A 288,358-nucleotide genomic window follows, 5' to 3' on the forward strand; every position below is an offset into this window, starting at 1 on the left:
GGCCGTCAGAGACGACGTAAACCCACAGGCCTTACTTTGTTAATGATGCGCTTTAATGTGAAATGGCTAAAAGCAGACCTTACTGTGCAAGCTGGTAAAAGTCCCAGCAAGCCACCTGAGCAAATAACATTTTCTGAGAAAACTCTCGTAGCGCACTGCAGAGAAACCAGCTTCTTCTTCTTCTTCTTTAGGTTTTTTGGCGGGTTGCGAACCAACATAATAGGTGCATACCGCCACCTTCTGTGATGGAGTGTGAAGATAATGAAATCTATATTTTTCCCTATTCCCTATATCCTGTATTTTAATCCACTGCTCCTAATAAGTCTTATTATTGCATTCATTTGTTTCCCCACATTTGGACTATCATTTAAGTTATTGCTTATTATGAATTCTTGGCTTCCTAAGGTTTGTAATTCTTCCTTAAGACTCCTCCTTTCTCTTTCATATGCAGGACATACCATCAACATATGCTCTACTGTCTCCTCTAATGCTATTATGTTTCCCTATGATGTGTAATGTATAGTTAAGATTTGAATGTCCTGTTCTTAGATGTGTGAAAATAACTTGTTCCAATCTACTTATGTTATGAATGAATTTACTTTTTTTAATGATCCTTTGTACCTTATGATAATGTCTTCCTGTTTGACATGAATCCTAATAAGCCTGCCATTTCCTATTGCATGCTTCCAATACCAAATGTTTCCCTTCTGATATGCTAAGTGAAATATTTATACTTGGTTTATCCATCCTTAATGATTCTTTAGCCATTTTGTCTGCTTCTTCATTGCCTTGAATTCCTACATGTGCTGGTACACACATGAAATGAATTATTACTCCTATCTGTTTTAGACTGTATAATGTAATCATGATTTCTATTAAAATGTCACTTCTATTTGTTTGATTTGATTGCAAACTCATAAGAACCGCCATTGAGTCAGAACATATTATTACTTTATCTGCTCTTACTTCATAAACCCAACCTCTGCGATCGTCTCTGCAGTGTATACAGATGTACCATCTGTTATTCTTCCAAACTTCCTTACTTCAAACTCTGGAACATAAAAAGCTGCCCCTGTCCTTCTGGTTTCTTGGTTCTTTGAGCCATCTGTGTATACTTGAAGAAATTAATAATGCATACTTTTTATATATACTTTTACATATGTTTTTGTATTAACTCCATCCCTTTTTTCATTAATTCTTTCATGTAGCTTTAAATTAATTTCAGATTGTATGAAAAACCAAGGTGGTATCGGAGGTATTGCAACTATTGGAGCAAATTACTTTGTATCTAGACCATTTTCATTAGCATTTTCATTTCTTTATTTTCCATGCAATGCCTTTACCTGGTGTATTTATTGTTTCCCAACTTTCAGCAAGTACTCCCCTTACTGGATGATCATTGTTTTGTCCCTGAAGATTAATCCAGTATGCCATAGCTAGTTTCTCTCTTCTTATATACAGTGGCATTTCTGATGTTTCCACCTGTAATGCTGCAATTGGTGTAGTTTTAACTGCTCCTAAAATGAGTCTTAATGCTTTAGCTTGCATGACATCTAGTTTCTTTAGCATAGTTGCAGATGCAGATTCATATACAATACAACCATAGTCTAGTACTGATCACATAAGTCCAACATAAATATACCCTTTAACGATTGTTTGTCTGCACCCCAGTCTTTCCTGCAACCCCTCTCATTAAGTTTAATACTTTACTACATTTCTTTATAATATAATCTATATGATCCTTCCAAGTTATCTTTTCATCAAACCACATTCCCAGATATTTAAACTTAGATCATTTTTCTTATGATGTCCCATATAATTTAAGTTGTTTGTTCTCTTTAATTTTCTTCTTTGTAAATATCTGATAACATGTTTTGGATGTTGAAAATTTGAACCCCCATTATAAAGACCATTTCTCAACTATCCCTATTGCTTCTTGAATTCTCTCCATATTAAAGGATATATTCCTTCCTCTTTTCCACATTATTCCATCATCCACAAATAAAGCCATGTTAATTCCTGATGACACTCCTTCAAATATGTCATTAATCATAATATTAAATAATATAGGGCTTATCACACTTCCCTGAGGTGTTCCGTTCTCCACTCTTACAGTTTGAGACAATTCATTACCTACTCGAACTTGGATTGTTCTTTCAAATAAAAAAACTTAAAACCCAATTATAGATTCTTCCCTCTATTCCAATTTTAATAATAAACCTTATTTCCACATCATGTCGTATGCCTTCTCAGTATCAAAATAAACTGCCACTAACCCCTCTTTCATTGCTATTGCTTTCTTAACATCTGTTTCCAATATTATTAGTGCATCCAATGTTGATCTACCTTTTCTAAAACCATTTTGATAAGGTGCTGACAATCCCTTACTCTCCAACACATAATACAGCCTATTTACAATCATTTTCTCCATCAATTTACATAGGTTAGATGTATGTGCTATTGGTCTATAATTCCCAGCTATTGATAGATCTTTCCCCATCTTAGCTATTGGAATTATTATGGCATGTTTCCATGATCCCTTCTACCCATATCTTATTAAATAAGTCCAGTATTGCATTAAGTATTATGTTGTCTACATATTTTAGCATAATATAACATACTAGATCTTTTCCTGGCACTGTTTATTTAATTTGATAAAATACTCTTTTAAGTTCCCATGTTTCAAATGCAACCTCTTTTGCTCCTTTTCCATCAGGTTTTTTATTATACATATATTGATGTTGCTGCAAAATATCTGGTCTTTTCCTTCTATAATTCTCATCGAGATTTTCTTTACTATGTGCCTTCTGAAATGTTTTAACTAATAGTTCTGCCTTGTCTTTTTCTGTAATAGCTATTCTTCCTTCTCTTGATATCGGTATATTTCTGGTTTTATATATCCCAATCATTTTCTTTAATGTAACCCATACCTCACCCAATCCTGTTTCTTTACCTATAGAAGAACAATAACCTTGCCAGTATCTCTTTTATGCCTGTTTAATTTACCTCCTTGCCTGTGCTCTTTCCCTCTGATATTATTGTACTGTTTTTGGTGTCAGTGTTCTTTTTAATATTCTAAATGCCTTATTTCTTTTTTTTATAATTGCATTGGAACAATTGTCATTCCACCATGGAACAACTTTCTCCCTTCCTTTTCCTTTCCCTGTAGGGATTGATTCTTCTGCTGCTCTGATTAATATTGAGCTTAATTTATCTGTACACTCATCAATGTCATCCTCCATACTATAATTCATCAATTCTGTCTTACATATGCTATTATATTTCCCCCAATCTGCTTTCTCAAATTTCCATCTTTATTGTTTTGCTACTACACACCTTTGCATTTCTAATCCTATTGTGCAGGTTACTAGATGATGATCACTCCCAGTTGTTGATTGATCTAGTATTTCCCATTGACATTTTACTGCTCTTATTGCTGATACTATTGTTAGATCTATATATGACTTAGTTGAATCTCTGATATTGAACCTTGTTCCACTCCCATCATTTAAGCATACCAATAAATTCTCCTCCATATATTCTTCCACCACTATGCCATTTTTATTTGTGCTTAAACTTCCCCATGTAACACTGTGCACAAATCACCACACCATATCACCATACCTTCTACTTTACTCCAAATTTTGTTTAATTCTATTAAGGATAACTGTTCACATGGATTGTAATAGATTATTATTGTTACTTTTCCTAACTGTGTCCAAACCTCCACCTTAGTACCTTCATATTGTGGTTCTATATTTACTTCCCTATAAGCCACCCCAATCTTTATAAACGTTGCACACCCCCCACCATTTGTTTCTGTTCTATCTTTTCTCACAGATATGTACCCAGGAATAACAGAGTTTAATCACGGTTTAAGCCATGTTTCTTGGATACATATAACATCTGGAGGATTTGTTAATTTATGTACTATTCTTTTGAACTCTTGGCCATTTGCGATAAGACTTCTGGCATTACATTGTACTATCCTGAATGTCATATTATTTGTTTAACCTTTGCTTGTCTGGTAATTCCTGAGAATTTGCATTATTCTCAGATTGACCTAGGAGTGTCTGAATTTTCTCAACTGTTATTTCTGTTATACCCAGCTGACGTGTTGCTGCAGATATGATTATTTTCAGTTTCTCTGTCCTTTTGTTTGTTTGTGCTGTGCAGTTAATGACTTCTGCAATAAATGCAATGAAACTCACTTTACTAACCATGAGCATACTTGAGTCAACATTCGCTTTATCCGTATCTGTACCCTTGTTTGATATCTCATTTGTATCGTTATGACTGTTCGCATCACTTATCTTATTTCCTTGCTCATTTTGAATCCTCTTTACTGCTTGTGCATATGATACATTGTTATCTGATTTGTACTTCAGAACTTCCATTGCTTGTTTTTGTGCTGTACATCCTAAGTATGCTGCACTATGTGGGCCTCCACAATTGCAGCACTTAGGTCCAACTTGTTCTCCACATTCCCCATAATCATGTTCTCTTCCACATTTACAGCACCTTTTCTTTCCTTTACATACTTCTGCCACATGTCCTAATCTTTGGCAGTTGAAGCATCTCAATGCAGGTTTTATGTATGGATGTACTGGATAGCTCACATATCCATATACTATCATCACTGTTGTAATCACTTCTCTTTTCACATTTCTATTTGATGTCAATCTTTTCACATCTGTTACCTTTTCATTTGTTATCTGATTTTTTAGTACCTCATCTGTTAATGATTCTGGAACCCCAGTCATCACCCCTATAATACCATTCATTTCACCTGGTACATGGCATTTCACTTCTATTCCCCCTAGTTCCTTCTTTTTGATAGCCACCTCTTGTTGTTTTTTTGTTCAAACAAAACACAAGGACCCGATTGTTAGTTAAGTATCTTGCTGATTTAATGTTTCCTACTGCTTTTTTGAGTACTTTTGTTAGCCGCATAGGATTACTCATTTCACCCATTGTTGCAAATGTTAATATAACTTTGTACTCATCCTCCATCCTCATCGTTTTACTCCTTCCTCCTCCTCCTACGATTTCCTCGGAATCTGATTCTCTGTCTTTCCGTTTTTGCGATATCTGCCCTACCTGAGACCACTCTCGCTATTCATGTCTTCAACATCCTCCTCTCCATCTACATTACTTCCTTCATTTTCTTCATTCACATCACAGTCGTCGCCAGACCCTGCAAAACAGCCATTTAAATATTATGCTGCGTTCCATTTGTCTCGGAAGTCGGAGCTCAGGACATGGATCAACGTCATATCCGTTAAAAAAACAAGAAATCCGAGTTGGATGCGTTCCATTACACACAACATGACAAGTTGGAAAAAAAGATGGACGCCTCCAGGAAAGTAATTGTTGCACTAGCTCTTTTGGAGTACAGAGAGCTACAAAATAAGTATGCCCTTCACCTAAGAGACCTCAAGGAAGATGACAGAAAGCGGAGAAGGTATGTTAATGTTTCCGCATATTTGATTGTACCAAAACATGTTAACCACGTTTTAATCGAACCAGCGGTGTAAACAAAGGGCAATGCCTATGGAAGTACAAACGTATATTTGCAATATAAATTTGCCTAACGGGGTTTATGTGTAAACGGTTTTACGGTTTGTAACATTAGACAGTGTTGTTGTAGCAACATTGACCATTGTTCTTGTAGCAGCAGCGACCATTGTTGTTGTTAGCAGCAGCGACCTAGCCAATTTTAGCTGTACCAGTTTATAAACAACACATTACGCGGTAATTCACGCATAACAGGATTGTAGCAACATGCCTACAGGCAACGGTAATACAATATTGTGTATACGACTTACTAAATTAGACACAAAAAAGACAAAAGTGCTAAAAAAAAAAACCTTTAAACCCACAGCATACTACAGTCGATGCTCTTCGCATCCATCTTGTTTTCTGAACTCGGGGTCCTCTGAGTTCGTCCGACTTTCTGAGTAGGAATTCCGACATCGGGGGGCGTTCCATTGGTCAGTTCCGGTCACGGAACTCGGAAAATAACTTGGAGTTCCGACTTCCGAGACAAATGGAAAGCACGAATAGACAAAGAGAGAGATGCAAGTTGATTGGCTACCTGATTACAAGTTATAGGACCAATCAGCTTACACCATGCAAGCTGATTGGCTTAACATGTCACATGTGAGTGAGCTGATTGGCTAACAGATAACAAGCAAAAGAACCTATCAGCTTGTGCTACATAGAGTGGCATGGCTGAACTTTGGTAATTTGTGCACTAATGTGTAACAATCACAAGTCAGTTACTGTTCTGTGGAGTGCAATGTTCATTTCTACTGCTAGAGGGCGATCATGTAGAGGTTCTTGAAAATGCTATATATAGGGAAGTAGAAGAAGAGTAAAGAGGTGAACAAGCAAGGATTGTTTGATTCCCAAATGAAATGCCAATCTGTGTTCATCCAGAGTCCTAGTAGATGAATTTGAAGATTCCTATGTTCAACTATAAAGTAAGTTACTCATTTAAATATGTAAAATGGGTATTATGTTTTTTAGTGCCTGTATCTTCAGATCTTGGAAAGAGATATGCTGAAGAATGGAGGTTGTTTTTTTTTTTTTTTGATGTTTGGGATTAAGCATTTGTTACTTGAGACTTTCAGTGAGTGTTTATGTTTGGTTTATATGTTTAAATAGGGACTTTTTTGCCTTTGGGAAGTAACAATAGACTGTGGAAGCTGTTTTACGTGAGATAAGTTGGATATACTGTTCATTAATTAGGGTCAGCATGGATCCTGAAAGTATAGCCAAAATGGCGTTTGTGACCTCTACTGTTTGAATTGTTGCGTTTACCTTTTGGCCTCAAATTCTGCTGCTTCCTTTCAAAGATTGATGGAGTGTGCATTGAATGATCTATGTGGGAAATGTTGCTTTGTGTATATTCATGACATCGTGGTGTACTCTAGAGAGGAAAAAGAGCACCAGACACATCTTGGTCAAGTATTCAGGTGTCTACATAATGTAGGACTTACTTTGAACTTGAAGAAATGTAACATGGCCCAAAAGTATGTAAACTATCTAGGACATGTGGTATCTGGATAAGGCATCAAGACAGATCTAGTGAAGATAACTGCTGTACATAATTTTCTAGTTCCACAATCTCAAGGACGTGCAAAGTTTTTAGAGTTAGCTGGATAATACCATCGGTTCAATCATCACTTTTCTGAACAAGCTGCCTCTCTTCATGCGCTGAAATGAAAAAGTGCCAAATGGAGTTTGACTGACGCCTGCCAAAAATCCTTTGAAGGGATCAAACAAGCACTGACCAAAGCTCCAGTACTGGTACTGCCAGATTTTAACAAACCTTTCAGAGTACAGTCTGATGCCAGTGAGGTGGATTTAGGAGTGGTGTTAGCACAAGAGTCTGAGGGAGAACATGTGATTGCATACGCTTCAAGGTTGCTCAATGGTGCAGAAAATGCATACTCTTTATCTGAAAAATAATGTCTTGCTGTTGTTTGGGCCGTGGAGAAATAGAGTCCTTACTTCGAAGGTAGATATTTTGTAGTGATTACTGATGCTGCACTTACCTGGGTTTCAATCATCCCAAGCCCTCCTCAAGATTGATTCGCTGGACAATCAGACTGCAATGTTCTGATTTTAGTGTAAATTATAGAAAAAGACAATTAAATGTGATGTCTGACACACTTTCCAGGAGCCTGATCAGATCTTCAAATATGCTAGCAGTATGCAAAGCCACAAGTTCATCAATAACCCCCAACAAAGTTTCCAGTGGATTGGAATGAAATAGCTACTGCCCAACAGAGTGATTCTGAGGTCCAAGAGTTGGTAAAAAAAAACCACCACTGATTTCAACTCCAGTAGGGTACACTATTGTATGGAGAATGGATTTATTTTCTGTAGCATTCCTGATGGCAAGGAAGGTCAAATTACAACTGGTCATTCCCACATATCTGAGAGAGGAGTTTATGAAATATGCCCATGACAATCCACTCAGTGGACACTTTGGACATTGCCTGTTGGCCAAGTGTATGCAGAGATGTCTGGAAACATTGCAAGGAATGTCTCATCTGCCAGAAGTACAAACCATCGGTGTCAAAACTCTCTGGTTATCTCTAATTAACCCCAGTAGTTGAACCTGGATATATGCTGGGAGCAGACTTAATGGGTTCCTTCCCTAAGAGTACCAAACAGAATGAACATCTTCTGGTAGTAGTTGATTACTGTTCGAAGTGGGTAGAGTTGTTTCCACTACATATAACAAAGTCACCTCAGATTTCACGTGTTCTTGTAGAGGAGATTTTCACCCAATGGGGTGTTCCTACATACCTTGTGTCAGATCAGGGATACCAATTTACTTCACAACTTATCAACCTAATCACCAGAAAGTGGGGAGTTATACAAAAATTGACAACGTCCTATCATCCTCAAACCAATCTCACCAAGCGCATTAACTGCACACTGATAACCATGATAGCTTCGTATGTGGGAAATAACCATCGTCATTGGGATCGTTGGTTGGCGGAGTTCAGATTTGCCGTCAACACTATCTGGCAAGAGAGCACACTCCGAAGAGGAAGCAAGAAACCTTCCAGGAGGGCAGACCTGGTTTGGGTTCGAACTCATCCTTATACTCGGGCAGAGGATAGCTACATGGTCAAACTTTCTGCCAAGTGGAAAGCCCATGCCAAAATCTTAAAAAAAAAAAAAAAAAAAAAAAAAAAAGAACTTGGTCCTGTCAATTATTTAATTTCTAGACAGGTTAAACCATGCAGATACTTTCCATGTCCAAAATATAAAGTCTTTTTATGGGAATGTAAATTCTTACACTGAGGGGAGTGATATGTAACAAACACAAGTCTGCACTCCACAGAACAGTAAAAATTTTCATCCCTACCACTAGAGGATGATCATGTAGAGGTTCTTTTAAGTGCTAATATATATATATATATATATATATATATATATATATATTAGGGAAGAAGAAGAGTAAAGGGGTGGACAAGCAAGGATTGTTTGATTCCCAAATGAAATGCCAATCCGTGTTCATCCAGAGTCCTAGTTAATACATTTGAAGATTCCTATGTTCAACTACAAAGTAAGTTACTGATTTATATATGTAAAATGGGTATTATGTTTTTTTTTTAGTGCCTGTATCTTCAGATCTTGTAAAGAGTTATGCTGAAGAATGGAGGTTGTTTGGGATTAAGTATTTATTACATGAGGCTTTCAGTGAGTGTTTATGTTTGGTTAGGACCTTTTTTTGCCTTTGGGAAGTAACAATGGACTGTGGAAGCTGTTTTATGTAAGATAAGTTGGATTTACTGTTCATTGATTGAGATGCGGTTGCATAATAGCTAAACGCTGTTTCACCTTGTTTTGAGTGAACCCTTGGTATTTCTAACTGATTTGATTCTAATGATTTGAGACGTTTTTAAGGTTTGTATTCAACAAGCATACCTGCAGTATATTTTAGTCCTAGGCTATTGAGTGATTTATAAACTAGTAATGGTACTTTAAAATCAATCAAATGTGACTAGAAGCCAGTGTAAAGACCTGAGAACTGGAGGGATACATGTATGTTCATTTTTATTATTTTTTTTTTTTTTGGTTCAAGTGAGTATCACAACATTGTTCTGTTAGGTTGATCATCCCGACCAGCCTGACACAGCAACATTGGCTCTGCCAATGGTGCCAGATGGGGGTGGGACTGTTTTTTTTTTTTTCGTTTTTTTTTTTTCTCGACCATTAAATTATTTGGGGAGTAGTCAGGAAACTGCTTGAAAACAGTCATTATTTTTCAGTTCTTTTTGAGGGCACCAGTGGTGCAGAAATGACACACTTCACCTTTTAAATGAATAGTCTCATGGCATGGACCAATTAAAAAAAATAATAAAGTTCAATTCCATATTCAACCTGTGTGAGTTTTAACAAACCTCAGTGTAGTTTAGCTGTGGATTCTGCTCAACTCCAGCAAATGGAAAACAGTTTCTAAAATAATATATTTTCAAATAATTCACCGTAACAAAATGCCTGAGTAGGCTCTTTAGTTTAGCTCTGCTTCTAGTTTAAAGTAAAGGTAGAGCCATAAATGAGTTCATGACTTGTGAGTAAATAGGATTGTAACTTAAAGTGCACCTATTATGGTTTTTAAACATGCCTAACTTTGTTTTAAAGGTCTCATACAATAGATTTACATGCATCCAAGGTCAAAAAACACTTTAATTTGCTCAATTAAAATTGCAGCATTACCTTTTTTTCCCCAGTGTCAAAAACGACTCCTTCAATGATCCGTTCTAAAGGATTAATTCTAAACTCCTCCTTTCAGACAGCCTACTCTGCTCTGATTGGTCAGATGTCCCAGTCTGTTGTGATTGGTCTACCGCTTACAGCACTTGTCGGAAAGGAAACGCCCACTACCATATCCGAGTTTCAGCTCCATCTGAAAAAATGTCTGTTTTACCTTACCAATTTGAACACGAGTCCGACAATGATGCATCGGAAGATAAACCGGAACCACCATCGTGACGAGAACAGGAAGTTTCTCAGTGGTAAGTTTATATGTAGTTTGATAATAACGTGACTTAGCCGGTTAGCAGAGGCTAACAGCTAACAGGCTAACAGCATGCACTGGCTGTACATGTAAACAGACCAGAGGCGGGTTTTTTGTTACCAAACTACGTAGGTTAGTACAGGAAATAAGTCTGGAATTACTAATGACTCGTTTCAGGTGTTCAGAATCGGTTCCTTATTTTGGGTGTCAATAACTCCATATTTCGTGCACTTTGATTTTTGAAACTTTGCAGACTTTTTACATTCACAAACAGCTATATAACACACTACATGAAAGGTAATATTTAAAAAACCATAATAGGTGCTCTTTAAAAAGTTGTATGGCCCCAGACTCATTGTTCAGCCCAGGTTGGAGCCTATGCCAGCAGCACTGTTAGTTGCCTCTTTTTTGTGTGTGTGTGTGTGTGTGTGTGTGTGTGTGTGTGTGTGTGTGGTTTGAGTTTTGTGAAATATGTTGGTAATTGAGGGCAAAATAAAACAGAAACAAGAACAAAATCGAGATTAAATAGACTATAGTGTAAGGTTAAAATAATGTAGGTTGTGCCACTGTGATGTACAGCATTATGGCCATTTGAGTATCAAGTGATGAAAATATTACTAGGTATGTGGGAGTTGACATGAAATACTTTTAGGAAGTTGAATGTCCTGGGGTGGATCACTCCCCATCTGAATCTATTTAACATGATGCCAATTATTTTAGAATTACTTTTAAAAGTATGTACAGTGGAAAGAATAAGTATGTGAACCCTTTGGAATTTGTTGGTTTTCTGCATTAATTGTTCATAACATGTTATCTCATCTTCATCAAAGTCACAAATAGAGACAAACACAATGTGCTTAAGCTAACAACACACAAACAATTATAATATTTCATGTATTTATTTTACACATCCCGTTAAAAATTCACAGTGCTGTGGAAAAAGTAAGTGATATGAAGTGTATTTAATAACTGGTCGATCCTCCTTTGGCAGCAACAACCTCAACCAAGTGTTTCCGGTAGCTGCGGATTAAACCTGCACAACGTTCAGAAGGAATTTTGGACCATTCTTCCTTTCAGATCTGCTTCAGCTCAGCCATATTCTTAGGATGTCTGGTGTGAGCGGCTCTTGAGGTCATTCCACAGCTCCAAGTTCCAAGTTCTGGGCTCTGACTGGGCCACTCCAAAAGGTAGATTTTCTTTTTTTGAAGTCATTTTGTAGTGAATTTACTTTGGTGTTTAAGGTCATTGTCCTGCTGCATTACCCAACTTCTGCTGAGTTTCAGCTGGTGCCCAGCCACCCTGACATAATCTTTCAGGATATTTAGATAAATTTGGGAATTCATTTTTCCCTCAGTGATGGCCAGCGGTCCAGGCCCCTAAGCAAATCACGACGCTTCCTCCACCATACTTAACCATTGGGATGATGTTTTCATGTTGGTATGTGGTGCCCTTTTTACGCCATACGTAGTGCTGCATGTTCTTCCCAACCAATTCAACCTTAGTTTCATCAGTCCACAAAACATTTTCAGAGTAGCGTTGTGGAGTGTCAAGGTGGTCTCTGGCAAACTTCAGGTGCGCATCAATGTTTTAGTTGGAAAGCAGCGGATACCTTCGTGGTGTCCTGTGACTGACACGATGCCTGTTTAATGTTTTCCGTATAGTAGACTCACGAACAGAGATGTTAACCAATTCCAATGATTCCTTCAAGCCTTAAGCTGTCACTCTATGATCCTTTTTACTTCATTAAGCAGTCTACGGTATGCCCTTTGAGTCATCTTGGCTAGTCGGTCACTTCTAGGGAGAGTAACCACAGTACCAAATCATCTCAATTTATAGACAATGTGTCTTCTGAGATAATTTTTTTTTTTTTTGTGAGGCACAGTCCACGTCAGCAAAAGCTTATTTTGAAAACTCAATGTTTGAGTGCTTTTTATTAATTAAAGTAGCTCTAACCTACACCTCTGATCTTGTTTCATTAATTGGATTTCAGGTTTGCCAACTCCTGACTTTAGCTTTTGTTGATGTCATTAGCCTAGGGGTTCACATATTTTTTCCAACCTACACTGAATGTTTGAATGATGTATTCAATGTGTACAAGAACAATACAATAATTTGTGGGTTGTTAGTCAAAACAGATTGTGGGTTATTAGTCAAAACAGATTTTTTATACATTATTATACCTTAGATGAAGATCAAACCAGATTAAGACAAATTTATACATAAATGCAGGTAATTCCAAAGGGTTCACATTTTCTTGCCACTGTAGGTGCCTTATGGCAAAAGGATGATTTAAGATGGTGAAAAAACTTAAAAGAAATGGTGACCACAGCACCTGAATATACACTTCACTTTATTCATTCATTCAGGTAAAAATTTAAACCTAAATCTTGATCAAAGTTTATGTAAATGTTATGTGTCAACCATGTTTATGTGGGACCCACTTTATATCAGGTGTCTTTAACTACAATGTACTTAAGCATTTGATACACTGTACTTACGTACATACATGTTGTTGCATTGTACTTACATTTAAAGTACCTGCATTTAATTACATCTGTAGTCACACTGTTAACCTTACACATTATCCTAAACCTAACCCTTACCCAACTATAAACCCTAACCCTAGCCATACCTTAACCACAGTAGCAGCAAATGTGAAACTTGTGAGAATTTTGCAGGACAACATGTAGTTACACAAAAAGTACATTCAATTGTTTGTATATTAATGTTAGAACATAGTAGTTAAAGACAACTAATATAAAATGTTATTTATATTTACTATGCCAAGCAATGAAAAACAATAAAATGGTAATGTGTTAATAAAACATGGCTTTATGTTAATCCAGCTTTTATGTTAATAATATCTTTCTTCACTGTGTGAAGTATTAAGCAATAGAGAGGACTCCGTTTCATTCCCTTTGACTGTGAGATGTGTAAACACATTAAAATTGCAAAGGCCAGGAAAAAAAGTTAATTGATCTGCTCCCCTTCTATTCCTGGCATGCGTAGAAGGATTCTGGCATTTCACCATGTTTTTTGTTTGTGTTTTATTACTGGCCGTCCGTCCACCAGCCCGCTGCACATCATAGTGTCATTATTGTTTCATTTTCTTGTGAGCTGCTGTCTTGTGGGCATGGATGAGTCATCTCTAATTGGTGGAACAATACCGCTAGCTCAGCAGCACAACAGCAATGGGGCTGGTCCATTTCAGTCAGCATCAGCCTGTATAAATGTGGACTGAGAGGAGAAGGTGCCAAAGCATGTTTAGCCAATAAATCAAAGAGTGCCTACTCATCTCTCCCCATCCTTAGCCAGCTATTAATCAGATTCTGACAAATGACCACAGCTCTCAATGTTCCAGCTATTATCTAAGATTCTACTGTTTATTAAAAGTTAATGAATACAAGCTTAATTAGACATATACGGCTGCTTGTGACTACATTACTGATAACGAAAAGCTTATTAGTGGCCATTGTCCCAGCGATCTGTTAAATCTCAGCATTATAATATAGAGGTGAAAAATTCCATTAAGAATATAAATACAAGATTCAGTCAGTCCAAGGGACCAGCTTTGTCATGTTCATGTTGTGCATTATCAAGCACTCTTATGGGTTATCTGAACTCTATTCATTGAATTAGAATGGGTTTGGTTCCACAACTTTGTTGAAAAGATATGCAGTAGTTAATGAGGGCCCAGATTTATTCCAAATACATCAAATATTGTCACTTGAGCAGGAGCCTTGTGAGTCACTCAGAAGATGCCAAAGGAAGCTCTTGGTGTTATGCTGATGTGGCCCTTAACCCTGTTGCTTACAAAAAAAAAAAAAAAAAAAAAAAAAAAGCCTTTGGCAACAATCCACAAACGCGGAAGGGAGATAGTATCTTCTTCAGTGGTGGTCCTTTTATTGCTCCTAGCTAAATGTTTATCACCAAGACTCTTTTTGAAGGATATCAGACAGCATTAATCGATTGCGGACAGCACTAAATCTCAGAGCTCACTGGAAATTATCAGATAGTCACTAATGAGAGCAATGCTTCACTTTGATGATCAGTTTTAACAGGTGTTGGGAGGTAAGTCAGTTCTGTTTGGGTTGCACACAGGAAAAAAATACTAAATGTAAATAATGAAATGCAACTAACCACATAATTGTGCATAATTAGGATAACAAAATAATAAGACTTGTAAGCTTTTAAAGTGTGGAGAAAAAGCTTCCAATATCTTTTGTTGTTGGCATCAAAGGCAAATCAAAGGCTGGCGGAATTAGGCTCGACATCCCCTCATCCTCAAACCATGAACAAAACTATGCAAGGTAAGAAAATTTTTTTTTTTTTTAAAATGAGTCCACTTACAACGTGGATAAACATGATTTGTACTAACCACAATGTGCAATGTAAAATCTAGTAACCTGCAGTTGTTACCTTGAAGACCCCATGAAATAAAAAAAAAATTATAATAAAGTTTTGCTCCTTTTAGTCCATATCTATTAGCTTTAAAGTCATCAATATGCTAGTGTACTTCTAAATGTTGGTAATTCATTTTCAGAATTAAAAAAGCATTTACAATCTGCAGTCTCTCTCTTACAGCTAGACAGACTCAGGCAAAATCATGATGTCACAAAGCTGCAGAGAAAGTTTTTCCAATTAAATGCTTTCTACAATGATAACGCACCCTCCCCTTACATCTGATCAGCGCACATGACTTTGGTCTCACCTGCGCTGGTAATGCCTTCACAGGGTGCTTCAAAGGGAGCACAAACCAGGAACGGATGTCGCTTGCTGTGAAAGTACCATGCTAAAGTGATGGTAATACCATGGTATTGTGATTTTAAACTATATTATTTAAATGATACTCTAAGATATCTGAAGTATTTTAGTACTCTTACTTATTTTCCATCATCTAAGCATCTGTAACATTTTTAATTTAAATTTTTTTTTTTTTTTTTTTTTTTATTTTTATTTTTTTTTACTTTATGGTGGTGTATGAAATCAAATAACACCTTATTTCTATGAGATTAGTCATGAGACTAGAATAATTTTCTGACTGTAACCATGAGTAGACCACCTGACTCACAGCATGCTGCATGAGTGTTTGTAGCTTGCTAGCCTGCTTAGCATTGCTTATTCTTATACGTTCATCATTTTATCCTTTGCCATTTTACCGAGTGCTTCTGGTTTTTCCGCTTTTCTACTGTTTCATCTGTTTTATATTGCGTGCACCTGTTTCCCTCGTTTTTTTCTTTCTTTTTTTCTGCTTTTTTTTTCCGCTTGTCTATATCTCATGTCTCGACTGTGTACATTTGTTTTCTCCACTGTTTTACACGGATTATTGCATCAGTCTCAAACATCTGCTGATTAGGAACCACATTGATCTCAAATCCTCGCCGCTCAAGAACAACCATAACAACAGCAACAAACATTTGCTGTAATCCTGGCATTCACTCATGTTATTTCTTCCTGCATTACATGCCACATGTTTACTATAGCTTCTTCCATCAGCAGTGAGGAATTTACATGTGATAAATATAAGGAATTTGTCAGGCTGACAGAGAAGGTTAATGAGCTAGAGACATGCATCCAAACACTAGTAGAGGTCAGTAAGAGAGAGAAGTTTCGGATGCGGGTAGAACAGTGAGCAATTCACACATTTTGGTTCCGGCTGAAGAGCCCCCACAGCAGGGCGATTGGGTGACGTCTGAGCGGCATTCTCGCTCAGTAAAGCGACACCACTCTCTCGTTCTTGTTAGGGTTTTCAAACGATTCTCCCCACTCAGTGATGCACCCACTGAGAATCATGTTGAAAGAGCCCTAATATTGCATGGAACATGGAAATAGAGACTCCAGCCACTATTGTTAAATGCATTTTGGGTGCCAGAGCGACTGACACCAGATCAAATTTAGAAGTGCTGGCTAATGCTAAATGTAGATTTTCTAAAATTGTTATTCATGTCGGCACTAATGATGTCCGGCTTTGCCAGTCGGAGATCACTAGAGATATTGTTAAAGAGGTGTGTGAATTTGCAAAAACTGTCAGATTCTGTAATATGCTCTGGCCCCTTCCCTGCTCATCGCAGTGATGAGGTTTATAGTAGATTAGTGTCACTGAATGGCTGGATGTCTGAGTGGTGTCTGGAGATAGACTGGTTATAGACAATTGGAAGAGTTTTTGGGGTAGACCTGACCTGCTAAAGAGTGACTGACTCATCCCTCCAGGGAAGGTGCTCTCTAGTAATTTAGCTCATAGCCTTAATAATGATAGTATTTGACTAACTGGGGCCCAAGTCAGGAAGCAGACAAACTGGTTAATCTGAACGTCTGCTAGCTGCCTTGAAACGTCACATATAGAGCCCGACCGATATGGGATTTTTGAGACTGATAATGATTTTAGAGGGGGTAAATTCACTGATTACCAATATGGTGGCTGATATAGTAAATTTGAGCTGGAATGAAAACAAACCTTTTCTATGTGGATTGTGCACCAATATGACTATGCAAAGGTACTCAGAAGGCTGCTTTCTTATTTTTATCAAAGAATATTTTACATTATTATACATTTTATTTAAGCTGGGCATTTTTAAGATGGGTATTTTTTAAATGTAGAGATAACAGTTAATTTTAACTGATAATATATTTTACGTATAAAATATTGATCTGAAAATTAACTAGTAACTATAGCTGTTAAAAAAATAAATGCAGTGGAAAAAGTACAATATTTCCCTCTGAAATGTAGTGGAAACTGCACTTATCAGAGTTACAAATGACTTGCTTTTATCATCTGATCGTGGGTACATTTCTCTTTTAGATCTTAGTGCTGCATTCAACACGATAGATCACAACATTCTCTTGAATAGGCTGGAGAATTATGTTGGCATTAGTGGACTTATATTAGCATGGTTTAGGTCCTATGTATCAGACCGCTACCACTTTGTATGTGTAAATGAGAAATTGTCAAATCAAACAAAAATATGGAGTGCCAAAGGGATCAAACCTCTAAAAATAAGGCGATAAAATATCATTTGACTCTCGATGGATGTACTGTTACATCGTCGTCTTCTGCAAAGAACTTAGGTGTTATATTTGATACCAATCTGTCCTTTTGAAAATCAAATTTCCAGTGTTTGTAGAACAGCATTCTTCCACCTGAGAAATATTGCTAAATTACGACACATGCTCTCTGTTGCTGATGCCGAAAAATTAATTATTGCATTCATGACCTCAAGACTAGATTATTGTAATGCATTACTGGGAGGATGTCCAGCAAGTTCAATAAATAAACTTCAATTGGTTCAAAATGCAGCTGCCAGAGTGCTGACTAGAACCAACAAATATGATCATATTAGTCCAATTTTATCGTTGTTACATTGGCTACCTGTTAAATTTCATATACATTTTTAAATTCTGTTAACTACTTACAAAGCTTTGAATGATCTAGCTTGACAGTACTATATTCCGTCACGATCAAAAAATTCTGGCTTTACTTGGTTAATAATTCCAAGAATAACAAAATCCACAAAAGGAGGTAGATCCTTTCCATATTTGGCTCCTAAACTATGTCTCAGGATGCAGACACACTTACTCCATTTAAGTCTACACTAAAGACTCATCTATTTAGCCCAGCATACACCTAATTTATCCATCAACTCACAATTAGGCTGCTTTAGTTAGGTCTGCCGGAACCAGAAACATCCATCATGATCTATAAATCTGTATAAAATTGAATGGCATCTACGCTAATATTATTCTATTTGTTTCCATGTCTCAACCTTGGGATTCATATCCCGAGGTTACCAGAGCCTGCCAGATCCAGCTCTGTTCCATCTTGGTGTCGGACTCCACTGCTATGTGTCGCTGAGAGATGACGACAAACTACAGCCAGTGCTGCCAGACATCACTTCAGTTTTTTTACTTCAGAGGATGAACTGATGCCAAATCCAATCGGATACTTCATATGCCACTGCCTGAACCTTGGATTTAGGATGGACCCCATTGAACCACACCGAAATGCCCTGCAGGTTGAATTGCGATGCACCTCATCATTTATCTCTGCCTGCATCACCTTTGTATATTGATGGACTACACTCTTGAAATGAAATACATAGACTATCATTTAATTGCCAACAAAAGCCTTCATCAGCCAACTAACAAAGGACAGTGCATCTATGTGAACTTCTGCAGTTAATCCAGGATGGACTTCAGAGACATTAGTCATTAATCTAAGATCAAAAAAATATTTTTCTTTTTAAAACACTGGACCTTAACTCTTACTTCATTTACAAATTTAAAACCATAACTTGCACTGCACACAAATAACTAATACTGGCATTATATACATGTTGTTTAGCCAGAGGGGAACTGGCCCCCACAGTGAGCCTGGATTCTCCCGAGGTTTTTTTTCTCCATTAACCAACATTTTATGGAGTTTTGTGTTCCTTGCCACAGTCGCCTTCAGCTTGATCACAGGGGTTCTAAATACAATTATTTTTTCATTTCTATACATATTTTACAATCATATTTAATCAAACTTCACAATGATCACTGTAAGACATTATAGATATTGCAGTTTTATTTTTTTGTTTTTGTTAATGCATGATTTCCTGTAAAGCTGCTTTGAAACAATGTGTGTTGTGAAAAGTGCTATACAAATAAAAATGACTTGACTGAGTTGGGACTGTGCTATTGAAAATGTTTTTTCCTACTCCATAACAGATATTGTTTTCCTTTCATTAGGCTTAAATGATTTAAGTAATCTTTAGAAAAATTTGAAGTCAAACAAGACCAGTTTATTTGTTAAACATCATTCATAAAGAACATACATTACACAGGAGGAAAACGTTGTCCATAATTTTCCCATAAATCTAGGAGGTCCAGTCTTTAAAACCCTTTTACTTGCCATTATATTCACAGTGCAATGCCATAGGCATAGGTAAGACCATGGATGGCTCCTTTATTACTGTGGTTAGGTTACTCTTTTGTCTTTACCTCATCACTGCTGTTTAGCCGTTTGAGATGTTTGATTTACACCATAGCATTTTAAACTAGACAATTCTGAGTAGAATTCAAATAAGTCACAACAGTTGTGGTAATCACCGAGATATCGAGGGAAGCCCAGACGACATGCACATTTGAGATACTGTAAGATAGAGCAGAGTGCATCAAGCCTGGTTTTCGTTTGGTGAAGAGTGCAATAAGTATGAATGCCTCGGGCCACAGAGAGCTGCACGCACCAAACGCACTGCAGTGCCAGGCGAAAGTATAACTGCAGCTTCATGCGAGTGGTTTTGTGATGGCTCGCACAACACTTGTGCAAAAACCAGGCTTGAAACACACATGTTTCAGATGAAGAAGCATATTTAGCATGTAGAAAGCACCAAACAACAGATGAATATCAATAAATTTAAGTCCTGCTTCAGTTCTACTCAAACACCTGCAATTCCGAACAAAAACATCCAGGGCTGGACAAAAATCATTCGAGGCTCTAACCCCAAATGATTTGACCCAGCGATGCACCTGGCACAAACCATTCTGTTGAGTCATTCCATACAGAATTTCCAATAAGAATCACTTAAAAAGTGAGTTCTGAATGACTATTATCACCTTTCAGCCCCTTGAAGCTCCATGGTGGTAATGGTAATTGTCTTAAAAGGAATAGGGCATAGGGGTCACTTCTGAAATGGAACATGCCAATGCGGGAGTTGATTGCGTTCAAACACAGGCAATTTTTTAGAGGTATCATGGGATGTACAGCATGAGTAAATGTTCTATTATTATTTCTTATTATTATTAGTGTATTGTGATTCAAATCATTGATATATTGTAATCTTTCACTCACTTTTTTCTCATTCATCTGTATTGGATACAGTGTGATTCCAGCTTCGTCATAAGCAAAGACTGGGATACCCTGTGTTTGTTTGTGGGCTCATTATGTAGTAACAAGGTCAGGTATGCTGCCTTCATGTGCTGTTGGAATTATCCTACTTTTCTTTTCTGAAGTGGTAATTACGAGTACTGTATGTCGCATTTAAGTGCTTTGTTGTCAGAAAGAACATGAAACATGTACGACGAAAGCTTCATTCTTGTATATTTCTTATTATGCCACTGTAATACATGTTACTCAGTCAAATACATGCTATTTGTCTTGTGTGTAAAATGTACAATATGCATAAAATGGTTGCTGGTATGCATAAATGAATATGACAAGCATATGGCAAGCCCTAACAATTAGCTTTATTTAGAAAAAGTCATAAAACCTAACATTCATTACAGAAACCGTACTCTCCTCTGCCATGTTGAAATTTTGCATCCCCTCCTAACACTGAAACTCTGGTATCAAAATGATCTCTAATAAAGACTTGTTGCATCTTTCAATGTTTTATTTTAAGGACATACATTCTTATACTGCATTAGGTCACCACTCGAATTCCAACGTGATGAGTCATGTAAAATCTGGGTTCTGAAGCAAAAAAAATATAAAAAATTGCTTACTCAGTTTGTGGTAACATCTAAATTAGCTGGTTTTAGTCAAGTTAAAATATTATTTAATATGACTGAATAAACCTGACTTCATTAATAGCCCCTTTAGGCAGTAGCGGTTCTAGTTTGTATGGACAACCGATGAACCGGTGACAGGGTCATGGGCGCCCAAGGCTCACTGATGCATGTGGGGAGCGGAGGCTAGCCCGTCTGGTCTGATCCCACAGAAGAGCTACTGTAGCACAAATAGCTGAAAAACATAATGCTGGCCATGAAAGAAAAGTGTCAGAAAACACACAGTGCATCGCAGCTTGCTGTGTGATGGGCTGTGTAGCCACAGACCAGTCAGAGTGCCCATGCTGACCCCTGTCCACCACCGAAAGTGCCTACAATGGGCACATGAGTGTCAGAACTGGGCTATGGAGCAATGGAAGAAGGTGGCCTGGTCAGATGAATCACGTTTTTTTATTTTTAGATCATGTGGACTGCTGGGTGCGTGTGCGTCATTTACCTGGGGAAGAGATGGCAGCAGGATGCACTATGGGAAGAAGGCAGGCCGGCGGATGCAGTGTGATGCTCTGGGCAATGTTCTGCTGGGAAACCTTGGGTCCTGGCATTCATGTGGATGTTACTTTGACAGGTACCACCTATGTAGTACAAAGACTGTTGCAGACCACATACACCCCTTCATGACAACGGTATTCCCTGATGGCAGTGGCCTCTTTCAGATGGATAATGCACCCTGCCACACTGTAAAAATTGTTCAGGAATGGTTTGAGGAACATGAAAAAGAATTCAAGGTGTTGACTTGGCCTCCAAATTCCCCAGATCTCAATCCGATTGAGTATCTATGGGATGTGCTGGACCAACAAGTCCAATCCATGGAGGCCCCACCTCACATCTTACAGGGCTTAAAGGATCTGCTGCTAATGTTTTGGTGCCAGATACCACAGGACACCTTCAGAGGTCTTGTGGAGTCCATGCCTCGACGGGTCAGAGCTGTTGGGTAGGTGGTCTTATTGTTGTGGCTGATTGGTGTATTTAAGATATATAAATGGGAAGGGAAATGCAAAAATGTTAAAAGGAAATGAAAATTTGAAAGTTGATTTTTAATTCTATATTTCTATATTCAATTATTCATTGATTTCTGTATGTAGTTCCATATTTATTTTTCCTTTGTGCAACATGCTAATCAGAGGATAAGCCTAATTTATAAATGAAAGGAAACTGGATTGTTTGTGGTTAATTAATAAGATGCAGGTTTTTACTAAATCAAAATTACAAAATTACAGCAACTGTATTTCTTAAAATTACACTTTCTTTGAGGTTGGAAAGTTAATAGTCGTGTTTTACCATTTAGTGAATGTGTATACAGGCAAGCGTTTATTAATGAATGCACCTAAACTATCAGTCGTGCCTTCAGATGTGACTGCTCTGTGAACAAAAATTAGGGTCATTAGATTATTTTGCTTTGTGCTGTACAGTCCTTTAATTCTGGACTCTTTGACATTCTGTGGGGAATGCTTTTTGTACATTTCTGTTTGTACATTTGCCTCTATTACTTGAATCTACAGCACTTTTAATCAAAACATAATCTTCTCAGTCTGCATACGCAATCACAATCTCTTTAACAGACCAAAATCACCTCCAAAGCTGTTTAAAAACACATTCAAGGTTCAAAAAAGCTATTTGCAGGTGCACCACCATTTACAAAAGAGGTATTAAGTTTTTATTTTGCAAATGGTTTGTCTCTTTTGTCATCTATCACCAAATAGGACAACTGCAGCTACAGTCAATGTGCTTATTTGTAAATACAAGTCTCCAATGATTACAATTACACCCACATGCACTGTGGACCAGGAGTATTGTTTATGGAATAATTTGGGTTATTTACAACTTGATTTCTATGGACGGCATGTGTGGATTGCTTTTGATTAACACATACGTGTGAATGAAGTGGTGCTGTATGCTTGCCTACTAGACTTCCATTATAAATGTATTACAGCCATGTTCTGTTTTATTTATATATAATTTTCTTTTCTTTTTTTTTTTTTTTTTTTTTACTACATTATTCTATAGTTATTTGCAGCATGCCACAATGTTCCATATGCATTAAGCTAAATAAGGAATTTTAAAGTATCATTAAAACCAAGAAGTTTGATTCATACATCATCCTATGTTTTAATATATCTGTTGGAGTCTAGCAAAGCAATAAAGATCATGCAAGGGGGAATCAAACCCGGGTCATCCACATGCAAATAGAAAAACACAAACACATTGTCTTTACACACTACACCAGTGCAGTGACAAAGGGGAGTGCTGTTTGTCTTCAATTTCTGTGTTTCCAGTAGACTATGTGAATGCAAATAGTCGCACTGTGTGGCAGATCCTATTTACACCTAGTGCAAATAGTCACTCGTATAATTAATTAAGCTAAAACGGAAGTAATGAACACTACAAATTATACATAACTATATTATATATAATTATAATTATATATAATATAATATAATTATAAATGTTATTTTTAAATAATCAACTATGGTAATGGTAACGTGGTTTAAATTACTTGTGTATGTTATTTGCAAAAGTACTGAATAAAAGTGTGAAAAATAGTTGAAAGTATCTCTGAAAGTTAATCTGAAGCAAGCCCTTGGGCTACTCTAAAGCTCTGATTGAACAAATACATTAATGTTAATGAGCTATAGACTTTCTATTATAATTGATAAACTAAACTTTTCACAGCCATGGATCAGGTGAATCATTATTTAGATGAGTAAAATCATGATGATAAATTCATGCACCCAGAATTAAAGCCAGACCATTATCAAATTTTCTTGTTTTCCCCTTTGTAATGTTCTATATTAATTCATCTCTTAAATAAAAGCTTTCAGTTAGGATGCATTCCAAATGAACTTTCCTCCACCTTCCATCAAATGCTAGTCTATGATGTGAGATGACTCCCAACCTTTTAATTATGAGTGGCTTCAAACGGTGACATTCCCGACAGCTCCCATTTGATGAAATGTCTGGAAACATTGCATTTTTTATATTACAGGCTACTCTGCTAGTTGATGTGTGTTCCCACAAGCCAAATACCTGGGGAGTGATATTACATTTATCCTTTCTAGCTTAATAATATCAATCTTTTGTTAGTCACTTTTGTGGCACTATTCCCTAAATGACAGTGTTGGGCAAAATTCAGTATCTAAGAACTGACTCCCTTTCAATTTGTGAGAGGGAATCCTACTTGAATTTGCCACGCCCCACAGAATGTTAAATTGAAATTTGACAGGAAGAGTCATTTATTAAAATTCCACAAAACAGAAGAATTTTGACTAATTATGCCTATTTATTCCCTGACATTTTTCTCAACTAAACTAAATTCACAACTGTTAAACCAATTAATCAAGCAAACAAAACAGATTCTAATTTTGCTGTACAGTGCCACAAAAAGCACATCATGATGTTTCAAGATAATTTTAAAAGAATAAATACTGATATCAAAATTTGTGAGCATTTCTGGGAAATTAAGTGTTAATTCGCCATGATCCAAAAAAATAAAAAAATATGACATTTTACAATTAACGTTTACATATTTAGTATAATAAAATACATTAAATAGACATTTCGTTCCCACTTTATATGAGGTGTCTACTATGTATTAAACCTTTAACGTTCTACTCAACTGTGTGGTAGGGCACATTTTGAGTCACTATATCTTATTGAAAAATGTGTTGAAATTAACTCAGCCTGATTGAGCCATCTCTACCACTTGGTTTAGGTATGTTATGCTAAAAAAAATGACTAGATATAACAGTGTCTTTAAAGAGTGCACCTTTTCAGTTTGACTCCTTACAGGAAGTTAGCAACAAGAAAGTCTCTCCAGACATGATAACTCGGTTTGGCGGAATTTTCAAAGGTAAGCATATTTTTTCGATATATAGTTACATAGTTACATACAGAACTATGTAACTTGATACAACAAGAAAACAGTTTAAAAAGGGTCAAATAATTTTCTAAAAACATGCTCTACCAAATGGTTTGTTTGTCATTTTATGGTAAAGGTAGTGAAACTAAGCTAATGTAAGCTAATGTGAACTATATACTATGAAAAAAAAAAAAAAAAAAAAATTCTGATCATTCATTGTTGTTAATATGATAGATTTACTGTTATTCCATTATATATACAGTATGCTGAAATCATAAGTATGATTTTTTTTACTGTCTAAAAACATGCTCAACCAAACGGTTCAATTGCATTTAGTGATAAATGTAGTGATGCTAAGAGAATAAATGTACGTTTTTTATCAAATTGATATATGCTGGTATACTAACATATTACTAGCATTATAACAGTACATGGTTTGTAATTTAGATTTTTTCTTTCTTTTACAAGCAATAGATGGACACTAAAACATTTTCAGTGCAAGGCCATGCGCTTTTCTAGCCTTTATACCAGAAAATCCTCAAGACTCTGATACTAATCTGACTGATAATGATGACCAAATAGAGGATCCTGATTATCAGCCCACACAAGCAGAAGAGACTGGGGACACTGCTTTTGAATCCATGGATAAGGAGGAGGTTGCCTCAGCAAGCTCCTCTTCTAAAGAAGAGGAGAAAAGGGAAATACACCCTAAAAACAGTTTCTTTGGCAGAGCCAGAAGACACCCCTGACCCTACAGTAGTCCACCCTCAGGTTCAAACAAAGGCACTAGGAGAATCTGGAAGCATGACGACATTGAGGCATTCCAGGTACCTGATTCAAGATTTGAACCCCCTGATGCTGTGAAGACATCCAGTACATCAAAATGCTCTTCAATGACAAAATGATTGAACATATTGCTCAACATACCAATCTGTACTCAGCCCAGGAGTTGGGGGATCCAATCAAGACTAGCTCTGAAGAGATTGAAGATTTCCTGGCAATACTACTCTTCATGGGTTTTTTCAGCTGCCCATATTTGGAGGACTACTGGCACCACGAGTCATGTTTCAACATGATAGCGGAGATCATGCTGAAGAAAAGATTCAAGCTGTTATGCCAGTTCATTCATTTGAATGATAATCAGCAGTGCAATGACATTCTGGGCTGATTTTACAAAATCCGCCCCCTTTTTGAGATGCTTTGTGAGCAGTGTCTCCTGATCCCATCCACTTACAAGCACAGTGTGGATGAGGTCATGATGGCATGTAAAGGCACAAGGGCTGGCACAAGGGCTTGGCCAGACAAGTGGGGCTTTTAAATTGTTCATCCATGACCTACTGCTCTCTCAAGGTGCCTCCACATTTTTCAGTGTTGCCCTAAGTGAGCAGGAGTAGGTGCTACCTCTAGGGGCTAAATTGGTGACAACATTATGCAAAACCATAACACAGCCACGGCTTTCAGTTGTCTTCTGTGACAACTACTTCACTTGTTTCAACTTGCGAACCTACACGCAAACCTGGGTGTCAAGTGCACCAGCACTGTCTGATCAAACTGCATTGATGGAGCTCCCTTGATGACAGACAAAGAGCTGATGAAGAAAGGAAGTGGTGCTTTTGATAACAGGTCTGCTGAAGGGGTGATCGCAGTGAAATGGTTTGACAGCAAATGTGTCAACCTTCTGAGCAATACCTGTGGGATCATGCCTCTTTCAACTGTCAAATGGTGGAGCAAAGAGGCCCACATAAAGATTGCCATCCCATGCCCATCACTCATTCCTGCCTACAATCAACATATGAACATTGATCTTTCTGACATGCTGGCACACATGTATAAGACCACAGCCAAGTCAAGATGATGGTACTTTCCCCTGTTTGCATACATTCTTGACCTGTGCATCTCAAATTCCTGGCTGGTCTACAAGAGGGACTGTGGTCTACTGAACGAGAAACCAATGTCTCTCAAAAGGTTCCACCTGGCAGTCGCCCACAGTTTGAAGCAAGTCAATAAGCAAGCATCCAAAGTTGGATGACCATCATCATCCTCTCCACCACAGATGTTGTCTCAGAAGAAACACTACACCCCAAGACCCTCACAACCACAACCATATGTACCTTACGATAACTGCGGATATTTAACTGTGACAAGCGGGGTTGGTGCAGCCTCTGTCCAAAGGGTGTGTTGAGATGGAAATATCAGAAATGCAATGTTTTCCTGTGTTTGAATGCAAACCAGCAATGCTTCGTAGCATACCACCAGAAATAAAGTGGATATAATGCCCAAAAAATATTTGTGCTTTGCACCACCACACAGATGAGCAAGTCTGATTTAGTTCTTCAAAAAGTTAGCATTTTATTCAACTTCTTCTAAAGGTTTTTGGTATTTGTAAATGTATTGATACTTTTACCATGAAGCGACGTCTCAACCATTTGGTAGAGGCCTATACTAAAAAAAACTGTGGGGTCTGTTAAAAAAACAAACAAACAAACAAACAAACAAAAAAACATTGATTGTTGGTATTATTGCCCAATGGAAAAAATTCCATTTGCTTTTTCTTAGTGAGGATGTTAAAGAGTGTACTTACATTAAAATACATACAGCACAAAATACAAAACAATTTGTATTTTTTGTATAACTACATTTGCTGCTACTGTGGTTAAGGTATGGCTAGGTTTGGGGGTTAGGGTTTAGGCTAAGGATTGGGGTAGGGTTAGGTTGAGCATTAGGGTGTAAGTTTATCAGAGTAACTACAGATGTAATTAAATGCAGGTACTTTAAATGTAAATACAATGCAACAACACATGTACATAAGAAGTACATTGTAACAAATGCTTAAGTACTTTGTAGTAAAAGACACCTTATACTGTATAATGTAGGTCTTAAATTTCTATAGGTGGTATTTTAGACATTATTTATATCAGCTAATGTTATTGTGAATACCCCATTTGTTGTGTGTATGATAACATGAGTGATTGAAAAGAGCAATTTATTATTAAAAGCTACACTAACTGCAGTTAAGCATTTCTTATCCTTAACCCTAGAATGTATATGTACAGTAGGTCAAAAATTGCACAACTGACAAACAAACTTGCCACAAGAAATTGCCATTTAAGAAATGCCACAGGTATTCCTTAACCCTATAACGCAATGTGTATCAAATATGATACACAATGTTTGACGGCTCCTTTTTCACTCTCTGTTCAAGCTGATGAGCCAAACAACCTATGGTACCTAGTGGTAATTTGTGAAAAAAGGGGTTTCAATGTTTATTTCGATCTATTTAAAATGGCAGCAGACTCTTATGTTGGGATAAATGACAGCTTATTTTAATAAAGTGAAGGTGACAGGAATGATTATATTGTTACTGATATTTTAAAATGAGCATTAGCTACTTGTGCTTGGTTAAATTTTTGTATATTATTTTATTGAAAAAGACAGTTGAAATCCATACAAATCAAATATGATACAACAGGCTTTTGAAGTATGTCTCTCAATCACCATTACATTGCATTCATGCCCACCAAAAAAAAAAAAATAAAAAAAAAAATAATAGAGCTTTGAAAATTCTGACATATACTTTTTACAAGATATATTTAAAGTGTGAACAAATAGTATTTTCATATATGCAGCCTGCTATGTCATTATAAAGATCTCATTATTTTACATTACAAGCTATTTTGATGTCATCTTACCATAAGAAAAAAGTTTTACAATTTCCCTTTTTCTAAATGTCAATAAAGTTTGTGGTGTATAAAATACGAATGATAAAAATAGTTTATTGAAAAAATTATATTTTATTCATATTGTATTTATTGAACAACTAACCTCGCACACCTGAGAAGCAATTGATAGGTGTGTAGGACACAAGCTGTAGCAAAGTCAATGAAATGGAAAAAATCCAGCACACTATCCTGGCTTGCAAAGAGTATCAATATTAATTCAGCAACATTTCAGTCACTCGACCTTTGTCAGGCATTTACAAACAGAGTGCAACAGCACCAAATTTAAAATATGTCATGACCAGTCAACACATCTGATGACCATGACATCACAACCAATGACAATCAATAAAATAGAGAATATCTAGAAAACACCTATAAAAATACAAAAAAGGGAAACACCTACATCATATTTACAGAAGCCCATATACATATAATAAATTACACCTGTAAGGTAACCCACAACATTATATACAGGTCCTTTTCTTTCATTTATATTCTATATACATACATACATACATATACACACACACACACACACACATATATAAATATACACATACACACATGGAAAAAACTTGAACTATACATACAGTACATCTACAGCATCACATTAAACAAGGCTTCATCATTAAGTCCCATCGGTGATGAGGTTTGAAGTGTGTAGATCCAATAAATCTCACATCTTTGTAAAATTAATTCAATGTTGCCTCCTCTTGGTGGCATCTTAACATTCTCGATGCCAAACATCTAAATGGTTTTGTGGAGAATTTGGAATTTAATTTGGAAGTGATTCGGTACAGGTCCATTTTCTTGACAATTGGGTTCAGAGTCTCATTACTACCTTATTTACAAAAGACACTGACCGAAATACTGTTTTGCTTGCCTCCAGTTTTCACCCTACTCCTCTAAAAAAGGGTCTTCCTAAAAGTCAGTTTTATAGATTGAGGAGTATATGTCACTCTGATTCAGATTTTATTGATAAGTCTCAGATAATGAAAAAAAAAAAAAAAAAATGTCTTCAATGGGGTTACCCACCTGATTGGATTGAGGAAGCATTTAGTACAGTTCTTCATAAAACACGCTCTGATTTACTGAAAACAAATGAATTTTCATTTACTTTTTCTACATATTCACCTATGACTTATCGTATAAGATCCAATTTCAAAAAACACTGGCATTTGCTAACATCTGATCCAGAGCTTTATCCCAGAACCCTCCTCTTACCATGTTTAAAAGGGCTAAAAACTTAAAAGATTGTTTAGTCCATGCCCAATTCCGCAGTATGGTTTCCACACCATCTCAGAGACCGTTTAGTCTGATCCCAATTGGGAACTATCGATGTGGTAATTGTGCACAGTGCAATAATACTTTTAAAGCATCCTTTTTTTGTCATCCACGAACTGGTAAAAGGTATTCAATAAACTCTGTTATCACCTGTTCCTCTACCCCGTTGTGTATTTGATTCGTTGGCCTTGTGGTCTTGGATACGTGGGAAAAACATCACGTCAGTTAAAACAACGAAGTAGTGAGCATAAGAGTTCGATCAGTAGAAAAGATCTAAATTATCCTGTCGCAGCTCATTTTGTTGAATTTAATCATGATGTCTCCTCTGTGTTTTTGTGGCATTGAAAATGCTAAGATGCCACCAAGAGGAGGCAACATTGAATTGATTTTTACAGAGACGTGAGATTTATTGGATCTACACACTTCAAACCTTATCACCGATGGGACTTACTGATGAAGCCTTGTTTAATGTGATGCTGTAGATATACTGTATGTATAGTTAACATTTTTGCCATGTGTATGTATATGTGTGTATGCATATGTATATAAACTCAGCAAAAAAAGAAATGTTCCTTTTTCAGGACACTGTATTTTAAAGATAATTTAGTAAAAATGCAAATAACTTTACAGATCTTTATTGTAAAGGGTTTAAACAATGTTTTCCATGCTTGTTCAATGAACCATAAACAATTAATGAACATGCACCTGTGGAACGGTCGTTAAGACACTAACAGCTTACAGACGGCAGGCAATTATGGTCACAGTTATAAAAACTTAGGACACTAAAGAGACCTTTGTACTGACTCTGAAAAACACCAAAATTAAGATGCCCAGGGTCCCTGCTCATCTGCGTGAACGTGCCTTAGGCATGCTGCATGGAGGACTGCAGATGTGGCCAGGGCAATAAATTGCAATGTCCATACAGTGAGACGCCTAAGACAGCGCTACAGGGAGACAGGAAGGACAGCTGATTGTCCTCGCAGTGGCAGACCACATGTAACAACACCTGCACAGGAGGACAGGTACATCTGAATATCACACCTGCGGGACAGGTACAGGATGGCAACAACAACTGCCCGAGTTACACCGGGAACGCACAATCCCTCCATCAGTGCTCAGACTGTCCGCAATAGGCTGAGAGAGGCTGGACTGAGGGCTTGTAGGCCTGTTGCAAGGCAGGTCCTTACCAGACATCACCGGCAACAACGTCGCCTACGGGCACAAACCCACCTTCACTGGACCAGACAGGACTGGCAAAAAGTGCTCTTCACTGACGAGTCGCGGTTTTGTCTCAGCAGGGGTGATGGTCAGACTCGCATTTATCGTCGAAGGAATAAGCATTACACCAAGGCCTGTACTCTGGAGCGGGATCAATTTGGAGGTGTAGGGTCCGTCATGGTCTGGGACAGTGCGTCACAGCATCATCGAACTGAGCTTGTTGTCATTGCAGGAAATCTCAACGCTGTGCGTTACAGGGAAGACATCCTCCTCCCTCGTGTGGTACCCTTCCTGCAGGCTCATCTTGACATGACCCTCCAGCATGACAATGCCACCAGCCATACTGCTCGTTCTGTACGTGATTTCCTGCAAGACAGGAATGTCAGTGTTCTGCCATGGCCAGCGAAGAGCCCGGATCTCAATCCCATTGAGCATGTCTGGGACCTGTTGGATCGGAGGGTGAGGGCTAGGGCCATTCCCCCCAGAAATGTCTGGGAACTTGCAAGTGCCTTGGTGGAAGAATGGGGTAACATCTCACAGCAAGATCTGGCAAATCTGGTGCAGTCCATGAGAAGGAGATGCACTGCAGTACTTAATGCAGCTGGTGGCCACACCAGATACTAACTGTTACTTTTGTACCCCCCTCTTTGTTCAGGGACACATTATTCCATTTCTGTTAGTCACACGTCTGTGAAAACTGTTAAGTTTATATCTTAGTTGTTGAATCTTTTTATGTTCATACAAATATTTACACATGTTAAGTTTGCTGAAAATAAAAACAGTAGAAAGTGAGAGGACGTTTTTTTTTTTGCTGAGTTTATATGTATGTATGTATGTATGTATGTATGTATATGTATATATGTATATGGAATATAAATGAAAGAAAAGGACCTGTATGTGATGTTGTGGGTTGCCTTACATGTGTAATTTATTATATGTATATGGGCTTCTGTATATGTGGTGTAGGTGTTTCTCTTTTCTGTATTTATAGGTGTTTTCTAGATGTTCTCTATTTTATTGATTGTCATTGGTTGTGATGTCATGGTCATCAGATGTGTTGATTGGTCATGACATATTTTAAATTTGGTGCTGTTGCTATGTTTGTAAATGCCTGATGAAGGTTGAGTCACCGAAACATTGCTGAATAAATTCTGATACTCTTTGCAAGCCAGGATAGTGTGCGGGATTTTTTCCATTTCATTCATATTGTATTTGAAGTGCTGAACTGAACTGTGATACATTTCAATCCATATTTATAGACCAAGGAGAGAAAGTTGTCATGGCCAACATTTGGTATCTCTGAAAAGCCCAGGGAGTCCTCTGATAATACCCAAGATTTACCACCGTAGCATGTCTGGGCTAAGAAAAACTTAAATAACAAATGTCCTATACAAAATAAATAAATAAATAAATAGCTGGGCAATTTTATTTTATTTTATTTTTATTTCTTTTGTCTAATGGTACTAAAACAGTTTAATGTAAATAATACAATAAAAAAAAAATGGCATTTTCTGACAATTCTTTCATATATCAGGCTTTACAGGGTTAATTAAGGTCTTTAACCATGTGAACTGACTTTTTAACATTTAGTTGAATATTTTTATAATTGTAAGATAATTTTTTACCCCAAGAATCCCTATATGACCTATAAATGTTTACTACGATGTTCAGTGCATTGAACACTGGTATTAGGCCTCCTCTTGTAATATATTGATGTTTTTTTGTGTCCATTTGTTATGTAATTAAATACATGTTAAAGACCATGCTCATTTTCATGTTTCATACAGAGTACATAAGGCCATTTTACAAGTTTAAACCTATTATTATTATTATTATTATTTCTTATGATAAGAAGATTTTATCCTAGTTCATTGTACTTATATGTACGTGAATGTGTGGGTAGGGTTGTTGAAAAATTTGATATTTTTCCACCAAACATGGAAACTGCCCATATAAAGCCTTTTTTACACTGTCACCCAAAATCCTACTTCATTTTTTAGTGTGTGTAAAACGTTAGAATTTAATGAAGACATCAACATTTACAATTGTAATTTTTTTTTATTATTAAATTATCATAACAGTTAATTTTCCTTAAAACAAAAAGGAGTTTTATAAAGAATAATAATCTAGATTTCACCTGGTTCTTTTAAATCCAAATTTGCATTTTAGGGTGGTAAGGTTGTATATGCATTCTAGGGTTAATTTCAAATTTCCCCTGCATCCCCTTTTCTATATAAATTCTTATTCAGTTCAAATTCAGGAGTTAGGTTAGGGTTAGGTAAGGTTAGGGTTAGTTTAGAGTTAGTTAGGTTAGGTTAAGAGTTGTGGTTTGAAAAGACCCAGGTGAAATCCAGATGCCTATTCTTTATATATCTATTTAAAAAAAGAACTCTAATGATAATTTAGTTAAAAACTTACATTTTTAAATGGCTGATGTATATTCATTAAATTCTGAAGTTTTACACACACTAAAAATGAAATAGGACTTTTGGGTGAATAACAGAAATACAGGCAGTTTCCAAGTTTGGTGATAAAACATCACATTTCAACAACCCTAGCCACACAAACATGCATATAAATACAAGGTTAGTGTACAACCTTGCTAAATGAAGAGTCCAGTCTTTATTGTTGGTTCCAATTAGACAGACTTACTGAAGAACTTAAAAGTTTACCTGGAGGAGTCTCGCTTTGCCACTAGGCGAATGATTTAATTTCCTCTTAGCCCAATAGATCTTTCCTGTGATGTATAACTTATCTTTGCCTTGATGACAGACAGTTATATCCTTACCTCCCAGAGGATTGGCCAGTGTGAGAGCATGTGAGTGTGACTACTGTATGTACTTATGTGTTACACACAGATTCTGCACACTGCTCTATGGCATTTATATTAGGAGGTGTGATATAATGTTGGGGGTACCATCCATTGACTTGACATAGGTCTCAACTTTAGAGAAGGCATACAGATACAGGGAAGATACATGAAAGGACGTGAAATGACTGTATTATAAAGGTGCAAAAAAGGTATAAGTCCACTTTCATTTTTGGAAGCATGGCAACTGAAGCACTACATTTTATTCACTACAAATTGTATCTTTTCTTACAATTGAGTCCAATATTAAAAGACCTAAAAGGAAGTAAGTCTTTGCATCAGCTCAAAACTCACATTATTTCCCATGGGAGGTTGAAATCCAGACTCTATATCCTCAAAGGCAGTTGCAGCCTGTCACAGATACCATTAGGATGGTTGTTATTTTCTTTTTTACCTACCACCAACCAGAGTGGCAATGTGTGCATGTAGTATAGTAGGAAATAAAACCAATGATCTGAACAAATGGATGCAAAGCACTAGCCACACTAGAATATATAGCACCTGAATATATATATTATAGTATATCAAATTCAGACACACTTGACTGAATTTATGTTTCTTATGGTCTTAAAAAACCTTTTGGTCCAAAGGCTTATGCTAAAGTGCTTGAAAAAAATTCAAAGACAAACATAAATATCTCTTTTTGGGGTGACTTGGACCGGACTGTGAAGGAAAAGCAGGCAATAAATGACCAGCATACATTTTCCTTTAATACTGTTTAAAAAGCATCCCAGGTGGCTTCTCATGAAGTTGGTCAAGAGAATGCCCAGAGTGTGGAGAGCTGTAATCTAGGTGGCTATTTTGAAGAATATATATAACATAGTTTGGATTTGTTTTGCATTTTTGGTCATTGTACCTTTCCCATACTTCCATTTGTGTTTTTGTCCTTCAGTCTTGATGACTTTAATATTATTCTAAAATGTGGAAAATTGTAATAAAAAAGTGTGTAGCTGTGTCCAAACTTTTGACTGGTAGTGTATAATGTTGAAATTCTTTTAGAAAATATACACTCACAAGACACTTTATTAGGAACACTATCCTAATAAAGTGTCTGACTTGGTCTTCTGCTGTTGTAGCCCATCCACCTCAAAGTTCGACATGTTGTGAATTCTGAGATGCTATTCAGCTCACTACAATTGTACAGAGTGGTTATCTGAGTTACCATAGCCTTTTTGTCAGCTCGAACCAGTCCATTCCATTGATCTCTCTAATCAACAAGGAGTTTCTGTCCACAGAACTGCCACTCACTGGATGTTTTCGTCACTGGAAATCATGCCACGGTTGAAATCACTGAGATCACATTTTTTCATCATTCTGATGATTTATGTGAACATTAACTGAAGCTCCTTACCTGTATCAGCATGGTTTTATGCATTGCACTGCTCCCACATGATTGGCTGATTAGAGAATCGCATGAATAAGTAGGTGTACAGGTGTTCCTAATAAAGTGCTTTGTGAGTTTATATTTAATAATGTAATAAAAAAATCAGTGCATTGTATTATATTCAGTGAAGTCTCCTCTTAGGACTTATGAAGTAAAACCCATAGAAAGTATATCCCCATTTAGTGTAGCTACACTGAGTTACAGCTTTATTGCTTTTTGCACTTCATGAAACATTCATATATATAGCTTATATTGCCTCTCATTTACCACATTTGCACTGCTACATTTGTGTGACTGGTTATGATAGAGGATGGCATTTACCATTTAATATAAAATGTGTATTGGTATTTATTTATGCTAAAGAATCATCTGAGAAAGCAGTTAGGAGCTCCTTTCACAAGAAATCCAAAAAGTGAGCTAGCTGGAGTAGCTTAAATTTTCCTCCCTTTGGTATTCAGTGGAGAGCAGAATGAAATGGTGTCCGTCCGTCTTTCCGTCCGTCCGTTCGTCCAATTGTCAGAAAAAGACAAAACATCAAGTTTATGCTTTGTATTTTCTTTAGTACTTACATATAAGTAGGGAAATACAACAGGTATTTTTTTTCAGGAAGATACAGGAAGTTGTAACAGTGCTCTGTACATTAAGGGTGTGACAGCACATGGCTGACAGTATCGTGCTTCAGCAGGTCACAGACTATAGTTCAAATCTCTAAACTACAATACAGCATGTGGTCAAGGCAAAGGCCTAGTAGCAGCTCCTCTTCTAAAAGAAAAATGAGAGTGCAGATATTGCAGCTGCTATTTATATACATCCACAATCTAAAGAAAGTTTAACTATATGAAACGGAAAAAGTCCTGAAAGTGAAGTTACAACTGAATCATTACTTGACGACATGAGTAGCATTATAATCTTAGAAAAGAAAGAAAAAAATCTATGAGCTGCTACCAGAAACTTGCGAATAGCCTTACCGATCCATTGTACCCCGTTAGAAGACCTTACAGTAATAATACATTGGAAATAATGTTCATTTTAATCGTCAAGGTACAGATGAAAAGTTTACATTCAGTTCTGAGCTACCAAATTTGACAATGTCACTCAGGCAGCACTCCAACTGTCATTCAAACCTTGACATGTTTACACATATTCAATTACAGTTTCGTTTTACTCAGAATCCTTTGATAAAAAGGTGGATGGGGCTACAAATCACTGAAGAAGGGTGAAGGTGTGTCAGTCTTATCTAGAGTGCAAAGGACCCTTGATTAAATTAGGGGTTAAAGTTAAAAATAAAATGAAAAATCATAATAATAATAAAAAAAAAGACATATCAAACAAAAAAGGAAAATGACTAATAAAACTAATGAAAACAAAGGGTAAATCCTGTATGTTACACATAAACACAGTGGGAAATTGAGCATTTTAAAACAGTGTGTGACTTTAGACGTCATGAAGAAACTGGAGGGACTATAACCCTGAAACTAACCTGTGATAGGTCAGCAGCAATATGTATATACTGTATATTTTAATTGTGCCCCATCACAAAAAAAAAAAAAAACAAAAAAAAAGATTCCAGACCCATTACCAGCTTAACCTTTTCTAAACTAGTAAATGTAAAAAAAATTGGACTTGTATTGATCTAATGTGCTACCGAATATTTCATAGCTTTGTTTTTTAAATAAGTAAGCTTCAAAGTTAAAAAGCAAAAAATTAAAGGCTAGAATACACTTCATTTTGTCGCGTGTTGTAAGGTTTTGCACATTGTCGAGTGCTCAGCCTTTCAAAGTATAATCTTTTAACTGCAAGCCCATTCAAAAGTGCCCAAAGGCTGTTCAGGTGTCCAGAAAAACCAGGCTGCGCACGGACAGTTCTCACATACTGTGCTGATGACCAAATTTGCATCATGTGCACTGTACATCGAGACGTTCAGAGAACCGAAGTATACTTTGGCCTTAACAAACACACAAAACTACTAATCCCAACACCATCAATTTACATTGTGGCATGTGTTACAACTAATTTTGAGATATGTATTGGGGTATTACGTATCAAATGTAATTGTGGTGCTATAGTGGTATTTGGGGCGGACTTACTCAATAACCACAAAAATCAACCCCTCCAGTGTGTTTGCATAGCATTTTGTCCTTACAACAGATCTTTACTTTATAACCACTTGGGTGGGAGTTCATGGTGAGACCATTAAAGAGACAGAAAAAGAGAAAGAGAGCCTTACAGAAGTTCAAGTACCTGGCTGAGTCCCTATACAGCATCTGTCTTCCCTGTTCCTCAGGCATACTGTGTAATTGAGAGTTAAGCTTCATTATGTACTGAACATGGTATGTACACACGAGGGGAGCACAGAAGGGTAGGTCTGGCACATGCATGTAATGCATGGTAACATGATATGTACTCTAGTATTGTTTATGTATGATTAGATAATTCTCACAATACAAACATATACAAAGTAAAAAATAATAAAAAAAAGAAAAGAAAATAGAGCTAATTGTGCCTCCAAGTCTCCATTCATGCAGAGGAATGTTGGAGAAGATATCTAACTCCACAATGTACAAGCTCCTGCCTTCTGCCGAGCTGACACACATTGAATTCATATACAGATGTCAGTAGAGTTGACCAGCTTTGGCCCTTACCAATGTGAGAAGAAAAAAAAAAAAAAAGTGGTATCAGCACAGAGAGAGGTTGTGACTATTGTAATCTGTTTAATAAGGTATTTGACTTAACCAAGACAGTGAGAGAACCAAGGGTGGCATCATCCGGATTTAGAATGAGTATGAAATACTGAAGACAGATGAAGAACTAATTCAACAACCAAGGCATGTGTTGGACCAAGATAACACTAAAAGAAAGGGAGGGCGAGGGGGTGGAATAAAACCATTCAACTTTTCCAACACTGACAGAAAGAATCCATGGCATGTTCTTATGAACGTTCATGACAATTGCTGTGGCTAAGTGTCAGGTTTATCAAAGATGGCATTAAATTGATCCATCTCAAACACAAATCTGGGACAAAATTAGAATCTGCTCTTCAAAGGCCTCTTTGTTGGAGAAGAATCTGTTGAATTAAAAGAAGATGAAGAAGAATGGACACAGTGCCAAGACTCCAGGCATTCCTCTGAGAAAGATCCTGTCCACAACAGGGTGACCCACACATCCATGCCACAAGAATGATTGAGTGATTTTAGGAATCCATTTTTATATTAATGCTCACAACCGAAACTTTTCCCTTAAAGATTGTACACTCACCCTTCAATTGAGCAGCAATCAGACACACTGCTAAAGCCATTTTGCAACAGATTTAAAAATCCCCTAGTCTTGTCTTTGGCTTTCCAGTCAGTGTTATGAACAGTTTTTGTTCAAACTAGTGTACAACAAGTTTGTACAACAAACGTGTAAGAGAAACGCACTGTGCAGAAACCCCAACAAAACTGGACACTAGGCCTTGGTTGTTTTTTCTTGTGAAAGGTACCTCCTCTAGAGTGAAAATTAAGAGAGAAATATATAAAGGAACATCTTTAGAAAGTGCTTTGCCCAATCAGGCTATTTCCTTTATCCTGCGCATGTAGTCGTGCAATTCCTCTGGGTCCTGGAAGCCCATGTCTTGGCATACCCACTGAATATCCTCCTCATTGGCAATGGGAATGGAGTTGTAGGGTAACTCCTCTGTGGGTAGGGTAAAAGTGGTGAACTTGACACGCTTGCGCTTGGAGGTCGGTGAGCTGGCTTCTTCTCCGTGGTCCTTGGTGGAACCACCGGAGCTGCCATCTCCTCGTCCATGGACCTGGCTTTGTACACTGGTCTGGGAGCTGCCACTGCTGTGGTGATCCCCATGACAACAAGTCTGTACCCCTTCCAAGGTGTTGCTGGGACTCTCCACCGTTTGGGGCGAGAGATCGCTCTGAGTGCGCAAGGGTTCACCATTACCCAAGAATACCCAGTGGTGGGAATGGTCCATGTTTGCTTGGCCTTCGGGTGGGATACGCTTATGGCGATACTTTAACACAAACACAATGCAGTTGATAAGAAAGACAAGTATGGCGAGACAAAACACGCCAAGAAGAGCATACATGCCGATCTCTAGGTCAGTCATACTACGAGGACTATGCACAAACTCATCTTCCTCGTCATTCTCTTCAGTTGGTTCCTCATCAATGATTGTAGGGAAGTTGGTGTAATCGACAGGCACGCTTGCTGGCTGCTCATCAGATGGCTCATATCCTGCACCACCTACATTGGGATCAATAGCAGGCCTTCTTGTGTTGGTAGGCATTCTAGTGTTTATTTCAGCATCAGTATCCACTTCCTCCTCAGAATCTTCATCTGGTCCAAATCGGACCTTGACAAACACAGGTGAGGATGCAATGACGCTCTTGCGTTTAGTCTTCTGGCAGGTTTCGCAGATGGTCATCTCCACATGCACTATGTCTCCAGAGCCCTCACCTTCTGCAACAATGACCGGCCACCGCTGTTGGGGTTGTTGAGATATTGTAACCACCTTGTCGTCCACTGTGGAGGCATTGAGGTTGTAGTCCTTAGGGTCGTACATGCTCAGGGGGGCAGCGGTGTTGTCGCTGTAGTAAACCCAAATGGACAAACTAGCCTCCTAGAAACACAAATAGAATTAATTTATTCATTAGATAAGTTAAACTCTTAAGCAACAGTCTTCTTTACTGTATTGTCTTATTGTCAGATGCTGGGTCAGCGTTGTTAAAAAACATCCCACTGACCAATCAAAACTAGCCCAATATCAGAACTCAAAATATACCACTCCTATACAGTACCTAATACACATTTTTTACAGTCCCTGTTATGCACTTTCAGACTTCCCTTCATTTGTAGGCATAGTAAAGCACGCATATGCAGAGCGCAATTGGCTAGGTGCACAAGATGGCGCCTGTGAGCTTTCACCATACAAGTTTGTACATGCTTACTGACGGTAGTATGAGCGCTCATTAAAACTGAGTGAGACCACACGGTGTGATTGCGATGTGAGTGGGGCTTTATTGTTGATGTGAGGGGAAACTTCCAAATGAGACTTGCTAGAGATTTGGCTGAAACCACCAAGAGCATGTTTACAAGTAAAGAAAGAGAGGAGAGTGGTCTATCAGCAACAGGAGATAACATCCTCTTTACATTGTTGCTTGCCCTTGCCAGCAGCAATGAGCAGACCAGTGTTATCAAGTAAAAAGTGTTAAAATTGTGGGTAACACTTTATTATACAGTTGTGCTCAAAAGTTTGCATACCCTGGAAGAAATTGTGAAATTTTGGCATTGATTTTGAAAATATGACTGATCATGCAAAAAAAAAACAAAAAAAAAAACTGTCTTTTATTTAAGGATAGTGATCATATGAAGCCATTTATTATCACATAGTTGTTTGGCTCCTTTTTAAATCATAATGATAACAGAAATCACCAAAATGGCCCTGATCAAAAGTTTACATACCTTTGAATGTTTGGCCTTGTACAGACGCACAAGGTGGCACACACAGGTTTAAATGGCAAATAAAGGTTAATTTCACACACCCGTGTCTTTTTAAATTGCAATTAGTGTCTGTGTATAAATAGTCAATGAGTTTGTTAGCACTCACATGGATGCACGGAGCAGGCTAGATACTGAGCCATGGGGAGCAGAAAAGAACTGTCAAAAGACCTGCGTAACAAGGTAATGGAACTTTATAAAATGGAAAAGGATATAAAAAGATATCCAAAGCCTTGAAAATGCCAGTCAGTACTGTTCAATCACTTATTAAGAAGTGGAAAATTCGGGGATCTCTTGATACCAAGCCAAGGTCAGGTAGACCAAGAAAGATTTCAGCCACAACTGCCAGAAGAATTGTTCTGGATACAAAGAAAAACCCACAGGTAACCTCAGGAGAAATACAGGCTTCACTGGAAAAAGACGGTGTGGTTGTTTCAAGGAGCACAATACGATGATACTTGAACAAAAATGAGCTACATGGTTGAGTTGCCAGAAAGAAGCCTTTACTGCGCCAATGCCACAAAAAAGCCCGGTTACAATATGCCCGACAACACCTTGACACGCCTCACAGCTTCTGGCACACTGTAATTTGGAGTGACGAGACCAAAATAGAGCTTTGTTTGGAGAGGGGTCAACAAGGCCTATAGTGAAATGTAGTATGGTGGTGGCTCACTGATGTTTTGGGGGTGTGTGAGCTCTAAAGGCATGGGGAATCTTGTGACAATTGATGGCAAGATGAATGCAGCATGTTATCAGAAATTATTGGCAGACAATTTGCATTCTTCTGCATGAAAGCTGCGCGTGCGACACTCTTGGACAGTCCAGCACGACAATGAGCCTAAGCACAAGGCCAAGTTGACCCTCCAGTGGTTACAGCAGAAAAAGTTGAAGGTTCTGGAGTGGCCATCACAGTCTCCTGATCTTAATATCATCAAGCCACTCTGGGGAGATCTCAAACGTGCAGTTCATGCAAGACGACCAAAGACTTTGCATGACCTGGAGGCATTTTGCCAAGACGAATGGGCAGCTATACCACCTGCAAGAATTTGGGGCCTCATAGACAACTATTTCAAAAGACTGCACGCTGTAATTGATGCTTAAGTGCGCAATACACAGTATTAAGAACTAAGGGTATGCAGACTTTTGAACAGGGGTAATTTCATTTTTTTCTTTGTTGCCATGTTTTGTTTTATGATTGTGCCATTCTGTTATAACCTACAGTTGAATATGAATCCCATAATAAATAAAAGAAATGGGTTTTGCCTGCTCACTCATGTTTTCTTTAAAAATGGTACATATATTACCAATTCTCCAAGGGTATGCAAACTTTTGAGCACAACTGTATATAGCATTATTTATTAATTTTAACTAGATGAGCTATTTTGTTCGTATGTTTATTTCTATGGTTATCATTTCTAACTGTACCCGCATAATCATCGATATGCATACATACTGTAATGTGTTCAAATGTTGTTTATTGTTATATTCTAACTGTTAAGATAAATTATGCATTATGCATTTGACTGGCTTGTAATGTCGTGCAAGGTTAGACTGTGGGCAGAAGGGGTTTACCACTGTTTCAAAGATGGTTCTCCAAATAGTTACAGAGTGACCTGCATGGCTGTGGCTGACATCCCTGCTGAAAAGGCCGGCATTGCTGGTTACGAGCTTACTGTATGTTGTTTTTTGGGTGCTGGCATGCTGGTGACCCTATCAGATTTTTAAACAAGTTTAACCAACTTTATAAGAAAGACCTTGCTGCTAAACAGGCTTAACCAGCTAGTTTTTGCTAGTGAAAAGCATAGCTATGCTGGCCCACCAGCTAGACCTGCACTAACCAGCATAAACCAGCCTAGACTGCATGGGAATTGCATGTGGGTTAAGCTAGTATTCGTAGCAGGGAACAGTCATAAATAAACACTGTTTTTTTTTAGATCAGCTTCATGTGTCTTCATTGTGATGCTACAATACATTTTAAATCCCTTTTCTGTAAACACCTTATATAAAATGCAATTTTCAGCAGTCTCTGGACTGGCGCCTGGCGAAACCAGTGACTCCAGTGACTTATTTTGAGATTATGTTGCTTTTATGTGATTTTTGGAGTTTGAAAGGTCTGGTTACCCTTCACTTGCATTGTATGGACCTATTGAGCTGAAATAGTCTTCTAAAAATCTTTTTTTTGTGTTCAGCAGAAGAAAAAGTAATACACCTCTGGGATGGCTTGGAAATGAATAAATGATGGGAGAATTTTCATTTTTGGGTGATCTATCCCTTTAATGCTGCCTGATGCACCTAATGAGTTCAGCGCCACGAGATGTCATGAGCATGGGCAAATATTCAGTTTACCATCTTCTCTTTCAAAAGCAACCGTTGCTCTCCTATGTATCTTGGTGAGGTGCTGATGCTTAAATCATTACTATGGCAACCAAGGTACTGTACAGTATATTCTAGATATAGACTACACTGTCTGCACAAATGCATCAGATTTCATTACATTACAAAGTGGACAGTCAATCCTAAAGACTGCACATAAATCCTAAAGGATTATGTGCAGTGTAAACAAAGACTAAGGAAATGGTAGCGCTAGGATTAGCATAGCATACTTCTTCTAATGCAAGAAAATGTTTTATCTTTTCTACAAAGGGATTATCAATCCTGGCAGTGTTGCCACAATTGTCCCCAGCTTTTGAAAGCCTCTTTCCAATGTACATGATGTTGAGTTTATTGGTCCATACAAGACAACTGTAGATTAAATCAGGTGGCATGCAGCTAGCATCAGAGGGGGTTGCAAGCTTTGACCATTTCAAACATAGGCTGAGAAGAAACGGCACTGACGTGATGCTTGTGTTCTTGTCACCCAATAACAAGCCTGAGTTTGACAGTTGCCTTCCTGTCCTCACTGATTAAAAGAACAGCACAATGCCTTGCACCTGTTGGCAGACAAAATGAAAGCCACTCTGCCAGAGTGCTTTTAGCCACAAATGAAGTGGTGCTCTCCTTTTATATTCAGGAAGTATTTATCTGCCTCCAGTCAGCAACAGCCTTACGACATTTTGTCACGCCGCTAACTTCAGGGTCACTCTGACATTCCTGCTCTGGCTCTGACATTCCAGCTTTTTTAAATGAAGAGGGTCTTTGATACACATGATCTGAATTATACACTTAAGACAATATGTTGTCCTCATGGACCTTTCAAAATCACTCAGTAACACCTCAACCCATGAACAGTTCATCCCTCCACCAGAGGGAGCCGTCACCTGAGTTTTAGTGGCACTTCCTGTTTGTATTCTCACTTCCTGTTTGTAGCTTTATAAGCCATGTGCTTCACTGAACACATTGCAAAGTATTGCTAGTTTACCCTGCCTTACCAAGCGTTTTTCCATTGCCATTGTTTCTTGGACCATTGCCTGTTTTTCTGGATTTACTGCTTTTTGGATTACCCTTTGTTTTGTTTGCCTGGTTGGACTGTCTATTTGGTTTATTGGATTTATCTGCCTGCTTTATGACTATGTCTCTCTGCCTGCTGTTTTGGATTGTTTGCTTGTGTCTCTTTTAATAAACTTCCTGCACATGGATCCTAACACCGTCTCCATGGCCAGTTCGTTACACACTCCAGCCATTAAATAAAATAACAGCCCTTGATTTCTCTACAAGCTTCAATCTTTTGGACATGAATGTGAAACTGTAATATTCACACAAAAATGAAAATTCTGTCATTTCTTCACCCTCATGTTGTTTCATCCCCATAAGCTAAAGCTTTGAAATGTACTCCTAAAGTTGTATGGATTACAAACATAGCACATGGACACCATCTGACATCAAACCTCATTGGTTCTTGTGTCTCTTGATGCAGTACATCTTATAGTCTAATTTAGTTTGAGAGCTACAAATCTCTGACCCACTTTATATTAGGTGGCCTTAACTACTATGTTCTGAACCATTTGATACAATGTACTTATTATGTACATACATTTTGTTGCATTGCAATTACATTTAAAGTACTTGCATTTAATTACATTTGTAGTTACACTGCTAACTTTACCCCTAACACAACCCTTACCCCAAAACCTAACTCTAACCCCTAATCCTAACCCTTACCCTACTCTTACTCCTAAACCTACCCGTACCTCAACCTCAGTAGCAGCAAATGTGGGAATTTTGCAGAACAACATGTAGTTACACAGTAAATACATAGTATTGTATGTGTTTAATGTTAGTACATAGTAGTTAAGGCCACCTAATATATAATGTGTGACCAAAATCAAATTTGTAACTGAGAGGGGATGGTTGTCAGTGAATAAGGACTTAAATTTTGCCATGTTCCTAACACAAAGCTTTCGCATGGCTTAAAGGGATAGTTTACCTAAAAATGCTAATTCTCTCATTGATTTGATTTGAGCATAAATAACAACTAAGAATTGGAATATGATGCATGGACTACTTTTATGACACTTTTGGGTGCTTTTTTAAGCTTTAAAGTGAGTCACTATCAACTTCTATTGCATAGCATACATGGAACATAATGGAACATCCTTTAAAATAACTGTTCTGCAAAAGAACGAAAGTCATATGGTTTTGGACCAATATGAGGGTAAGTAAATGATGGTTGTGTAAGCTATTCCCAAGTCATAAAGCTCTTCATAAGAAAACTAAACACAACTGTGACACAATAAAACAAAAATTGTGTGATTGTGGCTGCTATTTTTTGACTGCAGGGGTTAAGTACCTAAGTGAACTGAAGGACTGAAATGGAGTGGCAGCAGTTCGAGGAGGAGGAGGGTCATCAGTGATGTTTATAACACAGTCTCCACAAGCACTTAGGCTGATACATTACACTAATTAAAACCAAAGGTGGTGAGGCAGAGAGCGGGTGGAAAACCATTGGATTTTAATGTGTGAACTGAAAGCAGCCACCCTCATCTGATGTTGGTCACAGGCTAAGTACAGAGCAGGAAAAAGTGCCCCGAGCTCTCACTGCAGGGCTCTGTGACCTGCCCAAGACATTGTATAAATTAGCATTGGAGGATTCAGGGTCCTTGCTTGAAAAAATATGCGACTATGCTCCAATTAATGCTTTGAAATTATTATAAAGCAAATTCATGGCGCTCCCCTGGTGACACTCGAGAACAGAAGTGGTGGTGGCTTCTTATTAAGCACGATGCCTGCTAGTTTGCCGTGCTTATATTAAGGCAGATTTAAATATGTCTGAATGCCAAACAAGCCTTTATTAAAGCAATGGGGGCCGGGTGGAAGGCTGCACTGAAGCTAATTTGCCAATGGTCTGTAACCTTCAAGGAGACTTGAATCATCAATATAAGGCTGCATTCAGCTACTGTTAACTATTGAGGAGTGGAATAATCCTGAGCAACAATGAAGAATTCCAAGTAAATGTCACTTGCATGATTAGTTGCAGGGGCAAAAGGTTAGATCTTTTTGCTGGACTCAGCTGCAGAGGGATGTGATGATGAATGATATTGTCATATTTAGACAATTATGTGGAGATACAGTGTGTATTGTATATTAACTGTTCGGTGCTTAAATTTGTTTCCTAACCAAAGGATAATTTTTAGATTTTTTTTATTTTTTATTCATATCCATATGAATGCTACCATAAAAAAATACAATAAAAATTCTCCCTGCTAGAAATAGCTCAAACAAGCTTAAGTGGCAAAATGGTGGTTTTACATGATTTTTAGCTAGTTTAAGCCTATAATCCACCTAAACACTGGTTTAGGTGATCTAACGGCTGGACTACCAGCTGGTGGGGACCTGGTAGGCCATCTTGGTTAACTTGGTTAGAAATGGTAGACCACTTTGGAGCGGTTACAAACCAGCTATAAAATACAGCTTGACTATACTAAATGGATAGTTTACCCCAAAATTAAAATTCTCTCATCATTTACTTACCGTTATGCTATCCCAGATGTGTTTGACTTTCTTTCTTTTGCATTTCAGCTCTGTATGTCCTCACAATGCAAGTGAATGGTAACCAAAACTTTGAAGCTCCAAAAGCAGATACAGGCAGCACAGAAGTAATCCATAAGACTACTGTAGTTAAATCCATATCTTCAGAAGGGATATGATAGGTGTGGGTGAGAAACAGATCAATATTTAAGTCTTTTTTTACTAAACATTCTCCTCCCTGCCCAGTAGGTGGCGATATGCACAAAGAATATGAATCTCAAAAAACAAAATAAGAAGAATGTGAAAGTGAAAGTGGAGATTGATAGTAAAAAATGACTTAAATATTGATCTGTTTCTCACCCACACTTATCATATCTCTTCTGAAGATATAGATTTAACCACTGGAGTCATATGGACTACTTTTATGCTGCCTTTATGTGCTTTTGGAGCACATAAAAAAGTATTTTTGTGTTCTGTAGAAGAAAGAAAGTCATACGCATCATACACATCATGAGTATATGAGGAAATAATTTTTATTTTTGGGTGAACTATACATTAAGGCAGTATGACCTGTTTTTTGTTTTCTTCAGCAGTGGAGACTTATTATTTTAAAAGTCATTCATGACCTAAGTTTCATGATCTAAGACTTTCATAAAAACTTTTAGCAATTAATTATAATTTATTTTGTTCTATAAGAGATATAACCCTTTAGATATAATTCTGATAAAAAAAAAAATATATACCATATGATTTACCAAAATATCTAGACCATTGAGATAACTAGAGTAAATCATAATTATTCAAGAAGGTATGGAAAACAATAAAGGAATCAAGTATACCTGCTTAAGAGCGGAGAGAGTCTGCAGGCCAGTTGCCTTGGCAACCATAGTATGGCTGTTGCCTGGGCTTGGTTGAAGATTAAGTGCCAGTCCTGAGATGGCATGAACATGTAGCTCCATTATGGACACTTTCTCGTCTACCACAGAGAACTGCGTTTCACCCAACACCGCCTCCACTGCAAGTGGGGATTCAACCTGAAACCAACAAAATTTTAAAGTTGAATATCTGTCAGACAATGAAGGTGTAAATAAAGGGAAAAGGACACAAAATTATGCAGGGTGTGAGGATATAAAACAAGATTCTACATTTAGTGGGTAATCACACATATTCAAGATACAGCTCACTGAGCAAAGCAAACATGGGAAAATAGACCTTTTCTCAAGAGAATGGCCAGTAGTCCAAAGCCCTCTACTTTCACACAAATCATCCACCTGACACTTCAAACCCATTATGTCACCTTTTCCTCACCTCCTACCACCGTTAAAGGTCACCAGGGACTTACCGAGTGAGAAGTCAAGTGGGACGGCACTACTAGGAGCACCAGAGAATTTATTAATGTCTTTCTCTTGTGAACCTTTGCAATTCCAAGAGCAATGCAGTTCCAAGTCAGGTGAATTGAGCATTGATTTAAAGGAATGTTTTGTATTTCTCTTTTTATAATTGAGTTTTTTTGTTAGTTTTTTTGCATCAAGAAAGACATAATAAGATATGATATAGATAATCAGATGTTGCTTCAGAATGTTCATGTACTGAAATTGACCCCATGTTGCTTAATAACTGACAAGTGCCATCCACCATTAGACATTTTGGCATCAATTCAAATGTGTTTAACTTTTCCTATGGTGCTAATGATTGCGCAAGCAGCCTCAGAGACATGCTTTCTGGTCCTATGGAAACCAGGAAGTAATCACGCTCATATAAATAATGGTGAACACGATTTTACTTCGATTTTAACTTCACTTTCGGTTAAGTTTAGGGGTGGGTTTTGGGTTTCGGAGGAGGATTAACAAAATATGCATTTCTGTTTACTATTACCTTATTTACAAATACAAATGCAACTAACTTTTGGTGCCACCCTGTGGACATCTCACCTCAACAACACACAGCTTTGGCCACAAGGGGCAGTGGTTCAAATTTCGGTGTAAACGGACCAATTTCAGCAGCAGAACTTTCGACCTTCTGCCACCAAATTCACAGTGTGACCAGCTGGGGAAATACAAAAATCTTGGATGAATTTTAAAATCAGAATGAACCGTTCGTGAATTCTCATCTTGAGGTGGTGAGGTGAGGTGTAGTAGTGGGCTAAAGACAGAACTGGTAAGCAGAAGGTTGCCAGTTCATTCCCCACAGCCAACACCATTGTGTCCTTCAGCAAGGGGGGATTGCCCCTGTAATAAATGCACTGTAAGTCACTTTGGATAAAAGTGTCTGCCAAATGCATAAAAAAAAAAAAAAAAAAAAAAAAAAATTAATCTTGCAATTGCCAAAACTCTTCCATATCTTCCAATGTGACAAGGTTTGGCTGGTTAGCATGGGCAGTTAGCCTATGTTGGCAGATGACATAACTACACCATAATTTTTCTGGTGCATTTTTTCTCAATTCAAAAGTAGCGTATTTTCTGACAAAATATATTTGAAACATTTCATTACATTTTTGTAGATGTTTTTTGTAAATTTTTGGAGGGCTCTTAAAAGTGTGAAATAGATTTATATTTGTTCCTATCTGCTGCCTTTGACGTTACAATTCATGCACTGACAATAGTCTCAAGTGTTTTTGTGACTAGGCAAAAAATAAATAATAAATCAGAATAATAATAAAACACACAGGCCAGAACTGAGTGCCTGTGAGCAAAGAAGGCAACAAGCAGGTCCCATATTTTGGAATGGGAACTGCGGCAGCCGAGTAACTGCCATTGAGAATAAAGGAAATACTAATGGATAGCTTTCTCCAGGTATTTTGAACCTCCTTGATCTCTACACTGCAAACAATGTTTGAAGAAGAATTATTTAAACTACAACATGTTAACAGAAACAAAGAGCACTGTACAACTGGCAATAGTAGGAAGATGTTTTTGCTTTTAGATTAAAAATAAATAAATAAATAAATAAATTACGATATTTGCAACACTGAGGTCGGAGCACATTATCTTATATTTTTAATTACAGCTATTCCAAACCAAGAACAATAATATTGCCTTCATGTAATTGGATTAATCACTGTTGAGTCAGAGCTGAGTGGTCTTGATAATTTACCCCAATAAAGTCCATTATGACTTTTAACGTTGTTCAAAAATCTGCATCATCCTCTGTAGCAAACACTTTCATCGGACCCGCAATTACCTTGTTCTTCAAAAATACCCATCTCTGGCTAAAAGCTCTTGCGACTGATGTAGTTTTATGAACTAACCATGGTGCTGATTATACACTTACATCTGTGAAGTAGCCCTGCTCAGTTTTCTTTCAGCATAAAAAGCCTATCCAGGCCTTTTCAGCTCTCTCTCACGTCACTGTAGAGAGCTGAATTCTGGCATCTTCTATTCCAGCATAGACTTGTGACTCATATGTCCCAGATGTACACTGTTTGTCTCCCAATCAGCTAATGTTTTGGAACAGCCTGTTCCAGTTCAATAACCATCCAGTCCTATACATTTGCCTCTTCCCTTCTTCAGTTGGAAAGGGTTGTAGCCCAGGGGGCAGAAAAGGCAGATGAATGTATAATTGAACTGAACTGTTTTGTTCCTGCATATTTTATTTCTTAAGTTGAAGGGAAGCTTCAAATATGCATTGCATTTGAAGAAGAGAATAGGAATGACAGATAAAGAGAGACACACAAAGAGAGAAACAACAAATTCTTGCCAGAATAGCTTATTTGTTTTGTATCCAGGAAGTTGCAATTAGTTTTATTATACTTGCTGATATACTGGCTTTTGATGTTTGCATTATAACAACTAGAGCTTTGGATGCTTGAACAGAGTGCTTTCAAAGGCTACAAAGGAACTGCCTAGTCCTCCAGACATAATTACAATAGCTGGTAGACCTAGCAAGTCAAGTAAGTCATATGAAATACATACAATCAGGCCTGGAGGGTTTGTATTGCATACTTGATATTTCTTTAGAAGGATTTTTAGGAGCATAACAGATCAGCTAATGCCTGGAATGGGTTAACAATGCTTTCTGCTGTTCATTAGATCCAATGTTTCATTAGAAATGTTCAAAGCTGTACGTTGGCGTATCTTTGTGCTCAGGTCATAGTGAATGAGTGGAGGACGAACACTGTGGAACAGAATAAGATCAAAGACCAGCCAAATAAACTAAAAAAGCCCTGATATGCTAGACTTATAAACAACATTATTCATACCTTTCTCGATGCTTTGCTTTTTGGGATGTGAAAAGATGCTTTTGTGCTCAGTGTCATTTATTTTCAGCTCATATCCAGCAAAAACATTCAGCATATTCTAGTTCTGCACTGACTATTCATTATTAATAACCTTTGCAGTTTCTCCCAGTTTAATTAGCAAATTTTATTTTTTATGCACAATTTTGTTTATTGGATAAAAGAGACACTAAACCAAACCACCAGACACATTGAAGAGGTGTAATCAAGCAGCCATGAATAAACAAAACTCACAGTTTGGACACAATGAACTGATTTTGTATTGATTCAATGGGGATAAAACTTTGCTTTAAAATTTGTTTCCACCAATTTAATCTGAAGTTTTGTAACAGACAGATCATTCTCTTCCCAAACATCCTAGATTATGAATCATACAGTGGGACAAAATATCCATATAAATATTTTTCAATTCATATTGAAGGGGTATTAAAAGATAGAGCCTACTTTGAAGGATCTAATTTTGGGGATGTCGATTAGACATCCTTATTGATTTTAACTGTAAACTATGTTCCTATACTTAGCAATCTGTCTCTTTGAAAACGATTAGCTAATAATGTTGACTCTGGACCAAGAGAAACTTTTATCCCAAAGCATGGAGAGGAACTAGTAGTTAGAAGAGCATAACTTCATCAGTCTTCAATCCCATTTACTGTTACAGTGTCTATAAAATAATGTCAGTGATGCAAGTGAAAGTAAAGTTTATACTTGGCTATAAGAGAAAATAAAAGGGATTGAATGATAGTCTCTTGGACATTTCACATTGCATCCTGACAGGTAAAAAGCCATGAGTAAAAACCAGTGTCTAATAACATTGGATGAAGTCATTTTTCAAAAGACGATGTTGTAATAAAACAAAACTAAATAGTGATATAGTCGTATGTTAATATGGTAATGAGAGTTTCCCAAAACACCTTTTTCATCCATCCACACACTCTCTGATTAATTAATCAATCTTGCCTTTATGCTAGGAACAAAATGTTTTTTTTAAATAAAGTGAACTGTACGATTCGCCACTCACAGTTTGGAACACATTTTGTAACGCAGTTCATTTCATGTCTAACAACACTTTGTAAATATAAATATTACATTTGTATGAATTGTACGCTGCCTATTTTCACTAGTAATTACAGTCATTGTGCCTTTCACTGAATTGCTGTACTGAAAGAGAGGAAAAATAAGCTTCAAATGGACTGAATGAAATGTTAACTTACAAAAGTGTAACAATTAGTGATTTGCATGTATTTTATATACATCGATCAGCCACAACAATAAAACCACCTGCCTAATAATGTGTAGGTCCCCCTTGTGCCGCCAAAACTGCGCCAACCCGCATCTCAGAATAGCATTCTGAGAATATATTCTTCTCACCACAATTGTACAGTGTGGTTATCTGAGTTACCATAGACTTTGTCTGTTTGAAACAGTCTGGCTGTTCTCTGTTGACCTCTCTCATCAAAAAGGCGTTTTCATGCACAGAACTGCCACTCACTGGATGTTTTTTGATTTTGGCACCATTCGGAGTAAATTCTAGAGACTGTTGTGCGTGAAAATCCCAGGAGATCAGCAGTTACAGAAATACTCAAACCAGCCCATCTGGCACCAACAATAATGCCACGTCCAAAAACTGATACCAATTTTTTTCCCTATTCTGATGGTTGATGTGAACATTAACAGAAGCTCCTGACCTGTATCTGCATGATTTTATGCACTGCACTGCTGCCACACAATTGGCTGATTAGATAATAGCATGGATGATTATTGGTGCCAGATGGGTTGGATTCTGAGAAGCAGGTTGGCACTATTTTGGCGGCACGAGGGGGACCTCGGCAGGCAGGTGGTTTTAATGTTGGGGCTGATCGGTGTATATTCCAGTTATACATTTTTGTATGTAATTTTATAGAGATACATTTAACTGCAGTTTGTGGCTTAAGGTTTGTAAAAGTATGGCAAAAGGGGTGTAAAAATAAATATTGGTTATCGTATCGGCCTCGAATTTCTTAATCAGTGCGCCCCTAATAGTAACGCAATTCCATTTACCAAACCATACCAAAAATGTTACCACAGAACTTTGACACAAAATGAACTGTGAGGAATCTGAATTGTTACACCCCTAATTTATACATCCTATTCATTTTTCTATTCTACCTTGAGAGTGGATGATCCGAGCTCATTTGCCATTAGCACAGTCCTGTCCACCAGCTCGGCCACCCTGGCATCCACCACCTTCAAAGAGTCCTGCACCAGCTCTGTCACATCCACCTGCCAGTCAGGGCCCAGCATAGTGATCATCTGGTTTGTGCCTTCAGTAGATGTAGTGTGGAACTGGGTCAGAACCTTCACCTGGGCTCTCTGGTACTGCAGTGTACATCCCCGGCTCACTTTACGTTCATCTTCATCATCATCATCACTGTCTCTGGCCATTCTGAGGAGATCATTGTTAGAAGAGATCATTGTGATTTTCATTAAAGATATTTTGATTTCTAAAGAAGAATGATATGGTTGTATAAGATTTTGCAGGCTATTTCATAATTTACTTCCATTCCTACAGATGCACAGGAGGAAGGGTACACAAGCACGTGTAGAATTTTGGAATTTTGTTGTATACTAAAGTTCAATTTGTATAGCAAAATTGTGCAACGCTAATAGAGGAACTGAATGTCACACATTGACCTCTTGGTGGAAAAAAACACATGTTGAAAACTCTTATTTGGTGGTTTCACATAATTCTGTTATACAAAATACAAAGTTTAAAAGAATGCAAACTTCAGTTAAGAGAAAAGCTGCACTGAACTCGGTTTTGGTAAGAGGACCGTCCCTTTACACCAGTAGGCATTTTAATGAAATTTACTATGTCTATGCCAATTATAATATCTTTAGCTAAGTACACAGTTATCAAATTTAGTTTCTTTTCAGTTGCAAGTTGCTTTATAAAAGCTCAGGTAGAGCATGGCGCTAGCAACATCAAGGTCATGGAAAACAATTATTTTGTGTTGAGGTAAATATAGCAAAAAAAGATTAAGAACTTTCTACATTGAATAAGTTAAAGTGTGAACTTGAAAATATTAAGTAATTTCTACATTTGTACTCAATTCAAGCATGTAAAAATGAATGCTCTAGCTTATAATTAAATATTATTTATAATTGTTTGTTATCATTACAATGCATAATCATGTACCAATCCTAAAGTAGAAAACCTTGTCATATTTATTTGCTGATGAGTAAATTTTACAGGTAAATTAAATAAGTAAATTAACTTGCTGGTGTTCCCAGCATGCGCTGGGCTTGAATAATTAATGTGCGTGTATTGTTTCTCTGTTTGCATGTTTATTTAAACCATTTTTATTGTTGATTTTGTTGTTACATTTAGGAAGTCTGAAGTTCATTTTTTACTCAAAATTACCCATTCATGGTCAAAAAATGATCTGTTGATTATCTGTTGTTTTGTGCACCAGCAACCCATTCTCACTCCTAAGGTGTCAAATACTGCATGAGCGAGAGCCAATGGCATTTATCGTCTCGATGTGGCAGTTTTTTAATGTGTTAGAACAAGTTGAGAGTGGGATGTGTTACGGTGGTGACAGGGGACCACGATTGTGGAATAAAAGCTTAAATTTGGGTCTATTCTTCACACAAAGCGATCGGAAGACATGGAATACATCCAGAACCGAACAGGTCACTTCAGCAGAGCAGAATGTGTACAGAACACAATGGATTAAACATTAACCACTGCAAACTAATAAATGTTGCTGATTAAACATTACAATTGTGATAAATGTGTCTGATTTCAAACATACTGAAAAGCATACTGAAACATATCATTTCAGAATGACAAAATTATACCCCAACAAATAATTTCCCAATGATAAAAATCGGATGCACTTCACGTCAATCTTTGATGACGAAGGTTTCTCATTGAAAGCAATGCGCTTGCTGGAGGCATCGGAAACTGACGCCAAAGGCTGCTTTTGGCGTCCCGCTGTTGACACGCTGGGCTCTTGCACAAGCGGCAGTATCTGACGCCTCAGGAGTGAGAACGGGTTGGCAACAAGTGTTCAGGTCTGCGTGCACAGCTCTGGATCTTGTTTCTATCCCCATTAAAGCAAGATGATGTTTTCTAATAGTCTCTATAGCATACATTAAGCTTCCCTGTGGAAGGCTTCTGTGTATCATGTGCTACAAGACAAAGTATGTTAAAAAAAAAACATTGAAATATTAGTACACTTAGTAAATGTTAGTAAAAGCAAGACTTAATTCAGTGCTACATTGCTTAAGTAAAATGTACAAACAAAAATTGAGTAAAATTTACTTGAAACAGGGTATTACAAGTAAACTTTACTTGAGAATTTCCAATTAAAGCCACAAAGAATTGTGTTCCTTAAAACATTTCTGCATGCTTTTTTTTTTTCCCTTTTTTTTTAAGTAAGCCCCACTTAAAACATATAGCTTGAATGCACTTTAAGATACCAAATTTGGTTCATAAATTGTAAAATTAACCAGCTCTCTAATAACACAATGTTTGTTAGAAGGCTGCCAGTATTAAAAGGTGCATTATCTGGAGACCTGTTTCAAGGAGGTTCTGAACCAATGAGTCTTGCATGGCTCACACATAGTTACCCATTCAATCTATCTAATCTGTTCCCTCAGCGGCATGTCACCATGCGAAGTAAGAAAGAGAAAGCGAAGTAGGGGGGTGGAGGAATCTTGAAAGCTGAATGGCACTTCTGCCATTCTACACAGATAGCTAATTAATCAGATAACTGTAGATGTAGAGACAGCTGTCTGCATGTGACTGACAAAGCATGCACTGCCCATCGATTACCTTAAATTGAGCTCAGTGTAAAGCATTGCGTTATCATGTAAGGAGACATACTCGAACTCCTCAAACATGAGAGAACAACAAAGAAAGATTGGCAGGCATACAAACAGAAATAAAGGACATTCATAAAAATGGAAAGCAAATGTTGTTAAGCTATTTGCTCTCTTCGGAGTTAAACACAGTTAAACAGTAAAATGGGTTTGCTAATGGCAAATCCCGTTGACTGAATATAAACATTTCCAAATCTGTCAATCAGATAGTCTCTTCCTGTCTAAATGGGCAGTTCTTGGCCAGAATAAGCTGCAAAGGTCAAAGGTCTGGGAAGGTGAGACTAAGAACAAGAGGCTCTCATAAGTTGAAGAGTGTTGAACCCAGGAGACAGAACATCTCAGAAGAGTTCCACTTTTTCTCAATTCTTCATACAAGTTAATATGTGTTCCAGACCAGAAGGACAGACCTCAAGATTTGAGCTTTGCTTGAACTCATTAGGATGTCAAGAGAACTGAAGATTTCATACACGGTAGCATGCCCATCCAATAAAAATTAACGTCCATTTTTGTCAACACATTGTATCACTAGTTTTGTAAGCTACATCAATCAATTGGTGAGAAACCTGCCCACTGACACGTCTTAACATTGTGCAATGTAGTACAAAGAAATGGATAGAGCGGAGGAGATAAGAAAAGGAAGAGGGGAAAAAAGGAGAATAGGAGAGAGATCTTGGGTACTGAGAGGAAGCTAAATAAAAGGAACTTAAATTGAGGTCAGATGCAAAATTAATGACACACTTGTATTGTCTGTATGAAACAGGGGAAAACAAAGTATTAGCTGCACAGAGAGACTTCACTAACAATGGTTTGAAAATAGCGAAACACCCATTTACACTAGCCTGATTTCCACTTAAAGGTAATATATATATATATATATATATTCAGATGTTAAAATACTTTCTGCTTTTCTAGCTTTATATACAGAGACAACTGTAAATAAGACATTTGTTGGATGCTTCCCCTGAAAAATGTAAACAATCTGGCTCTGTGGTGCTGTCAAAACATTACTCTGTTAGAGTATTCCAACCAACCTGACTAAGCCATTTGTGATAAATTAAAAAAAAAAAAAAAAAAAAAAAAACTCCTTAAAGCTGAAGTGTGTGATGTCTGCACCACAAGCAACACTAAATGGAATTGCAAAAAAAATAAAAAAATAAATAAATAAATAAATAAAAGAAATTCACTGCTTCTAGAAAACTCCCCTCGTCATCGATTGGTTGTTTTACAAACAGATCGTCCTGCCCCAAACTCACACCATTAGTCAAGTCAATGTTGCCCTCAAACAAAAAGAGAAATGTTTTGATAGTGCCACAGTGTTGCACTTTCAAGTGAAATAAACTTATTAACGTTGACTGCATATTCAGCTGGGATATGTGAAAACTTTTTAGCATCACACACATCAGCTTAAAACATGTGGAAGGCTCCATGTAGATCAGCGATTTGCTCCCAAATGAGATTAGCATCCAAATCAGATCATATTTCTCTTTAAATGGTCCATTTGAATAAACTTAATTAGAGATCTTCATAAAAAAAAGAAAGACCACACTAAGGGAGCAATAATGATGCTAGTAAGCTACCAGAATAGTCTACACTGTGATTAATTCTGGAGAAGTTCCTCATGAAAAATGCCTGTGCTGAGGGATATTCTACTCAGCACTGCATGACAACACTGCTACTTTAATTTGTCAAAATCAAAGTAAATGGGCTGCATGAAGAATGGTGTTCGGTAATTTGATACAACTATATAGCTACAATGTAACTAACAAAGAACTAAGTGATTAAAGCTAAGTATTAAAGCTTTTAACAGCTTCACTAAACTATAATAGTTTTACCACCCACAGAGCACCCACAATTATTTGGACAATCTCAACAAACAAGAAAAGAAATAAAAGAAAACATGCATAAGTAGAGAAACTGGTGTGATCAATATAACACTAGTCAAAGTGCTACTTGTATTACTTGTAGGTTTGTATTCAGAGTCCAAAATTAAGTCCAAAAACAAGATATTTTGTTTGTCATTTTGACAAATGATTTATTGAGCTGTTGTTACCTTATCTGTTTGTGGAAAAATGCTCAGGTTTTGCATCACATACTAGCAATGTGAAAGAAATTTGAAAAACGTGGAGTCCTGTTTTGATTTCATTTCTCATATTTTTGTTTTTGGTGAAATGTGCCTGTGCAAGGAGTTCAGTTTGTAGCCCAAAAACCCAAAATGGAATTAGCATTTTCGAGCCATTGGTTCCCTTGGGATTTTCCTATGGGATTTTTATAATGGCAGTTTTGGATTTATGAGTAAAATAAGGTCTTTGGTAAACATTGCTTGAAGATACTGGGATGTTTTGTTCAACAACACAAATTACACACAGTTATACCACAAACGAGAATTTTTGAAGATGCCGTGTACAAAAAAAAAAAAAAAAAAAAAGTACTCTGCTAACAAGTTGATAAGAACTAAGGTTTTCTGTTTTTTCAGGCATGTACACTCACATGTTTGTGGTAGTTGCAGTCCTTAATTAGCAATTTGTTAGCAACTTACATAAAAAAATAAATTAAAAAAAACACGGCAGCTTCAAAATTCAAACCCATTATAAAAACCAGAGGGAACCCATGGCGAATTAGCCTTCCGGTTTCGTCTAAAAATTGACATCATGGATGAACAGCTCTATTATGAGTATGACAATACAAGAAACAAACGTTTGACTTGGAAAAAAATAATAATATTTGAAGGCACACAATCTGTTATTCAGAAGACTGTCTGAATCTCTTTGCTGTAATTCGCCGACATCATTTATGTCAGTAAGGGTCAGACCATGTTCTCACATTGATATTTAAGCCATGAATTACGTTGCATTTTAGTGAATCAGAGAGTCTTTTGGACCCACTTCATGTTAAGTGTCTTTAACTACTATGTACTTAAGCATTTGATAAAATGTACTTATTATGTACATATGTGTTGTTGCATTGTACTTACATTTGAAGTACTGACATTCAATTACATCTGTAGTTACACTGTTAAACTTACCTCTAACTCTAAAACTAACCCAACCCTTACCCTAAAACCCAACCCTAACCACTAATCCCAACTCTAACCTTAACCCTACTCCTAAACCTATCCATACCTCAACCTCAGTGGCAGAAAATGTGAATCTTGTGAGAATTTTGCAGAACAACATGTAGTTACACAATAAATACATTGTATGTATTTTAATGTTAGTACATAGTAGTTAAAGACACATAATATAAAGTGAGACTCAACATTTAAATGTAAAAATGTATTGTTGAAATTAACATTAACCAAGATTAATAAGTGCTGAACTTTTTTAGTTAGTTCATGTTAATGCAGATAACTAATGTTAACAAATATAACCTTCTTGTAGTGTGTTTCCAATGAATCACCGGTTTTGCAAACTGGATCAAAAGATTAATTGAAGAAAGTAGACTCCAAAGAACAATTAATTCACAAATTGGACATCAGTACTTTTCTCATGAATGCGACTTTTCGGTCTGTTCCTCATACAAAGCTATCATATGGCTTCAGAAGACTTGAAATATTATGTCTGAGTCATATAAATCACTTTTATGATACTTTTATGCTGCTTTTTTTTTTTTTTTTTATTATATGGAAAAGAGTGACCAGGACATTCTTAAAAATGAACCTATTGTTTTCAGCATAAGAAAGAAAGTCATATGGGTTTGGAACAACATTAAAGTGAGTAGATAATGACAGAATTTAAATTTTTGGGTGAACTTTCCTTTTAATTTTTGACTCTGATTGTATCCTCAGATGACTGACGTGACTTACCTGCGGTCGGGTAAGATGGGCACCCTCCAGCCCTTGATGAAGCTGAGTCTGTTGTCTGAGAGCTCCACTTTAAGGGGCAGTTTGGGCACCCAGACGGTGAGCTCAAGAGGAGCACTCAGGTGCTCATAGCTGAAAATCACTCTGGCATTCATGGAGCCACGCGTCTCTTTTCCATTCACAAACACATAGTCGCAGTTCATGGACACCTGTTGTGGAGAGCAAAGAGAGATTCATGGCTTTGATTGCATTCACTGTGTTCTGTGGAGAGTATGCACAATACATACTGGCTCAACATCTCTTCAAAGCAAATGGCGAGTGAATATCAGTCTAAAGTCATTTAACTTCAAATCAACAACCACCAGAAAGTGTTAAAGTGTCATTCTGGCTTTCTCTCAAAGGAATCTAACAAATAAACATGGAAATAATGCATCCAAAATATTTTTAAACAGCAAAACAGATCTTTTTTTTCTAGAAACATGCTCCCTAAAATAACCCCCCTTAGGAACTGCAACTGACAGCTTTTATCCTCAGGCATTGTTCTTCGAAGCAGAAATTGTAATTCACTGCATTCACTTTTTTTTTTTTCAAAGCACTCAAACAAATGCACAGATGAACACAATAATAAAAACACATTTTAACAAGTTTAGGATAAAAGTCAATGACATTTCCTTAATATACCCAGAGAGATACCAAAACAGAACCAGATAAAACATTTTTTTTTTCTTCTTCTTCTTTATTCTATTCCTTCAGGTCCACCAAGAATTGTCTTATATACACAGATGTCTTTAATAATACATTATTTGTTATAATAGATCACCTAAACTTTGCTTTGGGATACCATCTATGATTTATCTAAGCGTCTGAGGCAGCTGACACTATAATCTAATCTCACTCGAATGGAGGTCGGGAGCTGCAGTCTACCCAAGCCCAGAGATTCAACATGGTGGGGGATATCTGTGTAATTAAATATGTAGGCCTTCAAGACGGCCCCCAGTCTTATCCATACCATCAATATAGAGACCTGATAAGAGGAGATGGCTCTCTCCCCAATAGCCTTTAGGAGAATCTACTGAAAAACTCACCCTGGCTAACTTCATTTTATTTTTAAAGAGACTATTATTTAATATATAATAAATAAAATAAATAAAAATATGAATCATACTACTGAAGGAACTGACATATGGTGGAAGAGCAGAGAGGATCCCAGCAGTGAGGGGGAGGCATGGCAAAAGCTCTTTAAGTTCAAATGAAACATTTCATCGCCTGGCCTAGATATCTGACTAGTAGAGCACAACAGCTGGGTTCCGGAAGTAAAAAAAAAAAAAAATTCTTTAGAGAAATATATTTTTAGTGATAATGTTAAACCTTTTAAGAAAGACCTACCACAAGCTCTGAAATTGTTATATGTACTGTATATGCTTGATTTTAACACACTGGATGGGCCATAACATTTCACGTACAGAGACAGACATATCACGCATTATGTAGACTCACGTGTGCTCCCTGAATGATAATATTGCATGTTTCCAGTTGTGGAAACCACCCACGGTAAAGGCAGGTTTAATTTTCTTGTTTAATGCCAGTCCTTTGACTGCACAAAAGTGACAATAACTATGTAAGATTTTCTAATTAGATTTATTTATTAGGCAAAAAAAAAGGTTTAGCGCATCAAAATGTTTACCTGTATATCTAATGTAAATGTAAATTATCAATAACTTTTAACATAATAGTGTCGACATAATATTTTTTTCATTTAACTTTAGCTCATAAATCCTTTGTTGATATGTCAAATTTAGCCAAAAATTAGTTTGGAAACACTTTTTGCGTTAACAGGCATTAACACAAAAAATATAGTGTCAAATGACAGGATTTACATCACATCTGTCTTCACAACAAACAGCATAGCGGAGAGGAACAATTGGACTGATGAAGAGACTCGAGTTTTCCTCAGTTTCATTAAAGACAACGACACGACCTTTATTATTGGTTGATTAGCTTGTAAGATTCCTGTAGCATTCACTTGAAAAGTGCATTTCGGCGGTCCTGGAAATAGAGAGAGCGGGGATGGAGGCGAGCACCTGAGGTGGAGAAACCAGGCAGGCCTCTGACGTGCTGGCATCCAACAAAACTGCACCAGAACTCGATGCTGAAGTGTTGGTAGAGTTGTTTGAACTTTGGGATTAATGTCTCTTGTCTGCTTACTCTTGAAGTAGTCCAAAAACGGCTGATGTCTCTTCATATTGTGCTCACGGAATTGATCGCGCACAACAATTGTAAAGGTAGACCATCACCGTAGTTTTAGTGTCTTGATGCAGTCTAGAGAAAATACGCGCTGAGTTAAAAATGTTATTGTATTGGTTTAAAAACTTGTATATCTATATTTATATACTGCCTATAACCTACAATTAATGCTGTAGCACTTGTCAAAAATATAAGAAATCATCAGCAATGTAATTAATTTTTTTTTACGTTTTATGTATTTCATATTTTATCAGCCTTCAAAAGTACCCCGGGCGGTCCCCCCGCTTCTGTGGTCCATGGAACCAACATACAACTTTACTTAACGTTAACAATTGAGAACACTGAACAGAACACTGGCCTTTGAATACACAGACCAATGATAACAAGATAACAAGACAACCAATAACAGAACAGAACTACTTACAAGATAACAAGACTAATCAAGACAAGAACCAATGACAAGACTGATGAACCAGTGAGCAAATGGAAAACATGACAGAACAGGAATATCACATGACAAGACAGGAACCAGGAAGATAACAAGACAGAACAGGAACCAAGAAAAAAATGACATATTTCAAAATAAAAGACATGACCTAAGACTAAACATGACTGACTTGAACATGGCAAGAAATGTTACAAGAAGCCACTTCTGTTTAAAAATAAATAAATAATAAAGATGTGTGTGTATTGCGGAATTTCAGTAAAGAACTACACTATTTATAATCTCAAAGAGAGATCCACCAATCAGAGAAGTCTTAAAAAAAAAATTTATATATATTATATATACATACACACACACACACACACACACACACAGTGTACTTGAATTAATAGTAAACATGGCGCAACACTTCTTGAGGCACCAAGTTTAATGTGTGTAAGTGAAAATGAGATTTGAGAGCTACGACAGAGGAAGATTTTCAGGAAATAACAACAAATACATATGTTCCTCGCACAAAGATATTGTATGACTATTGTATTGCCAGTGTTGGGTAGATATCTTCTGAAGTGTAATCCGGCAGTGATTACAAATTACACGACACAATTGTAATTAGTAATTTGATCTTTGTAATTACACTTTTAGGTAACCTAATCTGATTACTTTTGGATTACGTATTGCATGTTTTGCTGAATCTAGTCATTCATTTTAAATGTATTAAGTATCAATAAACACTCCTTTCATTAAACTTTATTAACATAAAATCAAACAGCAACTTGCTGTTTGTCAGTTGCAGAGTAATAGTTAAACAAGGTAAAACAAAAGCGACAATGTCAATGTATGTATTGTTGTCTGACTAGGCCTAGCACACATATTTCAGGCTGTGACTCCTTTAAAATATAGGAACATAATCAGTAAATTATGCATTAGTTACTGCTCTTGCTGATATTTAGTCTGTAAAAAGTAACTGTAATCTGATTATGCACATTTTAAAACGTAATGTAAAATGAAATTTCGCAATTACAAGTATTTATTTTTTGTATTCTGATTATGCATTATTAACCAAAACTCTGTATAAAGTCATATGGACTGCAAAATATCTACTTTTGTGTTCCAAAGACGAAAGATAGAAAATAAAGATTTCAAATGGCATGATGATGAGAAAATGATGACTGAATTTTCATTTTTGGGTGTGCTATTGTTTTAATAGCCATAATAATAACCATTTAGTAACTATTGTTACTACAGTATCATTACATGTGGGTGGAACACAGTAAAAGCAGCTGTAGATCGTAGTGTTGAGCATTGCCAGTCAGATTTCCACAGCACTCTACAATCTCTCTTAACTGTGTTCCTGCTGGGCCACTTCTGTTGATGTGAGCTCAGTCTTGACCCACTTGCTCCTGGGGCTTCTAATAAACTTGGCTGGATAGTTCTAAGTCAAAAGCAGTTAAGGACTGTGGGAGGCACTAGCGCAAGCAGGGGCCAGCTGAAAGTACATTTATGTGCTTGCAACCAGCATGCCATTGAGTCACTAATCTGCCCTGGCACCTTGCGTGGTCCCAGAGGAGTGGCAGGGGTGAGGTCAATATAGTGCCGCCCATTGACAGGCCACCAGCTCGCCACACCCGCCAGCTATGTTTAGTCCAACAAGAACCCCCTAACCCTCTACCATCCAGACCACTGTCATTAAACAGATTTTCACTTTGATTTGTGTTTATGGTTTTATTATAAGGGCAACTATACATGGTTAAAGAGAAACATGATGACTAGAACTTAATGCAAGAACAGGTGTTTGATTTAATGAGACAGCTATCTTATAAAGCAAAAGAATGGTTTAACACTTTAAATGTAATTATAAAATGTATGGCTACGTTCTTGAAAGCTGATTGGAAAATGCAACATTCCAGCTGTGCTGAAATACACAATATAGTAACTGCTATGATGTAAAACACTTGCTCAACTAGCTACTGTTTACATCACTGAGCAGCACCAATAGATTAATCTGCTATTTTAAGCAAGGATTATATCATCTAGCAGAAGAATGGTACTTAACCTTTTAAGCTCTGAATGTGTTTTTAAAGATTTTTTGTTTCAGTGGCATGCCCAAAACTAAAGGCTTATGACTCTACAAAAAAAAAAAAAAAAAAAAAAAAAAAGAGGGTAGATTGTTTGGTATCGTTTAAAGAAAACTTTTCACATTTTTTAATGATATAGATTATGATAAATGATTAGACTTTTGAGAATTATGAGACTTTCTTTTTTCTTGATTTTACATTGTATATCTCAGCGTGTACATAAAGTAGCTCAGAAAAACTTTCCAATCATGTCACCTGTAACGGAGTAACATTTTCTGTAGATACGACAAAGCAATCAAACGTTATAGCATTACAAAAATAATTTATCCTTGTGTCCAAAAGCCTCTCAAAACAAATAAAATATAATAGTTTTACATAAGAAATAATTACACATGCAAATACAACAATGCCTAAAGTTATTCCCTCTCTCCAAAGCATACAGGCATGAGTAACGAGATCTCATTCAATTCCATTCTGTGTCATTTGAGCACTCATTGAGTCTCCTGGTGGCCATATGCAATTACAGTGAACAATCCTCCCTGCCCATATTTGGATGACTTCCACCTCTTGTTGCAGCGATCTGAATCCTAATATGATTAGTTTAGCATTCCATGATGCTGGACAACGCACAAGATAATTTGTGATGAAGTCATCTGATCCAGGAAATCTAATGTGTTTTTAGCCAGATAGCACATTATGTGCTGTGCGCACATTGTGCTTCTTGTGGATTATCTAATGATATATGCATCCGATTATGTTATGTGTGGGCTCATTTTAACTGGAATTCCTTCCTCTAAGTAATGGTATGTGATATTGTATGTTCTGTTTGAGATGTAGATGTCATAAAGATATAAAGAAAACACGGCTTATAAGCAACACCTGTTTACATGTCACATGTATGTCTAAGACATACTTATTACTCGCTATATTTTTGTCTGTGAGTAAAACAAATAGGCCGGTTGTATTCTACTCTTTGAGTGCTTTCCATCAACATATGATACATGGCTATTTGACCAGTTTTATTTTTTTTTTACCGATTACAATAGTATGTACTGTGCAAAATCATTAATAAATTATCAAAACGGAACACTTCTGATTTGTCTGCAAATTTCAAAGCACTTGTTTACTTTTGGTCAAAATGCCTACATCCATTGTAAAGTACAGCTTTTGTGTTGGTAAAGACTGTAGTTCTTAATATTTTGATAAAAAAACATTTTTGGCAGGCTCAGCGATCGAGCTCAAAGGGTTAATGAACTGGTTTAGTAAAATAATCTTTTAATGACAATTTGTTTCTTAAATATTTTTATTATGTATTAACCTTTTTTTAGGGCTGTCAATTTAACATGTACATTTTGTGTGACTAATTATATTAAAATTTTTTACAATTGTATTATTTTTTATTAAAATTAATCATGCCTGACCTGAACGTACATTCTGTAATAAGGAACGTTCATATATCAGAGCAATTCAAGCCTGATTTTTTTGCGAATCTGTGGCAGTAGGGGGCCTTCAGAGCAACTCTAGCTTTTGACTTCTTAAGACACTTTTTGTATTGCCAAACGGTTTACTTGTCTGCTGAAACAATATATGTACACAGGCAGCCAAAAGTTTGGAATAATGTGTAGATTTTGCTGTTTCGGTAGGAAATTGGTACTTTAATTCACCAAAGTGGCATTCAACTGATCACAAAGTATAGTCAGGACATTACTGATGTAAAAAACAGCACCATCACTATTTGAAAAAAGTCATTTTTGATAAAATCTAGACAGACCCCATTTCCAGCAGCCATCACTCCAACACCTTATCCTTGAGTAATCATGCTAAATTGCTAATTTGGTACTAGAAAATCACTTGCCATCATAGCAAACACATTTGAAAGCTATTTGGTTCATTAAATGAAGCTTAATATTTTAGACTCCTCATTATTTTTCAGTAAGCAGATCAGTGCTGCTTTCAAGGGTAGCTTTTTCCACCTGAGATCTATTGCTAAAATAAAACATTTTCTTTCCCATAAAGATTGGAAATTGTAATCCACTCACTTATTACATCAAGGTTAGACTATTGTTAATCATTGTACATTGTTCTCCCCCAAACTGCACTTTCCCGCCTGCAGCTAGTTCAAAACGCGGCAGCTAGACTTTTAACAGGGTCAAGAAAGAGAGATCACATTTCCCCGGTTTTAGCATCTCTACACTGGCTTCCTGTGAAATTCAGGGTAGATTTTAAAATTCTGATTTATGTCTACAAGGCACTATCTGCACTGTCTCGCACCTAAATATATCAGTGACCTTCTCCTCCCTTACTCCCCTACCAGAGCACTCAGGTCTTCTGATAAACTTTTATTGAGGGTTCCTCGTTGCCGCTATAGATCTAAGGGTGATCGTGCCTTTTCTGTGATAGGTCCTAATATATGGAGTAGTCTCCCTTGCCATGTGAGGTCAGCTTCATCACTAGCCATTTTTAAATCTTCTTTAAAAACATATTTTTATTATGTAGCTTTTGAATAGATCATTGAATAGTTTGAAATGGATAAATACATAATGCTGTATTTAAAGGTTTTTATTAATTTTATTATGTTTTATATTTAACTTTAAATCAATCTGTTTTTATATCACTCTCTCATTATTGATTATATGATATGTAAAGCACTTTGGGTCAACTTCTGTTGTTTTTAAATGTGCTCTATAAATAAAAGTTGACAACTTAACATTGTCTTTGTGTTTGTTTTTGAGTTGCCACAGTATGCAACAGACTGGCATGTCTTAAGGTCAATATTAGGTCAAAAATGGCAAAAAAGAAACAGCTTTCTCTAGAAAATCGTCAATCAATCATTGTTTTGAGGAATGAAGGCTATACAATGCTTGAAACTGCCAAAAAAGCTGAAGATTTCCTACAAAGGTGTACACTACAGTCTCCAAAGACAAAGGACAACTGGCTCTAACAAGGACAAAAAGAGATGTGGAAGGTCAGATGTACAACTAAACAAGAAGATAAGTACATCAGAGTCTCTAGTTTGAGAAATAGATGCCTCACATGTCCTCAGCTGGCAGCTTCATTGAATTCTACCCGCTCAACACCAGTTTCATGTACAACAGTAAAGAGAAGACTCAGGGGTGCAGGCCTTATGGGAAGAATTGCAAAGAAAAAGCCACTTTTGAAACAGAAAAACAAAAAGAAAAGGTTAGAGTGGGCAAAGAAACACAGACATTGGACAACAGATAATTGGAAAAGAGTGTTATGGATCTTAACCCCACTGAGCTTTTGTAGGAACAGCTAGACTGTAAGGTGCGTGAGAAGTGCCTGACAAGACAGCCACATCTATGGCAAGTGCTACAGGAAGTGTGGGGTGAAATGTCACCTGAGTATCTGGACATATCAAGGATCTGCAAATCTGTCATTGCTACACATGGAGGATTTTTTTGATGAGAACACTTTGAAGTAGTTTAAGAAGTTCTGGTTTTTATTTATTTATTTTTTTTCTTCAAATTGTTATAGTAATTTTTCACATTATTAATGTCCTGACTCTACATTGCGATCAGTTGAATGCCACTTTTGTGAATAAAAGTACCAATTTCTTTCCATAAGCGCAAAATCTGTAATGTGTTTGAATTATCTGAATTATAATATTTATTATTATATTTATCATTTTTTAATATTATTATGTACTAAATTATCTTTATTTGGGGGCCTTTCTCAGTAAATATTGATATCCGAATATGTTGATTAATTTCTTGGCACATCAAGTAATTAATTTGATTAAAAATATTAATCGATTGACAGCGCTACTTTTTATAGACACTGAGGCCATGATATATTTTAAATATATAGTCACACCGTCTCTTAACTTTTTGTCTCATTTAATTTTTTTGGGTACGATTTCTAGGTAAGTTAGGGAAAAGTCAAAAAGTCCCCATCATAATACCTCATAAAGTTAGAGAATGCCCATAGTGCAGAGCTCTAATCTAAGCAAAAGGAGGCTACTTTGTAAGAGCTCAAATATAATATAATTCTGATTTGTTTGATGTTTTTGGCATTTTTCATTCTGGCTCTAATGACCAATCTGCAAAAGGTAAATGCCTAATAGTGTGTATAGCATATGCCACCTACAAATATAAATAAAGATAATAAAATGCCACATTTAATGGCTTTTATTATACTTTATTCATTGACTGCACTTGTACTTGAATCACTAAACAGGTATGACTCATTTAATTACAGTTTCTGCTTTCCATAAGTGGTGATTCATTTCTAAATGAGTGTGTTTGTTGTGTTGGGATGGTCCATGCTAACCAGTGGAATGGAATGTAGATGTGTGCTCTCATATGGCCAGACTGACTATAAAAGCCTTGAGAGGAGAGATCAGCTGGAACAGACTGTTCAAAGCCTCCTGCTCACAAACACAAAGCCCCACAGGCTATCATCATTAAACACACAATTATAATATGCAGAGAAATGCAGATGTCACACACACAAAAACACAAAGAATTAACCAAATACAAACCACCCAAATGTGAGGTAAAATGATAAGACACAATAAAGATGGTGAGGTACCCACCCTGTTTGAAAAAAGAAAAGCTTAAAACAGCATAAGGTGGTTAGCTGGCCTCACAGGCTGTCCAAGATGGTTAGGCTGGTCTGTTTTGATGGTTTTAAATGACTTTTGAACACTTTTCAGTTGGTCAGGCTGGGAAACCAGCAGGATGACTAGTCAAACACCAGCTTTACACTGACAAAAGTGGTGATCTGCAATTGTTATCTCAAGGAACTATTTCTACTTGATCTAACCCATAAAAGTTACTTTTGTTTGTCAGGTTGATTGAGTCTTATAATTATATTTATGACCATCCCCCCCCCCCCCACCATTCAAGTACCAATGTACACACTATAACTTCCAAATGTAAGGCAAAATAATAAAAGACACACCTCAGTGGTCTTAAGAGACCAGTTTATTACCAGTCTTTACAGTGCAATCTGTTGCATGCAATGTAAAACCACCTCAGTCTGGTTTAAGCTATTTTGTTTAAGCTGTTTGAGGCAAAATGATAAGAGACACACAGTGAGGTACCCATGGAGCATACAAACTGTGCCATCCAAATGTAAGGCAAAAACAGAAAAGACACACCTCACTGGTCTTAAGACCAGTTTATTACCAGCCTATATTTTAAAATTTGAATGAGACCCTGTGACAAACATGATATTAAAGGTCATTTCCATGCACGCAGCATATAATGTAATTCTCACAGTTATGCATGCATCCATCTGTTGTGGCACTCTTTACCAGAAGCAAAAGCTTCGGCTTCAGGGAAAAATCACTGCTACAATAGATCCTTGTGACTACATTGTAAAAAAAATAAAAAAAAAAAAAATTAAAAAAAAACAACTGCCAACTGTGGTTGTCAAAATAATTATGTAAATAATACAGTAAAAATGTAAACAACTTTACAGAACCTGTACATTTTACAGTTTAAAACTTGTTTTTATGGTATATTTTACGGTGAAGTAACATCATTTATATTATTAAATGATAAACTTAATATATTAACCTTCTGAAACTGTAAAAATCTGCTTTTCACTTTATAAGGTATTGTTAATCACCGAAGGGCACATGATAGCATGAAGTTCATCAATAGTCTTCTAGGAGCAATGACCAATAAACATGTAGAGACATTGCTCAGTGTCACTCACACAAACACTAAACACCATCAGGGTAACACATGTGAAATTCAAATAATGTAATAAACATTAACTAAACTACATAAAATATAACACAGAACACGCCAAAGTACATACTGTAACTGATATTAAAAATACAAAGAAACATAACTATTCCCATAAAATATAATGAAATGTAATGGGTCACGCAGGGAATTCTGGGAACGCCCGATTACTGTTTTTTTACCGTAATTTAAAGAACAATTTACTGTAAAAAGTACATGTACTCTCTTGTTAAACATACTATACATTTTAACTGTTAATTTTTTCAGGAAAGTCATACTTTTTACTGTTGCATTTTTACAGTCTTTTACCATTAAAATTATGGTCATTTTTTACAGTGTACCTTTTGAATAAGATAACAAAAACAAATAATCAAAAAGATGTTACTGGGGCCCGTAACCTTTGTCTTCCATATGTCGCTTTATTTCGCCACTGCACAGAGTGTTTTATTGAACTGTCAGGACTCATGTTGTCTCAGCTTGAAGGGCTCATCTTGAATTAGCCTCTAAAGTTCAATGGCCCAGGCGGCCAAGCAAACCCACTCAATAACGCCAGAGCTAATGCTCTGTCCAGGCACTGCGGCACACACAGTTATTCGGAATCTTGAAACAGATAAACAACAAATGCCCTCACGGCCCATCTTGGATGACTTATGGATCTCAATCTGGGGGGACGGATGACACTCCGAGGCATATTATTATTTCTCTACATTTTGGATAAAGTTTACAGTGGAATTGGATTCCTACTTTTAGATTTGTTTTGTCACGGAACAGATGGCAAAAGATTGTTGAATTTATTGTTTCCTTCAGGAAAGGACACTGAAAAGTTTTTCTGTATGTATTTGGGTAGTTCACACATTCTTCTTCTTTTTTTTTTTTTTACCAACATCAATATTTTATATATGTTCAGACACTTAAGCCACACTTAAAATGCATGAACGTTTTTGCATTATAAAAAAATATCAAACCAAGTGGCATTTTGTTAGGTATCAAATTATATCAAAATTAAGACTTTGGAAACCTTTTGGCTGTCAAACTTTGTGAAACTGAGGGGAACTGACTTCATATTTCCACTTAAGATCACTTTGAGACCAGTTGGTTAAAAGTAGTTGATAAATGAAATGTGAAGTTAGCTTAATTTTTCGGCAGATGCTACTTTGTTTGATATGGTGTATCTAATGCAACAACATTAAGACATTTTAAATGTCCAAATAGTTTTTGGGCCAATGCATATTAATTTATAAGTGTTAGGATAACATTTATTAGGGGAAATCGTGCTGTAACTGGTCACCATTGTTTTCACAAGCTCATTTGAAATAGTCCTGCCGTGTGACAAATAATTTTTTTAAAGTACAAATATTCCACATACACTCACTTTGCACTTTATTAGGAACACTGTGGTCCACTGTTCCCTCTATGCTGCGTGTGGGCGGCTGCGCATTGCTAATATTACTCCCGTGCAGATGGAAAAAACATCTGTGCACTGCGCGCAGACTCAAAGGTGTGTGGGAAAACCTAGAGATTTCTTGTTTTAGAGCTAAATGCATGTTCAGTGTTCCAACTGGATTCAGGGCCGTAGCTAGTGGGGTGGAAGGTGGTAATGATTCTAGGGGCCCACAACAAATTCTAAAGTGTATTTTTTAGTAGGAAAGGGGCCCAGAGCAATATACTGTCAGGGGGCCCAGAATACCTTGATACGGCCCTGACTGGAGTCCATATGAATGTTAATTTTTTTTCTCATTGTGGAGCTGAAACTTTGAGTGAAATCTTGTGTGAAAACAACGTGGAACAGTTGCTTATGTCTTACGTGAATGCAAACAGGTGCAACAAAAAATCAGGTATGTGTCACATCAGTCCTGTGCATAAGACATTGAAAATGCACTAATGCACCTAATGGATCTCTATTAGATCATCTATGTTGTTAATATTAATCAAACAACAATATTTTAAAGAAAGCTGACTGTTCTTTATTTGTTATATATTAGCCTACATTGTTTTTAGTTTACTTTATACTTAGGCTACTGCTTTATTATTATGACTATTTACCTGAATATTTCAAAACATTAACAATGTTTCCTTAATTGAAAAACACTAAGGCAATGCCATTGTTTTAACTAAATAGGTTAATATGCACATTGATATTTAACTTTTTAAATAGTGTATTCAATAGCATATTAGCCTAACAATTTTTACTGTGGTAAAACATTAAGAATTGTGAAATTTCATGCAATTATAAAAGAATGATCTAAATGCTGTTTAAAATATTGTTGATGAAGCATAGCATGTCACACCGCAGAACATGTCAACTTTCCAAACATTTTTCATATCAATGACCCATTTACAATCCTTTAGAGGAACCAACAGCCCCTTGTACCAAAAACCAAGAAACAAATTAAAATTGCAGGATTTGTCGACTTGCACAAGCTTAGTGATTTAATTGAGAAGGGAATTTCATTCAAGGCCAAAATACGAGTATTTAAATTAAATTGTCCCCTTGAGTCCAGACTCTATTTGCAACCGATCGTCAACATGCTGAAGAGCAGAATCCTTGCCTTTAGTCATTTCAGTCAGTTACTTCACTGCTTTCTAAGGGACTCTTCATTTACAAGCATTAAACCCAGGTCAAGTGTGCACACTCTGCTGCCGTTCAGAGGGTGGTGTTAGACTGCAGAGCACTGCACACTTTTGATGAAATGTCTCAGACTGAAAAACCATAGATCCCTTGAGGGGATCCAGAAAGCAGTGGCCACAGGAGCATATATAAACTCCACTTAAATGGCATTTTGATGGTAATTTTATGGTCTCTTAAATGCTGTTTTTCTTCAACTCAGTATAGCTCACTAGACCTCTCTACGTGGGCGTCACATACCTTGACAATGTCCTCATTGAATGACTTGCACTGCACAGAGGATGAGACATCAGTGACTGCTCCGTTCTTCTCTATGGAAACCACCTTGACCGGGATGGCCACTGTTCGGCCAGTAAGAACCGCCGTGTTGATAATCTCAGTATCCTGGATATGGAAGTGTAAGAGAGAGTACGAGAGAGCATGAGTCAGAAGGTTAGCACAAGTTCACTGCTGCAAGAATCAGAATGTTCAGGAAGCTCCTGGAGTCAGAACAGTGCAAGACTGCTTAATAACAGTGTAAAGACAATATCGATATTAGCCTTATAAAGTCAAAAGCAATGACAGTTTCCTTGTCTCACATGAGAGTGCCCAAGTAGTATAAATTCTGCTTCACTGGTTTAATGCTCCTTTGGTTACCTGTAAAGAACACTTACAAGCCTGTATAGTGCAATCTGTTGAATGCAATGTATTTGATAAAGACACAACTGTGTAGGTTTAAAATGATTTCAAAACTAGAAAACTTCCTTTTCTTTTCATATTAAATGAAAAATCCAACTGATGGAATTTGGTCATATTCCGATTATGTATAGTATGGTATGTAAATGTGTTAACCTGATGAAATACAAATAAGACTGCTGGCATATGCTGGATTTAAATGAATATTCCAGGTTCAATACAAGTTAAGCTCAATTGAAAGCATTTGTATGGAGCCAGAAGGATCTCAAAAATAACATATTTACAAAATAAATTTTTTAAATGCACAGCACAATTCACATTCACAAAATCCGATTCATAAATTCAAAATACAATTCATACATATACAAGTGAGGGCACAAATATTCCCCCAATTGTCCACACAAATACTTCTCACTTAAATTCAAAACATTTTTACAAATACGTATTTATCTAGTTCTTGAATTATTTTGCATCAAAACATTTGTGAATGCTGTTACATTTATTTATGGATTGTTGAATCTGCATTTGCAAATCGTCACGTGTGTGGATGGCTTTGGATTTGTGTGTGGCTTTTTTGAGACTTTCCTGCCAGGTTTCAATTCACAAATTTGCATTGTTATTTTTTAAGGAAGTCCTCTTTAGCCAATCACATTCAGTTTTTAATCCACCAATCACACTCTGGTGGATAGTTTTTCCCTGTTACCATAGTTACTCATTATTCCTATGAGAACAACAGGAGAGAAATATCTGATAGAATTGGTTTTTAGAATTTCATTTTAACAATGAAAAACATGACGAAAAGCTGTTGTGTAGATTTTTTGCACTTCAGACAAATCCAAAAAACCTGAAAATGATTTTTTATCGCCTTTCAACCTACAAAAAAGAGGAGCGCTTTGGCTCTTATGAATCAGATTATGTGAATGTGTATGGTGCTGTGCATTTATGAACTGTATTTTGTAAACATATTCTTTTTGAGATCATTCTGCCTCCATACATTTGTGGCATAATGGTGATTACCACAAAAATAAATGTTGACTTGCCCCTCCTTTTCTTTAAAAACAGCAAAAATCTGGGTTACAGTGAGGCACTAACAACAGAAGTGAACGGGGCCAAAAAATACTCACTGTTTTAAAAATACAGCCACAAAATGTAAACATTATGCATGTTAACATGCTTTTTGTGTGTAACCTTTTCTGTGTAAAGTTTATCCAATTTTACAACTTTGTTGTCATGATGATGCAATGTCAACAAACCCTAAAATTCCTTTAATCTGTATTCTGTGTAATGTAAACACTTTATTCAGAATATCCCATTTTTATTTACAGTAGTCTATATCTGCATATGTCCAAATGAAAGTAATTATGAGTACAACAAGACACTGACAGTTGTGAAAAGTCAAGTTTTTAAAGAAACACATTATTAAGTGAGAAGACGGATTCTCTTTGAAAGAAAATGAAAGAACAAATAAATCTGTTGACAGACAGCTGCACCGTAAAAGTCTCATGAACTACATTTTGCAATTCATTGCACTGTTGTCAAGGAATGAGAAGTAATTAAATGGAATGACTAAAACTGAAATGTAATTGAATTGGCAAGAGCGAGCATCTCCAGTATTTCCACAAGAAATGCCAATTATGTGTATACCGGAATATTCCAATATCTGTGAAGCACGAATCCAGAATAAGGATGTTCAGAATAAGCCTTAACCAGAATATCGATCTTTAATTGGAAAATAATGTATACATGAATACGACATGAATTTAATGAAAATTGAAGAAAAGGAGCTATCTGTGATAAACTCAAATGGGAATGAGATTGTCGTACACTTACAGTAGGTATAAAACAAAACTGCAGCAGCTCTATGGATCACCAAAGGTACAGATTAACTTTCAGAATATTCTGTCCTCAGCTTACGCATTTGGAAGTTTTCTTGTTGGATGACACATGCAAATAAAATCTATGCTTTCAATTATATCTCAAAAGCCAGAGCCAGTTAAAGAGCACATTGGCAGCACAATTGCTTTCCAACAAGAATCAATTCATTATTTTGGTTAGAATTGCTGCAGGGATGTTGCACAACTAACTGTAAATTATTTCCCTTGTGACCCTCAGGAATAAAGAAAAGATTCTGCAGCTCTTCTCTCAACACTCTCTCTCTCTCAAGCTTCAAAAGTGTATATTTGAGAGAAAATTTCCCTTTGCGTTAAAACAGGCATTTCAAAAAGTAGAAATAAATGCATCAAATTCAGATGTAAAATATCACAAAAGGCTAGAGGTATGAATGTTAAATCTGCTGTAGCATTTGAGCAGGGTTCCAACCAACATTACTTGAACATTTTAATGTATAGAGTGCCCTTTCAGGGTGTCAGGGTTGAATATAATATATACACATAAAAACTACTTGAATCTTTATTTGAACAGCTTTTTTCTTTGCTGACGCTTTACTATATAACTGCTATGTCCAGGTGCGAAACAAGTTTCCAGTAAAGTATTTTCTGCTCACACTGAAAGCCAAAACACAGCTCGATGTGACAAAATTACTTCCAATAAAAATATATTTGATGTTGAATATCAATGTGGTGAGGGATTTGGACTAATGGGATCATCCATACTGTTCAAGAGTAAACAAATGCTTTCAAAAAGATGACTGGCTCTATACATTAAAAGCTGGGGCTTCCATTTCTACAGCCGCCTTACCGAGAATGACAATTTCTCCCATTCATTTTTCTATGAGTGGCCCATCTCCTCCTATACTGTCTCTGGCTCAACTTTGTCACATTGCCAACAGTTGCTGTCTCTTATGTTGCCTCAAATAAACTCTCATCGAAACTGATTGACTTAGGCTGTTTTTGGAACTGTCTGTATAACATTACAACATATACTATATAGACATATATAGAAACTACAACTAAAAAAAAACAGACATCTAAATCACTATTTGTCTCTTTATTCCAATTTCCCTCATGCCAAAAGAATGAAGTCACCTTAAGTAAAGGGTCTTGAATGTTCGACTTGCAAATCACAGTGTGAATTAGCTTCTCTTTTATTTCTCCCCACTGAGTAAATGAGTTATTAGCTCTGAATTACATCACTGATATCTTATAGTTGAAACTGTGTAATCATAATTTTTATTCAAAGCGCATTAGTTGCCTGCCTGCCTTGTTTAAATTGAAGTCTTGGGTACTTGCTCTGAAAAAGGAAAAAAATAAAAATAATTTTAGGTCCCTGCAAAGGCTTTTATTCTGCAGTCGAATGGCTGTATTCCTAACTTGACATCTCATTTTTATGCAAGCTAAACTTTAAAGGTCAACAATGCGCCCAAAGAATTTAATTCATACGATATATGTTAAAAAAAAAAAGCCAATTGTGCTGGCATTGCCTACCACTGTAATAATCTTTTTTTTACTTGAAGCAAAAAGCTAAACAGATGGTCATGGACACACAGGGACTGTCAGCAAAAGGAAGCTGATTCAGATCCAGTTTTATTTTTGGCAAAAAATAACTAAGCACAGAACAGAATACAGTTATCACATCAAGACTTCAGTATGAGAAAAGCTTTATTTAGTCTCTGCAAAACAGTACTGCGGCCATACCATTGTACAGTACTGGTACTGAATGATTATCATATTAATGTACAATGGTACTCCATGATCCAAATCCAAAAAAGAATATCATGGCATTACCAGGATAAATGAAGAATCAAGTCTGAGAAAGTTTGAGTGTCTGAACCCTTGTAAAAATTACTATACTGGTTCTATGATCCAAAAATGGTATCGTATCAGATGGTAAAACTATGGAAAATGTAATATATACCATGGTACAGAATTATAACACTATTTATTACAATAATGGTATTTGCATGGTACCTCGTGGTAAATGTAAAAAAATAAATAAATAAAATAAAAATAATCATGGTAACACTACAGTATATGTTAAAAAAAAACAACAACATGATATTACTACGGTAACATGTCCACAAAATCATGGTAATAACCTGTCAATTTTTTGATGGTGATAGCTAAATCAATAGTACCATAGTACTTGTATATATACCATGGTACTGAATGATTACCATATTTATGTATCATATTATGTCCTTCAAAGAATACTATGGCATTTCAATGATAAATGTCCAAAAATCTACTCTGAGAAACAGTTTATTGAGTTTCCGATTCCGCAAAAGAACTGTGGTGGTAACATGACACAGTAAAGATATCAGATGGTAAAACTATAGTAATCTGATAAATACCATGGTGCTTAATAAATACCATATTTGCATGGTACCCCATGTAAATGTCCAAATAATCAAGGTTTTACCATGGTACATGGAAATATACAATAGTACTGAATGATTACCACATATACATGGTTTTCCAAAGTACTTAAAAAAAATATATATATATATATTACCATGATGCATGTCCAAAAAACACAGTATTACAATTTTTCACAAAACGAATAACATGGTACTTTTTATTAGTGACAGCTAAATTAATGGTGCCATGGTACTTTCATGTAGACCTCTGTATATATATATTTTTATTTTTTTATTATTTATTTTTATATTTGTTTTTGTAAGGATGTTTAGTTGATTTAGTACAGGTAGTTAGCCTTTGCCTAATCATGAAGCTTATTTTGCTTCCTTGTGTAAGTGGTGTTTTCAAAAAAACAATAAAAAAGAAAAGAAAAAAGAAAAGAAAAAAGAAAATGAAAAAGAACGAAATTAAAAACTGGTGCTGAGAAATCTTTATTTATATTACACCTCAGTCCTAGACCAGGGTCGTAACACCACAGTATTCTTGGAAGTACCTCAAATACAATGATATATGAATTTCAACATCATGGTATATATCCAGTTATACCACGGGTCTGTTGAATGCTTGATTCTGATTGGTTGCTGGACATTCTAAGGTGTGCAGTTATTTTCCAGTAAACACACGGCTATGAAGTAGTTCCGGGTCTTGAACGCATAATGGTTCCAAATCACTTTGCCAAATTATTTAGTTATTTCAAAGAGCCGTACAGGCTACCAAAGCAATATAACAAAATTAAACAAAGAAAGTGACAAAAGTGCATTATTTTTCAATAATTCAACAGTCCGTCGTCAATTATTCCTTACGTTTCATGGTATTGCCATTCTCATACCATGTTACAGTACTTTTTTTGCAAGGATAATAACATGGCACTTTTTGGTACTTTTTGAGGGGTAGCAATATGAATCACATTATAGTGTCTCAACAATGTGTGAGTGTGTGGTAGAGAATGCAAATGGGAGTATTTACAGTGGCACACAGCAGGAGCCAAGCGTGCACACGTGATGAGTGAAACAGCCAGCTCAGATGGATACAGACAGCTCCAGTCGTAAATAACAGCAAGGGAGCTTTTGCAAGCCATTAGACTCTGCACACAGTCAGAACAAGGTAAACCTGAGCCTCTTATCACATACAACAGGATACAAAAGACACAAGCTGTTTGATATGAGACACTGTTGAGGTGACAGGCTGCTCTAACAATTAGATTTTTCAAAACATTTTAAAAATGTGTACAAGGCACCATGAATATACAGCTTTCTTTATTGCAGCAAATGCCTTGTGGACTTAAACATGGATGCATATGGTCAAGTGGCTTCTAATAAAATATGGGGCATTTAAAGTCAACATGAAACATTCACAACCCATTTTACTTCTCTAATGTGACATTTTAGAGTGAAACAGGATTTTCGACCATAAAAGATGTAGGACGGGACTTGATTTAATCAATCTGGAATTGATTGAATCGTAAAAAGTAGATGTTCACTGTATTGATAGAGCCATAGTCTGTTTTTAACCTTAGAATGCACATGCACATTAGCTAGACCAGCCTGGAAAATACAGTTGTTTTTTAGTGATTTGAGCTAAAGAAGATAAACTTATGATACCATTGCTGGCTGCTGAATTCCTACAATATCGCTTAAAGATTATTGTAGTCTTATAGCTGAAAATACATCAGTTATTGTTGTGTAAGCTTTATGTGATATATCACATGATATAACCAAAGCAACAAATGGTCACCCATACAAAAATCTAGAGAGCTGGCAAACTTGCTGTAAATTTGCCACAAGGGTTTGCCAGAACTCCAGATTTTTGTAAGGGAAAATTAAAGGTTACCAAAGTCTTTCTAGCAAGTCAGTCCATTAGTGGCCATCTTTGGAACACTCTCGGGAAGCCATTTCCTGTCATGAAAGTGCAGCTCCTATCTACTTGAATGGGGGAACACCGAAATGTCCAAAACGGTTGGTCAAGATTATGATCAAAGAACACATTTCAAATCAGCAGTAAAATCTGTCAACACTGGAATCATAAATTGTGCTTCTTTACCTCAGAAAAAATTCCCAGATTGTATAACTAATGCGCATGCGTGTTCTTGAGTTGATTAACAGCCGATATCTGTATCTAAAAGGTGATTGGCTCTTTTACATGTAAGGCCAGACTTCTTTTCTACATCCGTTGACCATTGGGTGTTCCAATTTCTCCCATTCATTTTAATAGAAGTGACCCATCTCTGCTAAATAGTCTCTGGCGTTACTTACTGTGTTTTCATGCTAACCGATTAGCCTGCTAAGCTGACTATCAGCATGCATTCCCTACAGTTCAATTATCCTACTAAGCTTGCATATTCAGTAAAAGTACTTCACGTAAATTCATCAAATGTTGAATTTAGTGCTCTATTGTGTTATATACTGAATGGATTACTGTATTTTCTAACTAAATTTGATCATCTACAACAGAAATTAGTAACACAATTCTAATCAGGCATTACAAAGAACTACCCCTTGGAGTGCAATGATATCGTGCACTATAAGACCAATTGTCTGTGTTAAGAAAGTAAAAATGGAAAATTTTGATTTTATATTGGTGCGACGAGGAGGAGGGCATGGCCGGGCCGTGAAGGTGCATGGCTGGCCACACCCTCCTCTTCATCATAATTGGCTTTAAACTCAGAATTGAAAGATGAATCTAAAAAAAAACATAGTCAGTACAGCATTAGCCCCTTACAATAAGGTCATCATTACTTTCATATATATAGGCCATTATTTGATCAGTAAGTGTGTGTGTGTTTTGTTGTTGGAGTGCATGCGTGTGTGACACTAGCCCCAAGTGGAAGTCTGTGTCATATTTTATTTATTGCACACTATTGAAGCAGGAGGCAGTAGTGAAGCCAATGTAGCCAACACATCCTCTGTCCCCCGAGTGCTGATCAAGGACCAGCTCCCCGTGCCAAACCTGAGCTATTTCAAGAGAGAATGCAGAGCTGATTCTGCATCAGTGTTGAAGGGCTGGAAAGAGCAGCTAATGTTAATAGAGGTTGAGAGAGGGGCACTTTGAGGTGGAAGGGCTAATTGAAGCCAGACTGAGCCTGCTGGGAAAACCGGCTGAGGCTACATATGATGAGTCCTACTGTGTCATGTCACAAATATACAGTGGGGTCCACACTGCAATAAATCATTGTCTTAATCAGTATTCTTTTGTCTTGTTTTTCGGTAAAACAATACTTAAAACAAGATACATATTTGATTAGATATTACCAGATTATCAGACCAAAATTGCATAAGATATGAAAGGGACAATTCTTTTTCCTTGCTGTAAAGTTTTCTAAATCCTAAATCTTTCAGTTTATTTCCACGTTTAAATGTGGACTTTTGGACCCCACAGTGTATATGCTATGTACTGTACAGTATATACACACCTTCTCTCCCTTTTCTCCTTTGTCAAAACATATGCTTTCTATCTAGGGTTTTATACATGTGTGCATGTTTGTATAGATTAAGAAATGCAAAGAATCACAAAAAATGCATACTGTGTATACATGCATGATTTTGTATCTGCACCTATATGAACGTCTGCTCTGTATGTGGCATACTCATTATGCTCTGTGTCTGATGTGTGATTGTGTGTCTGTGGGTGCACAATATAAAGTGTGATTTGCATGCCTAAATCAGTGCAGGATTCATTTAACGTGTTTGGCATGCAACCTAGGCTCTGCCATTGTTGTGTCTATAAAGATCTCTTATGTGAGGCTCTCTTATTGCTTTCTCCTTACAAGTCCCCCAATGAGCACGAACAGACCTCTTGAGCATATAGATGATTTAAAAAGGTCTTCTTCATGCATAAACCCACAGAAACACATGGCATGTTCTGCATCACTTCCAGCTATTGAACACTCACACCCCCATGTGTAAAACAATGTTCGACAGCTGTTCTTGGTCTGTACGTATTAATGGGTGTTTCTTCAACTACAGCCATTCTTTTATCCCAGGGTTTGATTTTTATTAAAACTAACACACAGGGCTCTTTACTAAGAGTCACATTTTTTTTTTCCCTTTTTCGCTATATAAAGGTCTCATTAAAACTGGAAACTATTTATCCTGCCTTCATCATTTATCTATTTTTTCTTTTGCTAGTTTTTAAATTACTTTTATGTGTAGATTTGAATGTTTTTCCCTCATCCCAGACCACCATTTTCAACCTTAAAGGGATAGTTCACCCAAAAATTTAAATTCTGTCAATTTACATTTTTGGGTGAAATATCCTTTCACAATATGAAAATCCATCAGAAATATTAAACATTATTTTTATTTTTTCTAAAAAAAAAGAGTGAATTATATACAGTGGCAAGAAATATTATGTGAACCCTTTGGAATTACCTGCATTTATGTATAAATTTGTCAAAAAATCTGGTTTGATCTCCATCTAAGTTACAATAATGAACTAACACAAATCTGTTTTAATTAATAAAACACAAATTATTTTATTGTTCATATTGAATTCATCATTCAAACATTCAGTAACAGTAAGTGTAGGTTGGAAAAAGTATGTGAACCCCTAGGCTAATGACGTCAACCAAAGCTAATTAGAGTCAGGAGTTGGCAAACCTGGCATCCAATTAATTGAACAAGATTGGAGGTGTGGGTTAGAGATACTCTGACTTATAAAAAGCACTTAAACATTTTGAGTTAGCTATTTACAAGAAGCATCTGCTGACGTGGAACATGCCTTCATAAAAAAAAGAGATCTCAGAAGACCTACAATCAAGAATTGTTGCTTTGCATAAAGCTGGAAAGGGTAACAAAGTTACCTTAAAGAGCTTAGATATTCATCTGTCCACAGTTATACAAACTGTCTATAAATGAGATGATTTAGTACTGTGGCTACTCTCCCTAGAAGTGGCCGTCCAGCCAAGATGACTCAAAGGGTACACCACAGAATGCTCAGTGAGGTAAAAAAAGAACCCTAGAGTGACAGATAAAGACTTGAAGGAATCATTGTAACTGGTTAACATCTCTGTTTTTGAGTCTACTATATGGAAAACAGTAAACAGGCATGGTGTCCATGGCAGGACATCACGAAGGAAGCCGCTGCTTTCCAACAAAAACATTGCTGCATGCCTGAAGTTTGCCAAAGACCACCTTGACACTCCATAGTGCTACTTGGAAACTGTTTTGTGGACTGATGAAACTAAGGTTGAATTGTTTTGAACGACCACACAGCACTACGTATTATGAAAACATAATCTCAACGGTGAAGTACGGTGGAGGGAGCATCATGCTTTGCTGGGAAAAATTAATTCCCAACTATATCAAGATATCCTACAGGACAATATCAGGGTGGCTGTGCATCAGCTGATGCTCAGTAGAAGTTGGGTGATGCAGCAGGACAATGACCCTAAACCTCGAAGTAAATCCACTACAAAAAGTCTTCAAAAAAAAGAAAATCCACATTTTGGAGTGGCCCTGTCAGAGCCCAGACCTTAACCCAATAGAGATGCTGTGGAATGACCTCAAGATAGCAGTCCACACCAGACATCCAAAGAATATGGCTGAGCTGAAGCAGTTCTGTAAGGAAGAATGGTCCAAAATTCCTTCTGAATGTTGTGCAGATCTAATCCGCAGCTACCGGAAACACTTGGATGAGGTTATTGCAGCCAAAGGAGCATCGACCAGTTTTTAAATCCAAGGGTTCACTTACTTTTTTCCACAGCAATGTGAATATTTAATGGGATGTGTTCGATAAAGACATAAAATATTATAACTGTTTGTGTGTTGTTAACTTAAGAACATTGTGTTCATCTATACTTGTGACCATGATGAAGATGAGATCACATTGTATGACCAATTAATGCAGAAAACCAGCAAATTCCAAAATATTCACATACTTTTCCTGCCACTGTAGTTTTTACACAAACTAACACTTGTGGCGTTATTTTCACCACAACCAAAAGTTTTGCTCCAAAATCAAAAGTTAGTGTATTTGGTTGGTTACCAGGGAGACAAAAGTGCCAGTGAAGAGCATACTTGAGATGTGTTGTGTGAAGAAAACAAAGAAAAAGTCGTAATTTTGTTATTATATGCAAAAAGTGTGGTAATGTAATTTCTTCATTGTTAGGATACACAAAATGCTAGCTTCTGTATGTATTTTATTTCACACGTTTAAAATGTTATTTCCACATAATTTCTACCAAAGAATGCCATCAAATACAATACGTAATTTGACGTGGTGGAAATTACATTGTGGCACAAAGGTTCCAGAGAAATGTCAATAATGACAGAATTCTTCTGTGATGTATGTATATACACTTCTAGAATTGTAAGGACAAATTTAATAAACTAGTGAGTATGAAAAGCTTGTTTTAAGAGAGTATATATTGTGTGTGTGTGTGCGTTCTTGAAACGGGGTACTGAGAAAAAACAAAAAACAAATACAAAATATGAGTCTTCTGAACTGCTGCAGATTTAAGTATTTCCCTCATGACTGTCTTGTTTTGTATTCACTTCTCGTTATTTGAACCACTTCTGCCTGCACAGGGCTTCTGAAACACATCGATGGGTTTCAGGGGGGGATGCAGGATACAAACAGGTCAAAGAAGCCTCTCAACATGAAGCAAAATGTCTTCTTCTGCACCTGGTACCCATGTACTGAATCATGCTAGAGTTTAATATACACACATATTATGGGGGAGGGCAAGTGGCCCTAGCCACTCTTTAACACTGACTGCTCTGAATTTTAATAGGTGAATAATGGAGTCTCTTACTACAGGAGTGAGTGGGTAAGCAAAGGGTGGATTCTTTTCTAGCCCTTTTCCACAGACCTATTACTTTAAAAAGTATTACTGTGAAAAGTGTGAATAAGGGTCTTTTCTGCCAGCCTCACTTAAAAGACAATGTGAATCACGGCTTAGGAACAAAGTGCATGCAATGGGCCTTATAAGGAGAATATGAGGTGCTCTTGAACAATAGATGTCTAATGTGTCTCATGAAAGAGTAGTGCGATTCTATGCAGTGATTTTATTGGATATACTGTAGATGATATACTAAAAATAGTAAGTGGCTGGTATTTTTGGAAGTTAGCTCTATTATTGTGCCATTACATGTCATGTCAGGTTTGATGTCAATGATGTGTGGTCATGCGAGAACCCATGGTGTCATATTTGATTTCAGAACTACAGCAGACACATTTTTGTCTGTTTGTCATACCAAGCTATCAAATGGCTTCAGAAGACCTAGAATAGGCTATACTGCACAATGTACATCAATTACTTTTATGATACTTTTACAGTGTTTTTTGTAATTTTGGAAATCCCCTTTATCTGACATTATACTGAAAAAAGAGCCACCAGGATACCTTTTGCTCATACGGATTTTGAACAACATGAGGGTGATTACATGATGACAGAATTTTCATTTATGGGTGACTCATTTCTATATGAAATTTTGACTCAAATTCTATATATATAGGAATATTCCAGGTTCAATACAAGTTAAGCTCAATCGACAGCGTTTGTGGCATAATACTGTTTATCACAAAAACAAATATTTTTACTTGCCTCTCCTTTTTGCTAAAAAAAAAAAGCAAAAATGCTCACTATTTCAAAAGTATAGCTACAACACAAAAACAACATGCATGATTTTAGTGTGATAAAATCACTTAGTATCCTTTTCTGTGTAAAGTTATCTCCAATTTTACAACTTCATTGCTATGACGTAATGTCAACAAACCCTTAAACCTTAAAACGACTGTAAAATGAAGGTTTAAACAACTTTACAGCTCAAATAATGCATGCGTTTAAACAGAAGAATTAATGTAAGTGCTTTTATAAAATGATAAGCATCACATTTATGCCTTTAATCCCTCCAAAATTGGCCCCATTCACTTCAATTATAAGAGCTTCACTGTAACAGATTTTTGCTCTTTTTTTAAAGAAATTGATTGAGCTTAAATTGTATTTAACACTGAATATTCCTTTAAAGCTACACTATGTAACTTTTTTTAGTAAAAAATTTACAAAATGTTAATGAGAGAGTGCAACAAAAATCCATCTTTCAAACCATGTCTTTACCCAAATACACTTTGATAAACCTATAATAATGATTTATATTTTAGAGCTGTCGGGAGGGATTTTGCGGGAAATTGCACACATACGTCATTCGCCCGTGCGTGTTGACGTCATATCCATACACAAAGAAAATTAGCTTCGGCTACTGTAGCGCATCTGTGGTGTGGTAGTAGCTGAAGCTGAAAGTTTGTTGTCAAAATGAACAAGAAAAATTGACCATGGATCATTCAAAACGGCAAACCTCTGGGGAATCACCGGTTGTAAAAACAAAGAAACCCCGAACAGAGCAGAGTCTACAAGCACAAAAGGAATGCGACAGAGTCTGTAATAAATCCCTAATCAACATCAGCTTGGCTTTTCAGAGGTGGAGACAACCGAAAAGATTTAAAAGCGACTCAGAGATGGCTTTTTCTTACACAACAGGTAAGATATTTTATTAATATTGTTTATGTATAGTTGTGTAATCACACACACACACACACACACACGTCTGTATAGATCACAAAGTATAGTCAGGACATTACTGATGTAAAAAAAACAGCAACATCACTATTTGAAAAAAGTCATATTTAATCAAATCTAGACAGGCACCATTTCCAGCAGCCATCACTCCAACACCTTATCCTTGAGTAATCATGCTAAATTGCTAATTTGGTACTAGAAAATTACTTACCATCATATCAAACACATTTGAAAGCTATTTGGTTCGTTAAATGCAATAGACTGGCATGTCTTAAGGTCAATATTAGGTCAAAAATGGCAAAAAAGAAACAGCTTTCTCTAGAAACTCATCAGTCAATCATTGTTTTGAGAAATGAAGGCTATACAATGCTTGAAATTGCCAAAAAACTGAAGATTTCATACAAAGGTGTACACTGCAGTCTTCAAAGACAAAGGACAACTGACTCTAACAAGGACAGAAAGAGATGTGGAAAGCACAGATGTACAATTAAACAAGAGGATAAGTACATCAGAGTCTCTAGTTTGAGAATTTTGATTCATCTCAGAGCTCATTGGTTTGATTCAAGCTTTAGAACTCTTTATCCTAAAGATTAAACAAATCAATAAATGCTTCAGAAGAAAATGAATGTGAAAAATACTGTAGCGCGGAGGAGGGCGGGGCCGGGCCGGAATGACGCACGCCCGGACCTCAATCAGCCTGATGAGGCGAGCGAGGGATAAAGACGACCGGAGATGGCAGTCCGAGAGAGAGAGAGAGAACTACAGGCAGCTGTCCTGTAGTCTCTCTCTCTCTCTCGAACTGCCATCTCTGGTCGCCTTTATCCCTCGCTCGCCTCATCAGGCTGATTGAGGTCCGGGCGTGCGTCATTCCGGCCCGGCCCCGCCCTCCTCCGCGCTACAAATACTTCCAGAAACAAAGCTGCTGAAAAAGTGGGCAGTCACTGTTGTGTATTTATTACTGATTTAACACATTCAATGAAATTATATTTGAATAACGTTTAAAATAGATTGATAAAGTGCAAATGTATATTATTTGATGTGGACACTGGGAGGAACCTCTTACCATTGAAAGTGGAATGATGGCTTGGATTTCCTTCTGTACAACCGTCAGCTCTGTTACAACCTTCTCTGTGTCCGAGGCTGGAGTTTGTCCCCGGTAATCAATGTTCCAGTTGATTCTTCTGGTGACTGATTGGCTGGTGAAGTTCTCCATCTCAAAGTCCAGCTGCATGATTTCGATACTGGCAGCCATATACCTGAAGAGCATACAAAAAGATTAATTGACAGTAAACAAGTGATCAATTATTATGCTTGCCCTGCAGTAAAAATACTGCAGGGCAAACCACCAAATTTAGCCATTAAACTCATTTAGGAGAGTCTAATTAGGGTCAGGTATGTATTTAAACATTAAATGGATTAATGTCCTGGCCATCAACAAAAACAGATGTTCTGTCATGTATTAGGTATAATATATCGAAACAACCAGCAAATGAATCAATCAGAGAGGTGGGCAAGGCCCATCTGTTGTTTTGGATTGGATTACAGGGGCTTAAAATGGAGCCCTTTACAGGAATTAAAAACACAACAAATGAAATAAAAAAGATAGGGAGCATATGTGTATAGTATTAAACGAACAAAATACTTCACATAAGCCTACATGCAAAAACAGCATCATTAGATTGACAGCGTTTAAAATAAACACAAATATATCCTTGCTTCTACAAAAATCCAATATGTTAATTGAAACCTGTAAAACAGTTAATTAGCAGGATCACAAATCAGTTGAAAAAACTAAGTTGTTTAAAGGTGTAAAATGTGTAATGTCTTCCACTAGCATCACCAAATGGAACAGCAAAAGAGGAAAAAAAACAAAAAACAAAAGAAAAGAAAAATGTCTTATCAAATCAATTTCCCAAATACTTACCCATCTGCAATTCTGTACCCATTCATATAATAATTAATAGAGAGATTTCAGCAATAAAATAATAAAAAAAAAGTATGTGACTGTAGAGACATTTTTGCTCAATTATATTACATGGTTCCTTACATGTATCATGGAAGTTCTGAGCTGAAATGTCCACAAATGCCCAATTTACTAAGATCTCAAATAACTGGTGCTAATTTGCTTGTGCAATTTTTGAAATTACGCGTGCATGTCGTGGGCGTTTTGCAGGCGATTGTAACACAGTCAATAAAGAGGAGGCGTGAACCGAATTAACAATACAAATAATATTTTAATAATAAACTGAACCAAAAACACAAACACACACAGGTGTCAGACAGCTGTCCATAACTCTCTCTCTGTCGCACTGCCATCTCCGGTCGGCCTTATCCTTCTCGGGCTTAATCAGCCTTATTAGGGGTCGGGTGTGCGGAATCACGACCCGGCCCCGCCCTCCGCCCTTCCACAGTGATTTACTAAGAAAAATCGTGCAAATAACTATGCGTGCAAATATGTTGGACTCACCCTCCAAAAGAAGACTTTTGCATGTGATATTGCAATTACTATACAGCTCTCACTAAATACCATTTTGCTTTTATTCAATATGGCATTTATATGTTTATTTATAGGATTGTATGATATCATCATAAAATCCCTGCTATTTAACAAGTGTAAAAGTAGTTGATGAGAATGCACATGACACTCTTCACTTGAAATGTTCATATTTCAGAAAGAAAATACAATATTATGTACATGTTGCACCACTGATGTATACTTAAATTAAACCTGAATTTCAAACCGCTATTATCTTGACCATGGCAAAGTTAACTGCGCACGAGAGAGACACGGGAAGCTCCACGGTGCAGAAATTGCACTCCCTGTTCATTTCACGGGATCAAGATGATACCTGTTTGGTATACAGGTGATGTATCGGAGTGCCTACTGGAAAGAACCGCCACTTAAAATATTTAGCAATATTTCGGCATTTAAAAACAATGTTTAAAACAGTAAATTATGACATAATTTGGGCATAAATTGTTAGTAGGCTTATGATGTTATCAGTTATGATATAGAGTTTTATAATAATTGAATAAAACAGGTTTTCATAAGTATTAGCTTAATTTAACATTAATGTGTGTCAGTAAAGGGTGTTCTATGTATTATCTGTTCTCAAAGTCTCCTTTTTGTCACAAAGACAAAAACAAATACAATGCAAATTGTTAATGCAAATCAAATTAATACCTGCCTTTCATTCGTATTAATTTGTTCTTGTAGTTTCAGTTTCTGAAATGACACTCAGGCTTGATAAATCACTTTGCAGATGCAATTTGATTAATTTGCATCTAAACATCCCTTTATTATGCGCATTTAGAGGCATGCCTCTAAATTGCACATTCATTTTGGGGAAACGCAAAAATTGCTGAGATGTGCTATTTTGCACATCTGGAAGAGGCAATCTTACGTTAGTAGATCAGCTCTGACCTTTTTTTAGTGTGCTATCAAGTTTGCACGTTTTTATACACGTAAACCTTTAGTAAATCAAAATTTTCTCGCATACAGATAAGGTTTTTAAAGTTAATGCTCTATCTTCGAGTAAAAAAACAAAACAAAACCTACCTCCCTACACTAAACCTTAAACCTAACCGATAGTGTCATAAAAAGCAAACGTGACATTAAAAACACAATTGCCGAAGCAACCACATCATTTTGTGATGCTTCTATGACAATTTCAGCTCATGTGTCGCCACGCATGCTATGCAGGACTCGTACCCCTGTCCTTTGCAACACAAATGCAACACTCTATTGTTTGAGCACAGTGCAATTTGATTGTTTATGAACAAGCTTAAATGTAGTTGGTTATGTGATCAAAATGTTCAAATGTATTTCCGTACAAGTCATGCATTATAGTAAACGTGTTCAGATGCTACATTTCCACTACTGGGAAATATGAAAATGATTCTTTCAGTTTCTCTTTTCGTTATAGAGCTGGCACATTCATAATATTTTCATGTATGACATGCAAATATCTCTCTTTGTGCATCTCCTGCTCACCCTTTCCCTCTCCCCACGCCTCCCATTGTCTCTCTCCCAGATTCCCAGGATACGGGGCGGACCACTGGCTGACAGAACGGCCGGAAGGGCAGCGTCTCCCCTCCAGAGATTGGGGGGGGGTGTAGTAGGTCAGTCTGGTTGTCGCCCCAGACTGAAACGGGTGGGGGAGGAGTGTGACGAGGAGGAGGGCGTGGTTGGGCCGTGAGCGTGCACAGCCAGCGCTGAATCAGCTGATCAGCGGGAGAGCGAGATAAAGGGGAACCGGAGATGCCAGTTCGAGAGAGAGTGTGTTTGGTTATGTTTGTTTTATGTTGAGTTTTACATTAAACTTTATGTTGACTGTTCACGCCTCCTCCTTGCCCGACTTTTATCTGTTACAGTAATAAAATGTTGTTTTAGCACCTCTAGTGTTTATTTCACCAGGAAACTGCTGCTTTCATACAACAAGACTCATAAAAAATACTTAAAATGTAGGTGTTGTAACATGAGATCAGGTTGAAAAAAAAAAGAGAACTGGCTCTTTTTTAAACAGCTGAGCATACAGTTCAACAACATTAAATTAGTGACACAGAGGAGGACTGCTTCAGTGCCTGGCAGACATTTTCTTCAAGGTCTTTGGATGTAAACTTCTCAATGGATAGTGACAGGCTTAATGAGCTCTGTCTGTTGGTCTCATGCTCACTCATCAAGGATTATTTCCTCTATCTGAAACTCCTGTTTTACAGGTAACATTTGCTGATAGCAGTTGACAACCACACTGGGGAGAGAATGGCCAAAAATGAATTTACTAGGTGGGAGTGGGAATGATGGTGGAATAAATGTTGCAGGGTTTTCAAAATGCTGTCTGTGGGGGGCAAGTAATGTGTCAGTGCTTCAGATGCTACATTTCCTCTACTGGGAAATATGAAAATGATTCTTTCAGTTTCTCTTTTCATTATAGAACTGGCACATTCATAATATTTTCATGTATGACATGCAAATCAGGCAGAAGAAAATATCCAAGCACTTACAGTCCAAACAATATTTGGACTCTTAAAGGGGTAGTTAATTAAAAAATGAACCTCAACTTCATAAGATTCTAAACTTAAATTAATTTCTTTCTTAGATGAAACACAAAAAGAGATGTTAGGCAGAATGTTAGCATCAGTCACCATTCATTTTCATTGCATTGGAAAAGATACAATGAAAGTCAATGAATAATGGGTAAAGCAATTTTGAAAACTTTTTATGAAATAGTCTGCTTGAAAAGTGTTGTTGTGCTATCTTTCTTTAATATAAATGCCAGTTGGTTTGGTATTTTCTTTAAATGCAATGGCATGCATACATTTTTTTAAGTGTGTCCAAATACATTTTTGGTCCGGCGTATATACATAATATGAATGGGTGTACTGTATTTTCACATCTGATTTGCACTCTGTACTAAAAGAAAAATACTTTATTTGGTTGGTTTGTAAGATAACACACTTTACAGTATATTAGTACACTAAACTGGCTAACTATATGGTTTAAAATAAAGTGTTAAGACCCCTTTGTGAAGAGATACTGTTTTGTCACTAATTGTTGCTTGACTAATTTGACATTGATTTGTCCAGTTAAAACTACATGACCATTTAGGTGTGACTGGCCTATTAAAACTTTGATTACTTCCATTTATTTGCAAGGAAATATTTTAAAGATAATGGGAATCAATATCTATCACATGTGTTTGCTTTCCTTCATGAGCATTCATTGGGTATTACATTAACAAAATTAATACTGCCTTAATTATCTGGCTGTTGCTGGAAATTGATTGTCCGGCACAATAGGAATGGAGGCCAGGGAAGAGTCTTGTCAACAATCATTCATTACGCTCTGCCAATGCAAGAGCCAGCTTTCAAAACACTCTGCATTTAGAGTAATTTTAGGCTTGCTTAACTCTAGTGTGCAGAAACAAAGAATTGGCACGAGGTGTGCCAGCAACTGAATCTTTAATTGAAAATACACTAATGGAATGATGAGGCACTTATATTGACAAATAATGCTACTATTGCCTCCAAGGCCAGCTATAAACCAAATTTGCAATGCTTGCTTCTAGTAGTAGAGTTACAGTTAGAGAAGATAGATGATGAGAGAATATTGGCAGCATATGAACAAATTTGCAAGTATAAGAAGAGTGCTTAATTTGAGGACAGTACAAGTTTTCTAAAGGAAAATCTATAAAAGGAAGATAAATTTATGAATCTACTCAGACAGCAGGCTCACGAAGGCATGGTTTTGTTACAATACACAGATCCTCCTGCCACATGTAGATATTTATAACCAAAAACAAAGAGAAAATTGTCTCAAAACAAGTAGAATATTCTGTTATTTGTGGGGAAAAGTGTAAAGCGATTTGAAATTGCATTAAAAATAACATGCACCACCTGTCTATGGGCTGTTGTCACAGCAACGCCTGACAACGTGTCAGACGCTGTTGCAGTGTGCTGCACAGTGTTGGGCGTAACGCGTTACAAACTAACGCATTACTGTAATATGATTACATTTTGCGGTAATGCAGTAATGTAACGTTACTTAACAAAATTAAGTAATCTGATTACAGTAACAGACATGAATATAATTAAGTTACTTGGATTACACATTTATTGCTAAATCAATAATATTAATTAAGTAGAATGCATTTTAAAATGTACTACGTTCCTATGTTAGTACTTTTGTGTGTGTTGCTGTGTCATCTAATGAGCATGCGCTCTAATAAACCACCATGGCATAGAGGACACGTATCGAGGCGATGGCAGATGAGTGAGTGGCGTTACAATGGACGCAGAGGAGTGTAGTTGTTTATTCAAATTGAAAACGAAGCGTTTCAAGTTTTCATGCGCTCACAGTCAATCTCAGCGAGCACTGTGTCAGCGTGCTCCCAGCCCTGACAGAGGCACGCAAGGATGGGCCGGCAACAAATCCTCCTCAAATCTCCACGCTCTACCCCATCCTCATGCGCCTCCCTCGGGTGTCCCTCTGCAGCTGCTGCGGGAGGAGAGGGGATTGGCTTCGGGTGTATATGGAAAACAGCGCTCGTTCCCATCTGACAGAGGGATATATCACAAGGTGGAAACATTTGCAGAACGGCATCTTGAAAAAGACATCGCTAAGCAAACGGCTTTTATGTTCTTCATGTACTGTACACAACAAAACACAAACACAATGCAATAGCGTTACAGATGCGCAAGTGATAAAGGATACTCAATTCATCCGAGCACAAGCAGGGAGATAATCCACTCACTGTAAAGTTGTTTAAACACACACATGCTGCACATGTACACACACAAACAGACATACATGCACACAGACATGCATGATGCAACACACAAGCAAACCTGTACATGCACACCGAAAAGAAACAACAAGCATTCAAATACACAATGGTTTTACAATCAAAGCTGTCTGCAAATGGGTTTTCAGAAATGTTTCGAGTTCATTAGTATTCTTTTTCTGTCTTTCACACCAACAAAAATAAGCTTACTGTACACATACATGCCACACACAGCTAAGAAGGTTGTTGATAGCGGGGACACACACACGCATACCTGAAGATACTAGGCTTCTACAGCATATTTGAGATAAGTTAAGTTGCATTTTTATAAATGCACTGGATCTCTTTATCCAAATTGCTGTAATTTGGATAACATTTCAGTCAATATTAATACAATATTAAAGAGCTATTAGTGTCACATTTTTTCACAAGTTTGACTGGTTTTAGAAAGTAACTTCAAAGTAATTAGTAATCTAATTACTTTCCAGATGAAGTAATAGGTAAAGTAATCTAATTGCAATTATCAAAAAGTAATTAGTAATCAGTAGTGGATTACATTTTTGAAAGAAATTTACCCAACACTGGTGCTGCACAAATTAACAGTTATAAGTTTTAATAGCAAAACTTTTAAACTTTGTCATTTAAGTTCCACGTAAAGGAATATTTTCTTATGAATATTAGATAATTTAAATGTGCGTATTTGTGTGTAATACAAGAAAAATAACAAATGAGATCTCTTTAATTTCTTAATTATTCTCCTAGACGGCAATGAGATAAAATGGAGAGCAAAAAGAGATTTTGCTTAGTCTTACTTACGTAAGTCCCCTGCTTCTCAGATATTTCTCCTGACAAAAAGACCTCTGTATTCTCATGTTTTTTTTTTTTTTTATTTCAGAAGAGATCTCAAACTGTGCTCAGATTTGCTATGACAATCAAAAGCTAGAGATTTTAGTATGAACTCAAAATGTTCTCAAAAAAAAAAAAAAAAATATATATATATATATATATATATATATATATATATATATATATATTTTGTATTATTTATTTATTTTTTATTTTTTTCCCCAGATCATATTATCTTATCTGTGCTATTCAGTTTTAAAGCAACTGACTCCAATTTGTATTCCTCCAAAGGAATTTTTGGGAGAAACATCTGAGACACAGTTAATGCTTAAATGAAACATAACTTAGAACTCAATTAAGTTTCTTGAGCTATGAAAGAGCAACCTCTTAGCAATAAAACGTTCCTCTTAGGTTTGTGAACATTTACAATTTATGCCAAAATCATGAATCATCAATACGTTCGCAAATACATTTTTTCTAAATTAAGTTACAATTTAGAAACAAAAGGACTCACTTTTATAAGTACTAACTTTTGGACTCACCTTTCACTCTATATAATTTCATCTGAGAATTGTAAGCCCTTATATCGAGATTGTTTGGGTGTGTGTATTATGCCAGTTACTGCGTGTATGTGCTCCCTCTTGTAAAATAAACTGGATTCATCAACATTAGAATGAGGGTAGGAACAAATTTATGTTTGCACATACCCATTTGTTTCCATGAGAACCTTTTCTGCATATTCTTCCATGCAATTACTAGTGAATGAGACTCACTGTCTTTCTACTAGAACCTGGTATATATATGGAAGCCAGTGCTTGCATATACCAACAATATATCTATGACAAAAACAAATTGCATATCACTGTTAAATGTTCCATTAAAATGGGTTTCCTATTAATGTTATTGCACTTTGCCAGATGAAGATGGCTTGAAATAGCTTTATTACACTGCATCTTTTACAGCTAGAAGGTTATGGATATTAAATCAAATGAAAGAAATCACATATGTATCTTATGAGATTTTTTGTCCAACAAAAATCATTTCATAACTGAAATAATATACTTAGGAGGGACAGACATATCAAGAACACCTCTCTATACTTAAAAGTTGTCCTCAACAGGCTATTCATCATTATCTTGTCTTTTGTTGTGGACATATCAATAACAGAATTGCTAAAAACTTAATTGAGCTCTCTTAATGTGGTGTCCATTTTAAAAACTAGACTTAAGCTCCAAACTGATGGAAAACAAATATTGTGGCAGGTTTCCGAACTTTTCATTAGAGTATCAGGAAAGCATTGCTTGTGTAAAAGTGCATTTTTCTGGGTTGCATACATTCCAGCTGTATAATCTAAGGTTGCCGGTGAGTGGCATGGTATTTTCACGTCAAGCAGAATGGTAAAGATTATTAGACTGGGTCCACGTAATACAGAGGGAAATGAAGGATAGAGGATAAGAGGCTTAGACGCAAGAACAAAACGGCATGATGTTTAATTCAAATGACCTTGCTAGCAATCTCTGTCGACACTCAATCACAGTGTCTTGACCTCCTTGACAAAAGAAAAATAACACTTGACTCTACTGACAATATGATTTACTCTTATGTCTATGTTATGAATAGCACTCTGATCTTGCTTTTCCTGCTGTATATAGTATGTATACTTTGCACAGTATGCACATTTTCTATTTGCATACCCAGATGACCAACTATATTTGACAAAATGTCCAGTATACACAGAATTATGTATCCTAACATGCAATGTGCTCAACTTGACCTTCCTTTTCAAATCAGTGAATGAACTGGAAGTAATAAAAGTGATTCACTGTTTAATCAGACTGCTTTTAAGGCATTTTTGCACACTATTGAATTAAATATTCAAAATAACTACTTAAAGTCATGTCACGTGTCAAGAATATAAGGGTGCTTTCACACTTGGTTGGATTATTTGGATCGTGGATGCATTGCGAGAGATGTGAAGAAAGTGAGCTGCTCTCTAATGGTGATTTATTTGGTGAAAAGCAGGTAGGTGAAATGTATTATAACATAATAATTGTGATCGGGAGCCTGCAATGATGCAAATTATATACCATCTGAGAATCAATAATCCTACTGGATAAAATTCCTATTTACATTTTATCTATTTTTTTTTTTATTTTTTTATTTTTTTTAGAGTATACGTTTATCCAATGCAACCTTATATGATTCCTTTATGTCTGGCACAAACTTATGATTTTTCATTGCTGATCTAAAACCATATTAGCCATTCTGTACTTGTTTAAGTTCCCACTGGTCAGGGTAGTTGCCCTAGAGCATTGAACAAGAGCAAGGCAGCTGTCTTACCCAAGGACTCCTTTAATCTTGCTGGCTTCCACAGTGGCAATGGAGTGTTTGGCTCCAGACTGCACATCCCATTCGACATTCCACTGGTTACTCTTGGACTTTGTGCTGAGGAGGTTCACCCCTTTCTTTGCCTTCACCCTGCAAAGAAAAGATGGAGAGTTTTAAAGAAATGTCCATGACTGTTGTTCTTGAAGAATCTTGTTTGTTTAAGGGTTCCTTCCAACTTCCAAGAAGTCGATCATAGCCAACTTCTTGGAACTTGATTGCTTGGAACTCGTTGGTTAATATCTTTTTAACCCTGGTTTAAGGCCACTTTTAAACTTGGGTTAAGCAAAGTTTCAGGCTTATAATTTGAAAAGGGTGTTAGCATTGCTTTTAACCCTGGGTTATGAAGTCCTGCTTTCTGATTGCAGTGCCAGTGGTAAAGAATTACTATTGAATTGCTAACCCAGGGTAAAATATGAACAGTGTGAAACATGGAACAAAACACAACATAATCACACTCGAAATCAACATGTTGCTCTCTAAAGTTCATGTACCCTGAAATCAACCACATTTAGTCAAATTACTAACAAGCAACATCCACAATCAGACATTTTTACATTAATTCATACATGATCACATTTCCCTCTTGCACCACTGCTAGCACATAGCACACCTCCGAGACATAGGTTCTGGTCCTGTGGAAAATAGGAAGTAATTGCGTTCATATAAACAATGGTGAGTGCGATTCAGAGGTTGCATTTTCGCTCTCAAATGACAGTTTTACTCCACTGAAAGTTAGGTTTAGCATTGTGGTTTGGGTTAGGGGATACAGTTAGTAAAAATAAAAAAAGCATTCCTGCTCACTGTCTTACATGATTTACAACTAAACTCGATTTAAGTGCCACTCTGATGAAATTTCACCCGTAAACTGGAGATCACACATGCTCATACGTTCAACATTACTTCCAGCTTCGGCCACTGGAGGCTGTGGTTCAAAGTTCGGTAAGCACAGACCAATTTCAGCAACAAAGTTTTCGACCTACTATTGCCAGATTCATAGTGTGATCAGTCTGATAAGATAACCTAGGATAACATTAAACCGGGTTTAAAAATTATCCTGGTTGAACAATTTCAAGCGAGAAATGCCCAGTATAAGATTCTATTCAAGCAATTTCATAAATATCATATAAATGGTTTATATTTTGCTTGACAAATGATGAAGGGAGATGATACATTTCCATCATAGTGGCATATTGCATGTGTTATATTTGTACACAAAGAACATCCCTCAATTGCACTAACAGCTTTTCTGCTGTGATAAATCCAACAAAATAACCCACATGGGCCACTTCATTGCAGATATTGCTAAGCAGGAATGGTTGGTCTTACATTCCTCAACTCTTTTAGGGGCTGATTTATAGAATAGCTGCCATCATACATATCCCCTCTGTCCTTTCAAGTTTAAAAATACCAGCCTTTTCTCTGATCCGAGTCTGAACCAGATTCTTATGATAAAATCTCTATGGAAAATATTTCCGGTCTCTCTGAGAAACCATATGTAGCAGGTGTCTAAGGTATTGGCAATAAATTAATTGCTGTCAGACCAGATAGATTTATCAGAAGATTTAGGGACCGTGAAGGAGGTAGCGGGTTGTGGTGAGAAATAACAGACTGGCACTGAGCTGGATTGAACTTGGAATGTTATTTTGTTCCTTCTGATAGAGAGTGAAAATAATAATAAAAAAAAAAATAATAAAAGAAAGTAAATTAAAATGTTACACAAACAATGTACAATACAGATTAACTATGTAAACTTTCCCTTAAATGCACTTTTCTTTTACCCCGAAAATATACACAGACTGGTATTTTCAATATCAAAATGAAATTAAAGAAAATAAAATAAATAATGTTTCTCTCAAAATATCACAGCTGTTTCAATGTATAAGGATCTCGATATCAATCAAACTGGCTATGGGTAACCATACACGTTCAATGTTCTGTAAAATACTGATCAGTTTCTTCTCTTTTCCTTATTTGTCAATTCTCTCCAGGAAAGGAGCTAAATAGTTCTCTAAATTGGAATTGTTTTACTTCCAAAAGCAGGGCTGATGAATGAAAGGAAATTATCCTCTTCTTTATGATTCGGTGTCCTCTTTTCTCTATACAGTGTAGAATTTGGGTGACACACCATCAAATGTGAAGTTTCAGCTCACAGGAGTAACACAAACCGTAGAACCAAGAAAACAGGAAAAACACAAGGAAGGAAAAAAAAACCTGGCCTGATCACACACCAGAGCATTCATTTAGTGGATTCAAGAATAATTTCACATCAAAGATCGAAATAACCAAATTAAACAATTATACATACAAATACAAATACCATTTTTACAAGAAATGATGTATTATAATCATTTACCTCAATATTAATCATTTTTCTTTTACACAGGCGCACGTGTCCAACAATGGCGTCGGTGAACTGCAATGAACAAGGAATAACCCCACGGTTCACTATGACCACATTTATAACCACTTGGATTATTGGAATTATTGGAAGTACACCATGAAAAAGGAATAAACACTATGTTTACTGCAACTAAATAACTATTATTGACTCAGTCATCGTATTATGCAGTTTTTATACATTTTTTACCATTAATTATATTACGTTGACTCACCGAGTGAAAATGTGACTCAACATATTTAATCGGCCTCTTCAGATACTGGATGGTACAAAATAAATGAACTTGAACACTTATTAACTATTTCTGTACACATTTCAGAGATTTTGAACTATATTTCTTTAACTTAGTTCGTGAAGATCAGCTCACGTCTTTCCTCTGTCATGCTCAGCTCTCTCTCCTGTTGTCGCACGAACGCAGACACACGCAGGGCGCATGATTACGGAGAGCTCTCATTGGTCAAATCACTATTCAACTAAATAACTTAAATCGACTTCATTATAATTTTCATCAATAACTTTTACATTTCTTTTCACCTTTATTAGGGAAATATGATTTAATGAAACTTAATTCCTGTTAATTACCCATTATTTAACCAGGGTTACACATAACTTCCAACATGGTTGTGCTGAGTTTTCGACAGAATTGCGTTTCACTATATGTAAGCTGCCGTTCCTCTGGAAGCATACATTTGCTGTTTAATAGCTGGAATGACACAAGACATGCCAGATCATACATGTTTTAGTGACCATATTTCTCATGTATTGTTGGTATTGTTGCGCTTTTTCAAAGGGACTTGTTTTTTTTTTTTTTTAAAGAAAATGGATAGCTCTAAATTTACAATCTGACTGGATAAGCCACATTCAAAGCAGTTGTAAAATATTTGATATACACACGCCTGTCTATTCTATATTTACACTAAGTATTACAAATAAAAAATGTAACTATTTATTGAACATTGGTGACTTTTATCATATTACTGTTGCCGTTGTATATCTTTAAACTAGAGCGTTTTAATGATTTTGCCAGGTTTAAGGGGTGTTGTTCCTTATTTGTAAAATTATTAATTTTCAAAGTAATTATTTTATACATAATATATAGCCTATAAACTAAGGGTGCATTTTATTTGTTATATCGTTTTGCAGTTTATTTCCTTCTCTAACTGTACTGTGATTCAGCAATAAAGGGAACTCCCATAAATACTCTTGAAAATGGAAACCTCACATCTGATACTGATAAATATATTTTTCATGAGGAAATCATTATGTGGGCCGCAAAAGATGCGTGTTGAGTAGTATTGATCTACCGTATGTTTACAGAGATAAACAAATGGGAAAAGAGTGCAAACAGACACAAAAATGTGTTTGGTGTGAATGACCATTTACATAGAACTTAATGAACATTCTTGCTCTGTAAAAAGCATGTTCCATTTTTCTTTAGGAACCTAGAGGAACCATACTAAATGCTTGACTAAACGCTCGAAACGTGATGGAAAATTAATTGATAGCACAATCCTTCTGCAGGATTAACCTCAAAAACTCATGACCTTTCTCTATGAACTGCTGCTTCCAATTGCACTTACCTGATAAAAGGCAGCCTCTGCTTTGAGGAATGGACCATGCCCAATAGCAGAGGATTCAGTCACCCATTTCAACAATTCCTTCAACAAGGCCTTATCTCTCCTCCTCAGCCTCTCTATCAAACACAGTACTGGTGATCACAGGCTCTATGCCACTTTTATAAATAGTAAATATCAGAAGCAATCAAGTCTGACAACAAAATCTGCATCATAAAATAAAACACAATATCCTTCAGATGGAGAGATAAAAGCAGGAAATGCAGTAAATGACTGGTAATCTTCCTCATAATTTTGTATGACGATAGCGTACCATGTAGCAATTAGATTATTCAATTTATTAAGCATAGGGCCAAATTACTTTATCTTAAAAGCTGTATACTGTCCACATTAATTAACAATCACCCACACTCAACAGTCAAATTAGCAAATGTATGTCTTAAGGCCATATGCTATTAAATTAGAAATGGCTGTAACTTTTTAGCTAAACACATCAGCACTTGAAAATACACTTAAGACCTATTCAGATCATAACTGTTTTACATGGGGAAATAAGTAAATTCCAGCATTTACAGGGGCTGTTCAGTGATTTTATTATCATCTTAATCCAAAATGTCTGTGGTTCCCTATCTGTCACTCACTCGACATTGTGTCGATGTAGTGACACTAGGGGTCGCCCTTGGGAGCCCTAAAACCTCTGATGTTTGAAAAAAGGCCAATGAAAATTGGTAAGTGGAATTTGCATGCCACTCCCCCGGACATACGGGTATGAAAGGAGCTGATGTGCAACCCCTCATTCAGATTTTTTCTTCGGAGCTGAGCAGTGTTGATGTATTCCACTGCCAATCCATTCGCCTCTGTAGAAAGCAAGCGACCTCTGCGGAAATTGGATTTCATGGTGCATCACAGCGGTTTCTCCCCCTCTCGCACAGATAAGTGCGGAGAACGCCCCTGGGCATTTCGACAGCGCGCATTAAGCGCAAAAAGAGTATATTTCTCCCTAAGAGAGTATATATTCCCTAAAAGAGTGGGCACTGATGGAAAGCGTCTTTTTAAAGATGCCTTTCCGGTTATGTGCAGTTACTGGTTGCTGTCATTATCTCTCTGCTTCTGACGGTCATGATCGATGCCTTACGTGTCTGGGCTCCAGAGATGCTGAGACAGCATTTGTGGACGGTTCATGCCTGCACTGCGAGAGCATGACCATGGCCACGTTGCGATCGTGGCTTTCCTTCCTCAGAGGGAAAGACACTCCAGCCGCTCCCCGCCCCGGTTCTTCTGCCTGCAGGCACAAGACCGCAACGTTAGCGCTGGGGGCGATTGGGGGACTTCAATGGAAGTAACTCCGCTGGGTGAATCCCCACGGACCTCGCCCTGGTTGAGTTCTGGGATGAGTCAGGCGGCCTGCCTCAGAGTGGGTTTGACCTCTCATTCGGTGCTCAGGAAGATGATGAGATCTCGATAGCAGCATTGGAGAGCAGGCTGCTTCAGTCCGATGTGGAGGACTTGGCTGGGCTTCCGCCTTTGGGTGTGGTTGCCCAGTCTGAGGCTGACGCTGAGCTGATGGCCATGCTTGCCTGGGCCACAATGAGCGTCGGGCTAGAGTAAAACCCTCCACCCTGCCCTGAAACCTCATGGCTTGATGATTGGTTCCTGAGGTCGGAGTGCCGCTCACGGCCAAGCACTGCCCCGGTGCCTTTCTTCCCGGAGGTGCATGAAGATGTCGTGGCTGGAAACTTTCACTACCCGAACTGGGCTTTCGAGTTCTGCTGCTCTCACCACCCTCGATGGCAGGGTGGCCAGGGGCTACACGGACGTTCTCCAGGTAGAGCAGGCGATTGCGGTGCACTTGTGCCCGCAGAGCGCCGCCACCTGGTGAAACCATCCAAGGCTCCCATCCAAGGCCTGTAAGACTACGTCGTCTCTGAAGGCAAGGCTTACAGTGCCACGGGGAGGGCCTCCTCCGCTCTGCATGCCATGGCCCTCCTGCAGGTCCACTAGGCCAAGGCATTGAAAGAGCTGCATGAGGGTTGTCCTGACCGGGAGTAATGCAGGAGCTACACTCAGCGACCGACCTCACCCTATGGGCGACGAAGGTCACAGCGCAGGCTCTCGGGCAGGCGATATCCACGTTGGTGGTCCAGGAGCACCACCTTTGTCTCAACCTGGTTGAGATGAGGGATAATGACAAGGTTCGCTTCCTTGACACCCCCATTTCCCTGGCCTTTGACGGCGGCACCGTCAAAGACTTTGCACAGCAGTTTTCGACGATAAAGCAGCAGACCAAGGCCATTCAGCATATCTTGCCCTGGCGTGGTTCAATATCGCGCACCCCCTCTGCCCGTCGCATGCAAATTCCACTCGCCAATTTTCATTGGCCTTTTCTCAAACATCGGAGGTGTTTGGGGCTCCCAAGGGCGACCCCTAGTGTCACTACATCAACACAACATCTCGTTCCCTACCTCAGGGAATGGGGGTTACAACAGTAACCTAGATGTTTTCTCCCACTACCTGCAAGAAAATGTCAAAATTCCCGACCAATTTACCTACTGTTTTTTGACAAACACCATGGTCATGTGATAATTTAATTGCCATCAGAAGAAGTGCTGTACGGTTACTATTTGACAGGCTGTGCTATGCGGTAATGTGCATGTGTGTAATTTAAATACAATGGAGGCATGTATCACAGAGTTAGAAAGTATTCACATTTATAAAGTTATGTTGCCACTCAACCAGAGTAAGTGGGAGCTCTTAAATATGGTGCACATTATTCCAAAGAAAAAAAAAAGAAGAAAAAACTGGTTTGTCTACGTAATGTTTCATCACAACTGTTCCACATTTGAAACAACTTTCCTTTTCAGCTGACATCACCAAGCCCTCTCATTTTTCAACCCCTTCAATCCAACATCTAGAGGAAGGTCTTCCCAGAAGAGTGGAAGCTTTTATTCAAGCAAAAGGAAGACCAACTCCCTATTAATGTACATGGTTTTGAAATTAAATGTGCAACAAGCACATATGGGCGATGTGTTGGATGTCAACATCATTTTAGCTATGTAGTGTATGAGATATTAATGCCCTACACCCTTCAGAGTACTCACTTCAAGTGCAATGCCCTTAGGAGTGAGTAGAGCATAGTGATGTTCCCTTTCAAATGCAATTCTCCATATGAAAGTCTATACATACTGTAAATAGAATGTTCATATAAAGGAATTAAAACTAAGATTTTACCAACCTGGTCTCATAGATTCACATTACTATGAAAGACTAAGTTCAGGCATTAAACTCTGAATGGCCAATCAGCTCGCTCACATGTGATATGTCAAGCCATTCGGCTCACATGGTGTAAGCTGAGAAGTCCTTTGACGTGTGGGTAGAGAATCAACTTGCATACTCTCTCTTTGCCTAACCTTTAAATTAGCTCAGTTTGCAAGTAAACCGGTTTCACTGCTATGCGCTGTGAGAGTTTTCTCTTCTCTTTCTCAGGTGGTTGCTGAGGCTTTTTCTTCTATAATCTTGCATGGTAAGGTCTGCTTTTGGCCATGGCACATAGAAGCACGCCCTTCAAGATAAGTCATAGCCACATTAGACACTGGCACACATCACAAAGTTAGGCCTGTAAATCCACACATAATTAGGCTAAGTCACTAGTTAAATAAGATCTGGGCATTCCAGGTCTAGGTACACATTATGAGTCAGGTCACTAGCCGTTTAATCAATTCGGCCAAGCAGGCCAAGGCACCCCTAGCAAGCATACATGGCTCTTCAAGCAGCAGCAGTACACATGTCTTGGGGGTATATCTGCTTGTTTGGGGGTTGTGTTTTGTGCAGCTTCCCTGCTTTGTTGGGGGATTGTATTTATGTCTATTTGTACAGCAGCATGTCACACATGCTTGATGCTGCACATCTTGCTTTTCTAATTGTGCAGCAGCAGCATGTCCACATGCTTAAATCAGTATATTTGTATATGTTCTAGAAGTAGCAAGTCTCCGTACTTGCTCTGCAGCAGCAGCAGCAGCAGCAGCGCAACAGATCTAAATCGCCAAGACCAATAGCCTATCAATATGTCATACCCAGATTAACATACTACATCTTTCCAAGAGTTGTCATGACTGAATTTTATAAGTTTTTATTAAAATTAGTTTTACAAGCCTTGTGTATATACAGTATATATATATATATATATATATATATATATATATATATATATATATATACACACACATAAACCTTAGCCAAATACATTTAAACTCAGTTTTTCACAAGTCCTGACATTTAATCGTAGAAAACATTGCCTGTCTTAAGTCAGTTAGGATCACTACTTTATTTTAATAATGTGAAATGTCAGAATAATAGTAGAGAGAATGATTTATTTCAGCTTTTATTTCTTTCACCACATTCCCAGTGGGTAAGAAGTTTACATACACTTTGATAGTATTTGGTAGCATTGCCTTTAAATTGTTTAACTTTGGTCAAACTTTTTGGGTAGCCTTCCACAAGCTTCTCACAATAAGTTTCTGTAATTTTGGCCCATTCCTCCAGATAGAACTGGTGTAACTGAGGCAGGATTGTAGGCCTCTTTGCTCGCACACACTTTTTCAGTTCTGCCCACAAATTTTCTATTGGATTGAGGTCAGGGCTTTGTGATGGCCACTCCAATACCTTGACTTTGTTGTCCTTAAGCCATTTTGCCACAACTTTGGAAGTATGCTTGGGGTCATTGTCCATTTAGAAGACCTATTTGTGACCGAGCTTTAACTTCCTGTCTGATATCTTGAGATGTTGCTTCAATATATCCACATAATTTTCCTTCCTCATGATGTCATCTATTTTTTGAAGTGCACCAGTTCCTCCTACAGCAAAGAATCCCACAACATGATGCTGCCACCACCATGCTTCATGGTTGGGATGGTGTTCTTTGGCTTGCAAGCCTCACTCTTTATCCTCCAAACATAACGATGGTAAGATCTTTGTCCCCATGTGCACTTGCAAACTGTAGTCTGGCTTTTTTATGGCGGTTTTGGAGCAGTGGCTTCTTCCTTGCTGAGCAGCTTTTCAGGTTATGTCAATATATAACTCGTTTTGCTGTGGATATAGATACTTGTCTGCCTGTTTCCTCCAGCAGCTTCACAAGGTCCTTTGCTGTTGTTCTGGGATTGACTTGCATTTTTTGCACACAAACTATGTTAATCTCTAGGAGACAGAATACATCTGCTTCCTGAGTGGAATGATGGCTGCGTGGTCCCATGGTGTTTATACTTGCGTACTATTGTTTGCACAGATGAACTTGGTACTTTCAGGTGTTTGGAAATTGCTCCCAAGGATGAACCAGACTTGTGGAGGTCCAACATTTTTATAATTTATTTTTTTCCATGATGTCAAGCAAAGAGGCACTGAGTTTGAAGGTATGCCTTAAAATACATCCACAGGTACACCTCCAGTTCAGTACACCTCCTGTCAGAAGCTAATTGGCAAATTTTCTAAAGGCTTGACATAATTTTCTGGAATTTTACAAGCTGCTTAAAGGCACAGTTAACTTAGTGTATGTAAACTTCTGACCCACTGGAATTGTGATATAGTCAATTAAAAGTGAAACAATCTGTCTGTAAACAATTGTTGGAAAAATTACTTGTGTCATGCACAAAGTAGATGTCCTAAATGACTTGCCAAATCTATAGTTTGCTAATATTAAATCTGTGGAGTGGTTAAAAAATTAGACTTAAATCTATGTGTATGTAAGCTTCGTACTTCAACTGTATATATATATATATATAATATGAGAGAGAGCGCTATCATCCAGGGGCGTTAGAAATTCAAAAATAATGCAAAAAGTATAACAACTGATAAAAAACAATATGATGATTATAATAGAATGATTTTTAGAACGCGCATTCCCTGCCATGTGGCGGGATTTTGCATAACCGCAATAGAAATGATACTTTTCAATTTCTAGCGGTTGACACATCAGCTGGTATATCATTTTGGTAATTATCGATGCAGAGCCCTGCAGCTGTTTGATGGTCTCATTATAAAGCGCTAACGTTTCAACAAGTATGCAGTTTTAAGAGGTTTTGCAGCCTCATGAAGTTGTGCAAAGATACTCTGGTTTGTAGAGCAACATTTAATGATATTTTGCTACAGTTGCCATGGTGTCAATGTCTTTGGACAGTTTCTTAATGTTTATGTTGAGATTTTGCTTCTATCTCATTGAGTTAGACAAGGACGCTGACATCTTAGTGCTGTAGCGCATTTTATGCATGCTTCAGATATTAAAGTTTTTATCTCACATAATTTAATTATTTATTTATTTTTTTTAGGGTTGCGACATCTGTTTTGTTTATTTAAAACTAGAAAAACAGATGACATTTTTAAGGTTAATGCTCTATCATCTCACAATTGTTTTTTATGACCCTAGGTTTAGGTTAGGAAGGTTTGGTTTGGTTTGTTTAAAATCCATAGAGCATTAACCTTAAATAATCATCTTTTTGGAAGGACATTTAACTTGCTTTAAGCACCCCTCAGCAGAAATTTCACCTTAAAACTGCAGTAATACATTTAATGAACCATGTAATATCATTTGGCAAAAAAATTGCCACGGTCACGTAATTTTCATGAGATCAGGCTGGATTTTAGATCAAGAACAATGACCAGACACCACGGTGGCCTGTAGCAGCAGCATGAAACATAAACAGTGATGAATAACTGTAGCCTTCACTGCAGTCTCTTACCATAAAAATTACAGTAAAAAACCCATAAACAAGCAAGATGAGAAATGTCAGCAGATGCATGTCTCTGAGGCATTAGTGTCTCTCTCTCTCTCTCTCTCTCTCTCTCTCTCTCTCTCTCTCTCTCTCTCTCTCTCTCTCTCTCTCTCTCTCTCTCTCTCTCTCTCTACATTACTGCAAAAGCTGTCCCTCTCTTCAATGTCTAAATCTGGCCAGCAAAGACAACCAGGGCTTTCCATTATTTCCATTGGAGAAAGTGGCACTTTAGATAAATAAAAGATTGCTACAGTCACAATATTCATACACAGAAGTCACAACACACAAGATGAGTGTTCAGTTGTTTGTGCATGTCAGAGGAAGCATGTTCCTTTAAACATTAAAAGGACACCGTAGATTGGCACATGTTAATAATTCCTTAATAAAACACATTTCTTGAAAAGACCAGCACTCATTTAAGCATCTACAGTATCTATGCATCAGGATCAAGGTGACTTTTCTATCAAGATTTAGTATCAATGTCAGATAAGATTAGTTCCATGAATGGTTTCATTATGTTTTGGATCTTAATAACACAATTATAAATTTTTTTGACCACATAATTGAATGTACAGTACATAAGTATCCTATTTAGTGCCACATTACATCGGTTAACCACATTAACCAGAAATATTTTACTCTCAGACACAAAAACACTTTGGATATTGAAGATGCATTTGACTCTTTTTGAATTTATTTCAATTGTGGTGAGGTGCACTTTAGCAGCTTTATTTAAAAACTTGTTCAGGTACAGACAATGGTAACCTTAAAGTCAATATTAGATTAAAATTGTTCGTATTTACCTTCTTATTACAAGTTCCTGGACTTTTTGTGATTGATTTATCATTGCACATAATTGCAAAGAAAAAATATATATATACATATAATTTTTCATCAAAATGTAATAACTTTGGCTCCAAAAGTGCTCCATTAAATAATTAAGCTTGTTCAAGCACATTGGACACTGAAGATGCATTTATTTCTGTTGGGTGCTGAGAGCACTTCAGAAGCTTAATTTCAAAACACTGTGGTGGTCACAATCTACCAAGAAAAAATAACAGATTTTTTATTTATTTTTTTCAAATATTTATGTGATTAGCTGGAAATCAAAGCTGTGATCTGACTGGCCATATAAGACGGATGCCAATAGCCCACATGATCTAACTCATTCTCTGTGTGATCATTTCCTACAGTTGATGGGGAAGCATGCATAAAGACAGATGTTTACTGTGCACATATGAGAATACTAAGATCTGTCACTATTCAAAATTCTGTGATTTGAAGCGCATAAGATAGAGAGAGACAATGTGATAGAGAGAGGTGCAGGCAGAGACAGAAAGAGGGTAAGCTGGCACTGAGAGGGAGAGAATTATGGTCTTTGTCACTTTTGAAGAAGATATAGAATATAGGCGAGGGGGCTGAACCTGATGGGGAGGATTTGCACAAAGATAATAATTCTTCAAAGGATGAGAGGCAAATATTCAAAGAAAAATGATTCACCATTTAACGAAACGACACAAGGGCATTCAGAATGAGATTATATCGAGTCTACATTTTTCACTTTCACCACATCAATAAATAAATAAAAAACAACAAAACAGAGGCAATGCGATAATACAGCATTTTTCAATACACCACCATACAAAAGGTGTATTCTGCCATTCATATTCTGACAATGTAAAAATCCATGGACTACACTGAAAAAAAAAAAAAAAAAGTTAACCAAAAAATTTGGTAATGTGATCTAAATTAACTGGTTTAATTCTTATCAAAAATATTATTTAACAACAACAAATCAACCTGAATACATTAGTTTACAAAAAATGAAACTAAAAGTAATAATCACAATATTTACAGTGCATGTATATTTGGGATTTGTTATTTCAATAAATATTTACACATAATATTTGTTGTATTATTCGTCTGGGCTGGGGAAAGATATACTTGATTATACTTGATTGTTTTGAAAATAACTTCACATTGCAAAAAAATCTCAATGGTCCTAAAATAGGCTTCATTTTATTTATTCAACATATAATTATAATTTTATTATTATTATTTAAATATGACCCACACATTTCTTGTTTACATTCTGAGCTAATGACTTTTAATTGAGATAATTTACTTGTAATTGCCTAAAACACAGATCTCACAACCCATCACCTAAATTACAATCTCTTTATGACATTTAATTTATCAGCAATTGCACAGATCTCATTAATAGCAGGGTAGATATTGTACTGTCACTGCTGTAAACCCAAAAACCTTTCAAAAGCTGGGGAGTTCCTGTGCACTCAATTGAGAGAAAGACAGAATAATCCAGAACGATGCACTGAACAAAAGAGAGAGAGAGAGAGAGAGAGAGAGAGAGAGAGAGAGAGAGAGAGAGAGAGAGAGAGAGAGCCATGCGGTGGTTTGCAATCCTCCCGCCTGGAACACAATTATTTTAAGTAGTTTTCCCATCAGTGGCAGGCATGAGAGGAAGACCCTCGGGTGGACCAAAACCTTTTCTGCTGAAGCAATAGGGGGGAAAATGCAGCTCTCCAATTTATTTGATAAGGCAAGTGGAACTCACTTTTGCCAAATGCTGCAAAGAACAGGAAAATCACCCTCATACCATCAGCCAACACTCATCAGCCAGCTGACATTTCATTGGCCACTTCAATACAGAGATATGGAATTTCATATATGATTCATCATTTATATGTATGAACATCCCCAATACGAAAAAGCATAAACAACTGATGGACATGAAGAGCATTCAAAAGAGATGTATAAAATTCGATCGAAAATGTACGATGATAGCCAAGAAACACCTGAACATTATCTAAATCCTAATCAGTTAGAAGTCCTCGGCGAGTCCAAATCACATTCTGTACATACTAAACAATATGTAAGATTTTGTGCATCCCTAATCATAGTTCATTGACAAAAGTGCCCTACAAAAGCAAAACACAGTAACTATGCCAAAACTGAAACTGAATTTTTTTCCCAAAGATTTGATTTCCCACATAATTTTGACAAAATGTGTAGTTACTGCGATTTGACTTTGCTTGGCAGAACAGTATGTCAAAAGTAACCATGTGGTATACTATTTATTTGTATACACGGATTTAAAAATATGCCAACATGATCAAACGGGAAATCGTCATGCTGTTTTAGAATGTTCATGTATCCTCAAATCGACCCCTATTCTCCCGAATTACTGACAAGCACCATACCCCATTTCACATTTTTCATCAATTTAAATGTGTTTACCTTTCCCTGTGGGGCTACTGATAGCATGTTGCGCGAGCAACATTAGAAACACGGTTTCTGGTCCCGAGGAGACCAGCAAGTAATGTCATTCACGTAAATAATGGTGAGTGATATTCGGGGGTTGTACTTTTGCTCTAAAATAAATGTTTTACTCCACTGTCGTTTAGGTTAAGGGTTGCAATTTGGGTTAGGGAGTTGGATTCATACAATACGCATTTCTATTTACTGTATTACATCATTTGCAACTAAAAACACGCTTTTGGCACAACCATGTGGACATTTCACCCAGAAAAGGGTCACACTTCCATCTTCAGTAACTGGGGGCTGTGATGTGCATCCATGCTAATATTGTTCACTATACAGGCTTGTAGAAACACAAATTGGGCTCAATAGCCATCTACAATGGCACCGCAGACAATACTGGAACGATGGACATCAGAAGAAGGTACTTATGAGTGAGTGACCCAAGATTGAATCCAGCTCAGGTAATTTCCCAATTCCACCCCTCACTCTGCCTATCAATGCCTGTCACTTCTATAGTGTCCTATTCAAAATAAAGGCAAAAGCCTTTAACCCTTGGATGGTCTTAGCGATCAAGTCCCTACTTTGTACCTGCTGGGTCAACTTGACCCATTTTTTTACTTTAATTTCAAAAGCTTGTAATAAAGGCTCTGTTTATCTCTCTACTCTTAGTCACTGGCCAAACACTGTTCTGTATCAGCCATTATTGGTAGTCGCAGTGTGTGGAAGAGGCGTTGTTATTTGTATCCTTGATGCTAATGATTGAATACTGACGTGTAACTTGCAAGTTTCTCGCAAACATGCATCTGAACTATTTATGTCCTTTTTGTATTTCTATGTCGAGTGGATATAAATAAATATTTAAAATGTGTGTGTGAATCAGTGTTAAAACTTAAAACAGGTCAAACTGATCTGTGAGTCCATCCAAGGGTTAATTCTAATAATAAAAAGAAAAGTAGTCTATAAAATATCTATAAGAATAACTGATGTTTCTTATGTTCTTATGTTTAAAATTTCTTATAATATGTGTTATAATGCCAAAGTTTTTAACTATAAGATTCTAAAAGTGAAGTAATAATTAATTGAATGGTAGTAAATTAAGCTTCCATGCCAACCAAGCACTGTGTGACAAGTGGGACATGTTGGTCTGTGGTATCAAGATGCAATTTTATGACATAAAACTTCCTATACACTCAAAAGTATGAACTTTCACAGCCCTAGTGTCATAGTGTCATTAAATATGGGCCAGATCTATCACAGAATCAGTATATCTAGATGCAGGGCATGCCAGGACGGATCTGACAGCAATGGAAACCACAGGAGGACACGGACTGGGATTAAGTATTAGTCAGATCTGAGTTTTCATTTAGTTTCTGAAAGATTTTTCATCTGCATTTGTACACATTTTCAAAAGAATCCTCTCCTCGCCACCCTTCATCCCTCTCCCTTTGCTCTCACTTTCAGAACTGAAAGACTGACACCATAAATTAATCAGTTGGGATGATAAATGTCAAGCCAAGCACTTCTGAAGATCAACCAAATATCACATTCTTTCCAACATTGAATCAGTGTCAAAGACAATAACAGAACCAACAGTGTAACAGGACAGATGAAAAAGAAACAGATGACAGACAGAGACAGATACAATAAATTGAATGTGAAGCTTTTGACATTTGAGAACCCTTTACTGACAAATCTATGAAAAAAAAAAACCCCTTAACTCACAAGATAATAATCATTTCAATCGCTCAATAGATTTTGCATAATTGACATTAAAGGACTACACACAAACACTCATATATGTCTGCTTGTCCTGTTATAAGTTGGTAAATCCTCTATGCCATGGTGACAAAACCAGCAGAGGTGTTAAAACTAGCGCAAGAGACTTTTCTCAGAAACCCCTCATGGCAAATGCAACAAAATGCCTCTCTGAGAGTGGACATGGGTGTGTCTCTCTCTCAGTCTATTTTCATTGCCCCTCTTCCCTCACATCAATACTTTTTACATCCAGACCACTATCTTTTACCACCCATCCACCCTTTATTTTTCTTTCTTGACTTCTTCCCTCCATCTCGCAATTTCACCTCTCTCACTCGTACATGCTTTTCCTCGTAAATAAATCACTTCTAACAGCACAGCTGCTCTATGAAACTTTCACTAGGCTTCGCTGGTGTCTCGTCTAGATAATAAGACTGCAGTCTTCATAGAGGCGCTGGGAAAAGCTTTCTGCATTTATCTTCCACTGTTTCCAATGCCTGAAGTGTTATAGTGTCTTTGTGGACTGGTTTTGTGATGGAGACCACTTAATCATTTCTTGTTAAGATAGATCTGTGAGTGGACCACTCCAGTTGCAGTAGTATATTTTTCATCGGGGAGTCGTTTTCTGTCAGACTTGTATGTTCTCCTAGGATGACCAGATGTCCCATTTTTTTCTGGGAATGTCCTTTATTTCAAATGAGTTGGGACACATGAAAAGCTTCTAATGTACAGGACTTTCCTGGGAGAAATGGAACATCTGGTCCTGTTTCTTGTATTTGCCATTGTTTTGACAGAAGCACTAGTTGAATCTCATGAAACCTGTCAAGAGCATGTCCAGGTCATATTTTAACCCCAAATAATAAAAATAAAATACATTTTGCATAAGGAAAATGAAGCCCTTTTTGACGATTAAGATTTTTTTGCATTGTGACATTATTAAAATTATGAAAATATGGACAATATTCCCCCAAATTCTTATTACTATAATGTGAAATAATAATGAAATTATTAAAGTAATCATATCTTATTTAAAATGTACTGTATGTACACACCATTATTTGTTGTTATGCCTCAGATTTTAAAGCTGCACTATGTATGATTTTTTTGGTTTCAATTAACAAAAGTTCCTTATTGAGTGAGTACATAAAAAATCCATGTTCAAAACCATGTCCTTGTCTTACCCCGATTCACTACAGTAAGCCTACAATAATGATTTTTATTATGCATGTTTATGTAAATTCCGTAAGCTGAAAATCAAGGTCCGGCTGTGTGTCGAGAAGCAGGAAGCGGAAAGCAAGTGCAACAGCTGTTCAGTCAGTCCAGTTGCAGTTTCAAGAGTCAGGACAGCAGTGGAGTGAAATCACTCTCCTAATGATTTAACTGTTTTTTTATTTGTATTTTTACTGTTTGCCGAAGTTTTTTACCTGCTACACTGCTTGGATATGTTTTCTGGTAGGGTTGTTGAAGCTTATATTGTTTGTCATGCTTTAATGAATTGAACATTACTCGTGTACTGATCGCAATGTGTTTATAAGTTTCGTTTTTTTTTTTTTTTCAGCGAAGTTACTGTTACAATCTTACTAATATTCATGACTTCCGAGTATTTTATAACATTGCTGCAGTTTTGAGAATCCTAAATTGTGTGACTATTTGTGTAGGCTACTTTTTTCTTTCTTTTTTTTTTTTTACCTCAGTCACAGAAATGCACGTTTCGATTTCCGATTTCATACCACAGTAATCTTTATTAATTTGTTTAGTGTGTAACCATCTCTCTGTTGTAACTTTGCTTCCAAATAAACGATTAAACATTTATTATTTTAATTGTTATATTGCATATTTCTGCGTATTATTTTCATGTTCAATAAAGTATTCATAATTTTTAAATCTTTGATCTGCATTTTTATATTACAGTCTTTAATTGTTTGCATGTGAATAAACCTACTATTGTAGTATGACGGTTCAATTGCATTGTCCACTGAGGCTGTAGATTGTAATATAAAAATAGTGTGTCTTCAATTAAACTCATATCAGCCATTTCACGAGTTTCACCTCTTAATATGATATGTGTAGTACAATACAAACATAAATGTGTATTGTGTAGTGAATAAAATGCTTTAATAATCATATTAAAATATAATTAAGAGCATTGTTTATCTTCTTCAAAGTAGGTAATATATAGTTTATACATTTGTAAGTGAATAACATAATATCAACATGAAAATAGCTTGTCATGACTCTGTTCTGCAGGTCATCTCTGAGTCCTCAAACCTTGAGATTCATCCGCCAGTAGAGCTGTGCCCAAGGGCGTAGATTCCATCAAAACAAGCAAGTACAAGAAAGTTGGGAATAGGAATGTAAATATTCCTTTAACTGGCTTAAAGTAGGCTACATTTGGCAAATGATTAAGGGAAAGATTTAGATGTTTCCTTGCAGGTTCCTTGTTTTCTACATTTTAAGTGGTTTTAAAATAAAAGCAATTATCCACTTTACATTTTTAATTTCATTTGAAGTGCTCTGAAAATGATTTTATAAGCTTAGCCTTTTGTTTTTGTAACCAGGCACACAGAATGTTGATTTATATCCAGATTTTGATTTATCGACAAATATATCAGCTATCGGCCTCCAAATATACTGAATTATTGATCATCTGTATCAGCCAAAATTTCCATATCAGTGTATCCCTAAGTAAAACATTTGGAGAGAATTGCACTTAATTGTCATAAAAATAATGACACAATGGGAAAAAAATGATAATTTTCTGCCTAACTCCTAAACGCACAGCTGTGTCAGTTCAAAAGGTGCTGGTCCACGTCTACAAGTCTAGCACCTCGATGAGTACAGTCAGACCTGTGTAATCTTTCTCCATTTTCATCAATGCAAAAAGTGCCTTTAACAAGTTGCAATAAATTAGTGCAATGAGCTGTAGTGTCACGCAGATGGATAATCCAGATTTCACTCATTTGATGATAATCTACAATGGATGGCAAAGGAGGGCAATCCAACAGAGAATAAATATTTGAGCTTTTTGGGACAGGAAATTATGGGGAGAAGAGGAGATAACAGGATCAGGAGTTGAATTTGAACTTTTGTGCACCAAGGCTCAGTTACTGTGTTCCAACATCTAGTGAGCTGCCTTGCTGTCTATTGCCTACAGACATATTAGCAACTGTATTTCACAGTCAAATGTGCATTATAAACAAGTATTTCTTCTCTTTATCTGAGTCCAATTCATCTGTCCAGAGTATGTGAGCGTAGTGGAAGTGGAGCGGCATAATTCTGCCTGGAGCGAGGAGCAGGTTTTTTGAAAATCAGAGCGTCATTGTTTCCTCACATTCAAAAAGTGCTACATTAACACTCCATTATGGACACAACACCTGTTAACGCCGCATAATGCAGCAAGAATTCACCATGTTTTAAGCAGTGTTAAACACTGTTGGCATGAAGATGATATTTCTGATATTATCAGAAAGAATGTGATGAAAAAATACAAATGTCTATTTTAATTAATGACATCGAAGGAGAACGTGAGTGAGGTGATTGCCACGACCAAAAGATTTTTTGTGGAATCTCAAAAAAGGAGTGTTTCCAGAAAACACAATAATATTCATTCACATGTGGAAAGAAAATCTAAAGGTCAGTAACAGACCTCTCTCTCTCCTCAAATATTTTGCATAATCATATCATCTTTCTAATCTAATGCATCACCATCTCAACTGAATTATGTCCCGCATTAAATAGAATGTAACTTTTAATGACCTAAAACTAGTTTTACTTTAATTGATTGCCATCTAAAATGTATTTAAGTGCCGTAATTTATGCAATTTACATGTACAGATAAAAAAAAAAAATTAAAAAAAAGTGTAGAACAACGTAATTACACAAACCTTTTTCAGAGTTATAGGGCAAGGTTAATTTATAAATTAAATAAAGAAAGGGCAATAATAATAATAATATATAGGCCTAATAATATATATATATATATATATATATACACACACTACCGGTCAAAAGTTTTATAAAGTTTTATAATTTTTTTTCCACATTTAGAATAATAGTAAAGTCATCAAAACTATGAAATAACATAAATGGAAATATGGGAATTATATTGTGACTAAACAAAATCCAAAATAAATCAAAACTGTGTTATATTTTAGCATCTTCAAAGTAGTCACCCTTTGCCTAGAATTTGCAGACATGTACTCTTGACATTTTCTCAACCAACTTCTTGAGGTATCACCCTGGGATGCTTTTTAAACAGTATTGAAGGAGTTCTCATCTATGTGTGGCACTTATTGGCTGCTTTTCTTTATTATTTGGTCCAAGTCATCAATTTCAAAAACGTTTTTTTTTAAGTTAAATTTTAGTTTTATAATGAAATAAATTAATATGGTGGCACAATTATATTTTTGTCTACAAAACTAATTTCAAACATTTAAGCATACGCCTTCAGATCAAAAGATTTTTAAGATCATGAGAAACATTTCAGTCAAGTGTTTCAAAACTTTTGACCGGTAATGTATATTACACCGATCAGCCACAACATTAAAACCACCTGTCTAATTTCATGTAGGTCCCCCTCTTGCCACCAAAACTGCTCTGACCCATCGAGGCATGGACTCCACAAGACCTCTGAAGATGTCCTGTGGTATTTGGCACCAAGATGTTAGCAGCAGATCCTTTAAGTCCTGTAAGTTGAGAGGTGGGGTCTAAATGGATCGGACTTGCTGGTCCAGCACATCCCATAGATGCTCAATCAGATTGAGATCTGGGGAATTTGGAGGCCAACTCAGCACCTTGAACTCTTTGTCATGTTCCTCAAACCATCCCATTTTTGCAGTGTGGCAGGGCGCATTATCCATCTGAAAGAGGCCACTGTCATCAGGGAATACCGTTGCCATGAAGGGGTGTACGCGGTCTGCAACAATATTTAGGTAGATTTTACATGTCAAAGTAACATCCACATGAATGACCCAAGGTTTCCCAGCAGAACATTGCCCAGAGCATCACACTGCCTCCGCCAACCTGCCTTCTTCCCACAGTGCATCCTGCTGCCATCTCTTCCCCAGGTAAAGGATGCACATGCACCTGGCCATCCACATGATCTAAAAGAAAACATGATTCATCAGACCAGGCCATCTTCTTCCATTGCTCCATTGCTGCATGGTCCAGTTCTGCCGTGCACGTGCCCATTGTAGGCACTTTTGGTGGTGGACAGGGGTGAGCATTGGCACTCTGACCGGTCTGCGGCTACACAGCCCCATACGCAGCAAGCTGCGATGCACTGTGTGTTCTGACACCTTTCTATCATGGCCAGCATTAAGTTTTTCAGCAATTTGTGCTACAGTAGCTCTTCTGTGGGATTGGACCAGACGGGCTAGCCTTCGCTCACCCACGCGCATCAATGAGCCTTGGGCGCCCATGACCCTGTCGCCGGTTCACATGTTGTCCTTCCTTGGACCACTTTTGGTAGGTACTATCCACTGCATACCGGGAACACCCCACAAGACCTACCGTTTTTGAGATGCTCTGACCTAGAACCCTTGTCAAAGTCGCTCAGATTCTTACGCTTGCCCATTTTTCCTGCTTCCAACACATGCAATTCAAGAACTGACTGTTCACTTGCTGCCTAACATATACCACCTCTTGGCAGGTGCCATTGTAATGAGAAAATAAATGTAATTCACTTCACCTGTCAGTGGTTTTAATGATGTGGCTGATCAGTGTATATATATATATATATATATATATATATATATATATATATTTCATTTGGTAATTTATTCAATTTAAATTAATGATTTTTTTTTTATTATTTATTTATCTATATTGCATTTTGCATTTTGGTTAAAATAAAATATTAGTAATTCATTTAAATTATTTAATCTAGAGAATTTTGCTGACATGTTTCAAAAGTAAGCCCATTTAAAATATTGAATATAGACTTGGGCTAATGTTAGCATGCTAATAAAGCACATTGATACTTTTCTACTAGTATTGTCTATTTTTTTTCATTTAATACATGTTCTGTACAGAGGTTTGTGATTTTTAAAAGCATTCTGAATTTTTTTTTACAGTGGAGCGGTAGTTAGGCCATGGAGCGAACACGGTGGGGTTTCTCTTAACAGTGAGCAAAAATGGACATCCCGGAGTGGAGCTGGAGTGGAGTGATTATAGAATGCTTTGAGCGTGGAAGGGAAATTGTTGCCGCTCCACTCCACTGACATACTCTGCATCAGTCGACAGATGGATCACAGTCTTAGAGACATGATTTGAGTCATAACTCAATTTTGACAAAATGTGTACTTACTACTTACTGCGTTTTGGCTTTGCATGGCAGAATGAGACAGCATAATTATACCACCTTTTGAAACATCTATGACATCCTGAGCACTCCTATGTCTTAAAATGCTGCCTCACTACGCACTAAGTTTTGAATAGACCTAAGGTGTAAGAGCAGTTCCAAGAATTTATTTTTGTTTGGTTCATCCAATGCTTTGTTTGTTCATCCACTGACGTATGTAAGGAGAAATAGAAATAAAAAAGAAAACAAAATGACTACAGTAAGTAACTGAACAAGCACAAAGAACATTAGCTAATCTTCCTGACCTCTGGCTCACCCCTACATGCCCATGTCCTTCTATTAAATATACTGAGAGCTGTCCTCATTGTCACCTCTAGCCTAATCTTCTTCCTCTGACACAGCATAACCCCTGTGCATCAGTTCCTGTCCCCTCATTATCTCCATCCTTTTCTCTTGAGCTTTTACATATGGATGCACAAACACATGGGCAATGTGCACATATGTGTGTACACCCACAAACATGTTCACAAACATTCCCCCACTGCTGCTGTTTTTTTTTTTATTTTTTTTTTAATGTTCTTGGGGCTTCTCGAACAACAATGGAACAGTGATGACTCTGCGCTACTGTTATTTAAACTCATAGGGATGTGTCCATGCTTAAAGGAATGTTTTACTGCTCATAGATGGCATTTTCATAGCTCAGCAGATTAAGTTCACAGTTGTTTCAATTAACTATCAGCATTATCTCAGTTGTTTCTCCCTAACAAATCCTTAGAAGAACTTGTCAAAAAATTCTAATAGGGATCAATGAAGAATAATTTATGAATCAAAAAAGATCCTACTGGGTCAACTGAAATTCCGAAAAATGAACTGAAAAAAATGTATTATATCCAGTATGATTTTGATTAATTCTTAGAGGCACGGGCAGATCTAGAAGTTTTTTTTTATTTATTTATTTATGGGGTAGCATGCAGACTATGAGGAGTGGCAACACTAAAGCTAGCACCCATGCATAGTTCTTATGGATTAAGGTACCGAGCTTCATTGCAACAAGTACTAGTTCATTAATTGGAGTCACTATAAAATTATAAATGTCCATGCATTTGTGATACAACTGCATTTCCACAGGAACCACATTGTAACCATTTTGCTACTGATTTGCCAACATATATATATATATATATATATATATATATATATATATATATATATATATATATATATATATTATTTGCATAATAAAAAATAAGTAACAAAATGTCTATCTCCAGAGCACCAAGACACTGTCTATTAAACACATCTACAAATTCTAAATGTTCCTAAGCTTCATATATAGAACCGGCAATCTGGACCAAACATCACCACCTTATGCAGGCCAAATTTTTTTATTTTGTTAAGTGTACCCATGGATAGAGAGTGCATGCATATCCCATGTTATTCTGCTAATAAAGTCCTGTAGGCCTATCACCTTTGTAAAAGCTGGAATAATCCATTTGAAAGCAAAGATTAACACAAAGTTAGGTCTAAATAAAAATAAACTGTAAAGAAAATTGTTCTGTGGGGGGCACTGCTGCGAAACTCATAAATATTAATTATGCTATGCACTGTAAAATATTCTTTTAAATTACCTGTTTTGATCAACAGTCATACTTAATGACCAATTCAAGCACCCAAATATTTCAAATAATATGGTAATTTCATTTCTACATCTGCAACTATCAGTCTTAGGATTTTGTTAGTCAGTAGTTGAATACATAGATCAGCACTTTGATTAAGAACATGACTGATTGATCTAGTGGTAAATTTTTGCCTTTAGTTTTTAGAGGTTTTGGATTCTAATTTGCCCAAATATAAATTTTATTTGAATAAAACAAGATTGCATCTGTACATCAGTGGACGGGTGTTACACTTTAAAAATAAAATGCAATTAAAGATGCATGGATACGAGAGTAGCGGAAAAACACAGACACATTTATTGACAGTTCTGTATATGAAAGAACAGTGAACTCTGAATATCAGACAGCGACAACCACCAACTCTCCGCACCAGCAGCGGGAACCCGGAATGCACCTGTGCGCCCGTGAATGAGAAGACACAGTTCACAAACAACCGTTTCCCATCACACAATCACACATTACATGCAACCGTCTCCCATCACACATCACATGCAACGCTCAGTTTATATAGAGAGGAAACACTCTGCGCGCCAGTGTACCCCATCAACAATCAGCTCACCTGGATACCACACACCTGAGAGTGATTAAAACAGGGAGAGAAAGAGAAAAAGACAACACACACAAACACACACACACTACATACACACAAACAATACGGTCGAGAAGGCCATCACAATGAGGGATCTGGAAAAGAGTGCAAGCTGTGGCAAAACTGCTGACACTAAACAACACTGATAACAGCCGCAACGAATGCTTATCATAACATTCAAAATAACACATTCCAGCACCGAATCACCAGACAAAACAAACAGATGAAATAGAAACTCCTAGTCAAGAACTGGAGATGTTTCATTTGGATTATACATATACCTGACAAAAGCTATTTCAAAAAGTGGCGAGGACACGTCTCATCCGTCTCAACCCATAACTGACAGCGATGTATCTAATAATCATTCAGTCAATACTTGGAAACAACTGAGATATTCATCTGTTACCTATTTTTTATTATTTTTTTAATTTTTTTCATGTATTTGTCCATGTGGTCATTGTTGTTGAGGAAATATACTCATCAACCCACAAGAGCCCAAACACTGTACACACGCTGCAATAGTAGGTAGGCAATTGGTAGATGCTGTGATTGGCTGCTGCTGTAAACAATCAATGGGTCTGTAGTCATTTGTGCATTCGGAGAGAGTGTAGGGAGTTTGACATGAATAAACCCCTACACAATGTCAAAATCAATGATAATATACTTACATTTATATTTAATACATTTGGATACTTATGCTGGAGTGGCAGATGGGGTGACAATGCTTTTTCTTAGGGTGGCATTTGCCACCCCATGCCACCCTGGCAGATCCACCCCTGCTTAGAGGATTCTTGTTTTTTCCCATTTAGAAATTCTTTCAAATTAGAAATTTGCATTCTTTGGGGATTTTTTGACAAAACAAATGACACAATTGTTGGCAAATAGATTGAGGCGAGTCACTACGCCACCACGAGGACTTAGAGCACATTGGGAATTGGGTATTTCAAATTGTGGAGAAAAAGGGGAGAATAAATAAATAAATCAATCAAATAACTTTTATTGAAGATACAGATTTGAGTTAATTAAAACCTCATGTTGTAGATTGTGGGATATTTTTGACCTTACATTTTCTATTTGAATTTAAGTCAAATAATGACACACTGTGTGAATGCAGTTAATAGCATGAGTGCACATTGTAGATTTCAACCCCCCATAAAATGTTGATGTATTTCCTATAGCAGGGCAAGTCAACTGGCGGCCCGCAGGCCAAATCCGGCCCGCCGATCATGTCTGGCCCTTCGACTGATTTTTGAACAAATTGTCTCGACACTTGAAATACCACAGCGCTCTGTGCAAAACTCAGCGTTCATAGGCGAGAGCCTCAGCAATCAGCTGTGGGTTTAACAATGCTCATTGTCACATGCAACAGCATTCAGCCGTCATGAGTTGTGCGGGCCGAAGTGCGCATTTAAGCTTTTCTGGTGATAGTTTAGTTACACTGCTTTGCTAAACATGGATCACACCGTTAAGGTGAGCATTTGATAGCATCTTTTGCAATCAAATTTATTTATATAAAATTGCTTAGTTGTGTGGAGTGCAGTCAGATCTACAGATATAAAAAATGATCACCGCAGTTGTGACAGAAATGTTATCAGCACATATACACATTAGACAACAAAAGCGATCGATTATGAAAACTGAACGTTCAAAGAAAAATCGTTGAAACTTTTGCTTTTATTCACTATTCTTGAAGTGTCTAATGATCGTGTCTCATCTGTTCAGGGTCTGTAGGGCTTGGAAAAAAATTATAACGTGAACCTGAACCTGCAAATATTTTTGGTTCTATACAGCTGTGTTAACCCTCTCAATCACAAACAGCATCAACTTACCTGCACAAAAATCTGGCTCCTGCACTGGCTATTGTGTGCAAATTCACAATATTTGCAGAAAAAAAAGAAAAAAAAAATCCTCACTGAATAGTATGATACTTTATAGAGAAAATGGAAGAATAGACATTTTATCTCTTTTTTTCCCAAAAAATAAAATAAAATTTAAATGCATTCTTAAGTAAACATGACATTTTTATATGACCATTGTTTTCATGTGTGGGTTGATATTGTGAGAGGTCTTTAGCAGGTCTAAATGTTTCTCCTCAGTTTTAATAATTTGTAAACTATAGCCCTAAAATGTTAAAATGATTATGTTTTTTTTTTTTTTTTTTTTTTTTAAGTAAAGTTAATAAAAAAATTATTTGTTATTTAAGAGTATAAGTCATGTTTGTTCTTCAGCGAGATCTTATGAAGGAATTTATGGCAAGAACTTAAATAATTATAATTCAATATACAGTATAGCCTGTGACTCTTTTAATATGAATAAATGCACAGTATTAACTGTGTTTTTTAAGTAACATGTTACTTACGATGAAAGTGTTAGCTAAGATAAATACGGAACAAAATTTGGCCCCCGCCAAGTTTTCAAGTGGATAATCTGGCCCCCGCAAGAAAGAAGTTGAAGAGCCCTGTCCTATAGAAACAGGAAGTTGGGGCAGGGCATATAAAAGGGCTTGCTGTGAGAAAGCTGTTGTACACTTGGCCATAGACCTCCATTAGAAAAGCAAAAATGTCAAATAATTTTAGGTTAGATTTTAAAAATTGAGGTATGAACCTACATTATTTCTGAAGTAATCGAGAGCATGCCATAGATCCTGTGAAAATAGAGAGAGAGAGAGAGAGAGAGAGAGAGAGAGAGAGAGAGAGAGAGAGAGAGAGAGAGAGAGAGAGATGTAATGGCGACATGGCCATCATCATATGCAATCTAAAAATCTGTGTTCCATCAAGGGATCAGAGCAGATTACCATACAGAGCTGATGAAGCAACATTTACTTTTCACACGCTCTGGAGACAGCATTGCTTTATTCAGCAGCGCTTGCTCAAACAGAACAAAGCATTCTTTCCCTGCTTTGTGTTGTGAAAGAGTGTGTGTGTTTGTGTGTGTAGTGGGGTTCAGGGACTGTGGAAAGATCTCATAACTGAGTTTGAATCTTCACAGAGGCCTGTTTTATCATGATTCCCCTCATAAATTGTGTTATTCTCCACCACAACAATAATGCTCAACCATAATGGATCCTGATATCGACATTAAGCAAGTGACTGGCTTTAAGACTAAAACCAATCTGGCTGTGTAAAACTAAGACAGGACAACAACCATAAACTTTAATAATTTATCTGATGAAAGTACTTGATGTTCAGGAGTTTGCATTCTTCTGTTCCTGTCTGTCAGAATGAAGATGGTGAGGTTGTAATGACATAGGGACTCTTAGTTGCTCAATAATTTGCCCTGTTATTTCAAATGAATGTAAAATGATCCATTAATACAGGAGCAAATGTGCCAACCCATACATTTCCATAGAGACAAATGATTCCATGCGGCCATCAAACTATAATATAATGTATACCAATTTATAGGAATTAAAAAAATAAAATAAAAAAATAATTCCATGCAAGATTTGAAAGACTATTAAGGCACTTTATTTTTATTTATTTATTTTTTAATGGAAGAAAAATCTAAATGCTTGCAATTTAGGTCAATACAACTTTTTATACAATAAAACAATGCAATTATTTGTGTCTTTTCTATAAATGTGTCTTTCTGCTAAAAGTTAATTTTGTACTTGTAGCATATAGATGGCTTCAAAGCTAGACATGAACTAATGCCACAAAACTCCAGTTTGGTTTTAATGGGGTCATTAAATAAAATGTTATATGAATTTGGTGGATCCACTTTATATTCTTTAAGTATTTAACTTCTATGTACTTACATTAAAAAAAATAAGCACTTGATACTATGTGCTTATTGTATATGTTTAGCTGTTGTACTTTCATTTAAAGTGCATGCATGTATATACATCTGTAATTACGCTGTTGACCCTAACCATAAACCTACCCCTAACCCAACCTTGATAGCAGCAAATGCTAATTTTGTGAGTTTCAGCGAACAACACATGTACACAATAAGTAAACTTTATTTAATGCTTTTTTAATGCAAGTACACGGTAGTTAAAGGGATTGTTCACCCAAAAATGAAAATTCTCTCACCATTACTCACCCTCATGCCATCCCAGATGTTTATGACTTTTTTTCTTCTGCTGAAGACAAAGATTTTTAGAAGCATATATTTCAGCTCTGTAGGTCCATACAATGCAAATGAATGGTGGCCAAAAAGCACATAAAGGCAGCATAAAATTAATCAATATGACTCCAGTGGTTAAATCCATATCTTTAGAACGGTATGGTAGGTGTGGGTGGGCTGGAAGGAGAATTTATAGAAAAAAGGACATCTATCATATTTCTTCTGAAGACATGGATTAAACCACTGGAGTCACAATGGACTACTCTTATGCTGCCTTTATATGCTTTTTGGACCTTCTGGCCACCATTCACTTTCATTGTATTGTCTTACAGAGCTGAAATATTCTTCTAAAAATATTTGATTGTGTTCAGAAGAAAGAAAGTCAAATACATCTGGAATGGCATGAGGGTGAGTAAATGATGAGAGAATTTTCCTTTTTGGGTGAACTATCCCTTTAAAGACATCTAATATAAAGTGGGACCAAAATAATTAAGGTAAGTTAATTAATGCTAATTTATATAATTATTAAAGTTAAATAATAATTTAATAGATACAATTATTAATGCTAATTTTACATTTAGACTGGTGAATTTTTATAACCTGTAAGTAAATAAATGTTTTTGTAAATATAATAAACTAATAGAATTTGTGCAAGACAGTGAGACTATAAAGAGTGTTACACTGTGCAAATGAAACAAAATCTTGGATGCAGTTGTGGCTACCACAATAAACCAGCTGCAGTTCAAAGATACAGTAGGAGCCAATTGCTGAGACTTAAAATTTGCATATATACTGTATATGCACCTGCACACATATTTTTACAAGAATACAAATGTAAGCTCATTCCACTACTTATACCACTTCTCTTTCTCTCTTTCTCGCATACACACACACTCCTAAACACCCTTATAAGTGTGAAACTACCCATGCTGCAGCTTATCCCAGCGTTGTCACTCTTACACATCACACCATGAGGTTTGGACCTAAGGGAGCCATCCTCAAAACAGAAAGAGAGAGAGATCGAGGTGCTAGTTTCCGGAGACACAGCCTGTCTTTTCCAATTAGCTTGCTTGCTCACTCTAAACCGGGTTTAGTAGCAGAAAGCAAATCACAGGGTTGATAGAGGAGGACAAGTTCAGCTTGGCTTACCTAGTGTTGGGCAAAAGCACAACCCAGTGGGACTTGTGCTCTCAGTGAAAGTGGAGACCTACTGTGTAAGAGTAACAGAGTTCAAAGTTTATGCTGCATAACAGGATTGGCCATTAAATCCTGGTTAAATAATGTTCAGAGTTTATTTTTTTCTTGGTAAAGCAAATTTTCTAGATCTTTTATCTTAATTGACTATATTTAAAATAGAAAGAGGCCCTATTAGTCAGAAGAAGCAGCGAGGAACAAAGCATTAAAGAATAACGGAGGCCAGCGTTAAAAGCCAGAACGGCAGTGTCCCATAACAAGGCCACACTAAGATTCCCCCCTCTCATTTAAACCAGCCACACGGAGTGGCCTCAGTTGCTGTGGCGCCCAGCCAGCAAGAAGCGAGTGCTTCACACACACAGCGGTTCGTACTGTCACAGGCTTCATTCTAGCTGTGAGGTCTGTTGTATCATCCCAGGCAGATTATGGCGGCAAATCAATGCCAATAATCAGCGCAGATTATTGACGCTCACATGCGCGACGGGTTGAAGCCGTGCGAGGCAAAAGGAAGAACTCGCGCATATTATTGACTCAAGCGCGGTAGTTTACTGCCGCACGAGGAAATGGGAAGAACCCACGCGCTCGTTTTAAATCCTCGAGCGTTTGCAATCTCCTGCGCATGCAATATAAGCTCTTGCGCGCGAGGAAGATCATTCTTCAACCTTAGTTCATGTGGACAGCTTTTAATTTTGGCAGTGGTGGGGCAGGCTCTAGCTGTTTTGATTGTAACCTCAAATATCACTGGTTATTCCCTTTTTCTGTGATTCAGTTGTGGTTTGCTCCCTGTTATTATGAAGAACCACAACAAACTCACCTGTTCTGCATGTTAAACATGTATTAATCAACGGACCCTCTGCATGTGAGTCATTATTACTTTATTTGTTGCTAATTCTTCATTAAACAGGATGATTTAGTGTTATATAATGCATGTAAGTACTGTGTATCTTTTCCAGACACTTTAAAAACAGTAAGTTAACTAGCTAGCTGTTGCATTCTTGTGAAGTTAATATATAGAAATTTAAGAACTGCTATTTATTTATGTATAATATATAATCTGACTTTTGTCATTCTATTTGTAAGATACTTTATAATTAATTGAAAGGTTGTGAGCCCAGGAAAATAAATCTTAACCTTAGTAACAGGAGGTTGCAATGTGTCTACTTCTATACTGGTTAATTTAAACCACTGAATCCTAAGTTGCTTCAAGAGGACTATCATTAATGTATGTCACAAAAAGTACATTACTTGTGAGGGTGCACGGCTGGCGCTGAATCAGATGATCAGCGGGAGAGCGAGATAAAGGGGGGCCGGAGGCTTTAGTTCGAGAGAGAGTGACTGCATGTGTGTGTGTTTGTTTATGTTTGTTTTACGTTGTTTTAAGTTGAGTTTTACATTAAACCTTACGTTTACTATTCAGCTGGTTGCTGCCTCCTACTTGCCTATCCATTAACTGTTACAATGGTGCCTAAACCCGGGAGGGAGGAGGGATGCGCTGTCGCGGAGTCCATGCCGTTGCCGTCCATCAGAAGGAGCAGCCGCGGCCGTCTGCCTAGGGACGGAGGGGTCGCTGCCGGCCGCCGAGAGCTGGTGGAACCGCTGGAGCCCCGGCCTGAATCGGGCGGGGGAGGAGTATGACGAGGAGGAGGGCATGGCCGGGCCTTGAGGGTGCACGGCCGGCGCTGAATCAGATGATCAGCGGGAGAGCGAGCTAAAGGGGGGCTGGAAGCGCCAGTTCGAGAGAGAGACACACGCGGCTGTGCTGCATGTGTGTGTGTTTGTTTATGTTTGTTTTATGTTGTTTTAATTGAGTTTTTCATTAAACCTTACGTATACTGTTCAGCCGGTTCCCACCTCCTCCTTGCTTATCCTTTAACTGTTACAACATATAAATAAGCATGCAATATAAACATTTTAGAAAAAGAATTTTGTGTTATCAGTGTAGATATTGCAATCTTGTCAATATGAGTGGTTGATTGTGTTTTATTATGCTTTACAGGTAGTATACTGCACTATATCAGAGATTAGTCTTTTTTGATCATTGCTGTCATACAGATGTAGATACTGTAGATGATTAAGCTCTAAATGCGAGGGAACATATAATACCTCAGAAAATGAATTTGTTGTTTAACACATTTTCCAAGACTCAAATTCAATTTCACATTTTTTAAATATTGTTTTTATTTTTTAATCTTACTGTTTCTACCATGAAAAAAACATGTAAGAGATATGAACATTTATTTCAAAGTCAGTTTTTCAAGGCCTTCTCACAGCATGCCATGATGCTAGATAAAGATGGTGAAGTAATGCCAGAGCTTTTATTCAAGACACTTGACCTGAGAAACTGCAGGTCTCTTAAAGGGGTCATGAAATGGAGAATCAAATTTTCCTTGATATTTAGACATATAAGAGGTAACTGTACTATAAAAACACACTGTAAATTTCAGAACTCAGAACTTCCTCCACTGTCTAAAATGAGCATTTATAGTTTCCATCCTGATTAAACATCTCGTTTTTCAATCTGTCTGTTTGTGACATCATGACACATTGCTCATTTGTATTTACACATCCCACAACATGCATCATCGCACCCTTTGCCCCGCCCACTGGCACACAATTCAAGTCAAGAGAGCAGGCCTTCCATGGCTAACTTTTCCTAACATAACACCGAAGAGGACCCATCTGGACTATTTTGAATTATTTTGTATATGAACATGAACTATACAGACTCTTTGACCGCTTTCATGTATCTCACAGCTTTTAAAAGAAGCAGTGTCGAGTTACAACTCTGAAAGTGAGAAGCAATTATATTTCTTTCAGCTGCTATCTCTTGTTGTTTTGAGCACAAACACGTCATGGGCGCATTCCTTCGCCCATCTGCACAATTTTTAATTGTTGGTGTATTTAAACATAGGACGTCTTTGACGATGGACATCTTTGACCATTACGGTGTGTTTCCGGTGATGTGCACCTCAGTGCCCTTTCATTCATTATGTGTGTGTGTCATTTCACCGTTATTTGGACAATGATGTGTTAGCTTTTTTTTTTCCGGATCATGTCAGCATGGAGTGCTTGTGAACAGTCATAATATGATTCAAGCTTTGCCAAGGAACTGTTATTGAAGGATTAGGCAGTTAAAAACACTTCAAAAACGTAGGTAAAATGTTTAATTCATGAATATTGAAAATGTCATGACTGTTTGATAGTTTAAGGTGCTGAGTGTTAAAAGCTGTGCTTGAGATGAACAGTTTAATATATTCAGATGCAATGTGTTGGATGTGCGTTATGTGTAAACCCTGCAATTTTGTTTTATAATGTGAGGTTTCTTTTCTCTTTCCCAGGGAACACACAAATTAATAAAATGTATACCTTGAATGCACTGTAAGGTGCTTTGGATAGAAGTGTCTGCCAAATGCATAAGTGTACATGTACATGTTCTCTTCTGATTGAGCCAATCATAACAGTGGGCGTTTATGTTGAAGTTTAAGGAGGCGCTTAGGCCAAAACCGAGCGTTTTAGACAGAGGGCCAAAAACAAGGTGGAAAATTATCATATAAATTATTACTAAATTGTGTATAAAACTTTTAAAATAAAATAAAAATAAAACTTTTATAACATCATCAATGGACCTAAGGGTAGATAATCGAATTATAAAAAACAGCACTTCATGACCCCTTTAATATTTTAGACAGATATTTGGCCCATCACAGTCCCTGCCCCCTAGCCCCTCAAATGTCTTTTTAAACAGTATTGAAGGTGTTCCTATCTATGCTGGGCACTTATTGGCTGCTTTTCTTTATTATTTGGTCCAAGTCATCAGTTCCAAAACCTTTTTTATTTTTCAATTAAATTTTAGTTTTATAATGAAATAAATTAATATGGTGGCACAATTATATTTTTGTCTACAAAATTAATTTCAAACATTTAAGCATACGCCTTCAGATCAAAAGATTTTTAAGTTCATGAGAAACATTTCAGTCAAGTGTTTCAAAACTTTTGACCAGTAGCGTGTATGTATATATATATGTAAGGAATAATTGACGATGGACCATTGAATTGTTTAAAAATAATGCACACCCGAGGTGGTAATGCGGTCACGACGTGCATTATTTTTAAACAATTCAACGGACCGAAGTCAATTATTCCGCTAATACCACGGTTACCACACCTTAAGACATCGTTCAGGGTTTTATCTCAAGACATTTTCTGGTGTCATTCTCTAAAACTCTCTTGTGAGTGGAACTACTTTCTTCCGCCACATATTCAGCGTCTTGCTTTAATACATTATTCGAAAATGTCACGTTAGAACTCCCCACTGAGATGCAGGAGTGCGCTGACATGATGACTCTGTTTTACTCTCACGAGTATGTTTGGGCCTTAAGTGTGTGCGTTACGCGTATAATGTGTGTCCACAAGTGTGGGAGTGTGTGTGTTAGAGAGAGGAGGAGCGCGAGGGTTTTTACCACAGATATCTCAGATCATATAGAAACTGTTGTATTGATCAAGTGTATCTTGCTCTGATACAGCTCAAGCCTTCGTTGCTAATTCGAAAACGTCATGTTAGAACCCGCAACGGAGGCTTGTGCTGCTTCTCTCTCTCTCTCTGTGTGTGTGTGTGTGTGTGTGTGTAAGCGAAATGGGGGGACGGTTCTTTCCACTACAGCTATGTGAGGCTGATTAGGGCGAAATATATTGAAACATTAAAAGTTCTTTCGGATAATATAAATTGTTGTATTGATCAAGTCGTGGAGGTGCGGCTCTATTTATCGATTGCGACTGGAGTCTCAATGTGAGCGTGTGTGTGTGTGTGTGTGTGTGTGTGTGTGTTTGTAATAACTGAAATAATTTGGTGAAGTGATATGGAACTGTTATGCGGTCAAGACCTGGAACTACTTTATAGCCGTGCGTTTACTTGAAAAATAATTGCACACCTTAGAATGTCCGTCAACCAATCAGAATCAAGCATTCAGCAGACCCGTGGTATAAATTTATATATATATATAAATATATATACAGTACTGTGCAAAAGTCTTAGGCACATAAGATGTTTCACAAAAGCATTTGTCTTAAGATGGTTATTTGTATCTTCAGCTTTAGTGTGTCAATAGGAAATATAAATGTTAGACTCCCAAACATTAGTTTTGCAAATAGAAAAGATTAGAATACAAGAACAGGGAGTCCTGCAACAGATATCATGACCCCCACAAAGCCCCCCACTGGGCGTTTATGTTGAAGTTTAAGGAGGCGCTTAGGCCAAAACCGAGCGTTTTAGACAGAGGGCCAAAAACAAGGTGGAAAATTATCATATAAATTATTACTAAATTGTGTATAAAACTTTTAAAATAAAATAAAAATAAAACTTTTATAACATCATCAATGGACCTAAGGGTAGATAATCGAATTATAAAAAACAGCACTTCATGACCCCTTTAATATTTTAGACAGATATTTGGCCCATCACAGTCCCTGCCCCCTAGCCCCTCAAATGTCTTTTTAAACAGTATTGAAGGTGTTCCTATCTATGCTGGGCACTTATTGGCTGCTTTTCTTTATTATTTGGTCCAAGTCATCAGTTCCAAAACCTTTTTTATTTTTCAATTAAATTTTAGTTTTATAATGAAATAAATTAATATGGTGGCACAATTATATTTTTGTCTACAAAATTAATTTCAAACATTTAAGCATACGCCTTCAGATCAAAAGATTTTTAAGTTCATGAGAAACATTTCAGTCAAGTGTTTCAAAACTTTTGACCAGTAGCGTGTATGTATATATATATGTAAGGAATAATTGACGATGGACCATTGAATTGTTTAAAAATAATGCACACCCGAGGTGGTAATGCGGTCACGACGTGCATTATTTTTAAACAATTCAACGGACCGAAGTCAATTATTCCGCTAATACCACGGTTACCACACCTTAAGACATCGTTCAGGGTTTTATCTCAAGACATTTTCTGGTGTCATTCTCTAAAACTCTCTTGTGAGTGGAACTACTTTCTTCCGCCACATATTCAGCGTCTTGCTTTAATACATTATTCGAAAATGTCACGTTAGAACTCCCCACTGAGATGCAGGAGTGCGCTGACATGATGACTCTGTTTTACTCTCACGAGTATGTTTGGGCCTTAAGTGTGTGCGTTACGCGTATAATGTGTGTCCACAAGTGTGGGAGTGTGTGTGTTAGAGAGAGGAGGAGCGCGAGGGTTTTTACCACAGATATCTCAGATCATATAGAAACTGTTGTATTGATCAAGTGTATCTTGCTCTGATACAGCTCAAGCCTTCGTTGCTAATTCGAAAACGTCATGTTAGAACCCGCAACGGAGGCTTGTGCTGCTTCTCTCTCTCTCTCTGTGTGTGTGTGTGTGTGTGTGTGTGTGTGTGTGTAAGCGAAATGGGGGGACGGTTCTTTCCACTACAGCTATGTGAGGCTGATTAGGGCGAAATATATTGAAACATTAAAAGTTCTTTCGGATAATATAAATTGTTGTATTGATCAAGTCGTGGAGGTGCGGCTCTATTTATCGATTGCGACTGGAGTCTCAATGTGAGCGTGTGTGTGTGTGTGTGTGTGTGTGTGTGTGTGTGTTTGTAATAACTGAAATAATTTGGTGAAGTGATATGGAACTGTTATGCGGTCAAGACCTGGAACTACTTTATAGCCGTGCGTTTACTTGAAAAATAATTGCACACCTTAGAATGTCCGTCAACCAATCAGAATCAAGCATTCAGCAGACCCGTGGTATAAATTTATATATATATATAAATATATATACAGTACTGTGCAAAAGTCTTAGGCACATAAGATGTTTCACAAAAGCATTTGTCTTAAGATGGTTATTTGTATCTTCAGCTTTAGTGTGTCAATAGGAAATATAAATGTTAGACTCCCAAACATTAGTTTTGCAAATAGAAAAGATTAGAATACAAGAACAGGGAGTCCTGCAACAGATATCATGACCCCCACAAAGCCCCCCACTGAACATCATGTCAGTCTGAGATTACATGAAGAGACAGAAGCAACTGAGACTAAATAGATAGAAGAACTGTGGCAAATTCTCCAAGAAGCTTGGGACATCCTATATGGTAATGAGAGCGGGGGAGCTGAAAGACCGGACCGGGCAGTGTGGCCCCATAGCCGTGGGCGGCGCCCCGAGCCCAGGAACCAATCGTCGATCCGCGAGGGTTCAGGGGAGAGTGTAACTCATCGTCTTCTGGAGCTCCGAACGAGAAGTAGAACTCGCGCTGAGACGAGCCGGCGGTCTCGTGCGAGAGCAAGCCGCGACCGCAACGTTGCCGTGGTCATGTTCTCGCAATAAGGTCATGACTCATCCACGAATGATGTCTGCGTGGGCAGTGCCCAGACACGTAAGACAGTGATCGTGGCCGTCAGAAGCGGAGAGATAATGACCGCAACCAGGAATAACACACAAACGGAAAGACATCTTTAAAAAGACGTTCCGTGTGTGCCGCTCTTTTTGTGAATGAAAATATACTCTCTTATTTTCGCTCTGCCGAAGCGCCCAGGGGCGTTCTCGGCACTCCACGGGTGCTGAGGGGGAGAAGCCGCTAAAATGCGCCATAAATCCAGCAGTTTTGAGGTGCGTCTTTGGAGGGAATTGAATTCAGTGCCCTGAATACAACCGCTTGGCTCTGAAGAGAAAATCTGAATGAGCGATTGCATACCAGCTCCTTTTATACCCGTGCAAATTCCACTCGCCAATTCTCATTGGCCTTTTTTCAAAAAAACAGAGGTGTTTGGGGCTCCCAAGAGTGACCCCTAGTGTCACTACATCGACACAATGTCGAGTGAGTGACAGATAGGTAAAGCACTATTTTAAAGCAAGCACCAAAAAAATAAACTCTCAGCAGGCCTTCTTGGCAGAGACAGACTATAGAAATGTACAAATATGTTTTCTACATACTCATGCTGTGAACAGAGAGTGAGAAAAGAACAAAACACAGTCATTGTCGGAATTTATTTAACAACTATATAAATACATACACACCAACAAACATATGTAAATGCATACTGGGCCAATATGCATGTTAATTTATTATAAAATGATGACAGAAACACATAAACACAACAGCAGCCAAAGGAAGATTTCAGAACTCTTTTAACACTTTAGAACCAACCACTTCTAATACTTGTATTGGAAGTGTAGCACACCTTCAGTGGAAAAGTCTGGAATATCATTAGACACAAAAAGAGCCTGGGATCATGCTGCGCTTTTCTCTCTCCATACAGTTCACAGGTGGATCCGTTAGCACTGAAATGAGTAGAGATAAGGGGGTCCCGGGGATTGCACATGGCATATCACCATTTTGGCAGGCAAAGCTACAAAGTAGTAGGAGAAATACAGATTTTTATATTGTCTATTTACATTACCATTGCACTGACAAAAATCTATTTAAAGGAGCGCTTGCCATGCCTCGGGGCCACACAGATCAGTGGCACCATGTGATCATCTATTGGTGTAAATATATTAAAGTGAGCAGACAGCCATATCTAGGGCAACATTCATATCCTTCCATTTTTTTTCCCTACCATATCTTTGTTGTGAATCCCTGAATGTTAACAGCATAGGTCAAGCAATACTGCTTTAACAGCTACAGGTGAGGAACTACACTCCAGGGTTTGATCAGACTGCTTTGAAAGCTCTGGCTCTTTGAGTTTATAGCTGCTCTTAATACTATTAGAGTTGAACAGCTATTTCACAGTCGTTTCAAAGAGCCCCTGCCTGCAACAGCCTTGATGAGTGTATGCGCCTATCTGTACATGAAAATCATGGCGTAAATAAATAATTAAAATAACTTTGCAATTTACTTACCTTATGACTCTCAGTGGTTGCATCATAAGGTGCTAACTAACTTTGATTTACAACTATATTTAAATGTTAGCTGATGCATGAATATGTGCAAGAGATTTTTTGATATCACTTTACAATAACATTCTATACATTAACAATTAGTAAATGCAATTACATATTATGAACAATGAATTATATTTTTGAACAGCATACATACATATATTGATTTTATATATATATATATATATATATATATGATTTTATATATATATATATATATATATATATATATATATATATATATATATATATATATATATATATATATATAAAATCAGCCAATCGTGTGGCAGCAGTGCAATGCATAAAATCAGGCAGATACGGGTCAGGAGCTTCAGTTAATGTTCACATCAACAATCAGAATGGGGAGCCTTGTTTATGAGAGAGGTCAATGGAGAATGGTCAGACTGGTTCAAGCTGACATAAAGGCTACGGTAACTCAGATAAACACTCTGTACAATTGTAGTGAGCAGAATAGCATCTCAGAATGCACAACATGTCGAACTTTGAGGTGGATGGGCAACAACAGGAGAATAGGACCATAGTGATCCTTATAAAGTGCTCAGAGTGTATGTGAAAGTGTATATTTAAGATGCCGTGATTTTTACGTTTTTTTAATCACCTTTTGTCTTCTATAGTTAATTTTTAATGGTCCTCAATTTTAAAAGTATAAATATCCCATGGGCATTGGCCATTGTCTATAATGTGGAAGGTGGTCGACGACAGATATAACGCAATATATATAATGTAATTTAATAATTGCAAATAAAAATTCACAAATAAAATTCAGTATTTACACAAATTTTATATTTACACATTTACTTACAATTCACTCCAATAAACAACTTACAACTTTCATTACAGTGGGCCAGGGGCGCGGTTACATTGGGGCTCCCCTTTCAGTGTACAACTGGGGAAAATTACATAAAAGTAATTTTATATCATCATTTTTATATCATTTCTAACAGACATTTAGCCAAGTACATTCAATATATTTCATGAAATAAAAATCTAGATAAAGATAATAAAGGCATGCTTTCAACATTTTTGTTCCACTAAATGAACACAAATAAAGAATTGTATTTAATTTATACCACATTAAATATAATTTATATGCACCAATACAGTAATAATAATTAAAGAAAAGCCTACAAATTACCTACATATATTTTTAGAAAAAAAACATTTGTAAATGAATAGGTTGTGCAAAAAATACAACTTCACTCACTTATATTTTGGAATCCAGATGAATATTATTTATTAGGCTATTGTCCAGCCAAGCTTATTATTACAATATGACAGTGATAGTATTTACTTCTCCTTTACCTGGAGCTTTTATTTTGATGAACGGATTGATAGAGCACAGTTATATTTGACGGTTTACAATGTTCCTCCTTACAAATCTGGTGAAACACTGTCACCTCCTACAATTCTGTGATACTGTGTTGCGTTTAAGATTTGTATAATAACTTTAAGCGGGTTCAACTGTTTGGAATTGCGCGAATGGGTGAACCTGCAGCACTTTGCCTCACAATGCATGTGAACTGCTCCGAGACGGCTGAATACAGCGTCACCACGCATGAACAGAAAACAACGCGTCACTGTCAATCCTTGAGCGTTTTGCTTAGCTTTGCGACCGGGGCCCCACACAACTGCGTGGTTTGCATGGTGGTTAACACCGCTACTGCAGTAGGCAGGGTTACCAACCGATGCTAATAATATTTAAATGACCAAATATTGTCCGATTATTTGGCCTGGCCAATACATCAGTCTCTCACTACTATACGTGCAAATACATTATACATTAAGCACTTAATTTGCAAATAAGGACAGAACTAATACTTCACTCATACTAACTTCTAGGGCTGTCAACTGGGCAGATAAACTAAGTTCGAATTTTTACCTTAAATATTTTCAAAATTCAATAATATTCAAATTTTAAAGTCAACTGATTTTTTTAAATTGACATTGTTTCCTTAGTCCACGAGAGGGCGCATTAAATACATAAACCATACAGCACCTTTATATTACTGCAAATAACATTCCTGGCTGTTAAAAAAAGAGCATTCCATTTTCAACTAATGTGCATAAAATAAGTAAATAAAAAGTTTTAGCCAGTCCATATTTTCAAATGTTAAGTCAAAATCAAAATAGACAGTTCACATGGTGTTACACTTACACTTACTGATGCCACAGAATACTACCCCCAACTTCATAACTTCATAATAAAAACGAAATACCACATTGTTTTTTATTCAGTACAGTTGTATGTAGAGTAGCAATATTCACAGATAGCAGTGGTATTCGGCTGAACTCTGTGGTGAAGCGGCTCAGACTATGAGCTCAGGCCAGGGGCTGTTCAAACAGACGGAACACAACAGACTGGAACCGAACGCGTGGATCTCGAGACACACATTTCCAAGTTGAACTTCTTTCCTGACAAAGCATTTAAAAAACCCATTGTTTAATCTGAGAAACGCTTATTAAGAGAGCAAGACGCAATGGCCAAGTACCTCCACCAACTGTAAGGGGCTGTTCACACCGAACGCTTCTGCAAACATCCATTTGTTTTTCTATGTAAACGCACGCATGAACGTCTTTGTTTCACTTTGTTTTTGTTTATTCAGCGTCTCATGCAGGAGAGCTGTTTTTTTAGATGCTGTGTCTGATTAAAAAGACATTTAAAAAGCATCTTGAGACACTTGCTCTCTGTTAAACTGTACTTGTCTAGCCTTTTTTAGCGCAAGAATGTGATCGATCTGAAGTCATCATCAGTGCTTGGCACAAATCCAAAATTCAAATACACATTTTGTGCATTTTTTTCTTAAATTCGACAAATATTCGAAATTCGAATTTTTATTTGACAGCCCTACTAACCTCTATCAGAGAAAGAAAAATGAAGAAAATAACTGTTCTGTTCTCTTATAATTACAAAAAGGAAAAGCCATAAATGGAGTAAAAAATAAACACATTTATTTCACAATTTTTTCCATTTTAAATCAGTGTGATTAGATTTATCGACGTACTGAATGATCATGATCATATTTCCTGTATGCACTTTTAGTTCCGAAATTCATTTATGTCACAGTGAGAGGCCTATCAGACGTGTGGCAAGTGTACGTGCCACTCAAAGATGGAGCAAAAAGAAAAATAAATTAAAGCAAAGGCACATGTGCTGAAGAGTCAGAGACAGTGGTCGGGAGTGATGCAGTTGCAGTGATGTAGCTACAGGGGAGCTGCTGCAGAAGGGGGCTCATCCATCAGATCTCATCCATCAGCTCCCAGAGGACTGGACACAACCCTCATGCTCCACCAAAACCATATGAGTGTGTGTGAGAGAGAAATACAGTGCTTGATTTGAAGTGAGGGTGCATGTGGATTGTTTGTAGCTTGTGAAGTATGAGTCAGTTTAAGAGCTTGTTTTCTTTGCGGATTTCATCTATTGTCTCTATGTCATATCTAGCCATCTCTACTATAAGAATAGGAGCGTGTTTGTAGTGTTGTCTTTGACTTTGACTTGAAAAATGGAGTTCACTGTTTTTTATTTAAAATATAAAAATTTGTAGACTTTCTAAGCATTTTTTACATTGAAAACATGCTTTTAAGTATGCATATGTAAGAGTCTGTGGGTTACCACAAACCTCTCTTTAGGAACATCCAAAGAAACTTTACAATAAGATTCTATTTGTTAGCATTAGTAAATGCTGAAAAATGTTGAAATTAATATTAACTAAGATTAATATGTGCTTCAAAATTATTGTATGTTGTTAGTTCATGTTAACTAATGTAGTTAACTATTGTTAATGAATACAACCTTATTTTTAAGTGTTACCCATTAAATTAATAATGTTTTTTCATTGTAATAATGCATAACATTTCCTTTTAGTCATGGGGTTAAGGTTTGGGTTAGTGAGTAGTATTTACAATTAGCTTTGTATAAAAACAATAGAAGTCTATGTTATTTCTAAGTAAACTAAGAGCTAAGTAAACATGTATATGCATTGTGCATATACATATCTGTGTGTATGCAGGGACATGCAGTGGTTTCCAGACCCAGGCTACAGCTGAACACAAGGCTCCCTTATCTCCGGGCCCTGGGCAAAGCACTCTGAGAATTGTGTGGGTATGTGTGTGTGTATGTGTGTGTGTGTGTGTGTGTGTGTGTATGTGTGTGTGTGTGTGTGTGTGTGTGTGTGTGTGTTGAGAGGACAGAAAGGCATAAGGCTGAATAGAGATGTTCAGACTGTAGGACAGTATGTCAGTGTCAGGGTAATTACAGTAATGTACTCCATTACTTCCCTTTTAGTTTTCGCATTCACTGTCTGCAGTTTAAACTGATCCTCACTGCACTAACAAGCTACGCAAGTGGTATCGTCACTGTAATTTCATCCAATACTATCACAAATAAATTCTGAATGCTTCATTACTGTACTCCAAATAGTGAATGTACATCACCTCTCTCTTTAAAGGGGCCACACTAATAAGTAAACCTAGGAATCTTCTTTTTTTATATTCATCATTTACTGAGCTAATTTTGAAATGAATTTAAATATAATAAAATAAGTTAAATGGACTGTTGGCCCAAATGAAAATTAAGTCAAAATTCAAAACCTGCATAAATTTATTTTGTCTGTGGAACACAAAAGGAGATTTTTTTTTCATCACAAATTTTCATTTTCGGGTGGCCTATACTTTTAAAGAGAATGAAGTATACTATGCTCTTATTGACCTTAGTCAGTGTAGACAACATTTAATTTGATGTAAATTAAAACAAAAATATAACAAATTCCCCTTTTAGGGGTTGAACTGTTGTGTACACTGTCAAATGTGGCAAACTTGCAATAGTTACTTTAAAGGAATAGTTCACCCAAAAATTCTCTCCTCATTTATTCACCCTTATGCCATTTCAAAAACTCGACTTTCTCAAACTCTGTGACTATCTTTCTTTTGTGGAACACAAACAAAGATCATTTGATGGAGATATGATGTGAATATATCCATTGGGGATTTGCCCGATGCCGAATACCTTATTCGGAAAGGCACGAATATTGACTTCAAAACTAATAATGGATTCATCCGAATAATATAAAAAATATTTGTATGACTGATTATCCAAGAGGCACAAGGATAAAGCGACATTTTAAATAAACATATCCAAAGTTACAGTTTAAGTCAAGTCAGTTTGATCTGTATAGTGCTATTCACAAGACACTGCTGCAATTCGTGAGCAGCAAAAAATGTGGTCACCTAATTTTATTGTGGCCCACCTAAAAGTCCTGTTCTGGCTATGCAACTGGATCTAATCCTTGACATTTGTTTTTTTTCAATGTACCTGATGAAACATTGAAAATTTGTCTTTCTAAACAATTTCTAGTGGATGAAAAACTTAACCAAAGACTTTAAGACAGTACAACCCTTTGAACAGATGGTCAGTCCTTCACAGCCTCATTGTCATTAGCATCAAATAAAATATGCCACATACCCGGACTATAGTCTGTCTTAAAATGAAATCTTTAGCCAAATTAGCCAAAATATTTAATAAACAAAATCAAACTCTAGAACTTGTGAATGACTTGTGAATGACGGGCATTCTAATTCTGCAGAAGTCTGCAAAGCTTTCTGCACAGTTTCGGGGGTGCAGGTTCTGTGTGAGCCTACAATGATTCATAATGAATTCAACAACTCAAAAAAATAAAAAAATAAAAATATCCTGCAGTGTTACAATTACCAGCTGGATGACTTGGTGTAGCATAGCACCACGGTAATCACCGGATCACCCAAGTGTTCTTTGCTTAACATAAGTGAACACCTACTACAGGCTCTCTAATAAACATGCCCTTTCAACAAGCACTCAAGCAGAATACAAATACTGCATGACCTTTCTGTCTTTGATAATGGGCTAATAAAGACCAATTCAGAGGCATGTATGAATTTCCAGGTGTCTTGTCTCAGTGTCACCCATCTATAGCGCATTGCAAAGAGCTTCATCGAGCATGCTGGTATCTCTAATGTGCCAAGAAGGGGGTTGGGTTCAAAAGTGTCATCAACTCGGGCAAGTAACATGATATCTCAATATGTTTGTATTCTTTCTGTGCCAGGACTAGGAGAGAAAATAGATATATAGTGTTTCCTTTAGCATGCATCCACCCCCGTTAGCAATCTGCTGTATGCCTATACCCACACATAAACACAAATGCACACTGACACTGATGTTCTGAGTACAGCTTGCATTAAAATGAGTGTAGTATTTGAATAAGATAATTAATTTGTGGGATATATTTGCCAATGCATGTAATGATTTGGAGACTGAGCCATTGGGCAGTTCTACTTGGCACTGCAAAGTGTGGCATGAGCGCACTGCCTTCTAACCGTGCCATTACATGCCATTGCTTGTGTCAACAGCACAGTGCCATGGAATAGAGAATGAATTATTGCTCCAATTCAATGTTATTGCAATTTGTGAAACTGTAAAATGCAGCTGGTTTGACTAGGTGATAAAATGAGTGGAAGCATTTTGTAACAGCACCCACAAATTTGTGCCTTGGATCCTCTTGAGATATCGAACAAAAACCAATTTCTTATAAAGACCATGGAGGCACAGACCACAACTTATGATGTGAGAGTTTGCGGGGGATTAGAAGGCTTCTACTGAGCATTTATCGATCTGTACAAAAAGGCAAGATCAAAAACATGAAAATGAAATAGCTTGAGGGCGCAAAAGAAACCAGTCGATACAAAAAGCTGGAGGGAAAAAAATGGGCTGAAACTGCCCATTGTACTCAATAGTCCCTCTTGCTGTAGTAATAGTAGGTGATGTTGAGCAAGATCTAGGAAGGATAGGGAAAAGTATACTCCAAGGAGTCAAAAGAGCCAAGGAAACTCACATTTCTACATGACAGACTATGACCATCTTAAAATATGGATGGTCTGGGACAAAAATTACACCAGCTTTGGTAAACCATTACACAGAGACATTTTGATATATATATATATATATATATATATATATATATATATATTATTATTATTATTATTATTATTTTTTTTTTTTTTTTTTTTTTGTCGTGCATAAACAGACATTCAGGCTATGCTAGTAAACAACACAATCAAATACAGAAGAACATTTGTTGTTAGCATGCAGCACCTAGGAGATGAATGAGATTCATGCAAGACTGAAAAATATATACTTTTTACCAAGATGACTTTTAAAAGAAAGAAACGTAGCTGTTGACAATACAAGAATGGTTTAGTATAATATGATTAATATCACGGCACATAAAATGTTCTACAGGAAGTGTTCTTACAGGAGGTGCACAGCCAGAATAAGCTTGGAGAATGTTACATAAACACACACTGAGATATATTACAGAATATATTTTCTTAATAGCATTTTTTCTTCTATTCTCTTACAAGATCAATGCCAAGCTAAACCTTTCAGCTAGTTCTATTTAAAGGTGAAATGTGTAATTTCTGCATTAATAGCACCACCAAAACAAATGCAACTGCTACAACATACACATGCATACTGAATTAGTATGTGGACATGCTGCCGCACAATTAGACATTACAAAGAGTGCCCCAACAAAGAAGAAAACACAACACAAACCTCCACCAAGCGGATCTATCGCCAAGACTTATGTACTGCTGCTACTCTGCAGAGCCATGTATGCTAGCTAGGTGTGCCTTGGACACTGGCCAAATGGCATAATGCTAATGAACTAAATTTCTATGTGTGTATCTGTCTGCTTTGCCGAATAACTTAAATGGCTAGTGACCTGATTTGTAATGTGTACCTAAACCAGGAAAGTCCAGAGCTTATTTAACTAGTGGCTTAGACTAGCTATGTGTGGATTTATTTAATCTAATGACCTAAGATAGCGATATGTACCAGCCAGATTTGGCTACGGCTTACCTTGTTAAAGATGCACTTCTATGTGTCATGACCAAAAGCAGACCTTACTGTGCAAGCTGCTAGTAGATAGCCCTTGCACCACCTGAACAAATAGCATTTTCAGAGAAAAACCTCTAGCTGCGCACTGCAGTGAAACTGGCTTATCTGCAAAACTCAACCATTAAATGTTAGACAAAGAAAGAGACCCAAATTGATTGACCACTTGCTTACAAGTCAAAGGACTAATCAGATTACAACATACGAAATGACTGGCTAAAAATGTCATGTGTGAGTAAGACGATTGGCTAACAGATAACAAGTTGCGCCACATAGTGTTGCATGGCTAAACTTTGGTCATTTGTCTCTGAACATTAAGCTGGGATAGGAGAAAGTATATTAACAGACTTTATTTATTTATTTATTTTTTATCCCCTTTTCTCCCCAATTTGGAATGCCCAATTCCCATTACTTAGTAGGTCCTCGTGGTGGCGCAGTTACTCACCTCAATCTGGGTGGCAGAGGACAAGTCTCAGTTGCCTCCGCTTCTGAGACAGTCAATCCGCACATCTTATCACGTGGCTCGTTGTGCATGACACCGCGGAGACTCCCAGCATGTGGAGGCTCATGCTACACTCCGCGATCCACACACAACTTACCATGCACCACATTGAGAGTGAGAACCACTAATCGTGACCACGAGGAGGTTACCCCATGTGACTCTACCCTCCCTAGCAACCGGGCCAATTTGGTTGCTTAGGAAACCTGGCTGGAGTCACTCAGCATGCACTGGATTCAAACTCGCGACTCCAGGGGTGGTAATCAGCGTCAGTACTCGCTGAGTTATCCAGGCCCCCATTAACAGACTTTATTAAATTATTCATTAAATTATACACTTAAGGAATGTCATAATCATGTCATAAAATCACACCTCAAACTTCCGATTCTCTGTACAACAGCACTGCTTACAAATACCATTAGCATTTAGATATTTATAAGATTTGTACTCTTGCAATTTACAAAACTAGCCCAAACTAACTACAATGGTTATGTATTTGAAAGTGTATGATTTAACAAAACAAAAAATGTCTCTTGTGTTCTGAGACGTATTTGCATGATAAAGTTATAATGTGCTTCTGCATTTAACAACAGTGAAACATGTTGGATAAGCTCCCATCTTAGTCAGGCTTAACCAAGCGAGAAATAAAATGTCGTAAATGTAGCGCAATAATATTTCAATTGACTTCGACAGAAAGGTGCTGCATGACCAATTTGCTGTAATTATATAATCCTTGGTGGTACAGACAGCTGTGTTTTATGAGCAAAAGAAGTTGGAAAGTAAACCACACTCTTTTGCCAATACTGCTATTGCAAACAAGAGCAAGTTCAGTTTGAAAAAAGCTCTCAATAATTTTCTCAATAAACTATATTAGAATATAACACACACCCGAAACTCAAAACATCATGGTCTTGAAAAATTGTCCTTCAATTCAACAATCCCCGAAGTTCACTGAGTAATTTTATGTGTGATATAAATCCCTAAAGGCCTTGGTATGATAAAAAAGTATGGTTAAGTTCACATGTGCCTGACCTTGAGCATTGAATTGGAACAAGTTGGGCAGGGTGTGAGTGGCACTCAGACATTTACTGAAGTATGTAAAATGAGAGGAGTAGACGACTGCGTTTGAATGAAATCTCTTTGTTTTAGTGCTTCAACTTATCTTATAAAGGACAAGAGGCACGGGAAAGAACAAGAGACCTTTCTCCTTTGGGTATAATAAATGTCATGGCACACTTCAAACAGTCGATTAGCAGTTTCAAGATGTTACAGCCGGCTCAGTACCTTTGGTTGTAACAAAGTATTCCAAAAATGTATAGACAAAAAAATGCCCTTTTCTTTTATTGCCAATAGTCTTGTTCATTTGCACGCAATGTTTGCGTTGTTTTAGTGCTAGATTAAAAGGAATTATTTAAAATCAGGCAAATAGTGCTGATTTGTGAGAATAAGGTGCAATCTATATTGAGTCTAATTTACATCAAAAGGAAGAGTAATTTTTTGCACTGAAAATAATGACAATGACTTAAATATTACTTCAATTACTTCAGTGCGTTTTGCCACCTGCTTTAGCTGGATTGTGGGTGGTTAGTGAATAAGACATAGGTTTTTGCGCTGAGATACAGTACGCAAAAGTGGCACCACGATTTAGTGCTTTCATATGTGTCTTGTCAAAGTAATTAATGTGCTGTCCATTTGTTGCTAAATGGTTTTGTCATTCGACATAAATAACTACAAGAGCATGTAGAGGTGGTAAGTTTGATGAAACAACTTTATAATCAAAGTAGAAAAAAAAGTGATGGCTATAAGGTTCTGAGAGTATGGGGGCGATGAGCAATGTGAATTTGGCTTTGAATGGGGCATCGTGGGCACATTGTATCTTTGATGAGAGTGAGTATGACATGGTCAGATGTGGCTGACAAGCAGAGCAAAGCAGCATTGAGGTGACACTCTAATGAGTCACCCAATCAGACGTGGCGGCAGTAATGACACATCCTATTAGAAGTGAATGGTGAATAGGGCTCACTGCACACAGTGTGCAAAAGAACATGGGGGTGACTGCATATGAACTTCAGTCTTCATATTAAAGTTCCTCGAGAGGAGACAACCTCCCTCGGGGTAATTGAAATACATGTGCTTTCATAACCTTCACCCTCTGCGACTAACATGATGATATCTCATGGAATGTTCTCAGATTTTCTGCTGTCCATCATTTACTCACTTTAATGTAGTTTCAAACCCGTATGACTTTCATTTTTGTGCAAATTATCCCTTTAATAACATGCACATATGCCTTTAAAAGTTATTGTTCTCTCCTATATTATGGCTTATCTTGTCATAGATGAATCTGATTTTTAATTCAAACATTCTGACATATACAGAGAATAGACGCCAACTTTTAATTCTAATTTTTAGAGCCTCTCAGAGGTGGAGACAACAATGACAAAGACATGTCTATGTCCTATGCATGCCGTAGCATATTCTGAACACTATTTTAGTCAGACACAACAACAACAATAATGTGACGAGCCAACTATTCTCTGTCCTTGTCCAATACAACAGTCCTCTTGAAACTTCAAAGCATTTAATATAGAATAGTTTTGTTACTACCTGGGTAGACAAATGATTGCATGGTGCCGCTGGCATTTCCTTCCAACAGCAGTTTAGCTGAATGGCCGAAAACTGATTATACACATTTCAATCTGACCAATTTAATGTAAAAGATGTTTAAATGTTAATAAGATACGCTTAACAAACTTGTGTTGTCTCAACCATTTTGAAGTAGCCCCTAGGCAGAGCGAAAACCTGTGACTTTTGCAGCCTTTTTTCATAATCATAATTCTACAATGGCAAGGCAGTAATTCTATAGTCAGTCTATGATGACAGGCAGACTAACACTGTAAAATCAAAATATAATATTTCTCAGTGATTAATCCCTTTAAGATGTGATTTCCATAAATAACACATGAAAACAGTCTGATGTCTTTAAATGTAAGAAAAAATGAAAAGAACCTGATGGTGGGAAGGAATATAGATTGGGGGAAACTTCAGCTGAGCTTAATTCATATTTAAAGACTTTCTTTATTACATCTTTAATAGCCTTTTTTGCTGGTACCCCTCAACTTTTGGCTCCCAGCACAGTTTAATTCACCTCCCATTGAGTTGAATGGCTCAGAGGTCTCAACTTCAGACTTTCGTTTTTCATCTCCTCTCTTTCTGCCGGAGCTTTTATTGCTCCTCAGCTTTTCCTTGGAGAATTAAAGCCACCATATCGGTCCACAAAAAACTCCAATACGAGTGCATAAAACGCATGAGGTCAAAGAGATTTACTGCTTGGAGTTTAATATTATGGCAAACTGAAAAACTACTGAAGATGAACTCTCACTGAATGTGGGGTGGCCATATTGTGGTTGTCCAAAAAGAAGGAGTGGGGGGTATTGGTTATATTCATGAAATGTTTTAGTACAAACAAAGTACTTTCAAAGTGTGCACACGCTGCTGCTCTCAGCCAGAATAGACCTTATTCACAGCAGTGCATCTTTGATTTTTGACAGGAATGACAACGAGGCTGTGAGGGATAGGCGTACAGTCTCTTCTATGGGTTGAACAGTTGTTTAAAGTGTTTTTGGATCGTTCTGCTGAAGAAACATTGAAAACATATCTTTCCAAGAAATTTCAGTAGATAAAAAATCCCAGACAACATAAGTTGAGGAAAATTAAATGTGAGCTTTTTGATAGCTTTATACAGTGCATGTCAATGAAGAGACGGTAAGTTTGTCCCCCACAGCCTCGTTTTCATTCTCGTCAAAAATCAAAGATTGGTGCTACTGTGAATAAGGTCTATCATCACATAAGGGCATGCAAATGTGTGAAAACTGACGCATAGTACCAGATAAACAGAAAGTATGACAGTCCTAACTGTAGCAATATGAAGACGAAGCCAAATCCCAGAGATTTTTAGCCAATTTTGAAATCCCAGAAATAAAGCAACTTGTTCTGTACAATATCACTCAGGTTGATGGTCTGTTTAGCTGAAATGCCCAAATATGAAGACAACTCTCACAGATTTCACTTTTAAGCTCAGGATAACTCTCAATATATGTCATAACATTAAGAGGATTAAGGTTTGAAAAAAAAAAAAAAAAGATCATGATGTTTGTCAAAGAGTGATGCACTGGTCACATTATGGTTGATGAAATGCCTATGTATGCTCTTTCTTTGTAATTTGAGTAGGCTTTTCTTTTAAAGGCTATGTGGCATATGATATTGATTTGCATGTCATTAAGAGGTGTATTTTCTTTAACAACACAAACAAATGTATTTAAAAGAAGATATATCTTTAGTAATCTAACTGTAAGATCAAGTCCTAATCATTTAATTTCTATCCTTCAGAAAATGTTTATCATTCTTGTTTTCTAATGTAGGGACAATCTAGGAAGTATTGATAGACCAATAGATAGGACAGGCTGAAAAATCTGCTTATTTTTGGACATATATTTGCATCAGCCAATTACCATGTCTGTCTGGCCGATTACCAGAAGTGTTAGTTGACCACATGTTAGTTCCAAAATATTCCAACATCATTGTGAATGTACAATAAACTATTCTTGTTTTGAATTTTTCCTAAATATTTTGTAAAATAAGAAGGGATGTACCGATACTGAAACTGGTATCGGAATCGGGTCCAATACTGCGCTCATGTACTTGTACTTGTGCTTGTAAAAATGCTCAAATACCAAAAACTGATACCATCTGACGTACCAATGTCATTGTGTAAATATTTATTAAATATAATAAATTGATTAAAATCACACTATGTCCTAGTGAGATTATTTAACTGCAAGAGCTGTGATTTAATCAGATAAATATATAGTTTGCATGTGCTGCGCGCTTCAAATGTAAATGCTTGTGAATGTGTGGTGCCGGTGTTGTGCCAACGGTGGCTGCTCATACCTTTTAGAGCTCCTTAGCTCATACACAGAAAACACCATAATGAGCATCACACACTCTGTTTGTGGCAGATGACAGCAAGCAGAGCGCTCTGTTATGCAGCACTTCATTTGATAAAGATAATACAATATTATGTTGAAAGATTATTGTTACATTTTCATTTATTGTTTCATAAATTTTTAATGAATTCATTTATTTAAACACCATTTTGATGATGAAATTAAAATAAACTTTTTTTATTTAAGAATTTAATTAAGAATAAATAAAAATAAAATAAAAATAACAGGCCTGGTATCGGCGAGTACCAAAAATAAAGTATCGGTACTTGTACTCAATCTAAAAAAATAAAAAAATAAATGGTATAGGGAAATCCCTAAATATAAGTGTTAATTTCATTTCAGCAATTGTATGTAATTTTGTATTTATTTTTTTTTTTTGTCATCATTAAATTGTATTATGTACAGTATATTGGCATTATATTGGCCATCGGTCACCTTGGCCTTTATGAATCAGCAACTGAAACCCATATTGATTATTAAGAAGTATAACAATAAAATAGTATAATAATGATAAAATTTCCAAACAAAAATATACTCAAATCCATGCACATTGCGACATATGGTGACCCATACTGACTGTCAAACATTATGTCAGATAAAATTTAATGAACTATCCTTGCTAGACGACACCACAGCTCTCCCTGTTCCTGTTTGGGTTAATGAGTAATCGAAGCCAAATTAATTCATGGTGAATTTCTAAATTGAAGTCTGTGAGTTTCCATTACAATTAGGGTTCCTCTGTTTCTGAAGTGTTCCTTCGACATGCCTCAAAGAGCAGCAAATATTCAACCTCCCCTCACATTTCTCTCATCTGGGGAGACAAAGCTAATTTTCCTCTGCCTTCAAGGATTTAAATAATAATAATACACGCGAACCCTAACCCTCTCATTCTGTTGACGATGAGAAGTAAAATTAAAACACACAGGCTAGACGAGAAAAGGCATATCTCATATTCCCTTGGCTCTAATTCGACAAGAACTGGGTCAAGCTAGGAGAAATTTAATTTGAACAGATGTCAATTAATACCCATTATGTCTTTACTTTGAAAAGCAGAATCCTTCTTGCAATCTTTTAATGCCTGCACTCAACTAGAGATTTATTTAGATCCTCTGTGATTCTCTTGTCTTCAGAAAATAAGTTTTTACCTAAGTTTTTAACCCTTAGATGAAAGCAAACAAATAAAGCTTTACAGAATGCGCATATGTACTACAATGTACAAATCACTTGCTTTGAATTTGCTTATAATTCAGGTCAAATCACATTGCCAGACCATCTAAAGGTCGTAATAGACAAAAAAGCACTTACTTGAGTGTGAACTGCTCCACAGTAGAATTTGGGACCAAGAACAGAAAAATGTTGAGGGTCTCTCCTGGTTTTAATGGCTTCTCTGGAAGCCTCAGGAAGAGGTTCTTGTCAAGCTGTTTGTCCACCACCAGTTGTTCCTGACTTGCCTGGTACAAACTGATGCTGCCAATACGAAGAAGGGGTTGTTGGGATGATCCCTCCCCTCTGGACGCCCCACCTCGATGGGGGTAGCTTTCTCCGCACTCATCATTGCTGTCTGGATCATGCAGGGTATAATAAAGCTCCACTTGAAGGGTCTCCCCACTCAACTCAAGCCCATTTGTCCCTGAGGACTTTCTGCGACCCAAAGGTGCTACATTAACATTAAACCATGTGGAAGGGAGATCTAGTTGGGCCAAGCACTGTGCCAGATTCCCTTGAAGTCTGCAGGACGTTTTGATGTCCCGAACATCTCTAAAAGCATGCAGTCTCACGCATGGAAGCTTGTCCTGAATCTTGAAGTCATCCCAGTCCCGCCCTGCGATATAGAACAGCACCTGAACCAACGGGTTGCTAGCAAAAACCCTAGAATGCACAATAAAGGCCCGGACCTTCCAGTTGACTGTCAGTCTTCCAGGAATGTCCAAAGGACTTGATGGCTGTAGTAGGTCCTTGGAGAGTATCTGGTCTTGTGTGAAGGGCCCAAGTGAGATGTTGACTGCAGGCAGCTCCTTGGTCTGGAAGACCACGAAACTCTCTGAATGCTGAAGAGGGTGGCCACGTGGGCTGCCATATGTTGGTCCTCGGGTCTCCTGAAGAAAGAAGGCCAGCTGTGTGTTGGATAGCTTAAAGTTGGCAGGGAGGTACATTTCTGGTGGGCTGGAAGTTGCACTAGGAACAGGGGCACTGAAGAGGGCATCAGAACTGGTAGGGGAAATTTTACCAGCAACTGCAAAGGCAGAGAAGAGGAAAGATTAGATTTAAACATGCACTTACAGCCACTGGTAGTCTGATGGTTAATGATCTGAACCTGTGTATGTGAGAGGAGTGGAGTGTCAGCAATTTCCCCTCTCCGCTCGAAGCAATCTGTAATCACTCCGCTACAGGCCCACTATGAGTTTTCTATTTCTTGCTCATTGCTCACTGACAGCTCAAAGTTCACTCCATAGCAAAATTTGTGAGAAAGGCTCCATTGTAATGTTTTTCATTTATTGTTTTTAACCCTATGAGGCCTGGTGTATCATATTTAATACGCAATTTTCTAATACCTCAACATCATCAACGTGATCAATATATAATTCTGAAAAACCTGTTGTATACATGTATACAGCCTCCTGATGAATTATCCATGCTTTTCAGGAAGTAGAAGGTCTTGTTTATTTTGTTGTTTTTTTTTTTGCATTTTCTCCATTTTTCTCTCTAATTTGGCATGCCCAATTCCCAATGTGCTCTAGGTCCTCATGGTGGCATAGTGACTCGCCCCAATCCGGGTGGCGGAGTTGCCTCCGCATCTGAGACCATCAATCCGCACATCTTATCACGTGGCTTGTTGAGCACGTTACCGTGGAGACCTAGCACGTGTGGAGGCTTCATGCTATTCTCCACAGCATCCACGCACTCATCACGCACCCCACCGAGAGCAAGAACCACATTATAGTGACCACGAGGAGGTTAACCCAATGTGACTCTACCCACCCTAGCAACCGGGCCAATTGGTTGCTTAGGAAGCCTGACTGGAGTCACTCAGCACGCCCTGGATTTGAAGTAGAAGGTCATGTAAAATCAGTTCCAAAATGGCTGCCTCCATGTCATGATACACAGCTTTTGCTGGAAAATATTTACTGATTTTGATAAAGTAATGGCAATAAAATGTATATTGTTACTTATATTTCAAAATGAATGTCTACTGGACTGAAGCAGCTTATGCTTACTTAATATTTTGTACATTATGTTATAGAAAAAGCATGTTGAAAATGTATCAAATGTGATACAGCAGGTATTTGAGGTATATTTTTTGCCATTCTCTCAATCATTATTGTATTGCATTTCATGATGTACTATTCCCACCACGATAAAGCTGTCCAGGTTGTTGTCCAAAAACCTGGAAGAGAATTTGCATTTTCAAGCCATGGGTTCCCTCTGGATTTTCCTATGGGTTTTTACAATGGCAGTTTTGGATTTATGAGTAAAATACGGACTGTGGTAAACATTACTTGAAGATACGTTTTGTTCTACAATATAAATTACACACGTAGTCATAACCCAAAAGGTGAATTTTGAAGCTGCCAAGTTTTTGAAAAAAGTATGTTGCTAACAAGTTGCTAGATAAGAACTACTACAGTTTACAGTTTAATCAGGCACCTACACGCATATGCTTGTGGTAGTTGTAGTCATTTTTAGGAACTTGTTAGCACTGTTTTACATAATGTACATTATTCCAACTATTCCAACTCATTTATGTATTTATGATGGCTTTGTGTCATACTTTTGTTTAATCGATGATTATAACTAGCTGTGTTACTACCAATAGTGTACCCAAACATAGCTAGTTTTGAACCTGAAGGCTAATTTTATTCTATATTATCTTTTAGTGATATTTAGAGGAGCTAGCAAATGCTAGCTGTCTAATCAGTCAAATCTACAATGACTTACTGTGCATGCACTACAATGTTTGTAAACAATGGGATTAGTCTATGCATACATAAATATGAAGACAAAAGACAAGGGACAAATGCAATAGCACTCTATACTCATCTCACTCACACAAAAAAAACATAAATTCTACATTCACTGAGCACTTTAGTAGGAACAATTAGGTCCTAATAAAGTGCCCCACGTGGTCCTCTGCTGTTGTAGCCCACACGCTTCAAGGTTCAATGTGTTGTGCATTCTGAAATGCTATTCTGCTCACTACATTTGCAAAGAGTGGTCATTTGAGTGATGGCCTGTTCACTCCAAACCTGTTTTTTCGGTGCGATTGTTCGTCCCGTTCAACTTTTGAATGGTAACAATGGATTCCTATGGTGCTATTCACAGCGGGTCCGTCAAATCGTCCGGCAACAATCCAAGGTTTGTTTTTGAAGGAGAGTGGTCAAATTTTTTTCTTCAGACTGCCATGAAATCTGACTGACCAATGAGAAAAGAGCTTTTCGTAATTTTTGATGCAGTTGCTAAATCCAGCACGTTGGTGGCGCTAATCAATTGGCAAACACCAGCATTGATGTGCAGATGATACACACTGTGAAAATTATATACTTACAAATAAATAGTTGCAGTTCATGAACGCTCTGTACTGCACACATAAACCCAGTCTGTTTTTGAAAGTCTGCTTATGGTGTTTTGTCTTAATGTATATTATTTAATATGTATATCAATGTCACTGTACATTCTCATGGCATTAAAAATAGCAGTGAGGTTTGGCAAGTTCGTTTGCACTAAGCTCATAGTAAAATATCCCATAAAACAAAATTGTTACATGCAGTGTTTTAGACAAACAAATTGCAGAACCACACTGCTATTTTTATTGCAAAGACAATATAACAAAGTATTGCAATAATTTAAATAAAGAAAAGACCGTGAGCAGTGTTTTCTTTTATATATTATTTTTAGTATATGCATCATATTTTATGTTATACCCTTTTATTCTCAATGAACATTATTCCACGTGTATTTATATCACTGTATCTTGTGTTATATTATCCAGGCATTAATTCAGGCATTATAAAAAGAGAAGTTGAGTTCGGGAGTCTTGCATATAGACCTACTTGTAGCAAAATACATGTGCAAATAAATATGAAAAAGCACTTTTTACTCATCTCACTCACATTAAAAAAACACAAATTATATACTCCTCAAAATGAAACCCCATGGAAAGAACATAATGAAACACTTATGCCAAAGTGGGTAAATAAATGCTTTAACAGTGTTCAGTATATTAATCTCTAACTGCTTAAGGGTGCAGACAGGAGACTGTTATGACAACAGCACCGCAACAGTGCTACCTACTGTACTGAAATCCTTTTTGGTTTCATTTTCTTCCATCAGACATTCGTCTAGCAAAATCTTCACAGATTTGGTGTGAACAGGCATTAACCGTAGCTTTTCTGTCTGCACGAACCAGTCTGGCCATTCTCCATTGACCTCTCTCATCAACAATTCATTTCTATCCACATAACTGCTGCTCACTGGATGTTTTTTGTTTTTGGCACCATTCTGAGTAAACTCTAGAGACTGTTGGTATACATTACTTTAAGATACTTGGAAGTTTTGTTCTACAATATAAATTACACACGTAGTCATAACCCAAACGTGAATTTTGAAACGTGAATTACTCAAACCAGCCCGTCTGGCACCAACAATCATGCCATGGTCGAAATCACTGAGATCAACTTTTTTCCACATGCTGATGTGAACATTAACTGAAGCTCCTGATCCATATCTGCATGATTTTATGCACTGCACTGCTGTCACACGATTAGCTGATTAGATAAATTGCATGAATAAGTAGGTGTACCGGTTTTCCTAATTAAGTGCTCAGTGAGTGTATATCCCTCAAAATGCATTATAAACATGGAAAGAAAATAATGAAACAGTCATGCCAAATTAGGTAAATAAATGCCTTAACTGCATTAAATATATTAATCTCATGCATTGACAGCGGAATGCTTAAAGATACATGCATGTATCCATGTTTGCAAGGTGTTAATTATAATAATCCAATTGGAAGTAACTAGTAACTCACTATTTGACTATTATTTTAATTGGATAGCTTCTTACTCTTACTCAAGTAATTATTAACATTAGTACTTTTACTTCTATTTGAGTAATTATTTCCCAAAAGTATTAGTACTTTTATTTGAGTACAGTTTTTGGCTACTCTACCCACCTCTGCAATTAAAGCATGCAAGAGTGAATGTTTTCCAGCTGAACAGCCTCGGATGATACAGACTCATCTAATTTCAAATAATGAGCAATGAATTCACATTGTGAATACATTGGCCTAAACAAAGAGGGTAAAGGTGGTCATCCCTAACAGAGATTCTCCATGTGTAGCCGATCGGAGTGAGGTGAGATATCGAATAGCATGCAGAGGTTTGTCCGATAACATATTGGACACAGAAGGCACCACTGATCACTATCTCTAGGGCTCCTAAGATTAACTACCTAAGATTATATGCCAAATCGATTGCTCAGAAACTTCAATACCCTGATCATAATCTGCCTGTACTGGAGATAAATGGAAAAACTTTAACAGTAACCCTTAATTTTCAAATGCAAAGTTGACCAAGATTAAAAATAGTAGTATACATCTTTTGAAGCAAACAAAAAACATAAAGAGAGACCACCTGATGTTATTAGAGGACACAACCAAACTTGTGTTGTTTTCCTGAAAGCTCTCTTCATATGCACTCTGTTCAGCTATGAAATCTGCCCTTATAAAACAGTGGAAAAAATAAAACATACTTATCATAATGACAAGGCATAGTGAACAGAGAATCCATGGCATATCCACTTGAACAACCAAATGTCCCATATTCCACCAATGATTCGCATTTAAACCTGGTACTTTACTTGAATCACTTTTCAGGTGACACACAAAGAGTTTTCGCAAAGCTGAACTGTGGAAAAAGTTGGTAGCTGCAGAAGCTCAGTTCAAGCTTTCAAATCCTTTGAATGTTTCAAAACATAGCAGCACAAGAGTAGCATCATCTTTAGTAGTGATCCAGCTGTATCCAGAACATGCTCAAAGATCTGAGAGAAACTCAAGCCTGATGGGAGGCTTCAGAGGTACCTCCTGCCCTCCAGCATGATTGGAGACCACACGAACAGTGCGTCTATCCTCTGTAGTTCCTGTTTGAGTGTGACTCCTCCTCACAGATCGTGTTCCCCTCTCACAGCTCGAGACAAAGCCTAGACACCGCCCTGTCTCACCACACCTCGTCCCAAACTGTAATAAACACTTTAGCTCTCATTCACAGCCGGCGCAAAAGCACTCCTCCCAGGACACCAGTGTGGCAGACTACAAACTACCCTATAACATTCATCTTCTCCCATTGGACATGTTGAGGCAGACTCTGACTGTGTGTGTGTGGGTGTGTGTGTGTGTGTGTGTGTGTGTGTGTGTTCGCAAAGCAGCATGTGAAAGAGTATATTTGTAGGGGGGCTGGGTTTGGGGGAGGGATGCATAACTTGAGCGCCTTCAGGCAAAGAGTGGGGGATTAGTGGGAAGATCACTGACGAATTAGCTGTTGTCCTATCGTCATCCAACGGCCTCTGGAAGATTATTCTAAATGTGGTGGGGGATGGGGGTGGAAGTTGGTGCTGGGTTCCACAGACTTTACATTCATCCAGAGACTTATCTAAAGCTGAGAGAAAGAAATATATGATATGTCGGAAGATTCTCTGTGCCAAGCTATTTTACAACCACTAGGGATGAGAAATGTAAGGAATTTAATGTTCCGATTCCACTTCACTGGTTCTGGTTCTGGTTTCTTAATGATTCCATTAACGATTCTTATATTACTTGAAGAATAATTGGTTCTAACTACATATACTTAACATATATACTAAACAGAGACAAAAAAAAAAAAAAAAAAAATTGGTAGCACATTTTATTTATTTGTGTGAATGTGTATTTTGAAATTCATGTCGTGGTATGAACAGCCAGTTAGTCATTACACTGATTTAAATCTCACAAGTTTGTTGGGGCTCATTCAGACCGAACGTGTTCTTGTGCTAAAAAAAATCTAGACTCAGCACATTGAATAGAACAGAACGCAGGTATCTCGAAATGCATTTTTAAAAAGTAAAAATTATTTTTAGCCTCACACTTGCGTCATAAAAACGAGGTGCTCATGCATGAGACACGACGCAACAGTCCTTGTTTACATAGAAAACTAACGCAGACTGACACAAAAAGACAATCAATATGAAGGCCCCTTAAGCATACACAACACAATAGCAGTTCTCAGTTCATGTCGAGTTGTATATAATAAAAATAACAAAACTTGTGGTTCAGTGAATAAGTCAAGAATCACTCAGACGATTCAGTCAGTGAGTGAATCATTAGACTGATTCAAACCTACAACTTGTGAGTTTGTGAGAGTTTTTAAAGGTTTTATGCTGTGTAGTCATGCTGTATGTTTATTGTCTGTACAGCCAGCACAGTGGAAATATGTGCTATGGAAGAATGCAAACATTCAAGTACTGAATCAAATATCATGACAATCATTCAATTCCAGTAAAAGATCCCTTAACTACAACAAATTGAAATTCTGTACATAGGGCAACAAAATATAACACAGTTACAGTTTATGATGAGTTGGACATGAGAATGACAGTGATCTGTAGTTGCGGGATTCAACCGAGAACTGCTCCACCCAACTTATTGAATTACCTGTAATTTAGTCAAAAACGAATAACCTGTTTGAGAATGTGAGAGTCTTTTTAAAGTATTTATTAGTGACGCAACGATTTGAAATTTTTTAGCTTACACCGATACCGATTTTAACAAAAATCCATTGGCTATTGTTTTACTCAGAAATTATGTTTTAAAAATTTACAAAGAGGTACAAAAGCTTGTTAATTTTCTAAAAATAAATTATTTCCATTGAACATGGGTTGGATCTGTTGAACACATGACATGCCACAATTTTACAGAGAGCCACAAGGAAAGATAAATAGAAGATAAAAAGTTACAAAAAATATTGACAAAATAGCTAAATGTCAAAGCATGATGATTGATGTGAAAAAAATAAAATAATTATTTTGTACTTCTAAAACATTTTTGCACTTCTGTTTTTGCAGTTCAAAACAAAAGAACTCACATTTTACATGTTTGTACTGTATACGGTTGTGCTCAAAAGTTTGCATACCCTTGGAGAATTGGTAATATATGTACCGTTTTTAAAGAAAACATGAGTGAGTAGGCAAAACACATTTATTTTATTTCTTATGGGATTCATATTCAACTGTAGGTTATAACAGAATGGCATAAAACAAAACATGGCAACAAACAAAAAAATGAAATGTTCAATAGTCTGCATACCCTTAGTACTTAATACTGTGTATTGCCCCCTTTAGCATCAATGACAGCGTGCAGTCTTTTGTAATAGTTGTCTATGAGGCCCCAAATTCTTGCAGGTGGTATAGCTGTCCATTCATCTTGGCAAAATGCCTCCAGGTCATGCAAAGTCTTTGGTTGTCTTGCATGAACCGCTCGTTTGAGATCTGCCTAGAGTGGCTCGATGATATTAAGGTCAGGAGACTGTGATGGCCACTCCAGAACCTTCAACTTTTTCTGCTGTAACCACTGGAGGGTCAACTTGGCCTTGTGCTTAGGGTCATTGTCGTGCTGGAAAGTCCAAGAATGTCCCATGCACAGCTTTCGTGCAGAAGAATTCAAACTCTCTGCCAGTATTTTCTGATAACATGCTGCATTCATCTGGCCATCAATTTTCACAAGATTCCCCATGCCTTTAGAGCTCACACCCCCCCAAAACATAAGTGAGCCACCACCATTTTCACTATAGGCCTTGTTGACCCCTCTTCAAACATAGCACTTATGGTTGTGACCATAAAGCTCTATTTTGGTCTCGTCACTCCAAATTACAGTGTGCCAGAAGCTGTGAGGCGTGTCAAGGTTTTGTCAGGCATATTGTAACCGGGCTTTTTTGTGGCATTGGCGCAGTAAAGGCTTCTTTCTGGCAACTCGACAATGCAGCTCATTTTTGTTCAAGTATCATCGTATTGTGCTCCTTGAAACAACCACGCCGTCTTTTTCCAGAGCAGCCTGTATTTCTCCTGAGGTAACCTGTGGGTTTTTCTTTGTATCCAGAACAATTCTTCTGGCAGTTGTGGCTGAAATCTTTCTTGGTCTACCTGACCTTGACTTGGTATCAAGAGATCCCCGAATTTTTCACTTCTTAATAAGTGATTGAACAGTACTATCTGGCATTTTCAAGGCTTTGGATATCTTTTTATATCCTTTTCCATCTTTATAAAGTTCCATTACCTTGTTGTGCAGGTCTTTTGACGGTACTTTTCTGCTCCCCATGGCTCAGTATCTAGCCTGCTCAGTGCATCCACATGAGAGCTAACAAACTCACTGACTATTTATACACAGACACTAATTGCAATTTAAAAAACCACAGGTGTGGGAAATTAACCTTTAATTGCCATTTAAACCTGTGTGTGTCACCTTGTGTGTCTGTAACAAGGCCAAACATTCAAGGGTATGTAAACTTTTGATCAGGGCCATTTGGGTGATTTCTGTTATCATTATGATTTAAAAAGGAGCCAAACAACTATGTGATAATAAATGGCTTCATATGATCACTATCCTTAAATAAAAGATTTTTTTGCATGATCAGTCATATTTTCAAAATCAATGCCAAAATTTCAAAATTTATGCCAGGGTATGCAAACTTTTGAGCATAACTGTATATTAGAACATCACATATTCATATTATGCATATGTTGGGCAATTCCATGGAAATGTCAACCACATCATGGAAAAACTAAAAAGTTACCAAATGTACAAAACGCCCTTTTAAGTTCTATTGTTGTATAATTGACAATTGATAATGCCATAGACAATGCTAGAGGGCGCCGCTTGCTTACACAATGCTGACCGAAGCGCTGACTGTATTGCTAAATGCGGTCTGTTTTTAAGCTTTCAAGGTTCAGTAATCGCACAAGACCATCTTGCGATTTCAATCTTAACTCAATCAAATATGTAGCCTTAATGGATACCATACCAATGTCTAAGAAGTCAAAGTTTGCTGGTTTCAAAGCATTTTGGATGGTTTTGCCTCATCATATAGGTAAGTGCACCTTTCACAACTGTCACACCAGTAACGACGTTTTTTCCTCATTAATGTGAGAATGAGAATGATTATATTTTACATATTACATATAATATATGTATATATTATACATTTTCTTAGGAGTGCCAACCCTTCATTTATCAACCCTATCATTATTTCTGGATTGTGCATTTGAATTCATGTTTTTTTTACAAAGTGTGATGATAATTAATTATAAATAAACCATAGTTTTTTCATATCTGCATTTTCATGCTTAAAACCGATTTGCCGATTGTTTTAATATGGGCAATAATTGTCTGATAAATACTGGTGGCCGATACATCGGTGTATCCCTAGTATTCATAAAAAAATTAAAATAAAATAAAATAAAAAACATAAGATTTATTCATTTTGCGAGTCAGTTCCAGTATTTAAAAAAATAAATAAAGAACAAATGGAACCAGTTATGAATAAGAACCGGTTTTCAATTTCCAACCTTAATCACAAATAATTAAATTCTATACATAGGGCAGCAAAATATAATTTACAACATTTCTGATAAATGCATTCTACAGCTAGAACGCAACTTCTCCAGTGGCACTCTCTGTACTGCAAAGGAAGTCTTTGAGATAGTGGCATTAACATTTTCCCTCCATTTCTTATGTTTATCATCTCACTCTTTCAATGGAAAGGCTCTTATAAAAGCCTAAAGATTGGGTTCAGCTCTTGTTTAGAGGTCTGAACACCTTTTGCATGGCTGTGGTCTATGGAAACATATATGAATAACTCTTAAAGGGATGAGCTAATGCCTCTGAAAGCCAATCCATTACAAACACATTAAACGGCAAAGAGCTCCTCTCAACTACTTTTCTGGAAACAGGCACTGTTAATGTATATATGGTTTCAATAGCTTCATCGGATTATGTGCTTCCAGCGCCCCAGGGGATACGCTGAATGAGAGGTCACAGATCCTAATACATCATGCCCATCATTGCGTAGGCTCTGCTCTATGTCAAAGAGAAGGCACATATGGCATTACAACATGACACCAAAATTCCCCCCATTCCCAGCCTCCTAATAGACCTCTGGGTGTAGTGGTGTGGCTGCTGCTAAACTCAGTAACACGATACACATCTGTTGGTCAATGAGTGTGGCTCGATTAGATCCTGGGGGCTTTCTGCAGCTTTTTGTGCTCTAGCCTTATGAGAGATAATGGAATCATCATCTGTAATATGCCTTTGAAATGTCAAAGTTTCACTGTTTTAATGTAACTTGCAATAGCTGTCCTTTTACTCTGTAATTTTACACTTTTTTATGCCACGTGCAATGTAAGAAGATGGAGGGAAAATAAGACTTTTCCCACAAGCACATACATGTCCTTTGAAAAAATCTGTGTGATGGGGCAATTGCCCGTGGACATAATCCATGCGGCTTTTTCTTAGAAAAAAGTGAAAACAATAAGCATTAAAATAAGAATCCCCCACCCCTATGTGCACCACACAAACAGACTCACGTGCGTTATGAAAGTGTGTGCAACCATGAGGAAATTGCGATCTTGATGCTTTTGTTTATTTCGGAGTTTGTTAAAGTAAGAAACTGCTTAAATGGCGAGGCATTCTATTTCTCATTTTGAATTACCAAACAAATTGAACGGAGTAGTGCTTTAATTAATGAGCTGTTCCTTGTATACATCTCTATAAGGAGACAAGAGTGGAGTGGAATTGTTCCATTTGAATTATTGCATTCAAGTGCGCCCAAAGGAAATGCGACGAAAGGAAATTTAATGGAGAAGAGGCAGTGAGAATTCAAGATGTGACAGGTGATTAAAGATTGGAATGATGCAATCTGAACGGTAAATTGCAGAGAAAGCAACATTCAATTTGCAAGGAGATAAAACAAAATTCCATGATTAAGGCACATCAGTTAAACTGAGCTAATATTTCATTCCACAAATAGAAGTAGCATTTGAATGCAAAATAGCAAACCATGTTACAGTTTAATTAGGGGTTTTTACATCAGCCATTTTTCCTGTCACCTTACTAAACCTCATGAATCAAAGCATTTATCAAGTAGGCCAAATAAAGAGTCCATTAATTCAACAAAAAATAGACTTAATAGGAATTTATAACCATATCAGGGACTCTGCAGCATGCATCAAACCTTTTGATCCATGGCTTTGCTTACGAGCCTGTCAGTTGACGTGATTCAGAGGCTAGCAAATGAACTATGGCTTGAGTTAGCATGACAAACAACTGTTGCAAATGAAGTGATTTACATAAGAAATAGGCGCTGCAACCGTTAGCATCACATCAGGCCTCCCCGAATCATTGCATTCTCTTCATTATAGCCCTATGGATTCTGTTTTCACTGAAAGAAAGGTGCTAAAAGGAAATATTTACAAGGAATTTTTTTTTTTTTTTTTTTTTTTTGACATTGCAACTCTAAACTGATGACTATATTTGCCATTATTTCAGGATTCAATACCAGGAGGCCTAATGTATTTTCTCTTCTTTGCACCACTTGCCCTTGTCTGTCCTACAAGTGCCTTTCTTTATGAGTGGATGAAAATTGACTTAATAACAGAAAATTTGAGATACTGAGTGGAGAGCTGATTGCTAATGCAGCGCCAATGCTGTTCAGCAAAGTCATTTAGCGTAGAATTAAATGAAAGGGAAAGAGGGGATTTGTCATTAAGAATGTGACAGGATATAAATCTGAATTCAGCAAATATGGATGGTGAGGCACACTGCCACACATTCAGTCAATGAAATATTTAGTGGTTAATTATAGCAACTAAGCAAAATTATAATTCTGACGACAATTATAATGACAATTTCAACGTTTTTCTACAAACTAGCATGTCTGATTTTTCCAGAGCCACATACATAGAAAAATGATGTATATATATATATATATATATATATATATATATATATATATATATATATATATATATATATATATATATACATGCAATAGCATGTATATTTATTAATTTTTTTTCTTCACATTTTAGAATAATAGTAAAGTCATAAAATAGTCACCCTTTGCCTAGAATTTGCAAACGTCTTGAGGTATCACCCTGGGATGCTTTTTAAACAGTATTGAAGGAGTTCCCATCTATGTTGGGCACTTACTGGCTGCTTTTCTTTATTATTTGGTCCAAGTCATCAATTTCAAAAACTTTTTTTTTTTTTTAATAATTTTAGTTTATAATGAAATAAATTAATATGGTGGCACAATTATATTTTTGTCCACAAAACTAATTTCAAACATTTAAACATACACCTTCAGATCAAAAGATTTTTAAGATCGTGAGAAACATTTCAGTCAAGCGTGTGTATTTATATATATATATATATATATATATATATATATATATATATATATATATATATATATATATATATAATAAAGTTCAGTTAATTTAATAACAAAATTCCATCAAATTAAACTGAGTAATAAAAAAAATAAAAAATAAAAAACTCATTTGTTAAATTTAGTTAATGCATTAGGTATCATGAACAAACAATTAACAATATATTGTTTACAGCATGTATTAATTTTTATTAATGTTAGTAAATAAAAACACACTTTTTCATTGTTAGTACATGTTTATAGTGCATTAACTAATGTTAACAAACACAACTTTTGATTTTAAAAGTGTATTAGTATATGTTAAAATTAACATTTACATAAATACTTTAAAAGTAATGTTCATTGTTAGTTCATGTTGACTAATGTTGTTAACTAATGTTAACAAATGGAACTTTATTGTAAGTGTTACCATTTAATTTAGTTAAAAAAAATACACAATACAATTTGATGGAATTTTGCTATGAAATTCAAATGCTTAAATATAGGCTAAAATATTTTTTTGAGTGTAAATATTTTTGATAATAATGCATTTTGAAATAAGTCAGGCTTTTGTCTACTAAATTGATTAAATTGAAAATTAAATTTTGATTACTAAAGTTTTGCAAGAAACATTTAAAACCTGGGGGACATAGTCAGTTCATGCAGAGATTATTCCATTACATGTTTTGTTTTCTTCAAAGATATAAAGACAACTGATCCAGTAACTAACATGCAATTTGTCAAGCTCATAATACTAAGCATCACTTATGATACTGTGATGTATTATTTATAATTACAGTATGAATTTAACACTAGTTTTGAAATCATGCATCAATATCTTCAATGAAATGTAAAGGAAACATGATGTTTGGTATATCTAAACATAGACTGCATCCACAAGTGTATTACAACCTGCCCACAAATACAGTACACACACACACACACACACACACACACACACACATGTACATACTGTACACCCTCATGTATTCTTGCTAACCAAATTGATTTTACTTTAGAATACTGTTTAATGAGCATGGAAAAAATTGAAAACCATAGGCGTAAGTCCATTCCACCAGGAATTCTAATGAGTCTATTGACTACAAATTTGTCTTTGTAAGTTGATAAATGATTACAAGTGAAGCACATTGCTTTCACCTTCATAAACATTACAGTCTGTATCATCTTCACCGCATAGACCAAATACTAAATATCTGGGAGGGGTTTGAAAATATTTTTCAAAGGGGTTTTCATCTCTCCTTATGAACATGTTGATTACTGTTTCAAAGGGGAGCTTTTCCCATTTTAAGTCTCATGTAGTATATTGATCGGTTTCTGCATCTCCTTTTGCATTCCGCATAAGACAGTGATATGGGTTTGGAATGACATGATCATTCCTTAAAGGGGTAAATCATGTATCAGAAAAAGTATAGGAACCTTCTTCCAAGTTCAGTCAACAGAAAACGGAGCTAAAAAGAGAGCAAAAATAAATCAAAGGAAAGAGACATGTCTTTTGCACAATAAAGATCTTTATTCTGTTCCCATGGTGAAGGACCCTCAGAATACCCAACCAAGTCACCATAACAACCAATTTAAAAGATGTTTTGCTACAGCACATGTCGAGTAGCAAGTAAGGCTGCAAGTAAAAATTCTGCAATATTTTTAGCTGTTTTATCGGGGAGGCCATCGATCCAAGCAGATTTAGCAGATTAGGACCCACCTGAGTCTGTCGTACACAAGAACATTATTCATTAAAGTCTACATTGAGGGCACTTTTCCAGAACTGCTTTTATTTAAGAAATGCTAGACCTGGTCTTAAAGTGAAATGACTTCTCTAAGCTGGCAAGGATTTGGAGATGAACACCCTCTCTGTCCCTGAAAAACCGCTTATCGACAATGGCAAATACAATAAAGCGTAAAGCCTTAAGCCTTGAATATTGCTGATGAATTTGAAAAGATTGTGATCTTGGCCTGTCAGCTGTTGCAATCTGCATGGTACACAATGTAGCTCTTTATAAGCTAAGATACTTATTAATGTTATGCCCTGACCCGAACCCCTTATCTAAACTTAACCAATCAGTGGAGTGTGTAAACATGATAGGAAGCTGTTGTGGGTGACAGAAGCAAAATGATGGAAATGATGTCCAGGGACGTCATTGGCTGTAGTGAAAGTCGTAGGAATTCAAACGAGTGCAGTCGCACAATACATACGAATTAGCCAAATTTAGAAAAGTCCTGACGATTTTGCCATGAGAGTGTGTTGGATTGCACTTATTCAAATGTAATAGTGATTTCTAGCAAATGCGAAAATTATACTTTAATGTACTGTAGTATTTTAGGTCACAGCTGGATCAGAGCTGGACCACACAACTAAACATTTCAGCAATACTACTGCCTCCAATCCGGTTTAAACAGTTAACCAACACAATACCAACATGTGCAAAAATACATTTCATTCACAGGCAGCCATTTTTCATTGTCTAGTGTCTCAACAAAATAACTACATGCTCATATGACAAGTTCATTCAAATAATCTCTGATTAGCCACTGGATCTGAACATTGACATGACATGCTTGAGATACTTTAGAAATTGATGTCACATGTCTTGTGCATCAACTGCACCACTCAAACTTTCATCAAACTCTTTCATGCATGAATGACCAGCAAAGTGCTTCTATTTTTGTGTGCGTCTGACGGCACAGTCAGAAAGTTCATTAATTATCTGAGCATCATCCTCAGGTAAGTGATGTACATTGTATGATATCACAAAGCTCTTTAGGATGACTTTAGGAATCTATTAGGTATCATTTAGGAATCTGATCCATGATTAGGCCAGACCTCTGGAGACACTCCATGACATGCAGATGGTTTTTATATGCCAAATGACTGACAAGAACAACTGTGGAGACATTTTTAATGCTCTTGCTACCTAGATGTGCTACAGCAGTGGTTCTCAACCTTTTTTTGATGAACACCCTTCTACTTTAATAATTGTGTTTAATATGGTAAATCCTGGTGAAATACTACACTACCCATGATCCAGCAGGGACAGAGCCACCAATCAGAGTATTTGTTAGTAAGCCAACAAAGCCTGTGACATTAGCCCAGCAGTGACTGCCCACTCCCATGACGCACTGTGAATGATGCAATCAAGTCGGTCTCCTTTCATCCTCAAACCACTTATATATTTGTGTATATCGGAATATTTTGTCAAATATATTGTATCAATACTTATAATCAACAAGCTCAAATCAATAGTTTTATATTTTTCCAACATTTGTTATATGATTGCGTCATTCGCATTGCTTCATGGATTGTAGTTTGTTCCCCTTGTAAAAGACTGCAAGTAAGTAGTCTTGTACTTTTGTGTTTTTGGCTGATTTTGAAATACTTTTTTAAGTTTGTAACGTTGTGATTCACCTCGGAGCTGGTTGGTTTGGTTCATGGATTACAACTCTTTTATAAAGGATTTTATGAAAAGCATATGCAAAAAATGAATGGGAAAAAAATACTTCCAGAACCCAGACGGCTGAAAAAGTGGGCAGACGCTTTTGCACTCTATTATAAAAGTCCACATATAATGTCAGTCAGGGTTTCTTGCTATTAAAGTGGGAATTTAGCTTTACATGACCATTTTCATCCTTTTCTCTCCCCCCTCAACAGGCTATGCTACTGCACTGCTCCTTTTTGATACCGTACCTCAACGACTTTTATATGTAAATGACCTCTGCTATTATTGGCAAATCATTTCAAATTGCTAATAAATAATAGATGTTGGTGTGTAAATGTTGGTCATCATATATACTGTAAATGTTCTTATAGTTCTGACATCATAATCATGATGTGTTCTTATAATCCATTTTGGCTGCTTAGTTTTCATACATGTGTTGGATGTTGTGAATGTTAGAGTACAGAGTATCAAACTATTATTCCTAATGTCGTTATAAATTACAGTGTTGATTTTAGGTTTTGATTACATTACTGAGTATTAATGAAACTACATATTTTGTCAAAATTTTGTAGACCACCTTGTAATACCACACATAATTATTATGATTGTTGTTTTAATTGCAATATAATTCAGGTTCCACTGAACAAACATCATTGATGGGATATCTATACCTTGAAGCAGGGGCGTAGATTCCAGGGGGGATATATACAATAATCAAAACAAGCAAGTACAACTCCCCCATTATTTATAACATGATCAATGGAAACATGTAAATGCTTCACGCTAAATCTACACCCTTGCCTTGAAGCTACAGTAATGATTAGCAAAGCAGCCAAGTCAATAGATTGTTACTTGCTGACACTTCCCCAAAGAGAATAGAGCAGTTTCAACCATGAGTTTGACAGCGACCATGGACATCAGAGTGCATGAGAAGTCATACCTTGGCTTCAGTGGCCACACATTTGGGTCATTATCACTGACCTCCACAGATGACAGTATTATTTACTCAGTAGAGGTGTTGCTAGACATGACATTTGGGGATAAGACAGTTAGTGCCATATCTTAATGCAAAGCTATTTACTACAAGTGTATATAGTTCAAACCGGAGGTCCATTTTTCAGGATTTTAGATTTTTTGCTATTAATACTGCCATTAAGGTTTATTTAAAATAAAAGAATAAAAATAAAAAACAAAGATACAATGAAAATATTAAATTAAATATGAACTATAAATGGGAAAATATTTGTGCCAACACATGGCTAATTGTTACAGTGGTCCTAAGTAATATACAGAGGCTATTTTCAAGATCAGTTCAAAGGTCAAAGGTCTCAAGCTCTCTCTCTCTCTCTCTCTCTCTCTCTCTCTCTCTCTCTCTCTATATATATATATATATATATATATACACTGGCGGCCAAAAGCTTGGAATAATGTACAGATTTTGCTCTTATGGAAAGAAATTGGTACTTTTATTCACCAAAGTGGTATGCAACTGATCACAATGTATAGTCAGGAAATTAATAATGTGAAAAATTACTATTACAATTTGAAAAAAAAAAAAAAAAAACTACTTCAAAGTGTTCTCATCAAAAAATCCTCCACGTGCCACAATGACAGCTTTGCAGATCCTTGGCATTCTAGCTGTCAGTTTGTCCAGATACTCAGGTGACATTTCACCCCACGCTTCCTGTAGCACTTGCCATAGATGTGGCTGTCTTGTCGGGCACTTCTCACGCACCTTACAGTCTAGCTGATCCCACAAAAGCTCAATGGGGTTAAGATCCATAACACTCTTTTCCAATTATCTGTTGTCCAATGTCTGTGTTTCTTTGCCCACTCTAACCTTTTATTTTTGTTTTTCTGTTTCAAAAGTGGCTTTTTCTTTGCAATTCTTCCCATAAGGCCTGCACCCCTGAGTCTTCTCTTTGCTGTTGTGCATGAAACTGGTGTTGAGCAGGTAGAATTCAATGAAGCTGTCAGCTGAAGCCATGTGAGGCGTCTATTTCTCAAACTAGAGACTCTGATGTACTTATCCTCTTGTTTAGTTGTACATCTGGCCTTCCACATCTCTTTCTGTCCTTGTTAGAGCCATTTGTCCTTTGTCTTTGAAGACTAGTGTACACATTTGTAAAAAAATTGTTTAGCCTTTATTCCTCAAAACAATGATTGACTGACAAGTTTCTAGAGAAAGCTGTTTCTTTTTTTGCCATGTTTGACCTATATTGACCTTAAGACATGCCAGTCTATTGCATACTGTGGCAACTCAAAAACAAACACAAAGACAATGTTAAGCTTCATTTAATGAACCAAATAGCTTTCAACAGTGTTTGATATAATGGCAAGTGATATTCTAGTACCAAATTAGCAATTTAGCATGATTACTCAAGGATATGGTGTTGGAGTGACGGCAGCTGGAAATGGGGCCTGTCTAGATTTAATAAAAAAATGATATTAATAATATCAATTAATAGAAATAATAGAAATAATATTTGATTCAAATAGAGATGATACTGTTTTTTACATCAGTAATGTCCTGACTATACTTTGTGATCAGTTGAATGCCACTTTGGTGAATTAAAGTACCAATTTCCTTCTGAAACAGGAAAATCTGAACATTATTCCAAACTTTTGGCCATCAGTATATATATATATATATATATATATATATATATATATATATATATATTTACACACATACACACACTCTCTATATATATACTGTATATATACACTTGCTAAGCACTTTACTAGGAACACTACGGTCCTAATAAAGTGCCCGACAAGGTCTTCTGCTGCCTCAAAGTTCGACGTGTTGTGCATTCTGAGATGCTATTCAGCTCACTACAATTGTACAAGTGGTTATCTGAGCTATTCTCCGTTGACCTCTCTCATCAACAATATATATTTGAAGCCATATTTTTGTTTATGTGATTAGATTAACTTTATCTGAACTGCAGGCACAAAAAATGCTTGTAGTAGATGAATATATATATATATATATATATATATATATATATATATATATATATATATATATATATATATATATATATATTTGTTTTTTTTTTCCATTGCCAGACCGATAGCAGCTGAAGTGAGAGGGGTGACAAATTATAATATGAAGAGCTGGTTGGAAAAGTTACTTGCTAGGTCACAATTCATTTTCATAGAAGGGGGCTGTGTATGGAACAGAGAGTGAATGCTGTCACAGATTCCCTATCTGTCACTCACTCGACGCTGTGCCGATGTAGTGACACTAGGAGTCACTCCTGGGAGCCCCAGACACCTCTGATCTATGAGAAAAGGCCAATGGGAATTGGCAAGTGGAATTTGCATGCCACTCCCCCAGACATACAGGTATAAAAGGAGCTGGCTCGCAACCACTCATTCAGATTTTCTCTTCGGAGCCGAGTGGTTGTATTTCAGCGAGCTGAATTCCTCCGCCGATTTGAATTCCTCCGCCGATCCATTCAGCTCTACAAAAGCTGTTGGATTTACGGCGCATTACAATGGCTTCTCCCCCTCTTGCACCGGTGGAGTGCAGAGAACGCCCCTGGGCACTTCAGCAGACTAAAAGAGTATATTCTTCCTCTAAAAGAGTATATTTTCCTTCTAAAAGAGTGGCACTCACGGAGAGCGTCTTTTTAAAGATACCTTTCCATTTGTGTATAATTCCTGGTCACGATCGCTGCCTCACATGCTTGGGCGCTGCCCACGCGGAGGTGGCATTCATGGACGGGTCATGTTCACACTGCGAGAGCATAACCATGGCAACTTTGCGGTCGCGGCTTTCCTTCCTCAGAGGGAAAGCCACCCCAGCGGCTCCCCGCCGCGGTGCTTCTACCTACGGGTTTGAGGCCACGTCAGTTAGCACTGGGAGCGATTTGGGGATTCCAATGGGAGCCACTCTGCCGGGTAACCCCCCACGGACCTCCCATTCTCCAGCACGCTTGTTTGCCCCAGTCGAGTTCTGCGATGGGATCATCAGCTCATCTCAGGGCAAGTTCGTGATCTCATTCGGGGCTCGCTAAGCGGATGAGCTCTCGACTCCAGCACTGGACAGCGGGCTGGTTCAGTCTGACATCGACGATTCGACGGGGCTCCCACCTTCAGGTGCGGTCGCCCCGTCGCAGGCCGATGCGGAGATGACGACCATGCTTGCCCGGGCAGCTGCGAGCGTCAGGCTGGATTGGACCCCTCCACCCCACCCTGAACCCTCGTGGCTTGATGATTGGTTCCTGGGCGCGGAGCACCGCTCATGGCCACGCCCCGCCCTGGTCCCTTTCTTCCCGGAGGTGCATGAGGAGCTCACAAAGTCATGGCGGGCACCTTTTGCTGCCTGGACCCGATCGCTGAGCTCATCTGCTCTCACTACCCTCGACGGTGGGGCTGCCAGGGGGTGCTCGGCGATTCCCCATGTGGATAAGGTGGTTGCGGTGCACTTGTGCCCGCAAGGTGCCGCCACCTGGCGGAACTGCCCGAGGCTTCCGTCCAGGGCCTGTAGGCTCACGTCGTCACTGGTGACTAAGGCCTATGGTGCCGCTGGACAGGCAGCCTCTGCCCAGCATGGCATGGCTCTCCTGCAAGTGCACCAAGCCAGGGTGCTGAGAGAACTGCACGAGGGTAGTTCTGACCCGGGATTGTTTTAGGAGTTGCGCTTGGTGACCGATCTCACTCTCCGGGTGACGAAGGTCACGACACGGACTCTCGGGCAGGCGATGTCCACCTTGGTGGTCCAGGAGCACCACCTTTGGCTCAACTTGGTCGAGATGAAGGAGGCTGACAAGGCACGGTTCCTTGACGCCCCCAACTCCCAGATTGGCCAATTCGGCGACACCATCGAGGACTTTGCCCAGCAGTTCTCTGTGGTTAAGAAGCAGACGGAGGCATATCCCTGCCCTAGCGCAGATCAAGATCCCGCACCCCATCTGCTCATCGCCAGGGGCATCCTCCTGCAGCCCAAGCCAGCATCCCGGCTCCGGCGAAGAGCCACCCGCAGGAAGCAGATGCCCCCCCCCTCACGGCCTGCCGCCAAGAACCTGAGGAAGGCTTCTAGCCACCCCTGAGAAAGGCGATCCACACGGGTCACACACCCGGTGTTTTTGGCCATCGTTATTGTGATTGCCGGACACCGCACATTTATGGCAGGCCCGACGCTGTGGAGACGGACCCCCCCAGCTGCGGCACAACACACCCGCCCAGGCAGTTGTGACAGATTATGAGGATGGTTCCCTCCTCCCCCGTCGCTGACCTGTCCTATGGTGGGTACCCGGAGCCAGGTAAGTGCTTCAATGTCCCCAGTCTCAGAACGGCCATGAGTTCGGGGTCCGAGCCCCCTCAACGTGGCCCCACCCACCGGTACGTCCGACGCGATTGTCTCCTTGGTACCCCTCGCCCGGAGCTTGGGGGCATGGCTTGATGGCTGACCGGGACCAGGCACCCGCCTGGGTTCAGCGGCGTCTGTTTTACCTCAAGTGTAGGGTGAGAACGATGCTTCCCTCCCCACGTAGATCGCATTCCTTCTGCGGAAGGACGTGGTAGAGTCTGTCCCTCCAGCCGAGATGAAGAAGGGGTTCTACAGCCCCCTCATGGTGCGCCTCATGAGCGAATGCGCGCAGTCAGTACTGAACTGCTTGAAGTTGTTCAGGCAGAGCACGGCGGTCCCACTGAAGCATTTTCAGAGGCTCCTGGGGCATATGGTGTCCTCGACGGCTGTCACACCGCTCGGGTCGATGCATATGAGAACGCTTCAGCACTGGCATCAGACTCAAGTCGCGAGGTGGGCATGGTGCCGCATCACACAATGCGTGGTCATTACGCCTTGCATTCCTGTGGGCAGGAGTCCCCTTAGTGCAAGTACCCCAGGTGCATCATGGTTACAACAGACACCTCCGAGCATGGCTGGGGTGCCGTGTGCAATGGGCATGCAGCCGCGGCCTCTGGAGTCAGCAGCAACTCAAGGCGTTGCGAGCCATTCATTAGACGCGCTGTTGCGACGGGTCACACTCAGGGGAGAGTGGAGACTCCACCCCCAAGTGGTCCAGCTGGTTTGGAGTTGATTTGGTCAAGCACAGGTAAGCCTGTTCGCTTCCCAGGAATCCTCCCACTGCCCACTCTGGTACGCCCTGACTGAGGCTTCCCTCGGCACAGATGCGCTGGCACACATCTGGCCCCGGGGGCCGCGTTAGTATGTGTTCCCCCCAGTGAGCCTACTTGCACAGACCCTGTGCAAGGTCAGGGAGGACTAGGAGCAGGTCATCCTAGTGGCACCCTACTGGCCCACCCAGACTTGGGTCTCGGACCTCACACAATTCCCCTGAGGAGGGTTCTCCTCTCTCAGGGACGGGGCACCATCTGGCACCCGTGACCAGACCTCTGGAATGTTCATGTCAGGTCTTCAGTGTCCCGTCCAAGGGCCAAAGTGGCCTACCACCCACGGTGGTAGACACGATCACTCAGGCAAGGGCTCCCTCTATGAGGTGCCTATATGCCTTGCAGTGGTGTCTGTTCGCTAAGTGGTGTTCTTCCCGACACGAAGACCCCCACAGATGTGCAGTTGGGTCGGTGCTTTCCTTCCTGCAGGAGAGGCTGGTGGGGTGGCTGTCTCCCCCACCTTCAGGGTGTACGTGGCTGCTATGGCGCGCACCACAATGCAATTGATGGTAAGTATTTGGGGAAGCACAACCTGATCATCAGGTTCCTTAGAGGCACGAGGAGATTGAATCCTCCCAGACCGCGCCTTATTCCCTCATGGGATCTCTCCGTGGTCCTACGGGGCCTACAGGGAGCACAGTTTGAGCCCCTGGAGTCAGTTGATCTAAAGACAGTCTCTTTAAAGACTGCCCTCCTGACTGCACTCACGTCCATCAAGAGGGTAGGGGAACTGCAGGCGTTCTCTGTCAGTGACACGTGCCTGGAGTTCAGTCCGGAATACTCTCACATGGTCCTGAGACCCCGACCAACCAACATGCCCAAGATTCCCATGAACCCATTTAGGGATCAGGTGGTGAAACTGCAAGCACTGCCCCAGGAGGAGGCAGACCCAGCCTTGTCATTGCTGTGTCCGGTGTGTGCTTTACACATCTATTTGGATCAAACGCAGAGCTTTAGACACTCTGAGCAGCCCTTTGTCTGATTTGGAGGACAGCAGAAAGGGAGCGCTGTCTCAAAACAGAGGATCGCCCACTGGGTCATTAACGCCATCGCTTTGGCATATCACGCCCAGGACGTGCCACCCTCCTTGGGGCTATGAGCACACTCTACTAGGTGTGTGGTGGCCCCCTGGGCTCTGACCAATGCCGCCTCTTTAGCAAACATCAGCAGAGCAGTGGGCTGGGCAACACCCAACACCTTTGAAAGGTTCTACAATCTCCAGGTTGAGCCGGTTTCGCTGGGGTAGGTGCACCACATGCACTGGTTGCCTGTATGTAACCCCGTGTGATGTATCTTCCGCAATACGGTTTCCCCGTTGGTAAACCCGCGTCTTCCTTGGGCAGAGTTCCCTCTGCCACCGGTCGCCATGTTGTAGAGCACCTCCCCTCTGTGGGGACTTCTCCACATGTGACATTGCCGACAAGCTCGTTAAGACCACATGACGTAATTACCTCCCCTTCCGTTCCCTGATGGAGGGACCGAGACGTTGTGTCCCTCCTGCCACAACACTGAACTACCTGCTGAAATGGCCGGGACCTTGTCTCAGCACAAAACCTGAATGAGTGGTTGTGAGCTAGCTCCTTTTATACCTGTATATCCGGGGGAGTGGCATGCAAATTCCACTTGCCAATACCCATTGGCCTTTTCTCAAAGATCAGAGGTGTTTGGGGCTCCCAAGAGTGACCCCTAGTGTCACTACATCGACACAACGTCTCGTTCCCTCCATCAGGGAATGGAGGTTATGAAAGTAAATTAGTATTATTTTACATTATAGCTTGTCTTTAATGACCCACACATAATGGACTATAAGTTATTTTACTTTATATACTCTTGTACCTCTAAAACATTCAGGCTATCGAGAAAAGATCTGGGGCTTCCCTTGCTAAAACTGTTGAATTGTGGTAAATAGCAGCAAACCAAACAATTTGCTGCAAATGTTTGCCACAGGGGTTTCCCATGACACTATATTTTTGTAAGGGCTTCAGCCAAGGTCTGGGGACATCCCTGTTACTCAGCTAACCAAAAATCACACAGTCCAACTTGAGAAGCTGCACAATTACACTTTCTTGCCAATAGTGACAATCTGTCAAAACACAATTCTGACTTTCCCTGGTTAAGATTTGACAGTGTTGCGTGACACATAGTACTTGTGACACAGTAGAAGCGTCAAAATTAGCAGGGTGCAAGATAAAATGAACAGCATTACATCAAGTTTATTAGCACAGCGTTCAATGCCAACAAAAACACAGCCAAAAAGGACATAACACCACATTAAACAGCCTCATGTTCTCACAGATTAGCTAGGCTTATTAAGGACACTTGTATTATAATTGGGGTCAGTTTCCACTTCTATGCATTGGCATTAAGGAATGCTATATAAGCAATATCACAATAGCAAGAGTGCTGTTGGACTCAATATCAGCAGGTAGCATAATAGGTGACATTAAACCCAGAGCTTTTACTGTTTCTTAGCATTCTCTTTCTTCAGATGGGAGTGATAAAAGAAATCAATGGCGAGTCAATGGTTAGCAAAGATTTCTTGATCTTTCTTGAGTGAGCTGGAAGATAAAAGAAATCCAGCCATTTCTATTAAATATTCAAGAAACTCTCACAAGCCAAGCATATGATTTATTGATTGAAAGTAAGGAACAATAGAAAGGAAGGAAGGGTTTCAACTTTTTAAGAGCTCCTTCAAGTGAATGGAACTTTATATATATATATATATATATATATATATATATATATATATATATATATATACATGTGTAAAAGGTATGAGAGCTACCGGGACCTCTCTGGACCCATTTAAACGATTAGCTGTGCCGTCCTGGGTTAGCACCATTCACCAGACACTAATGGACTGCCCTGGGAACTTTCCTCTAAGCTAGCAACAATGTTAGCATTCTTTCCAAACAATCCATTGGGGGAGATATTAAATCCACATAGAGACTGGAAAAATAGGCTGAGAGGGGAAAAAAGCTGAAACAGCAGTTTGTTTTTTAAATCAAACAGAGGCTTGGGAATACGGAACGTTCAGGATCACCATACCAAAAGCGCCTTTACAAAGTGGATGTTTTATGCTATGTTGGGCTTTTGCTCCTTAATAGGCCACAGTAGAGAAGCTGTTTGTACTGCCAGCTTGCAGTCCATTGCATTTTGGCCTATCTATCCATTTACACAAGAGACAAAGGCTATTTTAATGCCCAGTGTCGAAGTACAGTTACATTTGTGGTACCTATACAAGCATACACAAGCTGTGTTTGATTTAATTTATGGAATGCATTTAATAGCGCTGTCTTCTCAGACTCAGTACCTGGTGGTATGATAACAAAGGTGCATTTTAAAGAGAGAAACAAATTATATATTTCTTGTTGGTATTGGGTGTATTTACACAAAGTGGTGCCAAGGAACTACATTCTTTCTTTTTTTTTTTTTTTTTTTTATTTATTTTTTTTTTCTGAGAGCATGGAACATTTTCTTAATAAAATTTGAAATGCTTAACAGCAAAGTACCCTACCTGAAACAGAGCTAGTAGAACACAGCTAGTTGAGTTTTTAATATGAATTTTTCATATTCTATTTCTTCTGAAGGCATTTGCGTCTGACATCATGATTTTTGGTCACAATACATGCAAGAAACAATGAGGATTGACTGGATTCAGTGCTGTTTACTTAGTTACATCAATGACTTGATTTGATTTAAGAGTAAATAACAATTGGCCTTCAGAAAAAGCATGGACTACTTTAATGACACTTTTGAGTTCTTTATTAAAAATTAAAGTGAGTCACTGTCTACTGCCATTGTACTAAATTCAACACAGGGCTGGCCAAAATTGGGATTAAATGAGATATTTTGTGTTCTGCATAAGAAAGAAAGTAATACGGGTTTGAAACAACATAGGGGTGAGTAAATGTATAATAATTTTTGGGTGAACTATTCTACATCGGGACACTTTTAAATTTAATTTGTTTATTTTTTGCTGCTATGCCTTTACAGAGGTAGTTCACCCAAATACAGATTTTTAGAAGAATATCTCAGCTCTGTAGGCACATACAATGCAAATGAATGGTGACCAGACCTTTCAAGCTCTAAAATCACATATAGGCAGCATAAAAGTGATCCATATGACTCCAGTGGTTAAATGTATCTCTTCAAAAGCAATATGAAATTTGTTGGTGAGAAACAGATACATATTTAAGTCCTTTATTACTATAATTCTCCACTATCACTTTCACAAGTATAGTCAAAAAGGATTAAAATATTTATCTGTTTCTCCCTCAAACTGATTGCATCGCTTCATAAGACATATTAAACCACTGGAGTCGTATGGATTACTTTTACTATGGATTTACTATGACTGAGCTGAAATATTCCTCTTAAAATCTTTGTTTGTGTTCTGCAGAAGAAAGAAAGTCATACACATCTGGGATGGCATGAAAGTGAGTACATAATGAGAGAATTTTCATTTTTGGGTGAACTATCCCTTTAAGACCTCTATTTAAATGGATTCAGCACATGTGCATTGAATAATAATTAGGCAATCAATGTTTTGCTAGCTTTGGCAATTAGCCCCTGCTGGTAGAATCCACAGCTTTACCAAGTTTCTGGAACTGAGTGCCCATGAAGCAAATATTGTAAAATACAGGTAGCATACTTCTAGGACTGCACGCGCCAGCCGAGCAACTGCCTTTGAGATGAATGGGAATGCTCTCTCTCCAGGTATATTAAAATTGGCAACAATGCTTACTCAAGGGTTGCGGGTTTGTTGGATGTCCACCATAATTGGCGCTGCGGCTGCCAACTCAAACTGATAAATCTTACTCTAGTCAAAATTACTAGTCATGCATGTTCATGCATTATCACAAAATTAGCCATTTGACTTACTGCATCTCACAGAATCAGGTGAAAAGTTTAGAGTCTACCAAGAAGCTTCACAGAGTGCGATCTGACACACTAAAGTTTCCCAGAACTATTTGAAGTGAACTGCAAGAGATCTATGACTGAGCTTTTATGTAAGGAAAAACAATATTGATTTCTATGTCAGAGTGAAACTGAACAACCACAGGGCAGTGTAACTGCCTTGTCTTTCTAGGGTTGTCCCATTACAATCACTGTTAAAATCCACATAGTGCATAATTACAGCTAAGGGCAAATTTAAAGGGGTCAGGCACATTGCCCTAAAATCAGGTGTGGACTGGCTTAGGGTCTCCAAGGGTTGAAAAACTAGGCGAAGGTTAACATAATTTTTTTTTTTTTTAATATGTGATATATTATTAATTGTGTACCTCTATACATTAACCCTTTCAGACCTAGTGCCAATTACTCTGTATGCTTTGTTTATTCTATGTATTTGTAATTTGTTATGTGACATGCACAATGTGAATTAATGCATTACATTTCCTAGCCCTAGTATTTATCATAAAAAAATAAATAAAGGCACACTGCCTTAGATCCAAAAGAAGTAGTAGTTTCCTGTCCATTCATTCTTAAAAACTCAACATTCATTGACACATTTTCACTTTTTGGAGAGAAGATTTTTTTTTTTTTTCCAGTCACACAAATTGTTAAGCCTAGTGTACAGTGCACAACTTGCAGTTGGCACCCCGAGACTCACAGTCTTGTTTTCCATTGTGCTGGTGCACACAGTACACAACTGATCACAGACTAGGGTGTATCATCTACAGTACATGACCATTCGTCCCCAACTGAAGCCCTGTGTTCCCCTGGTATTAAGATGTGTTTTGGGTGATCCGAACACAAGTGTACAAGTGAGACATCGCTTATACGCCGATACTTTTGACTACTTGTGTTTGGATTTCAAGGAGAGTCTCTGATTTCATGTGGACATACATCAATCTGTAATGGGGCAGGTGAGGATTAAAGATCTAAATGCAGCTTTTAATCAAACAATAAGGTAAACAAAGTAACTCAGAATATAAAGACACAAACACAGGGAACAAAGCATAAAACATAACAGAACACATGCAAAGACTGACAAAGAAACCAGGGGAAACATGGGCTTAAATACACAAGGGAAAACAAGGGAATGAGGAACACCTGGGGAAACAATCAGGGTAAACCAATCATACAAATCAACTACAAAGGACTACAAAACTAACACAGGAAACAGGAACGGGGAATTTCAACATAAAAGTCTAGGCACAAACAGGGAATACGTGACACAATCATTATGTCTGTGTTTTACTGCATGATAACAAAGCACAAAAATGTAAAAGAAGAAAAAGTAAGTGCTAAAAACCAGCACAGTTTCTCTTAATTATACACAAACATGACGTTTCTGATTTATTTGAGTGCAATACCTGTAACTGAGCTTCTAATGTGTGTTCTTCTCACATCTGTGTCCCTATTGTGCATTGTCATGCATCCACCTTTTTACATTTTCAGATAGTATGCATATTTCCCCTTTAAATTCGCAAATAAACTGCAAAAAATGGTCGTCACAGCTGTCTTTAGCATCGTCCCGTTTCAAACGGATCACCCAAAATCTTAAAATCTAGATAACCAAATTCATTCACAAACTCGAACAGTATAATCTTGATAAAATGTCAACAAACATGAAATAATTACTTTTGTCCATTTTCATGCTTATTTGTGCTTATTTGCAAAGGTCAAAAAAAGAAAAACAGCTGAAAACAGTGGGTAGGGAGATGTAGGTGATGTTTTATTTTATTTTCTAATAATTGTTGGTCTCCTGCTTCCCAATACATAGCTCTCCTCTTGCGCTCTCTCTCTCTCTATTTCACTGACTGTTGAAATAGTCATTGTCAGTCGGGACAACAAGACGTCTAGATATCTAGCTGGTTTGAAATCCATCGTAGTGTCTGCGAATAGTCTCTGCATGTTGAAGGAGTGCATACACTATAAGACCATTCATATTGAGATTAGACTTCTTGACCAAACCAGTCGCCAACTCAAAACATCAAAGGAGACGAGCTGTAGTCGTGTAGTGTACACTTGGCTTTAGATGACTATGCAGTGATGAAAGAGAGTGTGAATACACGGTACACTGAAAGGCAGTACCCAACTTGGCTGTGAACTTATTGCAGGTTTTCTAGACAATGCTCAGTTTCCAGCTGTGGTCTCCTGGCAACAGAGAATAGAGTAGACTAGGGTAGCCAAAAACTGTACTCAAGTACACAAAAATGCACTTAAAAATAATTCTCATGTAGAAGTGAAAAGACTACTCATTTAGTGAGTTACTAGTTTGCATATTAAATTTTAAAACAAGCAGCTGAGATGAAGATTAAATTCACAAGTGAATAAGATTCCATGTTCAACATTCAATATATATGATGATGTGTGTATATATATATATATATATATATATATATATATATATATATATATATATATATATATATATATGTTCTGTGCAGTGGGACTTCATTATATCCATCAGGAATTGATTGGATTGTGAAAAGTGGTCTCTTTATAATAGATGGTTTGAGGGAGGGACTGAAAAATAAGAGGATTTGGTGACATCAACTGAAAAGGACAGTCATTTTAGAGGCTGAGCAATATTTTGAGGAAATATAACATAGACAAAAATGTTTGCTCTGTGAAAGAATACACTATAAGAAAATGTGTGATAAAAACAGTGTTATGGATGGAAAACATGAAGCTTGTCTCAGTTATAAATTACAAACATCTTTCCAGGAGACAAGATGTTTGCACATCACCTTGTGACAGAAACATTTCCAGAAAACCTGTGATTTTTTTCAAAACAATAGATAACTAAAAAAATAAATAAAAAAAAGCCAATTATTAACATTTTAACAATAACTGTTTACAGTTATGCATTGCTATGTTAACAATACAGTGTTCCAGCACTTTAATCACAGACACAAACTTGTATGTCAAATCAGCATGAAACAAAAATAATTTTGTCCTAATCAAAGCTTGACTTTCCATCAGAGAGAATGAACTGTGTTTGTGTTCTGTGGAGGGTTGAATGTGTATGAGGTGTTAAAATGGTAAATGTGTAAAATTCAGTGTAAACAGCAGAATATAGTATATTAAGGGGCAATATTTTCTCCCTGGAATTGATTTTATGGGCATTTTTGACCTTTATAAGGACATTTTTTTTTCTAACTTTATAAATCATCCTTTTTACGTCATTTAATTTCATTTAATCAGTTAATTCAGTCTGAATATAGAGATACTGTAGGCTGTTACAATTAAACCAATAAAATTAAATCAACATCCACTAATATTTGTAGGACTGGGTATTGGCCCTGATTTTCAAATTTATTTGATTTAGTTAGATTTCAATTTGGATTTGACTCAATATCGATTCCTTTGTGAATATTTTAGTTAAAACAAAGCTATCATATGACTTCAGAAAACTTGGACTATAGTACCTGACTATTTTTGTCCTTTTTGGAGCTTGACAGACGTGGTCACCACTATGAACTGTTTTTAAATGGAAAGTGGTTTGGAACGATAGGGTAAATAATGACAATTAACATTTTTGGGTGAACTACTGCTTTAAACTATAGCTTTTTTTTTGCTTTTTTTTTTTTTTGGTACACAAAGAAGATATCACATAACACAGTTATTGTTTTTTTTACAGTTTTGTGAAAAAACTGTTTGAAAGAGAAGCCATGAGTGCTCTGCCTCAGTCGATGTTCATTGTCTAACATGCTTCATTCTAAGCAAGATTTAAGTGCCAACATCCTATAGGGGAAACTTTGGTGGGTTGGTGGGTAATGGGTGATGAGTCATGACCTCATTATGAGTAACAACAGAAATGTAATTGTGTGTCTGGCTAAATTAGCTGAAACATAAAACATTTATTGAATTAACAATCAGTGTTAAAGTATCATGGAACATCACACAATCTAATGAAGTAGAACTACATTTCTTTTCATTACAAATTTACTCCAGTAAAAGTACCCCTACCTACTCTTAAAATATATATATTTTTTTACTTTAAAAAGTTTGTAATTTATTCCTATCACATTTCAATTTGCAGAGACAACTACAAGCAAACCATTCCTAGGTTGATTCCCCTAAAAAGTGTAAACACTGTGGTGGTTTTAAAACATTGTATCTTGTTTGAACATCTTGACCAGGGGTGCGTTTCCCATGAAACTACATAACTCACTGCCTAACCACCACAGTACGATGCATCGTTGGACAAATTAACTAGCTAGTCACAACTGTTTCCTGAAAACATAGTAACTATGTCGCAAATCCATCATTCAAACCACGCTGGTTTAACAACATAGAGCTGTCATTGATGACGTTATGCAGGGGGTGGAGTAATAACTTCTGCATATATTAAATCATAATAGCTCATTTACACGTACTCCAGAAAGCTGTTTAATGCTTAAAAGCTGCTGAAGACACAAAAGCTGCGTGCACCATGTAAATGCGACAGATACATTCGCTACAATAGTTGGGTTTCCATTTACATTAGACTTCGGGGTTCCCCTGATGCACTTGAATACATACGCACATGCGCACTATTCAAAAACATATAAGAACTTCACTTATGCGATAACATGGACACATATGCTGTGTTCTCCGACAAAAGCTATATATGTTAAAGGGCATTCTCTTTTCATACTTTTAATCCCTTAAACTCCTGCATTCGTGTCTATGTGACGTTTCAGAACGCCGCTTTCTGCAAAACCCCAGAATAAGCAGTTTTCTAAAGTGCAAGTAAATGTGGTCAAAGTATTGACAATGAAAGATACAGTTTAAGTCAGAAGTTTATATACACCTTAGCCAAATACATTTAAACTCAGTTTTTCACAATTCCTGACATTTAATCGTAGAAAACATTCCCTGTTTCACTACCTTATTTTAAGAATGTGAAATGTCACAATAATAGTAGAGAGAATTATTTATTTCAGTTTTTATTTCTTTCATCACATTCCCAGTGGGTCAGAAGTTTACATACTGCACACTTTTATAGTATTTGGAAGCATTGCCTTTAAATTGTTTAACTTGGGTCAAACATTTTGGGTAGCCTTCCACAAGCTTCTCACAATAAGTTGCTGGAATTTTGTCCCATTCCTCCAGACAGAACTGGTGTGACTGAGTCAGGTTTGTACGCCTCTTTGCTCACACACACTTTTTCAGTTCTGTCCACAAATTTTCTTTTGGATTGAGGTCAGGGCTTTGTGATGGCCACTCCAATACCTTGACTTTGTTGTCCTTAAGCCATTTTGCCACAACTTTGGAGGTATGCTTGGGGTCATTGTCCATTTGGAAGACCCATTTGTGACAGAGTTTTAACTTCCTGGCTGATGTCTTGAGATGTTGCTTTAATATATCCACATAATTTTCCTTGCTCATGATGCTGCCACCCACATGCTTCACAGTTGGGATAGTGTTCTTTGGCTTGCAAGCCTCACCCTTTTTCCTCCAAACATAATGATGATCATTATGGCCAAACAGTTAAATTTTTGTTTCATCAGACCAGAGGACATTTCTCCAAAAAGTAAGATCTTTGTCCCCATGTGCACTTGTAAACTGCAGTCTGGCTTTTTTATGGTGGTTTTGGAGCAGTGGCTTCTTCCTTGCTGAGCAGCCTTTCAGGTTATGTTGATATAGGACACATTTTTTTACTGTGGATATAGATACTTGTCTACCTGTTTCCTCCAGCATCTTCACAAGGTCCTTTGCTTTTGTTCTGGGATTGATTTGCACTTTTTGCACCAAACTACGTTCATCTCTAGGAGACAGAATGTGTCTCATTTCTGAGCAGTATGATGGATTCGTGGTCCCGTGGTGTTTATACTTGCATACTATTGTTGGTACAGATGAATGTGGTACTTTCAGGCATTTGGAAATTGCTGCTAAGGATAAACTAGACTTGTTGAGGTCCACAATTTTTTTTTCTGAGGTCTTGGCTGATTTCTTTACATTTTCCCATGATGTCAAGCAAAGAGGCACTTGTGGAGGTAGGCCTTCAAATACATCCACAGGTACACCTCCAATTCAGTACACCTCCTATCAGAAGCTAATTGGCTAATTGTCTAAAGCTTGACACAATATTCTGGAATTTTCAAAGCTGCTTAAAGGCACAGTTAACTTAGTTTATGTAAACTTCTGACCCACTGGAATTGTGATATAGTCAATTAAAAGTGAAACAATCTGTCTGTAAACAATTGTTGGAAAAATTACTTGTTTCATGCACAAAGTAGATGTCCTAAAAAACTTGCCAAAACAATAGTTTAGTAAAAATTAAATCTGTGGATTGGTTAAAAAATTTGTTTTAATGACTTCAACCTAAGTATATGTAAACTTCTGACTTCATCTGTACATATGGAATGAAAGATATAGAAGATTCAGTGAAGTCAAATGATGTCCACACAGCAAACTAACATGGAACTATGCTTCTAACCCCAAGCAGAAAGCTGTAATTAATTAATTTAATTTTTAATTAAAATTGTTTTACAATTTTAGTTAAATTATAAAACGGTTACAACCATACAATTTTGCGATGCAGTTTGCAATGTTCTTTGGGAACTACGGTTTCGGGAAACACCAAATTGTTGAACTATGTTGATAACGATGAAACTTGCGAACATAGTTGGCTAACAACGCATTCTGGAAATGCAACCCAGCCCGACACAGCAACATTGGTTCACACAATAACTTGCAATGTTTGCAACACTAAACAAAGAACGTTTCCGTGGGAGAATGTCTGGACCTGTAAAGTATGTCCATAATAAATAAATAAATAAACATTTGCAATATGGGATTGGAACAACATGAGGATGAGTGAATTTTTATTTTTGGGCGAACTATCCCTTTAAGAAAATGTAACAGAGGAAATCTCCCCCACTACCCACCTTTGCCTGGCATTCCTTTCACCATTTACACAGTTTTGAAGAACTTTTTCCACAAATCTTTCCAAAGGATCAAAAAATCCTGATAAATAATTCTGGCTTTTGTATCATCCAGTGCTTGTGAAACTGACAATGCATTCCCTTGTGTCCTTCTGGCATGTAAGAGGCTGAGCTCTATTATGTGCTTAAGCATTCTGGTTGAGGCTGAGGAGAGAGGCACACTGAGGAAGAGCTGGGCACAAAGATAAACATTGCTAGCAGTTTTGTCAAAAGGATTTCCTTGCTTGTGGAGCAGTCTATCACATCTCTCTGTCTCTGTCATGGTGATAAGAGGTGTGAATGGGAGATTAACGTGCTGTCTGTGACAGTTTGCCTTGCTTCTGCCCTCATAGAATAGCTAAAAAGACAGGAAAGCTAAACCTTTGGAAAACACTTCAACTGTCAACTGCTTAAAATCCCCCCCTCCTATCACTGACTCTCAGACAGACAGAACAGGAAAGAGACTCTCAGTAGACTCATTGAATGTTCCATGCTAAATGGTGTGCCTCTCTCTCAATTAACATTTTTCAATTTAAAGTACTTTATTAGCATGATTGTGTTTACATACAATATTGCCAAAGCATTAATACACAAAACAGATAATGACAAGACAAATAATTATAATAAAACAGTAACAAATAACAATAAAAATAGAATTAAAATAAGGTGCCAGGTAATTAATAAAATAAAATAAAAACTATAATAACAATATACACTATACAATATAAAATAAAATAAGCATTTAACAAGACATTATGAACATAAAAAAAAAAAAAAAATACAAAATACTGTGACCGAAGTACATTAAGGCAGTGATTGGTTTCTGAGGGTGTGCACTTCAAAAATGAATTTTGCTGCAACTGATGCATGATTGTCCTCCCCCAGTAACACCTGCATTTGATCTGTTTCTGCTGAACTGGAAAACTGTGGCATGAGGTTTGAGAGTTTGTAAAAGTATTTCTCTCTCACCTCTGTAAATGTCTCGCAGTGAAGGAGAAAGTGTGTCTCTGTCTCGACTTCACCAGTGACACACTGAGCAAAGACTCGTTCTTCCTTTGGAAGACATGTTTGTCTGTGTCTGCCTTTTTCTATGGCCAGACTGTGATCATTGAACCTGTATTTGGTGAGGATCAATCTCTGTTTTTTATCTCTTACAGTGTGGAGATATTCTGCCAGATTATACTTTCTGTTAGGGTCCAATAACATTCCAATTTGCTTTGGTTTTTACTTTCATTTTCCCAATGGTCCAAATATGAATTTTTGCGTTCTTTTATGATTTGGTTTATTCTGATTTGGTTTTGTTCAGCAGTGCTGGTCTGAAACTGGTGTTTGTTAGTTGTTAGTGGGTTTGCGAGTTTCAGAACCAGCTGACAAAGGGGACTGGTTTTAGGCTTCAACTCTTGGGTTTTTAGGGCTTCATGTTGCAGTATGATAGGGGAACTTGAATTTAGGTGTGTCCAAAATTTGAGGGATAGTTTTTCAATATGTATAATTAGGGGGTATCTGCCAAGTTCAGCCTGGCATGCATTAGTAGGTGTTCTTCTCTGAACTCTTAGAATGTTTCTACAGAATTCTGCATGCAGGGATTCTATGGGGTGTTTGTCCCATCTAGAGTAATCTGCCAGACAGAGTGGAATCCAAACCTCACATCCGTACAGAGCAATAGGCATTCATTATAATACTATCAAAGATTTTACACCAAATTGTTACAGGAATGTCTATTTGGGTAAATTTGCCCTTAATAGCGTAGAATGCTCTTCTAGCTTTCTCTTTTAGTGCATTCACTGCCAGACCAAAACCCCCTGAAGCACTGATTTTTAGACCAAGGTAGTCATAGTGTAGGGTGTGTTCTATTGCAGAGTTTCCCAGAGTGAATGTGTATCTGATTTCCTGTAATCTGGCTTTTTTCTGGAAGATCGCAAATGTTTTTTTTTTTTTTTAATTGACTGTCAGGGCCCAGTTCTAAGAGTAGTTCTCCAGCAGCTCCAGGTGCTGCTATAGCCCTTGTGCAGTAGCTGACAGCAGCACCAGATCATCTGCATAGAGAAGAAATTTAACTTCAGAATTATTTAAAGTAAGACTGGGTGTTGCAGATTGTTCCAGTGTCATGTGTATTGTGTTGATTCATGTCTTTTATTTTGAAATTCTAGTTCCTGGTTCATGTCATTTGTTCCTGTTTCCCTTGTCATGTGATTCCTGTTTTCCCTCCATGTTCATGTGTCATGTTTTCATTGGTTTATTGTTTAATTAGCTTGTTATCAGTTCTGTTTGTTCATTGGTTTATGTTCCCCCATGTCCATGTATTTAAGCCTCGTGTTTTCCATTGTGTAGTTGTCAAGTATTGTATGTGATAGGTAAGGTCAAGTCAAGTCAAGTCAAGTCAAGTCAAGTCAAGTCAAGTCAAGTCAAGTCAAGTCAAGTCAAGGTTTAACGTTTCTAGTTAGGGTTTTTGGTTCACGGTTGTAAATAAACTGCACTTGGGTTCTTCATCTTCACATCATTGTCAGCAGCCAACATCGTTACATCCAGTAGCACTGCTAACTCAATGTAAAAGCTGAACAGAGTTGGACCCTGCAGCCCTGTTTCACTCCACACCCTTGAGTGAAGAATTCTGTTCTTTTATTGCCAATTTTAACTCCCCACCTGTTGTCCGAATACATAGATTTGATAGTGTCGTACATTTTACCCCCAATGCCGGATTGTAGAATTTTTTAATATAGATCATCATGCCAAATGGAATCAAATATTTTGTTGATTTAAAAAAAAAACATGCATACATTTTGCCTTTGCTTTTTTGATGAATGTGTTGGTTGAATATTGTTTGTAGCATGTGAATGTGGTCAGTGGTGCAGTGGTTTGGTAGAAATCCAATCTGAATCTTATTCAAGACATTGTGCTTGGTAAGGAAGACCTGTCTGGGCATTCAGGATACAACAGAAAGTCTTCCCCAGATTACTGTTCACACAAATGCCTCGGTAGTTATTGGGGTCAAATTTGTCTCCACTCTTATATAATGGGCGTATTAAGCCCATACTCCAGGTATCAGGAATACAGCCAGTAAGCAGAACCAGACAGAACAGTTTTTACAAGGCCTCCTGCATTACTGCAGGGCTGTGCTTCAGCATTTCTGTTCTAATGTTTTCTAAACCATGCCTTTCTGGGTTTTAGTTTCATCTTTAGTGCATCTGTCAATTCTTCTCTGCTAATCTGATAGTCTAAATGTTTGGGTTATTTTTTATTGTAGATTCCAATTGACATATTTTGCATGTTTTTCTGGTCAGGTGTGAGATTTTCTGGAGAAATTTCTTTGAATAAGTTTTTAAAATAGCCTTTCCATAATTCTCCATTTTGTATGGCTATGTCCTGGCTATGTTGTTTATTCAGACTGTTCCATTTTCCCCAGAACTGATTATTATTAATTGAGTCTTCAATTTCATTACGACTGTGATTTAGGTGTTGTTGCTTTTTGTGGCGTATTGTATTTTTAAAATCCCTGAGTGCTTCACAATAATTTTGTCTGGTTTCAGCTTTGTGTGGCTCTCTGTGTTTTTGGTTAGAGAGCTGTCTGAGTAGTTTTCTTTTAATTTTACATTCTTTATCAAACCAAATTTCATCCCCAGATTTTAGTTTAGTTTACTTGTTTGTATGGAGTAGGTTTGCTTTGATTGAGCACCTTTGATAAATATAATTTATTTGTTGTACTGCAGAATTTATGTCAATCTTGTTGGCCATAAACTGTGTTATTTGTAATCTGTTGATTAGGTTGGACATTTATTTGGAGCTAATTGCACAGACAGTGGTCTGATAAGGAAGACTGTGGTCTGACAGTGAATGCACGTATGTAGGAGGGGTCAATGTCTGTAATGGCATAGTCGACTACACTAGCCCCAAGAGCTGAGCTGTATGTGAATCGACCTAAAGAGTCCCCTCGGATTCTACCATTAAGCATATACAGACCCAGGACTTGACAGAGACACACTAATTCCTTACCGTTTTTGTTGACTGTACTGTCCGTATTGTTCCGTGTTGTAGTGGTGGGGGTTAGATGTGTGTTGGCTTTCAGTATCTCTCTCTCTCTCTCTTTGTACATATACTGTACATATTGCATGGGCGTAGATTTGTGTATGTAAAGTAGGGAGATATTGCTACCAATATTTCTAGCATTGCAGTTGTGACTGAATGTAAGTATTGAGTGGAATAGACATAAGCATATTATGTCTATGTGTCATGTTTTCACTTGTAAAATTAAAGTATTTTATTTCCTTTTATGAATTAAATAAACAGTTACAGTCTAGCATGAGACTGTATGCTAGTTTGATCTGGCGTGAACCACTGATGCCACACACACCTCAAAAGAACCTGGATATTTTAAAAAGTAATAATAATAAAAAAATATTAATCTTCATAGTATTGTTTGGATGTTTTTATTCAATGTACAAGTAGGGTAGTAGACAAATACTTGGTAGTGAACAAAGGTAGTGGACAAATACTTAAGTACTTACATAAATACTGATTTGCTTTAACTGGGAATTTCACTGTGTATGCGAAAATATGATGCATCTGTGTAGTTAGACTGATTTTAATACAACCCTACCAATGTTAAAATCAAAACTGTCTAAATCTAAACTCTCAGGGTTGGCGAATTCACGTGGGTAAAGCGCTAATGGGCTGGGTTAAGTGCAATTTAATTGTTCTCTGGTTATTGCACCGTCTATGTCCTATTGTATATTCCATGTCAAGCAATGTCGATTTAAATGAAGACAGCCCATTCATAAGAATTTGGTAATGTAAATGGACTGTATGCAATGCCTGTGCTGTATGTGTTGTAGGTTCTCTTTTGGCCTCTCTGGGACTGTTGGCTCTCGTCATGATTGCCCATGTGTCACCTGCTTGAAATATGACTTGCTTCTCTCCCATAATTTATTGTTTTGTAATGTATATTTGTTACATATTTCTCTGTTTAATGTATTATGCTTAATTTATGTACAGCGTCTTTGAGTTTTGGAAAGGCGCTATACAAAATAAACATATTATTATTATTAATCATATTGATCTACTGACACACATTATGGCTAGTACTAAAAGTGATTGAATGCTCTTTGATGTCATCTGCTAGTGGAATCCCCAAACTGCAAATGCAGGAACTGATTTTACTCTTTGCGCCGAGAATAGACGTGCTTCTCAGACGTCTTAGTGCAATGACCTAATTCTCAGCCATTTCATTAAAATAGGGTGTTTCTCAAACGGAAGGTTGCAGCCTAGTAAGGCTGTATCCTTCCTAGACCAGTCCTTCGGAGGCTGTAGGCTAGACTCCTCAGCATTTAGCGCTAGAATGAGTCAGTCTAGTAAGTGTGCATGGCAAAGCATATGCTTAGAACCAAGTGATTTTTTACTTTTAGAAAACCCATGTACTTCAGAAAACGATAAATCTGTCCTTAATCCCTTAATTATTTTAGCAAAATGTTTTATTCACAAAGCTAGAGACACTCAAAAAAGCCTTTATATAATACATTTTGCAACACTGATATTAGAATTTATATTTAAACCCTTTCAAATATGAAAAAGTGGAACCCTAGACTTATAAAAACTATACAACTTTTAAAGCTTTTCAAATTCATGTAATAGCCCTTTTATTATTATTATTATTTTTTTTTTTTTTGTGCTTGTATCTTCTCATTTGTTGTATTGTCTAAACTACTTGCAGTTTTTATTTTTCTACACATTGTCATTGCTGCAAATGTGAATAAAAACTTTGAGAGAGAAAAAAGTAAGCTGCGTCATAAAGGTTTCTTCCTCTGCAGTCACGTGACTTGTTTTCCACCCATTTTTTTAATAATCTGGGACATGTGCAAAGGATTGTGGGTGATTGAAGGCCATGAAGGATACACCCGATGCATCCTTCAAAATATGGCAAATGAAGGCTGCAAAACGAGGCTGCCTTCCAAGTGTCCTCACAATTGAGACGGCCTTCGACAGTGCTTTATGACGTGGCAGCCGAGATATCCAGCCTAACGAGGCTGCAGCCTTCCGATTGAGAAGAACCCATACACTCACTGAGCACTTTATTAGGTACACCTGTAAACCTAATTATTCATACAATTATCTAATAAGCCAATTATGTGGTAGCAGGGCAATGCATTCAGTTATGCAGATATGGGTCACGAGCTTCAGTTAATGTTCACACCAACCATCAGGATGGGGAAAAAATTTGATCTCAGTGATTTTGACCATGGCATGATTGTTGGTCATGAAAATAGAGCCCCTAGTGTTTTAAGAAGACTGGCGATAGAAATGTTTTGTTACATTTCTAAAAGTGAGTAGGTTTTTTATTTCTATTTTTTTCTATAATTGTTTTAATTTTACATTTAGTTAAATCACTTTGCCAGATGGTAACCTAAAAACTAACAGCATATTTTTCTAAAGAAACCAAAGAAACAAATAAAATACGTCATTGTTTTGTCATGAACAATTATCCACATTTTAAGTAGTTCTTTGTGTGGTACTATTGCTTTCATTATTTCTATTAATGGGTCAAAGAACTACATAACCCACCCACTCTTGTTTGTCTAGGTAAATGAGGTAATGATGTGGTAAATAAAGACTTGAACCTGTTAATTAGTGGATTATAACTCTCTGGGAAATATTTTAGAATCTTCTGAGAACCAAAAAAACAAAACAAACAAAAAAAAAAAAAAAAAATTATATATATATATAACAAAATTATAGGTTGATTCAGTAGACAGAATCCCAAAAAATAAACATGAACTCTCTCACACTTGCTGTGGATTTGAGCACAATGCTTGTCAAAAAGGTCTGACAGCAATAAAAACAATTTCCCTTCCCTTTCTTTTCTTTGTGTATTGCAGATTAAAGTAATGAATGTTTGAATAGAACTGCAATCACTGCAAATTCACATATGACAGCATTTCTATGGTTTATTTACAAATACAAATATATATATATTTCTCAAAGACACTAGGAGTAAAAAAAAAATTTTTATTTACTCTCTATTTACACTCTCAAGCCTAACACTTGTGATAAAAAATGTGATAAAACGTGATGCCCACATCCTCATACCAGTACACTCTTATGTGGGTGGTTGTAGTATAATTAGTTAAGGATCTGGCCTGTTAACACAAAGGTTAGTGGTTCAATCCCAGGTAGGGCTAACTCCAGAGATTTACCATGATCCCAATCCCGCTTTTACTGTTGTGTCAAACAAAGCTCTTGACCCAAAGTCACTCCAAAGGGAATGTCCACACAATTAGTACAGTTTAACTGCTTCAAGTATTGTCCTCTTCTCATTATGTTAAAAGCTTGCTGTCAACTCAGAAGATGTTCTCACCCTCAAAGTATAAATATTAAGCTTTGTAGCACTGGTACTGAGCAAGCTACAAGCTGGGTCCATCTGTTTGTGTCTGCTGTATTTAGTACCCTTATGTGTGAACATCTGTGTAGAGGTCCTAGCATCTCCACCTTCTTGTTCGGGACTCGGAAAAAAAGACTGTCTGCTTGCTGTAATCACACTAAAGCTCTTCTGATGTCCCGCGATACAGACAAGCCATTTCAATTATGCATGAGAACTACATCAAAAAGGCTCTGGGAAACATGAGCTTAAGGATTAGAAGTTAACAATAAAGGAGAACTCAGAAATGTATAATGCAGCATCTTTGTAACACTCCCATTCTTTGATGTGTTGGTGTGACAGTAGCAATCGGCAGTTGCATGAAATGATGGTGTGAACAAAGGCTTCTGTGATATCAGGCATTTTCACTGTGCAGCTCTGAAACAGACGGCTGACATGGGTGACGCTTGGACATAAACAAATAAGGTGAAAAGACATTTTTCTAATTGGGCCGTCAAAATGACTGTGGCGATGTGGTACTTAAGAATAATCTGTCTTGTGGTCCCAGTTCAGCCTTAAAGCCTTTTACAAAAGCTGCACAAACACTAGATAAAAGAAGGCTAGATACAAGAGATAGAACTGAAATCCACACCAAGGCTTTAGATATTAAGTGACCTCAGCAGTCACAATCCAAGTCTCTGTGAGTCTTACATACAAATGGATAACACTGACACAAGGCCTTACAAGTAGTGCAAATAGTAAAAGAGAGTTTATCATAGATGCAACATGATTGCACAGGAACTTGACATGTTGCTATCAAACGGTCCGGGACCTTGACATCGATCCCAGTCTGCAGAGTTACTGACAAGCTTCCTATCCCATCAGCCATTTTTGCATCAGTTCAAATGAGTTTAATTTTTTCCTGTGGTGCTACTGATAGCGTGTTGCACAAGCCGCCTCAAAGAAATGGGTTCTGGTCCTACAGAAACCAGGAAGTAATCACGTTCACATAAACAATCCCTTACAAAAATTTAGAGTTCATGGCAAATTTGCCACAAACTTTCCGCAAATTCGCCACTGAACATTTTTTCATGCAAATGAGCTTTGCAGCAAACTTTCAGAAAACTGTCCATTGTTGCCAAAGGTTTGCTGCAGGTTAGTTTGAGGTACGGGTAGGTTTAGGAGTAGGGTTAGGTTTAGGGTTGGGGTTAGAGGTAAGGTTAACAGTGTAACTACAAATGTAATTAAAAGCAGGTACTTTAAATATAAGTACAATACAACAACACATATGTACATAATAAGTACATTGTATCAAATGCTTAAGTTCATGGTAGTTAAAGACACCTAATATAAAGTTTCCATTTAGCACTGCTTTTCCTTGCAGACCATGATCCTATCAGAACAGACTTGTGACCCATTTTTTGCTCATGCCCACCAGTTAAGATTACAAATATATAAACAGATAATAGGAACAAACAGTTTTAGATTTATTTTTAAAGACTTTGGTTTTAACTTTATTAACAATCTTCAAGTTACCTTTATTTGGTATTTCTTCAGAGTTTTAGTCCTCTCCAGCTGTGATCGCAACACACAATGAGTGTCATGACACTGTGTCATGACGCTCATGCCAGGTAGCTTCACCCACTGTGAAATCTCATAATTCATAATTGTACATTAGACATTAAATAACTTTTGACTGACTGTTGTTCTGCCATGTCGCACAGCACTTCAGTGTTCAGTGTGGACAGACAAATTGCTTGTTGCTGGAAACTTCCATCTCTAGTTGGAACACATTGTGAGAATGCAAATGTCTGTAAACTTTGTTTAAAAAATGTTCCTGTAGTGTTTTTCACATAAAAGCAAGGTTTCCGTCAACTCTGCAGACTTTGGTATGTTTATTTGTGGTTGTCAACGTGAGCTCTTGATGTGAGGGGACCCTGCTGTGTTTAGAATCAGAATGAACTTTATTGCCAAGTATGCTTACACATACAAGGAATTTGTCTTGGTGACAGGAGCTTCCAGTGTACAACAATACAAAAACAATACAAAAACAGCAGAAAGACATAGATAATAATAAAAAATAAAAAATAATAATACACATACGTACAGACACGCACATACATACATACACATGGGTAGTGCAAATCTAATACAATCTGTTATGTACAGTGCAAATGTTTTTGTTTTTTTTCTCAGAGGAATGAAATGGCAGAAGAGGTTGGATGTGTTGGATAAATATAAGAAAGACTAAACTGTGTATTGCACATAGTTACTGCTCAATGGGGCAGTTTAACTTTTCATGAGATGGATAGCCTGAGGGAAAAAACTGTTCCTGTGCCTGACGGTTCTGGTGCTCAGAGCTCTGAAGCGTCGGCCAGAAGGCAACAGTTCATAAAGGTAGTGGGCAGGGTGAGTTGGGTCTAGAGTGATTTTCCAGACTTTTTCCTCACTCTGGAAGTGTATAGTTCTTGAAGGGGGGGCAGGGGGCAACCAATAATCCTCTCAGCAGTCCGGACTGTCCTTTGTAGTCTTCTGATGTCTGAATTCGTAGCTGAACCTAACCAGACAGTTTTTGAAGTGCAGAGGACAGACTCAATGACTGCTGAGTAGAACTGTATCAGCAGCGCCTGTGTTTCCTCAGCTGGCGAAGGAAGTACAACCTCTGCTGGGCCTTTTTCACAATGGAGTCAATGTGGGTCTCCCACTTTAGGTCCTGTGAGATGGTAGTGCCCAGGAACCTGAATGTCTACACTGCTGCCACAGTGCTGTTTAGAATAGTGAGGGGGGTCAGTGTTGGGATGTTTCTCCTAAAGTCCACAATGATCTCCACCATTTTGAGCATGTCAGCTCAAGGTTGTTTTGACTGCACCAGCTGTTAAACCTCCCTTCTGTATGCAGACTCATCGTCATCTCGGATGAGGCCGATGACAGTGGTGTCGTCTGCAAACTTCAGGAGCTTGACAGAGGGGTCCTTGGCGATGCAGTTATTGGTGTAGAGGGAGAAGAGTAGTGGGGAGAGCACACATTCCTGCGGGGCATCAGTGCTGATTGTACAGGTGCTAGAAGTGAGTTTCCCCTGTCTCACAACCTGCTGCCTGTCCATCAGAAAGCTGGTAATCAACTGACAGATAGACATTGGAACAGAGAGTTGGTGTAATTTATTCTGGAGTATAGCTGGTATGATGGTGTTGAAAGCTGAACTGAAGTCCACAAAAAGGTTCCTTGCATATGTCCCTGGTCTGTCCAGATGTTGCAGGATATGATGCAATCCTATGTTGACTGCATTATCCACAGACCTGTTTGCTCGATAAGCAAATTGAAGGGGATCTAGAAAGGGTCCAGTGATGTTCTTCAGGTGGGCCAACACCAGTCTCTCAAATGATTTCATGACCACAGACGTCAGGGCGACAGGTCCGTAGTCATTAAGTCCTGTGATTTTTGGTTTCTTTGGGACAGGAATAATGATTGAGCGTTTCAAGCAGCAAGGGACTTCACACTGCTCCAGTGATCTATTGAAAATCTGTGTGAAGATGGGGGCCAGCTGGTTAGCACAGGATCAAAGACACGCTGATGAGACACCATCTGGGCCTGAAGCCTTCCTCATCTTTTGTTTCCAAAAGACGCGGCTCACATCAGCTTCACATATCTTAAGTGCAGGTTGAGTAGCAGGAGGGGGGAGGAGGGGATTGCAGGAGGTGTTGGTGTTTGTGTGAAGTAAAGGTCAGAGCAGGTGTGGGGTGTGAGATTGGGCCTTTCAAATCTGCAATAGAACACATTCAGGTCGTCAGCCAGTTGTTGGTTCCCTACAAGGTTGGGGGTAGGAGTCCTGTAATTTGTGAGTTGTTTCATGCCACTCCACACTGATGCAGGGTCGTTAGCTGAAAACTTATTTTTCAGCTTCTCAGAGTATCTTCTTTTAGCCGGGGTATTACTTTTAGCCGTGAATGGCTTCACTCAACTCAGGTTTCTGTGAAGCACAAGGCAGCAGAGGTTGAAAAGTCCTTGTTTGTGCGGGTGAGGAGATGTAGTTCATCTGTTTTGTTAGGAAGAGAGTGGAGATTCACTAAGTGAATACTCGGCAGCGCTGTTAGAAATCCGTGCTGATGGATATTCGAAAACCTGGAAAAGATTGTCTGGTACATGCTGTTGAATGTTCAGCAGTTCGTCTCTGTTAAAACTGACTGGAAAAAGATTACTAAACACAGGACAAACAAACAAAAACAACAAAAGAACTGAGGAGCTCCACACCGAGGCAGCCATGTGCGGCGCCATCATGATAGTTTATAATTAAGGTTGGCTTATAAGGAAATAACACACCTTAAATAAGTGGTGATAATTAGTTTAGAATCACAGTCGCATTCTCTTAGGGAGAAAGAATGTGTCAACACAAGATTGTTCCTTTCTTTTGCTATTATAAACGAGAGCTGCACTTTATACATGACTGATTAAAATGATTAAACTCAATCATGATCGTGGAGCTGGAAGGCTTGGTGAAATAAGGGTCACTGTTGAAGCATTGCACACACTCACGCAATGCCAAGCAACCTTTAGCCCTCATAGGGTGGTAATAATGAAAAGCCCTGTAGCCAGGCTGCTGAGCTGATCTTTGATATAGCCTTTTTCCTCATTAAAGCCCTTGACAGCTGTCCATTTCTTCTGTCATGCCTCTTGCTAAGTCAGTACCAGCCCTATAAGACAAACATATACTGACAGATTCAGCCTCCCACAAACAGATTGCAGCTAATTAAGCTGCTTTGCTGACTCCCAATCCGCCCGACTCATCCCAGGAAACTACTGTACATACAAACAGCTTAGCAGTAGTGGAATCTGCCCTTTAAAGCAGCCATGGGAAAAAAGTCCCTTTAAGGCAAGTCAGGTCACTCCGCAGCCATCTTGGTAATACCCCGGGCAGCTATGTTCTATGTAGGCAATATGCATCTACTTGAATGGGAAAAGATTGAAATCTCCACAACTGTTTAAGATTCCACTTCAGTAGCATATGCTAATTTTTGTTTTGTTTTTTAGGCAGGCTCAGTTAAGGCGCATACATATTCTATATTAAGTGTGATTTTAACTTAAATTGTGCTTCATTAATAATATTCAGATACAAATACCCCTGTATGGTATGGGGTAGGCATATGACATCAACTTATTTTCTTTCACTTTCAGAAAAATCTAAAATATAATGCATTTTTTTGAAATAAAAGAGCAGTCTTTAAAGTAAACAATACCATTCTGTCTTTTTTTTTTTTTTCTTTTTTCTGTGGTCACCCTTACAGGGGAAATACCTGCTTAAGTGCTTCGCAAATTGCTCTATAAAGCAATTTCAGTACGTTTCTTCTACATTATGATTATTATTTTATTTTATTTTATTTTATTTATTTATTTATTTTTTTTGCTGCATATTTGATAAATTAATTAGATGTTGTTGTTAACTGACTAACTTAACATAGTTTTACAGAAAATTGAGAAAATGTGTATGTTGCCATATGGTCACGAATGCATTTTCTCATATATAGGGACAGTGGCATTTATTATATTATTGCATTTATTTAATTATTTGATAATGTTTACCATAATATAACTGCATTTAAGCATAAATAAAATTAGGATTTGTATTTATTTTATTCAGACAAAAATGAACATGGAAGTGTTTTATGGAAAGGGAAAGAAGAGTGCACAGTTAGTTCACAGTAGTACGGATGAGTGGAAGTTAAAATTACATTGATAATCGACAAATATTGAAGTACGCATGATAATGATTCACTCAATTTTAGCTTGTAGGAGTTCCAAATGTATAAATACATTAGTTAATTAAATAAATATTTATTTAATTCAAGCTGAATTAAAATTCTCCATTGTGGTAGAGAGTTGCCATATGGTAGCTATATCTTTTTAAAATTATTATTATTAGAGCTATTTTTTGTCAGAAAATCAAATGGGAAAAAATATTCCATCATTAGACATAATGTGTACCACACAGGGATACATACGATATTTGTTTTCATGACGACTTTTCTGATTGGTGGATCTCTCTTCAGGATTATGGGTAGTATAATTCTTTAATTAATTCATGGGATACATAGTTCACTCCCTCAGAAAATAATTTAAGTACACAGTCTTGTACCTTTGTATTATTTTGCAATATTCAAATACTTTCCCTCATCAAATCAAAGTTTGTTGTGTCGTGATTCATCTTTGTAGGTGCCAATTTTGTGAACAGTGCTTAGTTCACAAGTTCAGTTTTTCCATTTCAGTTGGAAAATATCTAGTTACAGACATTTTTGATCTGTTTACCCAACTGTAATGTTCCACCAATCTTGATAGACAGTTCAATCATGATAGACTGCTGCTGGAATATGGGGATGGCTGGCCTGCCTTAAAATATTTCTCCCAAAGGAAAAATAAAAACATAAAAAATAAAAAAAGCAGTGTCAAGGCTGCAATGTCTCTTGCAAAGCTGAAAAACTGCATCTACCCAAAGACTGTTTTTGAGTTGTCAATATACTGTATATAAGACCATGTTTATTATTATTTGAGTGGTTTAATTAATTCAGTGAAACAATTAATCATGTCTTGATAATTTAATTAGAATACATAAAACCTTTGCAGCTGGCATTTTGCTTTTCAGATTGGCAATCTAGAGAAGAGATTAGCTACACTACTCGAACACAGGTAAGGAATAGGTATGGAAAGAAATCCGCTTTCTGTGCACTGCTTTAAAGTATCACTGGTACACACTATAGCATATAATTCTTCCAGTCTTTTGACTTTTGATGTTTACATGCACAAAAAAAAAAAAAAAAGAAAAAAGAAAAGAAAAAAAGAAAGTTAATTCCAGATTTTTAGGAGAAAGCGGTGTTCTGAAACATCATGAAAACAAGAACGCTGATTTCGTTATGCTGTTTAAGGGATTAAGAGAAATCAGTTTAACACACCTATATTCCTCCCGGAGAACGCAGCTTATTGTGGTCATATAAACGCATAAGCAGTGTTCAGATGGGTAATTGAAGAGTGTGTGTGCATGGAACAGACCAGGACAACAAACATCATAGGATGGATCCCAACAACATATCAACACAGCGGAAATAATTAAACATTTCTGGGAGTATAGTGGGAAACTCACATACGCATAAACTATACCCATTTAAACACACACGAATGTAAAATATTGACTGTCCATTTTACATTGGGGGAATCCCAGAGTTTTATGAAAGAGGGAAACCCCACTACTGCGTCTCAATTCAGCTGCAGGTCGTGATAGTAAGTTAAGGAAACAAGCACAGCAACAACTGCACTTTATTACCCTTACTCTTATATCTCACACCGGACTGTCATAAATTATATTATTATTATATTATATTCTCTCTTAACAACTTACTATCAACCGACAGCCTGAATGTCAATACAGTACAATACTGTACATTCTATATATACTACTATATATACTTTTTTATATATTTTTATTTTTTATTTGTATTGAATAATGTGTATCTATATAGTGCGTATTGTATACTGTACAGTGTATGTTATTATTTGTATACTGTTGAGTGTAATTATGTGTATATCAGATGTTTAAATTGTGCTGTGTTAATTTGATGTTATTGTAAATTGGAACTGTCTCATCACTGTCACGACTGCTATGTTGATCAGAACTGCACCCAAGAATTTCACACACCATTGCACTTGTGTATATGGCTGTGTGACAATAAAGTGATTTGAACTCTGGAATATCTGGAAATAAAACGAATCAACAGAGAGAAAAATAGTGATATCTTCCTCGGATGCCAAGTGTGTTTACAAAAGCATCACAGGAAAATTACATTGCTGTGGAGAAAGCTGCTTACCGACGAAGCCTAATATACGGGAGTAAAGAGTATGCCACTTAAACAGTGCATGTAAACGGGAACACTGTTTTCTCGCAACATCCCGCTTTCTCACAATAAGCTGCTCTCTGGTGTCCATGTAACCCGTAGACATTGAGTCTGTCTGAACTAACTTAATATTGTTCAACATGTCCCTAATGTGAAGATGTGAGAATGTGAGGAGTTTCTTGAGAAATACCAAAAAGATTATCATGACGCAGATGCAGATGTATACAATAACAATACAAATACATTAACAGTGGATAGTGGCTTACTTTAAAGCTTCAAAAAAGGACACTGAAGTAGTCAATGTGACTTTTGCATCATATTCCAAGTCTTCTGAAGACAAACAATAGTTTTTGGTGCAAAACTTGTAAATCGTGATGTCTGTTGCATGTTCATAAGCACTATGAGAGAAGCTAGTTCACAGTGGGTCACAAGAACTTACATTGTTTAACTCCAAAAAGTCAAGATTTTCACTGAATAATGATTTAAATTTTGGATTGTTTCTCACCAAAACCAATTGTATGCCTTCGAAAGACTTGCAATATGAGGCAGAAGTCACATGGACTACTTTTATGATACTTCAGGAACTTTTTTTTTTTACTTTTTAGTGAGTCACTATTTCTGCCATAGTATTGAATTCAGCAAAATATCTCCTTTTGTGTTCTGCCTAAGAAAGACAATCATACGAGTTAGGAATGACATGAGGGTGAGTAAATAATGTAAGATTTTTCACTTGAACTATTCCTTTAACACAGGGGTTCTCAACAGGGCGGTACCCCCTGAAATATCTGGTTTAGCAGCGTCAAATACACATACAGAGGCACAACCTCGGCTAATGCACCTCAATGGACAGAGCAGCAGGAGCGCAAAGCTCTTAAAGCTTGAGCTCTTTAATTTGCAGCTTTGCAAGAATCAGTGAAAAGCATGGCACGAGAAGCAGAAACCATTTGAATTCTGCACAGAATTCTACATCCCACCCTTGAATTTACTACAGTAGCACTAATTTTAGCAGGTCTACTCTTTATAATTACAAAAATGCCATAGTTTGTTTTATAGAAATCATGTTACATCTAACCATGGTCATGAAGAAGATCCACGCTTCCATGTGCTTACTATGGGATAAAGGAATGAAGTAGGGGGGTGTTCATCAAAAAAAGGTTGAGAACCACTGCTTTAACAAAAATGAAAAACATTCAGAATAAAATACTGAAAGGTCCACAATCCATTCAACCAAATTTAGTTGACATGTCAAATAAAATGAAGTTCTGCTTTTCAAAATGGACAAAAGTTCCCAATTTACCGGTTACCATTTCCTTTTGGAAAAGACAACACAGCACTTAATTTAATTCATTGGTCTGTAATAGGCTGCCCAGTCAAGTATTGGATTAGTGAACTACATAAACCTAAACAGCTGTTGGCCATTTCTTTCAGCTTGACCCATTTTGACATAACCTGCTTTTACTGTGCATTTCTGATTGAAATTGGAAAATTCAATCAGAAGCTCACTTCAAGCTTATATTTTCTTTTGAAAAGGCAGTAATTGGAATCAATGTGGAAGCTATTTGACCAAGTGAAGCATAACTGTAATGCAAGACTCTCCTTAATCATCTCAAGCAAAATAGAAGTAGCAATTTGGAAGGAATAACCCAAAACAAATTAAAAACAATTTAGACCTCTGTTTGACTCAGTGCAGCTCCCATTGGTCGATTTCCCTTTGTATGTAAACACCAATGCCTCCGCACAGCTTTATACTATTTTTTGGCAATAAATTATACCAAGATCCTCCTGGAGATCCAGGAATATTGCTCAGACTAACTGGGGTCTTAACAGGAAACAACCATGTGAGTCAGTACAAGCACATCCCCATAGTTGGGTAATTAGGGTGAATAACATTGCCTCAGGTCTGCTGAATATGAACCAACAGCAATCAACTGACAAATACTCCAATGCAACAGAGATTCTTGGTAACACTGGTGCTTAAAATCATGTTTTGTTCTGCACAAGGGATCCAAAGGCAAAAAAAAAAAAAAAAAAATACATAAACAAAACAAAAAAAAAAAAAAAAATAATAATAATATATATATATAGTCGGCCAGAAGGCAACAGTTCAAAAAGGTAGTGGGCAGGGTGAGTGGGGTCCAGAGTGATTTTTCCAGCCTTTTTCCTCATTCTGGAAGTGTATAGTTCTTGAAGGGTGGGCAGGGGGCAACCAATAATCCTCTCAGCAGTCCGAACTGCCCTTTGATGTCTGATTTTGTAGCTGAACCAAACCAGACAGTTATTGAAGTGCAGAGGACAGACTCAATGACTGCTGAGTAGAACTGTATCAGCAGCGCCTGTGGCAGGTTGAACTTCCTCAACTGGCAAAGGAAGTACAACCTCTGCTGGGCCTTTTTCACAATGGAGTCAATGTGTGTCTCCCACTTCAGGTCCTGTGAGATGGTAGTGCCCAGGAACCTGAATGACTCCACTGCTGCCACAGTGCTGTTTAGAATGGTGAGGGGGTCAGTGTTGGGGTGTTCTTCCTAAAGTCCACAATGATCTCCACCGTTTTGAGCGTGTTCAGCTCAAGGTTGTTTTGACTGCACCAGACAGCCAGCTGTTCAACCTCACTTCTGTATGCAGACTCATTGTCATCTCGGATGAGGCCGATGACAGTGGTGTCATCTGCAAACTTCAGGAGCTTGACAGAGGGGTCCTTGGCGATGCAGTCATTGGTGTAGAGGGAGAAGAGTAGTGGGGAGAGCACACATCCCTGGGGGGCACCAGTGCTGATTGTACAGTGAAGTGAGTTTCCCCTGTCTCACGAGCTGCTGCCTTTCCGTCAGAAAGCTGGTAATCCACTGACAGACAGACATGGGAACAGAGAGTTGGTGTAATTTATTTTGGAGTATTCATGGGATGATGGTGTTGAAAGCCGAACTGAAGTCCACAAAAAGGATCCTTGCATATGTCCCTGGTCTGTCCAGATGTTGCAGGATATAATGCAATCCTATGTTGACTGCATCATCCACAGACCTGTTTGCTCGATAAGCAAATTGAAAGGTATCTAGAAAGGGTCCAGTGATGTTCTTCAGGTGGGCCAACATCAGTCTCTCAAATGATTTCATGACCATACAATCTATATTGACAACAAAATACATCTAAATATCACAGCTGGCAACCTACAAGCACAGCGTGTTGGGAAAGTAGCCTTTAGAGACCCTGATGTTTGTGCAAACTTTCCATCAAAGATTATGTTTGATTGTGCTTATAATCTAAACTCATAATCGTAAAAAAAATTGTGTGTATTTTTTATTCTTAGGTCATGTCTTTTCTTGTCTAGGGCACCAAGGGAGCCATTGATGCCTCCTCAAAAAATAGATGCATGAAAATTCTGGGTGTTTGGCTGTACCTGTGGGTGCCTGACATTAACACTTCAAGGTGAGTAATGAGGACACATGGCATCTGTGATGGGCAGTAGCTTCTCTATACAAAATGTGAATCTATTAGCTTAACTACATTTCGTTGTAGCAAGGTGGTAGCTTCGCTAGTACTTAAATCAAGTAGCTTTTCAATAGCAAAGCTATTTTATTAATTAGGTGCATGGGGTTACCCCCATAACCTCCTGGAAGCACTATGTAAATACAATGGTATATGAATATGGTAATCAGATGGCAAAAACCATGGTAGTACCATGGTATTCTTTGAAATACTATGAAGCACCATGTAAATATAATAGTATATTAATATGGTAATGATTTATTAAAGTACCATGGTAGTACTATGGCATTCCTTGAAGTATTTTGAAGCACCATGTAAATACAATAGTGTATAAATATGGTAACCATATATTGTATATCAAAATACCATGGTATTACCATCTGATACCATCAGATATTGAAGCATTATTGCCCAGGTGTACCCAGGAATTTAGCCAATGAACAAAACCTTCCAGTACATACAGAAAAACAACAGCTAGACGCAGAATTACAGAATAAGGTGAATAGGATATGTACACGGAATTGTTACACAGGAATGTGCAAAGGTAATTATGTTCACATGGGTTTTGTACAGATAGTAGTAGAAATATATATATATTAAAAAAATTGTAAAAATAGTGATTTTGCATATTGAACACATGGGTTTGTATAGATAGCATGTATTAATTTGAATTTACATGTTGTTGTTTTTTTGTTTTTTTTACATGCACATACAGTACATTTTATATTGCACCATACTGTATACTTGAATACTGCACTATACTGTACCATGGCTTTGAAAAACATCATGTGAATAAGTCTTGCTTCTTTGTTAATGACAGTATGCTCCAAGCATCTAGTTGGGGGAAAAAAGTAGCTTAAATGTAGCAAGCTACTTTTGGTGTGTAGATTGTAGTGTAACTTGCTACTTTCTCTGAAGTGTAGCTTTCAGCTAAGCTTAACTAATTTTTCTGTTGAGTAGTTGGTAGCTTAGCTAGATGCATTTTTAAGAAGCTTGCTCAACATTGCATGGCACCATGGCATCCAATAGATAGAGATATTACATAAGCTTATATGGTACATATGTACATGTCTCAAAGGTGAAGGTGATGAAAATGTGTATCAATAATTGGCACTGGATGGCATGGAGCAATATGTCACCAGAGGCTCATTATTAGCAGAGCTAATGTCACTCACACAATTCAACTCGCACACTATTCTCAAAACCAAACTGCTCAGATATCAGACAGAAATTGCTCCCCATCACTACCTCCAATCCTGCAATTACATAAGCTACACTGGCAATGAGTCACTCATACAACTCAGCATCCATAACCCTGTATAACTCACAGAGATAAGTACCACTCATTCATATAAATTTTTATGCTGGTTCAGGCTGCATGCTGGTCTTGGTCTATCTAATACATTTAAGATGGCATCCCACTAGCCAACACAAAAAGACTCAATTTTGGTAAGGGTTGTTACACCTACCAAACTGTTTCTGTAGAAATATTAAGTGGAAGAGGGATAATATATTAAATGACTGCCTCTCTCGATTCCCTGTCATGGATTGCTGAAATAAGAACAGGAGCACAATGCAAACAATTGTAACAGATATTTACCTGTCATGGCTCCAATGAGTTTGTCGGTTTGTTCTGTTTGTTTTGTTATTTCTCTCCCTCATGTTTTGCAGGCGCTGCCAGCATGCACATGGAAACACTGATCGTTCCCAGGGAAACGCTGACCATGCCACTAATTAGCATGCTAGCAGCACCTGGTTCTCCGCTGATTCACTCCCTACTTAATCCCTTTGTATTGTCAGTATCTTTGCTAGATTGTTGTTTGGTGTGAAGTAACTTACCTCACTCTCTCTGCCTAGTTGGTCCTGTCTCGTGTATCTGTTTGGTTGCCCGTCTCTGCCCGTGTTTTGGGAGTGTAGTTGCCTTACAGTTTGCTGTATGCTTGTTCTCTGTGCTCACGAATCATCAACAGAGTATTCCTCGTCTCTGCCCGTGTGTCGGGGGAGTGATTGCCTTCCAATCTGCTGTGCACTGGTTCTCTGCACCTCACTAAACTTCAATGGAGGATTCCTCACGAATCTGCTCCTGACTACCACGACACACATACGGACTTATTCACGGAGTCCTCGTGAATCTGCCCACTGCACGGCCACGGCGCGCATGCATCCATGAGCTTCTCCCCCTGCTACTGCAGCCGGTGCCGGGTTCTCCATTTTTCGACGGCACAGTTTAAGTTGCTATTTATTGTTAATAAATACTTTGAAATGTTCAACTGCTCTTTGTCTCACTCTCGCTCTGTGACATGTACCAACTTGCTCTGATTATCAGCGACTATGTAAATAAAGATTGCAACTGAAAATCTGCTGAAAAATCAGCTAGTGCGAGACCGCATTTAGTTAGTGAAGCTATTCAACCAGTATGCTCTTTCTGGTGAAACTGGATGGCTTTTAGTCTAGGTCTGTAGAGCGCAACAGTCTGGGTTCTGGAAGTAAAAATCCCATTCATTCTTTCCACAGAATTGATAATTAACAAAAATGTATGAACCTTTAAAGACAGACCTACCGTGAGCTCTGAGGTTGTTAAACGATGGTATATGCTTCTGTTGAAACCATCAGTCAGCGTTATTTAACTTGTTGGGGAGTGTGTGCATGAATATATCATGTACTGCCTCAGTACATGTTCAGCGACTAGAGAGATCTTCTGTAAACATGCAAGTGTATGCCAGTTGAACATGCCCATTACCACCACCACAAAAGAATCTTCCTCATCCTGTGTGATGTCACTGACCCTGGGTGACAGGCGGCTATTCGTGTCATCCTTCAGAGTCTCTGACAGCCTTGTCACTGGCTTGTCATTGCTGTTGTTTGTCAGGTCAGTGGGGCCGCCAGCGAGTCCACAGCCTTCAGGGCAGCACAATGCACCAGGGAGTGTTTCTCAAACTAGGACCTGCCTGTCTTCTCTCACTGAGGACATTGTATTCACAGCTCACACACATTGAGGTATAATGAGACAGGGGGAACTGGGGGTGGAATGGGTGTAGAGAATTGCTAATCACATCCCTCAAGGACACGCCTTATTGTCTGTCAGAGACAGATGTATGTCCGTGCACAAGTATGTGTGAATTGCAATAACTGCATAATGGTACAACCAAAGTTCCAATGCATATGGAGCTACATGTGTTTTTAATTGCTCCATTTTACAGCCACATTTAATGGGCTAACCACAACAAATTGAGTGGAGGGGTTTTGTGGAAAAGATGTGCAGCTAAGAGCTCTGAGCCAGATGACCATAAACACAATATTGAGATACTGTACATCTGGAAAGCACCACTACAAGCACAGAGTTCGTTCGGCAAGTAAAAAAACTGAACCCCTTTAAATGTTAAGTGGTATGGTTCACTTGTAATGTGTATTGTGTTTTGTTTCAGTTCAGTTTCAAGTTTGCATAATTACCAATAGGATTAATATATGTAAAGTAAGACACTTTCTCTCAAAGACAAAACATGTCCCACTTTAGCTGTAATCACCCTATTTGGGCCGTTACACATTACCATACAAGTAATGATGACACACAACAAAAAAGAAGATGCAAGGTTTTATACAGACCACCTTTCAATGTCGTTTCAAAGTAAAGCTAAATCACAGCTAAAATGGACCAAAATGAGATCCCACTTTCAGGGCCAAGGACAATGTGAATGTAAAGAAAACTGTGTTCTCCACTAAAGTAGAGGTTGAATGATATATCGGTTTTACCGATTAATCAGTGTCAATAGTTGCTTTTTTGGAACTATCATTTAAAAGTCAAAAATCAACACTGATAGTTGCCAATTGTTTACATTTTATTTCTCCATGTTCATCTGTAGCCAAAACCCTTCAACTGGTGAATATATAGTGCAACAGGTAAAGCTCGGGTAAGGAGGAGGCAGGAACCAGCTGAACAGTAAACAAAGTTTTAATGTCAAACTTAACTTAAAACAAACATAAACACAGAAACACATGCGTCTCTCTCCCTCTCGAACTGGCGTCTCCGGCTCCCCTTTATCTCTCCCGCTGATCAGCTGATTCAGCACCGGCCGTGCACCATCACGGCCTGGCCACACCCTCCTCCTCATCACAAACACAGATACACATGCATCACGGCTGCATGCATCTCTCTCCCTCTCGAACTGGTGTCTCCGGCTCCCCTTTATCTCACTCTCCCACTGATATCTTTCTAATAGCTTAATTTGGTGAATAGTTACGTATAGAGTATTGTAATGGAGCCAAGTCACTGTCACCATCATTGTTTATGGACTAATTCACAATTATTATGATACATTTTAAAAAAGACACATGAAATATAGACATTATTGAATGTTTATTTATATAACCTTTATTGATTGTTGATTCTTCTGCCCTGACTATGCATACTAGTACATAGCTATGCAGTGAGCTAAACACTCCTCCAATAAGTACCCGAGACAGGAGCTGTCCATGAATTTTTAAATACTCAAATAACAATGTGCATCTCTCAAAATTACAAGCATTTATATAATAACTTATGATCAAACGTATGTTGAATCACTTGTTCTTACAAAACTGTACTTCCCTCCAAATAAAATTCACATAAGTAGAAAGATTAATAAGGTCTTGAGAAAATTAAATGTCCACATAACACACAACATGAATTCAATAAACATTAAGGTAGTTATAGTGTAGTGTCTATGGATTATTACACTATCCATAATCTTGAAACAATGCATCTCTCTATAACACATATAACACTTGAAAAAAACTAAATCACTTATTGTAACAAATACTTACAGACAATGCTTTTCCAAGTGCAAATAAACTGTGAATGGAGGTGGATGTCTTCCATTTGTTTTCTTATGGGGCTTTTCCACTGCACGGTACAGCTCGACTCGACTCGACTCGACTCTGCTCGCTTTTTGGAGGTTTTCCACTGTGGATAGTTACCTGATACTTTTTTTAGTACCACCTCGGTCAAGGTTCCAAGCGAGCCGAGCCGATACTAAATGTGACGTCAAAACCCTGCAGATCACTGATTGGTCAGAGAGAATCGTCACTACCAGCGTCACTGGATTTGCGACACGGGACATTAACCCGCTAGATTTAAAGTTAGCAACAGCGACAGCAATGTCATTTGTTCATGCGACTTTCGAATTGTACAAAGAAATGGCTGTGCGCAAAACCACGCCGTGGTCAATAAACGAGGTGCAGACGTTCCTCTCGTTAGCGACGAACGAAACAACGCCAAACAAAAAAGTCTTTCAGGAAGTGTCTCAGCTGTTTGCCGCACACGGCTACCACCGGACCTACCAACAGTGTAGGGAAAAGTTAAAAAAACATATAAGTGACTACAGAACCATCAAGGACCACAACAGCCGTAGTGATTCAAACAGTAGAAAGTGGAAGTGGTTCGACCAAATGGATGCTATCTATGGAAATAGACCGGCGAGCAATGGGAGAGAGAGTGCCCTGGACTCTGCGTTGTTGGAGTCCATGATGGAGGATGGTACATTTTGTTATGTTAACTCTATATTCTGCTTGAAAGCTTCACTTCATTTAGTTGACCAGCTACTGGAAATCTTGCTTCTAAAACAACCAGGCCAATTTAACTGTTACACTTGTGTAAAATCACCATGCAACAACTGCTTTATGCAGCACAATGAGCTAGTAGCTAACAGCTAGCGGTCGTGTTATTGTTTATGGTCAGTAATGTTTGTGTCGTAAAGCAAAAGTAAAGCGAGTCGAGTCGAGTCGAACCGTAACGTGCAGTGGAAAAGTGCCATTACATGAGGTTACTAACAAAACGGCTGAGCAGCATGAGCTTTTCTATTTAATACACTTGTGTAACCACTAGGAGTTGCTTTTGCAATTGTTGGAGTAATACAGGTTTCAGAATACTGAGTTCATGTTGATTTTCGCTAGAGAAAAAATAAAAATAAAAAAAAGGACAATGTTTACTCTATAGTATTTCAAATGTAATACATTGTTGATCATTATAAGAGAGCAGGTTTTATTTAGAAGCACATCCATTTCAAAATAAGAGTCCTAGTGTATTTTGTCCCACGTTATGCACCAAATCTTTTTTTTCTTTTCTTTTTTTTTTTTTTTTTATGGGATTTTGGATGCACAACGAACACACATCTGGGATTTTACTAATTTCGGACTCTTGTAGCCTCTCTGTCTGTGCCCAGTAAGGAAAGACTAAGAAAATGTTATAACATTCAATAAATCGATTCATTAAATTGACTATCGGCCAATTAATCAGTTACCAGCCCTTTTCTCTCCACATAACTTATTGGTATCAGCAAAATCAACTATTGGCTGACTTCTACAATAAAGGAGTTTGAGTTTGGTTCTTTTAAAGAGTCATAATCTGTCAGTAATTGGTTTCTCATTACTACATTCATCAGTTTTCCTCCATGGTGGCTTCTATTTCAAGTTGGGTTATATGGAAATAATAGAAGCATAACTAGAAGGGCAGAGTAAAATGATGTCACCTCATTTCATTTGTGCTGATTTTATTCCAACCAGTAGCAGTCTAATTTAGTTCTTTTGGGACTTTGGGGCAAAGCAGTAGGATGGCCTTCCAAAAACACACCAGAAATTAGCAGGAAATACACTCACTCTCTCAGTCCCTTCAATGCACACAAGCTAAACTCATTATCTGGATAGAAGGGCATGCATTTTACTAATCTCTGACATCAAATCTCTGCTCATGTCCAACATGTCTCATCAGTCTGATTTCAGGAAGAGGAGCAAGATTATTCAGACAGATCTAGTGCAGGACGATTTAGTCACGAAATGAAATCCCTGGTACATGACAGCCTATCTGGTGCATAATACCTTTTAACATGCCAGTTCAGGAGTTCTTCAGTAATACTGATTCAGGCAGGATTCTCTACAAGACTTGAAACTGTTAATTCTTCCATGTTTTTGAGAACGTCTTTAATGTTGGATTAATCTCAACATCACATGAGCTTCCTGCACAGCAGATTGTCAAGGCACACTCATGACAAACCTATCTTGAAATAAAACTATTTGAAATTTGATATTAAAAAAGTTTCACTGAGTCTTGTGATGTGATATCTTCTGTTGGTGGAAGGTATGACATTGAAGCACCTTTCTTCAGTGACATCCTTGTCTTATGCTAGTGTAGACAACCTGACTTCAGTGGCAGAAAGATATGGAGGCTGCGATAAAGCAGTACATGCTTGCCTCCAGGGGTGTAAAAAAGTGCTGATAAATTATACTTAAGTTCATACGTTGGTAGTAATGTGCTACATTTACTTTTTGAAAAAAAAAAACCTTTAGAGTAGGTTTAAAAGTGAGTACTTTTTACTCTCACTCAAGTAAATTTCTAATGATTTTTTTTTTTACTTTTACTTCTTTACAATGGGCGGCCTTCCTGTCGTTACATTACTGGGTTTTAGTTAATGTGTAATTTATTGAGAGGTTATTGAATGGGACTTTTACAACAGCGGAATTTCACACAGCTGCGCGCGCTGTCACAGACTGTCACTCAAACCGAGTCTATCACTGCTGCAGCATCGATCTCTTCAGACTAAGTGAAACACTTTCTTCGCTCCGCACAGCGAAAAAATAATAGTTTTGTCATGCAATGCCTTCATTTGTCAAGCTCATATTTCAAGATTAAAATCTCAGCTTCAATTTAAGGCAGCACATCGAGGTATGTTGTGGCTCTAATGTTAACGTGGGCTTTTCTGTGTAAATATGATGGTCATTTTCAGGGTGATTCTGTAACTGGGCTCTTATGACATCAGTTTTTAAGTGTATATTTTTAAATCAGTGCAGCAATATATCAGTATGCTTTGTCTCGCATGTTATGAGCAGTATTTACGCATTTACCCCACGCCCTTGTGGGGATACTGGAAACTATCACAGCTACTTTGGGCTGATTAACTGAGTAAATCCTCGTAAAGATCCAAGTTAAGTGTAAATGCCTTTTGCTCTGCTGTTTGCGTGATTGACAACTGGAGCACGAACAGACAGCATTACTGCACGTGCAAAGCTAGGAGATATGCACGAGGCAATCGTATGGTGAAAGAGAGAGGTTTCGTCCGAAATTGTTCACTCATTCACTATTTCCTATATAGTGAATGGCAGTGAGTGCACTATGCCTCAGCAGTGAGTGAACGAAATGAGTGAATGAATTTGGATGCTGGCGTATTCACAGAGCATCGGAGCTCTGGGGATTTCACAGAAACAACGTCACATACGAACTTTTAATATACTTGGGCCTTATTTGTTATTCTTATATACAATATATTAATACAATAAATCTTAATTCTGATTGTCATTTTTAATATATATATACACTATATTGCCAAAAGTATTCGCTCACCCATCCAAATAATTGAATTCAGGTGTTCCAATCACTTCCATGGCCACAGGTGTATAAAATGAAGCACCTAGGCATGCAGACTGCTTCTACAAACATTTGTGAAAGAATGGGCCGCTCTCAGGAGCTCAGTGAATTCCAGCGTGGTATTGTGATATGATGCCACCTGTGCAACAAGTCCAGTCATGAAATTTCCTCGCTACTAAATATTCCACAGTCAACTGTCAGTGGTATTATAACAAAGTGGAAGCGATTGGGAATGACAGCAACTCAGCCACGAAGTGGTAGGCCACGTAAAATGACAGAGTGGGGTCAGCAGATGCTGAGGCGCATAGTGCGCAGAGGTCGCCAACTTTCTGCAGAGTCAATCGCTACAGACCTCCAAAGTTCATGTGGCCTTCAGATTGGCTCAAGAACAGTGCGTAGAGAGCTTCATGGAATGGGTTTCCATGGCCGAGCAGCTGCATCCAAGCCATACATCACCAAGTGCAATGCAAAGCGTCGGATGCAGTGGTGTAAAGCACGCCGCCACTGGACTCTAGAGCAGTGGAGACGCGTTCTCTGGAGTGACGAATCACGCTTCTCCATCTGGCAATCTGATGGACGAGTCTGGGTTTGGCGGTTGCCAGGAGAACGGTACTTGTCTGACTGAATTGTGCCAACTGTGAAGTTTGGTGGAGGGGGGATTATGGTGTGGGGTTGTTTTTCAGGAGCTGGGCTTGGCCCCTTAGTTCCAGTGAAAGAAACTCTGAATGCTTCAGCATACCAAGAGATTTTGGACAATTCCTTGCTCCCAACTTTGTGGGAACAGTTTGGGGATGGCCCCTTCCTGTTCCAACATGACTGCGCACCAGTGCACAAAGCAAGGTCCATAAAGACATGGATGAGCGAGTTTGGTGTGGAAGAACTTGACTGGCCTGCACAGAGTCCTGACCTCAACCCGATAGAGCACCTTTGGGATGAATTAGAGCGAAGACTGCGAGCCAGGCCTTCTCGTCCAACATCAGTGTCTGACCTCACAAATGCACTTCTGGAAGAATGGTCAAAAATTCCCATAAACACACTCCTAAACCTTGTGGAAAGCCTTCCCAGAAGAGTTGAAGCTGTTATTGCTGCAAAGGGTGGGCCGACGTCATATTAAACCCTATTGATTAAGAATGGGATGTCACTTAAGTTCATATGCATCTAAAGGCAGATGAGCGAATACTTTTGGCAATATAGTGTGTGTATATATATATATATATATATATATATATATATATATATATATATATATATATATATATATATATATATGTATATGTTAATATAAAGAGTAAAACACATTTTATCAAATGTACATTATTGTATTTATTTATACTTTATTATCTTTAAACCCCAATACAAGTTGGGTAGCGTTTCTGGGCACACAGCACCCTCATCCGACCATATGATCATACCCTACATGTTATAACCGAATATTTAAATCATCCACAGAATGATTATTTCCACTGTGTGCAGTCTCAATAATTAAAATAATTTCAACTTGGGCAATGGGCAACCAAGTTAAAATAATATCACCTCAGTGAATTATTTAGTAAATAGAAAATAGAAAATAGATACGAGATTTAAAGCAGGGTTCCACCACAGGATTAGTTGAGTTTATGCTTTTTAGAGTCTTTAGGCATGTGAAAGAGGATTCTGCTTAAGATGCTTTCATATCATAAATCTCCATACATTATACAGTACTGCAAAACAGACAACTCAACTTCAGAGGATGAGCATTTAAATGAAAGACAGAAAGATTTCTTGAGCACTGTTTGGGTTGGGCTAGCATTTTACTGACCAATGTGTGGGGAGTTTATGTAATGTGTATTGTTTGAACTAGGGATTGCTCAATACTGATACTGGTATCGGAATTGGGCCCGATACTGCACTCATGTACTTGTACTCATGCTCAGAAAATGCTCTGATCGCAAAAAAAATTTAAAAATAAATAAATAAAAAATATACACCATCTGACGTAAGAATGTCATTCCATAAAAATTCAGCACACAAATTACTATCACATTATATCTTAGTATGATTATTAAACCCTAAACACTGCAATTTAATAAGATAAATAAATAGTTTGCACTTCAAATGTGAGCACTTGTGAATGTGTGGAGCCTTGATGTGCTGACACTAGCTGCTCATACCTTTTAGAGCTCCTTTTCATATACCCGGAAAACACCATCATAAGCATTGCAAGCTCTCTTTGTAGCAGATGACAGTGAACAGAGCACTAATTCACTTTGTAGCACGAGGCACATAAAAATGACATATTTATTTAAATAAATAGCAGCCTTTTGGAGTTTAATAATCACACTGATGAGGTGAGAAGCTAATGTCTAAAACACACAGAAAAGGCTTTCCTCCAAAATAAAAGTTTCCGTCAAAATAAAAGTTGAATTTAAATGTATGGCAGAAATATCTCACTTCTGTTTAGTTATGTAATATTCACTGTTATACTACTACTACTACTGTTACTACAACAACTAATAATAATAATAATAATAATAATATTAATAATAAATCAATAGTAATTGTATTATATTTAAGCAATATCTCACATCTGTCATGCTTTGTTTTGCAGCATTTTATTTAAATGTTTAAATAATTAAAATAATTTCAACTTGGGCAATGGGCAACCAAGTTAAAATAATATCACCTCAGTGAATTATTTAGTAAATAAAGAATTCTTCAGCTTAATGGCAAAATTCTGTATTAATATAAACAAAGTACATTTTAAAATGTATCTGTATGTTTTGCCTATCTATATATTATTATGTTATTTTAATCAAGTAATGATTAGTCAAAAAGTTATTTAATACATTCAGCATGAAACACTGCAGGAGTGAAGGAAGCAGTAAACTCCCAGCTCGTACATCTTCCCCACGGTGGATTATGGGCAATTAACCGTCGTCATATGTATGTTGAATATACACTCAAAATTAGAGTGCATTGTGGGTAAGAATGAGTGAACAAAAACAGGGAACGAGTGGATCACTCAGAATTTAGACACTCCTACAAAATGGTGGATACCCAAAATAGTGCACCATATAGTGAATAGGGGGCGGTTTCAAACACAGCGAGTGTTGCGCGACCAGGGTTGGTGCCCTATGCGCATACTCTGCGTTTGGAGAGCGGCGGTACTGCTATACAGAACTAATGATCTAAATTCTTTCAACACTGAAAATTGTAACTACACTGAAATAAGAATCAACGCAAGATTTTAAAAGCTATGAAATAGCAAAAGTAGGCATTAATAAAGCATGATCTTGCTTTATTTTATATTTCAGCATTATATATAATGTCCCTGTGGGACATTTTCACATTTTTACCATAATAATTACTAGAAAGGTTTCCAAACCTCTCAACCTGACAAATTCATCCAGATCTGACAAAAGCCCTTAAAGGGATAGTTCACCCAAAAATGAAAATTCTCTCATCAATTACTCACCCTCATGTCATCACAAATGTGTGACTTTCTTTCTTCTGCTGAACACAAATGGAGATTTTTAGAAGAATTTCTCAGCTCTTTTGGTTCATAACATGCAAGTGAATGGGTGCCAAAATTTTAAAGCTAAAAATAAATCAAATAAGTCAGCATAAAGGTAATCCATAAATCAATATCTTTAGAAGTGATGTGATATGAGAATGTGTGAATGAGAAACAGAGAAACGGATCACTTTCACATTCTTCTTCTTGTGTTTTTGGTGATTCACACCAAATCTTCTCTGCATATCGCCCCCTGCTGGGCAGGGAGAAGAATGTCAAGCAAAAAATGACAAATATTGATCTGTTTCTCATTTCTGAATATATGGATTTAACTACTGGAGTCGTATGGATTACTTTTATGCTGCCTTTATGTGCTTTTTGGAGCATCAACATTTTGGCACCCATTCACTTGCATTGCTCTGACCTACAGAGCTGAAATATTCTTCTAAAAATCTTAATTTGTGTTCTGCAGAAGAAAGGAAGTCATTCACATCTGGGGCGGCATGAGGGTGAGTAAATGATGAGAGAATTTTAATTTTTGGGTGAACTACCCCTTTAATGTGATAGCTCAGTCATAATTTAATATTCTGACATCATTTCTCAACCCTCATGTTGTTCCAAACCCGTGTGACCTTCTGTATTCTGTGGAACACAAAAGATGTTAGACAGATTGTTAGAGACTGACAGTCTCGGTCACCATTCACTTTCAAAATATGGAGAAAAAAAAACATTCACTGAAAGTAAATAGTGAATCAGGCAAACATTCTCTCTAATATCTTCTTATTGTGTTGCATGGAAGAAAGTCAGTCATGCAAGTTTGTAACAACATGATGGTGAATGATGACAGAATTTCCATTAATAATAATAATTCTGTAATACATGTTAAATGTGTACTATGTAGTGGAATATAGGGGAGTTAACGTCCATTATGTCATTTGTGAAAGTAACGAGTTACTCACTATTTGACTATTCTTTTAATTGGATACTTTCTTACTCTTACTCAAGTAATTATTTATTTTAGTACTTTTATTTCTGCTTGAGTAATTGTACTTTTACTTGAGTACAGTTTTTGGCTACTCTACCCACCTCTGCTTAAGTTAAAGTACATGTATGGGTATGTGTGTCAAACTTTGACTCAATTAAAAATCAAAGTAGCTAGCCAAAATCATTGAAAGTAAAAAGGTTTCCACATTTAAGGTAGTCAGTCGGTCAGGGCAGTCATTGAAAAATGAATACTGATCAACAAATAATTGGATCATTGTGGAGTCCATGCACCCCTCAATGTCTATGGTGTTTATGCCCCTTAGCCAGTTACATTTTACATTGAAAAGAGGTCACTGACTTTTTAAAATAAAAGTTAATTCAAAGTTAAATCCACAGGAACATGATTTGACATATCAGTAAGACAAAAATAATAATTTAATAAGAGCAAGATTTACTTCATGATGACCATTGAAATGTACACTTTGTACTTTGAAGGTCAAAATGGAATTGTAAGGAGTACAGAATGTAATTGAGTATAAGGACAAATATGCAGTTTCAACAGTACTTGCAGAAAGTGCAAATTCCCTAAAATAATACATAAAAGCTTAGTTCACCCAAAAATTTAAATTCAGTCATCAATTACTCAAATTTACATTGTTTCAAACCATATACATTTCCTTCTTCCATTAAATACAAAAGGAGATGTTAGGCAGAATGTTAGCCTCAGTCAGCATTCACTTTCATTTAATCTTTTTTTTTCATACAATAGCCGGTTTTCCACCATCGGGCCAGTGCGAGTCCGGGCTATCAACTGGTCAGCCAGGGCCAATAGCCTCGGACCTCAAGCCGCGAGACCAAAATCAATCTGTATTCCTGCCATCGGGTCAATAGCCCTGCAGTGCTGCCCTAAAATCCGCCCTTAATACGCCACCTCTGGTGCCAACGTCACACACCTCGCCCATTTTACAAGCAAGAGGGAAACTCAAGCTGAGGTATCAGACTCTGGAGACTAGCTAGCCCTCGAAATTAACACGGATTTGTACTGTGCCCAAATTTTTTTTTAAATGTTCCCGAACCTGTACCGCGTTGCGCCTTGGATACACAACTTGGCAAGTATGGCTACAAAATACTTAATTACATCTTAGTTTCGGCAGATAACCTGATTTTATCTACTGACCAGTACTGACGATTCTCCATTCTCCATTGAGGTAAGCTGGTAGCAAGATATGAAAATCTGTGAAAGAAGTATCCTGATGCTGAAAACTATGACCTAACTCAGCAAAACTCCATCTTTGATATTGAGCCCACATCAATTCCCAGTTGGCTATCTTTGGCTCAATGGTAATTGGCAGGCCAGGGTGCTTGGCCGTTTGCCCCGAGGAGACATGATGAAGCCCCGGAAGTGACAGTGGGAATGCAACTGGCCCTGGCACGCACTAGCACGCCCTCATTTGGCTGGATAGTGGAAACACTGCAAACGAAAGTGTATGGTGATAGAGGCAAACATTCTGCCTAACATCATCTTTCATGTTGCATGAAAGAAAGAAAGTCATATGGGTTTGGAATGATGATGAGGACATGGTACATGACTAATATCTCCACAAATCAAAGGATGTCATGTTAATGGCTGTAGAGGGGGCAGGCTGGGGAGAGCCTGATGTGCTGACACTGTCTCAGTGTCTCCTCTGAGTGGCAGTTGGGTAATGAAGTCTTGGTGATGAATCTGATAGGAGATGAAGAAATGATAAAGTACAATCTTCCAATAACACAGACCTGCTCGAGCCCAGTGCTTACAAGTGTACCGAGCTGTTCCAACTTAAAGAGTAATAAAAGCAAGGCCCTGTTAACAAAATAAAATCCTTTTATGATTCTTAAAGTAAGAAGACTTTTACAGATAGGTTTATGAAGTGAATTTTATCAATTCAGTGTCTTCAAGATATCAAGGGTATTGATTTTGGTGCAAAGATAAGCACAATTAGAACAAATGCATCAATATTGTGAGATCACTTAAGTATACAAAGTACTATGGTATTTATTGTGTTTTTTTTTTGTGTTTTTTTTTGTTGTTTTTTTTTTGTTTTTTGGACAGTACCATGTTTTTGGACATGTGCCATGGTAATATAGTGTGTTTTTAGACATGCAACATGGTAAAACCACAGTATTCTCTGGGGTAGCATTTAAATGGCATGGTAACTAATGGGAATCACGAATTACAATCTGATCCCATCACTGTACCACAGTTCCTTTTTGCAAGGGTTAAAGTCCACAGGATTATTTTTATTTATTTAGTTTTATTTATTTTATTGTATTTTATTGCATTTATACATACAGAGAGTCAAATAAGAAATTTGCTACAGTGAAGAAAATTACAAATGTACTGAGGTAAAAGAAAAAAAGAATACATAAATAAGTAAAGGGGGGGTAAGAGAGTAACAGTGAATAAAGATTAATATATATATATATATATATATATATATATATATATATATATATATATATATATATATATGTATATATTTCTTTAAAAAAAAACCTGTTGAACAAATAAAAGTTGGGTATATGGTAACTTTAGCGAATTAACTTTTGCATATATATTTTGATATATGTATGTATACTAACATTAATATATGCAGAGATGTAATAATAAGGAAAAAAAATCTATGTATATATTGGATTTGCAGTAGACAAGGGTTGTGTATGTATATTTATGTGATGTGGAATACGAAGGAAATTTTGGACAATTCTGTATTTACTATTAGCTCCAGGCTACCGTGCATGGCAGCGATCCAGGGCACAAGCTCCCCCCGCCACGGCCACCCAAGAGAGGGTCCACAAACCCTTCCACAGCTGTAATACCAGGATCCCCCACTCCACACACTGTGTCCCCACAGCAACCCACTCCCAGATCAAAGGCCATAAGTCCTGCCTTGCAGGAATAAGTTCTGCCTCTCAGGTCCCTTTGGTTGGTGTGGTCATCATCATTGCTACCTGGCCGAAATGTACTCTAAGAGCACAACTCACTCCCTGCAACCAGTGTGGTCAACACCATCGCCACCTGGTGGAGAGTTCCATTTATATGGCACAGGTGTTACAAGGCTTGTGTTCACAGGATGGGAATATAATAGAGCAGGTCTACTGTTCTATAATATATATATCAGTGTGGAGGCCATTTACTTATGGCAGATTTAGGTCATTAGTTGAAAATAGATACGAGATTTAAAGCAGGGTTCCACCACAGGATTAGTTGAGTTTATGCTTTTTAGAGTCTTTAGGCATGTGAAAGAGGATTCTGCTTAAGATGCTTTCATATCATAAATCTCCATACATTATACAGTACTGCAAAACAGACAACTCAACTTCAGAGGATGAGCATTTAAATGAAAGACAGAAAGATTTCTTGAGCACTGTTTGGGTTGGGCTAGCATTTTACTGACCAATGTGTGGGGAGTTTTTGTAATATGTATTGTTTGAACTAGGGATTGCTCAATACTGATACTGGTATCGGAATTGGGCCCGATACTGCACTCATGTACTTGTACTCATGCTCAGAAAATGCTCTGATCGCAAAAAAAAAAAAATAAAATAAATAAAAAATAAATAAAAAAATATACACCATCTGACGTAAGAATGTCATTCCATAAAAATTCAGCACACAAATTACTATCACATTATATCTTAGTATGATTATTAAACCCTAAACACTGCAATTTAATAAGATAAATAAATAGTTTGCACTTCAAATGTGAGCACTTGTGAATGTGTGGAGCCTTGATGTGCTGACACTAGCTGCTCATACCTTTTAGAGCTCCTTTTCATATACCCGGAAAACACCATCATAAGCATTGCAAGCTCTCTTTGTAGCAGATGACAGCGAACAGAGCACTAATTCACTTTGTAGCACGAGGCACATAAAAATGACATATTTATTTAAATAAATAGCAGCCTTTTGGAGTTTAATAATCACACTGATGAGGTGAGAAGCTAATGTCTAAAACACACAGAAAAGGCTTTCCTCCAAAATAAAAGTTTCCGTCAAAATAAAAGTTGAATTTAAATGTATGGCAGAAATATCTCACTTCTGTTTAGTTATGTAATATTCACTGTTATACTACTACTACTACTGTTACTACAACAACTAATAATAATAATAATAATAATAATATTAATAATAAATCAATAGTAATTGTATTATATTTAAGCAATATCTCACATCTGTCATGCTTTGTTTTGCAGCATTTTATTTGATAAAAATAATACAATATTATGTTGAAAATGTATTTTTCTGTTTTCAATTGATTTTTAAGTTTTAATGAATTCATATATTTAGTACAATTTTCATGATAAAATTTAAATAAACTGCTTATATGGAATTCAGAAAAACAAAAAAAAAAAAACAAACAAAAAAACAGGTCTCGGCGATTACCAAAAAGGAAGTATCTGTACTTGTATTCGTATATATCTGTCACTTGCTAGCTTAATTATCTTACAAAGTCCTGATAACTTACTAGCAGGTGATATAAACCTGTGAAATGTCATTTTACACATTGAAGAAGACATTTTTTTTTTTTTTGGCTAAAATACTTTCTCCTATTCCAGTCTTATATGAAGACACATTCATAAGTAAGGTATTCGTAAGTTGATTTCCCTGAAAAATGTACGCAATGTGGCTCTGTGATGTTATCAAACATTTCGCTGTTTGTTCGAGGGTTCCAACTAGCCTGACACAGCAACATTGGCTGATCCAATGGCATGAGTTTTGGGCGGGACTAACCTTTTGACCAATGATAGAAGTATTTGAAAGCAAATGTATTTTATTTATTTTTTTATTTATTTTTAGAAACCACACATCAGCTTTAAACTACTCATGATAAAAAATAAAATAATACACATGAAAATCCACAAGTCTGTGAGAGTGAGCCTTGTGGAAAAAAAAAAAAAAAAAAAAAAAAAGAGAAAAAAAAAAGAAACAAAAAAAAAAGAAAAGGCAAAACCCTGCATCCCAAGCTCTAATGTCTATAACCCTTTCCATAACAAACAAAATGGCTCTCCAAAGGGGGCTGGTAAGTGGACCCCATACCTTCTTGAAGAGGAGAACCAAGTCAGCATTTCAATGACCAAATGCACTGTAGTCACCCATGGACCAGGAGGGGACTGAAGCCGTACTACCATGACACAACACACGTTATCTTGCAGTGGGCAGTTGAGCTGAAACTCTGGTCTGTGCCTTTTAATAGGTAACTCATAAACACAATGAATTCAGCCTGTGAGATTATTTTCTTGTAGGACTTAGAGAAGCACAAGTGTCCACGCTCCATGAGCAGCTCACGTATAAGCGGCACATCAGTAAAGCAAGCACGTGTAAGCCTTGGCTGCAGTGGACCCCTACTTCATCTGTCAGACCCAAGAGGAAGGACCATTTCTAGATACACCACAAGGTACACCACACCCCTCAGTGCCCTTTGGTTCTTCTTCTTTTCTGTTTTTTGTTTCTCACACTTTCTGGCCAACATACTCAGTGTTGCACAGATGCAAAAGCTTGTAGTTTAAATCATTTCTCAGTAGTGAGGTGATAGTGTTGCTAGCTTTCAAAGCATGTAGCTTTTAAGTACCGTAACTATTTGTGGCAGGGCGGAGAGTGGGGCCGGGCCGTGATTCTGCACACCCGGCCCCTAATCAGCCTGATCAAGCATGAAAGGGATAAAGGAGATGGCAGTTCGACAGACGCCTTTATCCCTCTCGGGTTTGATCAGCCTGTTTAGGGGCCGGGTGTGCAGAATCACGGCCCGGCCCCGCCCTCCGCCCTGCCACACTATCTTAATGATTAAAGTTGATGTGTGCAACTTTTTCAATGTTAAAATACTTTCTCCTATCCAAGCTTAATTTGCAGAGACTATTATAAGTAAGCCATTTGTAGGTTGATATCCTCTAAAACTGTAAACACTGTTATTGCTCAACCTCTTTGAAGAGCCCAACCGCCAGTAACAGCAACACTAACTCAACCAATGGCGTCAGTAACACTGACAAATGCTACAATCTTTTGGATGAATTAATCACTCCTTTGAGTTGGTTATTTTAATGAATTTGTCAGACGGGTTAGAAAAACATCTAACAATTCAGTCTGAATCATTTGGACTGCTCACTCTTGCACTGAATCATTTGGACTGCTCACTCTTGCACTGAATCATTTGGAGCGGCTTTTCATTCAGTTTCATTCAGATTCTTTAGAACACAGAGAACAAAAAGAGCGCAGTGATGTGGATATTTGCCTACAATCAATTGAACTAAACCTGCACATGTATCCTATCATTTGCTAGCAATGAAGAAGGTTTTAATTAAGTTCAACACCTGCATTTTCAGTTGAGAATGACTCTGAACTGCAGGTAAAGACATTTTACAACCGGCAGAATTTCTAAACACTAACAGTAGTCAAAAAGTATACTATGGAATTATCATGCGTTTGGACAAATCGTGGTAGTACCATGGTATTCTTTGAAGCACATAGGAGTACAGTGTAAATGACATGGCACATCAATTTGGTAATCATCTTTCTCTTAAAGGCAGTTTTCACAGTTTTTTTTTTTTTACTTGATAGCTCCAGTCCTTATTCATTGTATAAAAAAGAGCAACTGGTACATTCTTAAAAAAAAAAAAAAAAAAAAAAAAGTAACACTTTTGTGTTCTATTGATGAAAGGAATAAAGTCATGCAGGTTTGGAACAGCATCAGTGAGATTAAATGATGACATAATTTTCATTTTTGGGTGAACAACTCCTTTAAATGTTTCTGTGCTACCTCTAGTAGCATTTTAGGGGCTTTGATTCACCATCTACCCAAGACTAGACTCAGGCAAGGTCATTGGAAAGAAAAGAGAGAGAAGGAACTGGGCAACGCAGGAAAGATTGAACTTTCTGTCAGTGCTGTGATCATGCATGCCTTTCTGATATCTCTGTTAATTGGCAGCCTATTAGAAGTACTAATAGTGCAGCAGAAAGCACAGCTTGAGACATGAATGTGATGGGGGCCGATCAGTAGTCACGCCTCAATCAACCTGTGCCTGACAACTGCTGCCACCTATAGCAAATCAATCAAGGCTCCATAATCTTATTACTCCATAGCTGTCACTCCAATGTAACAAAACTGCAGGCTATGAACATACAAACACACACTAATAATTTATTATGCTAATTAAGCATATAGAATTAGATAGCTTGACACCTCATGCAAGCAAAATGCTGCATGATATGATATTTGATAAAATATTGCTGTGTTGCATAAGGGGAATACTGCAAGCATGTTGTTTATCATGTGACAGTGTTTTATGTACATCAATTTGATATGAAATAGTATTTGTGAACCTAGAGCGAGAGTGGGTCAAAAAAGACAAATATTAATATTTAATTCCATGGAAGCAGACAACATGAATAAATACATAAGCCAAGATATATATTTGGTCTTCCTGACAGTGGGGGAAGGGGTCTTAAACTATTATCAATAGTTGGATATTTAATGGAGTGCTTTCCTAACAGACACAAGATGGCAAAGTTAGAGCCATTGATCGGGGAAACATGGTCACATTAGCCCTCCGGAGATAGAATAAACAGAAAAGAAAGCATCTGTTGCCATCTACACACTGTAGGATCATCTATTGACACTGTGCCTGGTTGCGCATATTAAGGGATCATTTTTAATATCTATTCATCAGTTAAACATAAATCTAAGATTAAAAACAAATGAACATATATTCAGTCTTATCTAGTCTTTTCTGGTCTAGTCAAGGGGTGCTTATCATATCTGAAATTTTGCATCCTTGTTTCCTTTCCTTGCTTCCTTTCCCATCCATGTACAGAGGAATTGAAGCAAGATGTATTTGTAAAATGAAATGTCTTTAAGGTGTTACTTCAGAGCACTGTCAAGTTGTTATGTTGTTGGAACTTGATTTATTAATACTCACTAAGCACTTTATTAGGAACACCTGTATTTTCACCTGAACGTTCTGTAGACGGAAATGCCTTGTTGATGAGAGAGGTCAACGGATCCAGACTGGTTCGAGCTCAGGTAACCACTCTATACAATTGTAGTGAGCAGAATAGCATCTCAGAATGCACAACACTTCGAACCTTGAGGCGGATGGGCTACAACAGCAGAAGACCATGTCGGGCACTTTATTAGGACCATAGTGTCCCTAATAAAGTGCTCAGTGAGTGTATATTCATAATAAATCCTAATAATTTAATGTGCAGTGTTGAAGTATGTGACAATTATGGTTTATTCAAACTGCAAAGGTGAAACATTAAAACTGTTGTGCCAGATGTGAAGGGTTAAGAGAATTTATGCGAGTGTCAGGTGTTTCGAAAAAATAGTCTTCTGCATAGGATGCTCCTGTGCTTCCTCACTCAAGCATCCTCAGGAAGCCTTCCCTGCCCTTGGTCCTTGCAGTGCATTTAGAGAATTAATATGTCCTTCATGATGGCAGAGTTTGGTCGGTTTCCGGGTCACGGGCTGGAGGACAGCAAGGAAACAAAGATGCACTATTTAAGAAATGAGAACCACCCAAGTGGCAGACTCTATAGGGGACATAATAATTCGCATAAAAACAATGCTTTTTTGGGCAGCTCAGGGTGCCACTCCCACACAAGTCTTTCAATTCTCTAGGAGCTCATCTTCAGCACATTCTCTATTCCAGTGAAATCACAAAATAAAATGCAACTTAAAGCATTCCCTTAAAAAACAGTTGCCATTTTCATTGGTTTGATTAAACAATGTTGTATATGCAGGAAAGTGTCCGCTTTAATTTAAACCATACATCACACGAGAACACCAACCACATAATTCCAAAGTGATTACCACCAAATTATATAATATTAAACCAGCACACAGGAGAGAGTATCAGATGGACTGCCTCTTTAATCAAGTTATTTTGGGGGCCATGGAAGTTCTGCTGGCCCTTTCATGGCACATTAGAGTCTAAACTGCAGCTGTCTGGCCCCCTCCCTCACTCCTAGGCTAATGAAATTAGACAGCGTACTTCATGGTTCACTATTGTCATCTGCCTGCCTGGGCTCTCTCCTCATTGCTCTCTGGAGAGGAGTTACCAGGATATTGCTAATCTTTCACAAAAAACGGATTAACTGTGGAGACAATTGCAGGACGAATGTCAGGCCACAACACCTGCTGGACGACATGATATGCACAACATTACCCCCATCACCCAGGGATTTAAGAACAGCAGGAATGGAGACCAGACGGACATAAACACACAAGTAAACACCTAAGTGTATTGAAAAACAGAGTGATGTGAAGCAGGTTGACCACTTGTATAGATGTGTTTGCACAGAAAACAGAGTCAGATGCACGCATATGAGCGCTTACCTTTTATAGGTGTTTATAGGATAGTTAAAAAGACAACAGGATACCATAAAAAGTCTAATAATAAAATTACAAAATATAAAACAGTAGTGTTCTATTAGCCGGTCACTTCAGTTAGTAATGTTTTGCTTCATTACACTTCAAACTAACATCTACAAAGAGTTTCATTCCTTGCCACAGTCGCTTTTGTCTTACTCAGTGGCGGCCTAATGACAAACAAAATTTAAGGCATGATTTTCAATTACGCTTTTCAAAAAAACTGCTCAATGAGGACATTAAAGACATTAAGACATTATAGCATGATTTTCTGTAAAGCTGTTTTTAAACTATGTGTATTGTGAAAAAGCTCAATACTAATACAAATGACTTGACAAATGAATGGTGACAAATGACTTGAAAAAAAATCTAATCTTTTAATATTCTCTTTTTTTTCCTGTACCAAACTTATATGCTTCTTTTAATAATTAATTAATAAATAATAATAATAATAATAAAACAATAATTAAGATACTGTGCCCCATTAAACTGTTTAATAATTATGAATATAAGTGCTTGCCAAAAAGATAACAGGCTCTATTTTATTGAGCGCGCAAAGCGCAGTGCTACATGCTACAACCGTGCGCAACGTCATATCCAATTTTCACGAGAGCTCTAATTCTAGTGTAGTTTTCATGCCAGGGCAAAGCGCAAGTGGGCATTGGTGGGAGTGTTTGAGCTATCTGTGGGTGTATGGGCGCAAACTGTGGGTGTTTTGTATGGTAATGAAGTGGGGCAAAGTACAATTTGCTATTTTCCTTATTCATTGCATACAGTCCATTTACAGTCCCAATTTCTTATGAATGTGCTGTCTTCGTTTATATCACTGGTGCTTGACAGGGAATGGACTATAAAATAGGACGCAGACGGTGCCAGAGAAGGTCCTCGGAATAAAATTGCATTTGACCCAGCCCATTAGCGCTTTGCATGTGAAATTTCAACAAACCCACATGCACCTAAAATTAGCGCATGCTTTCACGAAAATACAAAAATTTCATAGCCATGCCCAGTGACTTTGCATGTACAGTTGAAGTCAGTAGTTTACATACACTTAGGTTGAAGTCATTAAAATTCATTTTTTAACCACTCCGCAGATTTCATATTAGCAAACTATAGTTTTGGCAAATCATTTAGGACATCTACTTTGTGCATGACACAAGTAATTTTTCCATCAATTGCTTACAGACAGATTGTTTCACATTTAATTGACTATATCACAATTCCAGTGGGTCAGAAGTTTACATACACTAAGTTAACTGTGCCTTTAAGCAGCTTGGAAAATTCCAGAAAATTATGTCAAGCCTTTAGGCAATTAGCTTCAGATAGGCTAACTGGTTAGTTGGAGTCAATTGGAGGTGTACCTGTGGATGTATTTTAAGGCCAATCTTCAAACTCATTGCCTCTTTGTTTGACATCATGAGAAAATTAAAAGAAATCAGCCAAGAACTCAGTAAAAAAATAAAAATAATTTTGGACCTCCACAAGTCTGGTTCATCTTTGGGAGCAATTTCCAGCTGCCTGAAGGTACCACGTTCATCTGTACAAACAAACAATAGTATGCAAATATAAACAAGTATAAACACCAGGGGACCACGCAGCCATCATACCGCTCAGGAAGGAGACGCATTCTGTCTCCTAGAGATGAACGTAGTTTGGTGCGAAAAGTGCAAATTAGCCACTGCTCCAAAGCCTCCCATAAAAAAGCCAGACTACAGTTTGCAAGTGCACATGGGGACAAAGATCTTACTTTTTGGGGAAATGTCTTCTGGTCTGATGAAACAAAAATTTAACTGTTTGGCCATAATGACCATCATTATGTTTGGAGTAAAAAGGGTGAGGCTCGCAAACCGAAGTGCACCATCCCAACCGTGAAGCATGGGGGTGGCAGCATCATGTTGTGGGGGTTGTTTGCTGCAGGAGGGACTGGTGCACTCCACAAAATAGATGGCATCATGAGGAAGAAAAATTATGTGGATATATTGAAGCAAAATCTCAAGACATCAGCCAGGAAGTTAAAACTCGGTCACAAATGGGTCTTCCAAATGGACAATGACCACAAGCATACCTCCAAAGTTGTGGCAAAGTGGCGTAAGGACAACAAAGTCAAGGTATTTGAGTGGCCATCACAAAGTCCTGACCTCAATCCAATAGAAAATTTGTGGGCAGAACTGAAAAAGCGTGTGCGAGCAAGGAGGCCTACAAACCTGACTCAGTTACATCAGTTCTGTCTGGAGGAATGGGCCAAAATTCCACCAACTTATTGTGAGAAGCTTGTGGAAGGCTACCCAAAACGTATGACCCAAGTTAAACAATTTAAAGGCAATGCTACCAAATACTAGCAAAGTGTATGTAAACTTCTGACCCACTGGGAATGTGATGAAAGAAATAAAAGCTGAAATAAATCATTCTCTCTACTATTATTCTGATATTTCACATTCTTAAAATAAAGTACTGATCCTAACTCACCTAAGACAGGGAATGTTTTCTACGATTAAATGTCAGAAATTGTTAAAAACTTAGTTTAAATGTATTTGGCTAAGGTGTATATAAACTTCTGACTTCAACTGTATGACTTATAGCGTAGCACTGCATTTAGCTCTAGCGCTCTTAAAGTATGGCCCGACATCTTTGAGGCCAATGTTACTCTTCGATTGGGCCATCAAACTTTAATCCTCATTTTATTTTAAACTCTTGAACAAGATTTCAAGATCAGATTTCAGCTCAAAGACACATTACCCACTTCTGTGATGCTGGCCCTTAGCCTGCGCAAAGATAAGGGGCCCTGTTAAATAAGGGCTTCAAGTTCTGATTGTGTGCCAGGGTTTCCCTTCTACTACACATTTATCAGCTCTTTACCAGACCTACAAAGGCAAAAACCAAAGCCTCTTTCATGATGACAAAGTTTTCTTATCTCTCTTCCTCAGGTTGCTAACAAGTTAACAGGTGGCAGCTGGTGACTAAATTATCACTTTTTCTTGGAGTGGATGTTCCATCCATATATCCATATATATTATATATATATATATACATACACACGGGCATTTTGTGAAGTAATATTATATATTTCTTTCAACCTTTTTTTTCTTTTCTTTTTTCTCTCTAATAAAAATGTTTCAAACAAAACATGTTTTCTTGGGAGTACTGATTTAATGAATTTCTTTTAGGTTTTTACTGTCTTTAACTTTCCATCATCTTAATTTTTTATTTTATTTTATTTTATTTTATTTTTTATCCTTTAAACTAACAACATCCAGTTCTTTAATGACATCATCCTCCAGGAAGTGACATCAGTTTTGGTGGGATAACAAGAGCACGTTTGTGTATATAAGTAAATATTAGCAATGAGTTTCATTAATGTTGTTATGTTTTATGGTATTAGTTGATTTGCAACTTTAAAACATTCCATTTTATTAGATTACTGAAATTGGTATAATATTATAAAAGATGGTAAAAATGATTAAAAAGAAATACCATCTAGTTCACACTAATGTAGGCTGAATCTTTTGCTTTTATTTTCAGTTAAGCATCCTGTTAATTTTCTTGACATTGTGGAAATAATCAAGTTATAATTAATACAGTTTAAGTGCCTAAGCTTGAATAAGCTTATTTTGAAAATTTGTGTATACAGTACCTATTTACACAGGTGGCCAAAAGTTTGGAATAATGTACAAATTTTGCTCTTATGTAAAGAAATTGGTACTTTTATTCACAAAAGTGGCATTCAACTGATCACAATGTATAGTCAGGACATTAATTACGTGAAAAATTACTATTACAATTTGAAAAAATTGTTCAGAACTTCTTAAACTACTTCAAAGAGTTCTCATCAAAAAATCCTCCACGTGCAGCAATGACAGCTTTGCAGATCCTTGACATTCTAGCTGTCAGTTTGTCCAGATACTCAGGTGACATTTCACCCCACACTTCCTGTAGCACTTGCCATAGATGTGACTGTCTTGTCGGGCACTTCTCACGCACCTTACAGTCTAGCTGATCCCACAAAAGCTCAATGGGGTTAAGATCCATAACACTCTTTTCCAATTATCTGTTGTCCAATGTCTGTGTTTCTTTGCCCACTCTAAACTTTTCTTTTTGTTTTCTGTTTCAAAAGTGGCTTTTTCTTTGCAATTCTTCCCATAAGGCCTGCACCCCTGAGTCTTCTCTTTACTGTTGTACATGAAACTGGTGTTGAGCGGGTAGAATTCAATGAAGCTGTCAGCTGAGGACATGTGAGGCGTCTATTACTCAAACTAGAGACACTGATGTACTTCTCCTCTTGTTTAGTTGTACATCTGGCCTTCCATGTCTCTTTCTGTCCTTGTTAGAGCCAGTTGTCCTTTGTCTTTGGAGACTGTAGTGTACACCTTTGTATAAAATCTTCAGTTTTTTGGCAATTTCAAGAATTGTATAGCCTTCATTTCTCAAAACAATGATTGACTGATGAGTTTCTAGAGAAAGCTGTTTCTTTTTTGCCATTTTTGACCTAATATTGACCTTAAGACATGCCAGTCTAGTGCATACTGTGGCAACACAAGAACAAACACAAAGACAATGTTAAGCTTCATTTTACAAACCAAATATCTTTCAACTGTGTTTGATATAATGGCAAGTGATTTTCTAGTACCAAATTAGCAATTTAGCATGATTACTCAAGGATAAGGTGTTGGAGTGATGGCTGCTGGAAATGGGACCTGTCTAGATTTGACTTTTTTCAAATAGTGATGGTGCAATTTTTCATGTTATTAATGTCCTGACTATACTTTGTGATCAGCTGAATGCCACTTTGGTGAATTAAAGTACCAATTTCCTTCCGAAACAGCAAAATCTGTACATTATTCCAAACTTTTGGCCGCCAGTGTGTATAAAAACTCAAATTACAAAGCATTTTCATTTAAAAAAAAAACTGTGCTCAAAAGGTACTGCATAAGCAGGAATTGTTCAGTTAATTACACATTAATCACAAATGAGTATTTAAAAAATAAAAACAATTATAAGATGTATTCAAAAATAATGTAACACATGACCAATATTATGTTATCATCATGTTATTTTAGGAGATGTGCACAAAAACTGTCACCTCGCATTAAATATGCCATGCTGTGTTAATGAACAAAAAAGATGAAATATATTTTCTTAATGTGAAAAAAAAAAAAAAAACATTAAACTGCAGATCTTATCTCATGTTTAATTCAGTAGCCTTGGCAGAGTCCTGGGTAGGCTCCATTCGAAGGTCCCTCAAGCGCGTCCAATTTCAGATGAGCTGACTACTGCAGCACTGAGGGGACCTGGGGAGATGTTTGGTTGGCCAGCAATTTTGGAAATCCGGTAAGCTCAGGGGTACGGGGATCAGATCTCTGTGAATTTATAATCGAGGTTTGTGGGGGAGGGATTCAAATAGGGTTATTGAGTTACTCGAAAACATAGTGCAAGTCATAAATGGTGTATGGCAATGACCTTGCAATTTGGGTTCTGTTAAGAGTTTATCAGGGGCGAAGCTTGCAATTGCCTTATCTATAATTTTTTCTTAGGCAAAATGAATGTTTCTTGGAGATTACTCTCTCTTTACAACCACAACACACAGAACGCTATTCATTTTTGTTTTCTGTAATTTCTAAGACGGAAAACCTCGAGCTGGGAAAATCTCACAAGACTCAACCAAACCACTAGAAGCAAATATGCTCTTGCGAGACTTTCCTAAATGTGGGCGTTACAGGCCTTGATGGTTACAGGTTTACATATACTGTACTGTAACAGATCGCTGTTCGTCTGGAAAAGAAGGAAGCGGGAGCCGAATCCACATTCAATGACCTATAATTACAACACAACATCAAACTGAAAACACAGCAACACAAAACACTGACGCACACACACTAGGTTTCGTGTGGTCTCTCTCTCTCTGGCATCCCCGGCTCTTCCCTTATCTCCCTCCCATTGATTAGAGAAATCAGCGCCGGGCGTGCATCCTCACGGCCTGGCCATGCCCTCCTCCTCGTCACATGTACACTTTACAGTGTTTTTAACATGTAAGCGGAGGAGTCCAACTTTGGAGCGTGACATAATTTAAATAGTGCATGTGTGAGTCTTGCAGGCAAACATGTCAGACATGAGCTCATAAAATCAGGTGTAAGATACATTTTTTCTTCTTATGCTTGAAGATAAAGATAATGTCTGCAGAAGAGAGCATTAATTAGCCATCGTTAAAACCTGTTGCTGCAGTAAGGATGATATGTTTTGTTTTTGCATGCACCTAAAACAGCCTAAAGAAAAATTGCGTTTGTTTAATGATTTTTTTCAGTCCCATGCCAGAGATATTATTGGCCCCTGCCCATAAAAAAATCCCTGGCTCCGCCACTGGTTTTCAGGCTGATCTGACAGTAGTTTCATATTCTCTTTTTTGAGGGATCTGTCTTGAAAGGCCTTTGAGGATGGAAGCAGTGCTCTTTTTTTGTCAAAGCAAACCCGGATGAATCCTGTGCTTATAGTGCAGCTGAGAGCTCAGTATAGCCAACAGCTTTACAGCCAAACAGGTAAAGGCTGTTAAAGGCTGGATATAGTTCTTGAGCAACAGACCACAAAGGAATGTATTGGTGTCAACAACCGATTCTGTTTGTGAAAATTTCTGTATGTATAGATATGACATCATTGAGGAATAGAGAAAGTGGACAGAGTATATTAAATAAACTTTAAAAAATGTAAAGTTTATTTATCAACACAAACTTGATGGGCAGTTTTCTTTGTCCAAAAAAAAAAAAAAGAAAAAAAAAAGCCATCAGCCTTTAGTTACATCACAGAACCATAAACCATGATTTGCTACTGACTATTGTTTTCTCCATAGACAAATTTATTTGATATAACTTATAAACCTCTAAAGACAGACCTAACGTGGGCTTCAAGGTTGCTAATCGATGGTATGCTTCTGTTGAAGCCATCACTCCACGTTCTTTCAACTTTATTTTTTTAAAATTGCATTAAATTGTGGAATTTATGGAAAAGAACTAACCTACCCATGATCCTGAAGAGAAAAGATCCACTAATCAGAGACTAGTAGCCAAAAAGCACACCAAAAGAGCTCTGCATTGATTGCCCACTCACATAACGAACTTTGAGGCATTTTGCAAGAAAGCAGCATTCTTGTTTACATGCACTGTGTAAGCAGCATACTCTTCACTCCCGTATACATGCGGCTCAGTCAGTAAGCAGCTTTCTCCAGAACAACGTACAGTAATTACCCTGCAACGCTTGTGTAAATAACAAACATGATATCAAAGGAAGACTTCACTATTTTATTCTCTGTTGTTTCGCTTTATTTCCAGATATTCCAGAGTTGTTGCTGTATTTGTTTCCTTACCCTTCTATCGCGACCTGCAATGGAATTGCGCTTTAATAGTGGGGTTTCCCTTTACATAAAACTCTGGGATTCACTCAATGTCTGAGCGCATATACGCGAATGTGAGGGACAGTCAATATTTTACAGTGGTGTTTATAAATGGGTATAGTTTATAGTGTATGTGCTTTTCCCACTGTACTCCCAGAAATGTTTTATTGACTTGTTGTTGGGCTCCATCCTATGATGTTTGTTATTCGGTCTGTTCACGCACATGCCCTCTCTTCAAAAACCTGTTAGAACGCCATGTATGTGTTAACATGAGCACATAAGCAGCTTTCTCCGGGAGAAACTTAGGCGTGTTAAACCGCTTTCTCTTAATCCCTTAAACGGCATAAGTAAATCAGCTTTCTCATTCACACGATGTTTCAGAACGCCACTTTCTGCAAAAACCATGGAATAACCCGCTTTCTTAAGTGCATGTAAATGTGGTCTTTGTCTTTTTGTCTGATTTTCAAATATTTTTTTTGCTTCAGATCAAAGCCTGTAATGTTACATTTACATTAAGTCATTTAGCAGACACTTTTATCCAAAGTGACTTACAAATGAGGAACATAATGAGCAATTTGTCATACAAAAGTCAGCAATATCTGCAGTAGTGCACTGCCAAGTTCTCACAGTGGCAGGGTAGTAAAGATGCTAGAGCAGAATAAAGAGACAGACAAGGATTTTTTTTTTTTTTTTTTTTTAAATAATAAGTGCATTTAGTGTCGACTGGTTAAGTGCTCACGAACAGATGTGTTTTCAGCTGTTTCTTGAATGCTGAGATCATAGCAACAGATTGTATGGAGGTTGGAAGCTTATTCCACCACATAGGAACAGAGAGAGTGAATGATCGTCAAATGGACTTTGTGCCTCTTTGCGACGGGACCACCATGCGCCACTCGTTCATTGACCGCAGAGAGCGAGTTGGGACATATATATGGAGGTGTGAATTGAAGTAAGAGGGTGCTGTCCCATTGGCTGTCCTGAAGGCCACTGTCAAAGACTTGAATTTGATGTGGGCAGCTACTGGCAGCCAGTGGAGTGAAATAAAGAGTGGGGTGACGTGAGCCCTCTTTGGTTGATTGAAGACCAGATGCTTGTGTTCACACGTGATGATGCAGTTTTCAGCCGTCTGTGAGCAGTTCACATGCATTGTGAAGGCAAAGTGCTGCAGGTTTATCTATTTGCACAATTCCAAATATTTGAACCCGCATAAAGTTACTATACAAATCTAAAACACAACACGGTATCACAGAAATGTAGGAGGTGACAGCGTTTCACCAGATTTGTAAGGAGGAACGTTGTAAGCTGTGAAATACATACTGACACTGCAGTGCACTATTATTGTTCAGTCAAAATAAAAGCTCCAGGTGAAGGTGGAGTATAAATACTACAGAAATATTTTTCTATTGTAATATCTGGCTGGACTGTTGCTTGGGGCCTCTGAAATCCTAACCCCACCCCTACTCGGTGCTGGTTAGTTTGGTTTGACTTAAAACACTTTTATGAAAAATTTCATGAAATTCCTATGGAAAACATGAATGAAAAAAAAAAAAAACTATTTCAGAACCACAACGGCTGCAAAAGTGGGTGGACACTGTTGTGCTCTATTGCTAGTCAGATGCAGGTGGTATTAGGAGGAGGGGACATTCTCATTCTAGAGCATTTTATTGGGCAAAAATTTGCATATGCCCCTGAGTGCAAGATGATGAGTAATCAATCTTTTTAGTCTGTTTTCCTGGAAAAGTAAGATTGTAAACATATATCTGCTAATAGTTCCTTTGGTCAGCTTTTAGGAGTACATTAGCATTAAGATGGTCTCAAAGTTAAAAGACCTAGACTAAAAGCCACAAAACTCCAATTTTGATTTCATTAGGTCTTTAATTTATCTGTAGGGCCCCATGATTTCTGCAATGTGAAAAACACGAACGGAATTGCGGAATCCATTCATAAAAACAGAAATCAGAAATGTTATGGAATTTGACATATTTGGGATAAAATTAATGTATTAATGCTCAATAAATCAAATTTAAATAGTGATATGTCCTAGTGTGATGATTAAACCACAAAAGGCTGAGATTTAGTTAAATACATATACAGTCTGAATGTGCTGCGTGCTAAAGGGAATGTGTAAAGCCGGCCACCTCATCATAAGCATCATGTCCGCTCTTTGTTTATAGTTGACAGACAACTAAGCATGCATTAACCTTGAAGCGCACAGCACATGTAGACTTTATATTTATATAAATAAATTGTTTTAACAAGCACATTTAAACAATATAGCGAACTGCTTATGTGGAGGTGTGAAGTAGTCATCAAAAACATACAAATTCTAAAAGCTTCATTCAGCTTTCCACCAAAATAAAAGCTAAATTTAAATAGAAAATAAAAATGTAAGAAATTGTTACAAAAAATATACTACTACTGTATAGTCAAATGTAATCTTCAATGTAGTAATAAATAATAATAATAATAATAATAATTATTATTATTGTATGGTTCTAAAAAATGCTCTCCCACATATTTAGCTATTCTAACAGTGCTTATTTCTATCCGTATAAGTAATAGAAGGTGGTTATAGACAAGAAATGCACAGTTTTATACCATCATGCTGTTAACATTTATTCAGTCACCTTGGCATTCCTACAGCTGAACCACTGTAGTTGAAAACCCACCTTACAATAATAATTACATTATATTTAAGCAATATCTCACAGACAAGTATGCTACTGAACTGAAGAAAAGTTTTCATCAATATTTTGTTTTGGATTGTCCTGTGAGGATTTGTAAGAAGCATTTTATTTTATATATATAAATATAATAATAAAATATGTAATGGCATGTTGAAAAATAACTGCTTTGTTTTTCATATAAATTGAAATTCTATGAATTCATTTTAATTAGACAGGATTTTAATGATAACATTTAATTACATTTTAAAACACGAAATAAAAAATAAATAAAAATAAATAAAAACATTATTTGGAAATAAATACATAAAAATAGGGTCCTATATCTGCATGATTTTTATGGTTAGTGTCCGCAATATCTGTGTATATCTGTGGTCTTGCAATGCTAAATGTTTTAATGTGTGTAAGAATTGTCTGTTGAGAGAATGTTCCTGTTTAATCTTCAATTGAAATGCTGGGACAGTGAAATATAGCCAGATGAGAGTATCATTTATAGAAGTCCTTGCCTTATATCCCTCAGGTGAAAAAAAAAAGTTTTCTAATGCTGCACCAGACATACAAAGCACTGCATATTGTTTGTTACTGTTGACAGTAACAGAGGTCAACTTCCCTGACAGTAATTTAATGAACAATTACTTTGTGTACCTCCTAAATTAATTACTTCAAACCCAGGGTGACAAAAACATAAGCGACCACAGAGGTGCCTCGGGCTCTTTGTTCTCATTCCCAGCATGCATGCAGCCAATAAAGCAGGATGCTCTGATAATCACTGACAAACCTAACAGACATTCATCCTGACAGTGACTTCCATAACAATCTGCAGGTACTTTCCTTGAAAGGCCTTGAGTGTGTGTGATCTCAAAGGACCTCGCAAGGGGATAATTGGATTGCGAAGTCTGTGGCCTAATTAAATTAAAGCATAAAAACAAGCTGCTGCCCCTCTCTTGTGTAGGAATGAATGCTTTATATGGACATGTCGTAGTTAGCTGGTGATGATACCGCCATCATTTGTCTTCTGTGTTCATGCATAAACTCTCTGATGGAGTGAGACAAGAGTTGAAGAGGGACAGTAAAAGTCAAGAGGAAGGAGGCTGACTTTGTTCTCTCCACAGAATGGAGCCTTTTTTCTCATTCTTTTCATCTTTGTCTGCGTCTCTTATCTGATGTTGCAACTCCTTAAGTGCTGCCAAGTGAAGTGTGATATTAGTATCATCTAGTCTCTTGAAACTGGAAATGCAATTTAACTTGGAGATTTCAGTCTGTCAGCTGGCTTCAATGTGTCCCTTCTGGACGGGGATGTAGAGGGGGAGGGACGGTCTTGATGAAGACCATGTATCAGCGACCGTGCACCTTACTCAGTTTGCATGCTGGTATGCTGGTATCTACTGCCAGTTGGTGACCAACTGGCAGTAGATAAGTAAAACAAATCAGGGGGAGCCCCTTCAACTGAATTTAGTCTGCTAATATTTAAGCAAAATCACAAAAGCAAGAGTGTTGTTGTACTGCCTTTAAAAACGGCTGTGATTTGGCTGTAGGTAATCTTTTATATTGTATAAAAGTGTATAAAATAATGTTTTCACACATTTCAGACAAAAATGTGTCAGTAAGTTTGCATATTTATTTTGCGCCAACAAAAACAGTTCCAAAAGAAGCCAAGTCATCAGTCTTGGGCATCACCAAAACAACGCACAGACTGAAAGTTGGTCTGGAACAACGTTTGTAAGTGGAGTGTAGCGGTAACAATTCCCTCTCTCTGGTTAAAGTGTTCTGTAATCATTTGACCCCAGCTCCAGTCTGGGTTTTCCATTTCTTGTCGCCCACTAGATTACCGAAATCCAAATCACTGCCCCCAGAGGCTGAAGCTGGAAATGTTGTTGGACGCATGGTCACGTGTGAGCTCCAGTTTCTGGGTGAAATGTCCATAGAGTGGCACCAAAAGCGAGTTTTAATTGGAAATTAAGTAATTCAGTCAACAGGAATGCATATTTTATTAAATCTATCCCCTAACCCAAATACTAACCCTAAACCATCAGTGGAGTAAAAAGTTCATTTAAAAGCAAAAATGCAACCTCTGAATCACGCTCAACATTGTTCATTAGAATGCAATTACTTCCTGGTTTACACGATACCAGAACCCGTGTCTCAGATGTTGCTTGTGCAACACGCTTTCAGAAGCAGCACAGGAAAAAAGTAAATGCAAGCGCTTAGGAAATGGTGATAAATCTCCACACATCTTACATACCAAAACAAACTTTTGAGGTGTACATTTTAGTTAGTGTATTCTGGTAGGTATACACTGTAAGTATAAGGCCACAAATAAAATAAGCTAAATTGTGGTTGTGAATTGAGAGAAAAGAACAAATATCTCATAAATCACAGTGAGTTCAGGAGAGCAAATTTACATTTATGTAGAGCAGAAATGTTGTGTCCACCTGGGACCCACACTTACAAATTCATTCAATATGCTGTATTTGCTATACCCGCATAAAAAGCATAATTTTTTGTAATCCCTACAAACTAACCACATCAACCATAGTTGGGCTAAAAATACCATAGTTACTACAAATATTGTTACAACAGAAAAATTTGACAGAAAGATTCAGTAAGTTTCTTTTCCAATTTGAAGGTCATACCATATGCATTTTTTAAGTGTTAGGCCTAGTAACAATAAATGCAGTAACTATGATATTTTGGAAGAAGCTATGGTTACCATACACTCACTGAGCACTTTATTAGGAACACTATGGTCCTAATAAAGTGCCCGACATGGTCTTCTGCTGTTGTAGCCCATACACCATCCAAGGTTCAATGTGTTGTGCATTCTGAGTTGCTATTCTGCTCACTACAATTGTACAGAGTGGTTATCTGATTTACCATAGCCTTTCTGTCAGTTCGAACCAGTCTGGCCATTCTTTATTGACCTCTCTCATCAACAAGGTGTTTCTATCCGCAGAACTTCAGCTCACTGGATGTTTTTTGTTCTTGGCACCATTCTGAGTAAACTCTAGAGACTGTTGTGCGTGAAAATCCCAGGAGATCAGCAGTTGCAGAAATACTCAAACCAGCCCATCTGGCACCAACAATCATGCCATGGTCAAAATCATTGAGATCACATTTTTTCCCCATTCTGATGGTTGATGTGAACATTAACTGAATCTCCTGACCCATATCTGAATTATTTTATGCACTGCACTGCTGCCACAGGATTGGCTGATTAAAAAAATCGCATTAAGTAGGTGTATAGGTGTTCCTGATAAAGTGCTCAGTGAGTGTAAATGGTCTAAGTACATATGTCTGTAAATAACAGTTTTACCAAATGGAAAAGATCAATCAGTTTCAACTTGACTAGTCATCTTCATAAAGTTGTACACTATTTATCTAGACGATGAAAAATGAACTGCATCACACATAAAACACACAGTAATTGCTTGTAAGCAACTCACTAATCCCACTTTGATAAACAGTACTCACTTTTTCTGTTTATACTGATACATCAATTCTTAACTTAATCTTTCTTTCTTACTTTTCAAATGTTGAAGAACTGCTTTTCGTCCTGTGTCATATTTTGTTATTAAGAACGACTCAGTTTGAACTTGCACACATAAAACATTCTTTGCACTCCTTGCACTTTCTGATATTTTAAATAAAACCAAGAAAAACAAATCCATTGCAGAATTGGTGGTCTTTCTGTATGATTAGTGGACACGGCCACAGTAGTAAGTGAGAATGACTAAATGAGTGACAGTTCGCCACATGACCAACACCTGATAGCACCTCGGCTGATATCATGGAGAGATGTTAAGCCTATTTCTCTGGTACGGATGCATAATGATATTTCAGTTTGATATCATCATAATAAAAGAGTAGAGACACTTCCTATAAGCATTCAGCCCCAGTGAGTTCTATAAGACAGTTTGATGCAATTAACAATGGTGTTACTATGGTAATATGGTGTTTATATAGTCACCTTGTTAATTTTGATGTTACTATGATTTTACTACAAACTACCATACTATGATTACTGTAGTAAAACCATGCTTAATTTTTGTAAGGGAAGGTTAGGGTTAGGTTTAGGGGTAGGTGTTGGTGTTGGTGTTGGTGTAAAGCAGATGCTATTTGGAACCCCAGTGCAAATAGTGGTAAATATTATTTGCACCCCAACTCTGGTAAAAATAATGGTAGATGCAGTTTGCACCCCGGTGCAAATAGTGGCAGATACACTTTGCACACTTAATTAAATACTAACTTTATAGGGGCATCACTGTAGTGCATTTATTGTGCTTATTTAGAGTCCTGCAGACACAATTATCAACATCTTGATTCATAGTATCTTGATGTTACATTGTTGACATGTCAGGTTTGACATGATGAGTTGTATTCAGTTTTAATTTGAGCTGCACTACAGACTCCATATCTGGATTGATTAATTATTAATTGATAATAAAAGGTTAAATATCTGACTGAACATAAAACTGGTTTGATACTGTATCTGAATGACAAATCAGTGTGGGACTTCAGCACCTAGCTAATTATTACTCATGAGCTCAGCCTTCTTCCTGTAGTGAAGAAAGCCACATGAAAAACTCAAGCTTGTTTAGGATTAAGGCATATGCTTAACATATTGTGGTATATTGAAACAAGACATTTGCTTATCTCTAAAAGGCAGGCTCATATTCCAAGCTGGTTCTTGTGGCTTGTTGTTTGTACAGAATATGACCAGCTCAGGGACATGCAATACCTACAACTTTAAATGCTGTGTCACCAAACACAGTCAGAACAATATGAGAAGCTATTTGTAAGGCCTACTCTCAGTCACCAAGCTGACTCAACTCAAAGGAAATTTCGCATCTTCGAAGTTCCCAATTTAAATCTCTGACTTTGATTGCAGATTTTGTTGTCTCAGTTTGTGATATTGTTGAGATCTCTTCTGAAGACACGTGCGATAATACAAGCTTTTTTTTTTTTTTTATTAGGAAAAACAAAACAAAAACAATGAGATGCAGGAGACATTAGGAAAAGTATCCATTTGCTCGCTGTGTAATCTCATTGCTGTCTAGGAAAAACAAATGAGATATTAAAGAGATCTCCTTTTGTGATTTTTCTGATCTGTGGGAAGCCCTTCCCACCAAGGCAAAAAGAAAGCAATGGATTCAACTCTGGATTACCACACACATGAAAGAGAAGCATGAGAAATGAGATTAAGCAGAGCTGAGTCATACTGGTGGCTGTTGAAATGCTGGATGGAAAGCAAGTATTAGTGGAGGAGGGCGGGCCAGCAGAAGAATGAGTGAACCTCTAATTGCTGCAGTCCCAGTGGATTGAGTTTCAGACTGGAGCGGTGGTGGCTATCAATTCTGCTACAGAAATCAATGATGAACTAAAGCTCAGAGAGTCCAGGCCTGCTGGAATAAAGCTTTTCCCAGTCCTGGGGTACCATAGCTAAGAGATACATTCATGTAAAAGCACTCACTCATGAGGCCACAGTAGAAGAAAAATCACTAATAAAGTATGCTAGATTATGGTAGTCTGCTGCATCCTTGATCCTCCATAGCCTTCTTCACGATAATTAATTTTTCAATGAATTCGCCCCATAAGGTTCATAGTGGCAATTGTTTTCAACATGTTTCTTGCCAGGTATTATGTACCATTTATTTAACCTTGTGCGAGGACATTTAATTTTGGCACTGTTTTAGCGACATGAGGGGGACCTACACAATATTAGGCAGGTAGTTTTAATGTTGTGGCTGATCGGTGTATATCTGGTAAGAAACCTAATTTGTTTGAGTCAAAAGATTCGAGTGTCTTGTTTCATCCGGTATGCCATTTTACAAATTTGAGCGATTTATTGTGAAACACAACACTGATTAACACAATGTACACTAAAAAGTACAACAGCTAAAGGTTTTCATTAGAAATCCTAAATTTACTGTAATTTTCACAAAGAGAAAAAAAATGCTTTCAGAGGCTTTATATGAAGTTAGGATGAAAATAAGGTACATTTCGAAGTAATCTGAGACCAGTGCAGGCAGACAGCACACTGGAGGTTAAGTCATTCACTATATAGGGAGCAAGGGAACATCCTATTGCTTTCCCATGAAGCCAAGTGCATTCATACAAACTTCCTATCAAAAGTTCAGTTTCATCCTGCAGATGATGTTTCAGAACTCAGCATGGTTGGCAGTGATTAGACAATGCTGGCCATTAGTTGTATCGTAATTAATTACGCTAATATTTGATTGGTATAATGCTTCAGCACTGGCTATCACTTGTTTGACAGTGCAAAGAGAAAACACTGAGATTGTGTTGCCAAAGTAGAAAAAAAAAAAAAACATTGTAACATAAAAGTCAAATCAAGTAATATAATTTATAATTTTGTTTTTTATTTAATCATTTTTATTTGTGCTTTTCCCAATACACATTGTTCCAAAGCAGCTTTACAGAAAATCAGTTGTAATGTCTGTTACGTCTCAAAAACATGAATAACCAACACTCCTAGAAACATAAAAAAAATAAATAAAAAAAAAACACTGTTTGATGAAACACAAACTGACTTTATATAGCTTGGTATCATTTAAAATTTCATAACTTAGTCCCACTGTCCACATATGAGAACAGCAATTTTTAGGAAAACTATTTGTTTTTTTTATTTTTTTTTTTTTTTTTTTATTTTTTAAGCATGTTTATTAGGTGCTACTAGTTACAAATCAAAAAGGGAAATGGAAAATTTACACAGCATACACACAAAAAAGGTTAAATGTTCTTAAAACACATAAACTACAGGTTCTGCAGCTCTTCTGCAAAATTCTGGCCCTTGTTAATAGGAATTTAATTAGAACAAACCTAAGTAGCAAATGACACACAAGCCGGTCAGTCAATACAACCCCATTAACTCAGCATGCAGAGGATTAGCATGCTGCACTTCTTCCGCTACCTACATCAGTCAATTGAACCCTCTCAATTCTGACAGAGACCAATGTAGAGGAAAAAAAAAATGCTCTGCAATCAGTGAAGACACCCACAACTAGCATTTATTTACACCTCTCAAGCTTCTCACGTTGTGGGTTGTGTGCTGCCGGAGGGATTTTACACCCATCAATTGGTTAACAGGTTAAATCAAGCCATTACCAATGAAAGTCCAAGCAAGTCAACTGAAATAACCTCAACTGGGACAAAAAGACATAGATTTCCTGTAGGAATGAGGGTACTGTGATGTTCTCACATGTTCTCATTATTATCATTATTTTATCAGCATGTGCATTTCCCGAGAATCGTATCATATCATATGTGGTCCCTGGGAATCGAACAATCTTGTCATTGTTAGCACCAAGATTTACCAGTCAAGCAGTAGGAATTGACACAAAAGTAAACACAATAACCTTCCTCTTAGCCTTCAGTCACCCCTTAAAATACAACATTTATGTAGTTTACAGTTACTAGCAAACCAGGAAAAAATCAATTTCTTTTCAGTTTTTACTTAATTGATCATGACCAAAATGTAGCCTCAGTATAATCAATTCATTCAATTACCAAACACTCATTTCTTACCCATTTATTTCATCCTTACAGGTTACAGTTGTTGACATGTAACCAAAGAGCAAATGCAGATCAGCCACTTTTGCTGTTATAGAATATGAAAAATAAGCGGAAAAAAAAAAAAAAGATGTTTTGATTAATCTGAAGTGACTTACATGCAATCTCCGCTGTGCCTGGGCTCTTATTTCGCATGACATCACTTTCACTCCTTAAATTGTGTCTTAAAAGGACCTAAGCTCAAATTCCGTACTATAACAATTTTGAATCATATAAAATTTTTGCCAAACATGAAAATGCTGCTTTACAGAGCAGAAAGTATAAATAATTTACGCTACTTGCAGCATGCAATTCATAAATGTGTTTTTTATTTACTCCTCCCTTTCCATAAACAAATCATTTTCAATTTATCCATGATCTCTGATGGAGGACAAACCTGTGTTTTTCGCCATGCAAAGGATGCAAAGCTCTCCAATAAACCAGTCACATGACAGACAGCTGCCATGTTGATAAATGGCAATCCCAGCGCACAGCACGGCACAAATTAAATAGACGGCCCCTCCCATGACAAATAACAGCTTCCTGAATTTACGCTTGCCTTATAGCTGTCTCTGAGGTCACAGGCCCCAGGTCATGATATATGATTCAATCTTCGGATGACCTGCCTTCGTGACAGTGAACTGTCTGGCAGAAAATAAATTCATTTGTTTTGTTAATTCAGCTTCACTCCGAGGCTTTTTCCACCCAAGCTGTCATTTGGAGTCCATCATGGATGAAGCGTAAGAAGCATCTGGACCAGTATCCCCTTCATAAAGAAGTTCCATCAGTGCCATTGACGGATGGTGCATCTTAATAGCACAACACTGTTTTAGGGCAAATTGTATTTGCTTTCCACCAAAGACATCATGAGGATGAGTCGGTTTATTTTGTATACATATGACTGGAAAAAAAAATGGTGACACTAAATATTCCGGCTGTAGGAATGGAAGTCCCGCCTTTCAGTTCAAAGAGCCAATCATCTCTTTAATAGAGAAATTGCTTGCCAATTTACCTGTGCTTTTTTTTTTTTTTTGCCATGATTTGAGCTAAAGAAGTACATTTTATGATACCATCATTGTTTTTTATTTCTGATTTTAAATATGTTATTTACTCGTAATCTTGACCAACAGTTTTGGAGATTTTGATCTTTCCCAAATCAAGTAAATAGGAGTTACTAAAAATAGCTAGCTAGAGGTGTTACGGATATGGCCGCCGAGAGACCTGATTTGCCTTAAATTGACTTTTTTCTACCAGTGATTCTTGAAGTTAAATGGTGATAAAAGATATTGTTCTTCCTCCTGGGACAAAAACAAACAAAGGGATGTTAAAAATACTACCATTATGGGGGCCTGGGTAGCTCAGTGGTAAAGACACTGGCTATCACCCCTGGAGATCACTAGTTCGAATCCCAGGGCGTGCTGTGACTCCAGCCAGGTCTCCTAAGCAACCAAATTGACCCAGTTGCTAGGGAGGGTGGAGTCACATGGGGTAACCTCCTCGTGGTCGCTATAATGTGGTTCATTCTCAGTGGGGCACGTGGTGAGTTGAGTGTGGATGCCACGGTGGATGGCGTGAAGCCTCCACACGTGCTATGTCTCCGCGGCGATGCACTCAACAAGCCACGTGATAAGATGCGCGGGTTGACGGTCTCAGACGCGGAGGCAGCCAGATTGAGGCAAATCACTATGCAACCACAATGACTTAAAAAGCACATTGGGAATTGGGCATTCCAAATTGGGAGAAAAAAATGCTTTCAGCATGCTTTAAAAAAAATACAAAATACTAACGTTGTCTATGTTATAATTACAGTGAAGGAAGACTTTGCAACAGGCAGTGTAAATAAATTATGCAGAAGGCGGTGAGTGGACTTCTTTTATCATCAGTCCGCAGACTTCAAAGAGGACTCAACAAATAAATATTGAGTTTGCCGGCTCAATATTCCGTCTTTATGGCACACCACACCTCTGATACGATTTAACTTCATCTTCCCCACATAAATCACAAGTGTGGTGATATAGAAAATGGTTTTCCATCCTCTCTACACTGCCTGCTTGAAAGACAGAGACAAAATGTCAGAGCTTATCTTAACCAACCTGTAGCAGCTTTTAACAAGACACATACTTTATATTGCACTTGTTCCAGATGAACGCATGGCCTCAACTCTAGGACCTTTGAAAAAATATCTCACTATTGCAAAGTAAAACAAAAACCATCATATACAGTGGGGTCCAAAAGTCTGAGACCACACTGAAAATCTGGGATTCAGAATCATATTTAATCCTGGAACAATTTTTGATCAAATAAACATCATCCATTGATATCGTGACATATGTAAAACACATAAACTATGTGAAACACATAAACTATGTATGTTCATCTATGGTTTACACTGATGCAAAAAGTCACATACTTGTACATACTCTATATGCAATAGGGATGTGCCCAAAGCCGAATACCTTATTTGGAAAGGCACAAATAATGACTTCAAAATGAATAACGGATTCATCCAAATAATAGAAACAATATTCATTTGACTGATTATCCAAGAAGCACAAGGATAAAGCGACATTTTAAATAAACATATCCAAAATTACAAAGAAATGATGAGCTTGTGAAGTCAATATTAGTAGCCTACTAAAGTGTAAAACTTAAGAATGAAAATGCGCACGGTGTGATTTCAGATCGGATGGGCGCGGTCTAGACTCAGTTTGCGGTCTCCGTTAATTGTGCACATCTGGAGCTTGACAAGTGTAACATTAACTAAGACACTACATCATATAGGCTAGATTTCCCACTCCTTAAAATGACTATATTAATGTATCACATGATTCACACGTAATGATTTCCATGTATTCATTTATAAACCAACCTGAGCGCGATGTTAATTCCTGACCGGAAGTGATGATTTCACAGCGGAGCTCATCTATTCACCTCTAAAAGTTGACCACATTTATATTCACATCACCGATTAAGGTAAGTATCTGGTTAAGACTTTATTCCAAAAAAGTTTAAATGCTCCATTAAAGTTGAAATGCTCCGTAAAGTGTACATCTATTCAGAATATTACTGCTCATGAGATACAAATAAACTGAAACATGCACAATCTTTTCCCCTCCCTTTAAAATGTACTAAAATTGAAAATGTATCATTATTATTATTTATTTTTTTATTTGGAATGCCCAATTCCCAATGTGCTTTTAAGTCCTCGTGGTTGCGTAGTGATTCACCTCAGTCTGGGTGGTGGAGGATGAATCCCAGTTGCCTCTGCGTCTGAGATTGTCAACCTGTGCATCTTATCATGTGGCTTGTTGAGCGTGTTGCCACAGAGACATAGTGCGTGCGGAGGCTTCATGCCATCCACTGCAGCAACCATGCTCAACTCACCATGCGCCCCACCAAGAACGAACCACATCATAGTGATCACGAGGAGGTTACCCCATGTGACTCTACCCTCCCTAGCAACTGGACCAATTTGGTTGCTTAGGAGACCTGGCTGGAGTCACTCAGCACACACTGGGATTCGAGCTAGTGAACTCCAGGGGTGGTAGCCAGCGTCTTTACCACTGAGCTACCCAGGCCGCCATTATCATGCTGGATAACATAGATCATCAGATTTTGCACAAACTTGTGGATTCCATGCCAGCTGAAGTGCATGCTGTCATTAAAAACGGGGTAACATACCTGAAATTCATGTAAATTTTTCAATTCAAATTTCCACTTAAATCCTTATGGTGGTTATATATAATTATCCCTTATATTTTAGACTAGGTGATTTTATATTTTATTAACATAAAACTCTCATCTGTGTGACAAATAACTGCATCTACATAAAATGCCTAGAGAATAAATTTTGCTGTTAGTACCATACCTCAAAATCCTTCTTTGGTAGCACCGACATTTCTTTGTGAGCCTGGCAGGGTTGATTTGAAATATGATGGCTGCGTCATAGTCATAATGGACTATGGTTGTCCCCTCAGTCTTAGTGTCAAAGCATGATAAATGTCCAATATTATCAGCTGAGGGGAAAGCAAGGTCTCTCTGTACCACCAACAGCTCCTCAACAGTACAATGGGACTGGGGTCAACGCTGAATGCAGAAAAGTCCTTGTTCTTTTTCAAAACAAAACTATTGCAAGGGTTTTCCTTTTTTAGAGGAAGTTATACAGCAATATGACCATGATATTGCACAAAAAAGCAAATAGTTTAAAGATAAGTGGCGGGATTTAATAAGAATTAAATGTGCCCGCTGATAGCATTGTCTATTTGCACAGGCTGTCTAAGTTGTTGTAGCACCCAATTCACTAAACAAACTATGCAAGTCAGGTAACGGCACAGACACCCCGCCAAAAAACTGCGCTGAACACAATCTGCTGCAATTCCCCAAGCTGCAGTTGGAGGGTGCAGTAGACTACTGCTATTTGTCATATTTTACTGGGACTGTACTGCATTGCTCCACCATTAAGAATTACTGCTGACATGTTCACTTACAACTGTGCAATTTTCAAAAAAAAAAAAAAAAAAAAATAAAAAAAAAATCTGTTTAGTGCCTGCTTTCTGTGGGCAGTAACATCACATCATTAACAGCGCAATTTTTTGTGTGAAAAATGCATCATCTATAATGAGCAGAATTTATATAATAAGGAAAACTGATTGTACTGTGGATTCAGTGACAGTAGATCAAATGTCTTGATGCTGAAATCAGTCTGTGCTCATCGAAATTTGAACCACTGCCCCCAGTGACTGTAGTAACAAGTGTGGTTGAACATATGGGCACTTTAGCTCCAGTTTTCAGGTTACATGTATACAGAGTGGTGCCAAAAGCAAGTTGAATTTGTAGTTGTAAATGATGTAATACATTCAACAGGAATACATATTTTAACTGCTCTAAACACCAACCTTAAACCTAATAGTCAATGGAGTGAAAATGTAATTTCAGAGCATAAACTAAACCTCCAAATTGCACTTACCATTGTTTATGTGCAGTGTTGGGGAGTAGTTAACTAAACTACATTTATTTAACTAAGCTACATTTGTCACATTGTATTGCGAACGCAGCAATGGAGCCGTGGGAGAATCAAACGCGCTCACCTAAACCGTTATTGAATCGGTTCTTTTGGACAGTTCATGTATTGTACATGAACTAGTTCACATAAATAATTCACCAATTCACTTGAGCCTTGCGGAGCCTTAAAGGGATAATTCACCCAAAAATGACAATTCTCTCATCATTTACTCACCCTCATGCCATACCAGATGTGTATGACTTTTTTTTCTTCTGCTGAACACAAAGATTTCTAGGAGAATATCTCAGCTCTATAGGTCCATATAATGCAAATGAATGGTGGTCAGAACTTCCAAGAAGGTTCAAAAGCACAAAAAGGCAGCATAAAAGTAATCCAAAGTGAAAAGTGAAAGTGAAAGTGGAGATTTATGGAAAAAAAAAATATTGATCTGTTTCTCACCTACACCTCTCATTTAGCTTCTGAGTCATTAGTCAATTTCCTGTGTGATCAAGTTTAGAAAGGAGACGTGTTTGCGTTAAAAATAATAGCAATTACTTAAATATGAATTAACAAATTTCAAAGTGGTTTCAGAATGAAAGCATATGCTTTAGGTGTATGAAGACGAAACTGTCCTTCAACACACTTCTTATTGTGTTCTGTTGACTTTTTTAATTATTTGTTGCTTTTCTCCTCCACTCAAACATAGACTAAAGAAAGTGAAAGCTGTATTAATCATTACAACCAGAGTTATTATTATTTCGAAAGTAATTTTTTTATTTTGTTTTCTACTTCATTTTCAATTTGTCCATTCAATTTAGTTTAGTTTTATCTAAAATTATGAGTGAAATACATTTAATTTATTAAATACATTTAATATGTTTAATACATTTAATAAATGGTAATATTAAAACATTTAATAATACCCATAAAATTAAAAAGAAATAAATTCTCCCAAAGAAATAAAAACAGAAAAGATCCAATACCATTAGATTTCGGTTTGTTTCTTACCAAACCTTATTGTATGCTTTCATAACAACCAAAGCAACACTTCTGAATTATACTTTTGCGTTCTTTTGAAGCTTGAAGTGGTGGTCACCATAAACTACCATTGTATGACATCATTGAGCACAATTGTTTTTTTTTTTTTTTTTCACAATTTCTCTCTTTGTGTTAATAATAATAATAAAAAAAGTTGTATAGGTTTATAACAACACAGGGGTGAGTAAACAAGTATTTTCATTTTTGGGCGAACTATCCCTTTAAAACATGTCCTTTTGTGTTCTGTATAATATAGAAAGTCATACAGTTTTGAAACAGCATGGGAGTCAGTAAACAATGACAGAATATTCATTTTGGGATGAACTATTCCTGTATTATAAACAGTAAAAAATGTATCCTGTATTCTTGCATACTTAACACTATGCCATATTTTATCCCCTCGAAAAAAAGGGCAGTTTCTGAATAATCACAGTAATTTTACTTCTATGATTCAGGATTGACATTTTTTTTTTTTTTTTTTTTTTTTTTGGAAAAATGGGTGCTTTTCTAAAAACACACACCTGGATTATGCCCCACCTGCTCCCTCTGCTTTGTACTGCATGAATAGGGATGTGTTGGAACCCAACCAAGAGCACATGCACCATTTCAAACTGCAGTAGCGTCCTCCAGAGATGTCTGGATGGCCCATTTCTACCTCAAAGTTAGCCAAGGGGAGTGCACTAGCAGCTGGTAATTACCGTGCATATGGCTCACCCCCTTAATTAGCACCAGCACTCCAAGTTTCTAATGAGTTTCGATTTGACTTCATTCTGTTTAAGAGATAACTAAAATAAAAATAAAAATACATTAAAAAAACAGTGGCACATAATAGGGTTGGCATGAGTGCGGATGCTTTCACAGATATTACAAGTGATGTTGTGACAAATAAATTCCTGATTTGGCAGGCTGATGCAAGGCACAAGCAACTTTATCATTTACACCACTGATACAATTTTGTCACTTTTGGTTCTGGTATATATATATATATATATATATATATATATATATATTCATGTCCACAGATTTATGAACTGTACCCTCAATTTTGCAATCTATATACCAGAAATCTTTTTAATTTCTGTTGCAAAGTGACAAACAAGCTTCTAACTCATTAACTAAATTAACAGTGCATCTAATTAATCATAAGGGATGAATTAACCCAACTAGTAAAAAAAAACTCAATTTATACCATGATAATAACTTACATTAGTTGTTATTTGATGGGCCAGAACGTTTCCTTAACCCGTTCTCCATCACGCTCATCCAACTGTCCCTATAAATTGAAGTGGCAAAAATTCCAAAAAGTAACCAAATAAAATGGCATATTGCCTGTTATTCTGATTGATTGTTTGATTGATTGATTGATTTTATATTTTGCAATGTATTTGGATCATTCTTTCTGACAAAAAGGTTCTTATAAATTACTGTGTTAAATCTCGAATATGTTATATACATGTATCTGTTTATTATAGGTGCATAAGCTTGTGTACATTTTTGGATATCATTTACAAAAAATATATATATATATATTTTTTTTTTTAACATGGCCTAGTGATTTAATGTAAAATCATATGGCATAACATTTAAAGTCAATATATATATATATATATATATATATATATATATATATATATATATATATATATATATATATATTTTTTTTTTTTTTTTTTTTGCAATAAATATGAGGAAACTCTTAATGAGATAAGTTGGAAAATACACCATCAGTCAATTAATTTAAAGTTTGGTTTGTAAAGCTTATAAAATATGCTTGCATTTTTATTGAATATATTATCTGTCACTCAATATATCAGCTTCAAGTTTCAGCCTTAAGAATTACAAAAAAAAAAATCACGCTTTAATCTCAACCACCCATATGCGCATTAATACTTAAACTATTTCACTTTTCTTGAGGATACGATAAATGTAATATTTATAAGAAAGCTACTGTTTCAGCACAAAAAGCCTGTTCATGTGAATATGCACTGTTATGAATTACAGGAAAGCATGATTCTATTTTTACAGAAATGGTAAAGCACTCATGTATTCCATTTGTCTGTACAACAAAGCAAATTGACTGATCAATAGAATGAAGTCTGGTATGAACTGATGTCATTAAGAAACAACGTAGGCAATTTGATAAATTAACCCCACAACCTTTTGCCTATTTCCATTTCAAGCTGGTTTACTCTTAATGGACAAGTGCATTAGAGAGGTAATCTGAAACTAAAGATAATACACAGGGTCCTAATGATTCGTTCTGAGTTTATAAATAAACTTTGTTGGCTATGGAGAAGGGCTGAATGCAATAGTTTATTTGTGACAATAATTTGTAGCTGTAAAAATCCCATCATCATACACTTCTAATAAACTTGTGGCCAGCAGGTTTATGTTACTCAACATATATGACTGTAAAATGGATACCCATTAAGGCAACACTTGTGTGTGTTTTCAGGAAATCTTTATGAGAGTGTGGTGTCAAAGACCAGTGTGTAAATTAACCAATGACTTTCAGGGGATCAACTTTAAGGGATTTTAAGATAATTTTCTAAAGAAAATATGTTGCAGTTTGTTGACACATATTGTCTTTTGACACTTCAAGCACAGTTAATCAAACGGCAAATAGTCTCAGCCTCAGACAGCACACCCAAAGCCTGTGCTCTAATGTCTGATGCACATAGCACATAGCAGAATGTAAAGCAGACATCCACGAGTAGAGCTGCAAATTCTGATTTGTGTACTTAGTTATGTTTGTAAAATACTCTGTGATGAGGTTTTCTGTACTTTACTTAGACTCTGTACACATTTTATGCTATTTTCTACACATGCACTACACATCTCCCTCCCCCTAATACCACCTATAATCGACTATAAATCAAGTAGCCAGCTAAGCTTCACTGCTGTGATGTAATTAAAGCCTATTGGCAATTAAAAAAAAAGAAGGGATGAGCCATTCGATATGTTCTGCTGAAACTTACTGTTTCAATTGGAGATACGTCAAAACGTGAAAACTGCACTTGTGAAGTCATTTCATTGGGTTTTTAAACCATTTGTGATATAGGCCTACTTGTTATTTGTAAATCTATAGTAAAGTAAAAAATAATGACAGTACTTTATCAATGTACCATCCCATACTGATCCTAATGGAAAACGTTCCATCTGCTACTGTTTCTATGGTTACCTTCTTAGGTGAATGTTAATTCTGTTTGCGAGCATCTATTTGCTTACAATATGCACTGACTACCTCGTAATCTTTGTTACATACAGTATATTTAAGTTTTCATTAACTGAAATATTCGAAAATGGTGTTGGAATGTTCATTACATGATATGTAGAATTAAAGGGGTCATGAAGTGCTTTTTTTAAAATAATTTTATTATCTTCCCTGAGGTCCAATAATAATGTTATACAAGTTTAGTAATATACAATTTAGCAATATATGATAATTTTCCACCCCGTTTTTGGCCCTCTGCCCGAAACACTCTTGGCCTAAACGCCTCCTTAAACTTCAGTGTAAACACCCACTGTTATGATTGGCTAACATCATGCAGCACCTCAAATTCAGCAAACTCATTCGGAAGAGAATGAACCTCGACAAAATTGAAAAACAAAATTGCAGGGTTTACACATAACACACATCCAACACATTGCATCTGAATATATTAAACTGTTCATCTCAAGCACAACTGTTAACACTCAGCACCATAAACTATCAAACAGTCATGACATTTTCAATATTCATGAATGAAACCTTTTACCTATGTTTTTGAAGTGTTTTTAACTGCCTCATCCTTCAATAACAGTTCCTTTGCAAAGCTTGTATTATGAATGTTCACAAGCAGTCCATGCTGACATAAGCCAAACAAAAAAATTAAATAAAAAATGAACACATCGAAGTCCAAAGAAAGGTGAAATGACACACACACATACTGTAGGCACACTGAGGTGCACATCGCCGGAAAAACACCGAAACGGTCAAAGACATCCATTGTCAAAGACGTCCTATGTTTACATACACCAACAATTAAAAACAGCACAGATGGGCGAAAGAACGCACCCATGACAGAGGCAGCAGCTGAATGAAAGAGAATTGCTTCTCCCTTTCAGAGTTATAACTTGACATAGTGTCTTCTAAAAGCGGCGAGATACATGACAGCGGTCAAAGAGTCTGTGTAGTTCATGTTCATATACAAAATAATTTAATAATTCAAATAATTCATTGTCCAGATGGGTCCCCTTTAGGGTTGTGCGGTATACCTAACGAAATATCGCGATACCAAAAAAATGAAAATGGTACGATATCATCTTGTTGCTAATTTTGGTACCATTTTACAGTTGTTGTCATTAGCAAAATCTTATGCGATGTGAATTTTTTTTTTTTTTTTGATGAAATCATTGACAATTTGAAAATAAAAGATAAAAATCTAAATATGGCCAAGTGTGACCATTAAACGGAAGAAGGGTATCATTTAAATAAATAAAATACAGTCCCATTCGCTGCGTGCTACAGAATGAATGAGAGGTGCCACTCTGCTCTATCTACTTCACACACAGACGCACGCACGCATGTATGCAAACACACAAAAGCAACACACACTACTGGTGCTTGATTTTCATGTAGTGTGTTTAATGTATAAAAGGTTGTGAACACTCAAATCTCCATCTCCGGTGCAGCTCGGAGATTTTAGATCACGAGTTGCGACGGGAGTATTACAGCATTAATGGGAAGCTTGATATAACTAACCCATAAAAAAAAATAAAAAAAGGAAGAACTTTGTCAAAATAAAAGTCCAGCTAAAATGAAAGCTCTATTTATGTGTGAAAATTGAAGACAGAAAAATATAACTAGTCAATGAAAATGTTATATTCAAAAATTAGCAATAATACTCATAATAACAGTAGTATAATATTAAATGGTTGTATTATGATTATTATGATTATTCATTAATCATCTGTAAGAAATATCATAAAAGTGTACTGAAATCTGCATGTTATGATTCAGCCATAGCAGCCTTGTGCCTGAGGTAATCAGATTATTTTTTTCATGTTTAATGTTTTCATCAATACCGTAAAGCTCTGTTGTGCAGCATTTTATTTTACCAAAAATAAAAAATAAAATGTTGTTGTTAAAAATTAATTATTATATTATCATTTGATTAAAGCTGCATGTATTGATCATAAGGTTTAATTAAAACATTTAACAAGGAATCCAGAAAAATTTAAATGGAAAACACAGAATCTGTAAGACTTTGTGCAGTTCTTTTAATCAAGTAATTTTCTGTGTAATTTCATAAATAATCTGAGGTCTTTATTTCTTGCCTAAGTATCGATTTAGTATTGATACTGAGGTAACAGGGCTGGTATCGTACCGAAGCCAATATTTTGGTATCGGAGCAACCCTAGTCCCCTTAGGTGTTATGTTAGGAATACTTAGCCATGGAAGGCCTGCTCTCTTGACTTGAACTGCGTGCCAGTGGGCGGGGCCAAGGGTGCGATGAAGCATGTTGTGGGATGTGTAAATACAAGTGAGCAATGTGTCGTGATGTCACGAACAGACAGATTTAAAAACTAGACGTTTCAGCAGAGTGGCAACTAAAAATGCTCTTTTTAGTCTGGGGAGGAAGTTTTGAGTTCTGAAATTTTCAGTATGTTTTTATAGTACAGTTACCTCTTATATGTCTAAATATCAAGGAAAATTTGATTCTCCATTTCATGACCCCTTTAAATTGAATTCCAAAAATGGGCAAAGCTCTAAAGAAGACATTTGCAAGTTCTACTGTATCTGTGAATGAGATGTGGCTGAGGTGCAAACATTCATTTATATGTTTGACAGTAGCAAAACTACAGTCATATTATCACGCATGCATACATGGATGCTACAGTGTATACTGGATACACAAAGCCACAGAAACTCTAGCAAACAACGACATACTTTCACTGGCACATACCAATGTGTTCAGACAACTGCCTATACACTTAGAATGTAATATTAGACATCAGCTCCATATCTGCCTTACAAAAAGCAAATTTATTCCATAATAATAATAGAGTGCAACAGTAGGGTCCCATGAGATCTGCGGTTGTTAAACGATTATATATTCTTCTGTAGAACCCACAAATGAGTGTGATTTCAACTTCTTTTCTACAAATTCATGTTTAATTAGTTTCCCATAAATAAAGTACCCATTGTCCTGAAGAGCAATCCACCCTGGATCCTCCAATCAGAGAAATCGCTGTTATTATGAAAATGTTAATCATACCTAAAGTCCCACTCCTGTAAAGCACTGTATTTACATGATTGCATAACTCTACACTCTCAAACTACATATATCTTTGTATATGTTTGAATATGTTGTATTATACTGAAAATGTATTGTATATATAGTCATAATCAAAAGGTCTATAGTTATATAATATAGTTGTTATGATTCAGTGCAACATTCGTAGTGCTTAGGGATCTGTGGTTTATCCCCTCATAAATTATGTTAAGTATATAGCTGTGTACCTTTGTCTTTGCAATTTTTTTTACATTTTTTTTTCCCCCAAATAAATGTTTGTGATGTTGTGATTCATCTCAGAGCTGGTTGGTTTGGTTCAAGGCTTTGAACTTTTTTTATTAAAGAATTACTTGAAATCCCTATAGAGAAAATCAATGGGAAAAATACTACCAAAAAAACCAAGGCCACTGAAAAAGTGGGTAGTCACTTTTGCACTCTATTGGACTTTGTTATCTAAAATATGTAAACTTTTATGACCTGTAAGCTCATTTTGAGTATTGTTGGAAAACAGAATGTCCATTAAACATCACTTTAAGCTCAATTCCATTTAATGTTTGGGCTATAAGCCTTTACCTGAGATTTACACCCTTTTTCATTTCAATTATACACCTTCGACCTTAAACTTCAAACCTTTTCTTGACTGGAACATTCCAGCAATTACTTACTGACAATACTTAATGGCAGCCCCAAGATCTAGACATAAGGCTGATGTATGAACTTTTGACCCCTTTTTTATAGCATCCAAAGTTTCTTCATCAAGTTTGTCCCATTAAATTCAATTAAAAAAAATATTTTTATGTTATTAAGCTCAGTGCGGGAAAACAGCATGTTCTAAGTCCATCGTTGATTGTGAATTTACTCTCAGTGGCTCATTGCCTGAACATAAGCGATAGCAGCAAAATTCCCCATGTGAAGGTTGAACTATATAGTTTTTTCTTCTGAAAGGCCATTATTGTAGTGTGGTCAACAAAAAATCTAATTTTCCATGTTACACACACACACACACACACACACACACACACACACACACACACACACACAACAAAAAACTAACAAAAAAGGCTTACCTGTATTGTTGCACCAGGATGGGAGTAGGCATATATATAGAAAGAGAGAGAGAGAGAGAGAGAGAGTGTGTAAAAAAAAAAACTTTGGCATCTGATAAAAATGATGAACACATTCTTTTTATCTGTTGTCTCATTATATGGGATATTTTCTAAGACACAATGGCACAAATGTTTGCCTTCACTGTAAAAAAAAAAAAAAAAAAAAAAAAATCCAGCTTCCATTTTGTTAGACTCCAGGTTGATTGTAGACAAAATTGAGATTACAAAATAAATAAATAAATAAATAATCTATACAGATTTGTAGGAAGTTATATAGGCCAACGTATAGGCCATTTACTGTAATACGTGCAATATTTCAAACAGAGCAAACAGCGAGTACCTATTAGCCCAACTAAGACAAAAAAAGTTGAGTTGCCTTAAATAGGCTGTGGAACTAGTTACTAAAACATTTTGAGTTGAGTCACTTTGAAATTTTTTACAGTGTTGAATGAGGCTTGTACATTGACATACACTGTGTAAAACTTCACACTATCAGTATAAATTACCATAAAAAAAACATCAAACAATTATGCTGGAGTGCTGGAAATTACTCATAACCACACAAAACTCTTCCTCAAATTCACCTTCTTCTTTATCTTTTACCCAAACTATAAGCCACAATAAACCTGTCAAATGAAAGTTCAATACTGAAATATGTTAACGCATAGGCAAACAATACATGAAGATAAAAATGAGGACATCCTAAAAACAGAAGGGGTGCTGTATTGATAAAGCTGAACTGTCAACATTGTTAAAGGTTAACATCGCTTCTTGCAGTCAGCGAGTGTAATGGAGTGCTTTCATCACAGGTAGAATGATTCACGACTGTGGGAAAAGGGAAAAGCTTCATGCTGGGCTCAACAAATGCTAAATCTACACACCTATTGAACCCTTTGCTGAACCTTTGGTTGGATTTCTGTTTCAGAGAGCTAAGAGAGTGATGAGAAGTAGAGTTGAACTACTGTAAGTGGATCGAATCCTAGTGTTGGGTTCCAGTCCACCTTAGTCTAGTCCGAGTCAAGTCTGAGTCTTTAAACAATTGAGTCCGAGTCAAGTGTGAGTCCAAAAGGGGCCGAGTCTAACTCAAGACTGAGTCCATAACAGGCCGAGACCGAATCGAGTCCGAATGTATCTGTTCAAAAATCTGAATTAAAATTGTAACCGTAAACTCAACATCAATATTTTAAGCTTATTTTAACCTTCACAACTAAGAAAAACAATTTATCAATATAAATTATTTGTTGCTTTTCTCCTCCACTCAAACATAGACTAAAGAAAGTGAAAGCTGTATTAATCATTACAACCAGATTTATTATTATTTCGAATTTTAATTTTTAGTTTTTTTTCTACTTCATTTTCAATTTGTCCATTCAGTTTAGTTTAGTTTTATCTAAAATTATGAGTGAAATACATTTAATGCAATTAATTAAATACATTTAATGTGTTTAATACATTTAATAAATGGTAATATTAAAATATTTAATAATACCCATAAAATTAAACAGAAATGATCCAATACAATTATAAACGTATTTTTATTCTGCTACACTTCACACTTTTCAGTCCTCCTGCTGTGTCCAGGTGTAGCCAACTTCCCTAAAGTTAAGATAAAATTTTTTATGACAAACTCTCCTTAAGCTGACACATTGTTCTTTTCACATTATATTTAGTATGGATAATAGGTGAATAGAGACTTATCCCCTCACTTGTGTTCTTCATTGTATTTTCTGACTTTTTTGCCATTGAAACGCAAGTGCCAGCTTTACAGGTAACACAGAGGTTGCACTACAAATATGTGACGGACTGAGCTGTACAATTTACATGGTCTATTTCATCCATTATATTAGTTTAAATATCCCTAATACATAGCATATTTGATTTTGTCTCAATATAGTAAACATTTTCAGTTAGAAATGGCTTTGCGTAGTAACGTGTTTGATAAAAGATTTGTTCTATTTAATAATTTGCAGAGTTGGGGAACATACCTTTAAAAGTGTACATACGTTACTGATGTTTCTGTATGAGAGTGGCAGAGCACATGTGGCGATCTCTTTCACACACATACAGCACGGGCGCGCGGGCGAGAGAGAAAGTACTTTGAAAGTGTGCGCGCTTCTGCTTTCAACCAGAATAATCACACATAAGTACATATAGGCGTAAAAACTGATGTGCAGTATCAAATACACAGAATGTATGATAGTACTAACTGTAGAGAGCACATCATTATGAAGACAAAGCCAAATCCCAGACATTTAGAGGCAATTTTGAATTTTTTCAGGTCTGAAAAAGAGGACATGTCTGGGGAAAAGAAGATGTATAGTCACCCTATATTATGCTATTTGTTTGCTTGTTTGTTTGTCATTGCATCACAAATGCCAAATCCAGAATCCTAAAGGCTCGAATCCGAGTCAAGTCAGAGTAAAAATGCATCCGAGTCCGTGACAAGTCCAAGTTTATTAAAATTGGACTCATGACACGGACTCGAGTCCGAGTCCGAACTCGAGTACCCCAACTCTACTGGCATATTTAAAATAAATAAGTAAATAAATTAATGCAGTGATGCTCATTGACCCCACCCATGGGCCTGACTTTACTTTGCCTAAATTAGTTCGCATTTACTATATAGTGTGCTGTTCAATTATTTTTCATAATGTTGACAAATTATACATCTGTATTATTTTTACTAGACTATATAGTAAATGTGAACTCATTAAAGCAAAGTGACATCAGTTCTGTAATAAATTCCATATAAATACAGTGGCCCCCAAAAGTATTTGGACACTTAAGTCACACTTAAAGGGATAGTTCACCCAAAAATGAAAATTCATCATTTACTCTCCCTCATGACATCCCAGATGTGTATGATTTTCTTTTGTCTGCTGAACACAAACACAAAATTTTAAAAGAATATCTCAGTTCTGTAGGTCCAAACAATGTAAGTGAATGGTGGCCAGTGAAAGGTCCAAAAAAGTACATAAAAGCAACATAAATGTAATCCATACAACTCCAGTGGTTAAATCCATGTCTTCAGAAGTGATATGATAAGTTGGGTGAGAAACAGCTCAATATTAAAGTTTTTACTATAAATATTCACTTTCACTTTCACATTCTTTTTTTTTTTTTTTTTTTTTTACATTCTTTGTGCATATTGCCACCCAGTGGGCAGGGAGGAGAATTTACAATAAAAAATGACTTAAATATTGATCTGTTTCTCACTCACACCTATCATATTGCTTCTGAAGACATGGATTAAACCACTGGAGTCGTCTGGATTACTTTTATGCTGCTTTTATGTGCTTTTTTGGACCTTCAAAGTTCTGGTCACCATTCACTTGCATTGTGTGGACCTACAGATCTGAAATATTCTTCTAAAAATCTTTGTCTGTGTTCAGCACTTTTTGTTCAAATTTTTTTTGGTGAACTATCTCTTTAAAATGTATTGATGCCTTTGCTTTATATAACCAAAAAACTGAACCAAATGGCATAGTAATATAACACAAACACACTTTTCAAGCAAAATTTTTTGTTGTTGTTGTTTAAAAATGCTTGCTTAAATTCTTAAATTAAGACATTAAGCATTTGTTCATACACCTATGGTTACTCTGCCCAGACACCTGTGTCAGCTTGAGGGGAACTGACTTCATACATCCAGTTAAAATGATCTTGGGGCCAGCTGGTTAAATGTAATTACAAAAATTGCAAATTTTCTCAATTCTGAGAAAAGCTGTTGCCTCACTTGTTTGCAGATTCCACTTGGTTTGATTGTATTGTTATTATTTTTCTCTTTGTTTGTTTATAATGCAATAAATTAGAGATGCACACATACCAGTACCAAGTAGTTAGTTTAAGGTATCGATTGATACTTAGTACCGATACAGTAGTTTTGTGCTTGCATATGCATGCAATTCTATTATTGATTTAGCGATTTATTTATTAAAAATTACAGTTTAGGATTTATTTTTTATTTATTTTTATTTTTCACCAGGGCGTAGCTTATCTAACCCAGCTAACACATATGAAAATGTATTTATGTTTTAACTGTGTTATTTTATGCATATTGTTCTGGGCATTCACGGAGTAGGCAATGCGGCCTTAGAGTTCGATGTTCATTTGATTGCTTTATCCTGTGTTGTTCCTATCCTTTTTTCCAGCATCTTCTTTACAAATAACACATATGATTTTTGGAGTCGCAGTGTTTAGAACAACAATGACCATCCAGTGTGAGTCTTATGAAAGCACTCTTTTGCTGAAACAGAAGCGTGCAGAAAGAGAGAGAAATGCTGCTTATATCATGAGAAGATGAATGAAATAATAATAATTAAAATAAAAAACTAAAGAGCTAGTTTCAAATGGTTTTCTTTCTTTCTCTTCTTGCTGTTTTTTTTTTAATTAGAACTAACCATTCAAATAATAATGGATCACACACACACACACACACACACACACACACACACACACACACACACACACGTTGGTACTCCTATCATTATGAGGACTCTCCATAGACATAATGATTTTTATACTGTATGAACTATAGATTCTATACCCTAACCCTAACCCTACCCCTATCCTAACCCTAAAAAAAAAAAAAAAAAACATTTTACATTTAAAACAATTTGAATTATGGGAACACTAGAGATGTCCTCATAAATCACATTTATAGCATAATACCCTTGTTATTACCAGTTTGTAACCTAAAAAAGGTCCTTGTAAACCATCCAAACCCGCCCACACACACACACACACACACACACACACACACAAGCATGCTTGGAGAGAGAGAGAGAGAGAGAGAGAGAGAGAGTGAGAGAGAGTGAGAGAGAGTGCGTGCATGAGAAAAGTCGCATACATATCATGGAAAGATGGATAAAATGAAAAACTGATTTTCTAGATTTAAATGGTTTAAACACCAAAATGTTTCTTATGTTTTCAAACTGGTCTTAGAAGTGCCATGTACAGTATGTGCAACCACATCATGATTTTAAAGAAATTCAAGTTATTCAATACAAGTTAAGCTCAATTGGCAGCATTTGTGGCATAATGTTGTTTACCACAAAAAATAATTTCGACTCGTACCTCCATTAAAAAACAAAAAACAAAAAAAAAAAACATTGATTTTACAGTGAGGCACTTATAATGGAAGTGAATGTGGACAATTTTTGGAGGGTTTAAAGGCAGAAATGTGAAGTTTATAATTTTATAAAAGCACTTACATTAATTCTTCTGTTAAAACTCTTGTATTATTTGAGCTGTAAAGTTGTTTAAATTGTAATTTTTACAGTCATTTTAGGTTTTTAGGGTTTGTTGACATTACATCGTCATGGCAATGAAGTTGTAAAATTGGCTATAACTTTACACAGAAAAGGTTAGTAAGTGATTTTATCACACTAAAGTCATGTTAACACACATATTGTTTATGTCTTGCAGCTATACGTTTGAAACAGTGAGTATTTTAACGTTTTCGGATTGGCCCCATTCGCTTCCATAGTAAGTGCCTCACTGGAACCCAGATTTTGCTTTTTTCAAAGAAAAGGAGAGGCAAGTCAAAATAATTTTTTATGGTAATAAATATTATGCCACAAATGCTGTCGACTGAGCTCAACTTGTATTGAACCTGGAATATTCCTTTACTGTAATGTGCTCGTACTCAAAAATACTACACCCCCCCCCCCCACATTATTAAGTGATGTAATAATAGCACAATATGAAGGTCATTTTCAGATTGGTAGTCCTGTCCAACTGGTTGCCCTTTTATCATTGCATGACTTCACATTTCTTTCAGCCAGTGTATCTCACACACATATTCCATTGTAAGCTTTTGTAATAATTGGCAGTGCGTGTATGTGTGTGTGTGTGTGTGTGTGTGTGTGTGTGCATAAAGTTCTAATATGGGAAGTTATAACCTGTGTGTGTGTGTGTTTTTTTAACACATTACCCATGAGGCCAATCATTAATATCCCTAGCATCAAAGTTATTGAGTAGCGAGTATATAAGGGTGGGCAAGGACAAACAAGAGAAACTGTTCTCTTGAATGTTCCCAGTATAAAGCAAATGAAGCACACTCCATTTTTACCTGTGCTGTATAGTTTTAACAAATAATGACATTGCCTTGAGGGAGAAGGCAACATGTGGTGATTTACATCGAGTTACTGTGCTCTGCCAGCCAGGGATGAGTACACATTTATGAGAATGTGATGTTCAAAGTGAAAATTTTTGTTCCATTTTTGCAGTCACACATTTATTCTCTTTGCTCACAGTAAAGTAATGAGGCATAGAGATGGCCCAAATCTAGCTGAGCCCAATCACACCTTAAAGAAACAGCAAGAAATTGGACAAAAGTGATTTTTGAGGATACCTCCATTTTGAATTAGGATGTTAGGTAACACCTCTTGCCAATTGAGAAGGGCAAAAGTAAAACAAAAGACTAATAAAGTCTTAAAATCCTGTCTCTGCACTAGGGTGGGTGTTTATTCACAAAATACTGTATGTGCATTTTTTTATTTTTTTTTTGGAATATAAAAGTAAGCAATATTTTGAATTTCACAGTGATTTTATTGTGTTTAAACTCTAGCTGTTGATTAAACACACCATTTTTGTGTGATTAATTATTTAAAACATGACACGTAAAAACAATTTACACAGTTAATCATGCCCCCAGACCATGCATAAATTCTCTAATAAGGAATCGGAGCACTAGAGCGCAACTAATTCTGGAAGTAAAATGCCATTCTTTTTTTGTTTTCCATAGACAAATTGATTTTCAATGATAACTTATAAACCTTGAAAGACAGACCTGCTGTTCCGAAGTTGTTCATCGATAATATATGCTTCCATTGAAGCCATCCGACTGCATTATTTCAACTTCATTGTTTAAAAATTATGTTTGATAGCGGAATTCCTGGTGAACAACTACATTGCCCATGGTACAGCAGTGAAAGACCCACTAATCAGAGAACTGCGGCCAACAAAGCCCACGAAACGAGTCCAGGAGCGAACCGCCCACTCCCATGATGCACTGTGAATGGTGCAATCGAGTCAGTCTTCCTTCACCCTTGAACTACTTATATATTTGTACATATCAGAATATTTTGCAATGAACATAAAATACATTGTTTCTATACTATAATCAACAACCTAAAGTCAATAGTTTTATAATTTTCTATTGTTTTTATTCAGTTTCATCATTCACAATGCTCATGAAAGACGGTAATTACACAGTCTTGTACCTTTGCCTTTTTATCTGATTTTCAAATACTTATTTGCGTCAAAACACAGTTTGTAATGTTGTGATCCACCTCGGAGCCTATTGGGTTCATTCATGGCTTCCAACTCTTTGTGGAGGATTTTATGAAAAGCCTATGCAAAAAATAAAAGGGTAAAATACTTCTGGAACCCAGACGGCTGAAAAGGTTCCACAAAAAAAAAACTGTTGTGCTCAATTGAAGCTTGAAGTACCACTTCATATTTTTGCAAGTCTTTTTAGCAAGTCAGTCCACTACACGCCATCATTGGAATGCTCACGGGTATCTATTTTCCTACGTAAACAAGCGGCATACAAGTTCAGCTCCTATCTACTTAAATGGGGAAACATTTATGTCAAGATTATGATCAAAGAACATTTTTCAAATCAGCAGTAAAATCTGACAACACTGGTATCATAAATTATGTTTCTTTACCTCAGATTATAGCTGATGCGCATGTGCGTTCTCGAGTTGATTGACAGATGAAGTCTGTATCTAAAAGGTGATTGGCTCTTTTACCTGTAAGGCAAGACTTTCTTTCTAAATCTGTCATTTTAATAGAAGTGGGCCATCTCTGCTAAATAGTCTTTGGTAGCAGTCAGCAGGGGGCAGTAGGAGCAACTCCAGCTGTGCAGGCACACTAGGTAGCACAAAATGAGCCTCACACATCAGAATGTGCTCTTGCATTCAAAGGCAGCCAGACTGCGCACAACTCCAAATGCAGGGGTATTGACACGTCATGTTCAAAGTTTCAAACTATGTTTAATTTTACACAATATCCTAAAACATGCCGTATATGCCACGAGACGCTCCAAAATCAATATGACGAAGACAAAGTGAGACGCTCCAAAAGCGTCTGTCTGACTCATGTGTACACAAACCAACAAAAATAGTGCAGAGGGAATGCAAAAACGCATCCTCTGAGAACAACTCTTAACTTAACCATTTGTAAAATGGATTGCTGTGGACTGTAGGCAGATGATAGGCTTATGTCAAATAATATGTAAATAAAACAAACAGTATATTGACTTCTAAAGCCACTTGTTTGTATTGTCTAATCAATGCTTTACTTGTCTGCCACATTCGTCTAATGTATTTGTTATCTGAGTTAATTTATTTTTATTTTACAGACATGTGGCTAATAATGAAGGGACAGGAACACAAACAAAAAGAGAATTCAGTTCTACAGTATTCAGTGTCAGGCTGAGCGAATAAACAACTCCCTTTCAAAGAGCTCCTCTGAGCATCACCCACACACAATCAAGTGCTGCTTACCAAGACTCCCTTGCTATTACAAGAACAACATCGACCAATCGCCCACACAGGACAAGTGTCATGATAGTAGTCATCAAGACGTATCACATTTGCATTTGTGCAATTGTAATCATGTACTGCATAATCTCTCATGTCAAGCAATTCCCATCGCTCGAGACACGTTCAACATGCGTGTTTTCAATTACATCTCACACAGGATTTGCCTGAACAATAAAGAACAATTATTTTTCTTCTATGATTCTCCCCTTGAGCTGTGGTGCAGGTTTTTGCAGAATAAGCAGGATTGCATTGTCGGGCTCTTTTGAGCGAGTTTGCTAAAGCATGTTGGGGGGTGACCTCACAGGAACGGTAAGGTCTAAGCCTTATTGTGAATCCTTTTAGAAGTCCAGATGTTTCCAATGTTCAATATTCTGCACACACTACTTTTTGACAAGTACAAGCTGCATATTAATTATATAAACTAATACTAGCTCACAAAATCTTTTTAAGGAAAACTAAATCAAGCACTCCATGGCTAAGGTAATTTAAATTTAAATGTCTTCTTTTGCTCAGCTAGATTCGTCTAGAATTAAGACATCACAGAGAGAGTGGGCACAATGTCTCCTTTAGAGATAAAATAGAGCATGTTAAAATCAAATGACTTGTTATTTCTCTGTCTTTGACTGAGGTTTCTAAATGGAAATTAGCCTACCTGAGAAATTACTGAATTTTTTCCAATTCATTCAACTGTGTATAGCCAAAGGTTTCTAACTGATCCACTTGTGCTCACTTGAGAGGCACATCTTTGTAGTTTTAGCATGCTTTGCAATGTACTGCTGTCACCAAATGGTTTCACTTGCATTCAGGGCAACTTTTTAGATCTGTATGGCACTGAATGACACCTCAATGGAATTTATACTTACAATTATGAACAACAATTCTGACTCGAAGCTTCAGGCTCTCTCGAGTCTGCTTGTCATACTTTTCACACTACCAATTCATGCCTGCCTTATTGTAATCTTTATTATTTGGGCCATAGATGTATGCAGTGTTGGGATGTAACAATTTATTTGTTACTAAAAGTAGCGACGATACTTAATTTGTGTGTGGTTTTCAAACCCCTTCTCTGTGTTGAGAAGTCAAATTTTTAAGTGAATCTTTAAATAGCTTATAACTTGGAAAACCACAGATTCCAAATTGTCAGATAATTTTTTTGTTGTTTTGTTTGGTCACACTTTATATTAGGTGGCCTTAACTACTATGTACTAACATTAAATACATACAAGACTATGTATTTACTGTGTAATTATGTTGTTCTGCAAAATTCCCTCACTTCCTGCTACTGTGGTTGAGGTACGGGTAGGTTTAGGAGTAAGGGCAGGGTTATGGTGCTGCTTATCTTTACAAGATGGAGCATGTAGCCGCATTTTTTCCATATCCATTTAGCCATTCCATTCTCTCTTTACGTTAATGTTCTTTTTCCCTCCTTTTGTTTTGATTGGGTTGTTCCGTTCTAAAAGAAATTATCATGCTGAGACTAAGCCTGATCCGTACCATACAAATTAACCCCCCATCTCAGAAATGAAATCATATTTCTCCTAGCAAGTTGCATTCGGCAAAATATTCAACATATAATAAGAAGATCATCTTAATCCTTTAAAAGAGATCTAAGTAGCTAAGCCTTATTAAGCTGAAATCACCAGAAGAAAGACAATAAGAAAACCAAAATAATAAAATTGCAAGAAAAAAAAAATAATAATAATAATTTACGTATAGAGCATTTTAGAACTAGATATACGAGGCTGGTTTCCTAGACAGTTTAAAAAGGCTTAGATGTATCAGTGTTTCAGAGTTTCAGTGTTTTTAACAAAGGGTGTGCCTTTAACAATAGGCACTATAATGTCCCAAGGGTTGATATTTATTAACAGATTTCAACTTTTTACATTTACCATATATAAAGGCCACATCAAATCTAAGAAACTTTTATTATTCCTTCATTTATTTTTTCAAATGCCTTTTATGCATAGATTTTGTTTTTGTTTTTGTTTTTGTTTGTTTCACCCTTGACTCAGACCTAAAACATGAAAATACATCCTCAAATATAAATTTTGACATATTTAAAAAAAAACAAAACAAAAAAAAAAAACTATGACAATCTAAACAAAGAGTGAAATAAACAAAGCATTTAAATATGTATTAAAAATTATCTGTATTATTTGTACATAAATTATGACTGTTCCCCAGTTGTGGCATAATTTCCACCAAACCAGCAACTGTGCTCCAAGTATCTTCAAATGTAAGTGTACCGGCAGGGCTGTTTCTGAGCATAATGGGGCCCTAAGTGAATTCCTACTTGGAATTTTAAGTTACATTTACCTCAAATTGGAATATATTAATTACACAAAATGCTAAAAAATTTAAATAAATTAACAACAAATAACTATACAAATTAAAAAGAAATGACAATAAATAACAATAAATAACTATATATATATATATATATATATATATATATATATATATATATATATATATATATATATATATACTGTATATATATATATAAGGCCCCCTGGTGGCTTGGACTGCTGATTATACACCTTATAGCTAGAAATGGCCCTGGTACCTAGTTACCAAAGAGACAATATGTGAGGAATTAAAAAATAAAAATCAAGGTAAATATAACTTGTGAACTGCATATAATGCAAAAAGTGTGAAAATATTATAAAGCCTAAGTGTGTGTATTTAGGATTCATACAATGCTAGGTATGAAATTAGCTTTAAGCAAGACAAATGATTCTGACATTTTACCCCAAAATGTTTAAAATATAATTTCCAGTACTGTCCTTTCCACTTAAGAATAAATGGTTATCTGAAATGTGGTGGAGATTAAATTTGATCATGAAGATTCAGAGGGAACAAAGTGACATAAGGTGTGTCCCAAAGCACACACTTTTGAACTATTCTAAAACATTTTGTTGTGTATGTAGTATGAGTAGTATGTAACAAAAAGAATGTTTGTTACAAACTTTGCAACAAAAAGAAGAGTACTATGAATACCCGGATGATGAACGTCTTCATCATCATGGAAGAGCTGGAGTAACCTGGCCGGGATGCTGGCCTGACAAATAATTGTAATTAATGGTGAATGTGTCAACTAATGAAACTTTACCTTACATCACAGCACCTTACGGATGTGAGTTAAATGCTTTATCAACTCACGCTGTGTGAATATTTACATTATTTTAAATATTAGTGTTAAACTGAGTTTGACTAATGCGCTAAAGCTAGCAACAACACATGGCGTAGGTTTGAAACAACTCTTCCGTCAGCTGTGTAGTAAGCATTAGGGCTCCATTTGGGATGATACTACACTTTGAAAATTCATACACTGGATGGCCGAGTGCATAGTGTATGGTGTAAGTGCATATGGTTTAGTGCAGGGGTGTCCAGACTTTTTCGGTTGGGGGCCAAATGCAGAAAAAAAGAAGGTGCTGCAGGCCGCATTGCTGTAATAATTTAAAAAATGGCTAGAAGCTACTTGATTGCCACTATGCATAATCTTAATATAATCTTTATATTGTATGCTTAATATTATGCAAGTTTTAATCATAATTTGTGCTCTATGGTATGCTTGTGTAGGCCTACATGTAAATAAAGGATAAGGTATTTCACTCACAAATAACTCTTATAATGGAACAGTGATGGTTTTATGGAAAATATTATACTCATTTATTCACATTTTTATCTTTTGACGTCCATTCAGTGGCACTGCAAAAAACATATAGATTTGCTACTGAGTGTTGGGTGTGACCCACCACAATAATCAGAATCAGATCACATGTTATCACTTTATGAAGTGATGTAAGGAATTATTCTTTATTTTTCAAGGAATTACTCTTTATTTTTCAAGGAATTACTCTTTATTTTTCAAGGAATTACTCTTTATAGCTATACAATTATAACTTCTGTTCTGTTGTTACATAATCAAAATTATTGCACTTTATTTTATTTTATAGATGTTCATGTGCAAGTGTTTTAAATACTCTCTTCTACAGTACAGTATGTCCTCACTCAAATGGCGTGAATCTTTTTTCTTGTTTCAATGAAATATCAGAATGAACCAATTAATTACAGTATACTTCCCAGTGCTGCAGAGGACGTTCTGGAAGAGTTCGGTTTGTGTGTCTCTGTGCGCGCTCAAACTCTGTTCAGCAGCTCGCACAACAGCAGCTCTACTCAGTTGTGTGATGTGAGGTATCGGGACTTTTTAACAAGAACATGTATATGAGTAAAGTATCTAACCTGATGTCAATCCTTCAATAAATGCATCATTCTTTCTGCATAGTGCTTCATCCTTGGAAAAAAGAAGTATTCAAAACCCACTGAACTCTGCCAGTGGATGAAGTTGATGGTGACAACACAGACCCCACTAGTGGAGAAGATGCGCTGTGAATAGCGGCTGCATGTGATAGTGACGTCCAGTACCCAGAATACGAATTTCAGATAATTTCTCCATAGCGGGCCTAATTCAGTTCTATTTCTATAGTCTCTCGCGGGCCGCATCGGAGCAGTCGGAGGGCCGCAGATGGCCCGTGGGCTGGACTTTGGACAACCCTAGTTTAGTGTGTATCCTGTATTTTGGGTCACAGCTATAATTCCCCTGAGTGTCTACATACACTGTAGGACACTGCTAGTAGGCAAATTGAATAAACTAGTGAAAAGAGTACTTTTAAGGCAGTTTCATTTCTAAAATTCAACAGGGCCAAAGTGCCAACATTTGAAGAGGATTAGCCTTTACCTAGGACTAAAAAAAAACTAGTCTAGAATGCTACAAACCCAAACCTTGGGTGCTTGACGCTTTTAAAAGTACTTTTTACCCTGCAATGCGTCTTATAAAGACACTGCACCATAGCAGACAACCTCTTTCCGTGGCCTTGTGGGAAAAAGGTCTCCATGAAAGAGTGGATATATCAGACTCTGCTCTCCGAGGTGTCAGCTGAAAGGCAGGACTATGACTCAGGCCTCGTTATATTTTATGTGTATGGGGTGTGTGACTTTTTCTCATCAGCTTACTGTCAGAAAGCTTAAGAAGGGGCCTAATTTATCTGACATAGATCAAACCATTCTTAATGCATCTGTCAGCCATTTTGATGAGGTCTCGTCGATGTGAGACCAGTAGGTTCTTGTACAACAGAGCAGTTTAATTGACCCTCTTACTACATCTTTTATTCTGAGCTAATGGAGGAGCACTTATCACAGGGATGTTAAAAGATCAATTGGAGGTCAACTTAGTAACTTTGGTATGTTAACCCTGTCTTATAACTGTTCAAATGACATGTGGTAAAGAAATCCCTTTTTTAACCAAGTTAAAAAATGAAAATCTACTGTGCAGTGTTGGGGAGTAATTTACTATAAGTAGAGATGTAGTGTGACAGTAGCTCAGCTGTTTTCACAATGGTGTAGCTTTTCCCGCAAGGAGCTGCATTTTCCGATGAGTAGCGCTGACGGGTCCATTGTTTTGCGAATGCAGCAGTGGAGCCGAGGGAGTAATCAAACTCTCTCTCTCTCTCTCTCTCATGTAGCGCTGCGAAAACCAAATCATTTAAGTGAATTGGCTCTTTCTGACAGTTCATGTAAATGTACCAGTTAAAATAAACAAATCCCTCATATCTAGCATTGGTAACTGGTTAGTTTGTTTGAATGCTTCATGTAAATGATCTAGTTCACAGAAATGATCCACTGATTCACTTGAGCCCGGTGTAGCCTTAAAAGGACTTTGCCTTGTTTTTTGAAGCAAAATAATAACTTTATTGTTGCTTTTTACCACTTTATTTCAATTCACTTGTACTTAAATTGTCTGCCAACAATACAAAGTTTTTTAGTTTTTTTTAGTTTTTTTTATGGAGAGCATTTTAAAAAAAAAAAAATTTTGGACTGCAATGAAAACTTGCTTACCAATGAGATAAGAGCATTTGTCATTATTCCGGAGTCGCTGCTGCTGCACAATCCAGCTCGTTGGTGGTGCTAATAAACTGGCAAACACAGGTGCTGTGCTCTTTTACATGTTTCACCCACAAACACTCTGAATTCAATGCAAAAATGCAGTAAATAAATAATATCGAAGCTGTAAACACATTCTTTTTTTTTTTTTTAGAATATGTATGTAATGTGTTGACACCTCATATTATATAATATAACTGGTATTTTGTCTTAATGTACATTATTTAAGATTTATATTACTGTGCCTGTTATATTATCCAGGCATTAAAAAATAGCATTGAGGTTCGGCAATTCGTTTGTCTGTACTCATAGTTTGGACTAAGTTCATAGTAAAATATCACATGAAAAGATTCTTTACATACAATACTTTACTCTAAGTGTAAACAAACAAATTGCCAAACCTTACTGCTATTTTTATTGCAAGGCTAGAATAAAGTAGTAATAAAGTATTCCTCTAACAGTGCTCGTTTTCTCACCACACACAAGAAACCCTGAAATCAATACAAATATGTGATAATTAATAAAGGAAAGACCATGAGGCTATATCTTCTTTTATATTATTTTAAATGTTATGTATCCATAGTCAGGGATGGGGAGTAATGAAATACATGTAATTATACATATAAATGATGCGATCCAAAGTGCAATTGAACAGCGGTGAAACACTTTCTTATGATGTGTTACATTTATACGAGCAGACAGAGAAGTAAGTTTGAAGTAAGTTTGGAGCACAAGAAATAGAAATAAACCTTGTGTAAATTGTCAGCTTTACGCTAAGCTAAAATGCTATTTCTAGCCATTTTACATGCACATGTTATCAGGTGCGATCATATTTTTTTATCGAGAAAATTCACGTTGGATCATAATTTCTTTGATATTAGGGCAAAAATCATATTCTTGATGATAATTTTTGTATTGCTTTCCTGTAACAATATCTAAATATCTTTTTGATTTGATTTGATTGATCTTGTTTTAGAAACAACACTGAATATGATATTTTGGTTTTTCAGAGAATGTATTTTTAACATGTGTATATTGTCTTACTGTACTGCCAGAGTTTTTATATCAAAACAAGTGAAAAAATCTACCAGTGCTGAAGAAGTAATCCAAAGTATTTAGAATACGTTACTGACCTCGAGTAATCTAACGGAATATGTTACAAATTACATTTTACAGCATGTATTCTGTAATCTGTAGTGGAATACATTTCAAAAGTAACCCTCCCAACCCTGTCCATGATTTTACTATAGTAATATTGGAGTAACCATGACCATTTTCCACCCTTTCTCTGATCCTTAGAATGTTACTAAACTTACTAAACTGTCTGTTTTGCTGCTGTGTATTTATATGGTAGACAGATTCCGCCATGTAATAAATAAAAGAAATAAAAGAGATAATTCTGACTTTTTATCTCACAATCTGGCTGTGAAAATACGGAGCAACCAGCTTTGTTATAATTCCTTTTTTTTTTTTTTTTTTTTTACAGCTTAGTCTTTTTTCACTATGGAGGAAGTTTTGAGTTCTTAAGGTTACAGTATGTTTCCACCGAGCAATTAACTCTTTTATCTAAATGATCAAGGACATTTTTATGTGATGTGACCCCTTTAACAAAAGTTAGAAGTTATGGGGTTGAATTGCCTGTTCCTGAACCACTGCAAGAGTACAGAGTAAACATGCAGAGCAAGAGTTCATTGTGATGATCTTTATCCACCCCCCCCCCCCAAGGTCCAAAAGCCCATCAGTCTGTTAAGGATCCAAATATGCATACAAACATTTTCATGCAACAGTAAGCAGTCCTTGAGGTGATTAATCTACTGGGGCCATCTGTGTGGGCGTAGATGTGGGAATTGATTGGTGGGTCAAAGAAAGGCCTTCAAGAGATTTTACACTTGGGGATTTTGTCTCCATATTGTGTGCTCTACTTAAGAAAGAATGTCATAGGTGTTTGGAACAACACAAAGATGAGTAAATGATGACAGAACTATTCCTTTAACACTTGGTAGATTGAGTAACCTGAACATGACCACTGCTGCCTAAAGCCTTTACTAGTAAGACAGTTATGCATGTAATATATAGCAAGCACATGATGCTACATAACTAGCTCTGATCATCCCTGTCAAAGGGATGCAACTGGAATAGACAGAGTGTAAAACCTCAGATTCTTTGTCTTATCATTTTAGCATGTGAGGTAAAGACCAGGACCAAGGTGAAGTCAATGTGGAGTGACTGAAGTGGAGAAGGAACTGCCTGGCCTGAATTCACAATCGCTAGGAATTTACAATTTTTAACACTCCAGGCAAATTAAATAGCATCTCAATTAATAAGTGTAAAAGCACTGCCTAATAAACTAAGAGGAAATACTGTACTTTTCTGCACACAATTGCAGACTTTACAATTGTCCCAACCAGATATAGTGATACGTGATAAATCCTATCTCTTCCATGTTAAGGGCTGTTCACATACACAGTTATAACATTTCTGAAGGCTGCTGAGTCTCTATGCTGTTGGTTGCTAGCAGGCATTCCTACCTGCTTGCATTATGTAGGTGCCATTGTAGTGAAAAGATGGAGCAGGATATTCATAAAAACTTCTTTTGTGTTCTGCATCAAAAAATTAAGTAATATGGGTTTTGAAAGATATGAGGGTAAGTAAATTGCAATAATTTTTAGGTGAAATATTACTTTAAAATTAGAGCTCATACAATGATTCACCGTTGGATACAGTAATTATGCAATTTAGAGAAAAATATAAAAATTCAGAGACAGAAAAAAAAAATAGAGAGAAAAAATCAGAGAGAAACAAATTCAGAGAACAAAAAAAAAATAAAAATAAAAAATCAGAGAGAAAAAAAAAGTGCCTGAGCAAGGCACTAAGACACCTAAAAAATATATACTTTTACATAGTGATTATTATTATTTATTTTTTTTTTCGCTTTGCGGATTAGGGCTTCTGTAAGCTATCAAGTAACGTATTGCAATTGTTTGGTTTTAATACTAATTAAAATGTATTAAAAAAATAACACAATTAAATGTTTGATTTAATTAGTTTGTTACTGCCAGTGTATACGAACATTTAATATGTTTTCCGTCCTAACCAGTCGTGACCACGACAAGCGACATTTTGCCACCTACTTGATTTCTATTTCTGTCACATCTAGATAGCTTCACCAACTGTGAAATCCCACTGGTCCAAAATCACCTTAATTGTTTCCAAAAAATACTTTTGTATTATTTGTAGTTACTATGTAACTTTTGGCCCTCTAGCAGCTGAAGCATAAAACTACAGGTTACTTATGGAGAAACATTGTTTTGGAAATTACGTGAGTTGGGCGTCGCCTCCGCGCGAATGAATCTGATGGTTTGAGGAGTAACCATGGTTACAGGTGATCATCTTATCAGAGCGAATGTCATTAACGACAACAAAACTCACCCCCTCCCCTCAAAAAATCAGTAAATAAGGAAATGAAGAGAAAGATGGCTATCCGAAAATATGTTTTATGAGCAGGTAAGTAGCATATCTTCCGCTGTTGTTTTGACTTATTGAAAAGAGTTGTTTTAAAATAAATAGCATTACGAAAGTTAGGCAACAATGACATTACACATATTGATTGCTAGTGATATCATGAACTATTATGACTCAGCTAGCAGGCAAATAGACCAATGTAGTAACTAGTTTAGAGATTGGCATTGTTACCGGTATAAAAGTTAAATTTTTTCCATTGTCCTTCCTTCCTCGAAAATTAAATTGAAAGCACTGCAGTATCACAATCCATAATAAAATGTCCCATTAGAGTGGCTAATGCTATCTAATGAACTACCACACTAAGAGAGCTACCTGGCTAACTATAGATCCAATAAAATACTGTATCTTACCTTTCCAGCAAGAAAAATTCCATATCTGGGTCGGTTTTAAATCTTTTAAGATCTTGGAGTTGTCGGCACCTCTGAAAAGCCAATTCAATTTTGTTTCGTGTTTTATTACGGGCTCTGTCGCTTTCCCTTTATGCTTGCAGACTATTTTCAGTTATAGGTTTCTCTATTTTGAAAATGGGTGATTCCCCAGAGGGTTGCCTTTTTGAATGATCCATGGTCAGTGTTGCTCATTTGTTGTGACTACAAGCTTTCAGCTTTAATCTACTACCACACCTACAGTATTACCGCACATATACATGCGCTGTAGTAGCTGGACCTTATTTTCTTTTCTTTATGGACATGACGTTAACACGCACAGACGAATGCCGAAAGTATGCAATTTCCTGCCAAATCTGTCCAGACAGCTCTAAAATATAAATAATTAATATAGGCTTACCATAGTGAATCAGGGTAAGGCAAAAACATCATTTTTAAGACGGATTGTTGGTGTATTTGCTCATTAATGTTTTTTTTTTTTTTTTTCTTACATTGTATAGCTTTTAGCTGGGATAAAAGAAAGTATTTTAACATACTTTTGAAAATAGAAAAATTACAAATCACCTCTAAGTATAAAATGGGTTCTGATTGGCTGTGATTATTTCACATTGTCACAGCATTTTGCATTCAATGAGGACAAAAGAATTACTTGCCCCTGCAATCTTGTCGTGTTGCGCCTGGTTAGGACACGGCATAATATTCAAAAGACTGGAAAGAGAGGGTTAAAGTGCATGAGCCTGGAAAAATAAGTGATGGGATAGGAAGGACATAATCGACTTCTAAATAGAACTCATTCACTCGGCTCTATTTGTGCCTTTTTCCCACTCTATCTCTCTTCCGTCAGTCCACACTGCACAGAGATAGCAAAGAACCATCTCCTAAAGCTATAATGGATTAAATAACTGACAGAAGACCCACTATTAGTTCTCTCAAGCAATCATGACCAGTGTTGAACCCTGTGCAAGTCATTTGTTTCTCTTCTTAATTTCTCTCTTTTCTCCACCTCATCTCAAGTGAAGGACTGCTGGATAGAAACGCAGCTGTGCAGCAGAGATCATTGGGTATATGAAAATTTAATATGTGGATCTCCACTGTGCGCATAGTACGAAACATTCACAATCTCATATTATTTGTTAAATCAGACAGAATACTATGCTAGGACATTGCATTACCATTTAAGCAATGATGATTGCCAGGGAACAGTGAGTAACGTACAATAAGAGCTGGCAGCAGATGTACTAATGATACAGCTGCAGATTCAGCTATGTCTTCCTAAAAACCCTCTATGGAAGCGAACTGACCTGTGCTCAGCATAGTTCAATAAGTGGTATTTCTTGTAAGATTACTAGAGTGTTTCTCACATTTGTCCAAGAGTTTTGCTTCATATACTGTAGATGCAGGAGGAAAATGGGCCAACAGATCGCTGACCTTATTTATACTGTATATGTGACTGTATATGCAAAGGTGTACAGTCAGATGTACACTGGGGTCCAAAAGTCTGAGACCACATAAAAAAATCTTTTTTTTTTCTTTTTTTTTTTTTTTTGCTTTTTCATTTAAAACGTGAAATAAAATGTTTGGATTTTCATTGAAAATGTTTATACAAGGTAAAGTTGCAATGTAAAATGAAAAAAGAAATATTAAAGAAAATAAATAAGTACATTTGTGACACTGATACTATATATACAGTTGAAGTCAGAAGTTTACATACGCCTTAGCCAAATACATTTAAACTCCGTTTTACCACAATTCCTGACATTTAATCGTAGAAAACATTCCCTGTCTTAGGTCAGTTAGGATCACTATTTTATTTTAAGAATGTGAAATGTCAGAATAATAGTAGAGATAATTATTTATTTCAGCTTTTATATCTTTCATCACATTCCCATTGGGTAAGAAGTTTGCATACCCTTTGTTAGTATTTGTTTGCATTGCCTTTAAATTGTTTAACTTCGGTCAAACATTTTAGGTAGCCTTCCACAAGCTTGCTGGAATTTTGGCCCATTCCTCCAGACAGAAAAGGTTTAACTGAGTCAGGTTTGTAGGCCTCCTTGCTTCAGTTCTGCCCACAAATTTTTTATCAGATTGAGGTCAGGACTTTGTGATGGCCACTCCAATACCTTGACTTTGTTGTCCTTAAGCCATTTTGCCACAACTTTGGAGGTATGCTTGGGGTCATTGTCCATTTGGAAGACCCATTTGCGACCAAGCTTTAACTTCCTGGCTGATGTCTAGAGTTGTTGCTTCAATATATCCACATAATTTTCCTTCCTCATGAGGCCATCTATTTTGTGAAGTGCACCAGTCCATCCTGCATAAAAGCACCCCCACAGCATGATGCTGCCACCCCCATGCTTCACGGTTGGGATGGTGCTCTTCGGCTTGCAAGCCTCACCCTTTATCCTCCAAATATAACAATGGTCATTATGGCCAAACAGTTCAATTTTTGTTTCATCAGACCAGAGGACATTTCTCCAAAAATTAAGATCTTTGTCCACATGTGCACTTGAAAACTGTAGTCTGGCTTTTTTATGGTGGTTTTGGAGCAGTGCCTTCTTCCTTGCTGAGCAGCCTTTCAGGTTATGTCGATATAGGAATCGTTTTACTGTGGATATAGATACTTGTCTACCTGTTTCCTCCAGCACCTTCACAAGGTCCTTTGCTGTTGTTCTGGGATTGATTTGCACATTTCGACCCAAATTATATTCATCTCTAGGAGACAGAATGTGTCTTCTTCCTGAGCGCTATGATGGCTACGTGGTCCCATGGTGTTTATATTTGCATATTATTGTTTGTACAGATGAATGAGGTGCATTCAGGTGTCTGGAAATTGCTCCCAAGTATGAACCACTCTTTTGGAGGTCCACAATCTTTTTCTGAGGTCTTGACTGATTTCTTTTGATTTTCCCATGATGTCAAGCAAAGACGCACTGAGTTTGCAGGTAGGCCTTAAAATACATCAACAGGTACACCTCCAGTTAGCCAATTAGCCTATCAGAAGATAACTGGCTGATTGTCTAAAAGCTTGACATCATTTTCTGGAATTTTCCAAGCTGCTTAAAGACACAGTTAACTTAGGGTATGTAAACTTCTGACCCACTGGAATTGTGATATAGTCAATAAAAAGTGAAACAATCTGTCTGTAAACAATTGTTGGAAAAATTACTCATTCATGCACAAAGTAGATGTCCTAACTATAGTTTGCTAATATGAAATATGTGGAGTGGTTAAAAAATGAGTTTTAATGACTAAACTAAGTGTATGTAAACTTCTCTCTCTCTCTCTCTCTCTCTCTCTCTCTCTCTCTCTCTCTCTCTCTCTATATATATATATATATATATATATATACTGTTTATATATATTAGGGCTGTCAATCAATTAAAATTTAAAATCGAATTAATTACATGGTATGGCGATTAATTAATCCAATTAATCGCAAACATAAATATTTGCTGAGAAAGCCCCTCAAATAACAATAATTCAATAAATAATGATTACATAATTATAAATAAAATAACATTATATATATATATATATATATATATATATATATATATATATATATATATATATATATATATACACATATATTAATTATACAGATAATTAAAATGCATTACATTATTTTGGCACACAAGTGAAGCATTCAAAAGCACGATATATTGAAGCAACATCTCAAGACATCAGCCAGGAAGTTAAAGCTCGGTCACAAATGGGTCTTCAAAATGGACAATGATCCCAAGCTTACCTCCAAAGTTGGCAAAATGGCTTAAGGACAACAAAGTCAATGTAATTGAGAGGCCATCACAAAACTCTGACCTCATTCCGATAGAAAATTTGTGGGCAGGACTGAAAAAGCCTGTACGAGGAAGGAGGCCTACAAACCTGACTCAGCTACACCAGTTCTGTCTGGAGGAATGGGACAAAATTCTAGCAACTTATTGTGAGAAGCTTGTGAAAAGCTACCCAAAATATTTGACCCAAGTTAAACAATTTAAAGGCAATGCTACCAAATACTAACAAAGTGAATGTAAACTTCTGACCCACTAGGAATGTGATGAAATAAATAAAAGCTGAAATAAATCATTCTCTCTACTATTATTCGGACATTTCACATTCTTAAAATAAAGTAGTGATCCTAACTGACCCTAAAGCAGGGAATGTTTTCTACGATTAAATGTGAAGAATTGTGAAAAACTGTAAATGTTTGAGTTTAAATGTGCATGTAAACTTCTGACTTCAACTGTAAATATATACACTACCGGTCAAAAGTTTTGAAACACTTGACTGAAATGTTTATCATGATGTTGATCTGAAGGTGTAATTCTTCAAAACATAATTCCCATATTTCCATTTCTATTATTCCATAGTTTTGATGACTTTACTATTAATCTAAAATGTAAAAAAAATAAATAAATAAATAAAAATAAAAATAATAAAGTATATTTACACAAAAGTAGCTGCTAGTAGTATGTTAATCTTTTTTTAATTTTTTTTATACAATGAAAGTGACTAGTGACGGAGGCTGTCATTCTGCCTAACCTCTTTACTGTTCCACAGAATAAAGAATGTCATATGTGTTTGGAACAATATAAGAGTGAGTGGCTTATGCCCGAATTTACATTTTTCGGGGAACTATCCCTTTTAATGCCCCTGTTTGGGAATCACTGAGCTAGAGTGCCAGCATTTGCCAGCACTGATGCCCAGATAGCCTTGGTTTGAGCAGTGGCGTGTACACACAGACAAAAAATCAACCAGCCAACCGCACCCCTCTTTGTCAGCCATCGACCCCATTAGCAGTTTGGGGTCTGCGTAAATTATGCAGGAGCTTAAATTCATTTTTAAATTTTAATTGTGGGCTGTCTGGATATGTGCATTAAAGGAATCATCCTAAGTGATTCTCAGCATCCTAGGCTACATTTAACTCCTCATTACGGAGCTCTGGAAAGTACTTGTGAGAGTGGAGAAGATGGATGGGAGGGGCGGCTGCTTTCTCCCTTGAGAGCCTTTGTGTGGAGCTCTCCAACAACCGCTGGGCCCCTTGGTGGATGGAGTAAGGAGACCCACTTTAGCCTCTGCATCTGCAGCTCTAGGGGGTAAAATTATCTGCCAAGTGAGCCCAAGCAAACAGAGCCCCACATTGCAATCATCAGAAATTAACCCACATTTAGCTACCATGAAATCACCTAGTGCCAAACTGATGTTTGTCTGCCACTTTGGGTCTAGTGAGAACATATCCTAAACATGAAATAAGGCTGCAGTGGTGTCTTAAGGCTGCAATGCTGAATTTAATGCTAAATAAAGGCTGCATAAGAAGTTCTATAATCAATCATTAGTAAAAAATAGTACAGTAGCATGTACTCTGCCTGACCTCTGTAATATACAGAATGCCGTATCTGCAGGTATTCTAATGAGTTAAAAACTATTCTGCAAATTTAAAGTCAATTCAGGACACTTGTATTATCTTGGCAAATCATTTCCAGGTTATATATTACTTCCAAATCAAAAGAGAGAGAGAGAGACACCTCTCTCTCTCTCTCTCTTTCTCTCTTTCTCTTTTGATTGATTTTTTTTTAATTATTATTATTACATATTTAATTTGTATCATTTATTTGTTATTTATAATTGTTATATTTACTTATTTTCTGCATTTTGACATTATTTTAAAGCACATTTTCCTGAAATTCTCATTACCATAATGTGTATGGATGTTTTACACATTTCCCAATGGTAATTCTCATTAGATTGGATTCCCATTACTGTAACACAACACTATATATACTGTATATATACAGTAATTTTCTTTTGATTTTGGGCTGAAATATGACTGGGACAGGTATTTGACAGGTCTCATTTGATTCACCCAAATGGACAGGAGCCAAATTATGCATGGGCATATACCACAAAGGCTACATCATAAAATAAACATGAAGCGGATAATGGCCAGTTGTCTCCCTTTGCCCTCTTTCACCAATTTCCACCAGTGTCCCTTTTGACAGCCACAACACATTCTCCACACTGATTTCTGTCACCTGTCATTAAGCATTATCTTATCATTTTATAGATCTGCATACAAATTACCTCTAATCTACTCATGTATAAACAAAGAGCACCAGGACTAAGACGTCTAAGGAATTATGCAAATTCAAGGGGCCGGACTGGGGGCTTGTTTGCCCTCTAAGCAGCCCATATTAAACAGCTCATCTGGCTGAATTAGGCGTTTCGAGCCAAAGTAGGTTTAATCCTTTATGAGTTTAGCTATGCATGAAGAGGTACGCAGCCGCTGGTGCCAACAGCACTGTCTGTACCGCAGATACTGAGTGACACTGAAAACTTTATTGACCGATTTACATTTTGACAATATCGTCCGTTTATTACTCAAGAACATTTTTCATATCATCAAATGTTCACCGCAGCCGCGGAGCTAATTTCCACTATCCAAGGTCAAGATTAAATATTATTGGGCATAATGAGGAATAAAGGCTTGGCCATTCTTCTTACAATAAAGGGCCATGTCAGAGCAAATTCAACTCTTCATTTAAAAGGAGACATTTTGAGATGAGCTAATTGTAAAAGTAATGGGAAAAAGTAAAACTCTATAAAGGTTAAAGGGTCATTGGAATCATTAAAATGAGCTGTAGCTTCACACTACAGGCTCTTGAGAACACATAAAAGAAGTCCTTTACAAAGCCCAACATAGTATATGCTCACATCTACTCAATAAGGTTCTAATTAGAACTGGTGCCTGATGACATAAGCATAGAAAGAGCTTTATATTCTCTAGTTCTTTTGAAAACCATATATATGCTGCTGCTTTTAAGGTAGTTTATGCACAACAAACAAAAGTTAAGGGAATTTCACAGACAGTGATGATGCTTTTCAGCCTTGTAGTGACACTAGGGGTCACTATTGGGAGCCCCAAACACCGCTGCTTTTTTAAAAAAAGGCCAATGAGAATTGGCGAGTGGAATTTGCATGCCAGTCCCCCGGACATACTGGTATAAAAGGAGCTGGTATGCAACCACTCATTCAGATTTTCTCTTCGGAGCCAAGCGGTTCTATTCATTGAAGCTGAATTCATCCGCGAATTTCATTCACCTCATCTGCTGGATTCTATGCCGCATTTCAGCGGCTTCTCCCCCTCTGCACCCGTGGAGTGCAGAGAACGCCCCTGGGTGCTTCAGCAGAAACAACTAAAAGAGTATATTCTAAAAAGAGTATATTTTCTTTCTCAAAGAGCGGCACACACGGAACATCTTTTTGAAGATGCCTTTCCGTTTGTGTGTTATTCCTGTTTGCGGTCGATATCTCTCCGCTTCTGATGGTCACGATCGCTGTCTTACGTGTCTGGGCACTGCCCACGCGGAGACATCGTTCGTGAATGAGTCTTGTCCTCATTGCGAGAACATGACCATAGCAACGTTGCGGTCACAGCTTGCTTTTGTAAGAAAGCAAGCCACCCCTGCGGCTTCCCGCACCGGTCCTTCTACCTACGGGTTTGAGGCCGCGTCGGTTAGCACTGGGGGCGATTTGGGGACATCAATGGGACCACCTCTGCTGGGTATCCCCCCACCGACATCCCATTCCCCAGCATGCTCGCTTGCCCCGATCAGGCTCTCGCACGAGACCGCCGGCCCGTCTCAGCGCGAGTTAGACTTCTCGTTCGGAGCTCCGGAAGACAATGAATTATCGAGCGCAGCATCGGAGAGCAGGCTCGTCCAGTCTGACACAGAGGCTTCAGCCGGGCTTCCTCCTTCAGGAACGGTCGCCCAGTCTCTCGCCGATGCGGAAATGATGGACATGCTTTCCAGGACGGCCGTGAGCGTCGGGCTCGCGGTTCGACGATCGGTTCCTGGGCACGGGTGCCGTCCATGACCACGCCCCGCCCCCGTTCCTTTCTTCCCGGAAGTGCATGAGGAGCTCACAAGATTGTGGGAGGTACCTTTTACTGCCCGGTCCCAGTCTTTCAGCTCCCCCACTCTCACTACCCTTGATGGTGGAACGGCCAGGGGGTATTCGGTGATATCCCAGGTGGATAAGGCAGGGGTATTCGGTGATATCCCAGGTGGATAAGTCCGCAGAGACAAGCCGCCTCCGCCCTGCATGCCATGGCTCTCCTGCAAGTCTGACGAATTCCCCTGAGGAAGGACCTTCTTTCTCAGGGATGGGGCACCATCTGGCACCCACAACCAGACCTCTGGAATCTCCACGTCTGGCCCCTGGACGGGACGCGGAAGACCTAAGTGGCCTACCACCCGCTGTGGTAGACATGATCACTCAGGCTAGGGCTTCCTCTATGAGGCGCCTGTATGCCTTGAAGTGGTGTCTGTTTGCTAAGTGGTGTTCTTCCCGACGCGAAGACCCCCAGAGATGCGCAGTTGGATCAGTGCTTTCCTTCCTGCAGGAGAGGTTGGAGGGGCAGCTGTCCCCCTCCACCTTGAAGGTGTATGTAGCTGCTATTTTGGCTCATCATGATGCAGAAGATGGTAAGTATTTGGGGAAGCACAACTTGATCATCAGGTTCCTGAGAGGTGCTAGGAGGTTGAATCCCTCCAGACCGCGCCTCGTCCCCTCATGGAGCCTCTCTGTAGTCCTTCGGGGTCTACAGGGAGCTCCCTTTGAGCCCTTGGAGTCAGCTGAGCTTAAGTCATTCTCTTTGAAGACTGCCCTCATGACTGCGCTCACTTCCATCAAAAGGGTAGGGGACCTGCAGGCGTTCTCTGTCAGCAAATTGTGCCTGGAGTTTGGTCCAGGTTACTCTCACGTGATTCTGAGACCCCGACCGGGCTATGTGCCCAAGGTTCCCATGACTCCTTTTATGGATCAGGTGGTGAACCTGCAAGCGCTACCCCAGGAAGAGGTTGACCCAGCCTTGGCGTTGCTGTGTCTGGTGCGAGCTTTACGCATCTATTTGGATTGCACGCAGAGCCTTAGAAGCTCCGAGCAGCTCTTTGTTTGCTTTGGTGGACAGCAGAAAGGAAGCGCTGTCTCCAAACAAAGAATCGCCCACTGGGTCTTTGACGCCATCACGATGACATATCAGGCTCAGGACGTGCCACCCCCTGAGGGATATGAGCCCACTCCTCCAGGAGTGTGGCGGCCTCCTGGGCCCTGGTCAGTGATGGCTCTTTTGGCAGACATCTGCAGAGCAGCGGGCTGGGCAACACCCAACACCTTTGCGAGGTTCTACAATCTCCGGGTTGAGCCGGTCTCATCCTGTGTATTGGCAGGCACAAGCAAGTAAGTTCCGGCACATCTGGCCAGGTGTACCACTTGTGCATAGCGCCTTCCCCCTCCCTTGAGGTGAAGACGTGCCCTCTTGACTCCCAGTCATGTTCACAGACTGTGATCCCTGGATGACTTTCCTCCTTAGCCCTCTGGCAGTTGAGTTTGTGGAGAAACTCACTGACCGGCCCAGTATGTGCGCTAATGAGCCCCTGTACTGAGGTAGGTGCTCCACATGTGCTGGTTCCCCGAAGGCGACCCCATGTGATATCGTCTGCAAAACTGTTTCCCTGACGGCAAACTGCGTCTTCCTTGGGCAGAGGCCCCTCTGCCCCCAGTCGCCATGCTCTATAGAAACTCCTCCCCCTTCGGGTAGGACCTACCATGGGACCTCTCCATATGACATACTTCCGACAAGACTCGGTAAGACCATGTGACGTATTCCACTCAAAATACCCCCCCCCCCCTTTTGGGCGGGGTGTGGTCTCCGTGGTGTCTTCCCCTTGGGAGGGACACCCCCCCACGCAGACACTTATGGCTCCCAGTCAGTTAACAAATTCCACTCTTTTTGGGGAGAAAAGTGAGGGAAAAGAGGCCTTGGCTGGGCTAGCCTGTCCCTGTAGTTGGGCAGTCGACTTGTTCCTGATGGACCGTTCGACGCCCATTAGAGAGTTGGGGAAGGTTACTTGATGGCCTGGTGCACTGGCTACGAGGCACACAGCAGTCTGCCCGTCACACACCACCAGTTCACGTAACACATTTCAGCTAGTTGTGGCGTTTTGTATAGGGACCCCTAGTGTCACTATATCGACACAATGTCAAGTGAGTGACAGATAGGGAACGTCCTGGTTACTTTCGTAACCTCCGTTCCCTGATGGAAGGAACGAGATGTTGTGTCCCTCTTGCCACAACGCTGAACTACCCGCTGAAATGGCCGGGACCTGGTCTCAGCTCCTCAGCACAAAACCTGAATGAGTGGTTGCATACCAGCTCCTTTTATACCCGTATGTCTGGGGGAGTGGCATGCAAATTCCACTCGCCAATTCTCATTGGCCTTTTTTCAAAAAAAGCAGAGGTGTTTGGGGCTCCCAAGAGTGACCCCTAGTGTCACTACATCGACACAATGTCTCGTTCCCTCCATCAGGGAACGGAGGTTAAGAAAGTAACCAGGACGTTTTTTTTTATTTTATTTTTTTTAATTATTATTATTATTTTATAATTATACCATTGTTCTTTGTGTTACATTACCCTAGAATAAGTAAAAAAAAACACTGCTTTTTCAAGAAATAATGCTGGTTTCATATTCAGCTGCTGAAGGAGTCACAGTAAATTATTCTCAATAGGGAAACCTTCTAAATGTTGGCATAACACGCATCTATTAGATGATAACGTAATCAATTTGAGATATGTGCTGAGGTGGACTGGGGCTCTTTTGAGACACGGTATCAATCTATCCGTCCATCCTTAATGTGAGTGTTAACCGATATAAGCACTTATATTTGTAAATCAACTTCGTAGAATGAGTCTCAAAAGTTATTAAAAATGCAAAACCGCATTCCCTTATATTTTCAATACTATTTGTACAATAGCATTTATTTGCGCATTCAATTACAGAAATAAAATAACCAGTCTGTTTCTGTATAATGTATTTGTAAATTTTGTTATTCACAATTCTAAGAATATTTGATACTTTTAACTGTATTAGTGAGATAAAGCTGACTGGATCAGACAGACAGTTATTGTGTTCTTTACCCCCTTCTCCCCTTCATTTCACTGATCACCAAACCTACTTTTTCTAGCATTCTTTTAAAACTGTGGTGAGAACTAAACTGTGCTGAAACAGGAGGTTTCAGTTAAGGAGACAAAACATTTACTATGCAGGGGTGTGTTTCCCAAAAGCATTATTAGCCAACTGTGGTCGCAAGTTCCATCGTTACCAATACTGTTCAACAATTTGGTGTTTCCCAAAACCCTAGTTCTAATAAACATTCACAAACAGCATTGCACAGTTAGGAACTACAGCTCTCCAACTGTGGTTAGAAGCATAGTTCATTGTTAGTTTGCTGTTTGGACATCAGTTGACTTCTCTGAGGCTTCTATATCTCTCATTCCATCTATATCTTTCATTCTGTCAAGACTTTAACCACATTTACATGCACTTAAGAAAACTGCTTATTCAAACTTCACATAAACACAAATGCAGCCGTTTAATGGATTAAAGGCCGTTAAATAGGCCCTATTATGCTTTTTGGGATTTTACATTTCCTTTAGTGTGTAATATAGTTGTTTGTGCATGTAAAAGGTCTGCAAAGTTACAAAGCACAAAGTCCATGCCAAAGGGAGTTATTCTCTCCCACAGAAAAAAACTGGTCCTGAACTGCCTGAAACGCCTTGTTTGCAGTCCAGCCATTACTTACGTGACATAGCTACATCACTATGTATCTTGAATTGTACCTCAGCAGTATAACCACAACAATAACAAAATTGTCGATCTCAAGAGTCTTTATCAGTGGTAAAGTGAGGAGGTTTACTTATAATTACAAGCTGTAATGTTACGGCTGCTTTCCAATGTAGTCCACGGCTAACTTGGTCAATAACTCTCTAATATCCCTGGTAATGTCCAACTGGGAATAAGCCTCTGTTCTCCGTTCATATCTCTGGCGACAAAGGGTCGGCTACACCCATTCCAGCAAAAGACGACTAACTTAGATGCACTACGTGTCTTTTACTTGAAGCTTTGTTAGTTTCACAATAATCAACAGTGTACTTGGTCCCGAAATTACAGAGTTATAACATCCCATCTGAAATGTAAGAGAGCTATAAAATAACAACTTACCACTGTGAAACGTCCTGCTCAAGTTGTGCTTGTGAAGGTGGTTCGGGTCGATCAGCTTGTTCAACTTTCATTATCGGACTCAGGCTCAACTGGTACGGCAAAACTGACGGCATTGTTACATAGATACATTAGTGTTTACAGCTGCTCAGGAAGCCTTGGGAGCTGAAACTCGGTTATGGTTAAGGGTGATACATTTACGACACATGCTCTATGTGGTTGACCAATTACAACAGACTGGGCCAGCTGACCAATCAGAGCAGACTGGGCTTTTCAGAAAGGGGGGCTTTAAAGAGACAGGAGCAACAGAGTGTTTCAGGCAGAGGGTGAAAAGAGGTGCTGCAGCAATGTACAGTATGAGAAAAACAATGTGTTTTTTGAACATTAAAGCATGTTAATCTATTCTAGTAGACCCCAAAATAAAATTATGAACCTGTAAATTAGCATAATATGGGTTCTTTAAGAGAAAGCGCTTTAACACAAATGGCTTCTGACGGAGAATACAGCTTATCTGTCCATGTTAACGCGTAAGTGGTGTTCTTATAGGTTTTTGAAGAGTGTGGATGTCTGCAAGTGCATCAGGGGAACCCCAAAGTCTGATGTAAAGGGAAACCCCACAGTTTGATGTATCTGCCACATTTACATACTGACACAGCTTTTGTGTCTTCAGCAGCTTTTGCGCATTAAACAGCTTTCAGGAATACGTGTAAATTAGCTATTACAATTTGATATCTGCAGAAGTTATTACTCCACCCCTGCATAACATCATTAACAACAGCTCTTTGTTGTTGAACCAATTTGGTTCGAATGATGGATGTACAGGTGCATCTCAATAAATTAGAATGTCGTGGAAAAGTTCATTTATTTCAGTAATTCAACTCAAATTGTGAAACTCGTGTATTAAATAAATTCAATGCACACAGACTGAAGTAGTTTAAGTCTTTGGTTCTTTTAATTGTGATGATTTTGCCTCACATTTAACAAAAACCCACCAATTCACTATCTCAAAAAATTAGAATACATCATAAGACCAATAAAAAAAACATTTTTAGTGAATTGTTGGCCTTCTGGAAAGTATGCTCATTTACTGTATATGTACTCAATACTTGGTAGGGGCTCCTTTTGCTTTAATTACTGCCTCAGTTCGGCGTGGCATGGAGGTGATCAGTTTGTGGCACTGCTGAGGTGGTATGGAAG

General features: G+C 37.4%; 1 protein-coding gene across 1 annotated transcript; it reads right to left on the reverse strand.

Annotated features, from left to right (window-relative positions):
- Nucleotides 1-35,646: 35,646 nt before the first annotated feature.
- On the reverse strand, nucleotides 35,647-155,905 carry LOC127418278 (transmembrane protein 132E-like). Its single transcript, XM_051658798.1, has 9 exons — nucleotides 155,512-155,905; nucleotides 150,070-150,997; nucleotides 96,794-96,931; nucleotides 87,388-87,580; nucleotides 73,059-73,202; nucleotides 59,715-59,920; nucleotides 53,192-53,468; nucleotides 47,652-47,846; nucleotides 35,647-40,030 (listed from the first exon to the last, which is right to left on the reverse strand). The coding sequence occupies exons 1-9, from the start codon at nucleotides 155,579-155,581 to the stop codon at nucleotides 38,963-38,965; spliced, it is 3,219 nt and encodes a 1,072-aa protein (XP_051514758.1). The 5' UTR covers nucleotides 155,582-155,905; the 3' UTR covers nucleotides 35,647-38,962.
- Nucleotides 155,906-288,358: the final 132,453 nt, after the last annotated feature.

Source organism: Myxocyprinus asiaticus, chromosome 3, assembly GCF_019703515.2.
Source record: "Myxocyprinus asiaticus isolate MX2 ecotype Aquarium Trade chromosome 3, UBuf_Myxa_2, whole genome shotgun sequence".
Taxonomy (NCBI): Eukaryota; Metazoa; Chordata; class Actinopteri; order Cypriniformes; family Catostomidae; genus Myxocyprinus; species Myxocyprinus asiaticus.

Bases quoted from the DNA above. Each gene is read 5' to 3' on its own strand.
- LOC127418278 (XM_051658798.1), bottom strand. From the start codon at position 155,581: ATGGGACATTTGGTTGTTCAAGTGGATATGCCATGGATTCTCTGTTCA. The intron at 73,203-87,387 runs GTAAGAGGTTCC...TTCCATATCCAG, and splicing joins CCATCATTCCACTTTCAATG to GATACTGAGATTATCAACAC. The intron at 59,921-73,058 runs GTATGTGACGCC...TCTCCACAACAG, and splicing joins TCAATGAGGACATTGTCAAG to GTGTCCATGAACTGCGACTA.